Source organism: Ochotona princeps, chromosome 17 (assembly GCF_030435755.1).
Source record: "Ochotona princeps isolate mOchPri1 chromosome 17, mOchPri1.hap1, whole genome shotgun sequence".
Taxonomy (NCBI): Eukaryota; Metazoa; Chordata; class Mammalia; order Lagomorpha; family Ochotonidae; genus Ochotona; species Ochotona princeps.
Window position 1 is genome coordinate 22,919,873 of NC_080848.1, and position 288,358 is coordinate 23,208,230.

Sequence of the window (288,358 nt, forward strand, 5' to 3'; positions counted from 1 at the left end):
AGCTGTATCATGAATTTTGATGTTTTTGTTTTTGTTAGTTTCATCTCTTCAAAAGTTTCTTGTGATTATTCAGTGACTCATAGATCATACAGTAACATTTTCTTCAAGAAGGTTCTTGATTTTTTTCTTCATTTCTTCAGCGACACATGTTATTTAACTTCATGGTGTTGTTAATGTTTTTTTTCTTCCTGTTGTTGATTTTGTTTTGTGGCTTTTAATTTAAGGGGATGTATAGTAGGTGTATAATGGAGAATGTCATCTAGTACCATATTATTTAACTTCATGGCATTGTGAATTTCTATTTTTCTTCCTATTGTTGATTTTGTATTGTGACTTTTCATTTAAGGGGATCTACAAAGTTTTATTTCTAATACCTGTTTATAGCTGCTTTTCCAAGTCAGTACATGTTAAATTAAATGATCCGTTCTGGTCTTTATCTTACATATTTTTTCAAGATTTATTTTAATTTTCTTGAAACTTAGAGAAGAGTGAAAACAAGGGTGATAAGTGGAGAGATTGGTAATCTGCTACCTAGCTCTCCAAATGGGTGTAAAGGCCTGTTAACAGGGCGCTACATCAGAAAAGGAGCAGTCAGGACTTGAATCTGCATTTCTATGGGCTGTGGACACTATAAGCAGCAGCTCAGCCTACTGTGCTGCAATGCCAACTCCCGTGTTGCAAGTGTTCTTTTCTGTTTTTCTCTCTTCATATTGCTCCTACCCATGACTTCAAGTTCATCTCCCATCAATTCCTCTGGGTTAAACTCTAAGCACATATCTTCACCTTCTTACCTAGACATATAACCTGGGTAACTTATTATGTCAAAACCAAATGCTGAAAATCTTTTTCTGTTCCCAACTCATAGATTTTCCCATCTTATTTGATGTCAACTTCTAATTCTTGAGTTCAAAATTCTGTAAATTAACTATTTTGTGTGCCACATTCCATCAGTGAGAAAATTCTGTTTATTCTGTCTTCAGAATATCTTCAGAACCTAAATATTTTTACACCCTCAAGTACATCTAAGTGCGAGTTACCATCATCTGAAGCCTTAGCTTTTCTAATAACTACCTCACTGTTCTCCCTACTTTAAAGCTTACTCTACTTCAGCCCACTTTCAACTCTTCTCTTGTAACAAAGCCTTCGATATACCTCAGTTAATTTTGCATTAAAGTGAAGGTTTTTATATTTTTAGAAAAGTAATGATTTTCACACAACTGCTTTTTATGATACAAATTAGTCATTTACTTAATCGTAGAAGAAAATTAGCTTGTCAGAAATGCTCTAAATGTTTATAATAAAAATCTTGGTTAGTAAGATATATAAATGTGAGAAATATTAGACATTTTTGTTGTGGTCAATTTAATAAACATGTATTAAGAAAGTTCTGTACTTAAAGCAGCATTCTAGGAAAGATAGAATTTAAAGATGTGGGCTAGCTCCATAAGGACTCAGACAGATATTTATTCATATGGACCAGGATGCACAAATAGTTCTTACAAGCCAACCTGTGACACATCCTTTCAAAGAGGCACCAATACTGGTGCAATATCAAGTCGGGTTTAAGAATGGATTGAGATTCAGAGTGCTGATTTTGTGTGGGATTTGAACAGACTTTGGAACTGGCATGTTGACATCCAATAGGAAGCTGAAAATAGGTGGAAAAACACCGCATGGGGGAACCTTTCCAAGATGCCGGTAGCGTTGAGTAGTCAGGATGATGGAGGAAATGCTGGGCATAGGGTGGAGGACAGAGGAAGTTGTGCAGAGTACACAGAGATTGTCTTACAAGAGTTGACTTCTGTTGATACAGGAGCTTAAAGATCAAGGCCAAAAATCTGTTAGATTTTTCTGTACTCCAAGGGGAATCATTAGAAGTGTTACGGGAGTATTTTACTTGTGTCACAGCTTTAATTCAATTAACTCACTTATAATTTATTAAATAACCAATCTGTTCACATTACTGTCCTAGAGAGTTTGCTATTCTTAAAAATCACTTGGACTGCTTGAGAAAATGAAGTATTGCATGCAAGGTCTGTGTCTGAATGTGAGCTGATAGGTTCAGCATGAGTCCTGGATAACCACATCTAATACAGGTGCTTGGGAAATGCTGGGGGCAGTTCTTACTGTGACAGAGCTTGCTGAAATGCTGATGAAGAGCATAGAAAATAGCAGAAGACTTCTGAAGTTTGTGTTCTCCAATATCTTATATTTTAATTGTAACACAAAGATGAAAAGATATAACTTACATCATGTCCAAACTCTTATGATGTCCAATATATCACATTGTTTCTTTCATGTATTTACTCTTAAAAAATACTCTCTGTGCCACATATCATTGCAAAACTAAGAAATTTTTCATTAATTTCACATTAAAATTCACAAGAATTTAAGTATAATGTGTATGAGTACGGTTTAATGCTTCAATACATACAGTTGACATGTGAAAATCAAGTCATGTTAGTATTTTCTTCTGTTTCAGAAATTTTTATTAAATCTAAATCTATGTTTATAGCAGATAATATTTTAATACACATATACAGTGTGTATTGATCAAATTGTAGAAATTAATCTCCCCTGTCTTTGTCATTCTGGAGGAACCTTTGCAATCATCCATTGTGGCTTCTCACTCAAACTGGTAAGAGGTGTTTGTGAACTATCGTCTCCTTTCTGTGTTTCGGAGCTGCTGTAAATATAGGATTACAGATCCCCTTCTCATATGCAGATTTCACTCCTTTTGGGTATATTCCTAAGAGCGGGATTGCTGAGTCATATGGCAGGTTTATTTGCAATTTGCCAAGCACTCTCCATACTAATTTCCACAGTGGTTGTACTAGCCTACACTCCCACCAGCAGTGAAGGAGGGTGCCTTTCTCCCCACGCCAGCAGGTGTATTTTTTCGAGTTCTGAATGTAGGCCAGTCTCATTGGAGTTAGGTGGTACCTCAAGGTGGTTTTCATTTGTATCTCTCTGATGGCTAGAGAGCCTGAGCATCTTTTCATATGTCTGTTAGCCATTTGTATCTGTTCTTTTGAGAAATGTCTGTTCATTTCTTTTGCCCATTTTGCTACAGGGTTGGTTTTTTTACTGTCCCTGGGTTTCTGAAGCTCTTTGTAGATTCTGGATATTAATCCCCTATCACTTGTCTAGAATGCAAAAATTTTTTCCCATTCTGTTGGTTGCTTCTTCACTTTGTTAATTGTTTCTTTTGCTGTACAAAGCTTTTTAGTTTGATGTAGTCCCATTTGTTCATTTTGGATTTGATTGCCTTTGCTTTAGGCGTCTTTTCTAAGAAGTCGGAAAGCCTATTCTTTTCATATAATAGACATTTTGAAACAGGAAAAAGACTTTTTTTGATATGTTCTTTGACTGAATCAAGTATGTTCTTGTCTGGAAAACTGTTATCTTTTCTTAGGATTTTCTGTTATGACAGTTTTTTATAAGATTTGCTTTTAATCCTTTTCATTGTTTATGTATGAATTTGGTTTTCCTGAATTTTTAGGTTATGTAGTTCAGAAGAACTATTATAACATTGTGAAGATTTTCTCCTATTGTTTTTCCAGAGTACTGAAAATATGGTGGCTTGTGAGATCCTTTGGAAATTACCCTCCCAAATTTAATCCGCAATTTTTATGTTACTCTCAGTAGTATCCCTGAAGTATAGAATTTTTTACTTGGAAGGAATACCTAATGGGTGATTTTTCAAAGTTCAGAGGGGTGTAGGTTATTCTAGCTCCTCCTCCATTTCCTATAGAACATTTGAGTTGTTTCCCTACTAGATTGACTGAAACGTCCACATTTATATAAAAGATTTATTTCATTCATGTTATGGATAGAATGACAGAGAGGTGGAGAAAGAAGGTGATAGATCCTCCATTTGCTAGTTCACTGCTCAGATGGCTGTAGCCAGCAACATGTGGCCAAGTAGAAGGCAGGAACCTGAATTCCAGTCAGATCACCCATTTTGGTAGCAGGGACCCATGTATTTGGACTGCGTTCTGCTGCTATTCCAGGCACATTAGCAGGGAACTGGCTCAGAGGTAGAACTGGCATCTCGCATTAAGCTATTGCCCACCTATCCATTTTTGCTTGATGTCCTATGTTGGGTCTCTGTGCTTTCTAGTAAATACCTATTTACTTTGAAATTCATTGTCCTGTGGTCTATTTCATGTCCTGTTGCTTTTCCTGTTTTCTGGGAGCACAGAGGTGATGGTTATACAGATGAAGGGCTGTTACTGCTTGTCTTCACCACTAGCTTTTGAGTTCAAAGGATGCCAAGGCACTTAATATGTTTGGGTCAGCTATAGGTTTTTAGTTGTGCTATTTACCTGTGCTATTCGTTAATATTGAAACAAGTTCAAAGTTAAACTGGCACCATGGATCATACACAGAGTCCCTTCAAAAACTGCCATTGGCACTTTCTTATATGCTGTGAAAATTTGTATCATTTTCTAGTGGCTTATAATCCTGTACTCAAGTATCTGATTACCTGACCCATGGGATATACAGTATTCAGTGGGTAGTGAGATAAAATGTTTGTCTTTGAATTTTCAGGCTACACTAAGCAGACCCAGATAGATATGTGTGTATGTACACACACACACACACACACACACACACACACACACACACTTCTTCATATTAAAAAAAATGTAGGTGATTCTGAATGTCATTCCTTGGGATGCTAAGATCAAGACCAAGATTGTTTTTTCAAGCTACCAGACTATAATTCATTTTAAAATGTGTAGACTAAAATGTAAAGTTAAGATAATTAAAAATTGGCTTTAAAAGTATAAATATGTGTTTTGAAATACAACTCAATAACGTTCAGTGAAATGCCAGATGGCTAAATGTTAAAACCAATATACAGCTGAAGCTTGATATTTTTGTCACAAACTAAACTTTTAAGATACAAGAACATATCCTAAATATTATTACAAATGTAAGTATTTAAAAAGTTTACCTCAGTCTTTTGACCTTTTAAATCTCATTAAAATGGGTTTTGAAACCATTAGAATAAGGTTCACAATCCCAGTTTAAATAGGTGTTAGCTGTGGAAAAATGGAAAACTTCTGGAATCCCTCTTATCCTCAATTTCCTATATTAGTGCTATTGACTTGCTTATGTAATTACAAAAGTGTATTCATTTGCAAAAGATACTTTTTACAGGTCCCATTGCACGTTTTTAGCACATGAAAATCTTTAGTGTCTCAGCTAATGCTGCAGATACTCCTGCCTTCATGATAGCTGTAGCAGTATTGCTAATACTATAGCACAAGGAGTTCCTAAGATCTGTTATTTTGCTTCAATGTTTCTATTAGAATCTGATTTCATAGTTACTATTTAAATGTTTTTTCCCTGAAATTATCAGAAGAAATTGCATAATTTATATGTGTCTGCCTGTGTATATTAAATCGCTTTTCATAGTTGAGGTTTTTAATGATGCTTGTATTAATGTTCAAATGTTTACAAAAAATGTTATGTATTAAAGTTATGCAAAGACAAAAGATGACTTTATGTTTTCAGGAAGTAAATGTTTTATATTTGAAAGTGAGTCAGTGAAAACTACTTAAATCTGATATTTTTTAATTAGTTTATACAATTTAGTTGACGCAGTTGGTACAGTTTAGTTGGCACTGAGGTCTGCCTTCCCCCTGCTCAAGTTCCCTCCCCTTCCCTGATATTTCAAGTCTTACTAGCTAATCTTTCATCACTATTTGTGTATTTGTGGCCTAACAGTGAGCAAATCACTTCTTTTTGTCACATACCTAGCACATTTCTAAGTTGAAACATCTAGGGATTTTCTATTGAAATTATTTTCCACCAAAGTGTAATTTTGGGGGACTTGAATCCATAATGAAGAATTTAACTCTGAATAAATTAGGTGGCCTGTACAATGCAAAGCAGCTTCACTATTAAGAATCCTGAAGTTAGAAAAATTGAGAGTCTTCAGTGTTTCCCAAGTGCTTTTGAAATTAATAGATGGGGCTCAGCAGCGTGGCCTAGTGGCTAAGGTCCTCGCCTTGATCCCATGTGGCCGCTGGTTCTAATCCCGGCAGCTCCACTTCCTCTCTGTCTCTCCTCCTCTCAGTATGCCTGACTTTGTAATAAAAATAAAATAAATCTTAAAAAAAAAAAAAACCAAAACCATGGATCAACATACTCTGTATAAAAAAAAAATAAAAGAAAAGAAAAAGAAATTAATAGATGGTGTGTTTTGAAACACAACATGGGTGCAACTAAACAGGTGATCTACTTCAATAGACTTGAATCTATACCTAGAGAGAAATAGCGAGAATAAGCAAAAATGAATTTGACCTTTCATTGCTCCAAAAGCATCCTGATGTAGGTGAAGAAAACTGTGCGACAAAATAACAAATTGCTGTACATAGTCATGTAAGCAATATTCTCATTATATCAAAACATTTTATTAAATTTTGAAAATAATGGAATTCAATGAGCTCTGGTCGCAAAATGTAAGTACCAATTAATCAGAACACTCTACTAATTAGGAAACTGTAAAGAAACTCATTGGTGTTTTGGAAATGCTAGTAGATCAAAGGTGAAATGATGTATTACTAAGATTCAGGGATTTCCTGCTCCGGAGACTCTGTATACCCTCTACCTATTTGTTAATTCAAGCATGCATGCTTGTTAGATGGTGAAGATAAAAATGTGAATGAAAGTAGTTTGTGTTTGAAATTTTATTTTAGTTAAAGAAGTGAGGCCTGCATGGAAGATATAATTACTTTTGGCAAATGTAATGGGAAAATTATACTTGGGCTGATATGGGTTTATGGTGAAATTGTAAATTGAAAAACAGTGTAGAGTTTCTTTTAGAAATTGTATCTAACACCGCCATACATTCTGACACCCTCATTTATCCATAGCAGCCAAGATAAGGAATCAAAATCAATATGTCCATCTTCAGAAGGATGAATTAAAGTAGTGCATATACAAAATGGAATATTATTAAATCATAAGAAAGAGTGAAATCTCATCAGTTACAGCAAAATTGATGTGATTGATGAACATTATATTCAGCAAAATTAACCAGACACAGAGACAAATATATGTTCTCCTTTATATGTGGGAGCAAACAAAATAAATATGAAAACTGAACACAGAACAGTGAGTCTTGGACCCCGAAAGAGTTGAGTTGGAAGACAGGAGCAAGGACGTTCATTACCAAATCACAGTTAATTGAAGGAGTTCTTTCCTGGCCTAGCTGAATGGCTCCAGTTCATAATGACCAGTTTTATTTTTAATAAGCAAATGGGGAAAAAGAACTCTAGGACTCCAATTATATAAAATACTATCAAGGAAACTTAAGTGTTTGCTATCCTGTTTTTACCAGTATACATTGTATATACATTTTAAAATATTGTGCTATGGTTCATAAATATATGCAATTATTTTTAGTAATGTAAAAAGAATTATCTGTGAACACAAAAATGAGTAACAAAAATTCTACTCTTTTGCTGTTTTAGAACATGGTGGTAAAGAGAATTTTACTGAAAGTGTGTAAGCAGATTTTTTTTAAGGTTTTTTTTTTTTTTTGTTTGAAAACAGATTTACAGAGAAGGAAAAGGAGAGAGATCTTCCATTTGCCAGGAAGCAGGAGCTTCTTACAAATCTCCCATGTGGGTACAGGGATCTAAGGATTTCAGCCAACCTCTAGTGCTTTTTTAGGCCATGAGCAGGGAGCTATATCAAAAGTGGAGCAGCCAGGATATGATGAACTGGTGCTCATAGGGATGCTGACACTTGCAGGTGGAGGGTTAGATTGTTGAGCCATGGCACTAGCTCCTAGTTAGACTCTTAAATTGGTCAGGTTTTAGAGTTACTCCATTAACATCTATGTGTCAGTTAGTCTTTAAGGAGTACGTTAAGTCAGGGAAGTTGCAATTAAAAGCAAACAGTTTATATTCTCAGTATTTCTGGATTGAGATGGTGCAAGAAATAGGCTTTCCAGAGATAGTAAAGGAATTTAAATTAATATGACATCTAAAATAGTAATTAATGACCTATTTGGATTAAAGAATACATAATTCTTACAGATAGGCTGATGCTGACTTTCAAATATACCAAAGAATGGAGTTAAAATTTCTATCTTTTTAGTCTTGTAACCAAATATAATTTTTTAACTGCCATAATTTCATGTCATTTCTAAAATCCAGTATTCGTTTTTTAATTTGTACATACAATAGTACTCTCTATGTTGTGCTGGGTGAGTTGCAAGGTGACATCATGGAGATAAATACAATATCTTGAGTTTTTGTTTTTCATGAGTGACTGGGATAATGATATTCTGATTTTCTTCTTGGAAAGTGCTTAGAATTTGCATATATTCAGCTTCACAAATTTTGAGGTTAATATGAGCTCTATGAACCAGTCCACTCTAAACAAATGTAGATTCTATTTGGAAATTGAAATATGGCTGCATCACACCCTTAAAAGTATCCTATCTCAAAAGAACATGACAGGTGGTGTCTTGCTGAGTGTTTTTCCCTACATCCATCCTCTTTGACATTCTGAAGTTATCTCCTTCATCATTGAGATCTGTGTTAGAATCCTCTGGTTCCTTCTTAGTCCTGGAAGTAGCAAGTTTCTATGTCTTCAAAGATGGTGGTCACCTTCTGTTTTCTGTTTGTGTTTAGAGTTATAGTTCATGAAAGACAGTAGCATCCTAGTTCCTGGATAATTGGAAGAGAAAGTTGAAAAATGCTTTTGAAAAATGCATAACTTATGCTGTTTATGCAGGATACACCTACGTGGAAGAGAGGCTGATTCACTCGACTTGTGAATTGGCTTCTGCTGAGTTTGTGTCTCATTCTTATTTGCTAATCCCAGGGTCCTCAGCGAAAGGCATTTGCAACCCCTATTATTTTGACATCAAAACAAAGGAGTCTCGTGAGACTCACATGTTGTCTATTTGCTTTGGCAAAGATAACATTCCTGTTTTCCACAGCAGAAGTTGCTTAGCATGAATGTCAAGTTTGCTCATGAGCTCATCCATTGAACATTCACTCCATGAATATTTTTAAAACATCGTTATAATGGTGCTTGAATTATTTTGGTTGCTAGAAATGTCTGCCACAACTTAATGGCAAAGAATACACACTTGGAAAATTATGGTAAAGATGCACATGGAGGGATTAAAAATGGATATTTAAGATAGGTCCTGGTGTTGCCTTGCTTCTTAACCTGCGGATACACCTTTCTCCCTGTTCTAACCCTCTTTGTTCAATAACTTTTCAGGTCCAGATGAGGACATATGTTAATATAGCCTATTACAGAATTTGCTTCAAAGATGAAAGAAATTTTATAGTAAATACCTTTGGAGAGTTCTGAAGCTTAGAAGAAGGCGATTATAGCTCCGTGGGTTCTACCCCTCTTCCCAAACTTAGACAATATGCTATTATTTGACCAGAGCTTTGCAAATTTACAAGGTGCTGTTATGGGCACACTATTCTTTAATAAAAATATTAAAATTCTGCTTTTAACCTCACTTTGGCATTGAACAAACTTTGACTCAGGTTAGTTAGGAGACTTACTGGGAGTCTCACATGTTACAAGGAAAAGAGGAATTGAAAAGAAATTATCTGTCTTCCTGTGTGGGGAAAGAGAGGGTTAAAGGGAGAGAGTGAAAGAGAGAGAGACAAAGGAGAGAATGAATATGTGCTCCTGAAATTGAACACAAATGCACCATGTCAGAAATTAGATAATGTTTAATCCTCTGCAAACCATAAGTTGAAGTGAAACTTTCTGTTCACTTAATATTATGGGTTTTGTTGCATTTCCCAGGCCACTTGTAGTTATGGTGAGCTACTTTAGTGATTCTGCTTCAGGCTAGTTAATTCACTGTCAACAGAAGCTGACTGTAGTAAACCATTGTACACGAGCACACAAGCATCTGTCCCACCCTTGGACATCGGGAATTCATGAGCCCCATTCCAAAATTGCAGGATCTCTGCCTCCTGGACCCCTGAAAATAGTGTCAATCTCAGCCTCTAGCTAATTTTGTAATTGTTTGCCCTGGATGATATTCCCCTGAGATTTCAGAATTTTTATTTTAGTTAGGAGAGCTGTCAACCTGATCTGCTTTCCATTCTCTGATGAGGCAGTTGATGTCCTCTGCTAGCCTAGAACTGGTTGTTGTGTCACCTGTGTGCTATAGGCATGCTGTACAATGCACAGGCATCACTTACTGAGGAGGCCCAATCCCAATACATGCACTCCAAGCACAGACAACATCAAATCTCTTTCTTTTAAAATACTGTCACATAATAACACATGCGGTTGGCCATCACTCCAGTGCTACTAGATGATGGCAAAAACAATTTCTGAGAGGCCAGGAAGAGCTTTGTGGGTATCTTGTTCATGGATATTTGCACACAAGGCCCTGCCCCAGAAACTGGACATTTGAAATTTGATGTTCTGCAGTCCAACAAGTAATGAAACATAGGCCTGTGGTATGCATCAACTTCCATATTACCTCCAAAGCATTTGTCAGGGCCGGTTCCTAGCTGCCTCCTCCCCTGAGGCTGATGTCACACATTTGGCTTTCTTTTGTTCATCCTGGTCCCCTTACCACTGTTTACTCCAGATGGGGCCCAGGAGGCTAGGGTTAGGTATAGGTGACATGTGGGGACTCTACCTGCTCTGGAAAAAACAACTCAGTAGTAAAAAGGTGGAGTTTTTCACTGATTGTTATCCAGGTACTAACAGCATCAGATGCTCATTACAATATCCTTGATAACTGCCCATGTACAACAGCCTGAAATAGTAAATCTGTAAGCAGGGAAGATAATTATCAGGATTCCTAGATGCTGCCTTGCACAGTGTATGGTTAGTACTTCAGGCAGCTGTTAGGCAGAGCAAGTGTGCATATGACAAGCATCATTTTCAGAGCCCTGGACACTGGAGAGGGCCTGTCCCCAAGTCTAAGGGCCGTTGCCCTGCCCTGTTCCATGCCTTAAAGTATTCTGTCTTTCTCCTAATCTCATGTGTGTGCATGCTTGCTGGTAGCTCCAATAACTGGGGATAAGCCATGAAATAAGAATTGCATAATTTTAGTGTTTCATCATATAAGGTCCATGTTCTGATAATTTCATTTAAAAGAGCATTGTATAATGCACTAAATGGAAAGTAAGATCCAAATTTTCATTTTCATTTTTCTGAGAATCAAATATCAAATATAATGCACTATGACAAACACAAAGGAGAGACCATGAAAGAAAGAAAAAGGTTTCTGATTTTAATAGTTCTAATAGCATATATTTTCCTTGATTGTTGAACTGGGAAATCTGCATTTTTATTTTTCATTAAATCTTGCAAGTTGTGTAACAGGTTGTAAGGAATAACCAGCCTTGAAAAGAACTATAGAATGAGAATAAATGACCCAACATTGAGATGCTTTCCAGTGCAGAGTTCAGGTGTTAAACTCCTGGTGTCTTAAGAAGCTGTTTGGTTGTCTCCTTCTTTTTAAAAATTACAATCTGCAGCTGGACTCACCAAGCTGCATCTGAAGTATTTCTGGCCTTGACTTGGATGCAGCTACACACAAAAACCTTATATTTCTTCCTTAACTCTAATGCTAAAATAAAGCATATGAGGTAGAAGCTGAATGGATTTATCAGATTCCCACAGCAGTGGGAAGTCACAAAGAAAGACAAAACCATCTTTTGCTTCATACTTGGTTTTGAAATTCCATCCTTCAGATCCTCTGTGCTTCTTTTGCAAAGGGCAGACTTTATTCCTGCCAAAATCTTTGCAACAGAGCCAACAAAATTTATCTCAAGCTTGGCAGCCAATATACATTATCCACAGGTTTCTGGCTAAACTATTAAAATTAATCAGGTGGCAAACTTTCATTTCAGCAGCTCTAATAAACAAGAGAGCCATATTCCCAGGGGGTGGAAATGTCAGTAAATACAGCAGCTTTAAAAAGAAGAAATCCTTCAAAATGTCTGAGGATGTACTCAAGCTTTAGTCAAATGGACCTACGGTACATTTACGGTATAAGGAAAACCATTCATTTTTATTGAGGCATTTCTCAATGCAAGGGGAATGAAGTTCCTATGAAATAAGTTTTGAAGCAAACTTTCAGATGGTGTGATAGCATGTTCTGTCTGTGGAATGGTAATAGAAAAGAGTTTCTATGGATAAAGTTTCCTTTGAGAACACTAAAATAATTCTGAAACAGATTTCCATAAGAGGCCCCATTCTGCATATTTAGAAAGCATGTAGCAGGAACAAAATTGTCCATCAAGTATTTCGTATATGTCCCATGTTTCATGTATGTCCTTTATTTGTCCTATGTCTTAGGCAGTGGCTATTGTGCATTTCTAGATTGATAAAGTGACTTGCAGGCAGCGTTTGTGTCCCCTTTGTTGAGAGGAAGTGGGTTTATCTCAGTTGTAGTAGGTTTAGAGTTCTTACCAGAAGAATCAAGCAGTAGAGTAATATTCCAAAGTGTTGCTCTACTTTCCAAGTCCCTATGAAGAAAGAAGAGGACATGTGACTAACATGCCAGAGTATGTCAGAACCAAAACCTTCTAGTACTCTCTGCCAGTGTGACCAGTGGCATTTGTGGTATTGGAAACTTCCGTCTGCCTTTGTCTTTTAGGAAGAATGTGAAGTGGTATCCTACACATACCATGGGTAGAAATGTGGCCATATAACCATATTACACATGGGGAAAATATCTAAGGTTTAATTGAGTTAAATAACAGAATTTTTGGATTGCTACTGTCAAACAACCCAACTTAAACTAATATAAATGATTTACAGAATTAATTTAAAATGTGGGAATGAAACCAGTACTTCTTTATGGAAGGAGAGAAACTTTATCTTCAGCATAATTATTGTGGAAAGAATCCTTAATTGTGGGATCCAGTAGACCTGATTTAATTCTGGTACTTTACCTCATTAATGCTATGACCTTGAACTGGTTGTTTAAATACTAAATTCCTGATTTTCTCATCTATAAAGTGGGAGACAAAAGCCTTCCTGGAAGAAGGCTTCCTGGCTTTTACAATATAATGATTGTACAAACTCCAGACAACTTTCTTTCTTCCCCAGATCTACCATTCTGCTATTTAATGAAAAAATGTTTAAAAGAAGTATACAAATGTCTCAGGAAGTGAACTGCATTTTAAGGAAGAGTCAGATAAATAACAAATTCTTGAAATAACCAAAGCACAAAACTGTTGAAAATGATTCCAGATTCTGGTCAGCCTCATAGCAAATTCAAAATAAAAAAAAATTCAAAAGATGTAAACTGCAAAGAGTCAATGACCAGACAATCAAAACCCAGCCATACTTTTCTCTGTATTTATAGTCTAGATTGAGACAGGAGCTGAGTCTATTTTACCAGACTGAATTCAAGTTCAAATTTCTTTCCTGATATGAAAGTCTTTATTTTTAATCTTTGGTTTTCTATAAATAAATAGAAATAATAATAGCCTCCATATTAGATGTTTAATATTAAGATTACAAGTGTCTGCATAGCTTGCAATTCAATAGTCTTGTAGGGCTCCAAAATGTTAATTGTGAGTAATCTCTATCAATACCATCATCACTGTCGTCATCATCATTATAGTTGGATGGGGTTGATTCAAAATGAGCTTTAAAATGAGAAGGATTATAAAGATGGTACTTGTAGGCTCTTATTTTATGAACATTATAGATAATCAAAACTAGAATTTCTTAAACCCTTACTAAACAGTACATGATAAGGTATACTATCAATCTTAATTCTTGTAGGGAGAGATCATTAATAACATGACAACTGAAAGTTCAATGTTGACTTTTCTACTTTGTCAAGATTGCTTTTCATGAAGGCAGTATCATGAAACAGTTGCTAAAGTGATGAAATGACCACTGTTTGATAGTAATTAGAAGTGCATTTATCAAATAAATGTTTAAGATATCTACCCATTTTATTTTAACCTGGTGAGGAAACATTATGCTATGTGTTAGAGATATATCTGAAGAAATGACAGGACATTTGCTTTGGCATTCATGGAATGCACAGTTAGAAGCTCCTGAAAGAATCGATCATCCCTTTGTGTTGATTGCATTTGGTTTTACATACCTTATCATGTTTCTTGATTGAATGCTGTTAAAGAGAGTCTGGCTATCTTTCTGCCTAGCAGAAAGCAAATTATTTAACAATTTTGGATTTCTACAGTACATTAAATGAGGTCAGACAAACCTATACCAGACGTTTTCACACGTGTAAGTTGCAAAGAACTGGCCTTGTCCTTATACTCTCTTGAGTATGTGGAGCATTTAGTAATAGGCTGTGGTGTCCTATTGACTTCTTTTTCTAAAGATGTACTCATTAACCACTTGGCAGAACAGACCTGCAAGGCAGGAATGGAATTCAAGATCTAAGGAAGTGTGTCTGGAACACAATTGTCTATTCACGACAATTGGAAAAAGCAAGTTTGGAAACTGAAACTAAAGAAGCTAAAGAAGGTGATTCATGTTACCTTTTGATGCAAAAACTAAGTACCACTATAAAATTCATGTGCAGTGTGGATATCTGAGTTCTAATTCCTGCTTGACATTTTATACTACACATTAAATTTAATCAATGGGTAAGCCACATTGAAGGCTAATGTTTGTACCTCAGTAAATCTATTGGGGAGTAGGCTAGCTAGTATTCAGACTTCTTTTATATTTGGTACATTTACTTATCATATTCGTTTTCTAAAGCAATATTAAGTTATATTTTATACTTGTGTTTTTATGTTGTACTAAACATGCAAGATTAGCACAGATAGGTATGAGTTGCATGTGTGTGAAACATTATGCACTTTCTGGGAAATAATAGGTCTTAGAAAAAACTTCAAGGCATTTATGTAGTTAACATGTGCTCTGTTCCTTTAAAATTTGTATTGAAATTTTCTTGTCATTGTCAAATAATTCGGAAGGTAGAAGCCTGCTCCAATGCTGTTCTGCAGAGTAAGGTCTGTGGATGGTGATTTGATTTAAAGCCATTAGAGTACGCTATGTTAACCGGTAATGGGGAGGGAGTGCAGGGAAATCTTTCAAGACCATAAAAAGAGTGAGAGAGAAAAAAAGTACAATATAGCTTATCAAGGTCAAATCTGGTAATTCATAGACAACAGACTCAAAGGTGCACTAAACAACAATAAAACTACTATACCAATGCATGAGGGGGGAATCGGGTGCGATCCTGATAACCTCTTAACAGGAGGTCATGTGCGTGGAGCAGGGGGGCACTCCAGAGTGGAGCAGGTGGTAAGGAGGAAGCTTGGATCCCAACCACGAAGACTCCCAGATCTTCAACACAAACTACTAATACGAGCAACAAGGACTATACCCCAACTGCCAAGGAGGCCACAGGGAATTGGATGCCCTCGGAGGCTGAGTACTCTGAGGTCACCCACCCCCAACCGGAGCTTCCGCAGGGGATGGAAGAAGTCCAAACACCACCGCACAGAAACCAACGTCATCGGAAAGACAACCAGAAGCCCTGAGCGGTCAGCAGACACAGAAGAACAATAAACGTCCTTCGAGACCAGGGAGGAGAGCTTTCTCTGGTCCGAGCCTGGCTCCACCTCTGGACCCCCTCCCTCCCTCGCAGTGACCATCGGGATCGCTTCGAAAACCCCTCACAGCAAACAAACAATCATACAAACAACAGAAAGTAGAGCTTGAAATCTGACAGGAAAGAGCTGGCATGGATTGGCTCATGCCTTGCTGGGTGGGACACAAAGATTAGTCACTCCTCACCATGGTGTTGAGGATTTTCCTGCACACCCCCCCCCCAAAAAAAAAATGTTCCGCACATTAAATGTCGACAAATATCTTGTTAGAGTTACAAGCCAGTCTAGATTATCCCAAAATCTGCCAAGATCAACAAAATTATACTTCAACACAACAAATGGCTAAATACTAAAATGAAATAGATATGAGACAGCTGAATGGTACCCTATAGCCTTTTCAAGGTATATAGCAGCCGGTCCGGTCCTGTATATAAACTAAAATTGAGATGTCAATGAGCTAATCATAGGTTGTGGTTAGGACTTGTTTTTTGTTATTTTGTTCTTTTTGTTGTTGTTGTTGTTGTTGTTGTTGTTGTTTTAACATACTGGTTACTCAAAACTATGTCAATTCCATAATATTGCAAATTGCTGTTGATGTTATATTGGGACTCTTAATTGACTGTGATGATATTATACCAGCTCTGACTTCGGACCAGAAATGGTCTCCCCAAGAAACTGTTCAACCCATCCGGACAATAAGTAGCTGGACTCCATGCTTAATATATGTTTGCAAGGAAAGAATCTTGATTGAATTTGAACTGTAATGCTGCATCAAGGTGGAGGAATCCACCAGGGGGGAGGGGAGGGGGAGGGGGATTCCCAAAGCCTAAGAAACTGTCACATAATGCTAAATATTAATTAAAAATAAATTTAAAAAAAATAAAGCCATTAGAGGAGACACCACAATTAAATCCTGGTGGTTTTTCAAATAGGGAGTCAGAGACCAGGACACACAGACATACACGTATTCCCTGTCTCTTCCTGGCTAATGCCTTCTATTGATTGAGGATTCTATATCACCACATGAGGCATCCTGTCCCTGCAGCTTTAAAACTATGAGCCCAACAATCTTTGCTACAAAGAGATGTTTCATTAAAGTAATAAAGAGATGATTAATACAAACATGTGTATCTTTGATTCCCCAAGTCTAGTGTTTATTCTTCTGAAATCTGTGCAGTGTTGTTTAAGTTTTGTTCGTTCCATCAACAATTGCCCCTCCCCATCATTCTTCCTTCTGACCTCATAATAATCTCTTTTCACTCAACAATTACTTTATTTCACGCACAAAACATACTGTCCTTGTCCACATGAAGGCTATAAGATGGATCAAAGATGCTTTCCTGCTCAGTAACAAAGCACTGCATATAAAAGACTATTAATCTAAATTGTAAACGGGAGAAGTGTTTTGGGGAACATGGAAGGTCAGAGAACAGATTTGTTTATTTGGTGAGAGAGAGAGAACTGGTAACAAGGGTAGGAGGAGCTAACAGAACAGGCATCAGTAAAGCTCTGTCTTTCTCATTCCAGTCACTCTCCAGAAGTAAAATTATGTTTTCTTGAAGGGCAGCGAAACCTTGATAGTTTTGAGTCAAGGTTAATCCTTCAACATCTGAATTTGTCCTTGGAATGTCATTATAATATGGCCTAGGATACCTTAAGTCAGCCTCAGTAATGAACCTTTTTGGAAAGGGAGAAATGGAACTACAAAATAAGCTTATTTGGGCAAAAATGTTTTAATGAAGACGATATGATTTTTTACAAAGCATATATTTTCCATGAACACTTTGAAAACCATTTGTGTAATGTTTTCTTCTAAAAATATAATATATATATTTATAAATATCATTTATAAATTGGGCACAGTGAACAATTAGTAGCAGTAACTACTAATACCATAAAAATAAAACACGTGAAACATTGACTTATAACACACTATGTTTAAGGCTTATGAACTTTTCATAATATCTTCAAACTGTGGATAATGAAAAATTACAAGAAACAAAATCATGGCAAATAAAGCTGGATAAAGGCAAAAATTCTATCTTAAGACACTGTCATCTTTCCTGCTTCTTTTGATTATCTACCAAGTCCAAAGTACCTTTTACGCCCAGTCTAATATTCACTCTGGAACAGCAGTATTATCAATGTTAAAGAAAGTGCTTCTGAAAAAGTAACTGGCTGGTCTAAAGTCACAGAAAAATATCTTTGAGATAGGCAGTCACCTTAGCGAACGTTGGATCTTCCTGAGAAAAGATTTCAACAAAAGAAATTAGATTTATCAGAAGTCTAATATGACAGGCCTTTTTGAGAACAATGTCTTTTTCAATTTATCGGACATTGTTCATAGGTAAGAATTACCACTGTGATTTTTTAAGAGGGTTTTTTTTTTATGTATTGTTTCATTTGAAAGGCAGAGGTGGTGAAGCAGAGAGGGCACATTCCAGGAAACAGGAGAGGACAGAACAACAGCAGAGGGGCACCTGAAGACTGAAAGACATAGGAAAGCAGTGAAAACAATGTTGTGGTGCAGCAGTGACTAATACTCCAGTGGCATCATTGAACAGATCTGAACTACGCTGGCAGCTGGAAATCCAACAGCAACAAGGTGGGAAGGGATGTTTACCTGGAGCACTGGAGGTGAATCCAAAGAACTGCTCATCCTGCTCTTCCTGCTAGACTGTTTGATTTGACCAGGAGCACAGACAGAGCAGCAGGTCCCAGACAGGAAGTGCGGGAACGGGGTGGATTTCACAGTCCAATCTGCCTCCTAGAGCCGAATTAGGCAAGGGCTGTGGGGCAGGACTGTGCATGCATGGAACTGGGAGTGAACTCATTTCTGGCTCAGTGAGCTGCAACGATGTTGCATCCTGCAGGTTCCACCCAAGATGGGTCCAGGTATCCCTCAGACCTGATGGCCAGCAGATCAAGAACTTTAGTAGTGACACATCAGGCACCATTTCTTACAGTGTGACAAAGAATTTAAGACTGCAGGGGACAACAGTGAGCTGTGCATGCACTGAGCTCAGCAAGAACTCACTGTACTCAGTGCTTTGCACTGGTCCCACAAGAAAATAATACCGACTATGGCATCATTATATGGGACAAAATAGGTCCCTGTAGTCCTCGGACCTAATGGACAACAGGTTCTGGCAAGATCAGCACCACATAAGAACCCAGACCTGGAACTCGCTTGAGGGAGTGGCACAACTGGCTGCAAATAAAGAGCCATGTGCCAACTACAATAAGTAAATCCAACTGTAGACCTGTGGGTAACACAGTTTAGAAACCTGCCCAAAGGAGAAGAATCTGATAACCAGAAGTACAATGACCAAGAGCAAAAGAAGAAAAAAAGACACAATAAGTATTACTGAAAAAAACTCCCCTGCAAAGAAGCAAAACCCTTTGCCAACTTCAGAGTTAACTGAGGAAGACATTGAGAAAATGTTGTATACAAAATTCAAAACACTTATCATACAACTTATCAACAACGAGAAACACGTAAAGCAGGCATTCAAGGAATTCAAGGAATATGTTACACTGGAATTCAGTCAAGTGAAAACTGATATATCAGAAATGAAAAATATAGTGGAGCAAATAAAAAGTACAGTGGAGAGTCTCCAAAATAGAATGAAGGCTGCAGAAGAAGAATCTCAGAATTAGAAGATATTTCCTGTCATCAGGGGAAGCAAACAAAAAGCTTGAAGCAGAGCTGAATCAGGCCAAAAAAAAGTATTCAAAAATTGAAAGACATTATTAAAAGGCCAAATCTAAGAGTTATGGGAGTCCCAGAAGGTGGGATTTAAGATGTATTCAATGAAATAATAAGTGAAAATGTCCCTGTTCCAGAGAAAGATTTGGGAAACAAGATCCAGGAAGGGCACAGAACTCCCAAGAGACTTGACCAAAGGTGATTTTCACCACGACACATGATAATCAAGCTCTCTTCAGTCGAACATAAGGAAAAGATCCTTAAATGTGCACGTGAAAAAAAATCAACTAGCTAAAAAAATCAATTAAACTCACAGGAGATCTCTCACAGTAAACTCTACATGCCAAAAGAGAATGGAGCGACGTTCCAGATTCTAAAGGCAAAAAATGATCATCCCAGGATAACGTACCCAGCAAAGCTCTCCTTTGTCTTGGAAAATGAAATAAAATTCTTCCACAGTAAAGAAAAGTTAGAAGAATATGCCTTTTCCAAACCTTTATTACAAATGATATTTTAAGATGTTCTCTTGACAGAGAAGAGGAATAGCACCCACCAAAACCAAAAGCAAACGTGAAGAATATGCCAGTAAAATAAGAATGGAAGACTAAATCAATGAACAACCCCTTGCTAAAAATGGCAGGACCAAATTACCACCCATACATATTAACCCTGAATGTAAATGGCTTAAACTCATCAATCAAACCTCTGAGATTAGTTGACTGGATTAAAAAGCGAAAACCATCTAGTTGTTGTCTACAGGAGACAGTTTCACCAACAAAGATCAGTGGAAACTATCTCATGGATTTTGATTTTTTTGTTAGTTTCGACTATTCAAAACACTTTCTTCTCATTAAATTTTTCAATGACTCAGATCATACAGAAGCATCATTTTCTTCAAGAAGGTTCTTGATATTCTTTTTCTTTTCTTCAGCATCACATTAGTCATTAAATAGTATGTTATTTATCTTCATGGTGCTGTTAATTTCTTTTTTTATTCCTGTTGTTGATTTTGTTTTGTGGCTTTTTTATTTAAGGGGATATAAAGTAACTGTGTAATGGAGACTATCATATCTAGCAGCATGTAGTTTGACTCTATGGCATTGTAAATTTCTATTTTTCTTCTTGTTCTTGATTTTTGTATTGTGGCTTTTCATTGAAGGGAATGTATTTTAGCTGTGTAATGGAGACTATCCTATCCAGATGTGAGGATGCAATGCAGTATACATCTCTACTTCCAGATCAAAGATGGACTCCCAATGAAACTGTTTACTACATCTTGACAATAGGTTGTTGGAATCTGCCATTGTCCATGCCCACAATGATGGACATATGACTGTATATGAAGAACTATACTGTAGTAATGTTACAGGGGAACTCACTGAGGGTGCTTAGGGAGGGGATAAGGGAAATCCCAGGGTCTATGGAACTGTATCATAAAATGATAATAATAAAAATAACTAAAATTATTATTAGAAGAAGAAAGGCAGAGGCACCAAGAGAAGAACGAAGATCATACATCTGCTTGTTGATAGGATTGGAAATAGAGCAGCTGGAATCAGGACCCAATGCCTATATGGATGATGTTGCCACAGGCAGAGGTTTAGCGTACTCTGCCACAGTCCTGGGCCACCACCATGATTTTCTATGCCAAAATTTGAGGGTTGTGAAGATTCGATAATCTGCCAAATGAACACAATGGTAAATAATGAACTTAAATTTGTTCTCATCTAACTCAGAAGGACAAAAACTAGGTGGAGAATTGGAAGCATTTTAGGGCGCAGTAAGAGTAGAAAATAGAAAAATGATGATGAGTTTAATAGGCCACATAAGGTTCACAAAATAATTTGATATGACCTGATAAGACAACCTCAAGCAGCTCTGGATGTTAAATATATCAGTAACAGGTGTATTTTAGAGTTGATAAATTTGTATGGCTTGCAAATGGTGTTTTATAATGTTCTAAATGGCCCTTATTAGAATAAAGGTTCCCCACCCCTGCACCATTACTGTTTTGTATCCAACAGATTTTTTTTTTTAATTCGAATTGGCAGTAATAGCATGTATCCTACTTGGGAGTGGAGAGAATAACATTTTTTTCTGTCCTACTGTTAAACATTACCAAAAGATAAGAGACTGGAACAAAATAAGACATAAGAAACAATGCTTTTTCAATCTTTAAATGCATATGAATTTTATATTTACTGATAGGCATATTATTCTTTGCCTGTAACTAATCAGTCCAGCATGATAGCCACTAGCACCATATTGGTATGTTGTGTCCATAAAAACTAGAATCAGTTTAAATCAAATGAAGTTTAAACACCAGCCACATTTCGTACATTGTGTAGTGTGTACATATTAGACAGTGCAGGTACAGAACATTTCTATCATTGCAGAAGATTCTGTTGGACAGCACTGATGTATGTTCATAGTGTGGAGGGTTAGAATGTCTTCTTTGCCACAGCAATTTGGTTAGGCAAAAATTATCTTTGGGTTCTGTGCACTTATTAATCTCCTTTATTCATAAAGGCTAGTTTTTCAAACCTGACATCAAGCCTTGCTGTCAGATGAATGAATTATGAGGAGGAGCCTGAGAAAAAAAATCATGGATCAAGCTATCCCTACTCATCTATATTTCATGAAAATCACAGTGGGTGACAGCAATACATTTAATTGAGGCATCACCTGCTGCCTCCCAGGCTTTTTATTGGCAGGAAGCTGGAGACAGGAGCCAGGGACAGGAATTGAACCCTGACAGCCTGAGAAGGAATGTCTTGACTTGCTCAAAATATTGGAAGGACTTAAACATGTTCCATTACTCTTTGTTTTACAGATATTTTATTCCAATCATTAATCCACTTCTGAAATTACTATTGTGTATGATGTGATATATATATATATAGTAAGCATTTTTAAAAATTTGATTCACAACGACTTATTTGCTATTTTTAGGTGTTTAAAACTTGCTTCAATGACTTAAAACTCTCCTGTACACTAACTTCATATATATATATAATGAATTTTCCAAAACTCTTAAGTTCATGTTACATCCGACAAAGTGATTTCTTCTGTTTGAAATGATTTTAACTGCTTTAAAAATACATTTAAATGTGTTCTTAATTGTTTTCTTTCTTTATTTCCGCATTCTGGTATTTTATTTTCTACAATAATGTATTATAGGAACAGTATAACAATTATATTCTTGATAAAATTTCCATTATTATTTCTAGTTGAGCTTCAGCATGAGGACTTGTTTATTTGACAGGCACAGTAACAGAAAGAAAGAAAGAAGAGACAAAATGAGGGCATGAGTGAAAGATATTTCATCTGCTGGTCCACATACTGTGGCTAGCTGTGTCAAGCTAAAGCCAGGAACCACGGGGTTCTTCCAAATCTGCCACATAGATCGTAGGGGCCCTAATACTTGAGCCATTTTCTGCTACTTTCCCCGGGTCAGGGAGCTACGTAGAAACTGGAGAGACCAGGACAGGAATTGGCACCCATTTGGGAAGCCAATGTCCCCAGTAAGAGATCATCTCACTATGCAAAAACACTGGCTCAAAATTTTAACTGGGATTGTTTCTAAGTTATATAATGAAGAGAATTGATACATATTTTTCTCATAGGACATATACTATGGGACTATGGGAAGTAACAGGTTAAATTTCCAATAACTCTTCTGTTAAAACTTTCTATTTTGAGAGAGACTGGTTTTCCATAATTAGACTTTCTCAGGCCCTTCAGTTGGGTCTCCCGTGTGAGTGGCAAAGATCTACCCACATGAGCCATCATCTTCTCACTCCGAAGATGTGAATTAGCGCAAGTGGAACATGAAGCAGGCACTCTGGTATAGAATGTTGGCTTTTTCACCACTGAGTCAAGTATCTTCCTATTTTTCCTTTTCATTGTGTTGGGTGGGCTTTGTCGTGCAACAGGTGAAAAACCTACATGCAGTGACCACCTTCCATTTTTGAGTATAGATTACATCCTTGTACTTTCCTTTCATTTCAACCTGTTGCTAGTTAACTTGAGAGACAGCATATAGACAAATTGCCATTTGAGTGTGAAGTTTAAAGCATTGAATGACAAACAAAACGCTCATATTTGCAAGTCAGCATCAGGGTTGAGCACTTTAGGAGTTGAGCTCTCTGGAGAGAATTGGCTGATTAGATCCATTATTTCTTTTATCATTTATGAAACTTTGAAGTCATAGTTCTCTTTGAAAGCGAAAACCTATGTATTGCAATGTTTTCTTCTCACCTTGTCTTACTTAGCTCCACTTGAGTTAGAATTATTTCAGAAGATATATCTTGGTTACAAGAAGTACTTGCATGTGGATGTAAACAATGTTTCTAGCACCCCCACACCCACCACCCACACACGAAAAGTGAATTGTACAGCCTGAACATGATGTTATTTAAAATGAAGTTTCAATGTTTCTGAAGTAATCTATTGAGATTATTAATTGAAATTTCTTCACATATGTTTGTGGAATGATGGGTGGGTACAATTCTCAGGCAACTGTATTTGAGTCAAAATTTACCATTTTTAGTGTTAATTTCTCTGTGTGTTTTCCCGTATGTTTCCATTTTGCACTATGATTTTCTTCTCTCTCTCTTTTCATTAATCATCTATCCAATTCCTCACATTTTCCAGAGTTTTGGGTCCCACACTATGTCCTGTACATTAAAGAGCTATTACTTTTTTCATGCCCTTTGCTCTTTCCAGTGGCATTTTAGGAGAGCTAGGAAGAAAATGAATATGTTCAGTTTGCTGTTTTGAATTAGATGATATATATGTCTATTTTTCCTGAGTTCAACCTTGGCACCTGAATCTGTATTTTCCTCTGTGTGAATTTGGTTACTTGTGAGTAACCAATTCATTGATGATCTCAGAATCTCTGTCCTGCCACTACCTAGATATCAGGGAGAATTGCATTGAGTCCTGGCCTCTGTGATCAAAATATCTTTGATAGAATTATGAGAGAAAAGCAGAGTTAAGTATATCAATTAATAATGCGTATTGGATACTTTACTGGCATTGTTCTATTTGATCCTTATTATAAAAATGCTAAGAAGTATCAGTGGTTTTAGTTATGTGAGGGAAAATTGAGAAGCCTGCTACTTTTTGAAAATCATTCAACTAAGGTGGGGACATGAGGGCTTGTAAATGTGTATATAAAAATTTACTGCTTGATATCCTACTGTCAGGAAATGCTATCAAAGAGCTCACATTCTCCGTTCTACAGATTGATTTCCATGTTATTTCATATAGTCGCTATTTCTGCTTCTCACCCAAACTGTATTCTGCAAGGTATTGGCTTACTGATTTGGTAGTCAGGTTCTGCATTTCCATCACGTTCCCAGATGGTGCAGATACTGGTTGTCTATAGAACCCACAGCCACTCTAATGAGATTTTTAAATGATTACCAAGACGGTTTTCATCATTTCTCAGACTAGTTAGCTTCAGTCATCACCATAGGCCAGAGACCCTGATTCTCACACCTTAACCCTATGGCAATCCCAAGCTTATTCAATATTCTGGCTGCTGAAGAGCTCCCAAAATTTTGACCTACATTTGACAAGATTCCAGTGTTCTCAAAAACCTCTTGGAAGATATCCAGTTGTCTCTTGTAGCTCCCATGACTGGAAGCAACCTTTGTTTTATTCTCTACATATTTCATGGCCTGTAATTTCTCATTGCTGTTTCCTGGCTCCATAATTTTCTCCTCCATCAAAAAGTATATTTTCCTAGAAGTTCATATGACCTTAACTTAATATTGGTACCCTTGGTTTTTGCTTTGATAAGTTTTATTCACTTAAGAATTACATGATTAATCTTTGCTTTCAACCCATTAGTGACTTCAAGAGCCAAGTGGTTGATGCTTCAGCCTCTTGGGAGCTGGCATCCTTCCATATCCTGGCTTTGTGACCTTTTCTTTACACAACTTTAAGCTGACTTCTGTTGATCTGGCCATTTAGAGTAAGTGCATCTTCTCCAAAACCATGAATAGAAGCAATCTCCTGTCTAGGTAGAACCTCTGAGTATTCCAAAGAGTAATCATCCTAAATAACCCACCAGTTACATTACATTAAAGCTAATGTAGGATATGATTCTTGCTGGAATCCTGAAGCATCCAATTAGACTTGCAATTGGGGTGGGGACCAATAAAAGCTGCATGACTTATAAATATAAGCAAGTGCTTCAGAAGTAGAAATCTGTGTTTGGAAGTAGAAATCTGCAATCCAAAATCATGTAAGGAAAGAGCACTAGGTCAGGTAGGCAAACAGCAAATTGCAAAGTAATAGCGTAATCATCCAGAAGCTGCTATTTCAGCTGATTTCCATGAGTGGTCTGATTTATTTCAGGAATCATTGGCTGGACAAATACATAGTAGAGTTATTCCAAGGTCCAAAAATAAGCACGGCATGGATGCAGAAGAGCTTTCTTATACAAATATCAGTGGTAGCTACTATTCTTGATTAAAGTGACCCATTTTGATCTCACAGAAATTACTGATATTTTTGGATTTGTGCTTCCATTTTAAACCCAGGCAAATATTTATTTCTTTGCTTCTTCAGTGGGTAAGAGACTTATGCAGAAACTAGCCAAGGTTGGTTAATTATTCAAACGTGCTTATTGTAATAAGCAGCATGTTTTTCCATCCCTATTTATGCATATATATTTATTTTTTATGAACCTACTTCCAGTCAGGGAAGATAAGAGAATAGAATTAGCACATCTGTCCCATTTGTTGTGACAAAAAATGAACTTAAGTTCTGTATGCTGATTTAGGGAGGCATATTGCTGGGAACCCATGGTGAGCCCGATGGAATAAAATTTCAGTAATAAATAAAGTTGTGGGAATCTGCATTAAAAAGAAGTGTTAAACATGACATGAAGAAGTGTTATCGAAGTTATTAAAAGCAGATTTCAACAGAAATAGAGCCATCCCTAGTGAGATGGTAGGTTGGGACAAGTCATTTGCAGAAAGGGAATGTGAAGCAATAGAACAAGAATGACTTCTTACTAGTATTTTCCCAAACTTTTTGATTGCTAGCACCTTGTATGAGCCATGACGAGTGTATTGGAGGTAACATAAAAGGAAAAAATTAACCAAGATAAGCTTTGACCCATAAGTAAAGTATGTATGAATCTTGTGAATCTTTAGTGTTAGTAAGTGAAGAAGATGTGTTCAGCTGTGTTGGAGTTAATTGCATTTTTTTTTTAATTCTGTTGTTTCTACTGATGCTACCCCACCCAGAGTCAAAGTACATCTATCGGGAGATCAGTGTTGGTTTTGGAGGAGGCCAGGATGAGTTCCCTGTATTGATACTGAGAGTTCTTTGCCACAATCCAGAAACTGTATTGTCCTTGTAATCAGGAACCCTAAATTCTTCGTTTTCACTTACAGGTAGGCATGGAAGTAAAGATTATCTAATGAGATATTTTTAGCACATCTGTGCTAAGTATTTCCCAGTATAATACTCACAGGTAAAATGCAGCATACACTGAAGTAGAACAGAAATAAAAAATATTACAGTTAATAGATGCTCTTTAAGGTTGTATTTTCCTTCATTGTATGGCAACAGATAGTATTCTCTCATATTAGTACCAGTGTAAACACTATGGCTGAAATATACATATTTACATGGAAAATACATTGTTATTTTAGACAGTTATTTACATTAGAAAGTAAGCGTACTTTCACAGAAGTAACATTTCCGCAGGTAGACCTCAAGTGACTGGATTTTAGGATTCATCACATTGCTAGAGGAAATCACTGCATGATGATAAGGCAGAGAGAAGAATGGATTGCATACCACAAGTTAGGAATTCTCAGCTTTACTAAGAATTGCTTGTGTGTTTGGACAAATAATTTAATCACCTTGTTTAGCCTCAATTTTCTTTTTCATTTTTGAGCTGGATTATAACTTTGAATTACCTAATGCTGTTTTGTGAGGAGTCAGTGGTTTAATGTATGTGATATTTTTTAAGATCGGTATCCAGTACTGCAACTGGCAGGCAAGGTGGGTACATCTCTCGAGTCCTGCTCTTGAATAATCCTTCTTACCTTGATTTTCCCCAGACCTATGATTTGCTTCTAGATGATCAAAAATGAATGCATGATGAGACAGCACTCCTGCAATGAGGTGTGGTTATGCAATTTTCAGCACAGAGAGAACAGAGGATCTCCAGTTGCTAGGGAAGCAAAGTGCTGTTCTGTGAACTATTTATGAGGAGGAACCTCTGGGGCAGGAGGGATGCCTCCAGCAGATGCCAGTGAGAAGCTGGTTACCCCAGGCATATGCTCATAAGGAAATGAATTTTCCTCACAACCTGAGTGAACCTGGAAGTGAGCTTGGGTCTAAGTGGGTCCATAATATCAGAGACCAGAAAAATTTTGACAGTGGCCTTATTTGTCCCCATGCAGAGGAACTGACTAAGGTATGCTTAGATTCTTGATTCATGGAAACCAAGAAGTACAAAAGGTGTAATATGTGTATTACAGTAGATGATTGGTAGGTAAGTATAAACCACTACATTTGTGCTAATTTATAAGGCAAGAACACTGATATGATCACGAGACTGCTTTATTTTTGTGTAGGTAGAGAATATGTAGTGTATCATTGTATTTCCTAGACACACATAGTGCTATTTTTTTCCTTAGAGTAGTTCTGAGAATATCATAAAGTAATTAATATTTTGAGGAACTCTCAAAATGTCTGGCATTAGTGTACTTTGTATGGATAATCAATAATCTGTGTTTTCTCAATGTTTCAAGCACAGCACCAGGATATTTATAAATAAGTTTTTTTCTCACAGTATTCCAGAGAATGATACTACTATCTATTCTCTTCAGATGGGAAACTTCCCCAGTTTTAGAGGCATTCTACAATGTTTTAGCTTCTTCCAGGCCACTACTAAGCTATACTGGAGAAATATTACACAGTAACCATTATGTTATGAGCCCACTCCAAAATCTATGTTCCTACAGTATATATCTAGTGCAGGGTAGATTCAGTAATGTTATTTAGTTCTGATTCCAGGTCCATGGTAATTCTTACTAAATTACAAAGCAGCATGGGAAAAGGAAAAGATGAGATACTCATGTTCACTTTTACAAGGAGGCTGTTAAAGACCAGAATATTAAAAACAACTTTCAAATGATTCTCTTGTTAGTTTAGTGAGGCTATGAAGGATGAATATAACATGAAATTTTAATAGATGATTTCTTTTTCCCTGTTTTGGGCTTATTTTCCCCCTTGATGTATTCTTCTTAGTGCTATTAATCCTGAATTTCAATGAAACAATATAGACAGGAGAATGGAGTGATACATTGTACATTCCAACATGGTTGCCCATTATTTGTAGGCATAGGAAGTATACTGGTTACAAGTTTTAAATAGCTAATTTAGTAAGAAAATGATGACTTCTGGGGCCAACACGGTGACATTGCTGGCTAATCCCATGCCTGCAGTGCCTGTATCCCATGCAAACACTGGTCTGAATCCTGGGAGCTGCACCTCCAATCCAGCTCCTTGCTAAGGGCCTGGGAATGCAGTAGAGGATGGCCCAAGTGCTTTGGCCTTTGAACCCACATGGGTGATTCAGAAGAAGCTCCTGGCTCCCAGCTTCAGATCAGCCTGTTTTTTGTCATTGCAACCATTTGGGACATGAACCAGTGAGTCTTTCTGTCACCCTCTGTGTCTAACTCTTTCAAGTAAAATAGATAAATCTTTTTAAAAAGAAAACGATGACTTCTTTGGAAAGCTAATGTAGTACATTTAATACAGCTTAATGGCTTACCTTCTAAATGTCTAAGTGATTATCTTGATTAAAACAACACACTTTTTTTTACTGGTATCATTCAAAAATGGTATGGTCAGCAATTTTGTTATGAATAAATGGGCTTTTTTTTCCTTTCTAAAAATATTAAAAACAAAGCCAAGCATAGCAAAACAAAAAGCCATCACTCAGCAAAGAATATGCCTTGAAATTAGTGATGATCGGGGTAATTATTCAGTTTTGCCAAGAAACAATATCATGTAGGTTGATCTTCAGTGTGGAGCTTCATGTCTACTTCCTGTCAATTTACATTTTTAAATTAATACAAAGGTACCAGCTTTCTGGAATTTAACCTACATATCAAAATTGTGTAAGGCTCTATACCTTCTTAAATTAAGCTTTGGTTATATAAAAGACTGAGAGTAGCAATGGTGTTTTCATTGGCATTTCAGTGAGATACTGATCAGTTGCCAAGGGATGGACTCCACCTGGGAAAAACACTTCATATTTCCATCCTTAAATCAGTGGACTCCATTTCTGAGTAAACTGCATGGTGCCCTTTGTGGAGACAGGATATGTGTGCACATGTCTCTGTATACATGTATTTTCTAATGTTGATGGAAGGATTATAGAAACAAATACAAGTAATTGAGCAGTCAAATCTATTGAGAAATTGAAAGAAAATTGATGATTTAAAGAACCTTGTAATTTGCTGTCCTGAAGAGGGCATCTATCATTCTTCTTCGTCGTTGTCGTTTCTGGAAAAGCCATAGCCAATACTTCTGCAAGGTGAAATGGAAGACATTTCAACTCTTATATTTTTATTCCACAATGGTAAAAGCCAAAGTCTACCTTCATTATTATTGATTTTCTGATCTTCATCCCTTCATTCCTTCATTCATTCTCTCCTGGTTGCTTATCAAGCACAACTGTGTTTTAAGCAAAAGGCAGATCTGGAATTTGTGGCTGATTGTTTTATCAAGAACCTAATATTCCTTTTGTTATAATGCACTACACTCAGATTTACGAGGCTTGTGTTAAATATTAAACTGCATGTAAACACTCATAGGGACCATCCAAATGTATTTTCCTGAGAGGGGATGTTGATTGACTTAAGGATGATTTATATGAAGCTGTGAAATGATTGTCATATGAGTTCTTTTAAAGCATCTGCCACTGGTCCTTTTTTTTTTTTTTTAAGATTTATTCATTTTTATTGGAGAGGTAGATTTATGGAGAGAAAGAGAAATAGAGATCTTCCATCCACTCATTCATTTCCCAAATGGCCACAATGGCCAGAGCTTAGCTAATCTGAAGCCAGCAACTGGAGTTTTTCCAGATCTCCCACATCGGAGCAAGGACCATAAACCATTATCTGCTGCTTTCTTAGGCCATGCATAGGGAACTAGATTAAAAGTGAAGCAGCTAACTTGTGCCCATATGAAACACCAGCATTGTAGGCAGAGGTTTAATTTACCAAACCACTGTGTCAGCCTCTCTGACCTTGATACTTAAGGATGCTAATACTCTATTTTTAAATTCTGATCTACTTATCACAGACACACAGATATATTTAACACTCAGTTGTCATTGTCATCTCTTTCACTATTAATGCTATTAATCACTATCTATGTATTGGGTTTACTTTATTTGATACAGTCTAGGATCTGGTGCTATTATTACTATTCTCATTTTACACATGAGCAGCATGAATTAAATATCAAAACCTTAAAATCGCTTTCTAGGTCACAGCTTACTTCCATCTCATCACAATTCGAATCCCACACCATTGGAGTGGTCAAATGGAGGGTAATGAAATCATGCCTATTCACTTGTTTAAATCTGCATCCTTTTGGCACTAACACATAGTTACAGGCAAAGAAATATAATGTTGTGAAGATCCAGTGCCTCCATTCTCTCAAATATCCTGCTTCATAATAACCTGGAGAGCAACACCGACCCACCTAATTCCATTAGTTAAAAGTAAATATTATCTTTTTTGCTTCCCTTTCTATTACTGTTTTAAAGTAGAGCTAATTAATATCATATAGCATTGTAATTAGAACTCCTTTATCCTGCATATTTGCCAGACATTGCAGGCTTACCCTAGAAAATGTTCTCACTAGTAGTAGGAGAATAATAAGTCTCATTCCGTCAGCCTGAGCCACATGTGAACTGGTGACCCAGGGGTGGATGGCTCAGAGGCCCATTAACAACTGCCAAAGCCGTCTAGTGTGCCAAGAGAGATGATGGATCCAGCTTAATGCTACCAAGATATTATCTCTGAACTCTACGCAAAAGACAAATGGCAACTACAAGGCAGACATAAAAGTCTCTTGCTAAGATTTGTAGAAAATGTTGTCATTTTAATTAACATTTCCAAACAGTAATAATCATTATTTAGTGCCACAAAGCTAGCCACACACACAATGCTAAATTTCTGAGTATTTTAAAGCAGAGAAATACTCTTCTGGGACTTGGAGAGGAAATTTGGTTTGCAGCAGTTTCTAGACTGGGAAATTCAGATAAATAAAATGCTTCTTCTCTTTTTAAATAAAAACCATGTGGCCTATCTTAAAATCTTTCTTTCTTAGCTGGTTTGCCCCCCTGACACACAATGCCTTTCCAAAACCACTTAGAATGCATGGGACTTGTATTGTTAAAGAGAAGCTTGAGGTCTTGAGCTTTATGGCCTGCAAAATATAAGATAATTCAAAGTGTTTGAAACTTGGATACTGAACGAATAAAGTCAATCTGTTAAGAATTTTGTTTATGTCCCCCTTAAAAATAACATAGACAGCCATCTCTACTTTTTTTCATCAGTTAATTTTCTTGTTTCTGTCATCTTCAAATTGCTGACACCTCACAGACTGCCTGCTTATGCCCTGTTGTCCTCCCAAAGAGACAGTACTTGCACATGGAAAACCAAACACTCTGGCCATTATTTTTGCTCTACACAGCTGTTCTCTGTATGGAAAGTAGGCTCTTTCTAGGCTTTTCTTGTGTCTGTCTTGCTTGCTGTCTCCACACCCTACAGCCTCGGCTACATCCTCATTATCATCCATCTGTAGGCTCAGTTCCCTTGATTTACCAAGTTCATTCTGATGCAGTTAAATCAACTCAGATCCATCAATGGAAGGGGTTAAAATATTAATAAAAGCTAATATTGACTTACCTCTTGGCATTATTCTTTGTGATACTCTTAATAATTCACTTATTTGATCCTTTCTACAATCCTGCATACCTCATTTTATCATCATCATTTCACAGATGGAGATGGATTCATAGGAAGGTCAGGTAATTGGCACAAACAAGTAGCAATGCCACGATACACACACAGTTTGTTCATCTCTATTTTCTAGTCCCTCTCCACTTGGCCCCAGGTACGTGTATGTGAGCTTACCTGGGATGTGCTTTTGCCACTCTGACACAGTTGGTCTCAGTTTTCATTTAAAAGTCAATGGGTGGCACTGTATACTTTACAACCCATACATGCACATTATCTCATTAAAGTTTCATAACAGTTCCAGGGAAAAAGAAAGCCAATGGGTGGAGCTATCTAGCAGCGTTTCATTATTTCTCTAGCCCATCATGGTGCTAGGGATCTTGCCTTGTGCTGCTAAAAACTCAGCCGCTTTCCATCTCCTTGGACTGCACCCATTTTTCATAGATACTACCTTAGGTAAGGGACTTCCAAGTGGCTCTCAGTGACCTACCCAAATCTTGTTCTGAAAAGACTGAGCGTTTAGTTTCTTGTCTATCTGTACTTGGCACGATATTATTGCTTTAGTCCATCTTTCGTTAATCCAGTCTCTTAATTTCATTTCCACTACCTTCACATGCTGTTTTAAACCACACAATGTCATTACATTTTCAGTTTCAATGCATAACCTCTTGGCCTCTGCAATCCATTTCTCATGCTGCAACTTGAGAAAAATGTAGTGACTCTTGTCAAAGGGCAATGTATGATCTATAAAAATCTGGTCATTTTCATGACTGAAAGTTTGGTAGCATCCCATGAATTTTAGCATTGGATTCTAAATTTCTGATACAGTTGGTATCAGGCAAATTTCCCTAGTGTTGCTCATGGCTACAGCTGGCTAGCATGCTTTGTTTCCTCCATTCACAGACTCTCATGTGAATCCCCTTCTACTTTAACCTCCTTTTCCTCTCCATGTCTTATCTTTCAGAATTTTGCTTAAAATTTACTCCAAAAGAGATTTCTCCCCAATGCTTACCAATAGCCTTTCACAGAATTTCTCTTTTGATGTTTATATTGAATGCTGTCTGCATGATTGATGCTCACTGATGTCATTTCTAATCACCTTAAGAGCTGAACAACTCTTAAGACTGTATTCTTGTCTATGAGTAGGTCTCAAGGATACATACACATTGCCTTCTCAACAGCAGATCCTAAACAATGAATAAATGAATAAATTAATGAATGCTCTTCTAAAGATTCCCTAAATGGTATTTGTTGGATAATTGCTATGTACTGTACATTAACAAGGGCTTACATGCCTAAATGAATAAATTAAAATCCAGTGAGAAAGCCAAATTTGAATGTAGGTTATGTACAAATGATCAACGTATAAGAAAGTTTTTCACTTTTTCTTTCTCCCTTTCTCCCTCTAGTTTTCCCCCACGACACACAAACATATACAACTTCTCTCTGTGTGTGTATATATATATAATATATCATTTATATAATCTCTATACCTATATTTATAGAGACTACATACAAACATGTACACACACAAGAGTGAAATTAATGAGCCTATGTGTATAATCTCTTCTCAAACATACTGCATTTTCATTTACTTCTTGGTTTATGATACTCCTGACTGTGTGGCCAAGATCAGGTTTGGGGTAGAGAGGAGGATTTCAGAGGTACATTCATAGTGAGCTTCGGTCTTTATGAGAAAGTTATCACTGTTCCCTTCCAGCCTTTGGCTAACTGAGAATGTGGCAGATGACGATAGGACAGAAGGAAAAGGAAAAAGTGCACTTTTGCTTATCTCTTGAAGTCAAAATCCTAGTCATTTTAAACTTATTTTAAACAACTCTGAAAATGTATCAAGGGACTCTGCTTTGGAATAAGGAAACTTTGAGTAAATGCTCTTCGATTTGATGGACATTCTTTGTGTTTTAAACTCATTGACTGATAAAATTAGGTATGGCAGGCGGGCAGGTTGAGAGGTCAGGAATCAGGCCTGTACTTTATCAACCATCTACTGATGAATTCATGGTTTCACAGGAAAACTGAAAACATTTGATTGGTATGATTTGCAATGAAAATTAAAAACACAGCATCCCTATTATGAAAGAGAACTTTCCAAATTTATTTCATCAAATTATATCTTAAAAGTGCTTACTTGCTAGTTATTTGAATCACCAAATTACCAAAAATTACCAAATTAGGAAGCCGTGCAAATTGTCGCATTCTTTATTTGTTATTCTCTAGGTTAATTTAGTTTTAAAATCCATAATTTGGAAATTATCAAACCATAGCATGGATGCTGAAATCCTCTAACACATTTTAAAAATATTCATTTCCTATCCAAGTACTAACCAGGCCCGACCCTGCTTAGCTTCCGAGATCAGATGAGATCGGGCGCGTTCAGGGTGGTATGGCCGTAGACCATACCGCACGTAAAAGTATCCTAATATTACTTTGGCTGGTATTTTCTAATTACTGCATAATATTTTGGGAATGCAAATTTTATTTGAATGTCAACTACAGTTAGCATGTGCCGTTTGTTTTTCTTACTCAGGTTTTGTAATTTGATGGAATGTTTTATCACAATGTAATAAATGTTTGCTTTATTTAATAAAAAAATATTCATTTGTTTAAGAATGCTAAGCTCTGGCCAGACCATTATATTATGGATTCAAGCTTCTAGCTTTTTATTTATTTATTTTTAATGTAACAGTTTTATAGGTTTTTTTTTTTATTCCTCCTTGATGAGAACCATATTTTCGTTTTGTGATACCAACTGACTCAGCGGATAATGCCTGAATGATTGATCTGACAAGTCAGAATGGCAGCTAGGCTGATGTGTTGTGGTATTGATGTATATCTCACAAAGAACCACCAGGTTATGTCCAGAAGTTACTGGACAGCCATGTCTGCCTTTGATCGTTCATCTGTGTGAAGCTCAAGTGACTGCCTTGGCTTCATCAGTATGATACCACACGGCGTCTGCTATACCTGAAACCAGTGCCTTCATAGGTTATTAGAGTATGATATATTTAGAAATCAACAGAACCTCATTCATGAAAGTATTAAGGAATTTCCTTTTTTAATGAAATAAGATGCGGGTCAATGCCACATCTTTGTAAGAAACCTCAGCCCGTACTCTGTAGTTTATTTTGTTCTTTTAGGGTGACTTGAATATATAATTTTTGTGTTTCCAAAATAGGATGCTTTTACTGCAACAGCCAATTGAGAAATGTATCAAGAAGATGGGTAAAATTAGTTTATATTAATTGTAGTTCCTTGATAATAGATTTGATGACCTACAGTTAAATATTCCTTTCCAAAATCAATTCTTCCAGGATAATGAAAACAATATTTTTAAAAGCACATAGAGGAGTTCTCACAAGAAGGTAAAATAATGAATTATTAAAGTTACTGCAGCTTCTTGATAAAAATTTTATGATAACTGTATGGTGTTCATCTAACCTTGCCTTTTAGCAATATGGAAACAAGAACTCTGCTTATTTTGAGGTATAAATTGGTTTCCCTATTGTTTCATTTGAAGAGTCTTTTCCAAAATGCATTCATAGGTACAAAAAGATCAGATTTTAAACTACACTATGTTTTTTCCTTCTTTCCCCCAGAATTATTGTAATCAGGATATTAATAGCTTCCACTTTGTAGTAAAGCAGCTTGCATTTATAGAGGTTATTGTTCTGCTCCAAAACAATATGACAACAAATTGTAACTATTGCTGGAAAAAAACACGTTCTGAGCACTGAACGCAATCTTAAGTAGGAAACAACTAGTAACATTTACAATGTAGCCAGGGGAAACAAGAGAGCAAAAGGAAGTGTGTAAACATGCTGATGGATACCTGCACTTACTGTGGAACTAACAGAGGTGTCTGGAGAGCATACAGAATACTCACCTGTCAATATCTATTTTCAGTTTCAGGTAAATTTACTTACTCTCCAAAAACAGACCTCAACAAAAGGAAGAAGAAAGAGTAACACATGACCTTTGTTCTTCCTGTATGCACATGTCACAAAGCAGCAGTCTCTATTTCACTTTGGCTGCTGTAGGCTTGGAGATGATTCTTTGCCAAGCATCACTTTTATAGATCTATTTATTGTAGAATTGAAGCTAGACATCAGAGGGAAGAGAGTGCCCCCAAAATCCCTTACAGTGAAGCAGGATACTGTGTATTGTCTCTCTAGTACTCCTCACACAAGAGCAATTATCGGCGCACAGGTGTTAAAGTCAAATTTGATCAAAGGTATCTAAGAGCTCAATGATTTTGATTTATGAAAGTAAATTAGAGACTATTTCACTGGAGTGGTGAATAGACCCTGACTATTCTGTTCAGGACACCAGTGCTTCGCTCATAATCATTTTGCTGACTGTACAAGTTAAGTAAATTGTTTTGCTTATACCCCATAATTTTTCAATGTGGACAGCAATGGAGTGGTTCAATACAAAAGTAAATGTCTTATCTTCAGGCAGGTGAATATCTTAACATAATGCTTATCACATCGATGATTCTCAATAAACAATACTTTTTACTTATCTTTGAGGAGTTTTTTTCTTGCTTATGTGGGTCATTACATAATAATTTTCATTATGTGGCTATGCTAATAGGTAAAAAAAAAGCATGTAACCTCATTTTCACTGTCAGAAAATTTCACAAAAAGCATTGACTAAGATGTTCACCCAAAAAACACTTGAAATAAATCATGCAAGAACAAACTAAATGTAGCATAATATTTGTAAGAATTTACTTGAATTAGAAACCCTCAATCTTGCAATATTACTGTTAGATAAGTTCTTGGCCAAGGAATGCATAAATATATGTTCGTTTGCTTGACAATATTAAACATGGCATGTTGGGAACAAGTAAATTTTTTTTTTAATTTAATTTGTGTTTTTGATGATTTTTACTTTGCTGATCAGGGTGGGAAGGATCGCGGGTCAGGGAAAAGTGGGTGTTCTCATCATTTGCAAACTCTGTATTTCTTCTTCCTGTGTCTTGGGAGAGGGAGGAGATAAGTGGAGAAGCCATAGCCAGCCTCCAACCGCCTCAGTACCTGGGGATGGGGAACAGCCACCCAATATCAACCCAGAGTCTCAATATGGTGCACACTCCGAGGGCTCTGCACAAGTGGCTTCAATAATTCTGAAATGCTGTTGATCTCTGAGGAACCCTTCCAATGTCCATTGACTGGCACAGTTGACTTTACAGTCTTCATTCACTCCAATTTTTGCTGTCATCATTTAGTCAGGGTAGTTTTTCAATTTGCAAGATTTTCCTTCCTCTGCCATGGTGCTAGATGTTCTCTGCAGGCTCCAGTGGACTGCCACATCCTCCATGTATGTCCGGGCCTGCTGTTTACTGCTCTGTCTTTTTCAATGAGGAAGATAAGTTTTCTCAGGCGGGTCCAAGGACCCAGGTCAAGCGACCTAAACCCCCTGGATGCCCCACCCCTAGGATTCATGAACCTGGCATCCATCAAACAGGTGGGCCCAAGGACCTTTGTTAGGCAACCCAGACTCCACTGAACCCCCTTCCCCTGGGGCTTACGGACCCAGCATCTACCACATTCATACTGGCATAGCTTGCCTCACTTCAGCATCCAGCAGTGAGTGCTTCATGTGGTTCTGTCCAGCCTTCCCCAAGTCCCAGCTCCTCCGGGCAGGTGCTGTAGCCTACTTCAGTCCAGCTAGCCCCCACTCCTAATGTGGACTGGCTGGTGTTGTGGCCCAACCTGGCCTGTTGTGTACACCATCCTGGTTCACAGTTCTTTCGGTGGATGTTATGAACTGGCCTAGCCTGGCCCATTCCCTGACCTGATCCACATGTATGCCAGCAGATAATGTAACCTGGTATGGTCTGGGTTGCTCATTGCCTTGGTTCTTGTGCTCACCTGCATGGACTGCATCCTGACAAAGGAGTTGGGAACAAACAAATTATAACTTTGCGAAAATGGTTGAACCTGTAAATGTACATTAGGATCTGATAGAATTTCCTAAAGCTTTCCTATGGAAAACTGATGATAGTTGTTCTCTGATAAGACTCAAAAAAGAGGCTATTATACTTGGTCTGAGCACTGTTATCCTCAAGCAGTAATGACATCATGTTTTCTAGGAAGGAAATACCTAAACACAGTTGCTTATTCATTATATACTGGGTGATTTCTAAGTGTCTTATAGTATTTCATTTAATTCTTACACATGGACAATAGGTTTCTTTTTTTCTTTGTGTTTGTGAATAATAGTTTCTCTATATCCTTTTGTCCAAATGTCTCTCTACATGAAATAGTTATGTAAAAGAGTTTTACTCCCAGGCTTGCTTGGAATGATTCAGGGTTTATGTCTATTGCCTCAATTAATTAAAATTCTCCACTTCACTCCTTCTGAAGTCTCTTATTTAGACAATACAGTGTATAACCCTCCAGTTATCTTAATTATGCTGCAGACAGTGCTTAATGTATCTTTCTAGAGGAGCTGAGACTAGCTGTGTCATTGGCTTATTCTTTCTGCAAACCCTGGTCCTAATGCCTTGTGTGATTTGGCAAAGAACCTCAGGATTAGCCAGATATCTTTGGGAGCAGTACAAAACTATATGGTTAGCTAAAAGGTTTTTCCAAGCACTTTTCTTGTGTGAAATCATCTTATATCTTTAGAATCTGTGAAAAATGGTTTTGTAATGTTACCTATAAAATTATCCATCATTTATGTTATCACGAATATTAATAATTCCTGTATGTTCAATCACTCACACTTAGTTATGTTTTAGGAAAAGAACTAAGTAGAAATAAAGAAATTTAAATGTGTCATAAACATAAGGGTTCACATTGAGAAATTTTGCTTTAGTGGCGTGTTTGTATTTGTAATATATGTGTACATATGCACACATATAGTTAGATTATAACATAAATAATGTATGTGTGTGTATATAGAGAGAGAGTGAGGGGAGAGAGAGAGAATAAATGAGAATGGATAAACAAACAGATCCCTGGGGGCTACTTTCCTTCTGGTGATCATGGACCTGTATATGTCCCCCTGTATTAAGTCATAGCTGATTGGTATAATCAGTACAGTATTGCAAATGTGAGAGTGTTACTTGTGAATCTAAGTTATAAAGAGTTTGTATAGTCTTCTTTGGCTGTAGATAGTTTCCAGTATTTGAAACTCTCTGCCATATCATGAGGAAACTCCATCAGCTATGTGGGAAATCCATAGGAGATTGAAAGCATTGACAATTTAATATCTGTTTTCTGTTTGTCCTCTGGGTAAAGACATGTATGTACCAGTTCTGATGCTAACCAACCATCACTGGGCTGCAGTGTATCTCACTTTTTTCCTGAAATGGGAAACTGTTGCTACTGCTTTAGGTCACTGATGCTTAATGCCAGTTACATTTGAGAAATATAGAATACTGAAGGCTGGGTTCCATGCCCAGTATCTGATTTGGTTTGGTGTTATCTTTCACAAGGATATTTTTCAAAAAGTCATTTTGGTGATTTTAGTGTGTGATCAAGTTTGAGGAATGTCTGTGTAGGGTAAATTTATGTGGCAAAATTGAAAATGTAGATGGTAGTTAGAACAAAATCCTGTTGCTTACTGACTATCTGCACTGCACAACTGATCTGCTCATCAGAGGACAAAATTCAAACTTAATCTTCTCTACCCTCTCTTCCTGATGGTTTTCCCTTTTGATTTACATGTCAGTAATGATTAACTAAGGACAGATTTCTGACTGTATGTTTTTTCACTTCAAATAACCCTTATCTTTCTACTTTCTTGTTACTGTATTTATAAAGTAAAATCACCATACAGACACTCTCCCTTCAGGGAGACTTTCCAAGATGGTTTGTGTTGCATAGTCTCCTTAAGTAACTTGAAACCTCATCAGTTGAAGAGTTGTATTTTTCCCTTGATATTGTAAGTTACTTCTGCAACTGTCTTATGCTGTGAGTCATTTGAACATAGTGAGCTGAAGTCTCCCCTTAAGGTAGTGTATAGTGTGTGGGTGTGTACAGTAGGTTGCTCAGTAAATGTTAAATGAACTCTTTGTCTTTGTTTTCACTAAAAATGTTATGCAACAGATTGGTCCTTCCTGCTTCCGAAGTTCTATGCTTTTTGTGTAACACAAGTTAGAGCATTGTGAAGAATCCAGCGCCTGCATTTTGTTTTTAAACTACTGATGTTATCTCCCTTTACTTCAAAGGCAAGTGACTTCAAATACAAAATGTGTTGTGGTGGAGACAAAACAAAGACAGCCATGTTCTCTTGCTGTTAATGAGAAGAAGGCCATAACTGAAGACCGGAGGATGTGATTTCTATGTATTCAGTGCAAGGAGCTCAGGATAATTAATATAGGACACTCCCAACAGGGCTTGATAGTTATAAAGATTTCAGATTTTGCTGCCCATATCATCAAAAAAGACATTGAAATTCTAATTAAGCATTGATTCTTCTGCTGCAAAACTTCTTATTGACATGGTACCTAATTCTTCAGCTCAGATTCAGCAATGTCATGTTATTGATACTATTCTTTGTGTTTTTCTGTTTATACCATGTATTTTTTTTTCTCCCAGCACTCTCACTCCATCCCTGATTCCCTTGGCTTCTACCTCTCTCTCTTCCCTCTATGACTTTTATAATCTTTTCTTCTTTCTTCACATTTGAAAGCCTTCAGAATTTTCTTTTGCTAGTTTATTCCTCGCCTTCACTGTTTCCTATTACTGTCCCAAGCACTAGTAAGAGAAACTTCAGGGAACTAAAAGTTCTATGAGGCAAACAAAAAACAAACCTTGTGTGATGGGTGGGAAGATAGAGACATTGCAAGGCATTATGGAAACTTAGAAGGCCAACTAAAGTGACTTACAAAGTATAGCATATTCTTAGCAGGTCAAAAGACATAGAAAAAAAATCATTTTGAGTTGTTCTCATGTACCTATGTCCTACTAAGCATTGATTTCTCCACATACATTAACTCATGTAATCCTTATAATTAAATACATTAGGTAAATGTGATCATTGTCCACCTGACTTATTTTGAAAACTATAGGAAAGTTATGGGACTTTCCAAAGTCACCCATTTCAGAACAGGGGAAGAATTCTTGCACCAAGTGGTATTATTTGTATTATTTAAATTCTGCAGCTATTAGGAACTGCATGTTTTGGGGACTAGATTTAAAAGGTATAAATCACCCAAACTCATGAGGAGTTAAATCTGTGTGAAGTACTGTACCATGTCTTTTTTTATTTTAAGTCACTGATGCCCATTAAAAATAGGTGCTGTAATGATCTATTTTGAAAATAATACAACAGGTCAGGCAATGTTTAAGTTCATGTAATTATTTGGTAGTATAATTAGAAATTAAGCTCAATCACTCACAAACTAATAAGCCATGGAAACTGGACAGACACTTGTGAAAACAAGCCAGAATGAAAACTGAATTTCAAATGCTGAGTGAGTGGGGGAAACAAGAGTTGCTCCAGCAGCAAGCCTACTCCTGATAGCAAGTTCTAGTTTTCTCTCACAATTCTGAACTGAAGGTATAACAGGTGCACAGTTGGATGGAAGTCACATGGCTTCTGAAAACAGCACTGATTGTGTTGATTTTTCTTTTCTCTTGTTTGTGTGATCCTCGGAAGTTTTGAATCCTGTAGTTTCAGGTCTCTTTGATCTCTAATTGGGGAAGTTTTATCACAAAAGATTTGACCAGTTAGCTCACAAAGAAATACTGTTACAAATTCTAGGTGCCTAAAAGAGATTTAGTTCTACCAATACTTCATCATTGTCTGACATTTACTGGTGGTTTTAAATACCAAGGATCAGAACAAAGTACAACATTAAGTGCTTTAAATCTCCATGGTTGTTTGATCATTTAGTGGAACTTTTTGAATCCTTAGTTGTCCAAAAAGCATATTCCAGAGCTGTTTGTGCATAGCCTATGCTTTCACTGTGTAATGTTCCAACATGTAAACACTCACTTCCTAGAGGTTTGTACTTTCATTCATCATTTAAGTTCACATGACTAGAGGAAATAACTGTACTCAGCTGTTTCAAAGTCTCAAGCAAAGATGTTATGGTGTGGATATCAACTTGGCTTATTGGCCAATGAATTCCCGTGTTACTGACAGTAAGAATGTGGGAACAATCTGCTTATGGCGTGTAGAAAGTCCTCAGATTATTGGGAGTGTGCCTCATGACATGCTATTTTTGTAGATTTATTTATTTATTTGAGACAATTACAGAGAGAGACAAGGGGAGGGAGGGAGAGAGAGAGAGAGAGAGAGAGAGAGAGAGAGAGAGAGATTTTTCATCCCCCTGATTACTTCCAAATGGCCACAGCAGCCAGGGCTGAGTCAGGCTGGAGTAGGGAATCAGGAGCTTCTTCTGTGTCTCACATATAGAGGTCAGGGGCCAAAGCACTTGGGCCTTCTTCTGATGCTTTCTCCAGGTCATAAGTAATGAACTGGATTGAAAGCAGAACAGTGGGACACAAACCAGTGCCTATACAAGATGCTAGCATTGAAGCTGGTGGCTCTACCAATTGTGCCACATTGCTGGACCCCTCTTGAGACAAGGCTGCTTGCCAAAGCTGAGCTGAGACAGGCTTCTGTCTCTGCTTGTGGCTTGCCAAGTGATTGTGTCTCCCTGCGTGTTCCTCTAGGCTGCCCAGCAGGCACTGATGCTGTTCACTTCACCTGATCTTAGACTGTGGCCCTCTACAGCCATGAGCCAAATCAAACTGTTCTTTGTAAGTAGCTTCTCTAAGTTACATATCACAGTTAAATATGCTTATGAATATTGAAAAGAGGATTGTCAGTTTCATCCAGGAGTCTCATCTGTCTTCAATGGAAGAGAGAGAGAGAAAAAAAAAACCACCGTTGATCAAAGATTTGGGGTGATAGAGAAGTAGAGCGACTATTCTAGTAACATCGTTTCAGGAACATAAGCCCGCTGATATTTTGTCTTGTTCTGGGAGGATAAATTTTGGCGCTTGAGGCATGTACTGTGGACTCATATCTGTGTTTCATATTTCTTATTTAATGTCTATATCAACTTTTGGACCGTAGTTTGTTTCCTTTCTGTAAATGTCCTTATAGCATATCTTGAAATGCTCCAAGGTTCTCTGATAGGTGTAGCTTGTAGACCATGACTACCTTGGGAACCAGCAGGCAGAGATGCAACAGAGAGTAATGAGTTGATACATAACACTACCGTGTGTACTGTTCCCAACAGCTCTGTTCCTTACTAAGGGAGTACAGGGAATAACTACTTCCACCATATAAAGTATGAATGCTCTAATCATTCTTGGAAAAAAACAAAGTTTCAGTATGCTCATTACAGCCAAAGGAGTTCCCCATATCTAAAGGGGTTTCTGAAATGAGAACACTGAAGTTGAGCCTGGCAGCGGCAGAGAAGCCAGGGACTTCAGGAGAAAGAGTGTGAGAAAAAAAAATTCCGTCATTGGGTTCAAAACTACTTTTATCCAGGTTTATATGACTATCATGATAGATGCAGCCTGTAACCATATTGAGGTTTCTACCTGTGCCTGCAACAACATGATAAAATGTTAACAGCTTTATCTATTTTATTTTTAAAATGGTTATTGAGAAGCAGAGAAGAAAGTATGTAAGCTTGTTCCTGTCTGGGAATGTGCTCCCTAAAGGCCCACAAAGGCTGGAGCTGCGCTCAGGTGACAGCGAGGGTCTGTGAGGGAAATACAGACTCCCCATGTAGGAAGCAGCAACACAATTACTTGAATAAACACTGCTCTCTCCCAGGATCTGCTTTGCCACTAATCTAGAATCAGGAGAAGACTGTTTTTCTGTTCATGCTGATTAGTTCTTTATATTGTAATTTCACCAACAGCTTTTCATTATCTTGATTTTGAATTGCAAGTAAAGGTATTTGAAACATTTTCACATTTTTTTCTTAAGTGGTTTAACCAGGGTTATCCAATATTAAAATTAGCTTTGTGTCACATGATCTGTAAAAGAAAATTACTAGCTGAATTTACTTAAAAATGTCATCTAAAATTTCTTTTATGTCTTCCATTGATATTATTTCAACCTTAAAGCTTTTATGTTTTAATTTTTTATTTAATTTTGACATAAATTGTGCATATTTATTGGGTATTATATGATGTATCTTTGCAGGTATGTTTTGTGTAGTATCCAATCTCTATTAGTATAATTAAGCTTTCAAGCACTTAATATTTCTTTTTTAAAAAGCATTCAAAATCCTACCTTCTGGATTTTTAATAGAAAAAATATACAGTACATTTATAGTCTCTGAGTCACTCTGCTGTGTAATAAATTTCCAGCACTTCTTATTCCTGTAGAACTATAACCTAGAACTTGTTGGTTAACCTGTTCCCATCCCTGTCTCTGTTTCCCTCGCTAACTTGTGTAATAACCATTTTATTTTTAGCTTCTCTGAGGGAACCTAACTTTTAGAGTGAATTGTACTTTTTTGCTTAGCTAATTCCACCTAACTGGCCTCCAGGTTCATTCATGCTTTTTCAAGTGATTAAATTTCATCTTTTTTGGAGGGATGAATAATGCTCTGTTGTGCACATAAAACATTTTATTTCTCTTTCAGGAATACATTACTTTCAATTTGTCAACTTGCTGGCTCTCATTTGTTACTTTCTCTTGTATTACAGTTTTAGCATTTGTGAATGGCTATCTTTGATTTTTATTAGCATTCATCTGACGATGACTGACGGTGAACACTTTTCCATGTTCACTCTTCACTAGAACTTTTAATTTGGAGAGCAGTCTCTTCAGATTTCTTACTCATTTTAGAAGTGAGTTCTGTTTTTTTAATAATTGAGCTGTACAAGTTAGTTAACCACTCTATTATTTACAAATGTTTTCTTTTATTGTTTATTTTGCTATTTTGCCCTTGATAGTTTGCTAGCCAAACTATCAAACTAATGAAACCAAATTTATGCAATTATTGTTTTGTTGATGATAATGGTACAGTTAAGTAAAGATTGATCAGCAAAAGATAACAAAAACTTATTCCTATGTTTTCTTCTAAGAGTTTTGCAATTTTTGCTTTTCTTTTTTATTGAGTCTTATTTGTTGCTTTGGCGTGCCTAATACAATCAGTGAATTAGACATTTTTATTTCTGGACTTTTATTGTTCTTGATTTCTATGCTAATAGCACACTGTCTTAATTAATATAAGTTTATAGTATGTTTTGAAATCAAAACATGTGAGCCCTTCAGCTTCACTTGTTACTTTCAAGCTTCTTGGGCTTTGCTGGTTCCTGATTTTCTTCTCAGATTTTAGAATCAGATAATCAATTTCTTTTATCCTAAAAGCTGATAGAATTTTTATGATAATGTTGAATTTTTACATTAATTTTGAGAACATTGTTATTTTCTTCTTTCCCCTTAACAATATGTATGATATTCTATTTGATTTGCTCCTTCTTATATCGTAATAACATTCTTTAACTTTTCTTACAAAAAGCTCATAAACTGTAAGGGTTAAATGTATAATCATCACATTATTTCCCATAGCAATGTTGTTAAAATTTGAGTTTTCTATATTTCACTATTTTCATATAGAAATGCAGTTGATCTTTGCATATTGGATTCCCGTCTGCCACCTTGATAAGGCCGACTTTTCTCTTAGTGGAAGACTTTCCAGACTGCAGGTCAAAGAGCTTTACAGCAGCCTCTCCTAGACCTTGCTGAGCACAGCACTCTGCAAGTCCTTTGCTGACATCCTTTGAATTATTTTTTATTGCTTCTTTCCATTGTACCTAAATCCTTTCTTTTTTTTTTTCTTGCATATTTGATTCTCTGACATCAGTGACACAGTTCCAAATGTGGCAACAACATTTATCACTGTCTTATTTCTAATGTTAGTGATACAATATTTAATCCCTTCTCATTTAATACAATTGTAGCTATTAATTTTTTATAGATGTCCTTTATGAAATTCCATAGGAGGTGAACTCTAAATCTTGATTTGTTGAGTGTTTTTGTTTTGCTATTAAAATTGTGAAATTGAGGGCCCAGTGTGGTAGCCTAATGGCTAAAGTCCTCGCCTTGCATACACGAAGCCAGAATCCCATATGAGCTCATGTCCCAGAGTCCTGGCTTCCCATTGAGCTCGCTGCTTATGACCTGGGAAAGCAGTTGAGGATGACCCAAAGCCTTGAGGCCCTGCACTGTGTGGGAGACTTGGAAGAGGCTCCTGGCTTTGGATTGACTAAGCTCTGGCTATTTGAGTCACTTCTGGATTGACTCAGAAGATGGAAGATCTTACCCTCTGTCTCTCCTCCTCTCTGTATATCTGGCTTTCCAATAAATATAAACAAATCTTTTGAAAAACAGGAATTGTGAAATTGAGTCTTCTTAAATGTGATGATCAAATTAGATGATCATGTGATTTGGTTTCTTCCTTTTATGTTAGCCATTTTATACTAGTTGATTTTTGGACTTTGCATTCCTAGTGCTAAATCACATTTGCTCAAAATATGTTTTTTTAAGTTTGTAGATGTAATTTTTTATAAAGATTTATTTATTTTTATTGCAAAGTCGGATATATACAGAGAGGAGGAAACAGAGAGAATATCTTCCATCCAATGATTCACTCCCCAAGTGTCTGCAATGGCCGGTGCTGCGCCGATCTGAAGCCAGGAGCCCAGATTCTCTTCTGGATCTCCCACATGGGTGCAGGGTCCCAAGGCTTTGGGCTGTCTTTGACTGCTTTCCCAGGCCACAAGCAGGGAGCTGGATGGGAAGCAGGGCTGTCAGGATTAGAACCAGCGTCCATATGGGATCCTGGTGCGTTCAAGGCGAGGACTTTAGCCGCTAGGCCACGGCACCCAGCCCGATGTAATTCTTAAATATTTGTCACTTGCTTCAAATATTTCATAGGATTTACCAATGAAAGTTGTGGTTCTAGGTTGTTCTTGGTGAAAATATTTTGTTAACTACTTCCATCTCATTAATTGATATCTGCCTATTCAAATTTTTCTGTCTTATTTAGCCAGAAATGTTTGTGTCTTTTTAGGGATTTTACCATTTCATGTAAGTTTTCAAATTTGTTGGAATACAGCATTTCATACTGTTTCTGTATAATTAAGATTTAATTATTGCATTTCTGTAAGGTAACTGGTTGTGCAAGTCTCTTGTCCCTGAGCTTAGTAATTTTAATGCTTGCACGCTGGTCTCGTTTTCTCAGTTAATTTTAAAAGAATTCTTAAATTTGTTCATCTTCTCAGAGCCAACTTTTGATTTGTCTGATTTTTACTATTTTGGTACCAATTTCATGTATTCTTGCTATCAGTTATCACTTAATTGTTTCTATTTACTTTTGGTTTATGCATCTTTCACTAGTTATTTCACTTTGAAGGTGAGGTTATGTTATTTGAGATCTATCTTCATTTATAAAACAAGGCATTTGCCACTGTAAATTTCCCTCTAACACTACTTTAGCTCTTTCACGTATCACATCTTTTTGCTGTGTTTTATGAAAGAAGAAAAAAAACAACTCAGAAGATAAATTGCTCTTTCTCCATTTCCACTAATCAATTATTTTACCTGTTTGCTTACCCCATGACTTCTGAGACTGAGAAACTGAGCCAAGATTGCATTTACCTTAGAATTCTAAAGCCAGCAAGGAAACACACACTTTCATTTGTTTTCCCTCCCTTTATATTCGCACGTTTCTGCATGTAGGCCTTGTGTCCTGTGTTGTAAGAGACTCAGACATAGAAGTGGCTGATTTACACATATACCAAGTGTCCTTAAGTATTGTGGCTGATACTCAAATCCAGTTGGAGATGTGGAAGTGCTTGATCATCTGATTATAGCTGTTACACAGGTCTTACTCTGTCTTCCTGTAAATTGCAATTTCCTGTACATTATAACTGGATACTTGCATCAGCTCTCTAACCCATACTCCACCTCCAGTAACATCCTTCTCAAATGCGGTGATTGTTATTTTCAAAAAGAATGTTAATACACATTGTCTGAATTCCTATTTTTCAGGAGTTTCTCACCCTTTAGAATATATTTTAGACCAAAATGGAGTTGCATCATATATACTTTTAGTATATATATATACACACACACACATAATATATAACAATACACATATATAATGTATATATAATAATGCACATGTATAATGTACATGCAATGTAACAAACATGTATAATGTATATAATGCATAGTATATATACACACATATACATACACATATATATATAATGGATTCAGGTATTTGACAGATAAAAACTGAAGGTCAATTATGATGTCAGGAGAAAAGAATGGTCGATCATGATGGTAGGTCCAGTGCTGTCCTTTGTACCTGCATCATTAGTGTTTATGCTTACACCAACACATTATTTAGAAGCCGCAAATGGTTAAATGCAATGTGCTGCCATATTATGAAAAATTTTGATATTTAAAAAGAAATATTGGTTTTATGTTGTTTTCATTCTCAAGGTCTATTCATAATGTGGTACTGAGATACTGAACTCACCCAAGAAAATTTCCCCATGTTAGAAGTCACTGTGTTTGTTCTTCATCCTTTCGCTTCTTCTCTCTTGTGTGCTGTAACCTCTCTTCTTACCTCTTTGAATTCTCGAAATTTGCCTCCTGCCTGCCTTTATGTTCACAAGTTCTTGTAATGCATTGAGTGTTCTGTGTTTAAAGTATTCCCCAAGGATTTTCTTGCAACCCCTGCTCACATACTAAGGCTTATCATAAATGTCTGACTCCAAATATGGCTTTTTTTGTCACTCATTGTGAGGTTGACATTCTTTGTAGTCTCTTAATGCTGTGTGTGTGTGTGTGTGTGTGTGTGTGTTTGTGTGTGTGTGTGAGTATAATCCTCCTGTCATATGCCAGATATGGGTCTCTTTGTTTATACCGTAGGATTCTTGAAGGTAGGAACTATGTTTTGCTTTGAATTTGCCTGTACATGCCGTGAATTTCTGAAAATACTTTGCTGGAAGAATCATTCAAATGTTTATTGAATTAAATGGATCCTTAACTATAAAACACATGTTATAAAAATAGACTTGTTATTATTATAAAAATGGAAGCCTGAGACATATGAAAAGAAGTCACATTTATGGTCATTAGTTAAAGTAGCTGAATCTATAAATAGATAGTCCAAAATTACTCTCTTGTAACATTTCTCATGGCTTTAAAAGAAAAGATTGCTTAAACAGTAGAAGGCAACATAATGGAGAAATGTTCCACTGTTTGGATACCACTTGTGCTTTGGTAGTTGAAGATAAACCACTGGAAAAAATGATGGTAATGATAATAAAACCATTGAGCCTAAAATGACTTGGGTGTATGACTGAAAAAGCCATAGGGCCTTTTTTTGCAATGATATGCTGTCTGATATGCTGCATAATTTACCTTACAAATTGTTTTTTTTTATAAAAAGAGAACCTGAAGAAATGACTATGATGACTGAGAAAGGTTTTGTTTTCAAAGATGAATAAATATGAATGATAGACAGAATTTTTCCTGTATTCCCTATCCTCTAGCTCTAAACTTGTAGCACATTTTACAAATCATTATGCAGAAGTAGAGCATCGGGCAATGCTTTGTAAGTAAGCACACCTTCTTACTATTTATATTTTTTATTCCTTTAAGTGCTACTGTGGGATATAAAAATGTACTGTAGTCCCTTTATAGCTGTATAACTGTTGTGGACTAAGTTGTCCAAATGATTTCATTCTCAAGTAATTGATAGGAAATACATCCACATAAGATAGAGAACAAGATAGACATAAATATGCATAAACTGAATTTTTATTCTTACAGGCAACAGCAATTCATTTTTATAAAAATTGAAATGACTTATATTAAGAAAACTAGTTTAAAATGTCTTAATATTTTGGTTATGCCAAATGTTAATGTTAAATTACATATGTTGGAAAAAGATGCAAAGTTTATAATGAAATTAAAGAAAAAACAGCTTGTGTGAGTATTTTAAGTGAAATTTCTTTTGATTTAATTAGCTGAGGACAAGTGTGTTAGAAGATACCACCTGCATTAAAAATCACTTTTAGTTTTACTTTGTTTCTACGTATGCATGTGCATATGAGTATGTATTATGTATGATGGATTGAGCAGTCTTCAAACACATGGGATTATTAACTGCATGGATTTCAAATAACTTGATATGAAAATTATCTTTTAATGCCATTTTCCCACAAATCTTTTGAATCACCTTCATTGTGTTTTTGTTTTCAAATATACATGATAAGGTAGTTGGAGATAGAGATTTAGGGTTTCTGTCTAGTTGTTTGCTGTGCAAGACCGGTTTATGTAAAAGTGGGCTGCTGGGTCAGGGAAAGAGAAAAAAATTTGGAATAATTATTTGAGAGGCAAATTGGAGAAAACAAGAGCAAGCAATAGGATTCAGAATTTAGTTTGTTTTTAATGCTAGTTTGTTTTCATGCTCACAATGGAATTGCCACTAAACTTAGGCAGTAGATATGCCATTCGAGGGAGTAATTTTTTAACATTATTGGAAGTGCTGAGTTGTATTTCAATGTTGATATGGGTAGAAAAAAAGGAAAGACATCCAAATGAACCCTCAGAATTAACTTAATTTACTTTTATCTTTAGCCTAGCCCATGCCTGCTCAGGGCATTTGCTGTGCAACCATTCATTGATTGGCAGGGGGAGTGTGTTGATGAGCCAGTAGTCACTCTTGACTTCTAGGGCCTCCCAGCCTATAGCTTATTGTAAATATTCATTTCTGTAGAGACAAATCAGTTGCAAAGGACAATGATCAAGGCCAGCAAAGTCCAGTATCCTCGCTTTCTGGTATTCTGAATTCTTGGAAGAATTAAGATTAGTTTTATTATACAAGTTGATTTGGAAATCCTGAATCAATTACTCACATAGCATGAATGTATACCAAATTAGGGTTTACTTCAATTACATGTATTGAGCAAAAAGCATGCACATTGCTGTTAGATGGTTACTGTTCCTAGTAAGTAAAGTCAGGAAGTTACTGCACAAACTTCTTTCCTCCCTTCTCAAGAAGCTAAGATAATGTAAACTACTAAGGCTTAATAGACATTTCATGTAGCAGATATAATGTCTGGCATCATTCAGTAGGCATTTGCACATCTTCTAATGAACAATTATGCAAAGTTAATTTCAAAATAGGGTATTGAGTTTACAGTACTCTCAGATCTGAACTTGCATGAAAAATCTCACCTGAGTTTTACTGAAGGGTGGATGTTTGGAGGAGCTGGCAAGGTATCACTTGGAATGCCTATATCCCATTCCTTCCTGGTGATGTGCACCCCGGGAACCCATGGGCAATGACTCATGTGTCTGCATCACTGGCACTTATGTGAGAGACCTGGATTTAGCCAGAAACCCCTCTGGTTGTTGTAAGTATTTGCATAGAGATCCATAGGATGGACTATCTGTCTTCCATATACACTTTTTTTTTGCCTCTGTGCCTTTCAAAAAAAATAAAAGCTGAACAAAATATGAAGCTAACTTTTTCTTTTAACCAGGAGATTCTAAAAGAGTCTAAACGGGATTAGGGAATACATTTCTTTTTAAATGCATGCATGTATTTTTCATAATGCATGTTTTCAATGAACTTTTTGATCTGTATGCCCTCCTGTGGCATTCAGAAGCCTGACAGAATATAGTATTAAAACCTGTTGAGTTGGCCCATAAATTTTTAAAAATCTATGCAACATGGGTGCAGTTTCCACAGATAAAAGGTTTTGTAGTAATTATAAACAAAGACAAGGGGGCCCATATTGAGTGATACTTTTATGTATAAGTAATTATATTCTGTGATAGTTTACAACCCATTTCCACATTTTGTGTGTTAATATTTCTAAATGCTGACTTCCAGAAAGTGGGTTGTATAATATGTTGGCACTTTGCTACCTCTGCATCTGTTTTGAATTAATGTTCTTCAAAAATGCATTTGGAAGACATGACTGCATCTTCATTTCTAACATTTTAATTGGCTCTAGCACTTAAAAATAATGGTTGAATATAAAAGGATTTCATCCTTCATCTATATTGTTGTTATGGTTCTGATTAAATGTCCTACTGACATTGGGGATATTTGAAAAATTCTGTGATGATCTTTAAGCAATTCCTGGTGTTCATGACCTTCCACATACAAGAAGCAAATTTATCATAACTGCCAAACATGAAACCTTAGCACAATATATTGGTAGTTCCAAAATGTGTGTTATTTTTAAGTTGTTATTTAAGTTGTTATATTGCTTATACCAGTTTTAGGGATGCTGTGACATTTCAGGTTCCCAAATACAGTTTTCTAGTCATCAGGGATATTGAAACCCTTTCACTCTCCCCAAGCATGAGTGCCTCTAAGTCAAGAACCATGCTAATTGTTTTTACTAATTTTCCAATTACATACCTAATGAGAAACTTGCATTAAAGTTCTGGACTCAGGTACAAAACTGAGCACAAAATCTGGGGTAATGTTTTGGGATGCATTTAAAGAAGTAATTGGACAAGTGTGTAATTAACACAATGAAACAGTTACAAGTGTATGTCCCATAGTTGCTAAGTTTATGTATTTAAAATAGTGAAGAATGTTTCTGAACGCTACAAGAATGACAAAATAGATCATGTATAACTTTATGATTCAAGATGACATAATTTTTAAGATTAGTTATGTATATTAATTGAACTTGAAATTTTCTAGCATATATTTTTGTTGAAAATTAATTTAATGGGGCCAGACATTTGAACTAGTGGTTAAGACAGTGATTGAGACAGTCACATCTCACGGTCAGTGTTGTAACGTTGCAGATAAAGAGGAGACTACGATGTCAGAATTTCATATGAGAACTGGTTTGTGACCTCGTTGTTTCAGTTGCAATTTAGCTCCCTGATCATGGTCTGAGAAAAGCACCAAAGGATGTCCCAAATGTTTGGGTCCCTGCTAACCATTGGGAGTTCCAGATGAGGCACCTGGCTTCTGACTTCAGCCTTTTCTAGAACTATTTTTCCTTTCTGGAGACCAGTACAGTTGAGGGAATCTCTCTTTCCATCTCTCCCTCTGTCTCTATAACTATCAGTTTTAAGTCTATTTAACTTATCTTTAAAATGTAAGATAAATCACATCCTACCTCAGAGAACCTGTTCTAGGTAGGTTCACTCTGGCTCCTGACTCCAGCTTCCTGCTGATTCCTACATTGGGAGGCAGCAGTCATTATTGAAACGATTGGGTCCCTACTGCTCGTGTGAGAGACCTCGAATGTGGCTTTGGTTCTCAACTGTTGCCTGAGCCAGCGCCAGCTGCTGTGAACATTTAAGGAATGAACCAGTGGATGAGAACACTGTCTCTCTGCCACTTTCTCCTCTCTTCCGAATGAAATTATTTCTTAAAAATAAAGTGTTAAACAATATGAATTGAACCAATATTGTTATGTTTTATGCAAATTTATGCATCTATATGTGTAAAAATTATGCATAAGATTATAGATTATACACTGACATTATGCTAGTATTTTTAGTCAAGTTTTATGTTTACCAGTAATTTATAAAAGTATTTCTGCAGATTTATATCATTTATCAGCTATATTCACCACATGTGTAATCCTGTCTTGCCTAATATTTGAGAACTTTAAAAAGTGGTCTTATTCTCCTTTCTGAGAAACATTTTATGGATCATAAACTCAAAATATTTCCTGTGCCTCATGCTAGCTAGCTCCAGTTTTTCATTTTCTCCATTCTTAAATATTTTCTCTTATTTTGGTTTCTATATCCCTGCTTAAAAATTTTTCAGACTATTATTTTTAAAACTATTTATTTATTTTTATTAGAAAGGCCGATTTGTAGAGAGGAGGAGAGTCAGAGAAAAATATCTTCCATCCAGTGCTCCCCAAATGGCTGTAATGGCCAGAGTTCAGCTGATGCAAAGCTAGGAGGCTGGAGCCTCTTTCCAGTTTCCACATAGGTACAGGGTTCCAAGACTTTGCACCATCCTCCACTGCTCCCCCAATCCACAAACAGGGAGCTGGAGGTGAATTGGAGTATCTTATGGAGTACTTACACTGCAAGGTATGAATTAGCCAATTGAGCTATAAGCCAGCCCTGTATTCTCATAATGTTTTAACACATGCTACTTCACTACAGTTTTTTGTAAGTCAATAGTAAGTATTTATGACGAAATCCATTCAAATTTTAAAACGCTCTCCTCCTCAGTGTCCCTGCATCTAAGTAGGTATTCCTATTACATCCTGAACTATCTCATCACAGCAGACCTCAACCATGAATTGCTTGTTGACTTTTTGTGTAACGGAATGCGAAGATTCATGAAGGCAGAGCACAAGCAATTAGCTAATTAATATTCTAATGTATCACAAAACAGGTGATCAACAAGCATGTGCCAGCTAACCTACAAAAGTGTGTATTTTAAACATCTATATATTTAAAAGAATTTGATCATCTGAAGGATTTTGTCATTCATGTTTGAAGAATAGATTTTTCGGACTCATATTTGTTTGTTTGACAGTGTCAGTGAGGCAGAGGTAACGATCAATCTTCCATCTAATGGTTTATTCTTTCCAAACAACTTTAATAGCTGGGCATGGGCCAGGCTGAAACCAGGAGCCTGTGATTGCACTGTGGACCCAAATATTTGAGCCATAACCTCAGGTGCTGCTGCCTCCCTGTTTGCATTAATAAAATGCTTTTTGGGAGCAGAGGTAGAAATAAGTCTTGGGCATTCTGATATGGAATGTGAGTATTAAAAGTGGGGGCTTAGTCAATGCACCATAATATAATGTGGTATGAACTATACTACTGTAACAATATGGAGGAATTCAATATAGGGGAGGGTTTGGGGAGGGGTTGGGGGACTCTCAGAGCCTATGAAACTGTGTCATAAAATGAAATAAAAAAGAATTTTTAATGTATGAGCATAATTATAAGCAAATGTTTTAAATATATGTATCTATGATATGTTTATCTTCTGCTTTTAAATTTGATATTATAAACATTTTCATCTTATTAGCAATATTCATGGATATTCCTCATGGCTTGAATAACTTTTTATGGAGAAGTTATTTATTTTGTAACTATTTTCTTGCTCAAACTTAGGCATTATTTCTAGTCCTCTCTTACAAACAGTGTCGGTAATAGATATCTTGAAACACAAAGTGTCTTTCTAATTTAGATTTTTAAAAAATTGATAGACCTCTCAATGTGGACAGTTGGAATTTGGGGCATAAATCTGTAAAACAGTAGTGTATATTGTCAGGTTGCTTATAAGAGTGTTCTAGCAACGTGCATAGTGATAGTCTCTTTGAGTATCTTTTTACCACACCCTTACTAAACTGCTTACTTAATTTTTCTACTCTTTAAATGTTTGACCTTTTCTCCCCACAAGAACACTGATGGTGTGCCTAGTAAATGGACCTGCAATTTTAATATTTTTGTGACATACGCATCTGAAAGAATGATAATAGAAATAAGTTGATAACACAGGCTGTCCTTCTACAAACAAAAGCATATCAACTTAAAGTGGAATCTCAGAATATAAAAGACTTGAAAATAAAATTTGATATGGTTCAAGGGATAGTCTTTGAATTGTGGAATAGTGTTTTGACATGAAATTTTCTGTAACTACTCAGCAGCAAAATAAAATACTCTCAAAAAAAAGAAGCTATTTCTCAATTGTAGTTGAGAAGAAGATCATGCTTGAGCTTTTGCCTAAATAATACATAAAGTGAAGTCAAATCTTACAATAGCTTTTTAAAATACAGAGGAAGTGAGTCTCAAAATTACTGTATTAACTTATTAAATACATTGAGGGAACAAGAAAACAACCTCTTTGTCTTTCCTTCATTATCCCTATCTTCTGATCCTATCAGTCAACTATGTTACATAAGCTTAATCCATGTACTGGTAGATGTGAAAACAGGGTTGTGATTTATTGAGCATAGATCACATCAGAGATACATAGCTGCAAAGAATCTAATTAAAGTTGAATGTTTCTGTTGGCCACCTGTGCGTACTTTTTAGAATTCAGGATTGTGATTGTATTGAAACTGTCTTCCCAAACCCCTCCTACTCTCAGGACAATGACAGAAGTATACATTGCAATTGGGAGAGGAATGCACTCAGCCCTTCTTTCTGGGTTCCCTACATTTGGGTTGGAAATCCTGGCCTCTGCTGACACAGTTTATATTTGAATATAGAGTCAACTTCTACAAGGAGGTAGTTCCTCTTTCTGATTTGAAAGCTGGGTGATTATTGAAAGTGCAAGCAATGGTGATTTCCAAGGAAAGCAAGCCCTGTTCCTCATGTGATGTGTGGGCTTAGGGCGATGACCTCACTGTCTTCTTATATGAGTTTAGCAAAGAATAACTAGAGGGCCCGGTGGCGTGGCTTAGCGGCTAAAGTCCACGCCTTGAATGCCCCGGGATCCCATATGGGCGCCGGTTCTAATCCCGGCAGCTCCACTTCCCATCCAGCTCCCTGCTTGTGGCCTGGAAAAGCAGTCGAGGACAGCCCAATGCTTTGGGACCCTGCACCCGCGTGGGAGACCTGGAGGAAGTTCCTGGTTCCTGGCTTTGGATCGGTGTGCACCGACCGTTGTGGCTCACTTGGGGAGTGAATCATCGGAAGGAAGATCTTCCTCTCTGTCTCTCCTCCTCTCTGTATATCTGACTTTGTAATAAAAAATAAATAAGTCTTAAAAATTTTTTTTTAAAAAAAGAATAACTACAAAGAAGAAGAAAATTGTGTTCTTGTTCTCTTCAAAATTCTTACAGTTTGTAATATGTTAAAACATTATAAATAAAATAACTCTTAAGATGAAAGCAGGAATATAGATTGTTCAGTGACTGCGCATATGTTCATTACATAGTAAAGAAAACCTTCACATGTTAGATATGGAATTCATAAAAAATGATGCTTAACTAATCCAGTATTATTCACAAATGAAATCAGTGTAATTCATTCTGTCCTTACTGTCTGCAAGAGGAAGACATGTTGTACATCAATCTAACATACTTTGAGAGCACTGGAACTTGGCCTTGAAAATCCAGTAGTCATCTACCTTCTTTGAATCATCATAGATTTTTTTTTAATGCCATTGTGACTATTTTGAGGATAAAAAGCTCTGAGAAGCTCTGAGTCTTTACAATGTTCCTTGGAGATGGATTGATACACCCAAGAATATAACTTAGGACTGTGTATAAGGGAAATGTAACATATTATAAATGCGATGACACTGTTAAATTGGGATCTACTGTAATATTTGTATTACCTTTTATCGGTGTCTAATATGTGTGGCGTTTACACTTCTTCACCATCATTTGACTGTCAATAGGTAGAGGTAGTAAGCATGTGTGTTTGTTTGCCTTTCCTCTGTTACCACATCTACTCAGCCTAAAAAAACTTTTTTACTTTCAAGTTGTGGCACACTGCTCAGTTAAAATGCAATGCATTTGCTTTTCCGTTTACTTTTTCAGGTTAATTTTACTTATCCAGTTTTCCAGCCATATGTACTGGAATTTAGCTACTTTGGAGTAAGAAATCTCAAGTTCTTTTGTGTAGTAGGGTGACTATAGATAATGTTGATTAATATTTCTCTATTAGACAAAACCTAGAAGATAGAATTTTGGATTTTTTGATTAAAAAGAAATAGTAAATATTTGAAAAAAATGTTTATCCTGACTGGAAATTACACTATATAGATAGGTAGATAGATAGATATCTCCAGTCCCATAAAATGCAATTTTTGTCTATTAAAATGTTCACTTAGATAATAAAAAGGGGAAGAAAAAACATGAAAAAAGAAACAAATCATTCAGCGAATCAACCTGTGTTTATATTTAGTGATACTGAGACTCTGTAGAGTTTCTGTTGCCAATGCAAGATCAAGTAATACTACAAAAGAGAAACACTGAAAGTCAATCCTACTCCAGCTTGGCTCATGCCACAAATAGGAAAGATCTTTTACATAACTGATTGAAATTCAACTATATATAATCTCTCTGAGACAGTAGGTTTAATTCCTGTTTCATGAATAGTTTTTAAAAATGAAATAGAAGCATTTGAAGTTCAACAAGGGAGTAAATGATTGTTGAGAAAGCTTTTGCCTTTCCACTGCCAAGCTCCTACGGAGGAGCACATTAAATGAAAACTAACATATACAAAAGCCTACATCCCTTTAAAGTTACACATAATGTACCTTGCAAAACACCTTTGTGACACCTCTTCATAGACACAGATACATTAAATTGCCCAAGAGGACAGTTACTGAACACTATATATTGGACTTGGGGACTTAAGCAAAATACTGGAGCGAATTCACAAGAAAGTAAAAGATAATAATAGTACCTATTTTTTTAAAAATACTTCAGAGGAAGAAAAATGAAGCAGAAAAAAGTTAAGCAGAGCAAAAGGATGATAATAATAATGACCACAGAGTTCAAAGTGGGATTGGTAAGTGACTGGGATTGGAGTAAAGATAGAGCTATGGGATGTTCAGCAAACACTTGTCCCAGTTAATCCGTTGCTTGGGATACCTGCATTCCTTGCTACAATTCCTACACTCTCCATTACAGCTTGTTGGTAATGTTCACCCTGTGAGGCAGCAGGTGGTTCAAGTATTGGGGTTCCTGCCACACAAGAGGGAGGCCAGGATTGTGTTTCTTGTTCCTGACTTCAGCCTGGCCCCACACCCTGTTGTTGCACACACTTAGGGAGTGTTTCAGCAAATGGAAAATACCTCTCCTTTCCTCCATCCCTGTATCCCTTTCAAATAAATACAGCTAACTAATGAATTAAAAGTAAAGCAATCAAGAGAGTTCTAGAAGGTAGTGATAAAAGTAGAGATAGCTGAGAGTGGTAGTAGATACAGCATGGCAGGTTGTTGTGACCTAATACCAAAATCCGTGTGAGTTCCTTGGAGGCCTGAATCATGTTTCCTAAAATAAACAATGTGCACATTAAAAAAAAAATCAAGCACGTCAGGAAGTGCCATGGCTTTTGAACTACATTTTATATGAACTTTTCTATGAGACTAGGTGCTAGATGAAATTGTCAAGTTCCTATATACAGTATAATACAAGTGATGTGTACAATGTCTAGTCAAAGGTTGTTGTTTTATGGCAAAACTTGGCATTGTTCCATGTCTTAAATTGGTTTCTTTGCAGAAGTTGCTGTTTCTCAAATCACTAAGGGAAAGACATTTTTGGTGCTGCTTTGATAGTTTGTAAAATGCCCGTTTCCATCTGTCAAATGGCACATAAAAGGCAAAAAATAAACACTAGGCTACTTCTGACATGTTTCACTTAATTTTCAACTCTGAGTTCCCAAAGGAACAGTGGTTTAAATGATTACTTAGCCTTATCTTTTTTTTCTTTTACCTCTTCAGACATTTGGACCCTAATTTGTATCCATCTCATTGCTGTTTCATTTTTATGATTTATAAAGAAATTTACTAGTGTCTTACTTCTCTGACACAATTTGGATAATTTTGCATTCTTCACAAACTTCTTGGGGAAGATAGTAAAAATATTTAGCAGTCAGTACAACACCAAAGCACGAAGTGGAAGCCAGCTGTAGACAATCTCTTTTGCAGACTGAATGCCAGCAGCAAATGTATGTTCTCTTGGTGACTGCTAGCCAATGGGGAGACGTTAACACACTGAGACTTGCATTCAAGAGCATCTACACACAGTTAAGGGTTATTACCCTCTCCATCAGCTTTTTCTCTGACCTCACTCTCATCTCTCAGTGTCAATGAATCTGTACTTCTGGCCAAAATGTCAAAGAGCTTGACAAAGAATAGCAAAATGAATGTTGCTCCATAGCAATACCTTTGATGTTGGAATCAGTTTTTTCATCTAAAATCTCATTTTTTTTCTATCCTTTCTGAAATGATGTTACCATAGCGTATAGCTTTCACAGTAATTAGATGAAGGGGGTACATGCATCTGGATTAAAATGTATAAATGAGAAGGAGGGGCTTATGATTTGTGTAAAGTTGTGTGCTTGTTCACACCTTTGAGGCAACTTTTAAACACCATGTTCCCCATTTTGCTATGCCACCCAGCATTACGGGACTGATTTATTTTCTCACAGTGTTATACTGTAAACTGTTCTGTACCTTCAAATGCTTATTTATCTTTCTTCAACATTCCAAGGAGGTTTCATTTATATGTTGTTGACAATAAAATGATGTAAGGATGCTCAGTTGTGAAAGAAGGCATCAGAAAGAGACTGATTGTACCAGAAAAATACACAAGAAAAGACAGTGTAAGAGAAACCATTGCATATAATAACACAGGCAATGCTGTCCTGAAAAGAGAGTGCCAAATGGCTCTGCATGTAGTGTATTGGAAACAAACTACTGCTACTAACCTTCACACTGAGTTGCCATGCCTTGTTGATGGTACGAATTAGTTGTTACTAACGATATAAATGGAAACGATTTTGAAAGACATTGCATCAGATTCTGTAGAGTCTATGTTAGCGGTTCGCAGGCTGGCAGGATGTCAGCATCATGTAAGTAGTTTATTAAAATATTACCTTAGCAATCCCTGAAGATTCTACCTGGAGTAAAAATCAGGCACCCAGGTCTTTCACAGCTGATGTCTGTACAGTTTAGCTTGAAAAACATCCACCTTAAAATGCTTCAGGTATGTTTTCAGTAGTTTGAGTCTCTTATTTTATGGTAGTCATATTTTTACAATTTCTGCAGTTACGCAGAAGTCCATCCGGAATTACTCTTTCAATCTGTTCTTTACTTTTACTCCATGATGCGCTAACAAACCAAGTACTTACCATTACTGAAAATCAATGAAACAGGAGTCAGTTTGATGACAATATTTTAGACAACATTGTCAATGAAACTAGGGCCTCCGCAAGAGATGTCTGTGATTGAAGTGGACACATTAGGTTAACCTTGTGCCATTTCTGACAATTACTAGCCCTGTAGAATAATCGATGTAGTTTGTTGAAGTGTCTGTGGGAACATTTTCTGGGTATTGCTGACTAACATTAAAAGATTCAGGGAAGCAGTGAGCGATGTGGAAACCTGTAGATATACATTCTTGGTAGGAAGAAGTTTGCCACTTAAAGAAAAGAGAGAAAATGTTCCTGACTGTGGTGAACTTCAAGCCAAAATACACAAACTTGTGTTTCCAAAGTCTTTAGTCAGAGCCAGGAAAAATCTCTGAGACCTTGAAATCCACCTTTCCAATAAAAATAAATAAATCTTTTTTTAAAAAAAAGTAATTGGGAAAAGGCTATATTTACTTAATTTTTTAAGGTTTATTTTCTTTTTATTGCAAAATCAGATTATAGAGAGAAGGAGAGACAGAGAGGAAGATCTTCCATCTGATGATTCACTCCCCAAGTGGCTGCAACGACTGGAGCTGAGCCAATCTGAAGCCAGGAGCCCAGAGCCTGTTCCAGGTCTCCCACGAAGGTTCAGGGTCCCAAAGCTTTGGGCCGTCCTCTATTGCTTTCCCAGGCCACAATTAGGTATGCTGGATGGGAAGCAGGGCTGCTGGGACTAGAAACGACGCCCATATGGGATCCTGGTGCATTCAAGGAGAGGACGTTAGCTGCCAAGCTATTGCGCCAGGCCCCTCCCAATTACTTTGTTCAAAGATTTGTGTGAGTTCATTTGATTGTCTTACAAAAAAATCTGAAAGACTGGAGAGCTTAATTTTAGAAGAGGTTACTAGTGATACGGAAATGATTAACTGCAAATCTATATCATAAGTGTATAGTGAACTTCGATTTACACCAAAAAATTCAAACGGGTTTTTGATGTGCTCATTCATATTAATCATGACAGAAATACAAATTGTAACTTTAATACTGTCACATTACGTTGAAAGAAAAGCTTGACATTCATTTTCTAGAAAGAATAGAAATAAACAGGTGATCAAAATTTCAAGTACGATTGTAAAACGGCATAATATTCATGTAGGTAATGTTGTGATATAGTTTAAAATTAAATATTAGAGTTGTTGACTCAGCATTTAATTTCTAGGACTTTATTCTGTGTATGCACCCAAAGAATTTTTTGTCTGAATTATGCCTGTTAAACTAGGACAGTTCTCAGGAAAGAAACAGGGTGGGCAGAGATAAAGACTGAGATAGAGTTTTTTTTTTAAATATATTTATTTATTTATTTACTTATTTATTTATTTATTACTGGAAAGGCAGGCTTACAGAGTGAAGGAGAGTTAGAGAGGAAGATCTTCCTTCTGCTGGTTTACTCCCAAAGTAAGCTGAGCCAATGTGAAGCTAGGAGCCAGGAACTTCTGGGTCGCTCACACACGAGCAGGGTCTCAAAGCTTTGGGTCATCCTCAAGCCAAAAAAAGAGAGCTGGATGGGAAGTGGACCTGGATGGGAAGGACATGAACCAGTGCCTATAGGGGATCCCAGTGGGTGCAAGGCAAGGATTTAGCCACTAAGCCACAGCTCTGGGACTGAGATAAAGATTTCAACACATATCATTTTACACCATTCAAATTTTGGTTCATGTTCATAGAAAATGCATTAAAACTGATTTATATTTTAAGTTTTTACAGCTCATTTGCTTTTATTCACTTGAAAGGCAGACTGTGGGAATGGGAGTTTGAGATGAAGGGAGGAAAAAGGGAAAAACTATGAGAAAGGATATTCTGCCTACTGGTTTACTTCTCAAATGCCTGCACGTGAAGTGATTGAGCCAGGCAAGAGCCAAGAGGCAGGGACTCCAAATGAAGTGTCCCTCATAACAATCAGGGACCAAATCACTTCACATCAGCTGCCTCCCAGTGCCCACATTCGCAGGATGCTGGATCAGAAGTTGAGTCAGAGCTAGATCTCAGGTGCTGTTATATCGGGTCCTGTACCCCTAAGTGAATTTTACCTACTGTAAAATTTATTTTTAAAAAGTTAGGTGTATCTTTAAGCTTTGTTACATATTTCTAAACAATGACTTTGACTTTTAAAAATAATTCTATTTCTTCGGGTATAATGTACATAAATTCTGAAGTCTACTTTCTAAGTACACAGTTCAATGTTTTAACAAATAGAGGTATGTAACTACTATTAAAAATAGGCTATTTGTAACACCTATTTGTTTTTCTTGAGAAAAAAAAATCAAGATGTAGTCAAAATCTGATGAGAAAATGATTACTAATTGTAAGTCCTTAAGTATCATATTGTGAACACCCACATTAGTTTCTTTGTTGTAGAGACAATAGTGATTAGCATGTTTTGAACCTGTTGGGTCATTCTTAAGATTAGTTTGGTATGAAGGGAAATAAGAAATTGGGAGGGGGCTGGGAGCATTAATGCGTAGGAAGTCCCAAATGTTGTATTATAATTTACTAACGCTTCCACCAATATTAACCTCATTCCAAGAAAAGTACATTTCAGATAATGAAAGAAACCTGCTCATGGAAGGTGAGATGACTGTTAATTGCTTTTTAAATAGTTTAGTTAGATTTTCAGTAACTTTCTACATCTTTTTAAAATTTCTTCGTTTAGCCTCATTAGTTCATATATGTATATATATTTTCTGCAAAATTGTATATAAGTTGCTTCCCCCACCTTGCAGATTTTTTTCTTGTCTTCCCTCTCACTCATTCTCTTCTACCCATTCTATTTCATACTAAGGGGTATGACTTGGAATATGAGTCATTTTCTCAGCCCTCAGATACCCACCGTGGAATCTCAGGGTTCCTAACTCAGAATAATGATTGTGAATTGTTAAGGACGACGTTGGAATCCTGTGAATACTCTGCCTTCACCCTCAAGTATTCTCCCATTTCAATTGGCCTGCAAGGCTATGGAAAGATGAATTGTTTTAATTTGGTGAAATAATTAATTGTAGTATTTGACTATTTGTAATATAGTGTCATTATTCATCTTAATTTATGCTGCAGAAATACATTGAGTGAAAAAAAAAAACCATCAAGAAAGAGCCCACAAAGTGCTTTGTCTCTTAGGGAAATGTCTGCCCCTCACAGTTAATAGATTTGAATTTTATTGTTTCTAAATATATTCCGTATCCCTCCTGGCTTTCTGAGCTTCCTTTCATCTTGATCTGGCTAATCATATCTGTCTATAGAAATTCATTAAACATTGGACAGTGTAACTTGTTGCTAAGCATTCTGGGGAGATGACAAGTGTTGGTTTCTTCTTACTCAGATGCAAATGTAAATCCTTTCTCAGGTAGAACTTGATAAATTCAAGCCATTAAAGCAGTCCTTTCATTTCCTTTAGTGGAGTTATATCTGAGCACATGCTTATTCTAAACTAAATAGCCTTGTTATGATATGTTGTCATAAATCATACACAACACATATAGGCTTTGAACGCACGAGAAGGTAGGCTTTGACACGTCTTCAAATATGAAAATGATGATCAATGATGCAACAATTTCTAAAGCAGTAATAAAGGAGGCAAACAAATTTTTAATGGTTCTCACTGCATTTTAAAATGTTAGCCTTTGAAAGTATTATTTGAGATCCGTTTGCCTTATTTTCTGGCTAGAAGAGACAGTCAGAACTCAGAAAGATGAAGTTAACCATTTGGAATGTAAGCGATAATAAAAGTAAGCCGTTGTGTTCTTTCTTTTGTGACATATTCCTAAATATTACATAATTAGAATGAGCTGTTTTCAAAAGGATTGGAAAAAACGTCTTTTATCTCAAAGTCTTCTGTAAGAAGTCTCTCTAGTTCTTTTTTTGTTTGTTTGTTTTTAACCATTATTATCATTTTATGATACAGTTCCATAGGCTCCTAGGATCCTTCTCACCTCCCCCCACTGAGTTTCTCTATATTATTGCTGTAGTATAGTTCTTTATAAATAGTCATATGTCCATCATTGTGGGCATGGACAATGGCAGAGGGTCCAGCATCCTATTGTCAAGATGTAGTAAACAGTTTCATTGGGAGTCCATCTTTAATCTGGAAGTAGGGATGCATACTGCATTATATTCTCACATCTGGATATGATAGTCTCCATTACACAGTTACTACACATGCCCTTAAATGAAAAGCCGCAATAAAAAACCCACAACAGGAAAAAAGAAATTAAAAATGCCATGAAGTTAAATAACATGCTACTGAATATGATATTCTCCATTACTATACATGCACTTAAGTGAAAGGCCACAAAACAAAATCAACAACAGGAAAAAAAATTTTAAGTGCCATGCAGTTAAATAACATGCTACTGAATGACTAAAGTGACGCTGAAGAAATGAAAAATAAAATCAAGAACCTTCTTGAAAAAAGTCATGCAACTGTATGATCTATGAGTCGTTGAAGAATTAATGAGAAAGTGTTTTGAAGGGATGAAACTAAGTTAAAAAAAATCAAAATCCATGATACAGTTTCCGCTGATCTTTGTTGGTGAAACGTGTCTCCTATAGACAACAAATAGATGGGTTTTGTTTTTTTAATCCACTCTACTAATTTATGCATTTGATTGATGAGTTTAAGCCATTTACATTCAGGGTTAATATGTATGGGTGGTAATTTGGTCCTGTCATTTGGCAATGGGTTGTTCATTGATTTAGTCTTCTGTTGTTATTTTACTGGCATATTCTTCATGTTTGCCTTTGGTTTTGGTGGGTGCTATTCCTCTTCTCTGTCAAGAGAACATCTTAAAATATCATTTGTAATAGAGGTTTGGAAGAGGCAAATTCTTTTAAATTTCCTTTACTGTGGAAAAATTTTATTTCATTTTCCAAGACAAAGGAGAGCTTTGCTGGGTACGTTATCCTGGGATGATCATTTTTTGCTTTTAGAATCTGGAACGTCACTCCATTCTCTTCTGGCCGGTAGAGTTTCCTGTGAGAGATCTGTGAGTTTAATTGGCATTCCTCTATATGTCAGTTGATTTTTTTTCACGTGCACATTTAAAAATTTTTTGTTAGTGTTCAATTGACAAGAGCTTGATTATCATGTGTCATGGTGAAAATCGCTTTTGGTCAATCCTCTTGGGAGTTCTGTGTTCCTCTTGGATATTGTTTCCCAATTCTTTCTCTAGATTAGGGAAATTTTCACTTATTATTTCATTGAATACATCTTAAATCCCAGCTTCTCTTTCTGCACCTTCTGGGACTCCCATAACTCTTATATTTGGCCTTTTAATAATGTCTTTCAATTTTTAAATACTTTTTTTTAGCTTTACCCGGCTGTTTCTAGTTTTTTGTTCATTTCCCATTGTTGACAGGAAATATCTTTCAATTCTGATATTTTTTCCTTCTGTTTCATTCATTGTATTTTGGAGACGTCACTGTACTTTTTAAAAAAATATATATTTTTATTGGAAAGTCCTCCTCTTTCTATATCTGACTTTCCAATAAAATTTTTTTTTTAAAAAGTACAGTGAAGAGTCTCCAAAATTGAATGAAAGAGGAGGAGAGACAGAGAGGAAGCTCTTCCCTCCACTGATTGACTCCCAAAGTGGACACAGTGACCAGAGCTGTGCCAAACTGAAGCCAGGCACCTCTTCCTGGTCTCCTACGCAGGTACAGGGTCCAAAGGGTCGCCCTCAACTGCCTTCCCAGGCCACAAGCAGGGAGCTGCATGGAATAGGAGATCACTGGTACTGGAACCAGCAGCAATATGGGATTCTGGCATGTGTAAGGCGAGGACATGGCTGCTAGGATACTGTGCTGGGCCCCTCCACTGCACTTTTAATTTGCTCCACTGTATTCTTAATTTCTGATATATCAGATTCCATTTGATTCATTTCCTGTGTGACATATTCCTTACATTTGTTGAATTTCAGTATTATATGCTTCTCGTTGTTGATAAGAAGCTTTATAAAAATTGTTTTGAATTCTATATCCCCCATTTTCTCGATGTCTTCCTCAGTTAACTCTGAAGTTGGCAAAGGGTTTTGTTCCTAGAGGGGAGTCTTCAGTAATATCCCTAGTGTCTGTTCTGTCTCTTCTTTTGCTCTTTGTCATTGTACTTCTGCTTAGTAGATTCTTCTGCTTGGGCCAGGTTTCTAAACTGTCACCCACAAGTCTACAATTTGATTTTACTTATTGTGGCTTGCACATGGTTCTTTCTTGGCAGTCTCTTGAGCCATGCCTTCCAGCGAGGTCCAGGTCTGTGTTATTATGTTAGACCTCCACCATGCTCTCCATAGCCTCAGCTCCTGACTCACCAGTCTCCACCTCCTGTGATACCATGCTGAGATTGTACCATTGTCTGTACAAACTTTTTTCCACTTTTGGTTTGAACAGTTCCCAGGATTAGGGCGACACCAGGTGTCCTATATAGCTAGATTGCTGGTGGTGCTGATCTTGCTAGAACCTGTTGGATGTTAGGTTTGAGGGCCACACGGATCTATTTTGTCCCACACAGTGCCATAGTCAGTATTATTTCCATATGGGACTAATGCAATATACTGAGCTCAGTGAGTATTCGCTGAGCTCAGCACATGTGCATATCTCTGTTGCTGCAGTCTTAAATTCTTTGCCACACTGTAAGAAATGGTGCCTGATGTGCCACTACTAGAATTCTTGATCTGCTGTCTATCAAGTCTGAGGGCTACCCGGACCTATCTTGGGTGGAACCTGTAGGATGCAACGTTGCTGCGGTTCACTGAACCAGCAATGGGTTCATTTCTAGCTCAATGCATGCACAGTCCTGTCTCATAGCCTATGTCTCCCTACACAAAATCTTGCCTGATTCAACTCTAGAGGGTGGACTGTATTGTGAAATATACCATGTTCCCACACCGCTCGTCTGGGACCCGCTGCTCTGTCTGTGTCTCTGCTCCTGGTCAAATCAAACAGACTAGCAGGACAGGCATGTCTTTGAGTTCACTTGCTGATCTCCCGGTGAATTTCCCTTCCCACATGATTCCTGGTGGAGTTCTGGCTGCTGGTACAGTTCAGCTCGCTGAATGCTGCTGCGGTCTCGGTCACTGCAACACCACAGCATTGCGTCCTCTGCGTTTCCACATTTGTCAGTCTGCGGGTGCCCCTCTGCTGTTGTTCTGTCTTCTCCTATTTCCTGGAATGTGCCCTCTCTTCTGTTTTCTCTGCTGTGTTTCTCTGTCTGTTTAAATGTGTCCTTGCCTTATTCTGCCACTTCGATGCTTCTTCTCTAGTTCTTAATCAGAATATTGCTGAATGCTCAGAAGAGCAGCTTGAATTTTGACTTGTAACAGCAAAGCAAGCAGATGTATAACCAAGCTCACAATGTCCATGACAGAGGGATTGTTTTCTATGTGATGTAGATATGTTCTTTCATTCATATAAATCACTTGCTCATCTATAGTCCCAACCATTTCACCTCAGTAATGGAAAATAGCGTTTCCTTGTATTGGTTTTGTTTTGCAAAAAGATGTTCATGACAAATTACAAAACACATGCTACACATCAAAATAAAGAAAAAATATTTACTTCAAAGCATTGATGCTCTTAGGAAGGTCAAAGAGATTGTTGATAAAATATTAAAGGGGTATGCCTTACTTTGCATTGTTGTGCTTATTCATATACAATATTCTGGGATGGTGTAAGAGAGAATTCGGGCAGTAAACAGTAAACAAGCAATAATCATAATGTCCTGACTACTGAAATGACAATAAGATCAAATTCAGCATTACTTTAATTTTTAATGAATATCTGGCCTCTCCTTAGACAAGTGAGAAATACCATCAGTAAATGGACATAGAAAATAAGATAAGTTATTAGGACCAAAGCTTAGAAAACAGTGAAGTTGGAAATGTTATTAAAACTGTTGTTCCTGTGTTCTAAATTTTGTTTCCACAAATAAACAAAGATAAAGCTAAACAAAATAATTTATGATTTAACTTAATTATACCTCTGAATACATTCAAGGGAAAGGCTTTTCTAAAAACCCTCAAATAATTTTGTCTTTTACATTCTAAGAAGGCCACAAGGTAGTTTATGTGCCTAACGTTATTTAAACTTTATTGGAAAAAAAAACAAACAGTCTCTGAGAAGGCATTTAATTCCTCTACAGTCGCAAGAAAAAGCAACTTAATTTCAAATTTTCTTTCTGGGCCTTCATGTTTTATCAGGAGGGATAAAAACTGTTAAAGAAACTTTGGAACAGAACCTGGCCTAACCTGAGGTTGTAGAGATCCGCAGTTATCTGCTGCTTTCCTCTGTACTGATTTGAGCAGTATGCACGACAAGTAGTATATTTTCAGAGTTTTATTCATATTTTCCCAAGTTATCCCTTATTTCTGATAGTGTCATTATTTTTAATAATACTCTATTATCAACTTGTACAATCTATTACTCTTATGTTCAGCACACTTTTAATTGTGATCCTATGGTTGTTTCATTATTACTCAGTTATTAAAGTCAACTTTTCAAAATGCTCATTTGTGCTGACATTAATTTCATAGTAAATTTAATTAATCAATGAAGTGTTATTACAAATAAACTGAGCTCTGGAGTATCCAGGGCTTTTTATCAAGTTGTGAAATGCAAAGTAAATAACCATATTCTTTATTTTCCAGGAACTTCCTTTCCAATTAAAAATAACTTGCATTAAAATAAACCTTTAGAGTTAATTAAAATCTTTAAATGCAGTATTTAATGGATAATTTTCAAAGTACACTGGACCTACAAGACTATTCAAGTGTGATTGAAAAGCAAAATTTAGCTAGTTACATTCAGTTTCATATCTGAAACAGAAGCCTATTGGTGCTGTTAGGTATTACATAAAAAGTAGAAAACAAATATTTTTTTCAAAAAGTTTTCCACCATGCCCATCTCACACATGAATATATTATGCTGGGATTTCAGTCATACTGATGAAAAGATTATGAGTTCTGATATATATATATATTTTTAGTTCATAAATCTTCAATTTTCTACTCCATTTGTGACTGCTTCTCAAATATTACTCTAAACAAGGTTTCTCATGCAGGACTTGGGCAACACAATCTGGTCTTTCTAAAAATTGTAGAGAATTGATAACTCTTCTGACCCAAAGACCACATTTTACAAATGATGGTTAGAAATGGAAGCTATGGAATCATGGAGCTGTGGGTTAAGCCACAGCCTGTGACACTGTCATCCTGCATGGGTGCTGGTTGAATCCTGGCTGCACCTCTTCTGATACAGCTCCCTGCTAATGTGCTTGAGAGAAGCACTCACATGGTGGACCCAAATGAAGTTCCTGGCTCTTGGCTTTGGCTGCTCTAGCCAAATAATAAAACACTTCTGAGGAGAGTAAACCAACAGATTAAAAAAGCCTTCCCCTTTTTCTGTGTCATCTTCTTTCTTTCAAATGAATAAAACTTTTTCTAAAAAAATGAAATAAAGGCTGTTTTTAGTTCGCAGGAAGCATTCTGCATTGATTAGCATTCATGCAAAAACAATTGCTTGTCTACAGTAGGTATGGTCATGGGCTGAAGACCTCTAAGATGTCAGAGATAAGGGAGGCAAAACCCTATAGTCAAGACATTTATGACCTTGACATAGGGTCTGATGCCAATTCTGTGTCAAATACTGTGTGACACTGAAAAAGGCAGTAAAATGTCATCCGTGGAGAAAATAAGAATAAGAGCACTCATTTTAAACATACACAATTCTGGTTTCAGATTAGGTAGTACGGTAGGAGATAATAATTGTCACGTCTTCAAGCCAAACAGGTCCATAATCCTTGAACTTACAGGGGAGAAAATGGGCCATAAAGTTTTTATGAGATCACCCCAGGGAACTCACTAATAACTTTTAAGTCCTCACAAATACCAAAAATGAACCCCGTTCTGTTAAAAGCATGTGTCTTTTCGTAATACATGAGATCAACACATTCTAACTCGTATGTGACTTCACTGTAGTTGTTCATGGTTCTTAAAGAATTGGCTCTGTGTCTGCGTGGAGCCACCAGTGTCACGGCTCTGCGTCTGTTGAGGTGACCAGACTTGTTTTTCTTCATGCTGTTGATGTGATTTATGGTGTTTATTGATTTGCAAATGTTGAACTGCCCTTGTACTTCTGGTCTAAATTCCAGTTGATCATGACAGGGGATCTTTTCGATTCAGTTTTGGTTTTGATTTGCTAGTATGTTGTTGAAAATCTTTATGTCTAGGGTACAGGCTTGTGTTTTCTTCTTGTGTCCTGTCTATGCTTTGGTGTCAAAATGATGCTGGCCTTGTAAGGAGTTTCAGCGTTTCATCCTGTATATTTTGAAATAGTATGAAAGTTGTTGGAGTTTATCTTCAAATGTTTTGTTGAATTTGGTAGTAAAGAACTTCACTATTTGGACTTTTCTTTGATGGGATATTTTAATTATTTCTTCAGTATTGTTACTTGTCATGAATCAGTTAAAATTTTCTTTAACTTTGATTTAATCTTGATAGTTGATATTTTCCAGAAATGACTCTGAGATTTGCAGTTTGCTGGCATCCAGTCATTCACAGTAGTTTCTTACAATCTTTGTATTTAGTCTTATTGTTGTAATTACTCTTTTCTTAACATTATTTATTAGAGCTTTTTCTTTTTTCTTCATTAATCTAGCTAAAGGATCAAACATTTTATTATTCATCATAAAAAACAGGTTTTTGTGTTATGGTCTTTTTTGCAATTTTGTGCCTTTAAAAATCTGGCTCTGTCATCAGACCAGAGAGGGTATACCTAAGAAGCCGTTGAACTTGACGGGACAATAAGATGCTGGACTCTATGTTTGGTATACGCTTGCAATGGGGAAATCTCAACTGAACTTGAGCTGTGGTTATGCAACAAGGTGGAGGAATCCACCATGGTGGGAGGGTTTGGGGAGGGGTGGGGAGAACCCAAGTATCTATGTAACTGTGTCACATAATACAATGTAATTACTGAAGTTAAATAATAAATAATTAAAAAAAAAAATGTTTTCTGGGTCCGGCGGCGTGGCCTAGCTCCTAAAGTCCTCGCCTTGAATGCCCCGGGATCCCATATGGGCGCCGGTTCTAATCCCGGCAGCTCCACTTCCCATCCAGCTCCCTGCTTGTGGCCTGGGAAAGAAGTCGAGGACGGCCCAATGCATTGGGATCCTGCATCCATGTGGGAGACCCGGAAGAGGTTCCTGGTTCCCGGCTTTGGATCGGCGCGTACCAGCCCGTTGCGGCTCACTTGGGGAGTGAATCATCGGAAGGAAGATCTTCCTCTCTGTCTCTCCTCCTCTCTGTATATCTGGCTGTAATAAAATGAATAAATCTTTAAAAAATATTTTCTGCATATAATTCTAAGAACATAAGGATATGATTCTTACTCTCCTTTCTTTTTTTCAAGTAACATTTTGAAAAATGTGTAGTTTATTGAAAAATTGGAGTTACAGAGAAGGATGTACAAAGAGAGGGATCTTTTATTTGTTTTTCAACTCCCCAGGTGACCACAACATCCATGGCTGGACCTAATCAAATCTGGGAGCCAGTAACATCTTCCAGGTCTTCCACACAGGTGGGAGAGAACCAAGCACTTGGACCACATTGTGCTGCTTTCCCCAGGCCAATCATTTGAAAAGATGTATTTTTATTTTTATTAGAAAGTCAGATATACAGAGAGAAGCAGACAAGAGAAGAAGATCTTGATTGACTCCCCAAGTGATTACAACAGCCAGAGCTGCGCCAATCCAAAGCCAGGAGCCCAGATCCTCTTCTGGGTCTCCCACATGGGTACAGGCTCCCAAGGCTTTGGCCCATCCTTGACTGCTTTCCCAGGCCACAAGCAGGGAGCTGGTTGGGAAGTAGGGCTGCCAGGATTAGAACCGGCTCATATGGGATCCTGACTAGTGCAAGGTGAGGACTGTAGCTGCCAGACCACCAGGCCAATTTTGGGAAGCTGCATCTGAAGTGGAGCAGCTGGAACAGGAAGCAACTCCTCATAGGTGGTGGCTTTTCCCCCTAAACTGCAGCTAGTGGTTGGGTTAACATATTTTAATTTAAATTACAGTCAAGGACTTAACACTCTACTACATAAAGAGTTCAAGGAGTGAAAAGTGAGAAGATCCTTCTTCATAGGGAAAACAGGCAAAAGCTATGAAAAATAATCAAAGGATGACTATTTATTTGTGTGTGTGTGTGTTTAGTTTCAATTGTATTTGTTTATGCTTTGTTATTTATTGTTTCTCACCTCCTACTGATTTGAGGTTCGGTTTAATCTTGCTTTTCCAAAGTCTTGAGATGTACCATTAGCTCATTTAGAGATGTCTCCAAATTCTTACTGCTATAAACTTCTCAATATTGTTATGTTCTACAGGGTTTGGTATGTTCTGTTTTCATTTTCATTCATTGTAGCATCAGTTTACCCTTCCCTCAATTTAATGAATTCATTTTATTGGAGGCTAGATAAGGACATCAGAACTAGGGGAAGCAGTGTGGCCTGGGCCATGATTTTACATTACAGGAGTTTGGGTTCAATTGAATTTTCATCTCCAAAATCTTTCTTGCTTTTGCTAATGATCTTTGCCTACTTGGTGAATTTTTCATTTGTCTCGTCTATTGCTTTGCTCATTTTTAAAGCTAATTATCTGTGTTATTGAATTCTGTTTATACATAATATATCATGTATTATATACAATGTATTATATATTATATATTATATTATATTATGCATTATATATTATAATATATATTATTTACACACACATATATATGTAAATGCATGTATTGTTAAATTATAGTACCCACCCATGGTAGGGATTACTTATTTATGAAGATATTTGGCTATTGATTTAAAAATTAAAATTAGTAAATTTAGGCACAGATTATGTTGTAACTCCATTTCAATGCATTTGATACCACAGATACATTAATGAAATAAGTTAAGTATGTTCTCCCGAGAGTGATCATTTCCAAAAAACAGTAAACTTGAGCATCCTGAAATAGAAATCCTATGTTCCACATATCTTTGATATTTTTTCAAAAATAGGTTACTCAGAAAGTAGTAAGTAACATAGATAGAGAAGAAAGAAAAATGTACTGTTTTGACAGCAAGGAATACTCAGGTCTACATATGCGAAGTAAATGAAGGATTTAATCAATTGCTTCAGTGTTTTACCCCTCAAGCAATGGTATTCATGGAAACATTCAGTCTTCTGAGAACTGAGTTAGCCAATTGTGATGCTTTACCACTCTGTTAAATGATTGGGTGTATATTTCACTGTCCTTTTTGAATTTAATTCACAGTGGCAGGTAAAATTCTCCCTTGTAAAGTGACCAGCTAGGGAAATCACTTTAGAAGTAGAGAAAACTGAAACTTTCTTGGAGAAGCAAAGAAAAATGAATCTGGGGATCACACTGAAGGCTTTGAAAAATGGACAAATTTTTAGCTCAAGAACATCAAAAGTGCTACTCAAGGACTCTGAAAATAATGACATGTGGTTTTGTCCTTGGATGTAACATGGCTAAGAAAGTGTCTCCACCCACCACAAAATAGCAACCCTATCAGAGATATAAAAATTTAGATGTTCTTATTTTACCCTTTGTCCATGGGTAAATTAGCTGTTTTATACACGTACTGAAAATAAACATAGGTAGTTTTCTTTTAAAAATAAAAGTTTTTGGGGGGCCTGGTGTGGTGGTCTAGTCGCTAAAGTCCTCATGCCGGGATCCCAAATCTGTGCCAGTTCTAATCCTGGCAGCCCCAACTCCCTGCTTGTGGCCTGAGAAAACAGTGGATAACAGCCCAGAGCCTTAGGACCCTGCACCTGTGAGCGAGACCTGGAGGAGGCTCAGATTGGTTCAGCTCCAGCCATTGCGGTGGTCACTTGGGGAGTGAATCATCGGACGGAAGATCTTCCTCTCTGTCTATCTTACTGCAACAAAAATAAATAAATGTTTTAAGGTTTTGTTCTATTTGTTTCTTTCAGTGCTTAGTTTTTCAAACAAGGCTTATATGAAAAATGATTTTAAAAACTATTGTAAGGAAACTGGAAAGAATCCCATTGTGGACTAACCCCGTTATCCAGAATGTCTGGTTGTACTTTCTGTAACCATTAGATAGACTGAGAAAGTGAAATAGCAGTCTTAGCTTACAATGATCTCTGTCAAGTTTGAGATATATATGTTTCTGATATACATTCAAAGAACTATTCGAATAAACTATATTTGTCCTAAGGGTTTTTTCTTTGCAATAATAATAAAAGTCCATAGTAAATTATTGAGTTCAAATTTAAAAATTATTTAGTTAAGACCTTTAGCTATTAGATGGTTCAAAGTCTACTTGGGTTAAAAATTTACACATTTCTTATTATTTGTTGCTGAATAACTTCAGTGTGGGTTTGGGTAAGAGGCTACTCTTAAAAAGGAACAACTTTTTACACTTATTAAACAATAAGTAATTTTCTAGGTATTTTCTATAAGTTGTAACTTGATTTACATTTTAAGAATTGATACTTTTTAGGTTTTTTAGGACAGGACACTATTGAGGAAGAGGTAAAATTTAAGTAGAAAGATCAGTAATGAGTACTGTGAATATGTATGGAGGAATCTGTTAGGTAGGTAATGAGATTGTTTCTAGCACACACTGGTCTCTGCTGAGATTCACTCATCATTTGTCACTAGATAGCATCGAATGGTGGAATAAGCAATAACATCTCAAAAATAAGCTACTGCATAATGACACAGACTGTAACACTCACATAACTGGAAAAGTCAGAATCATTATTGATGGGCAGATGAGACATTGGGGTGATAGAAGACACTGGGTTATAACATTTTTCTGTCTTAATCCTGATTTCCCTTTGAAAAATGGTTGGGCAGTTCAAGATTCAAGGCCTGCAGCCATACTAACTTGAAAAAATAAGTGTTATCTCTAAAACTTATGAGTTCCATGGCCTTAAATTATGAATGGCTATAGTAGGAAACTTATCATTACATCTAATGCAGTTTAGTGATAGTGATTCAAACTACCTCCTCTAAAACAGAAGCCATCTCTTACAGTAACTGAATTCAGCTGTTTATGTAGCTTATCTCCAAAAATTCTACATAGCCTACTGGCTTATTTAGTTACATACAACAATCTTTTTTGGAGAATTTATATGCTGTTTACACTATGAAGTATTTATATTTCTTGTATATAATAATAAGATATTTATCTGATTGTGACATCTTTGTGTAGCAGTTTGGTGTGATTGCCACATAAAAATATGCTTAGTAAGACTAAAAGCAAGTAATTCTGTCTTTTATACTTTAAAAGGAAAGAATACCATTTTAGCAAATGCTGGAAATAAGGTAGACCCTAAAAATGTGACCTACCTTGTATTTGTGAACAAGACAAACAAGCTCTTTCTCTCTGTGGAACTTAGAATTTGCTGGAAAAACACACCTGCAATAAGAACTGTATGTCAATTGAATTTTGATTGTGATGTTGTCTATGAAAAGGAAGTACAGATTTCTCTGTAGAATAACTGATTTCATTTGTGAGTTAAGGAAATGTTTATTGATGAACTGGTGTTCATGCTGTGTTTAGAAGAATAGCATTGACTTAGCATGGAAAGGACTAGGTGTGGAGTGAGTCGTAGTTAATACAGAACAGAATGCATGAAGACTCTGAAGCAAAAAGAATCATGGAATATTTAACTGATTGAAATAAAACATTCCTGTAAAAAAACAAAGCAAACAACAAACACACAAAAAACACGAGGTTAGAGAGAAGAAGGAAGCAAGTGACACAGGAATGCGAATCTACACTGAGGATTGTAATGAGCAACAACTGACTACCTGAAGGTAGTAATAGGAATGGATTATGAATTGGGACAAAGGGTGAGACATGGCATTGAATTTGGAAGAATTAATTGGAAGGTTTTCTAAATAATGCATGTAATGACCTGGATTGGATGTTGGAAAAAGGACCAAAGAGAATACATTTTTGCAGGGCAGCTTAGCATAGACACAGAGTTTTATAGTACATGGGAACAAAAGGAGTCTTGAAGCACTGTTAGGTTTTTCTCCTGAAAAGGTTGGTTACACACTAATGGAATTATATTATTGTAGAAGTAGAATCTGTGCTGGAAATGGGTGTTCAGAGAACAGATCATAAACTCAGTTTCATACATGAATATGAAATCCCTGTGAAATATACAGGTGTAGTTGCTACCGATTTGGTGATGCAAGACTGAAATGAAGGGATTTACTTGAGCTATAGTAATATCTATTATTTACAGGACCCTCATGTAGTGCTGACCATTCTTCTAAATCCTACCATACAATTAATTATGTCCATGTGAGTCTACAAGAGATACTTTTATCATTACACTTGTTTTGCAGAGGAGGAAACTGAGTCATGGAAAGCTGGCATTTAGCTTCATCAACATATCATGATTAACATGATTAACTAGGTAAACGTTGGTAGCAGACCTGTAATCTGTTCTATCCATTTATTGGGGAATATTCCAGGAAAGAACAAATAGGTAAACCTAATGAAACCTTGTTTAATATGCAGATATAGACCTCCTGGCAAGCATATTGATAGTATTTGCTGACAACGGGGTCCTTATCTATGTCATCGTGTAACGAGATGCACAAATTATTTCTAGGATGATTTAAGATAAACCAAATATCAATGGATCTGAGAGCAGAGCTCCATAGGTAGGGTCACATAAGCTTTGTCATTCTACGAGAAGTTGTATTGCTCCTTTTATTCAGTAATATGCACAGACATTTGATTCTCCATGTATGGTAAATGCAAGAGCCTGCTACAGATGACATATCTTAATGTGGCCAAAAGGGCATGGGCATTGTGAGAACCATTGGATTTTCTACCTGACGCTTCTGCACCTTGCATCCTTGAGCTTGGAACCTAGAATTAGTAAAAACAGTTATCAGATAATCACAGGAAAACATCCCAAAAGCATGACATCTCAGAAACCAAAAAGTATAATAAGTGGATATCTTCACTTAATTCATGAGCCTCAGTTTTGTGCATGAGATTGAAATGCATTACGGAATCATCATGCTGAACCTGAAGTAATCCTTGAAGGACAAAATTGGACTTCAGATAGTTAGGACCAAGTAAGGGAGTTTAGGATGGGTCTCAAAGATGATTGTAGGGATCAGGTAGATTGGCTCAGAGATGGGGTGACCAAAAGACATTTATCACATCTGCTTAATTTAGAAAAGCTCATCAATCATATGATGCAAAATATTGGCTCGTTTTCTTCCATTCTCTGATATCCTGAATGATTTATCTCTCACATACACTAATTACTCTATAAACGTTATGATGGCCATACGTTCTTCCCCGTAACAACTTCAGAATACTAATGGAATTTATCTTGCTTTCCATTTAAAAACCTATGGGAAAAATTGATCTGCTTTTGGTAAGTTTCCTAATTGTAGTGATTTTATTTGACTCAACGTATGTTAGGTACTAATTTGGAAAGAGGAGGAGAATTTGTGGGTCGATGGAAAAAAATCCCTAATCCTCAGCTGTCAAAAAGCATGGTCATTCTTCAATTAAAAGCTATATTTTATTGGTTCAGTAAAGTACAAGGCCATAAATAACACTTAAAATGTTAAATTTAACACAAAGGATTGAGATTGTAAACCCAATCAAAGGTAGATAACTGGCTTGTAAAAGTGATACAATCATGGAATTACAAAACTATAAAGAAATGAGTGAAGTAAGAATTAGGAATTTTAATAAATGAAGGCTGGTAATATGCACTAAGCCACATTCCTCATAGTTTTAAAACTTATTTTTATACAATCATATCAAGATGCAATATCAAAATGCTCTATGGTTCAAAATGACTATCAGAATGACTAAATCAAAGTGGATATTATATCATAATATATGTCAAATTCATAGAAAATGCAGCAAAATTTATTTATTTGTTTATTTTTAAAGATTTATTTATTTTATTACAAAGTCAGATATACAGAGAGGAGGAGAGACAGAGAGGAAGATCTTTCCTCCAATGATTCACTCCCCAAGTGAGCCGCAACAGCTGGTGCGCACCGATCCAAAGCCGGGAACCTGGAACCTCTTCCGGGTCTCCCACACGGGTACAGGGTCCCAAAGCCTTGGGCCATCCTCGACTGCTTTTCCAGGCCACAAGCAGGGAGCTGGATGGGAAGTGGAGCTGCCGGGTTTAGAACCGGCGCCCATATGGGATCCCGGGGCATTCAAGGCGAGGACTTTAGGAGCTAGGCCACGCCGCCGGGCCCTGCAAAATTTATTAAAGGGGATTTTGTGCACACTAAAAATTGTGAAATGTTCTGAGAAAAAGATACGTTTTGTACACATTTTTGAGAAATGTTGATGCTCTCTGATAGATTCACAGTATCAAATGGTATTTCAAAGACCTGAGAAAAATACATAAGTCCTGCTGATTTTAACTTGCTATATAATTTTCACAGCTAATTTGGTCATCAGATTCTGAATATATGTGTTTACAAAATGCTTCAAATCTTTGCTAATATTTATTTAGAAATTATTTCTGGGCATTGTGATAAGTGCATTAAATGCATATGTACTTAATAAATAAATATTAATAAATCTGCTATCCCACTTTTTTTTGCTATTTCACTTTTCTCAGACATCAAGTGAGATTTGTAGCAATTAACCAGATAGTAAGGTAATCTGTTAACATAGATATCTATCCAGTATCAGATTTGTCTGAATCTTCTGCTTGATTTCTTAATCACCAATCCCTACTGGTTCCCAATAGTTTCCTGTAACTTTTCACTACTACTGATAAATCCTTTGCGTCTCCAAGGTTTACTTCTGCAAAAGGACCATGAATCTTTCCTCTATCTTTCTTTACTCAGGTCTTCTGAAATAGAGTTGCTATAGCTTTGTTTTGGTTTATTTTTCAAAGCACAAATCTGCTTGTCTTATTGGCCCTATAGTCAATGTTCTCTCTAGATCCTTGTCAGGATATAGAGTTTCAAATTTCCCACAAACCTCCCCCAAAGTTTAGCTACAAGGAGTTCAAGATAACTGCTCAAAGGATATGAAGACCTGTTTTTTCAATGTTATAAAAATGATAAATGTCATAGCAATCTATGACCATAGGTAGTGAAGTTTTCAAATGATTACTCTCAATGGTGTTTTTTTCTTTTTCTTTTTACTTTGAGAGCCGTGTAAGGAACAGGGGAATAGGGAGCGTAAGCCAGAAAATGCTCCCTTTCATCCCTTCTACTGAGAGGCTCCTCAAATATTTTTTAAATGCTGTGACAGGGCCAGGCTGAAACAGAGAGCTGGGAATCCAGTCCCCCTTCTCCACAGGAGTGGCAAGAGTCCAAACATTTAAGCCATTACTGCTCTTCCTTGTCCATTAGCAGAAAGGTGGAATCCAGAACCAGATGTCAAATCTGGACACTTGGCAATGGCATGAATTATATTTTAGAAATAGGCACATTCTTAGTTTGTATACAGGGTTTTTTTTAAGAACATCTATGCAAAATTTACTCATGCTTTTGTGGAAGTCATTTTCAATCTTCATGTCATGCAAGTTCCAGTCATTGATTTAAATAGTATCAGAGAAATCCTTTAGGGAAAATAAAAAGAAAACTTTGAAAAGCTGTGCAGTCCAGCCATAGTCAGTTGTATCTGCTGTTTTGGCTGGAGGTACAGAGAGGCAGCGCAATAGCAGGCTGAGGAGCCCAGCAAGGCCTTGGAACAGAGTAAGCGAAGGGAACAGGATTTCAGTGTTTCAAGGGCTCTGTATTACACCTTCTGACGCAGTCTGCCATGGTCCAGCTTCTTTAATAGTGAAACATTGACTGGAATCACACTGGGACAGTCGCAAGTGGTCTAGTGAATGGAGCAAATCATAGAGATCTGGCTTTACTCATGTCAGCTGGAGCAACTATTAGAATAGCTTTTAAATAAAGTGATGGAAGATTATGGGTACTTGGGGGCAGGAAGAAAAGTTTTTGAAGGGACTTAAATTCTAACATCACAAGGAGGATCCATTAACTCCATTAACACAAAATTAAATGCATTGTGTACCACAGTTGAGGACTGATGTGCTCTTCCAGTTACAGAAGAAGGAATCAGGTTGTTTGCTTCAACAAATAGTGTTATGTTAAGGCATATCAAAATATTAGGACCATCATTATGGCATAACGGGTTAAGCTGCCGCATGTAATGCTGGCATCACATATGGGCACCAGTTTGTGTCCAGGCTGGACCACTTTCAGTCGAGCTGCTTGCTAATAGCCTGGGGAAATCACTGGAGGATAACTCAAGCATTTGAGCCTGGGCTCCCCATGTGGGAGATTCAGAGGAAGCCAGTCCTGACCATTGTGGTCATCTTGGGGCATGATCCAATAGATAAGACTCAGTCTCTCTCTCTCTCTCCTTCAGATAAATAAGATAAACATTTAAAAATAATATTATTGTGAGAGTCAGAGAGCTAGTTAAAGAGAGATTTCATCTGCTGAGTCACTCCTGAAATATCTTAAGCCATGTTTCAGAGGGAATGCATTCCTGAATTTTCATCACAAGAGAAGATACACGCCAAAGATGTTCAAACATTTTTTTATGCCTTATAAAAAGGAAAATCTCAACATCATGGCCCATGATGGAGACGAAAACCAACTACAGTATCGCTTCACTTTTGTTAGATTAGTTGCTATCAAAAAGACAAAAAATAACTATGTGAGTGAACACGCACAGGAAAGGGAGCCCTTTCACACTGTGAAAATGTGAATGTGTGCCGTCATTCTGGAGAACGATACAGAGGTTCCTCCCAAACTGCAATAGAATTGCCAAATGATCCAGCAATTTTACTGAGTATGCAGCAAAGGAAATCAAATCCATCTGCCAAAAAAACATCTGTGCTGACATGTTTATTGCAGCACTATTTGCAGTAGCCAAAAGAAAAAAAAATGAAAACAATTGAAGTGTCCATTAACTGCGGACTGCATAAGCAATATGTATTACGGATATATAATGGAATACATTTTAGCTGGATGGAGGTGGAGGTCATCATTTAGCAAAATAAGCTGCAGAGAGAAATATTGCATTGTCTTACTCAATCTTAAAATGTCGATCTACATGTGAAAGCAGGGTGGAATGCTGGATATTGGAGGCTGGAGGGAGGGTGAGAAATGGAGGAGGAATGGTGTGAAAAGGTTAATTGAAAGATGCCAAGATAGAATGAGATAAAATGTTCAGGTGTTCTATTGCATAGCAGGGTGACTATTGATGATAATGTTCTGTGTATTTTTCTAAAGAACATAAAGCTAGACAGATTTTGAGCTTTTGTCACAGAAAAAACTGGTGAATGAAGACACAGACCCTTATTTTAATATTGCACAAACAATTCAGATATTAAACGACTGGTGCTGGGATTGTAGCACGGCAAGTTAACTACGAAGGATACTGGTTCAAGTCCCAGATGCTCCGCTTTCTACTCCGTTTACTGCTAAAATATCTGGGAAAGCAGAGGAAGCTGGCCTAAGTGTGTGGGTCTCTTCCACATTTGTAGGAGACCTGAATGGAGATTCATTTTCCTGTCTTTGGCCTGGCGATTCCCTAGTTATGGGGCCATTTAGGTGATAAACCAATTCATGGAAGATGTCTTAATATGCATCACTGCCTTTCAAATAACTAAAATAAATCTTTAAGAAAAAAATTTAAATATCAAATCATCACAGAATGCAACTAAATATATATGATGTATACGTGCCAGTTTCTCTGTCTACACACATATAGAACTATGAGATCATAAACTATTCTCTGTTGTTTTTTAAAATCACAACTTGGTAATGTGATGTTTTGGGTGTGTGAATTTTTCAAGTTTTTATTTCATTTAAACACGCATTTTAATCATTAGCAAGACACGGAGACAGAAAGAGAAAGAGACCATCCTTCTGCTGGTTCATTTCTTAAATGAACGCAATGGCTCAAACTGGGCCAGGCCGAATCAAGGGGGAAGGAGCTACCTCCCACTTGCGTGTGAGAGCTGGCTCAGAAGCACAGCTTTGCCACGGGATGCTGGTGGTGCACTGTGCTGTGATCCTAGACCCTTCTGTGAATTTTTCTACCACCTCAATTAAAACCTCAATTAATACCAGGCACTTGGTCTAGCACTGCTCCCATGACATTTTGGAATCTTGGTTCGATGCCGTGCTGTTTCTGATTCCAGTTTCCTGCTGACATAGACTCTAGAAGGCAGTGGTGATGGCTGAAGGAATGAAGTTTCTGTAGCTCCTACCGGCGATTTGGGATTGCCTTCCTGGCCACTGCTGCGCTGTCCTGGGGCCCTCATGGTCATTTGCAGGATGAGCCAGTAGATGGCAGCACACTCTCCTCATCTAGCATCCTCATAATAAATAAATAAATAAAACCCTTTCAATGACCAAAGGAGTTTATCACCCCAAGCACTCCTCCATGTTAACATTTCATGATGACACTCTCTTTACTCCAACAATGCATATTGATGCACCCTTGATTGCCATATTCTGTCTTCTTTAGAATGACATATAAGTGGAATTATAAAGTCTATTATTGCTTCAGACTGACTTCATCTACTTGACATCATGGCATTAAAACTATCCAAGTTGCTGCATTTTTATTGCTGAGTAGGATTCTGTTGCTTGGGATGTGCGAGTTTATACGTGAAGGATATTTCGGGAGTGTTCAGTTGTTTTACAGCTCTTAATCAAATTGCTGTAAATACTTGTATATGAATTTGTGAGTCCACCTTAGGTATTTGCTTATCTATCTATCCAAGGATAAATATGTATGCTAGATTGTAGGATAGATAAATGAAAAAACTCCGAAAACCAGTTTCTTGGACTTGAGCATTGTATCCCAAATTTTTAAGTCAATTCTTGGATGCCTGAGTGCTCGTTCAAGTCTTGGTGCCTGTATTTGCATTTCAACTTCTTCCTACTGTGCTTGGGAAAATAGTCCATGTTGTTCAGGATAGTTGGGAACCTGCTACCAACATGGGAGACGTAGATGGAGTTGATGGCTCCTGGCTTTGGCCTGGTCCAACCCTAGACTGTTACAGGTATTTGGGTAATACATGACAGTTGTCTGTCTCTTATTTTATGCTACTTTGCCTTTCAATGAAATAAGTAAACTTGTAAAAGTCTTGAATCACTTTTTAAAAATAATAGATTATTTTTATTTGAAAGAGAGAATTTAAAAAAAAGACAGATTTTCATCTTCTGGTTCACTCTTTGAATGGCCACAGAGCTTTGCTGAGTCAATTTAAAGCAAGAGTCAGGAGCTGCTTCTGAGGCTCATATATGGGTGCAGGAGCCCAAGGACTTGTACTGTCCTTCACTAATTTCCAAGCAGGGACATAGATCAGAATTGGAGCAGCCAGGACTTGAACCAGTACCTATATGGGATGTTGGTGCTGCAGGTTGGGGTTAGCCTATTACTCCAAGGTACTGGCCCTCCATATACTTTTTTTTTTTTAATTCTCACAATAAAAGTTTCCTCATAAATTATGAATCCTGCCAGCACTGGTGTTCATGGTTTTATTTGGTCTTTTTTGTTTTTTGTTTTTTGACTGCTCTTACTGGTCTACCACTGTATCTTATGGTTTTCAGTGTTTTCTTAGCAGATGATGACTTTGAATGTTTTTACTTCGGATGTTTATTTTTGCCTTTCTGTAATAATGTGTTAGTTTGAATTTCTTTTTTTTTTTGAGTGGAATCTTATTTCACCAGCAATATAACCACTAATCTTTTTTAAAAATATATTTTTATTTGAAAGGTAGAGTTATTCAGAGAAGCCAAAGAAAGAAAGAGCAAGATATTTCGTCTGCTGATTACTCCGTAGTGACTGAAATGGCCAGAACAGGGTAGATCTGAAGCCAGGAGCTTCTTCAAGGTCTCCTACATGGGTGCAGGGGCCCAAGTACTTAGGACATCCTTCGTGGCTTTCCCAGATTATTAGCAGGGAGCTGGGTGGAGAGTCGAGCAGCTAGGATGGCAACTGGTACCCATATGGCATGTTGGCAGCAGGTGCTGGGTCTAAACTTGAATCTTTTACCTACAGTAGTTTATTCTATTAGATGATTTTTGAGGTTTTTTTGGTATTCTTCATACAAGTCTTTGGTTACTATGCTGTGATATCCAGTTACATTTCTAGAGTCAAATTTATCATATTTTTATTTCATCAAATGTTTTGCTAACTCAAGGTCATAAAGTTTTTTTTCCTATAACTTTGTGCAATGCAACTCTGTGTGATGAGTTCATTTAGTTGATTTTTCTGACTGTGTATTTGATAGATTCAGCTAGATGAAAGATGACACCTTTTAATATATTTAGGTTAATATATTCTGGCTTGCTGCGATGGCTGTGAATATGTTTAAACCATTAAAGAACAGATTTTAAATTAGGCTGGTCAATTCTCTTTCATGCAGTAGATTGAAAATTAATTATCCAGCTTTGTGTGGTTATGGTTTTATGCAAATTTCAGAGTTGCATTTATGCATTTAATAAATAATTGTATGCCAGTTAAGTAACAGGTAGGTAGTATTCTTGGACCTGATGGATATCAGTCATGAAAGTTACAACAAACTCACTTTCCTCATACAGAGTGCATTTCAAATAAATACATTTTGATTCTAAAGGAGAAGAAAAACAGTTTAATTCTGTCTGTTATTCTGCTCAGTGAACCCCTGCCCTCAAGTGCTCGTGGGATGGAGACTGAGAATCAGAAAGTTCTTCTGTATGTGTCACTTTCCATGAAAACATGTTGCTGCAAGCATTTTCCCAGGTAATATGATCTCAGGCCTGAAGCCGCATTCTTTATGGAACATGCTTCTTTACAACCAACAGGGAGTTTATTTGTTAGTTAATTTAGTAGGACATTTCAGTGACATTTTTAATTATATTTGACACCAACTTAGAATTCATGCATTTTTGACTTTACATTTGGAACAAAATATTAGCGTTTTATCAGGGTGAAAGGACACATGACTAAAATGTACATTTATCAACTATTTTAATAGAAATACTACTTCATACGTATTAATGTGATCAAATCAAAAAACTTCACCTTCATTTTAGAAGCTATTTGTGTCTGGACATAAATGTTCATGATAGAAATACTGTGATTGGAAAGTGTTTAAATAACATGGAACACAGTGGTGAAATGGGAGAATAGTGAAAATTAGGGCAGCAAGGTTTAAAATATTCACAGTCATGAAGTGCTCCCAAATCTTGAACTTGCTGATCCAAATCAGACAGAAACACTATTAGTTATAAGATGCAAATCCAAGAGCTGTAAAATATTTTGGAGTGGGTTACAAATGAATCTAAGACATATTTCTTTCATATGTTTGCATTAAGGAGTACTGTCAGCATTGATAGAAACATGTGCTATAGGAAAACTCAAAATTCCAGACTACTATTATAAAAGGTTGCCTTGTGAAAAATCTTAGACTGATTAGTATTTGCAGTTTAAATAGAAAATCGCAAGTTAGCTGGGATCACCACAAGTACTTAGGTTAGTGTGCAAATTTTTAATTGATTGCAAACTGCTTTTCATTAGATGCTGTGGTGAATAATACAGTTTGCTTTCTAGCTGTTTGGGGCTGTAGATATAAACTGATCTTAGTAGGTATCGAAGTTGTTGATCACTCAATTTAATCCTGTCCATTTCCTGAGCTTTTTCTGGGTAGATCCCAGAGAGAAGTGGATTTTCATTGGACAGAAAAGTTCTGCTCATTTCCTGAGCTTTTTTTGTGTAGACATGGAGAGAAGTGTAAAAGGAAAAATATTTCTAATGAGAACTCACATTGGAGAGGACAAAATAGCTTGAGAATCTAAGATTTCAGAACAGACTTTGTATATTTTCTGCCTCTTCCATTTTGTCACTGCTCTACTGACAGGCCCATCTCAATAATATCAAGCTACTGAGTTGAGCTTTATGGATGATAAATCTGTTATCTTCCAGATGAGAATGCTGCTGATGGATTAATTCAAAACATATAATTATTATTACAAGAATTCAATCCTCATTATTCCCGGATTTTCTATTCACAAATGGCTTACTTGCTAAAATGTATTTATAACTCCAGAATCAATAGTTGGAGTGCTTTTATGGTCATTTGTGGACCTGGGCAGAGTGTCAAAAATGTGAGTGGCCTGACAGTCATATTCCCAACTGAGTTGAGCAAAAAAGTCCTCTGTCTTCTTATATTAGTTTTCATCTTATAAACAAGTAGTACTTATGCATTGAAGTTCCACAGTTAAAGAAACCTATCCCTGTATTTATAGCATACACAATGGTATTTTATTTGCTAGTTAAGTATTCACAGTGATTTGTTGGTATGCAACTATCACAAGTAACAAGAATCCAGTGTGTATAAATGAAACTGCATAAATTTCTCAGAGAAAGTGCTTTATAATTTTAGCAATCAATAGTGACTATTAATATAATTAGTTAATTCTATTATTTGATTCTAGTGCAGAACTTAACTGAAATCTTCATCCAAATGTCAAAGCAAGACTTGCAACAATGAACATGGAAATACTTAAACTTGTAAAGATAATATCATTATTATGAGGTTATAGCTAAGTGAATGCACAATTTTTGATAGAAGGACAGACAAAACTAATTGTTGCTGATATTATTTCTGATTTTAGGGAAACACAGATTTTTATTAAAAGTGTGTAAAAGGGATGATCTATCACACACATGACTATGGTTTCTATGACATGATTCTGAGTGATAGTAATGAATTAGAGATGCATTGATTTGAGAACTAGGGACACCACGGTGTGAAGCATGTCAGTACCTTTAGACTTTGGGAATAGCTTATTTTCAATTTCACATTCTAAAGTTACTCATGGTGTTAGCAAGGAGGGAGTCTGAAAAAGCTGTTTTTGAGTCAGGCATTTTTGAGAATAGAACCTGGGGAAAGTGGGCATAAGAATCAGGAACTCAAGAAAAATATGGATAAGTCTTTATCTTACAGCTGTTTTGCAGATGGGAATAATTAGTCCATTGTATGAAGGGAGTAGACAATTCAGAAAATAGCAATGTCTTGAGAGAAAGAAATTACAAATGTAACTTAGTTTAGACGGTATGACCATTGAAAAAACTTAATAATTTGCTAAACACAATGCTGCATTTTAAAAAAAGCAAATGTTAACAAGTTAAAACTAAATGCTATACAAAAAAGAAATTTCTTTGTTTAATGCATTTGTTTTTATTGCAAAGTCAGATACACAGAGAGGAGGATAGACAGAGAGGAAGAACTTCCATCCAATGATTCAATCCTCAAGTGACCGCAACAGCTGGTGCTGCACTGATCCGAAGCCAGGAACCAGGAGCCTCCTCAGGGTCTCCCGTATGGGTTCAGGAACCCAAGGCTTTGGGCCATCCTCGACTGCTTTCCCAGGAAACAAGCAGGGAGTTTGATGGAAAGCAAGGCTGCTGGGATTAGAACTGGCGCCCATATGGGATCCTGGCACGTTCAAGGCAAGGACGTTAGCTGCTAGGCCACCGTGCTGGGCCCACAAAAAGAAATTTCATGACTGGCTTCTAGTTGTAGCAAAATGTATTTAGAAAGTTATAACAGTATTAGAAACATAGTCAGTATTTCAGAATAAATAGTAGAATACAGATGACAAGAATTGGGAGAGTAAATGGAGACTCAGGGCAGTTTTGACTCCTAACAGCTTGACTTATACAAGGAGAAACAAGAAATGTGAGGTACAGCGAATGTAAACATAATGTAACAAAGAAGTATGTTTATTTTCGTAGAGCCACACCTATGAAATATATGAAATTTGCCCTCTACCTCAGGATATATTTACAAAAGCCTGAAAGTAAACACACGCACTCACAAGCACACGCACGGATGAAGGCAGGGACTGGCTGAGGTTGCCGTTCCTCCTCTTCCTCTTCTGGAATTCAGGAACACTGGGTAACTTTTCACACTCAACAAGCATTCAGAGTGAGAAAACATTGCTATTCCTCTAGTTCTAATTCTTCAGTCTTTAGAATCTTCAGGATATTTAATGGGTTATGTTATATGTTACATGCTGCGTTTTTCAACAGTACTTTGAAGGGTAAGGTTATTTTCTGAAACAAAATAAGCAGTTATTTAGTGGAGAATATTTTCATGATCAGGTGATCTTGAACAGGATCAGCAAAATCCTATAAAAATTAAAAAGAAGTACATCTACGTAGCCTAGATAAAAGGCCAGTTGCCTTTCATGGGCTAAGGATGGGTTGCCTGGGAAGGAATATTCGGGCAGGGAATTTTGACACTGCCATAGATGCAGAGAAAATATTAATCCTTAAGTTGAACCTTGTGGGTTGGGTTCCAGTATCCTTTGCATCACTCCCTTGTGAGAGGTGTTTTTTAAAAGATTTATTAATTATTATTATTATTATTATTATTTTGGAAAGCCAGATATACAAAGAGGAGAAGAGATGGAAAGGAAGATCTTCCATCCAATGATTCTGTCCTCAAGCAGCTGCAATGGCTGGAGCTGAGCCAATCCAAAGCCAGGAGCCCGGAGCCTCCTCCAGGTCTCCCACATGGGTACACGGTCCCAAGGCTTTGGGCCATCCTTGATGGCTTTTCCAGGCCACAAGCAGGGAGCTCGATGGGAAGCAGGGCCGGCGCCCATATGGGATCCTGGCACAGACAAGGCTAGTTCAAAGCTAGGCTGCTGCAGCAGGTCCAAGAGTGTGTTTAAACCGAAATATTGTCTTAAATGGATTCTATCTCCAGAAAAGGTCCTTATTATTCATCTAAGCCAGCTAGTTAAATCCTGGATGGTATCTGTTTTAGGAACCAGCTTTAAGTTCATCAGCACAAATCAAATACATCTAGTTAGAGTTTTCTGAGCAGCAACAAGTATAAAATTTAACTTGTTCAATTCAGGAGAAAAAGCATTTAATCAGATGCCTAAGGAAATCTAATCAGGCATTGATTTGTAAGCTTATTCTGGCAATGGTGTTGTGGGCATGACAGAGTGGAGGACAAAACTGTGACAATTACAGAGCCATGGAATCTTGGTCAAAGCATGCTTGAAGTGCATGATATGTTCTTACAGATCTACGAAAACAATCCTGTGTTGTTTTAAGTAGAATACATTTAGGTTTCTTCTACTGATAGATGAATATACCTCTTCCTATCGGATGAAGATAGCATTTCAGCTGTACACCGAGCTCACGGCAGGACCAGAGTGTTCTGAGGAGTCACTGCTTTCCTGTTTGGCCCATCCCTTAGACAAACAAGGATGTTAGGCAAGGGCCGAGCATGTTTTTTTTTCCGTCTTTGGTGTTTTCATGCACGATAATCAGGGTCATCAGAGTTATATTTTAAAGACCCAATCAACACCAAGGTTTACACACTAAAACATCCTGTGCCTAACCATCTTAAATTGACTGTGTTAAATCTTACCAACTGTCTGAAGATACAGAGTAAATAACTAGGAGAATGCTGCATGTAGTCTGGTTTAGTGCAATAGTTAGGAAGTGAATGTGACAGTAACCAGTTGAGTTACTTAAGGAAAATGAAGGGGGAGGACACATGTTCTGTCACCTTAATTGCAAAATTGAGGCACTTGCAGTCAGTATTAATGGGTGTTGAGCTTTTCCTCGGTTGGTTCATAACATGCATGATTATTCATTGAAATCATCTGTGATAAATGAGTCTAACATGATATAGATATCCCACAAAAAGGGTCATCTTTAATTATATTCATACAGATGCTTTGCCTGATAGGTTTCTGTCACATTAATAAATATTGCAGAGAAAACACATTTATCATACTAAAAAAGGGACAATATCATCTTAAAATTTAATCAACCAGTTTCTAGATGACAGTATGGGAGGGGTAAAGGGTACCCATCCAGGAGAGTTAAGGAAGCTAGGTTGTATCTAGAGAAATGAATAAAGAAAAAATATACATAGATATGTTAGATGAATTGTGTGCTAGGTCTGAAAGGCAAGTTATTGCGTGCTACAAGAGATCAAAGGGGAAAACCAATTCTTTGAGAGCTCTGGGGAGAGGAAGTGTTGAGACTGCTAACATTTGGGATCTGCAGGCAACAGTACAAGATATATAACCATGATGTGCTGCCAGGGAAAGCAGAAATGCTATCATAACTGATAAAGTTTGCCTCAGATACTAATGAGCTACAAGACTAAATCAGAAAGCGAATGAGAAATAGGTTAGTGCTTCTTATTGGTGAGAGGGTGGTAGATGAAACCAACTTGAATTTGGCCCTTCTTGGGCTGATTAGAGTCAAGACAGCAACTGAAGAGTTGATTGTAGAAACCGGCAACAGTGGTGCCAGGACCGTGGCATAGTAATTAAAGTTTCTACCTGTGGTGCCAGCATCCTATGTGGGTACCGATTCAAGTCTTGGAGGTTTCATCTTAATTTTTTAAAAGATTTTTAAAATTTCATCTGGTTTTATTGAAAAGTCAGATTTAGAGAGAGGATGAGACAGAGAGGAAAATCTCCCATCTGCTGATTCATTCCCCAAATGGTCACAACGACTGGAGCTGAACCCATCTGGAGCCAGGACCTTCTTCTGGGTCTTCCACATGGTTGCAGGCTCCCAGGGCTTTGCGCTGTCCTCTATTATTTTTCTAGGCCATAAGCAGGGAGCTGCAAGGGAAGTGGAATAGCCAGGATATGAACTGGCATCCATATGGAATCCTGGCGCATGCAAAGTAAGAACTTTGGACACTAGGCTATTGCACCAGACCCGGCAGCTCCACTTTTGATCTGGCTCCTTGCTAGAAAAGTAGCAAAAGATGGCCCAAGTACTAGGGCCCCTGCATCCATGTGTGGACCTGAATGGAAATTGCATGTACTGATTAACCTACCTCTAGCCCTGGCATCCATGTGAGGAGTGAACCCGTGGTGGAAGATATATCTGTCCTCTCTTTCTCCCTCTCCACTTCCCCCTCCTTCTGTCACTGTAGCTGTGCCTTTTAAATTAAAAAAAAATGACAATTAATAAACCACAAAACTGTAAACAGGTAGCACAGTGCACATCAGTGTGAAGTCCCTTTGATAGACTATGATACAAGCATCATTTTTCTGAAGCTACAGCAGATAAAGGGTTCTTCATTCCAAGAGCATTAGGATTATTTTAGGGTACAGCTTTATGCTGGTATATATCAGCTTACTTACCTAAATCTCACACTTCTAGTTAGAGATTGACTGTCCAAGAAATCCTGAGTTCTCTCACTGTGTGTGCCAGGCTTTTGCTGAATGATGTTCTGGCATTGTTTTCAGAACTCTCCAGACCAGGGACAATGTGAAGCCTAATGAACTCCAGTGGTAACTCCACTATTTGCTTCTCCATGCCCATCGTCAGTGATTTCCAGAGAGTAGCATCATTATCATTTAAGGATTCTGAAAAAGGAATTCAAATTCTTTACCCAATCCTAAACAAAAATAGAAAGAGAGTGTGGTCTAGATTTTTTGTTTCATTAAAGCTTGTGGACTCAATATATTTGGTATTTCTTATTAATTTCATCCTGAACTTTTTTTTAAATGCAATAATCACTGCAAACTTTGTTCAAAATCTTTTTAAAGAAACATTTATTTTATGTGAAATTGATAGTTACAAAGAGAGGGAGAAACAGAGACTTAGACATTCTCCGTCTACTGGTTGGTTCCTATCAAATGGCCACAACTGCTGGGAAGGAGCCAGGCCAGAGCCAGGAGCCGGGAGTTTTACTTGCATCACTCACAAGGGTGTCAGGAGACAAATAATTTGAGCCTTCTTCTGCTCTTCACCAGACAAATGATCAGGGTGCTAAATTAAAGTGAAGCAGTCAAAATGCGAATCTGTGTCCACATGGTATGCTAGCTTCATCTATACTGCAATGACTCTGGTTAAATCTTGAGCCTAGTATCCACTTCGGAGAAACCCACAGCAAAAATAAAAAGCACGAAATTAAAACAAGCTGCTTCTTGTGGGTGAATGAATAGAAATTCTCCATGCTTTGTTTCAAATAAGCACAATGCAATGAGAGGGCTTTTTCATTAAAAATTTAGGCATATACAAACTTAAATTGTTCCTTTTTAATTACTAACAATTTGATGGGCACTCTCATTTTTAAGGTTGACTTATTTATATTAATATTTATATTATTATTTCATGTGCTGAACCAGCAGATGAAAGATATCTAAGTCTCTGTTTCTCTCTTCGTAACTCTCAAGTTCACGTAAGATAAATGCTTTTTGTAAAAAGACTTTGAACAAACTTTGCAGGGATTATTGGATGAAAAAATAGATACTAAAGCAGTTCATAAGAATTACCAGTGTTTATCACTGGGCTGATCCAAAGGTGGACGCTTCATTCAGGTCCCCCACATGGGTGCTGGGGCACAAGTTATTAGGCCATCCTTTGCTGCTCTCCCGGGCATACAAGCAGGGAGTCGCATCAGAGTTACACAGAGAAGACAGACAAGGAGAGAGAGACAGAGAGAGGTGGGGGGAGACGGATCTTCCATCTGTTGATTCACTTCCCAAATGACTACAATGGCCAGAACTAGCCCATTCCAACACCAGGAGCCAGGAGCGTCACCTGGGAGTCCCCACATGCATGCAGAAACTCTGGCACATAGGCTATCTTCCACTGCTTTCCCAGGCGCAAGAGAGAGCTGAATCCGATGGGGAGCAGCTGTGAGTCAAACCATTGGCCATATGGGATTCCGGCACCATAGGCAGAGGCTTAGTCTAGAGTTTGCTAGCACTCACCCCATTATGTGTTATTTTTAATTCGCTACTTTAAGTCAACAGAATGGGTTTAAAGAAAAGTGATTTAACAAAGGACAAAATGTGAGACAGACCAAAAAAGGTAATGCTATGAATATTTTGTGTGTTTACAAAATGAAATACATCAAGACATGTCCGTCTTGCCATTCTTATTGACTGTGTGTGTGTCAGAAAGGCAATGTGGTATAGACATGTAGTTGAGTCTCTGTTTATTTGTCCCCAAAACTCGAGCGCCACCCCACACACTCTCCCAAGGTGATGATTCCTTGGGCCATACTTCAGCTGCAAAGATTCTTAGTATCCATATTGTGTGCAGCACATAAAGCCACAGATGGAGATGCCCACTTCCCACTCTGGAGTTCTGTGGGTGTAAGTCCTCTCTCTGCTTCTTTGCAGTTTATTGATAACGGGCACCCTGGGAGGCAGCTGATGTTGACTCAAGTACTTAGATCCCTCTGACCTCACTGGAGATCTGCGATGAATGCTTGGGTCCCTGGTCTTAACTGACCCTGTGTTGGCTGTAACTAGCATTTGGGGAGCAACCCAGCATAAGGAAGCTCGATGTCTCTTTGACTCTCTTTCTCATCCTCTTTCATTGTTCCTTCAAAAATATAAAGAGACAGATAATTACTTTTCAAGGCATTCCTATGATTTCTCCAGGTGTTGGACACCATTATGCTCTATAATTCATAGGGAAATTATTGAATCCTGATAAACATACAGAACCCTGAGAACTCCATTCTCCATCATCATCTGCTTATGGAGAACTGAGTCTTCAGCCTCTGTGTGCGTAATTTGTGTAGGTAGGTAGGTAGGTTAACTATGAGGTAGATACCTGTATTGTTAGACTCTGAATCTCTGTACAGTAGAGTAAGCCTTTCTGAATAAAACTCTCAATTGCACATTAACTGAGTGAAGGTAATAATTTATTTCAAGGGCTATATTGAAAGTGAAATGACTTGAGCCATAAAAACTCAGGACAGCAGCGTGAACCATGCTCCCCCAACTTGTTAGGGTTTGCTTGGAAGGTGGTAGCCAGCAGATCCGACACCTATTACCCAAGTAGATGACATGGATGGAGTTCCTGCTCTTGTCTCTGACTGGCCCAGCCACGGTTGTTGCAGGAATTTGGAAAATGAACCATCAGATGGGAGATTTGGTTCTCTCTTTATTTCTGTCTCTCTCACTTTTGAATAAATTTCAATGATTAACATATATAATCAAATATGAATATGTACAGTTGAGAAAGATTTGAGAAATATATATGCCTTATCATTTATGCAAGCCACTTTCCAGAGTGTAGTAATTATTGGTAAAAGCTGCCTGTTGTCCATGCTTGAAACAGATAACAAACAAAACTGCCTCATTTTCATATACAATAGAGTCTATAATTATTTTTTACTAATATAACCATAACAACAGCAAACACAATATTTAGATTTAATATGCTACTCTTCATTAATTCAGTCCTTGCTGAAGATTTTTTTTTAAAAAAAAACTGGTAGAATACTGTATCTAAAAATACACTTGTATATTTTCACCGCAGCATCTCCTCTGACTTGGAAGCAACCATTTCTCCATTTGATGTCTTTAAACGTGGGCTCTGATTGGAAAATTTGTTTTGTGTTCTTTTTGGCTCCAGTTTATGCTCTACCGAAATGCCCACAAAAACAAAGGCTTCAACTTTCTTTTTTTGCCTGTTTTATTATGTTCGTTTTCTTGGCATTCTCAATGACCTGTTTTGTATGTCTTGGCATGACTTTTTTCTTTTCCCTGTGGTCAATCCAGGATTCCCGTGTGTCTCATGAGGAGATGGTGCAGGCAAGGGTTGAGCGGAGAAGAGCAAAGTATCATTTGTCTCAGAAGGTTTTTTCCTCACAGGTTAGCTAACTGTTAGGTCGTGTGTGTGCGTGAAATTGGTTGGACTTGGAGAAAGGAAGAAAAAAGTGTGGCTTGTGATGTATTTCTTGTCTTCCATTTTCATAGACCGAGCAGGGCTGAGGGAAGCATTTAGCTTTGAGAAACAAGCTTTTCAAGAGCTCTTAGGAGTAGGCCCAAGGTCAGGCGAGGAGTGTCATTTTTAACTTTTCATCCTTTGTTAAACACTCAACATTTGCACTTGAACACTATTACCAGGACAGAGTGCCTACTCAGGTAATGCAGCTACCCTCAGAGGACAAAACACAAAATTGGATTGTGTGTTGCCCTCAAATAGAGGAGAAAACTTCAAATTCTCCCACCTCCAATGTGACATGCCTAATAAATTCAGTTGACTAATTGTGTATGAAGTATACTTCTTGTGCTGAGAAATAATTGCCCTTTTAAAAAGTTTTAGGATTTCAATAACATGTTGTTTTAAATTATACTACATTTCCCAGTAATTTTATTCTGTATAGGAATGATTAGGTTTGTTGATTATATATATATATATATATATATATATATATATATTTCCTTATCAATTCTGTGAGATGCTTGAGAACAGAGTTCATACTTTATTCATCTTAATATTCTAAGCATTTGGTATAGAATTCATAATAGGGCTTTGCATTATTATTTCCCTGAGTACAATTGAGTTGGAATATCAAAATTGCTTTGATTAGATTGTACCACCAAATGCATCCACATGGAAGTTAGCTTTTCTGATAATATCATTAAAAGATTATTTCCAGAGATTATCTTGGACCTTGGAGTCACTCACTTTTTGTAGTGTTTATTTCACAGATACAGAAACAACAATAAAATCACCTTCATAGGAAGAATATGGAGCGTCATTGTTGTTATTGCTATTAGGAGTAATGAGCAGTAGCATTAGCATGCGATAATATTCTTGGCAAATAAGCTAGAAGCACGCATATTCCTATTTTAATAGTTTAAGTTCTATGAGATGTTTTATGGTAGTAAAATTATGGATATCTAAACTGCATTTAAAATATCAGTAAAGATGCTTACAAGGTAATGTTAGAGTGTAAATGTGGCTTACATTGAATAATTCATTTCTGTAGTAGTCTCTGGATAATTTAACATTTGAACTGTGTGTATTGCAAGTTGACTTGAAGGATCCGTTGTTGGCTTTCATGATTGACTAGCATCCCATATTATGTTTTCAAAACCTATCGTATTCTGGAATACATGGGTAGAAAGTTTGGGTCAATTAAATTATTCATATGTTAAATAAATTCATTTTTATAGGGTGTAAATATTATAATTAGTTCAGTGAGTTTCAAGAATATCAATGACCACTTTTTACCAATTTTATTCTTGGCATTAAATGAATAGAAATGAACCACTATAAAATGATCAGAGAGACATAAGGAGAAAACAAATTTAGCAGAATTGCACAATAACTTCTCTAAAGTTCATTAAAAGAGGTCTCATGTAAAGCTTTACATATGGTTAAATGATCAGGATTTAATGAATTCTGTACCTGTAACCCCCTAAAATAGAGAAGCTAACACTACCCCTAGTTTTGCCTTTATATCTTTCTTGTTTTTTTCTGTAATTAGTTTATATATTTCCATATTTCATTTTTATCTATAAACATGGAGTTATATACTTGCACGTCACAGACTGGGGTTTAATGTTGAGATATAGATACTTCATCTGGAGAGAAAAAGTAACGGAAGAAACAAACAATTTAAAAAATACTTACTGTGAGCCACTCACAAGGTTTTGTGTTTTCGTGTGCTTCACACATTTGATTCCAACAACATTACAGTACAGTATCATCCTTATTACTTGATCAACGAGCAGACTAAATAACCACCAGAGAAGTTTGTATAGTTAGCAAGCATTGATCTGGCAATGAATTCTTAAAGTTCTTTATTGTTTTATTTCTTTTGTTCTATTTCTTGTCTACAGTCGAATAGGAGAGAGGATGTGAACACGTGACAGTGTTACCTGCTGGAAGAGAATCACTGATAAAGTATACAAGTGCTATAGTTTTGAACTTTACAACACTGTTTGGAGGACAGGAGTGTCACTAATATTTTAACATTTTGTATCACTTTAACCCATAGTAGCTCAAACCAAAGCTGAGTACATTGGAACAATGTGGTGTTTTATGCTTGAAAATGTTAGTAATCACCAGAAAATCAAGGTATAATTTGGGGAATTTCATAGCCTTCATAACCTGGGGGCATTTCTTCAACCTTTTAAAAAAATGTCATTTTTAGAATTAGCATGGCACTTTCTTCAAGTAGGTCTTCTAAAAGTCATTTTCAAGCCATTGTACCCATAAAGTATTTACAGTGGCTGACCTTCTTTCTACAGGATGTTGACAACCACAATTACAACTGCGGGTTACCACCTCTCAAATATCCTTATAGCTTTAGGGGTCATAAACCCATGATGAAGATTCACATTTCCATTTTTATGACACAAATGTATCTTTCTGCTGTGGGAATCTTCCATAAAGTTGTATGTAGTCAACCTTTATTGTGCACTATAAGTCAGTAATTTTTTTTAAAAAAAAAGCTTATTATTATTTCACAATGTGGTTCTATAGGGTCTGGGATTTCCCTTCCACCCTTCCTAATTCCCTTCCCCTCACTGAATTCCCCCATAATATTGTGACAGTATAGGTCTTCATAGTCGCATGTCCATCATTCTGCTGTGTAAGTGGAACCTTGCAGTGTAGGCATGGACAAAGTCAGCAAGTCCAGTGTCCTACTGTCAAGACATTGAACAGTTTCTTTGGGAGTTCTTCTTTGGTTTGTAATTAGAGATGTATACCACATTGCATCTTCACAACTGATTATGATGGTTTCTATTACATAGTTACTATACTTCCCCTTAAATGAAAAGCCAATAAAAATTTGAAGAGAGTAATCAGATCCACAGTAGTAATTATTATAAACATATCTTAGTTTCTGATTTTCTTTTTCCCTAAACACTTAACATCCACTCACTGTACATATATATATGTATATATGTGTATATATATGTATATGTATATATGTGTATAAATATATAAATAAAATGAATCCCATTCTAAGTCAGACTAAGGCCATATGTGGGTACTGGACACATCAGTGCCAAGGGGTTCTCCAAACTGGTTAAAAATAGTCAGTGACAAACAAATGTGTATTGCTCAAGATTAGTGAATACACTGCAGGAATTTCCAGAGATATTTAACAGAGGGATAAAATTTGGCAGAGATTTGAGTTTCTGCATAAGTAAGAAGATTATATCATCAGTGCTAATAATTTTACTCACATGCTGTTGAAGACATTTTGCCAAAGATTGATTACAACTTGTAGTTTTTATATAGTGGTCCGGTATAGATTGTATATACAATACACCTGTGTATACATATGTACACAGATATATCTATCTATCTTTGTGCATAAGTGTATAATATGCCTGTGTATTATATAGATTACAAAATTCATACATGCGAATATTTTGTTTTAAATCCTAATTTCCTCACACAGAGCAGGCAATTCTTTAAGTGTTTGATAAGATTTTTGGTTATAATGCTAATATTTGAGACATCCTCAGTAGGATTGTCCAGCATTGGTAGAACAAAAATGATAACTGTAATTTCATGGGCATAGATTGGGTGCCAGATATAGTTTTAAGTTTTTACAGTTGTCAAATGATTCAGTGCTCATAAGCAACCTGAAAAGGAAATATTTTGCATTTTGTTGCTGGAATGTTTTCGCTGGTGACCTTGGAAAAGTTGGTTGATTTTTCTGTTCTTCAGTATGATCCAGTTATAAAGAAGAGTGGGAAATAGTGCATGCTTTTCTGATTGCACCTGGGTTTTACATGCACAACATTGTGTTCTTTGCGTAAATGCCAGTGACATTGTACAGTTCTTTCCTTTTCTTATTTCTCTTATATTACCCTAACTTTAGAGTATAATAACTCCTCCCTAGAATCAAGCATCCAAGTGGTATTTGCTCAGAAATGGCCTGTTCTATCTTCACTTGCTTTTCTATGTTTTTTTGTGTGTATAAATAACAAAAGAGCTTTTCCATTTTGGATTAGAATGATTCTGTGTCACTCTTGCTGCAGATTGCTTTATGTGCAATTCCTCATTTCCCATCTTCACACAGCCCAATATGTTGGAGACATCAGAGGTCACTGGGGAGAGACATCTATCATTTTGACACCTTTTATGAGTTTACTGCTGCAGATGGTGAGTATAGGAAAGGCTGCTTAAAAGTGATAACTGTCAGAGGCTCTTGATGTTCCTAGTATTGAATGATAGAAATGTGTCCAAGTTTGGGACAAAAGAAAAAAATAATAAAGCTAGACAAATTTAAGAAGTAGCAAAATGCAAAAGCAACTCTAGGTCTTGATAGCAAAACTGAAATATTAATCTGATTACATCCTATCAAAAAGTGATTATTCCTTATTTATTTCATATTCCATATTTCATGATGCAAAGATACCCACATGGCAATATACACATATGTCCTTGCATCTGGGATCTAGCTATTTCCAAATACAGATTGTCTTCACAAATACAATCAATGTCTTTTAAGGGGTATCATTATAAATATAAACACAATATTTCTCTTAACATCAAGTGTTATTTCAGGATAGTCTTTTTAAAAAAATCTACTTATTTTAAATGGAAGGAATGCTTGAGCCACCAGCTGCTGCCTCGTTTGGTATGGACAAGTGTGCTAGACTGAAACCTAGGCATTCTAATATAGGATTTGGGCATCCAACCAATAAACCACTGTGCCATTATCTACCCCTCAGCGCTGCCTTCTTTTACTGAAAATATGTATTAGAAGTTGTCAGTTATGACCCGCCACGAGGACTAATGCTAGCTGGTCACTTTATGGTAGATCCTATAACTGTATTTTCTTACATCATCAGACTATAGTAAGCACTACAAAGGGAATTCATCAAAAAGGATCACATTTTTTTTTCTGCAAAGGATCAGAATCAAGTGAGATGTAGTATATAGGAAAAGGGCAAATATAAAAACAAAATGCCATTTAAATGCTTATTAAAGCTCATTGAACAATGCACCTAAATGTTTACAACCAAAAATGATGGTTAATCATTCATATCAATGGAAACAGCTTTCTTTGCCAGTCATTGTCTCAATTGGACAGTGTAACGACTCAGAAAAGCAAGAATGCCTCCTCCATCATGATTACAACCCAGTTGTGAAAAGCATTAGACTATATGCCTCCAAGGTAGATGGCAACTCTACAGACCAAACAAAAAAATTTTTTTGAGAAAATAAGCTGAGCCCTGAAGCTTATTAACTTTTCCACATCTCCACAAATATCTAAGGAGAAAAAGAGTAGTGAGAATGTAACAATGGACTCCTGTGGCACAATGGACAAAGCTGCCACCCGAGGTGCCAGCAATCACATATGGGCACCAGTTTGAGTCCCAGCGGCTCCACTTCCGCTCCAGCTCAGTGCTAATATTCCTGAGAATGTAAGAATGAATTTTTTTTCTACCAATGTAAATTTGAAAACTGCCTCAACAGGCACCATGTGTGTATTAGTACATAGCAACTGAATCATGAAGTTTAAGATGTTAATTTTCTTATGCTTATCAATCCATTGGGAGAAGTTTTCAACCTCTATAGCTTTGACTTGGTTTAAGATTTATTTATTTCTATTGGAAAGACGGATATACAGAGAGCAGGAGAAACAGAGAGGAAGATCTTCCGTCCGATGACTCACTCCCCAAGTGAGCCGCAATGGGCTGGTGCGCGCCGATCCGAAGCCAGGAACCTGGAACCTCCTCCAGGTCTCCCACATGGGTGCAGGGTCCTAAGGCTTTGGGCCGTCCTCAACTGCTTTCCCAGGCCACAGCAGAGATCTGGATGGGAAGCAGGGCCACCAGGATTAAATCTGGTGCCCAAATGGGATCCTGGCACATTCAAGGCAAGGACTTTAGCAGATAGGCTATTGCGCCCGGCCCCATTTCCACTTGATGTTTCTATTGTATGTTGGGCCTGGTGTGATAGCCTAGTAGTTAAAGTCCTCACCTTGTACATGCTGGATTCCCATATGGGTTCCGGTTCTGGTCCCGGCAGCTCCACTTCCCATCCAGCTCCCTGCTTGTGGCCTGGGAAAGCAGTCCAGGACGGCCCAAAGCCTTGGGACCCTGCAACCCATGTGGGAGATCCAAAAGAAGCTCCTGTCTTCAGATTGGCTCAGCGCTGGCTGTTGGGGCCACTTGGAGAGTGAACCAGCAGATGAAACATTTTTATGTCTCTCCTCTTCTCTGTGTATCTGCCTTTCCAATAAAAAATAAATAAATCTTTAAAAAGAAATGTTAAGTGGAGGTAAATATTTAAGTCCTAGTGTGATATTAAAATAGCTAATTAGAGCATACTGTTAACCAGGGTTACACAGTGTACAGGTGGGTGTGTTGGGGAAAAAGAATAAAGCTTAATTTTTCTTTTTCTCTTTTGAAGTTGTCTTCAATTTCAGAAAGCTCAGAATGTAAAAACAATATGATGAAATGGACTGTTTAAGCAAATTCCCTGAATCAGATGTTGTAGATTAAAGCACATGCTACAGAAGAGGAAAAGCAGACATCTAAGAGGGGTCAGATGCCACTAGCTATCTTTCTTTCCTGAAGAAAAGTTTCTCAAGGGCCCTTGAAGGAGAGTATAAAAACTTCATAAAGATATTTCTGCTTCAAGCAAAGTTAGGAAGAATTGATCTGAGTGAATGCTATGCAAAGACAGGGTAGTAAGGGACGTGGTTACTGAGCAGTATGTACCGAAAGCTGGGGGGAATTTCCATAGTGAAGTAATATTTGATGCTCAGTTGCAAATTGCACAGTGAGTCACTTCATCATCATTATCATTTTTAGTGTCTTTGAAATGGGGATCAGCAAAAATGTATCACCCAAGAATTCAGCTTCTATATACAAAAACTAATGAAAATATACCATAAACATATATCTATTTTGCATAAGTGCAATAAAATTCGTATTTGGAAAATGTGCTATATATGATGTACATTCAGAAAAAAAGCTTAATGGTCATAATTAACAGCACAATGGATTAACACAAAAGCCATTTGGATGTGACAAGATATTAGGAGTGGTAGTTGGAGTTGGGGTTGCTTGGTGTTTTGGTCTTTCTGAGCTAAGTTAACCTAGTCAGGCATGTTCATTTGTCTGTTCCCCACTGATGACCAAGATGGCAGGATTACAGTGGTGCTGAAAAGATCAACCAGAATGGTTTTCAGTGTCTCAATTCCTATTTGACTATGATCTAGTTTGTTTTCTGCTTGCTGAATTCTGGCATCAGTAGGAGTAGAAATAGAAAAGTTGCTCAGAACTCTTTGAATTTCAATTAATTTCAAGTAATATGAGTTGCACTTCACACATATTTGCTAGATGCACCATTAAAAATGGAAACTAGGTCACATATATTTGCCTCCTCCTCCGTATCACTATGTGACTTTATGTTGTACATTTAACATTTATGATATTTTAAAAATTGCTATTGTTTGGCAAAGACACATTCTAACAAACATGGAAACACAGCTTTTTTCTGTTTAGTGAATTGACTAAAGACTTGATCAAACATTATTGATCTCTATGATCAATATATATTTGTAAGTTAATGAGATTTAAAAGAGAATAGAACTAAAGGTACAGGAAAATATTTTCAAAGAGCTTACTGAGAATTCAAGAGGAAAATAGCAGCTATATAAAGGATGATCGTAAACTCTTTAGTTTGGGCTCATCAGATGAGAAACAAATAACTATGGGGAGGAAATGATACTTGACCTAACCATTAAATCGAGAAGTTTCCTAGGAAGTCTACGAAATGCATAAAATCTACCTTTTAATGAAAGGAAAAGCATACATAAGGTCACTCCTGAGGGACTGGCCCAGAGTTGGATGGTAAAAAGGAAGTTGATACAGCAGCATATGGTCAATGAGTTTCCCCATGGAAAACACTAGGGAATTATGACTGATGTGTGTTTAAATGTCAAGTCCCAAGACCTTACCTAGTAATTTCATAGAATATTGCATTCCATGTGTTTTGGATTTTTTTACACAAGCCTCAGCTATCATTTTATTTAATGTGTTTTTCAAGTAATCATCATTCCAGGTGGGAAGTCAGTCACTAGAAATAGCTTATCACAATTACTATTTCTGACACTTCTTATTAAGTCTTGTCATAAAAATCTTGCACCAATTCATTGTTATTACATACACCCTTGTATATAACATAAAGCATTTTGGTTTTAAAATTATCCATGGATATGCATTATGAGCCAGAAGTATTAAAGTAGCAATTACTAACTATGTGCTTATTTGACTGATTTAACATGGACTCAGAGTACGTTATACTCTCAGATTCAATCAGTTTTCATTCTAATTAGTTCCTTGATGGACTGACTTCAATCTATTTCTTTTTCTTTGATTTTTTTCCAACTTAGTGTGTAGGCACAACTGCTCTTTTCTGAAAGCAAAAGCTTTTAATGACATTATAAAATTATTTATTACCTTTCTGTTCATTTCCTTTAATAAAAATTTTAATAACCAGGAAAACTCACCAGAATGCTTCCCATGTATTTGTGAATAATTTATACAATTAAAAATGCCTTTTTTTCCTGTCTGATGTTTTTAAACATATTTATCTTAAATCTGCAAATAAGTAAAAATGTATAGATTATCTTCAACAACCGAAAAAAGTGTATTATAGCTGAACTGCATAATTGTGTTGACACATATTTCAAGTTACAGAAATAAGACATTTAAGCTATAACTATGTGCTTATTTTAAATTACTCATGAGACTCCTTTTAAGAACATATAACCTCAAAGAAAATGAAAAACAACAAGAACTGAGCTAGAAAAATCAGTTGATTTTTGGGCTCATGGCCCAAATAGTTTTACTTATGGTACACTGCATATCTACATTTTGTCTGCTGTATAAATAAACTTATAAGAAGAAATAGATAATAAAATATTTTACATATAAATATGGTGTCAAATTTCTTATGAGGAAGGCAAAGTCATAAAATATCTCCCAGTGGTAAAATAAAAGAAAAAAAATGTGGTTTTTTTTGGCAGTCTAAATTACTGGTAATGTAGACTCAATTTAATTGCTCTTGACAAAATATTTAATGTGTCTCAACTGGGATAATAAATGATGTATACATTTAAAATTATAAGCCAATATTTCTTTTTTTTTTAAAGATTTTATTATTATTGGAAAGCCAGATATACACAGAGGAGGAGAGACAGAGAGGAAGATCTTCCATCCGATGTTTCACTCCCCAAGTGAGCCACAATGGGCCGGTACGTGCCAATCCGAAGCCAGGAACCTGGAACCTCCTCCGGGTCTCCCACACGGGTGCAGTGTCCCAATGCATTGGGCCGTCCTCAACTGCTTTCCCAGGCCACAAGCAGGGAGATGGATGGGAAGTGGAGCTGCCGGGATTAGAACCGGCGCCCATATGGGATCCCGGGGCTTTCAAGGCGAGGACTTTAGCTGCTAGGCCATGCCGCCGGGCCCTAAGCCAATATTTCAAAAGAAGAAATAGCATGCTAATGCCTATAAACTGATAAGGTAGATGGCATCTAGATACAGGTGAAAATAAATAAAATCTAAAACATTTTACGATGAACTGCATGATAATTTTTCCAGTGAAAATTAGCGGTGTAAGTGGTTTATTTTTTATCCAAAATATTTTTTAAAGATTTGTTTATTTTTATTGCAAAGTCAGATATACGGAGAGGAGGAGAGACAGAGAGGAAGATCTTCCATCTGATGATTCACTCCCAAAGTAACTGCAACAGCCAGTGCTGCGCCGATCCAAAGCCAGGAGCCAGGAACTTCCTCCACGTCTCCCACGCGGGTGCAGGGTCCCAAGGCTTTGGGCTGTCCTCAACTGCTTTCCCAGGCCACAAGCAGGGAGCTGGATGGAAAGTGGAGCCTCTAGGATTAGAACCGGCACCCAAATGCGATCCTGGCGTGTGCAAGGCAAGGACTTTAGCAGCTAGGCCAGTGCGCCGTGTCCCCCAAAATATTTTTAAAAGCTGTTAGTTGGTATAAATAATCTGTTTGCTCTGCATTAAAAAATCTGGCCACTCATTAAAAAATGCATCTTTTAGTGGAAAGAGAGCTTGAGAGAATTAGAGACAGAGAGTTCAATTCACTGGTTCACTCCAGAAGTGCCTACAGCTGCCAGGTGTGGACCAGCTGAAGCCAGAGGCACAGAACAGCATCCAAGACTCGTGAGTGGGTAGGAGTTGGGTAGGAGTTGACGAGAGCCCTTGGAGCAAACTACACAATTTGAATTCTGGCTGCTCCTCTTCTGATTGAGCTCTCTGACAATGCACCTGACAAAAGAGCAGAGGACAGCCCAGCTACTTGGGCCCCTGAACCCATGTATGAGATCCAGAAGGAGTTTCTAGCTTCTGTTTCTGGTCCAGCAGTCCCTGCCATATGGCCATTTGGGGAACAAACCAAGGGATGGAAGACCCCACTTCACTTCTCTCTATCTCTCTATCCCTCTATAACTCTGCCTTTCAAAAATTTTTAAAAATAAAAAAAGAAAAGCAAATCAGAAGGATCCTAATGCAGTTGTCGTGTTGCTGAGCAGAATCATATGCTTGACAGCAAGTGCTGTGTAGGCAACAAGTTTTTGTGCAAGTCTCACAGCTCCCTGAATTAGATTCCAAAGACCGTATGTCTGAGTCACAGCTAGGGATGACTTCATCTGTCCTTAGTTCTTTCCTGCTCTGAAGTAATTGCCCAACAGCCAACAAGATCCACAAATGATAGACACAGGCCTGCACACAACTTCTCCTCCAGAGACGAATGACAACAAACAATAGAGCTAACATTCTGTAACACTGATACGATGATACTCTTTTATTGCTGAACATTATTTGTTTAATTTAAGGTGATGGGTGATTTACTTGCCTTGGTAAATTTGCACATTTCCTAGAAAAAATAGCATTTAGGTATTTTTTTTCCACCAGAAAAACCATACAAGCAGCTATATCAATCCCAGTATTACAAGGGAGGAGAAGAGGTGTATATAATGGGTGGGTCAAGAAGGACTTGGTATTTCACACTGTTGTGCTAACCAGGTTCTGTTACAATCAGATTAGATGGGCCCTTGAGGTTTGGAGCTGTAAGTAAACATTAACCATTTTGAAAACTGTGACTTAATGCATGATCCTGTTACATTACTGAGGATTTCAACCTGATCTGGTGTTTTGAATTTTGCATTACACATTAATATAAAGTGCTTCATAGAAATAATAACATATAATAAAATGTTGATACTGAGTCTGAAGCATATCCCATCAGATTGTTTCCCCTGCATATCTTCTTTATGCATATTTGATAAACCATGAAATTAATTGTTCTTACATGATCTTGTCAGTAATTCTACTGATTCTACAAATCCTATGTGTAAGGGTGGTGTTTTTCTAAAGATCAGACTTTTTAAGAAATGCTGCTATCCAAATTCATCTTTCTCTTTTGCTTACGTTTATCTTAAATAGGTGAAAATGATGGAAATTGGGCTTTTGTTTCTCTCTTGTCTGAAAGGTTCAGTAAGTTCATGTAGTTTACATGAATACGATGAACCAGAGGAGCTTATATCAGCAAGTGGTCATTCACTGTTGGAGCATGTCGAGCGAGGACAGAAGGATTTATTTCATATTCTTTTCTATTTTGCACCTTTAGTCATCCCAAGAACTATGTTAGATGAAAGTCAGAGGCAGCTAGTTGAAAAAGGGGATAGAGGGAGTTGAGAGAATCCAGTGAGTTAACATCTGTACAGATTGCTAATGTACTATTCCAATGCAACCAAACACCTGAAGCTATTTTTCTGGTCTAAAGTTCAGTCAAACTAAAGGTGATTTGTATTTATTTATAGTTTTAGTCTTCATTTTATTGGAGAGAGAGGGAGAGAGGAAAAGAAAAAGAGAGATTCCTTCCAACCATTGGCTCAATACATTGCTGTGGTTAGAGCTGTAGCAGATTAAAACCAGGTGAATTTAGTTCAGGTTTCAGATAGTGATAGCAGGGACAGATGTGCCTGGACCATGACCTGCTTCTGTGTGTGTGTTCATTAGCAGAACTGGATTGGAAGAAGAGAAACGGAGCGAAAGGCGAATACTCCACGGGTATTCCGAGTGGTGATTTAACAACTCCAGCAAATACCCACCCCAATATTTTCAAGCAATTCCTTTCCTGATTGTTAAATTATTAAAAGTCATTCCTATGCAGAGAACATGATTCACGAGGTTAGTAGATACAATTCCAAGAAAAGAATGGCACTTTCCTTATTCCTTCCTTCTTTCCCTCCCTTCCTCCTTCTTCCATTCCTTCTTTTTTTCTTTCTTCAAACTTGTACCATATTTTCATTTTAATTCGTAATAAATCCTCTAAATAAAAAGTTCAACCAGTAAAGGTAGATCACTGTGGTGCAAAGGTTGTAGACAAGAGTTTTAAGCAGCACATTGCAAGATGTCGATTTAGTTTGATGCACATTAAGAAATTTTTTTGTACCCTATATGTGCAGCAAACAATTAGAAAATATTACATTTGTCTTTTTTGGCATGGTATATTTCATTCAGCGTGATCATCTCCAGCTGCATCCATTTTGTGCAGAAGACAATATTTCATTATTTTTATGTGTGAACACTATTCATCATGTATATGTGCTACATTTTCTTTGTCCATACATCGGCTGATAGACATCCAGGTTGATTACATACCTTAGCTTGTATGAATTTAGTTGGTATAAACATGAGAACATAGATAACTTTTTCACATGCTGATTTCATTTCCTTTGGGTATATTCCCAGGAGTTGAAAGGTTGCATCCACCAGCATACTGTCCAGATTGCTTTTGACTATTGCTTGTTCAGAAAGTCATCTTTTTTTCCCCTGTTTGTAATATATCCAAGGGAAAGATGTGTGGAAAACATTTTTTTAGAAAAAGAAACTATATAGATACATCTCTTCAGTAATAGACCACCTAAACAGATGCAGAGTCTTTGAGTACAATATCATGATCTACATTGAAAGACAAATGTCCCAAATGTCAAGAATTTCAAAATTGTTTAAAAATTGTTTTTAATTTCTAAATGTTATGAGTATATGTTAGATGTTAAATATACATTTAAAAAAATAGTAGGTATTCCATTTTTTTCTTCTGGAATTGGAATCCTTCAATTAAAAAAATACAGACTTAACACAATCTTTTTTAGTATTTCACTTAAAAGAAATTCCAATGTAGCCATGGGGATAATGAGAAGACTCTTATTTAAAGCTTCACAGTATCTTGAAAATGCAGGTAATTCTGTTATTCTCCTATGTTAAAAATACCTAACTACATAAATATATTTGCTAAGCTTTATTGAAGTAATTATAACAACCAAAATATTAAAATCATTCTAATCAAACACATAGTGTCAGACATTCTTGAACTAAAATATGGTAAATAAAATTGTAGACATTTACAAAAAACACATTTATATAGCTTCTTGTTTTAATTATTTACTTATTTTATTCTAAAAAAGGCTGTATTCCTTTCTGCAAATGGTGGAACCAGATAATCATTTATGTTATTTGAATTGGTCATACATATAGAGAATTTGAGGAGGGTGTTTTTAGAAATGCATGTTTGGCTTCCATCCTTCATGGCACAATCCGATTCATTTGTTAATGTTTTAGTTTTTAATTATAATAGAAAGACACCTTGAAAATGTTCCTAACAGAGGAAATGTTTAGTAGCTTGAACATTCCATCATAAGGAATTAAGTTGTATTAAATTATTGGTATATTGTGTAGAACTAAGTAGAGCATTTCTAAATTTCAGGTCAGGCTGAGTTAAAAAAAAGTATTTATAACAATTAGAAATATTGAAGTTTCATGAATCTTTATTTACTTTAGGAACTAATAAGCACAAAGCACCAAAGCAAATTATTTGATCGGTGAAGGAAATGATAAATGAGTTAATAATTACATGAATTATTTTCAACATTACCTAATGTGATATGTTAGGTAATATGATAGAATTCTTGAAACAGGCTTTAAACCTAGCAAAGAAGTAATTATACTGAGTTTGCTCAGTATTTCTAATGTGTGGCTGAAACAAAGCAATTTTGCTTTAAGTATGCAGAACTCTTGGGATTTAAAGTTATTTTAATTAAAAATATTTGGTGTCATCATGGAGTGGAGAATACTATTACCAGCATGGCACTAAGTGGATATCAGTAAGATTATTGGCTAGGAGATTTGGGTTTAGTTTTCCTCAAAGAAAGTAAAATGAGTAATTGTTTTATATACAAAAAAACCCTTTGTGAAAATCCTGGACCCTGGAATGAGGCACCCTCTTGGACAACACAGACAGAAAAGCCATATTGCCCTACTAAGAAGTACAGTTTGACACTTTTTGTCCCTTCTCCAAGCTGACACAGTACCATCATGAGAGGATTTCTTTGAGATTCACTGGTAGCAAAACAGTCCTGGGTGGATATGCACCATCCCCTACCACCAGGATGCTTCCTAGTGGCCTATTTCTGTCTTGTTTCATGCAGGAGTGTGCTGATCTAAACTTTCTATGGTCAGCTACAAGCAAAAAAGGTGAGGGAGGGTCAAAGTAACTGATGCACAAGTCTTAGCAGTTCTCCTGGCAATTGCAAAATATCCCTGTCCGTGGTACTGTCTAGCAAGAGTCAACCAGTGGCTAGCTCAGCTGCAGACCTGAGCTGGCCAGCCCTAGAATCAAGATGAGTCAATTCTACCAGGCTGAGATCATAACTTGGCAGCTAACCTATCCTAATGTGCAAACCAAATAGCGTAGCAAGCCTGTAGCATTGTGTTTTTATGGATCTTTGATGCTGTCCCTATCTGATCCTAGAGCTCAAATAAAATGTCTTTCCAATTCAGGGCCTTACTTGAGTAGAATGTCCATTTCAGAGCAGTAAGACTGATTGGCCTGATCAGTCATGGAATGAAATTGACAACCCTGTCTGGGTAGGAAGCCTAGTCAGCGATCTTTGCCAAGTGCAGATCATTGTCCTGGCCTTACTCAATCACAGACATAGCCAGTGACCCTGCCTAACTCCAGGTCACAATTTAGGTTACTTTATAATTGCAAAGCTCATTTTGCAGCCAATGTTAAACGCAAACATGGACACAAGTACCAATTAACCATACAGTGCAGTGTGGGGCCCCACCTCATTAAAAGTGTTTTCAAAGCCTGATCTTATTCAACTGTTTCATCCAATTTGCAGCAGCATCCATTAGTGAATACAGCCTTGAGACTCACATTTATAGGAAGTGAATGAGAGGCCCAGTCATTAATCCTAGAAGACCACAAAGCCTAGCCAAACATTCCAGCTAAATGGAAAAGCCAAGCAGATAGTTCATCTTAAACATAACACAGGGTGTAGTCCAACTAACTAGCCAATCTGACAGCAAATCCTGCCTTACTGTGGGTACTCCATATTGGCCCACCTGTAATTCTAGAAAACCTAGCACAGTCTTGAACAGAAAGGGTGAATCTGGACACATACCACACTACCTCCTTTTCATACTATGTTAACCAAACAACCTGGCACTGGCACAGAAACTTACATGGATCAATGGAGCAGAATGGAACAGAACGAATATCTCCAGAGTAAATGCACATAGTCAGCTGATTATTGACAAAGATATTGAGAATATACAGTGGAAACAGGACGACACCTTCAATAATGCTAAGGAAATTGGATGTCGACACACAAAAGAATGAAATTATACTCTTTCACTATATATAAAAAAAATGACTGACTAAAACAGGGAAATACTCCAAAGCAATAATTTTCTGGATATGATCCCAAAACACAGATATTAAAAATAAATAAAGATAAGTGAGATTATGTCAAAGTAAAAAACTTCTAAACACCAAAGAAAATAACAAAATGAAGATAAGGTCTATCATATGGTAGTATATTTTTAGAAATCTTATATCTAATGAAAGATACGTAAATTTGGAAACAATGATCACATCCATTTTCCCTAACTCTTGATCCAGCCTACTCTGATCTACTGTGTTAACATCATCTAAAATTTAAAAAAATTTTTAAAAATTACTTCAAACAATATGGAGAAAATGAAACTGCTGGATGCTGTTTTCAGCACTGTAAATTAATGTAGCTTTTGTGAAAAATAGAAGATTCCCTAAAATAGAAAAAAAGGAACCATGTGACATAACAATTTCACTAGTTGATACATATAATTTGAAGTAAATAAGATAAATACAGCAAAGGGTGTATTGCTGCAGTGTTTGCTATAACATTATTCACAAAGCCAAGTTAAGAATTTATCCTGTGTTCATCAAGCAATGAATGGATAAGAAGATATACTGTATATCCAAATTGGGATACTATTCAGTCAATTAAAATGGAGAAAATATTGTACTTAATAAGCAGATGGCCCAAGAACCTGGGTTCCTCCTACCCATGTGGTAGAGCAGAGGGGAGCTTCTGGTTCCAGGCCTCCCCTGGGTGAGTCTTGGCTATTGCCGCCACATACGGATAAACCTTGCATTGAAGTGTGTCTTTTGCTTTCTCTCTGTCTCTCTGAACTGAAAAAAGAGTTCTGGTCTATAGTTACCTACACAGTGTTCAGCAACTCACCATGCATGTAAACGTGAGAATTTGTTATTTACAAGTGTCTGTTCTGTCTTATGGAATTTTGTTTTGGCTACAGGACTAGAAAAGTGGAAGGAGGATTATTCAGAAAAATGTCCCCAAAGATCTCAAGAAACAAGAAAAAGACTGAGGTGTAGGTGAAGTACCAATGAGTCTCAAACCTTGGTTTCTTCATGTCAGAAATAATTTTTTTTAGCAATTTTTAGATCAGATAATGATATAGCGACTTGTTATTTTATAAATTTTGTTTACTATAATATACACTAATCACTAAAAGCATATCAGTGTTGAAAAACAATACCATCTTGTCATTGAACAACATGGCTCATGAGACTTTTTCTATAAGAATGCCGTGGAAACTCGTTTAAAACTCGCATTGCTGGGATGTACTTCTGACTTTAGAGTATAGGAATCCTCACGTGGGCCTAGACTTTTTTAGTTTTATTTTTAGTAAAATCCTCCCATGCTATAAAGGTTTGCTGGTTTGCTTAATGATTGATTTAAAACTGTAAGGAGCTTTTGTTCTAGTTCTATGAAAGAAGCTCTTCTGTTTAGCATATAGATTTTTTTTCAGGTGACCTAAGTCAGGCTGGAGAATGAGTCAATGCATTGACCCTTGTTGTGTTCAGAGCACAAGCCTGGCTGGTTTGCCAACTTGCGCCACTATTCTCACAATAATTCTAGGAAAGGTAATAGTGTGGGTCTCATTACAAAATCAAGAAAATGAGACACAGATCACAGAAATTATGGCAACAGTGAAATAAAAGTCAATTTTGGAGCTGGCATAGAAATCTGTCTGCCAAACAGCATGTACCACAGTGTTTATATAATGACCTCTGACTCACAGCCAATGTGGATTTCTGAGGAAATCTATGAAACTAACTGGGATGAAAATGTGCAATTCTAGTCAATATGAACTGTGGATGATGATAGAGAGCCCTTGGTAGGGTGGCACTGAAAGTCAAGAATAACAATATATATGTCCGTATGGTCTTTCACAGAATTGTCACATACATGTTTTACATTTTCTATTTGAATCTATTACAGATGCAGAGAAAAAGAGAGAAAAGAGAGGAAGGGGGAGAGTGCTCCCACCTGCTGAATCGCTCCCAAATGCCTCAAACAATCTGGGGGTGACTCAGGTCAAATTTGGGAACCTGATCTCAATTCAGGTCTTCCACGCATGTGGTAGCAACCCAGTTTCTTGAAGCAACATCACTGCCACCCAGGGTCTGCGTTAGCAGGAAGCTACAATTAGATGTGGAGCCAGGATTTGAACTCAATTGCTTCCATATGGGACATGGGGGTCTTAACCAGCATTTTAACAAAGAAAACAAATGCCAGCCCCCAAATGACTTGACGTATTCTTTCAATAAATTTTTTATGGTAGGTGGGACAAAAATTACTGGCCACATCTGCAGATGAAGACAAATTGGTTCATAAAAAACATATTTTCATGATTGCATTGACAGTGAAAATTACCGAATTTCCTACCTTCTGTTTTCCAGTGTCCTCTGTCATTGCCTTAGGTTTTCTGAGAATTCTATGCATTTCTTCAAGTTAAACTCTAACCCCAATCAAGTAGAAGTCTCATTTCCCAAAGCAACACTTACAGTAGGAAAGAATCAAAAGAGCAGCAACAGATGACGTGGATTGGGATTTCAGATTGAGGTTTGAACTACAGGCTTTCCAATTATTGACTACATGAAAATGCAAGTTAAGCTCTATGCTCAACTTTACTCCTAATTAAATTGGATACAAAAGTAATGTTTCATCTATTAGAGGATGATTGGAGCTGTATACACCACCTGCCCTGCTCTATTACCCTAAAATTACACATTGTAGACACTGGCTATAGCATAACTGTCACTATCATGACAATGTAAACACCTGTGTGTATGTGGAATAGCATAGAGACTGGAGGGCAATACCCAAGGAAAGCAGGAATTGTCATGAAACAGAACCTTTGACAGAGAGAGAGAGAGAGAGAGAGAGAGAAAACGAGAGAGAGAAAGAGAGAGAAAACGAGAGAGAGAGAGAGAGAGACATTTCCCTTTCTTTGAGAACAGAAAGGTGATCTCCACTTTAGGAACAGAATCAGGATATTTTGTGGGTGGCACTGAGTGTTTTTTAAAAAGCTTGAGGTGTTGTTCTTTGTTGGTCTTGAACTAGGGAGACATGAGTAACAACTTTCTGGTGCTGACAATGCTGGCTCTGGTCTGAGCTCCACGGAGCCATAGAGGCCAAGGGAAAGCTAGCATGGCATGGCTCCTTAGGTCCGGTCCCAGCTTCCTGACTTAAAAGGAAATTGATAAATGACAACTTTACCTTTCCTTCAATGTACCATCTCTTTTCCAGGCAAGACTTCAGAGCAATGGCTCTGAGCAAGAAACAAATTTGGAGTTTGCCTCAAATAACTTGTTTTTCTTAGGGCTTTGCCCAGGGAACAAAGAGCTGAGAGGTGGGTGTCAGTTGAGAGGGAGGGAAGTAGGAGTCAGATGAAACTAAGGGCACAGCACCCATCATTGGTCTAGTGCTCATTATGGGTTGATGATGTGCTTTTGAGACTTTATTTTTGAACAACCACCTAAGTTTTTAACAGAATGATTGACCTTGTTTCAAATCACAGTAAATAGACTCAAATAATTTAGGTAAAATTCTCAAAAGTTTTCAACTACAATTATGAAGCTGGTATAAAAATCTGTATCTGGCTTCTAAAGAAATATTTTTGCTGTGCCTAATATTTGCATGCTGTGTAACTATTGTTTAACACTTGCATTTAATTAAAATTAAAAGGATACACAGTTTGAATTTAAGTAGAGTGTCTTGTTCCGAAATAAACGGTTGGTTGTCTTACTTTTCAAAGCTTATTTTATTCCTTCTTGTTCTGAACTATAAAAATGATGGTCTCCCTCTTTGGTTACCCTCTGAGTACCTGCACATAGGCTATGAGTGGGTCTTATTTTTTTCTAACTCCTCTTTTTCTCTAGGGATTCCAAAGTAATACAACAAAGTCAACATAGAGACCAATGGGACAAACAGAGCTGCTGTCCTGGTTGATCTGTCTCTTCTCTTCTCTTCTGCCAAACTTTCCTCATACGATACTTTACAATGTGCCACATCTGTATTCCTTGCCAAATAAAAATTAGTAATAGCATTGTGAATTTTAGCCACAAAATCATCTAACCCTCCTGGATTCCAAAGCATCATAGTGGCAACAGAAGAATTTATAACAGGAAAAATTAACATAGTACATTATTAGTTATCAGTAGCACCGGTCAATTCCCAGACATAGATGGGAATGCCATATTTCAAATTTTAAATTGCTTGCAGATCTCTACGTTATTTTTCAAAGTAATGAGACCTCAAGATTTAGATTTAGTGTAATTTTAACAAATCAGATTTGTGGAAGGATATTGGCAATTTGTATGGGGGCAGAATCAACAATTTCTCCATTTACGAGTTTACTCACTTTTTAATTATGGTTTAGTTTTCCTTCATGCAAAGTAATAGTCTATATTACCTTTGGTTAGTATTTTATTTTCCATCATTCCATTCTATGTATGTTTGATACCAAAAGGAAGGGGAAAACAACTGGGTTTATTTAAAATTGGCTTTAGTGCTTGCATGCCTTGTATTTAAGACATTAAAATCAGGAAATTGGATAGATGCCTGCCAGCAGAGGCAATTACTTCCTCCCATTACACTTCAGGATCAAATTATTTTACTTCTTGAAACAATTTCTCTTAATTGTTTCATGCTTTGCACCGACATTAAACCCGAATAGTCACTTCTTCAGTTTTATTGACAATGTATGGTTTGAATTATGGGTTGTTGATAGTCTTTTTGGCATATATATGCTTCACAACTTTTTTTTCTGCTTTCATTTGTAATTTCATGGTGTCAGGATCTTGCATAAATTAAAATTTGTTCATACTGTTACTTAAGTCGTTTTATTTTTTGTTTACAAACCACATCTAATGGAACTAATAATGAGAATTTCTTGCTTTTAATCTTCTCCTCAGTAGCACTGTCCAATTCTGATAACTACTACCACATAATTTGCATTTCTGTTTTCTGTGCCTCATGCCCAAACTTTAATTGGTCCCCTGAAGACTACCACCTTAGTTTTAAGAATAGGGAAAGTAAGTCTTTGTGGATGACATGCCAGCATTATTGGTATGCTTCCTGAGTGTGACATAAACATTGTAAGTGAGTCACTTGCTACTCAAACACTTACCCATTCCTTCCAAAAGTGAATGTGCTTTCAATTATGCTTGAATGTTCTCTGTGTCACTTTTATCCTTATCTGTCTACCCTGCTTTTCTTACCATTTCTTTTCTCCAAGTAAATAATAATCAATGACTTTAAATTATTTTTTATAAGAAACGTAGTTTTAAACTTTAGCATTTACTGTTAAAAATAATTAACATTTGAATACTTGCAGGGACATAGCTACAGAGTGCCATTTGAGAAATTTTATGAGCTCTAAGATAAACATACTACCTCACTAATTATTTCAAGTTCAGTAAGTTGCATCCTGGTAGGAAATGCTCATCTACTGGAGTCTGGCTGTCCAGTGTCTGTAAGCATGGGCAGCTCACATAACAAAATAGAATAATCTTGAACTGGTTTACATAAATGCAAAACCAAGAAGAGCATGGATTACTCAAGTAGTTGACTCTGCACTGCTTCAAACGTTAAAGAAGCCATCAAATGTCTCCAACTTAAACCCGAATTAGAATAATGTAGAAGCAACTCAGTCACCAGAATTAGCAGTATATGAAAGAAGTAGAAAAACTCTACGTGAAAAATTGTGTAACATCCAGAAAGCAAAGACTCTCCTGGGCCTTATGACAAAATGTACAGAACAAGCAGAGAATACAAGTTCATCCTGACAGCTTCTGGAGGGGCCAGGAAGAATGTGAGATGTCAACTTGTAACCACCCTTTGGCAAAGGTGTGAAACAAGGGGGAGTTATTGTGAAAAGCTTGTCAAAGTAGGAAGGGTTAGAGACTGGAGTATTTGTCATTCAGCCTGGCTACTAGAACTAAGTGACAGGTAGGGAAAAGAGTGGCAGGTCGGCCTGAATGGAACCAGGGCAAGTGTGTGAAGATGCTGAACAAGCACAGTTTTCATTGATGGGAGTAAATAGGGTGAGGCCAGGATGGAAAGCTTATACCAGCTGCCTCTTAGGTGTACGTGAATAATGAAGAGGTGGGTTAACCTGAAAGAGGTATGATATCACATTCCATGTAACGGTTGTGATTAAAACAATGAGAAAGAGAAACAGCAAAATACAAGGCAAAACAAAAAAATTACAGCAAAAATCTCTTTACGTTTCTCTCATAGAAAAAGCATGAAGTCAGCCTCACAGACATCCTGTGATTCTTCAGACAATCCAGTGCCCCCGGAAAAGCGTCTGAGAGCCCTTCTCCTGAGTTTTAACAAAAATGCCAACTCCACCTTTTTTCTGAAGAAGCATTGCAGAAATTCAGTTCACATTTTGCTGGATTTCTTTCTGGTCATTTTCTTTTTCTGAAACTCCAGCTCAAAAGTTAACAAAATACAGTGTGCCTAAAATGTATTAACTAAAATTTATCAATTAAGCCAAACGCGGGTGAGAATGGGTCTTAGCAAGTAACAGATTAGTGGCTGAGTATTCTAGGAATCCACACTACTTCCACAAATTCACCCTGAGAACATTCAAAGGTGAAGGGCACCAGCTTCTCTATTTCTCTTTCAGCCTAATGTGGGCCCCAGGCAGCTCACAGTCCATAGCCTACATGTTCAGGAGTCTGTGTCCCAGGAACCTTCTTCCTGGCTTGCTTCCCCTACCCTCCTTCTTACATGACGCCTCTGGAAACTGTCATTAGCATATGCATACCTTTCATTGAGCACCTCTGTTTCTTGAGGTGATCTTTGTAATACTATCCAAACCAACTCAGAATGCCAGTATGAGAAGTAGTATAACAAGCAAGCCTGCTCAGTGTCTTTGTGTCAGTGGAACAGACAAGATTCTAGACTTTTTGTGTCGGGTCTTTGATGAGGCATTAGTTCCTCCTAGGTCATTCATTTCTACGTTATATTTGACCCAAAGTACTTTATTGCTACTTTTGGTAATGGTCTCTTCTACCACATCAACTGCTGTTTTACAGATACTGCCCGACTTTTTGTCTTCTTTCCACTATAAATCTGTTATAGCGCCATGTATACCCCAGTGGGAAGCATCTCTGTGTCTAATAAAGCTCTTTCTTTATCTTGAGGCTCACATCCTTTTAGTTCACCAATCAAAAAGAAAAGTTTTTCATCTAGCTTCATTTAAGCCAAATTTTTTATTTGTTTGTCCAAATATACAATCAGACAAACAAAACAAAAAATACATGCTAAGTTAAGGACTGTCGTAGAGATGGGATTATGAAGGTATCACAAATCTTCAATCATATTCATGACAATGACTGCTCACAAGACTCAGAAGATTCTCTGGTTATACTGGGTCTTTCTTCTAGTGAGTTCATTTTTTCATTGTTTCGCTATTCTACTTAGTGAATAGATGCTTTCAGAAAATGTTAGTTCTCACATTTTTTTTTCCTTTGCAATCAAGATTCAAGAGATAATACAACCACAGAGCTACTGCAGCTGTTCTCTTTCACTGCAACACAACTACACAAGCATACAAAAGTAGAAAGCTATACCCTAGCCACACGGGACTTGGGCAGCTTGCTATGCCAACTGTGCTATATTTTCTTTGCACCTGTCACCACTACCTGGACATGTCCTGTACTTACGTTTCCATCTGGGGACACCCCTATTGTGCTGGGGTCTGTGAGGTGGCCTTTTTCACTGCTGGTGGGAGTACAGACTAGTACAACCACTATGGAAATCAGTATGGAGAGTGCTTATAGAACTGCAAATAAACCTACCATATGACCCAGCTATCCCACTCCTAGAAATACACACAAAGGAAGTGAAAACTGCATATGAGAGGGGATTTATAATCCTATATTTACAGCAGCACAATCTACGATAGCAAAGACATGGAAACCATCCGATGCTCATCCAAAGAAGAGTGGTTGAAGAAACTCCATGGAATATTACTCAGCCATTGAAAAGAATGAAATTATACCATTTGCAACTAGATGGTCCCAACTAGAGATCATTATGCTCAGTGAAATAAGTCAATCCCCAAAAGACAAATACCATATGTTCTAATATAAGGAAGCCATCATACACATTGGAATGTGTAGTGATGGCGTGATGGAGACTACCATATGCAGATGTGAACACACAATGCAACATGCATCCGTACTTCCAAATAAAAGATGAATTTCCAGTGTAAGTGTTGATAGACTCTTTCACATTGGGATGATAGACTCTCTCACATTGTCTGTATTAGCAATGTCAGGGCACACTTAAATAGCTGACTAAAGGATTTGTAACTCCTTATGAGGGAATGTATTGTTGTGACAATATGGTGGAAATCAGTCAGGCAGTGGAAATTGGGGAGAGGAGAATCCCAGACTCTAGAGAATTGTACCATAAAATTCAAAATTTAAAATTAAAAACAAAACAATTCAAAAAACAAACAAAATTAGCAAGCAAACATCATAAAGGACAGTTTCAAGATGGCTCTCACAGCCTTTTTATTTTTATATTTTTATAAAATTGCCAACTTTGTGCTCAAGTTATTTGGAAATTTTTGGTTTGGTCTTGCCTGCAGAAGATGATAGTGACCAAAGCAATGTGATTGAAATAGAACTGAGATTTGAGTCTTAGTTTTTTTTTATTTGTATTTGTTTTGGTTTTGTAATTTTCTGAACATTATTTCTTTGTTGACTTTGAGACATTTCCCTTTTGCTCACATAGACATTTTTGTACATTTGAAGGTTTTGCCTTGACTAATAAGGGTGATACGCAGGGATGAAAATCTGGTATGACTAGCATGGCATTTCAAATTATACAACATGATTGCTTATAGGAAATGCATTGCTTTTTAAAGAGTGATGATGCCTGCTGTGTCATGCAATTAAAAAATCCCAGAAAAGCATTCTCAGCATGTCCAGTTCCTGAGGCTGATCTATAGGATTACAGCTCTCCTCCTTTGTGATTCAATTAAAGCATTTTATATTGTGCTATTATGGGATTTAAACTCTGATCATGGTTTGGAGGCTGAATGATTAGATTAACATGCAATCTAATTATAAATCTTATTATAAATAAACTGAATTTCTTATTTGCAAGGAATAATAATTAAAGCTACAATCATAAGAAGCAATTATCTAAAGACCTAACTGATGTACCTAGAAGATAAAAGTGCATAATACAAATATTCAGCTGATTGTGGGATCCATATAGCATAGCATATTTTAATCCAGAACTTGAATTCTGCATCAGGTCAATGATGTGAAGAGGAAAAAAAAAAGCATCCTCATAAGTACCTGGAGATAAGCCAACCAAATCTTTGCTTTCACGTTATCTGAAATTTGAGCTAACTCTGGTATTATCAGGAGGGATTTATCCATTGTGCTCCATTCTACAAGCCCCTGCTAGAATAACTAATGCTGCTTCCGCAACCAGCAGAAAGTAACTTAGACATTTCAAAACAGAAAATGAAAGACAATCACTGTGTTAGCATCTGCGTTTCATTGGTGGTTATTTTGATGGAAGTGTTTTTTTTCTTTATTTCCCTTTATTTTTGATATCTGACAATGAGGAAAGTTGTAAAATTGAAAGATGTCAACTGAGCTTTAAAAATAGCACCTACTCTTCGTGAAAGAATGAGGGTCGAGGCAATCAAGCAAGAAGGCCAAATAAATCTTAAATGATGCACTAAGAGAGCGATAACAGAGATAATGTGTTTGCTGTGGCCCATAGAGATGTCAAATTTCCACCTGTGGAGATGGATTAGAGTTACTTTAATAGAGAAATATAATTTTGGAAGAATAGTGGCCCAAACGTCCTACACAAGCAACAAATGAGTGATCTACTGATAACGTAGATTTGACACTCTTCATTCTTGAAGGGAGCTATTAGACTAAATGTGTTTCCTGTAGGAGAGAATACTGCCTCTTTGCATGGCCCTCATTTTCCATTCTTGGGTTATTGTAATAGCCTCCTAACTTGTATTCTAACTTCTGGTCTAACTCTCTCCTCCAATCTATTCATTCTGTCACCAGCATCATCTTCTTGAGACTCTAATGTTAAGCTGTTTCAGTGCTTGAAAACATTTCAAAAGCTCAGCTGCATTTACAGGATAAAATATAGATGGATTATCATGGTAGAAAATGCACTCAGTTGCCTGGCCCTCTATTAATCATTCCAACCTCCTCACTCAGCACTCTATGCCTTAGCGACTATGCTCCAACCAACCTGAATTATTGAAGATTTTCATTTGAGGACGTGCTGCCTTTCATTGACGTTTTCTTTATATAAACCTGGTTGTGTCTAGAAAGCATGCACACTTGTGTTTGTGTGTGTATGATGTGTACATCTTAAAAACTTCTCTGATTAACAGTCTTCTATTTATATTTTTAAAAAAAGTTTATGTATTTATCTGGAAGAGTTACAGAGAGAGGGGAGAAACAGAAAGATCTCCCACCTGCTGGTACACTCTCAAAGGCATTGCAGTGGTCAGGGCTACTCCAACGCTAAGTCCAGAGCCAAGAGCTTCATCTGGGACTGCTGTTTGGGTGAAGGGATCTTAGCATTTTGGTTGTCTTCTGTTGGTTTTTCAGGGAATTATCAGTGAGCTGATGTGGAACAGAGCATTCAGGCTTGAACCAGTTCCCATATGGGATGCTGGGGCTGCACACAAGACTTCACCCACCATATCACAAGACTGGCCACTGATTCACAATCTTCTTAATTATACACATTTTTTCCCGAATATATTCCCCCAAATCTTTAAACCTATGATATTTATCCTGTGTGTTTATTTATTTCTCTGTGCTGCACTAGGAATTCTATGGAGGTGACATCATATTTCTAATGTTTCTAATTTACCGAAATTATTTTGTTTCATTCTTTTTAAAGTGTTCTAAATCATAACAACTGTTGGATACATTCATGAACAAACTTAGTTAATTTCGCTACAAGTGGGAAGTTCTTTTGTACAAGCTTGGCTGTGAATATTTTTCTCTTCAGTTAAACCTAACCTAGTATATCTAATATTCAAATCTTTCAGAAAAGTAAAAAAAAAAAAATAAGTGAAATGATGAAAAGTCCAGGGACTTACAGAGTGAATATGTTTTTTATACTAGAAGAATGTTTTTCCCATCAGAGTAGGAAAGATCAAACTGGTTGAGTCAAGGATGAGAAGGTGACCTGTGCTGTGGCGTTGCAGGATAAGTTGTCATCTGTCATGTTGGCATCCACATGTTGGTCTGGTTCCCGGCTTCTCCACTTCTGATTCAGGTCCCTGCTAGTGTGATTGAAAAAAGCAGCAGAGCATGGCTTGAGGGCCTGGGTTGCTGTACTCACGTGAGAGAATGGGAAAATTTCTTGGCTCTAGATTTTTGGAGGAATTTCCTTGTTCAGCCCCAGATGATGTGGTTGAGGCCATCTGGATATTAACCAGCTGATAAAACTTTCTTTTCTTTGTATTTCTCTGACCCTGCCTTTCAAATAAATAAGATAAATATTTTTTTTAAAATGAGAGTGAAACACAAAACAGCCATCAAAATTAGTAAGTCTCTCAACATGAATATTGATAGAGCTAAAGAATTAATATATGATGTACATATTTAAGGCATGAATATAGGTTTGTATTTATTCATACAACTATATACACATGGACATATTCATCTAAATATTTGTGTAAATGCACTTGTATATAGGGACAGAGATCATCTTCATTAGATGTTGTATTCACTAATTTGTGTATAACTTATTTACAGCTCATATATACATACTCATTACTATTTCCAGACAGATTCAGAAGAACATTTAAGGTCCTGTGCTACATATTTTCAGTGGAGTTAAGAAAGCAATATTGCTTAATTTTTTTAGTTATCAGATTGCAAGCACATATCCTTTTTTTTTGCAGATTTATTTATTTTATTACAAAGTCAGATATACACAGAGGAGGAGAGACAGAGAGGAAGATCTTCCATCCGATGATTCACTCCCCAAGTAAGCCGCAACGGGCCGATGCGCGCCGATCCGAAGCCAGGAACCTGGAACCTCCTCTGGGTCTCCGACATGGTGCAGTGTCCCAATGCATTGGGCCGTCCTCGACTGCTTTCCCAGGCCACAAGCAGGGAGCTGGATGGGAAGTGGAGCTGCCGGGATTAGAACCGGTGCCCATATGGTATCCCGGGGCGTTCAAGGCGAGGACTTTAGCCGCTAGGCCACGCCGCCAGGCCCCAAGCACATATCCTTTTAAAGTTATATTCACTTATTCAGTGACACTTTTTCTTGGGTAAGGGGCTGGTTTTTGCTAGATTTTGGCAGTTTAAAATTGTCCCATATAACACTAGTGTGCTATCTTATGTTCCCAGGCACAGCTGGGTTCTGATGTGACCTGTTCAGAGAATATGTATTCTGTTCAGGCTTGGGGTTCTGCTGGGCATGAATTCAGCATAAATGAATGAACCATATATATCTTCCAACAGAAACACAGACACAAAAGAAACAAGAATATATGTTAGTAAGATAACAGGATCACAGGAATCTAACTACAACTGAGACCAAGCGATGGTAGTGTAATTCAGAAGTTTATTGAAAATGAAATTTAAAAATAAGTTTATTTTGAAATGACACTTTCCTCAATCTTTCTGAGAATTATGGTTTTTTTTTTTAAAGCTTCTTTAGGTGAAGAAGTGAGAGATAAAATCCAAGTAACCTTAGTGATTTTTGATAAACCATTCTTCACATTTCTCCCCCTAAAATTTAGAAAATAGGCTATTTTTAAATGAATTTTTAAAGTAATAATCTGTAAGCAGTAGAATTTTAATTCTTTTGTTAACAAACTTGAAACAGGACATAATTCAGTTTCCTGCTGATCGATAATTAAGAATATTTTTTGATAATAACGCTAAGTGAACTTTTTATTTTAGGGGAGGTTAGTATTTCATAGTCTTTAAAGATTTAATTGGCCCGCAGTAAGAATAATCCTTATATTTTTGTCCATATGAATAGTGTCTCTCCATACAAATAACCTTAGAATACACTCATAAAAAGCATAAAGTTGGGCCTGGCGGCGTGGCCTAGCGGCTAAAGTCCTCGCCTTGAAAGCCCCGGGATACCATATGGGCGCCGGTTCTAATCCCGGCAGCTCCACTTCCCATCCAGCTCCCTGCTTGTGGCCTGGGAAAGCAGTCGAGGACGGCCCAATGCATTGGGACACTGCACCATGTCGGAGACCCGGAGGAGGTTCCAGGTTCCTGGCTTTGGATCGGCGTGCACCAGCCCATTGCGGCTCACTTGGGGAGTGAATCATCGGACGGAAGATCTTCCTCTCTGTCTCTCCTCCTCTGTGTATATCTGGCTGTAATAAAATGAATAAATCTTTAAAAAAAAAAAGCATAAAGTTTATATTGAGCCCTGCTTCATTTTTAGAATCAGTGCTATTCTTTCCCAGGAACCTCAACTCATTCTAATGCAAACAGCCCATTTCATTAAGAGATGGAGTACAAACAGAGAATTTTTTTTTTAGCATCCATGGCCTTAAAATCTCAAAAATGTAAAAAAAGTATTTACAAATTTCTGCCAGAAGTATAACTGTGATCAATGAGCTAAATCAAATACAAATTCAAAAAGGACTAAAAGGTGACATGAAACTTACAATTTAATAAAGAGACTTTATCAGACATATCCTGATGTATTTAGGAACACTAGATTTTCAGGAAATTCATTAAAATGCTTTTTTTAGTCTATGTGTTCTAATCATGCCTTACTAAGCTCTACAGGGTGTTTGCCATCTAGTGCTGTCTCCGTCTGTATTTACTCTATTAGATTGTTGGTCTATGGCATACTCACTTAATTGGAAGGCAACATCCAAGCTTCCCATAAATGGCATTTTGTTTTCAATTGCTCCCTCTGTCTCATTTGTATCTTCTAAGATATCTTTGCAGCTTCTTTAAGGATGAAGTATTTCTTTTGATTCGGTGCTTTAGTAGGGAGAATGAATTCAGTGACTTCAACTTGACATTATAATGTATGCAGCCTTATGTGAAGTTCAAGGAGTGAAGTTTCTTCCTGTTGCTGAAGCACTTCACTGTGAGGGTTTACACAGAAAATGCAAACATGGTCCGTCTATGCCTACCAAGGGGTAAAAGCAAGTGAGACTGTCATTTGTCACTGTATCTATCAAAGTTCTCATTCTGGCTGATACATTTCCATCTTTAGGATTCAAATTTTATAAATGTTTGGGAACACTGCCTTTTCAAATAGTTCTTCAGGTAAATGGCCTTTGGGAAATCTGAAAGACTTTGAGATAGATAGTAAGTCTGATATTTAGAAGTGTCTTATTTGCCTCCTGGTGGCCTCAGCACGTCATTAGTTTGCTATCCTCTGTCGGCATTGGGACCATTCTTTCTGAAATAAGCCTGATTCATCTTTTTTCTCTGCTTCATAATCTCCCTTTATTAACCTCATTATTTTTCTAACTTCTACAAATCCCTTTATAAGCTATGTTTCAGTAAGATGAAGTGTTTTCTTTACCCTAAGTATGTTAATATCTTAACATTTTCTCTCACACTTTGAGGCTGTGATAAATATCAGATAGCCTTTGTCGGAGCTCTCCATATACTCACACTACATTTATTCTGGACATGGACTTCTGTGGCCAAGTAATTATAAGCAATGATGATCTACTGATTAGATTGTTGGTGTTGATAATAATCGTCTTATTACCATAATTATATCTTTTTATATACACTTTAACAGATCATTTATTTAGGTGAAAGGTGCGTGGGATGAATATTTGTATTTTTAACATGAAAATAAGAGATCAACTCATCACAAGAGCATATGTGTGGGTTGTGATCTAATTTATAGCCACTAGGCAAATTCAAAATATTTTGTTCTATATTAATAATATGCTAATAACTAAATTATACATTTGTTCTCCTTCTCTAATATTATTTCTTTGGCATTGGTAGAAAAAAAAGGAATAAAACCATATCTGGGCTGAAAAGTCAGTATGAGTTCCAGCGACAAAAGAAAAATGTAGGAAATGTTTGAAGGGCCTATGAATGTGAGCTCAAATACTTTGACTGAAATTATTAATCCTCTACTCAAAATAAAGATAATTTGAAAGAAATGGCTTTTGTTGTAGAACTTGTAATTGCAACAAAGAAGCATTCCGTGATTTAGCAGATTAGTTATACTGTGAAGTAAGGATGTAAGTCCTCTGTTCCCAAATAAACCCTGCATTCTCCATAGCTTTCTCCTGGGATAAATCATCAGTGAAACCAACTGAAAAATGACTGACATGGTAGCTGAAGATGCCCATGTATGTCAGAAACAAAGCAGGTCCTGCCCAGAGAAGACAATGTACCCACAGCTGGATAAATCCAGCTGCCTGCAAATTGATTTCACCTTGTGGTTTAATAGTCAGTGCTTTCAGGGATGCTGTGAGCAATCCTTTTCCTTGTCCTTATGCTTCAGAGTTGTTTTTTGTTTCTGAAATTTCTGAGAACATATGCTCAGGGATATGTAGGTATGTGGGATTGGTTTTTGGGTTGACAAGAGGCAGAATTCGTGAGACAAATTCTCCTGCCACCCTAGATTCCCATAAGGGAAACTTGCAGCAGTGGAAGAGTAAAATAGGAAATCAGGAAAACTGATCATACAATAAACTGGATCTGCTGATGAAGCGTGGAAATATACAGAAATGTGAGATACTGAACTTTGATTTTATTTTGCCTCACAGACCTGATATTGTACCTATTAACTTGTTTAAGGTATATATTAGAAAAGAATAAGACACAAATTATGGAAGGAGGCTATCAGAACAGATCAATAGGAGTTAGGAAGCTAGTGAATTGGAATGCCCCAGTTCTGCGGGGAGGAGAACTACCCGCATCTACTGTTTTTCACAGTCTGTCAGCAGACAGAATCAGGACATAATGTGCGCTTATGGTAGATTGAAGACATGACACCAAATGAAGCTGCAGTTCACATAAATTAAAGAAACCTATCCATGTCTTCTATCAGTGATTTGAATTTAATAGTAGACGTGGATTTTCTGAGTAAAAATCAAACAAGAGGAAAATGAAAGTGATTTCAGTTGGGCTAAAGTGATTTAAGTGCACTCACCAAGGTCCTCTTTCCATAACCTGATAGGTTACATATCAACGATTATGAATTTGTTAACATTATCATAAGCAGTGATGCTTGCTAGAGGATACCAAGTTTCCATAAAGCCTTTGGGTGACAAAGGGTAAGAGATTCAGTAACTGTGGGTAATAAAAATGCTGTGCTTTGATGTCAGAATATTGAACTTCTCAGCAGGATTTGTGAGCAGAACCACGTGTGCCCTTCTGCCTGAGCAAGTGAAAAAACTGAATACCTCAATATTTTTAGCACTCCAAAATTGTTCATGAGAGGTTTGTGATTTCTGATCCCAGCATGATGGAGTAAGTCTGGGGTTTTGTTTTAAAATGAAAGCAAGTACATGTATGTCTTAGACCATTTCCAATGCTATAACAGAATAACACAGGGCAGATAATTTATAAAGAAGAGAAATACATTTCACAACATTCTGCATCTTGGAAAGTGAAACATCCCAGGCACACATCTTGTGAGGGCGTTCATGCAATGTGATTCCACAGCTGAGAACAGAAAGACAGAAACACAAGAACAGCACACAAGCACAGGTGGCTGAACTTGCCCCTGTTGATAAACCTGCCCTTGTGAATAGGAAACCATGCCTTGGATCACAAAGCAATGCATGCGTGAGGGCAGAGTCTTTAGGACCTAAGCACCTCCTGAAGGTCCTTCCATTCCAAACCTGTGTGGCAGAGTGCTAATTTCACACAGGAACTCTGGGGGTGGGGGCATTTTCAAATTCTAGCAGAAGGATCGATAATGTCTGCACATTCATAGTAAAGGTGGCGTCATGGGAATGAGTCAGTTCAGGATACGAGATCCAAAGCTCTCACTTACTAACCAATCAGGTATTCCAAAGGACAAAATCAACAGTTCCCATGACAGTGCCTCTCTAACTGACCATGCTAAGCATGTTACTGATAATATGAGTGTAAATAGAAATTTCAAATACATAAAACTTATGCTTTAGGGCTCTAAAATATGGCAATTTGAGAATGGTCTAAAATGAAATAGAATTTATTTAGAATTTGTTTACATTAAAATTGTTTAAAATAACTGAACCCTGAGGAATTACAAAACCAAATTAACAGACTTTTCACACATTTGCTTTTTTTAAGTTTTATTTATTTTTATTAGAAAGCAATACTTACAGAGAGAAAGATAGTCTGTTTGCTGATTCACTCTATAAGTGGCTGCAATGGCCAGAGCTGAGCCCATCCAAAACCAGGAGCCAGGAGCTTCTTCTGGGCTTCCCAGGTGGGTGCAGGGTCCCAAGCTTTGCACCGTCTCTCCTGCTTTCCCAGGCCATAGCAAGCAGCTGGAAGGGAAGTGGAGTAGCCAGAACACAAACCTGCACCCATAAGGGATCCTGGCACTTGCAAGGCAAGGATTTAGCCACTAAGCTATCATGCCAGGCCCCTTTTCACACATTTGCTCTCCCTTGGTTTAAAGCCTTGTGCTACTTTTAAATATGCAGGCAGCATAGTGCATATATGTTAAACATAGAGTGTGAGGATAAATAGCTTGCTTAAAAGTCTTGTTTTCAATTGGGAGTAAGAATTAGAATAATTCCTACAGGGGCAGTGAACAATTTTAACACTTCTTAATTTAGAAATATTTTTAGTTTTCATGTTAAAGAGGAAAAATTAGCTAAAAACTAAGACTTCTGTTTTTTCCATGATGATCAGGACTGGGCAAATGTTAGAAAGAAGGAGAAGATATGTGGATAATAAACTCTAGTACGGGAAATATTAATTAGTAGCAACTGGAGTAGTTTCATAAAAACAGGTCTGACTGACTTCAGATCCTTTTTGAAAGTTCTTTACATTTGTGTGGGTAACAGTGCACGATCAGAGATATGATGCAGAAATATTAGCACACCAAACTTACTAAACTCCAACTGTGTGTGTAGTGTGTGCTGGGTACTTGCGTTTCTCTGAGAGATGTGTTTTGTTTTGTCAAGGACTTTGGATTAAATTCCTTCTAAATTTCCTTCACATTGAAGATTTGACGATTTTCTTGTTACAATGTAAGCTGGGACTATTTTCACAAGAAGGTATTATAAAACTGTCCTGGAATAAAATTAACCACAGCCATTAACTAATTCATCATCATTGTCAGAATACTGATTCACTCAAGAATATTGTGCTGCCTATGCATTTATGTGGAATATACATTTCTTTTTAATAAAGGGATCTGTAGGCAGTAGTTCAAGGCTTCAAATTAAAGGAAAAGATGCGCTGGAGAAACATCTGTTAGTTCGGATGTTTAATTCCTCACCTTTCCCTCAGGATTTTGTTTTACTTTAAACAAAGCTCAAGTTGCCTTATTTCAAGGCTCAAAAGCATAATTTTTAATAAATTTTAAATTTCTATTAACAGTGCTAGTTATAAAGCTGCTTGCCTATCAGTAATACCGTCACAATGACAGGGCAAGGAGGGGTGTTGAGGGCAGCAGACACAGAGGACGTGAGGAGCAAGACGGAAAGCGTCTAATAGCTGTGCTAATGTGTGAGTGTAGATGAGCATGGCCCATGAGCATGCGTGAGGAACATAGGTGAGGAGCTTAGCAGGGGATGTTAAGAGAGCAGAGGTCAGAATGTCGGCTTTCTTTGCTCTGAGATTCATACAAGGAAAGGGCAAACTGCAGGTAGGTGGATTTCAAACCTCTCAAGCAGTGAGGTGTTTGTGTCAGTGAATTAACACTTTCTCAAGACGTGTAGCTAATGCAGCTGCTGTGTGTGTGCTGGATAGTCTAAAGTAGCAGGTGGTCTGGGTAATAATCATTGTTTGATAATAGATGCGGAGTTTTTAGAAGGTGTCATGGAAGTGTGTACCTGCTATAATTTACAATTTTTTTTAAGTTGACTGCGATGGATAAACAAAGACGGTTATTATTTAGGAACAAAATGAGTCAGGACAAAACTGACAAGAGAAAAATATGTAACAAAATTGTAAAAATAGAATATAAATGAGTTCTGTTCATTCCAGGAGTGAAATAGCTAGCCATAACATTTTCTGTTCATCCCATCATAAGTCACTTGGTCTTTTCCTGAAGAGATCTGTTTGAAATGTAGACTTGACAGAGAGGATGAGACAGAGAGATCTTCCCTGTATTGGTTCATTCTGCAAATCCCCACAACAAACGTGGCCAGATCATGTCTCAACCAGGAGTCTGGAATTCCATTTGAGCCTCCCAACATGGGCAGCAGCCACTCAAGCACTTGAACTGGCATTTACTGCAGTACCATGTGCGTTGGCATGAAGTTAGGTTGAAAGTATGGTAGATAGAGCTTAACCTGGCACTCTTCATGGAATGAGGTGCTCTATTCTGCAGCCTAGTCCTCTGTGCCACAAAGGTGACCCAAATGTGTTATTGAATCATTGTTTTCCATGATTCCAGCTATTCCTTTCATAGTTTTGGACCAAACTGTAAATCTTTGAGAACGGCCTTCTTTCCTTATTTCATAATTCCCAAGTCTTGCTTTCTTTTTCTCACCCGAATGTTGCTGTTGTTTCCCAAATATTTTCATTGTATGCTCAATGTTTTCACAATTGAGGTTCTTGTGACTGGGAATGTTAGTGTATTTACACTGTAGTTTTTTTCTGAATATACATTGTGTATTCATCTTTTTGGGGGGGGCAGAAGGTTACTATTAAGGATCTAGGTGTTTTATTACTTTGGATAAATGTGGAGTGAAGGAAAATGTAGCTGGAAAGATATAAGGAAGCTGTATACAGGTACTGGATTTCTGTCACCTGCACCTGGAGAGATCATGACTTCTATGAACTAAATATTTCAGTCTTCAATAAAAGGGGAGAGGATGGGAGGGTTGATAAGCAAATCTGTAGATGATCAATACTGGAAAACATTAAGCAGAGTTTAGCTTGATGAACCTCAAGAGCAAGGGTATTAGTTCTTAACCTTCTCGAAGCAGCAGTAGGGAATGTGGTAGATCCTAGCTTCTCTTCTGCGTCCTCAGATACATAGAGTGTGTACACATACACACACACTTACTTCATGGAAAGGAAACACTGTATCCCAGATACTTTAGACTAAGACATTGAAAGTATATGCAGGGAATTTTCAAAGGGGAGAATGAGGATACAACAAAGCTAATGATTATTCTGTGAGATTTTCAACGATTCTAGGGTAAGAGATAGGGAGTGGGTAGGAGATAAAATTAAAAGATATAACATAGATTAGGGATAAGAATATGGGATAACTTAGACTATATTAGCTGTAGAGACTTCAACTTTTTATAGTAATTCTGGTTGACAGGTACGTAAAACTTGGTGGATGGTGCATTGGTGTTTGCTTGCATGGGAATAGAGGTCAGTCTAAGATTTCTCTGCTCTGTTGTATTTAGGACTGAGTGACCAACCATGGCTTCTGTGTTTTGTTTAATACAGGGCACTGAGATTGAATGCAGGATGCTACAGATTCCTTATAGTTTTTGTTTCAACCACAAGAAATTCTCCATTACTTCTTAACCTGAATTCCTCAGAAATGCAGTTTGAATGTTTTGTAACAAGGACAGTCACATGGATTCCAAATTATCTAAAACTTCCTCCAGCTGATCTCCTAAGCTCTTCTTTTAGTGAGGAAGTTGAAATGGCATATCCGTTCAAAGTATATTCCTTCAAAGATACAAGTTGAGTGATCTTTTCCAAGTTAAGAACGTTCCAAAGTTAGCAATCAATCTGAGATATTAGGCAGACTCCAAAGCTATCACTTCGATGGGTATATATGTTTACACACTCATTAAAATCTTACACTAAGATTAAAATATTAAAAGCTCCATCGACTCTACAGAAACTATATACACTTGAAATCTATATATAATTTAATATGTTTATGTGAGAATTGAAGAAATTGAGGATTCTGGCTGCAGAGTACTCTCTGTGCAGAATCACATTGTAGGAGAGTGAATTTCAAGTACATGGACTTAGGTTTGGTTGCTCCTGCTGTCTTTGCCCAATTGTATAATGTCAGCAAATTTCTTCACCTCTCAGAAAATCTAACATTGAGCTTCCTTAATTTTAAATGAAGTGTTGAGGTATATGGCAAAGCATAATTGGAAGGATTCAAATGGGATATTGTATATAAAGCATCGTTCACTGTGTCAGAAATTGCTCAAAGAGAACCTATTACTAACCACCTATACTATCTTATTTGTAGAAGCATCTCTTAAATATGTCAGCAAGCATCACATTGTCCAGATATGTGCCATACCAAGTACAAGCAGGGCACTTGTATGAAGAGAGAATTCCATGCAAATGTACATTCATCTTCAATTTTACTGAGAAAATATCCAAGTTTGCCAAGCTCCCAGAAAGGATAAATCTTGCTATAAAGCCAGATTGTAAAATTGTTTGCCCACAAAATCCATTCAATCAAAAAGAACTATTCACTGGAAAATAGGGTGAAAAAGAACATAATGGATAAACAACGCTTTCTAAAACATAGCCAAGATAAATATTTGTAATACTTGCAAAAACAATTGTGTGAATATTATGGTGTTTCTTTGGAACCAAAGCAGTTTTGATGATATGGAAAACTGGTGGAGGGGACAAACTATGATGGAGAGCTGTGTTTGAAGGCTGATGAATGGGTAGATGATTGAATGAAAAACTAATACAGGAAGCAAATTATTATTAAGTGTCTAAAAGGCACTTACTATACAATTCTATTTACATAGAAAAATGTGACCAGTCAAGAGAAAAATATTGTACCTTGAAATTTTCAGACTGAGGCATGCTATGATATGGCAGTCTATGTAAATTGGTTAATATAATTTAATCAGTGCTTGCACAGTTTCTTGGATTAAGTTATATATTGTTAAAAAGAACATGTTTTGTTGAACCAGCATTTAAAATCTTTATTGTAGTGATTGATTCCTGCCTGAGAACGTTTTAGAGAGTTCAAAAATGTATTCACAGAAAACTGCTAATGCCAGATCCCCTCTTGTGAGGGTTTAAAGAATTAACACCAAAGCCACAGTTGTTCCTTTGCAACAATTCACAGGTTTAGAAATCATAATTGATAATTTACTGGCTTATATGAGAGAGTCTTTGAAAAGTTTATCAAATATGTGTCAGGTAAAAAATGCATGGATCTGACATGTTTTTGTCACTAAATAAAATTACCTTTCAAAAGCATTTTTTTTTCTATTTTAGAGTGAGAGTGAGAGAGAAACTCCCAGTAACTGATTCACTCCCTCAAAATACCCACAATATCCAGGCATGATCCAGACTCAAGTCGCGAGGTGGGAACTCAGTCCTGGTCACCCATATAGGTGAAGAGGCACCCAAGTACTTCAGTTATCAAAATTCTGCCCTCCAGATGTGAACTAGCAGGAAACTGAGATCAGCAGTGCAGCGTGGTCTTGTGCTCAGGCACACGGGTGTGTTACATGGACACATCATCTAGTAGATTAAGTGCTAAGCCAGTTGTCTGACCTACAGTTCTGTGCAAAATTTATCTTTCAACAAACATTTTGAAGTCTACTTGTAGATCCACTATGCCTGACCACAATAGCTATGTTTAACTGTATTTAACTATGAGGTACTCAAATATGTTTGATTATAGGCTCTGTCACTCTTTTCCTGATTTAGTTATGATAATAATGATACAACCTATAATGATACAACACTACAAAAAACACTCTAAAATAATATGCAAAATGCTAGGTAATAAAAAAAATCATAAGGTATTTTTTCTGATACATGCTTAATTACTGTTAATTAAAGAACACATGGTACTTACAGACATTTTAGAAGATACAATATCATTTAGATAAGCAACTGGAAAAAGACAGGTTTGAAAGTGAAATTTGTACATTTAAGTGCAATTCAAGAGCCTTGATGTGATAGTCACCATCAATGCAAGGCCTAGCTATTCCCATAAGGGCAAAAAATAGTTGGCAATGGTGCCTAAATTACCCTGGAGAGAAAGAAAGAATATTGCCTGTGTAAGTGCAGTTATGTTATCATAATGTGTGTTCCATTCCCCATATGAATCAAACACTCGCGTGCTCACCTGTTTGGCAAGCATTCATCAAGTCTCTCCTGTTTGGAAAGCATTTTGTTAACCCCTGGAGATACTAGTCCGAAGATGCTGATTCCTCACTTTAGCCAAACCCACTGTGTAGTGGAGGACACAGCTGCCAAGCTTTCCATGTAAAGTGACAAATAGTTTGTGGGAAGTACCTTCATGCCCTAAAGGCTTACTGGTAAATGGCACCTACTTCATTTTGTTTAAGTCAAGAAAATTTTTCCAGTGGTGCTTAGTGAGTGGCAAATGACAAGATGTGTTTACCCAATAGGTAAGGAAAAACAGAGAAAGGGAGTTAAGCTTAGCCCAGAGATGCGAAAAAGACATAGAACATTTAGAGCAAAGCTTGATAGGACCAGGATGCACGGGGAACGTTGGTGTGCATGAGGTGGTGGGTGAAACTGAACGAGGGGGCTACAGAGTTGAACAGAGTTAGGGTTACACAAGGTCTTCTGAGATGGGTAAGGGGCCTGGAACAAGTTATCAAAGGCGTCAGGGAAGCACAAACAAGATTTAAGGAGCGGGTATTACAAAGCAGAAATAAATGCAGAGATCAGCATAAAGAAAGCCTGACAGCACAGAAGCCTGAAAAGCACTGAGGAAGAGTTGAAAAGAAGGCACTCAAGGTGAAAAGACCTAATATTTCATCATCTTCGAACAGGCCATTCACCAAGAAAGCCTCATTTATTCTGCCACGCAGCCTGCGTTTTCCTGAAGGATTTTAGAATTCCTCAGTGAATGAAAGAAAGCAATGGTGGAAATTTTAAACTTAAAAGTAGCCATAGTAATATCTTTACATACAACATACAGTTTCCTTATTGTTTTGTTAAGATTTATTTATTTTTTATTGGAAAGTTTGGTATACAGAGAGGAGGAGAGACAGAGAAGATCTTCTATATTCTGATTCATTCCCCAAGTGGCCGCAACAGACAGAGCTGTGCCTATCTGAAGCCAGGACACTGGAGCTTCTTTCAGGTCTCCAACGTGGGTGCAGGGTCCCAAGGTTTGGGCAGTCCTTGACTGTTTTCCCAGGTCTCAAGCAAGGAATTGGTTGTGAAGTGGGGCTGGGGGAACCTGAATCGGTGCCCAGATGGGATCCTGGCGCATTTAAGGCGAGGAGTTTAGCTACTAGGCTACCACCCAGTGCCCAATTTTAATTTCTTAATCATGACTCACAGACAACTACTTATGTAGCTTTTCAGAAAGATTTGTTTACTTTGTTTATTTGAAAAGCAGAGAGAGAACAATGGAAAAAGGAAATTTTTTTCCATTCTCTAGCTTGATCCTACAATTGGCTGCCATAGCTGGGGCATGGAGGGCCATATTCAGGAGCTGAGAACTCCACATGAGTCTCCCATAAGTGTGGCAGAAATTGAAGTAACTGAACCATCGTACACCATTTTTTCCAGTAGCATTAGCAGGGAATAGGATTAGAAATGGAGTAGCCAAATGGGCACTTCAGTGTGAGATGTAGACATCCTGGGCAACATCTTAAATCCCTGTATCACAATGCCAGCTCTTTTCCTCCCTTTTAAGTAACTGGTGCAAATGATATCTGTGTGTGTATGTGTGTGTGTGTGTGTGTGTGAGAGAGAGAGAGAGAGACAGAGAGAGACAGAGAGATGGCAGATAATCTATTTGAAATTGGGAGGAATTACTTCACATGCATACATTAATATATATGTGTGTGTGTGTTCTTATCTATCTTTATTTTGTTGTAAAACTTCTGTGACTTTTCTTGCAAGCTCCAATTTTTGGTAACTGTGACAATCATGCTAATTATTTGGCTCCTCAATGTGCCAGGCACTGTTGTAAATCATGTTTACACATTTTGGCAATTACTGCGAGGCATTCAGCAATGACTTTGCTGAGATGGTGAATAATCTGCTCCTTATAGTAGAAACATTCATATCAGGGGTCCAAAGCCAAAAAAAGTAATCATTTTGTCACCTTACATTTTTTATATACTAATAGGATATGGACAGGGCCTGTGCAGGTTTAACCTAATTTGATTTTGTCTTGGAATATTTTTATATTTGGTGAAGTAGCATCTATTCCTTCTTCTCTTCCTATTTGATATCTATGATTAATGTGTTTTTAGGATGAATCTCATCTATTAATAATGCTGACTGTTAGTGAATGCCCCAAGAAGACCTAAGTAAAATCGTTTTTGGAAAGAGTAGTACCCAAATCCCTCGTGGGATTTTCAGTAAGCTAATGGAATGATGCTGTACACCACAGGGGCTAGAACTCTTAGGGGATAAAGGCCAGAGGAGATGTCCTAGAAGGAATGTCTTCAAGTTGTGAGGACAGGCTTTGTGTAGAGTTTCATTTCTTGTTTCAAGTACCGTGTCACATCTCCCTCTAGGCTTTAATTCTTATGGTGGTAGAACATTGGTGATTGAATACATTGGAATAAATGGAGAAATCATTACTTTATACCTTTGCTTCAATTTTTAAATGGGTGAGGGAATGGTTGATTGCTCTTATTTGAAAAAAAAAAAACCTTCTGCTTATAATTTGTGCCAAAATCAAGAACAAGTGGGTCTCCAAAATGATATCTTGAGACTGGAACTGTCTTTGTCCTAGATATACATATAACTACATATAAATGTGCTAGAGGTGAACATTTGAAGGGGAAATTTGGGGTAACATTGTGTGGGGTAGAGTTGTTAAGAAGAGCTTACTTATCACCACTAACATATAACAAGGATTCAGGACATTACATCATACTAACATGGTCTTTTCAGATGAAGCGAAGCACTGCCTTTGCTCTATAGGGGCTTATAATTTATTATTTAGGAATGTTTCTGATTGTGTGACTAGAAAGCCGAGGGAAGAGGGAAATATAATGAAAACCCACACCATCACAGAGTATTGTTATTCTTTTCTCTAAGCACATTTGTTTGATGTTTTCCCACAGATCATGCTGAGCATTGAGCAAGTCAAGTCTTGACATCAACGTGGTTGAGCACAGGTATATAATTTTACAAAAAATTATAATGCTGAATTCATATACAAGTGGCAATTCAATACTTTAAGCAATTTATCTTACTTGCATGTCTTGGTCTACAAATGACTTTTAGGTTTAGGGTGGAATTCTGTTTTCAGACAGCTTCCTAGAGGAATTTTGCTTCAGTGATGTGAGTTTGCAGGGATCAACTGGAGAGTTTGATATAATACATTTTTCCGAGAGTATACAGAGAGTCGAATTAACCATATCTGGGCTGAACTTTAGAAAGTACATGTGTTGTTTTTGGCAGATTCATCGCATAATCCTAACACAGATGTTCCTCAAAGTATAATCTAATGAGAGTAGTTATGTACTGTTTATGAGCCCTCCTTCAGAATCAGTTTATGCTGACAAATATTAGATTCTTGAATCCTGGCAGCCACATGAAATTTAGAACAAAGCTTGTTTATTTGGAGGTTTCTCTGTCACACCAAACCGACAAGGGACAGAATGAAGTATAGGAGATACCAATAGTGTATCATGAATACAACGGAAGTCTATGTCTTATGAGATTGCATGGCCTGAGATCGTCAAGCAGCTGATTCTGAGAAATTTGCAAAAATAAACTACCAATATTAGATGCATAGAAAATGTATGTTTTATGCAATTAAAGCGGGAAACATTTGTTACATACCTTCTAAAGGAAGAAGAACTTTCATAAGGGAAAAGTTCAATGTGACTTAATTATTGTGTGTCAGTGACACTGGCCCCACGGGCTTTCCCATGATTAAGGTGTGTCACAGAACACTTTTGCTGTAGATCACTAGGTAATTCACACAGAAAAAAAAACGATGAAGACAAGTTATCACATATTGAATTACTAGATACTTAGATGTTCATTATATTTTAAATAGGTTGATATTTAAAATGACATTAGATATTTTCAAGCCGGAGGGAATAATAAGGTTCTAAGAATAAGTGACAGCATGGTGTCTTCCATCTGTAGTTATCACTGAACAGTTTTAATAGGAATTTGATAAAAGTGAGTATATAGTGAGTATATTTATATCTCATTTGGCCTGAGCTGAAATCTTAAAAATATACCTGAAACTATTTTGTAGCTTTCATCAATTTGCTCTCCTGAATTTGATAAGCAGCTATGAGTTATATTAGAAAATGCATCTTTCCAGACATTTTTATTTATGGAACATATTATAATGTGCATGAATGGAGCGATTATCTTTGAAGAGTCAAGAATTTCCTTTAAATGTACAATGCTTTGTGTTGCTTCTCTAGCTCTCCCTACTATTTGTAGAAAGTATGTACAGATTTCTGTTTTATTTACCTAAATGTATTTATAATGTGCTCAATGTACCTGACATTTCCCTAAGGACTTTACAAATGCCAACACATTTATTTCTGACAAACACTCTGTGAGGTAGGCACTTTTACTCTCCGTTGTTTCAGAGATGAAGAGATGGGTGGTGAGGTTCTCTAATTTGACCAACAGGCTTAGCTCTGAAGTTCTAGAGCTTTGGTTCCAGAACCGGTGTTGTCAGCTCTGATTCTGGGTCAATCCTCTTGATCCCAATGATGTTCTTAGAGACAGCAAGTATCCCTGTAAGAGTGGAAGGTGAAGAGATGTGTCTATGAAAGACGTGACATTTCAAAAATATGGCTTTGATTCTCCTTGGCAGACAACTCTCACGATGTGGGAAGTAGGCATGGCCACGGGAATCGTTCTGATGAATGCAATGTGAACAGAAGAATAGGCCCTTCTGAGCAGGCTTACACTATCTCTTTATTTTCTGTAGTACACAGAGTACCACACCATGATAGTTTCCTGGAAAGTTGCCGGTACAATGTGAGTGGGACATGAATGTTGGTGCTGAGATTATGCAATGATTTTTTTCTTGTAGCATATTACAGCCTAGTAGTCCTCCAACAGAGAAAACATTGCCACTCGAGAGTGCCTGCTAATGTCTAGAGGCGATTTTGATTATGACTAGTGGGTACGGGTTTTCTCCTGGCACGTGTGGCTGAACATCAGCGATGTTAACAAGTGCCTTGTAATATAGTACAAATGCCACACCCCCACAAAACATCAAAATTTCTGTTTCGTAATGTTAAAAATGCTGAGATGGAGAAATCCTGACCAAGTCTGTTCATATGTCCTCATTGCTTCAGAGTAAGTGTGGTAATGCCTGAAGTATCAACACCTGTGCTAATCTGGTCATTTTTGTTTAGTTTAAATTTATTTTCCTGTTATTTGAGTGATAGATCTTCTAACCACTGATTCAGTCCCCAGATGCTCACAATATCTGGGTCTGGCCATGAGGGGTGGTGTCCCAGGTACTTAAGCCATCATTGTGGACTCCTAGAACATGTCTTAGCAGAAAACCACAATTGAAAGCAGGGTCAGGACTAGAACCCAGGCATCCTAATGTGTAATGCAAATCTACCAAGCATTGCCTTAACCATGGTATCAAATACCTGCCCCTTAGCAGGTCTTCTAAACTATGTGTTGCACATTGGCTGTAGAAGTAGCAACTGAATGTATCTTACATAATTTCCACAAAGCATTATCTCATAAACAAGACATTAGGAACTCAGAAAAATCCCTGCCTCTGTGTTTTTCATTCCCAGTCCTCTGAGTGTGCTTTTATAAATAGTCTAGCTCCTGTGGAATGCTGAAGACCTTGCACAGCCATTAGCAGAAACACACAAGGTTAAGGAAAGTAGGTGGCTGTGGAGAGTATATTTTTCTCCTGTGACTGACTCTTGTCAGTTATAACTAGATATGTAAATTCACTGTGCCAGGGAAAGAAGGAAACATATCCAATGCTGTCTGGCATCTGGGATTTGTTGTTATATCCACTGTTTTCATGTGGAGAGTCTGCCTAATGCCCAAGTTACAGAAGTCGGTTTATTTGAAAAGGGAAAGTAAATGTTTCAAACTGAGTTTTATAAATTATCTTCAGTAAACTGCTATGAAATTATTTGTCTTAGAAAAGATAAGGTCTAAGACCAGCATGGTGGCCTAGTGGTTAAAGTCCTTTCCTTACACATACCAGGATCCCATATGGGCATCAGTTTTAATCCCAGCAGCCCCACTTCACATCCGGCTCCCTGATGGCCTGAGAAAGCAGTCTAGGACTGCTCAAAGTCTTGGGACCCTGCACCAGCGTGGGACACCAGGAAGAAGCTCCTGGCCCCTGGCTTCAGATTCGCTCTGCTCCAGCCATTGTGGTCACTTAGGGAGTGACACATTGGACGGAAGATTTTCTTCTCTGTCTCTCCTCTTCTCTATCTGACTTTGCAATAAAAATAAATAAATCTTAAAAAAGAAAAGATCCAAGATTTTAGTAGTTCCTCAAGTGTTTGGCAATATTTTGAGGGGGTATAAAACTGAATAAGTTATTGCAAGAGCTAAAAACTTGTTCAAGATCACCTAATTAACAAATGTTTGAGACAGAACTTGAATTCATCTTTCTAATTTTAGCATGTACATTTTTTTTTGTTTTTAAAAAAATTCATGAGACAGTTCCTTAGGTTCAGGGATTACCCCCTTCAAACTCTATTCCATCACCCCCTGCCCCCCGTCTAGTATGTACACTTTACTTATTAAGCTACATAATCTTCCTGACCAAATTGTATAAAATTAATTAGTAAGTTAGCCTGATAGTTTGTGCATAATTTGCCTATGCATTTACTTAATATATACTAATGAGTATATATAGCTGTATGTATGACAAATCCTGTTCCCATGGGAAAAATGCCTTGGACCTTTCAGGAATGATTATTTATATATTGACAAAGTCTTTTCCACTAGCAGGAAATGTAGATAAGACAGGAAAGAAATGAGCTTATACAATTAAAACCCCATTTATCTCACAAGTATTTGTTTCCAGCTCTAAACTGATAAGCATGAAACATCTAGACCCTAACCACAAAATGCAGTCCTACCTTGTTAGGGGCTTTCCCAACTTCCATACATACCCAAATAGTCCAATACCACTGATGCATGACCATCCTTGGGTGACAACAATGAATAGCACCACCAATTTGAGTGTATCATGGCAAAATATCCCAAAAGCATGTGTGCAGAACACCAATCTTAGTGCAAAATGAGCTATCACGTGCCTAGGAGGTTGAGCTAACACTCTGGATCTGGTGCAGATTGAAATGCTCTGTGCCAAGGGGAAATTCCAGCCACCCCAGCTCATCAAGGCACCTGCTCAGTTTCTGCCAGGGAGGCAGTTGGCAGAACCTCTTCCCACCATGTTGTCAGCGTTGTGTGAGCTTGAGCTTGCAGAAAACCTTCTCTGGGTTGCACTGTTGGCTCTTTGCAATTTCAAGAGTCAAAAAAGTCCTGCAGTCCATAACAGAGACCAAAGTTTAGGTCCAATAGACTCACATTCAAATCCTAATTGCATGGCAGTGACCAATTTATTTAATCCCTGTGAGTCTGAGCTATCACACATCTTTGCTACAAAGATCAAACTAGGTAACATCGGTTAGCCATCACCTACTGAATGTCTCCTGGAATGAATTTGCTCTCATGGATGAAAACATTTGAAAGAATCAAGAGCAAGAGAGTGGTTTCTCCGCTTTATTTTAAAAAGTAACTGTCTGTTCCTTTCTTCCCTACCATTCTGTCCACTGCAAATTACCAGATAAAGAATTTATCAAGCCATGGTGGGGAACGTCTGGCTCACAGATTGTATGAGGTGTATAAAATCATTCAGCTAGTCCTGCCAAGGCAACCACATGGTGGGACTCAAAATTTAATATGCTTGTAGCAGAATACTTTTTAAGTTGATTATTTTTTATGGCATGCAGATGATGTTGCAAATGACCAAATGGTCTTTGGCGGAAAAAAAAAAATGTTTCCCAACCATGAATTAGTTGGTCATGCATCTTGGGTCACTTTGGTGTCACCAGCTCTATTGCAACAAGACTTGGAACATTGAGACATGCTACAGAGTGTCACAGATGTGGGATAAAATACAAGATCCAGGGAACAACCTCATAAAATCAGCATTGGCAAGAGGAGAAGGCAACCGATTTCCAAATACCCTATACAGGGATACAGATCATGTTCAAGTAAATTGTCCTAGGGAGGGTAGAACTCTGTTTATGTCTTGTCCTCTCTTTCTTTGGGACAAAGATGAAAGCAGACGTGTTTGCTGCGTGGGAATCAACAGTTTTTATTAAGTTGTCATTTAAAGCTAACCTTTAGTCATGCAGAACATTAAAGGTAGTAATAGCTCCTTCTTAGAGAAAGCACTGACCTTTGAAGCTGGTTCAGCCATGTCTCAAAATTTATGCACGACAACTTTTAGGTCCCTGATACCTTATTTACCCAAGAATTGCTTCGGAGTTATAACAGACACTTATGAGTTATCACAGACAATTTTAATTCTGTGTGTTGCATCACAGACTTAAAATTTCAGTCTTTAACCATGTAATTTCTGAGCTAACACTGTTGAGTACATAACCTCCAGTATTTGTGACAATAGCAAATAGATGAGTGTTTTTTCAGTGCCATAAGTAATACTTCATTATCCCCATAAATAATATTTGTAGTCTGCACAAGAGCTACTTAAAATCTACTTAGGTGCTGCCATACAGTTTCTTAGCAAATTTTAGTGAATTAGTGTGTATTCACTTTTTTGTTTTACCTGTACACCAAATATGTTCTCAAATATTTGCCACTTCAGCCATGGGGGTATGCATTGGGGTGCAGAAGAGGATGAAAATGACATTCCTTATTTTAAGAATTAAGCAGTTGATTTGATAAAATAGATATACATAACTCATTCACTTCAAGGAACAAAACTAAGGATGCATGAAAGTATTGGTTAAAACTCAATAGATCCTATATCCCACAAGTAATGAATAAACCTCCTGGCTTCAACAAGGCCACTGTAGCCATCTGGTGAATGAACCAGCAAACAGATCTCTGATATTTTGTCTCTCTAGCTTTGCCGTTCAAATAAACAAACCTTTAAGAACAGAAAAGGAGAAAAAAAAACATAAATACGTATTTGATTTTTATCATGTCTTTCTCATGTGTCCTTAGAAGCATGCAGAACACAACGTACTTTCCATTCGTTTTCATTTAGCCTTCTAAGGCTACATGATGCATACATCACAGTCTTATTAGATTAACCGTAAATAACCTGGCCACTGGCATATTCTCAGAATTTTTTTTAGTTGGTTGACCATTTTGGAGCAACAGAGATTCTACGAAGTCATAGAGTTTCTGCAGAAATAAACCTGCTACTTTTTAGCTGTCAGCAGTTAATTTACTTTTCCAGGAAATGAAACAATTGTAAGTTATCCCTATTCTTTACAGAGGGTTTTTTCTTCCCACTTCTCCTGTGAAATTTCCATTCATAGTGGCAGGTTATATGAGTGAAGTCATTTGTTGGTTATGGAACATCTGGGGAATAATAAGCATGCCGTTCTATTGAAACCGTGACCCATTTAGTTGAGGCTGAAAGCATTGCAAAAGCCAAAGAAAATCAGTACATCATGAAAACATACATTTGAAAAAAAAGTAAAAAGGAACAAAACCCTTAGTGCTTTAGAAGTCCCAGGGAAGTAAACGCCGCAGCACTTAATGGAAAAGGTTAGGGTTAGGTTCTACAGCAAACATGCGTTTTAATATAATGAAATCTACCTATCTGAATGAGGATTTTGGAATAGCTCTAGGTAAGCATTTGATGACATAAAAGCTAAAAGTCTGGCTGAAGCACCAGCAACCATAAGTAACTATCTTTGCCAGTCAGTTTTTACTTAAGGCAGTGCAGATGAAAAGACTCTTGTCCTGCCTCTTGATCTAGTTTGCTTCATTCCACCTAAGCTGTGAAGAACTCATTCGAGCAGATGGGTAGGTTGAGTAACATCAGCACAGAGAAGTGTGTTGCAAGGCTCTGAACCTTGCTATCCGGTGAATTGTCAGCCAGGGGACCCAGTGCCTTTGTGTTTTGCTCAGTGATGAATAGGCTAAAGGGCTTCGGATGCTGTGGCTCCTGAACCGAATACGTGAGTTGTGAGCTTTCAAATGAATTGAAGAACTTCAACGACAGCACTCACAGAGCAGCCAATAAGGTATAATTGGGCAAAGGGCACGCATTTAGCCAAGGACTTAAAACGCAGTTAAAATACCTGGTGTCTGTATGGAAATGTCTGTATGATGCTTATCTTGAACATCTCCTGACTTCAGCTTCTTGCTAATGAGCATCCTTGAAAGCAGATTTGCTGTCTAGAGTAATTGGGTTCTTTTCTTCTTCTTTTTTTTCTTTTCTTTTTTTATTATATATTTTTTATTGCATTTCGTTTATAACAACGTTTCATAGGCCCTGATGTTCCCCCATCTCCTCTCCGTGCCCTCCCCCCATGGTGGATTGCTCCACCTTATTGTAGTATTACAGTTCAAATCCAGTCTTGTTTCTTTCATTGCAAACATGTGCCATGCATAGAATCCAGTATCTCATTCCCCCCTGAATTCAACAGTTTCTTGGGGAGACCAACTCTGGTCTGAAGACATAGCGGGCAGAGTATCATTCTGACCAATTAAAAGCCATAACATAACTTCAACAACAGTTTCCATCATTATGGAGTTAATTAACATTGTATTGAGTGACTGGTATGTTAGACAATGTGAGTTCTTAACCACATCCTGTGACTACTTCATTAACATTTCAGTTATAGATTGTATACAACCGGCCTCTATCTTCCTTAAATTGGTTACAGGACGCTATTCAGCTGTCTCATGTCTATTTCCATTCCAGTACTTAGCAGTTTATTGTGTTGAAGCATAATTTTTACTGAACTTGGCAGATCTTAGGATAGTCTAAACTAGCTTATCCCTTTAGCAAGGTATCACATGCCTTGCTTTTCTTTTTAAAAAGATTTATTTATTTATCAGAGTTGGCATAGTAGTGCTGCAGGTTAATCCTTTGGCCTGAAAATCCCATATGGGCACCAATGTGTGTCTCAGCTGCTCCACTTCCAATCGAGCTAAAGCCCTGGAAATTGAAAGCTGGCTCAAGGCCTCGGGTCTTTGTACCTGAGCAGGGGGACCCTTAAGAAGCTCTTAGTTCAGCATCAGCACAGCTCTGGTCCTTGCAGCCATCTGGGAAGCAAACCAGAGAATGAAAGATCTCTCTTTGTCTTTCCTTCTCTCTGAAAATCTGCCTTTCAAATGAAAAATATTTTTATTAATTTTTTAGAAAGGCAAAATTGCAAAGAGAGACAAAAGACACAGAAAGACATCTTTCACCCACTGATGTCGCTTCCACAAGGACTAAAGCTGAGCTATACAGGAGCCAGGAGCTGCTCTCAGGTATCCCATGTGGATATTAGAGATGGAAGAACACAACACATCCTCCAGTGCAGGGATTAGATAAAAAATGGAGGAGCTGGGCCCGGCGGCGTGGCCTAGCGGCTAAAGTCCTCGCCTTGAAAGCACCGGGATCCCATATGGGCGCCGGTTCTAATCCCAGCTCCACTTCCCATCCAGCTCCCTGCTTGTGGCCTGGGAAAGCAGTTGAGGATGGCCCAAAGCTTTGGGACCCTGCACCCACGTGGGAGACGTGGAGGAAGAAGCTCCTGGTCCCGGCTTTGGATCGGCGAGTACCGGCCCGTTGCAGCTCACTTGGGGAGTGAAACATCGGATGGAAGATCTTCCTCTCTGTCTTTCCTCCTCTCTGTATATCCGGCTTTCCAATAACAATAAAATCTTTAAAAAAAAAAATGTAGGAGCTAAGACTTGAACCACTGCCCGAATGGGCCATTGGCACTGGAAATGGCAGTTTAACACGCTGTACTATAGCACTGGCCAGAGTCATTGAGTTCTTGTCATCCAAATGGGAATTCTGCTTTCAACGCTTGTTTCCTGGTTTTGGTTCCAGCCAAGTCCCAACTATTTCAGGTGTTTGGAAAGTAAATCAGTATGTGGGAACTCATTTTCTCACTCACTCCTCTCTTACTTTGCCTTTCTGTTCAGTAAATAAATAAAAATTCGTAAACATTAAATACATAACTGAGAAATATTTGTTATTTAGCTATATGTTCTTCTTTGAAACACTAAGGCACAACTCTCATATGCATAGGTACACAGCTATCTCACACACACACACACACACACACACAGTAGAAGAGGTGATAATATTTTGTGAAGAAAGGGCCGGGGGCCCCTCACAGTGGACTTTAGGGTTCTGTCAAGAGTAAAGAAAAGAGAGCAGAAGAGAGGCGCATGGAAAGAGAGGGGTTTTGAATACAGATAGTTGGGATAGGCATGACCGCGTAAGTGAAGGTAGTAGATAAAGATAATAACTCAAGTGTTGCTGTCTGGATTGAGAAAGAGAACACACTGGCTGATGCTTTGCAGTAAGTGAGACAGAGCAAAAGCTGGGTAATCTGTGAGTGAATCTGTGAATGAATCTTCTTCTTCCGCTCATCTTTTGGCTGCAAGTTCTCAACATTAAATGAAGGCGTGAGTGGAGCGACCTGCAATTCTGGCAAAACCGTAGCAGGGATGTCAAATCACAAAGACTTTAAATATTGAGTTTGAAGTGTGTAATTGGAGTATCATATGACAATTTGTTAGAAATAAGAGTACTGAAATAATGGGAGCTTCAGCAAAAAGGAATTCAATCACATAAGCAAGAATTAAAATTGAAATAAGAAAAATATAGGAAGAAAACTTACACTTCATGCATGTGCATTGGTCCTGAAGAAACGCAGTTTTTTTTTTTCAAATAAGACATTTATATCCAATGTCTCTAGAATAAAAGTGTGTCTTACTCATTAGTTCTCAGCCCATGAACAGTAAAGAATAAAATCGGTTAATCCTTGGAGTCAGGGCATTCCTGTCTTAATATATTATTTATTAAAGAATAATCCTGCATGATGTTTATTGAAATAATTATTCATGGACAAGTGATATGATAGTTATGGATTACAAGGAAGAGATTATATTATTATGATTTACTTTGTTTTGCAGATTTTGACTAGCAGCCCCAAATCGAGGCAGTAGTAGACATCACCTCATTTCAGTCAGGTTACATTATTCCACTCAGTGTCCTTGGGAAATAAAGTGCCTTTTTTATGTAGATTTAAATGTGCATTCAGCATAGAAAATTGCACATGTATTCTGTGGAAACAAACAACATCCTGCAGTTACATACATTGCTTTGTTACTATGCTCCACACATAAGTACAAGCATTCATTTTGTTGTAAAAATGTCCCTTCCATAAATGGCTTTTTTTTCTTCTTCACCTTTATTGTACACACAGGCAAGAACCAGAATAGAAAGGTTTCTCTACAAAATGTACTTTAGTTGAAAGCAGTAAGGTATAGGTGTAGTTATTTTTCCAAACTGTTTTACAAGACTTGTGTTTCTATTGCAGTTCCACAAACCTCATGGAAATATTTCGCTCTGTGCAGAGAAAATTCTGATTTCATGCTTGGAAGAATTTTATCAAATATTTATAAACACAAAATAAGAACTCCTGCTATACATGCATATATCATGAATACTCATACAGACACACTCTTCACATAGCCTAAGCTAGATAAACAGCTGAAAGCTATTTCACTTGAATTATCACACATGAAATTTTTGATGCAATAAATGCAGCCTTTGTGTATGTTTCAAATCAGAGAAGAACAGTTAGTTTTTAGCTGTATACAATCTACTGGAAGAAAAAGAAAAAACATTATTTCAGTTACATATTTTATAATTAAACCCTTGGATTTAACTCCTAGTTAATAACTAGCTAATGGCAAGGTAAGATTTTCTAGGTTCATTTCTGGCTAAAGCAAATGTTCACTTGTTGATAAAACTCATTGTTGAATGCATGAGAAAAACTACATTTCTACTTAAGAATAAGGATTTCAACAATAGTTGAATATATCAAGCCTCTTCACAAAGTTCATGGAAGATGTTACTGATGAAAATAACTATGAATCAAAATAGTTTGAAAATTTTAGTTATTTATGTGAAAGACAGAGTTGCAGAGAGAACCAGCAGAATCTTCTATTTGCTGCAGCACCCAGGGCTGGGCCAGGCTGAAGCCAGGATCCTGGAGGTAAATCCAAGTCTTCCATGTAGGTGTAGGGCCTGCTGTCCCAGGTATTTGAACAATGAGCTGGTTTGGAAGTGAAGCAAGTGGGATTCCACCTGACACCCATGAGGGATGCTGGCATCGATGGCCATAGAATTATCCATTGTACCACAATACCAGCTCTCACAAAATCATCTTTATGTTCCATTTTTAGTGAATTTTTGAAAGTACTCTAATGTGTGTATATTTGTTTAACATCACTAGCCCATTGTTTCTCAAAATGTATCTGGACTAGAAGCAGCAGCCTTAGGTAGGAATTTATAAAAAATACACATCCCATCATCTTATTGAACCAGAAGCTCTGAGTTTGAGTCCAGCTACTTTGTGGTAACAAATACTTCAGGAATGTCTAATGTATGCTGAAGTTCAAGAACTTCTGCATTATTGCTACCCTGAAGGCTACTGAAAATAGTTCCTAAGCCAGTCATTCTTCCATGGGGACTTCTTGTAGTTAATCCTTAGGCCAGATCCTTCTCCATATATGCTGCAGGGTCTCTCATTAGGACAGGCGTTATATTATGTCACTCTAACATAGTGCCAGACACCCATGTGCAGACTTGTTGCCTTAAATTCAAGTATATCTTTATATGCTTATTTTCTTTATTTGAATGTGAGTCCTCAGGGGTGAAAGAGTATTAGGAATAATTTATCTCCAAAATTTAAATCCGTGTTGCTTATCTTTAGAGCATCTGGGTGTCTGGCACATAAGCTTGTTCGGTATAATGATATCTTTTGATGAGACCCAGGTATAGGCAGATTGCTTGATGTTATTATTTTTTTTAATTTATTTATTAATTACAGTGTATTATGTGACACAGTTTTATAGGTACTGGGATTCCTCCCATCCCTCCCCAAACCCTCCCCCATGGTGGATTCCTCCACTTTGTTGCAATACCACAGTTCAAATTCAGTTGAGATTTTTTTCATTGCAAGCATATACTAAGCATAGAGTCCAGCATCTTATTGTCCAGTCAAGTTCAACGGCTTCTTGGGGAGACCCTCTCTGGTCTGAAGGTAGAGCCAGCAGAGTATCATCCCAATCAATTAAAAGCTCCAACATACCATCAGCAACAATTTATAATGTTATGGAATTAGTGGACATAGTATTAAGTAACCAATATGTTAAAAATAAATGCGAGTTCTTAACCACATCCTGTGCTACTTCATTGACATTTCAATTTTAGTTTATATACAACAGGTTCTATACATCTTAAAATAGCTATAGATTATTGTTCAGCTGTCTTGTGTCTATTTTCATTATAATATTTAGTCTTTTATAGCATTGAAGCATAATTCTGCTGAACATGGCTTTTTTTTTTCAGGTAGTCTAGACTGGCTTATAACTCCAACAAGACATATGTCAACAGTTTAAGTGCAGAATAGTTTTAGGAGGGATGTGCAGAGAAATCCTCAATACCCTAGTGAGGAGTAACTAATATTTCATGTCTTCCTCACACCTTCTAGGGTGATGGAAGATTTCTCCGCTCTTATTTTTAGTGTATCAGTGGCAGTGATTATAGCTAATTAGTGCATATAGTTGCTAGTAAACAGTGGAACTCTTCATTCAGGTTAGCCTGAGCTTAAGGAATATGGGTAATCGTAGTACCATTCAAGACTAAAGCTACCTATTCATATTAATTTTATGCAGACTATCTGAACAATGATTAATTCACTTTAAATTCCAGCAGTGTTGTAAGTAAACTATTTCCGAAAATTGATAATCAACTATCTGTGTAGTGGTATGCTTGTCTTTGAGTTCACAGTGTATGTTGCTGTTTTTGATAGAGAATGCTCTTTTGTATTCATATTAGAACTTCTGCAAATGTGTTTGAAGTACTTATAAAGTTATTTTTCACATGGAAACTGAGATTTCAAGGTTAGAATCATTTATCCCTATGGAAAGAGGAAATAAATGAAAATATTAGTGAACTCCCAATGTGAATGAAGGTCATGACAACACTGCTGCATCAAATCAACGGAAAAAGAGCTTGAGATTATTTTTCTAAATGGGAACGTCTCCATTATGAGAACTTATTTATTTCTGCACTATGTCTCTCTGCCACAAATCCCCATTTGCTATGTACTGTTTTTTTTTTTGTAGCAGTTTAAATGAGTATAGTAATTTATAGCTTCTGCTCAGAATTTTTCCCTGAAAGAGAGATGTCTTAAGAAAAAGCAATAGTATCCATATTTCTTCTTTTTCATTAATTCTCCTTTGGTTATTGCAAACATTAAAAGGAATATATGAACAGTGTAATTATCATACTTGGAACTTTCCAGAAATACTGTATATTGAATTTGAAATAGGCTGGGGAACTTTTTATGCCACTGCTAACACTGGCAGAGCTCAACCAAATCAACTTCTTACAAAGTTTATTAAGTAAATTGAAGCCAAATTTTACAAAGATAACATCCTAGGCTTTGGTCTAGAACTCTCTGTCACGGTTCTTTAATGCCTCTCTTTACCCCATGGTTCTGCTTTCTTCCATTTCTTCTTATATTGCTTGTACTCGTGTTAGAATACCCATGGTATTGAGCGTGGCTGTGACTATCCTGCTGGTTACTCCACCTGCAAAGGTTTTTTTTAATCTCATCCTAGATCTGGAAATTCAAAATGTATGTAACATCTTGAAATAGCTTTACTCCTCTCCCTCACTTAAAGTTTCTTTTTTAAGATTTATTTTATTTTTATTAGAAAGTCGAATATACAGAGAGGAGGAGAGACGGAGAGACGGAGAGGAAGATCTTCCTCCAATGATTCACTCCTCAAACGGCCCCAATGGCCAGAACTGAGCTGATCCAAAGCCAGGAGTCTCTTCCGGGTCTCCCATGCAGGTACAGGCTCCCAAGGCTTTGGGCCATCCTCAACTGCTTTCCCAGGCCACAAGCAGGGAGCTGGATGGGAAGTTGGGCCACCGAGGTTAAAACTGGCACCCACATGGGATCCTGGCACATGCAAGACTACTGCACCAGGCCCATAGTTTTTTTTTTAACTCTTAAAATAAACTTTAAGTTCACAACCCTCTTTTTTCCTTATTGGTAATTCATTGAACCAATAATCTATTATTCACCCTTTATTTCTTAATATTTTTAACCTTATGTTAATCCATTTATATTCTATTTACAACATTTCAGCCTTAATCCATAAATTTAACTAAACAGGGCCTGGCACGGCGGCCTAGCAGCTAAAGCCCTCGGTGCATTCTCCTGTGGGGGCTGGTTCTAATCCCGGTGGCCCCACTTCCCATCCAGCCCCCTGTTTGAGGCCTGGGAAAGCAGCTGAGAATGGCCCAAAGCCTTGGAACCCTGCACCCATGTTGGAGACCAGAAGAGTCTCCTGGCTCCTGGCTTTGAATAGGTGCAGCTCCCGCCATTAAGGCCAGTTGGGGAGTGAATCATCCAGTGGAAGATCTACCTCTCTGTATATCTGATTTCCAAGAAAAAAAAAAGGATAAATAAGCTTTTTTAAAAAAATTAACTGAATGAAAAGTTTTCGTAAGTATGATATTGATAAAATGAACCACAGAGAATCTTATATTAGTTTTTCATAATAAAGCATTTGGCTCAAAAGTAATTTTTACCAAAAAGATACAAACTCAGTAGCAATGTTCTAATTTGCTGATCCAATTTTCATTGATGTAGTCATCCACTTGGATGATTATACAGTTCAAATCTAGATTTTAAGTTTTAAGATCATATATGCTTTTGGAATTGTTTTTCCTTCTCAACCTAGGACTATTGAGAAAAATACCAAAGGATTTTAGATAAATAAAATACAATGTTCCCTTCTGTCTAAAAGAAATTATGTGGGAAAATCACTTTTTTTTTTCGGTGGAGCTACTGCAAATTAAAAGCAAGGCACACAGTGTGAACTTAGTTGCAGCAAATGGAAAACTCCTTCAGGTAGCCCAGCTGCGCTGAGAAACAAATAAGAAAATGAACTGTGTGGCGAAAGTACAAAGCACTTTAGGATTATGAGGCCAAGAGACTCGACCGGGGAATTACAGGAAAGTAGCAAACACGTTTCAGTGATACTGGGTCGTGAGCCTAATGACTTGTCAGACAATGGACACTGTTTTTCAGTTCATCCACTTTCTGATAAGTTAATGAACTTTCTGGTTAGTCACAGTCAAGGCCAGATGAACTGACTTGCAGACAGGTATGGCAAGTGTGCAGTGGAGGGGAGATGAAAATCAGTGTACAGGTATCTCTAGTCATGGCAGAGGAAAATGGAGATGATACATCTGAGAGAGTTCTCAACTCTAATATGATGTTTTAAAATAATGATATAATACTGTGCTGTTTTGCTCATCTTTTCTTTTTATCAGCGGTGAGTGCCTTACACAAGTTTGTCAAATTTCCTTTTGGATACAGACATTGATAGAGTGTGAAGAAGAGTTCTTTTAAGCTGCCAGCTAAAGACAATTTTTCTTGGTGAAGGTGCTGAGGATCTAGAAAAATGCGAAGGACAAACCACAACCAAACAAAGCGAAAGCCTAATCCAGGCTTTATCTGAAAGATCTTTTATCTGGAAGTTCTACTCAGTGCATTAGAAAATGAACAGATATTAGTAACTGAGTTTGTTCGGCTATCTTCTGTTCTCTAATTTGATCTCGAGACAACTTTAAGTCATAACAGGTACATCATGAAATATTGGGTGTCTCATTTAAGTCACAAAAGAAATTCAAATAATTTAGGCCTAAAAGGCCACTCAGATTATCTGAATGACACTTGCTTAATCAAGATGATTTATTTTTTAATTATCCTTTATTGAAATTTTGTTTATTGGCGCACCACAATGGCTCAGTGGCTAAATCCTTACCTTGCACACACCAGGATCCCATGTGGGCACTGGTTTGTGTCCCAGTTGCTCCATCCAGCTCCTTACGTATGGCCTGGGAAAGCAATAGAGGATGGCCCAGGGCCTTGGGACCCTGCACCCACATGGGAGACCAGGATGAAGCCCGTTTCAGATGGCTCAGCTCTGACCATTGGGGCCAATTGGGTGGGGGGTGAACCAGCTGATGGGAATCTTTCTGTGTCTCCTCTCTGTAAATCTGTCTTTCCAATACAAAAAAATTTTTTTAGAAAAAAGGAAATTTTGGTTATGTAAACAGCACAGGCAAAGTAATAAAGAATCTGAAAGGACTACAAGTACCTGCAAGGATTCATGTTACATAAAATTTGAACAAACTTTACAAAGCTTTAGAAGTACTCTGATTTATGAGTATTCCACTTTTATTCCCGTTTGTGAATGGGTCTAACGTTTGCAAAAATTTTTGACTGCCAAGTTGCATTGTTAAGGGAATGCTTAATTTGTTTCTCTTGTTTATTAGTGAAAGACTTATAACACCAATATCTGAATAGCCAGTTTCCCCAGAGTAAACAGGTCCATTTCTCCCTCAAAGCGAAGAAACCTCATGTTTTAATTAGTTTGTACAATGTGACCTGCAATAAAGAACAATTTTCTTTAGCATCTTGGACATTTTCAAAATAACAGTTACAACCTTTTAGTTAGTTATCACTCTCTAGTAAATTTAGGATCACACATGCCTCAGGCAGTCAAGAGATTTCTGGACCCCGGAGAATATTTAATAAGTAACAATATTTCCAACAACAGGGAGGCCCAGCCAAAATCAACCATAATTACTTTTTTATTGAACTCCAGAATATAATTTATTTTTCCAATAAGCAGTGTATATTTTAATCTGTTTGACATTTTACTGTTCTAGCTACCTTTCATTTGTGCAGTTTTCTCTGCCCAAGCTTCAGTACTTTTAATCTGCAGAACAGTTACTTTCCTACCCAGGGCACACCTCAGAACCAGTCACTGCTTTAACTAGCTAGGATTTATCAGTCTTTGCCTCTTCAGCTTAACTTTGCAGTGGAGAGTGCCTTCCCAGCCATTTGGCAGCATCATCCAAACATCACAATGTGTTTCTTTTGATTCTTCAGATTTGCTTTTCAAGATAACACTCTACTTGTCAAACAGTCCCAAACCTTTGATTCCTGAAAAATCTGAGTGTGATGAATGGATACTCTGGTGTCAAATGAGAAAAAGAGAGGCGGAGAGAGGAGAGAGACAGTCAGAGCTGTGATCTCATTATAGCTATTGGATACTTGATTCCTGCTTTCAATGCGCCATTCATTCGTTGAATGCATTATTCATTAGTAACCCTTCCCGTAGACTCTTTTGGAGACTGGTTACATTCTTGCCTAGATTTATATAGCTTTGTCCTGTGTCAATTCATTTGTATTCTGAATGTCTTTCCTAAAGCTTTACCCACTTATGATCAGCAGTGCCTTGTGATTGTTAGGAACAAATTCCTACCTAAGAGTTGAATGAGTTGATTCAAAGTGCTTGATAGAGAAGTAATGATTCTATCATTAATGGCTACATTATGTTGTTTGTCTAGGTGCATTGACTCCATGATTAAAAGATAAAAACTGGTTATAGATGAGCAGTTCCTTGAATTTTATTACTTCTGAAATTGATGTACAATGAACCAAAGTGTCAATAAAAATCCCAATATCTATAGTGGAAAGAGTGTCAAAGTTTCCAAAAATTTACATATACTTGATTGGAGTAGTTGAATATTTACAAACAAGGAATCATTGTCTTTTTTGTGCATGATTTGCATGAGGTTCTATGGAAAGGTTCTAGGGAAACCACTAGGAGATACATCATAGTATCAATAGATTGTTTTCATTTGCTTAGCTGATAAGAATGCACCCCATAGATAGCTTATGAATAATAAAGTGCTAAAGATATGTGTCAGTTGTACCAATAAAGGATTGTGACCATCAAGGAAGCAAAAAACAGAATGGTTAACTGTATTTTTTTGATAGTCCTGTATCTTATTACTGAGGTAAACATGATAAATTGGAAATGAACTCATTTCGGTCCATCTGATGAACACAGAAACATAGTCTTCTAAGTTTCTTTCAAATATTGATAGCAGTGGAACATAGAGAACTAAGAAGTTGAAAACCTAACCATCTAATCCATTTTGGATAAGATCTTAAAAAATGCATCCATAAAAATTCCTAGGACAAGAGCTACAAAGGTTAACAGAGGTATTACAGTGACTTGATTTTCCCAGCCCCCATGAAATCACCAGGATGTAAAAGAAGCTAACCAACAGATTTACCATCTAACATTGTCAAACTAATTATTTTCTAAACGATATCTTCAAACTGATTTCTTTTGTTTCGTTTAAGTGACTCTGGAATGTGTGTGTGTGTGTGTATATAATCAAAAGTTAATGATAAAATTATGCATGTAATTCAAATTTTTATAGAAAAAAATGAACTCACTTAAAAAAAATTCTCTGAAGACTTTGTTGAAACACTCTCATATGTATTTATATGTATGCATGTACTTAAGCCAGTGCGAAACATTGAGCAGTGTAATATATGGGCCAGTGTTGTGGTAGCAGGTAAAACTATGACTGTGATGTTGGCATCCCAGGTGGACACTGCTTTGTTTCCTAGCTGCTGCTCTTCTGATCTAGGTCCCTGCTAATGTGCTTGGAAAAGCAGTGGAAGATAGGCCAAGGATTGGACCCCTGCCACTCATGTAGCTTTCGGGACTAACTGAGGAATGAACCAGTGGGTGGAAGATCTCTGTTTCTCTTTCTCTGTAACTTTAAATTTCAAATAAGTAAATAAATCTTTTGAAAATCTTTTAAAAGCATAATGTGGAAACAGCTTGTTTTAAATTTTGATACTGCCATATGCTTGCTTTATGATTTCTTAGTTTCCTTGAGGCAAAATTTCACAGTCTTTAAATGGATTCCACATGGCAATTATTTAATTCACAAAACTGTTGTGAGCATTGAGTTAATACAGTTAAAGTGCTCAGCGCAATGTTGGGTATATGTTTAACATGCAATGAGTGTTAAACAGAATTATTGCCAAAAGCACAGCATTGGCAAAACCCAAAATACTCAGTGATAAAAATAAGAGATACTCAGAGATCATTGGATTTGTCAAAACTCTTTTGAAAGAGCCAGGAGAGCATTTCAAAACGTGGAGGGAGACAGGACAGTCTTACAGGGTGAAGCTAGAGACTGTGGAGGTTTGTTCTTCAATTCATTCGGAACTTAAATTTCTTTTAAAGTATTTAAAACACCATTGTAAATTCCAACATAAAAATCAATACAATATAAGTGAATATAAACACTGATACATTATTATATCATTAATATGAATCTCAGAAAATAACATCATGTGACTAACATGATGAAGGCTTGCTATATATTATGAAAAGACTATGCAAATGGAACTATAAATTTTTTAAAGTATTTATTTTATTTTTATTGGAAAGTTAGATACAGAGAGAGGAGGAGAGACAGAGAAGAAGATCTTCCTTCAGATGGTTCACTCCCCAAGTGGCTACAACGGCCGGAGCTGAGCCAGTCAGGAGCCAGGAGCATGGAAGCTCTTCCGGGTCTCCCACATGGGTGCAGGGTCACAAGACTTTGGGGCGTCCAGACTGCTTTCCCATTCCATAAGCAGGAAGCTGGATGGGAAACAGGGCTGCTGGGATTAGAAGCAGTGCCCAGATGGGATCCCGGTTCATTCGAGGCGAAGACTTTAGCTGATAGGCTACCGTGACAGGCTGGAACTATAAACTTTTCATAAGGATGTTTAAATGTAGACCCCACATTATCTTCCTGATTTTTCAGAAAACATTTCTCAAATTCAAGAACACAACAAAAATATTACTAGGAATATGAACTGTTGTGAAAATTCAAAATAACAAAAGTCATTTCATTAAAATCATCCAGGAAATGGATGATTTTTTTAAATTAAAAGGTTAATTAAAATGTTGCTACTATGAAATGACAAAATTTTAAAGAGATAATGTTGTCACTGAGAAAACCCAAGGACATGAATTTTCTCATTCTGTAATGCATACATGTTTCAAAACAACATATGGAACCCCTTAAATACATATGGATTTTAGTTTGGGTTAAAAATAGAGAAGGAATCACTAAGGCAATGAAAACATAATGTGAATTAAAAAAATTGGTTGCAAAGGCATTAAACCAAAATATTATTTGTGCACGTGAGGTGCTTCACGGATGTCCTGGTTCAAAGCTAAACACAATGCAAATATTTCTGAGCATGGATGTTGGGAGGTGGTAACCCAGTTCATTTGTGTGTTTTTATTTTGCTTACCTTTATATTCCCATGATTCATACCATAGCAGTTTAACAGCAATTGCTGTCTATACCATGAGCCTATCATCTCAGAGCCCCACAGCAGGAGAGTTGGCTCAAGTGCTAATATTCACATTTTACAAATTCTGAGAGGTTCAGTAATTGTTTTCAGTCCACAGCTGTGAAGTCAAAACACCAGAATAAGGCGAATGCAACTTCCCTGCTTTCTCCCAGCCGTGTCATCAAAAGTGTTGTTTCCAGGTTACTGAGAAGGTTTCTCCCTTCTTTTCACAAGCAGGTGTGTGTGTGTGTGTGTGTGTGTGTGTGTGTGTGTGTGTGTGTGCGCGTGCTTGCTCCTGAGCTCCCACATGGTTTGCAGGAATCCTTTGACAAACAGAACAGACACTGATCAACAGACAGATAGGATCAATAACTGAGGTTGGATAATCTGACAGCCAACAAATCTCACTCACCACATCTCACACTTACATCCCTGCCATTTCAACTGGTGCCTTTTTAAGCTGTTTTCAACATTCTGTTTCTTCCTTATGTCATTTTGCTCTGAAATGTAGGGAAGCCTCTGTGTTACAAGTTCAATGGCTGATATTTTCTTCCTTTGACAAGTCACGATTTGTTTTCCAACACTGTCACACATGTTCTCCTGGACTCGTTCTGTCCTTTTTCTCACTTTAAAATGAGGTGCAGTCTGTGTTCCACCAGAGTATTGATTTTGCTTTTAAAAAGGACTCTCTCTTCTGCGATCTCTCCTGATCAATCTGGACCATTTTGCGTGACATTTTGGTTCTTTCTTACCACACAAGATGGGTATGCTTTTAGTTCACTTTTCTATATTTGTCATTTGCAAAGCGTTTAATTATATCCCAAGTTTGTTTTGAAAACTGGTAGTTAGCTTTTAAAAAGTCAAAATACTTGTTAAATTTGATTTCTTTTTTTGTGATGTGTGTTTGCTCATTTGTTGAACACATAAATCTGTGAAAAGCATTGAAGACATTCTGAAGGTTAAAATAGTTATCATATTCACTGCTTAAAATTTGGCCATGTTCTGCTGCTCTCCCGAGAATATTAGCAGCAAGCTGGATCAGATGTGGAGCAGCCAGGATGTTAACCAGAGACCACATGGGGCACTATAATGCCAGCCCCTATGCTTTAGAAAATTTTAAGTATATGTAAAAAAATGTTTTGGAATTTGACAGAAAACACTCACAAAATAGAATCTCTGTTCTTGGAGAGTAATATGCTGTTTTCAATAATTCAAATAAAATCAAAGTCATTATTCTAAGTTATAAACTATAGTTCATCATATCACTGCTTAAATGTAAAACATCGTCTCTGGAGTATATACCAAGTTGAATGCAAACCTGATTTTCATTTTCATTTTTCTTCTTGCTATGATTGTGGACCAAATGTTTCCATCCCCATGTAGTGAATATTTATTTACTTATTTATTTATTTATAAATCAGACTTATGGAGTGTTTTAACACACAAATGTATTTCTCAAGTAGCTGCACCTGGCTGTTTGTAGATCAAGCCAGGAGCCAGGAACTCTCTCTTATCTCCCACATGGAGGCGGTCAAGTGCTTGGTCTGTCAACTATGCTTTCTTAGGCTTATAGACAGCTAGCTGGATCAGAAGCTGCGAAACGGGAACTTGAGCAGCATTCCAGTGTGTGATACCGGTGTCATAAAGGTAATTTTAACATTCTGGACCCTAATGCCAACTCCTATAGTAAGTTCTTGCAATTTTATGTTACCCTGGCAACTTAACAATGAGAGAAGATAGATTTTTTTCATACCATAATCTGGGCTCAATCATTTTTGATGTTTTCTACCTCTGTAGCTCCTCTTTAAGGTGGTTGATTCATGTCTGCCTTAAGTAGCTTCCTTTTGATGACCATTCTCCCTGAGGGACAGTTAGATGAAGTCCTTTGTTTCGCATCACTGGCCCTCAAACTCCGCCTGCACAGTGTACAATGACCACATCTTGAGCCACTGTGACTTCCTGTAACTTGTATCTGCTTGCCTATACTTAGCATTTACAATTGGCTCCAAAATACATTTGGATAATGCCTTGGACCCTGTAAAGTAGTTCATTGTTTATTTTCTTACTCCCTGCGTTAGCTGAAGTGTGTGCTTCATTGTTTGCATAAGTTCCAAGTATGTTATGTAACCCAAGGGCCTGTAAGTAATAAAATCTTTATTTGCAGGTTGCATATCTCCCAATTATTGAATGAGTACTATCCATCTTAAAGATCTTAAATTAAAACGCATCCCTTAACCATCAATGTGATATAGTCTATAGATAAAGTCTATTGGAAGTAATTATGTTTGGATGAGTTCATGAGAGGGGCCTTCATAATCAAATAAGTACCCTTACAAATGGGAGGCAATACTGCATTCTGGGAGGCATCAACAGAAGGCCAAGGGCAAGAAAAAAGTTTGTTCAGGATGCTTTCTTCCATTTCTGTTACCTTGTAGGCATATGGTGTCAGCAGTGACTATACTCTTGTACTGTAGGCAAGAACTTTTGTTACAAAGATCCCTTCCCTGGTTACTGTTCTGGTAACACCATCTACCCCCTTGATATTTAGTGTATCCTTGCAGTGATCAAAATGCTGGTAGATTTGCATGTTGGCCTAGGATTAGATTTATATTTTTGTTATTTTATGTTTCTTAAATTCGGAGGTTGATTGGATTTTTGTGGGATCTTGCTATCATTGTGGTAGTAGATGTGAAGGATTAGAGCCTCTCATAAGCACCAAGCAGAATCAAGTAATGTCTTGAAATGTCTAATGACATTTGCAGAGGTAGAAGTTCTCAAAATCCAGCTGTTTAAATGTGCACATCTCTAATTTCCTATAGTGCATGCATATATTTTATCACAGTAATATCAGGATCTGATTTGGCTGAGGCTCAGTTATCAGTCATTTAATGTGATACTTGAATCACTCATTGTTTCAACTGTTGCCCCTCTCCTGATATTGTCTCTCATGGAAGTTAGTCCTTGGAATATCACTTTCAGTTAAAAAAAATGACAAGGAAGGCACAATGACTTCTTATGAAACATTTTAGATACTATCAATTATTTTACTTTCTTCCTGATTTCTTCTTTTTCTTCCTCCTCCCTCCTTAAATGAATTGCTTACTAGTGAAAAATAATAAAAGTCCATATTACCAACTATTAAAATGTCATTCCAACTTTTGTTGGTGGTTATATTAGCCTTCTCAGGGTGCTATAACAAAATACACTATTCTAAATAGTGTAAAAAAGGTACATTTTTAAAAGATCATGTTTCTGGAGTCCAGAAGTCTAAGATCAAGCTGGCGAGCCCACAACCATTCTGAAGGCAGTAGGAAAAGACTTGGTCCTGGAGGAACCAGCAGTTTTATAACTTCTGGTATTGCCTTGCTTGTGACAGGACAACTCTCTGCTTTACAAGATGTTCTTCATTTGTGTACACTACTTACATTTTCCCTTTAAAACAATGACACCAGTCATATTGAATCAGGAGTCCTATAGGGAAAAGAAACTTTTTCTCTATATTCTTCACTAAAAAAGGAACACTTCCATAATCAAATGTATGGCACTTTCTTCACATCAAACAGATTTCCAAATCTCTGTGGCCAGCAACTGGGTGTCCTATAATCTAACTCAATTCTGAGACTATTGACTGAGAGCCAGTATTGTGTCTCATACATTAAGCTCAGTCCCAAAAGAAACCTTTGCTCTTTAGACATCAATCAAGTAGTAGATCCCTAGGTAATTTTAAGTGCTGTCTGATTCAGCTACAGATGGGAGGTTATCATGTTTCTCTTCTTACACTTAATAGTTTACTAGAGTAGCTCAAAAATGCAGTAAAACTTTTTTGACTGGTTGATATATTACAAAGGATATATTAAAGGAAACAAATGAGGAGCCAGTTGAAGAGATACATAGGATAAGGTCAAAAGGGTCTTGACCATTGGAGATTCTGTTTCCCTGGGGATTTGGGACACCTCACCCTTCCAACAGGTGAGTGATTTTTTTGTTCACTACTAAGACTTTCTCCAACCACCGCACTGTTAGGTCTCTATAGCCAGTAGACTATTTGCCCTCCATATCTTTAGTCGCTATTGGCCCTCACTATTCTGGACATTTGGGGAGAAAACCAGTAGGTTAGTGTGCTCTCATCTTCTCTCCTTCTCTTTTGTATCTTTTCCTCTCTCTCTTTTTCTCCCTCTTCCTTACTCCTTCTCTCCTTCCCTCATGCTCTTTACCTCCCCCTCTCTTTCCCTCTTAGATAAATACACTGATAAGTAGATTTCAAGGAATAATTATTTCAAAATAAGTGACTAAAATGTGTAAGAGAAACCACTTGCAATTGTTTAAGGTGTAACCTTTAAAATGCAATTAGAGAAGTATCAATTTTTAATCAAATTTGGCAGCATTAGAGATAAGGAATTCCCTTCATTTTGCCTCAATTAGCTATATAAAGTACATTTTTATATGTGGTAAGAGATTTTCCTGTTATCTTAATTTCTATTGAAAAGAAAGTGGGATTAAAAGGAAGAGTGTGTTATTTCTTTAATCCTATCTCTTCTTGAGTGACTCGAGAAAAATTATACACCCACTTGGGGAAATTTCAGGAAGCACAGAATAGAGGAAAAGAGACCATAAAAAAAAAGAAAGGAATAGAGAGGAAGAGTGAGGAAGGAAAATGCAAGGAGAGGACAGGAAGATAGTATGAAGAAAACATTGTACTTACCTACCAATTGAATATCATCATCATTAAAAATATGAAATCCAAGGTCAATATGAAGTTCTAGATTAGTGCTGTGAATATTGCTTGCCATCATGACTAGCTAGTGAGTTGCCATTGTCCCTCAGGCATGCATTTGCCTTCACTGCTTATAGCAACTACATGACATTTGTGGATATGCAAAATACTTAATTCATTTTGTTACATCATTATCATTGTTCGCTGTCTGGTAGCACTGGACTTGGTGCATGGAGCCAATAATCAAACACGTGCGCTACTGACTGATGGTCAATAGCTGAGGTTTATTAGTGTTATCAGGCTTTTATAGACTGAGGGTCACATAGTGATTTGGGTAATTCAAGTTACCCAATGAATGAGCTGCTACCCCACTGAATCAGATATATGTAAATGTACAGTAACATCTCAACTTGAATGCTGAGGTCAGGAATCAACAAATGTACATAGTACGGACACCCTTATTGATCTACCTAGAATATACTTGAGGAGAATTTTTTTCTCCCTGTTGAAAGAAATGTGAGTGAATTTAAAACCCTCAACTTGAAACAGAGAACCTCTGCTAGACAGTGTAATTGTGATAAATTAGAAGTGAATCATGGGCCTGGCTGCGTGGCCTAGCAGCTAAAGTCCTCGCCTTGAAAGCCCCGGGATCCCATATGGGCGCCAGTTCTAATCCCGGCAGCTCCACTTCCCATCCAGCTCCCTGCTTGTGGCCTGGGAAAGCAGTTGAGGACGGCCCAATGCATTGGGACACTGCACCCACGTGGGAGACCTGGAAGAGGTTCCAGGTTCCCTGCTTCGGATCGGCGCGCACCGGCCCGTCGCGGCTCACTTGGGGAGTGAATCATCGGACAGAAGATCTTCCTCTCTGTCTCTCCTCCTCTGTGTATATCTGGCTGTAATAAAAATGAATAAATCTTTAAAAAAAAAGAAGTGAATCATTCCTGGAGCATTCTGAATCTTCCATTAACAAGGCTGTAGGATTGATTTCTGTATGTGAAAACATTTGAAATACTACTATACAATGAGAAGAAAGCATGTATTTGGAGCCCTAGGGAAACACTGGATTATCCTTTGGTGTTGGGGTAGTAGAAAATTACAATAATTTGGATATATTGAACAAAATATCTAAACTCTTGAAAGCTTGTGGTGCCAGTAGATAAGGAAACCATCCATGTCAGAAAACACGGAAGAAGTGGTGGTAGAACAAATCTTGAATCCTGAAAAAAAAGCAGAAACTGTCATGGTTATGTTTAAATTTAATATTTTGTTTTCTTTTACCATTAAGTTCTTTAAAAGGTAACCATGATGAACAGAAACTTCTAAGCTTGGAAATACAGGGGAATTAGCAAAATTGTGAATATGATTCAGAAACTAGTAAGATTGCATATCCTCAGCTTGTCTAGAGATGTGAGTGGGTATTGGGAACAAAGAATAGACTGTTGCATAGGCTTTATGATTACACTGCTACACCTTGTGGTGGTCCTAGAAAGCTCATTTGAATGGTAGCATTAATGATTCTTGCCTCACTATTTCTGTTAAATGCGGCCAATGAAAGGTTAAGAGTGGGATGTGAAGAGAAGCAAAACAATAAAATTAGGACTTACACTCGTCTGTTTTCTCCTTGCTACACAGGAGGAGGTCCCCATTGGTCTAGGTTGAAAGCCACAATTTCTTTCAGATGGTCATCTCCTGCAGTAATTTCTCCCTTCTCTTGCACATTCAAGTCTAGGATTGAAATAGCCTCCGTTCTCCAGCCATAGCCCCAAATCTTTTTAATCTTTCTTTACCTAGGTCTTTGCATAAAATCTCATTTTTAAGCCTTTTCAATTAGCTTTGTTCTGTTGTCCTTTTGCTTCTTGCCAGGATAACCCACAACCAGAAAGTTCTTGAAAGCTCCTCCTTTGTTTAATTTGCATTTAGTTGATACACTAATATGCTTGGGAAGAATAATCTGTGTGTGACCTTGTTAATGCTGGACAGGATACTTATCAAGGTTCTTGCTATGTTCACAATTCTGTATTTACACATTAGAAATACGGAGGTGGTTTTCAGAAATAATGCCATTGCAAAATACATAAAAAGTAATGAACAAGCAGAATGTGCAGAGCCAGAATACTGTTTAATATGTCGAAATAATAAAGATCGTCATCAGAGCCCCTAAATTTAAATCATAACCCTGTCTCCATTTAGCAAAGGAAACTAGAGTTTACCTTGGGTCAATAGTATTAGAAATAATGTTCTCACATTGCTACAGGAAGGAAATCAATGTCCAGTGCACATTTTGTTCAGAGTTCAACCAGATATTTTTCTTACAGCTGCTAAGTGCTTTTTAAATACAACAGTCCCTCTGCCTTTCCTTGCACTAAGTCAACCTGTGGATCCATTGGTATTTAAATGATCTCTGTGTGTCCGATTCAAAGTCAATGCTGTGTGAATTATAGCTTGGCCTATTTTGGTTTTTTAGATGAATGACCACAACAGATAAGCTTATATTTGTAGTGTACAGGGAAATAGGGAATTCCTAATATTCCTGATTATATATGAAGATGTTTCAGAAAGTTCATGGAACATGTATGCTACAAAACAATGTATTGTGTCAAAACTTTTTCTGCTGAATAGACATTTTAATTCTATTTTCATGAAATTTTTCTAAGATTTATTTATTTTATTGAAAAGCCAAATATACAGAGAAGAAGAGATACAAAGAGGAAGATCTTGTATCCGTTGATTCACTCCCCAAGCGGCCGAAATGGTCTGAACTGCGCCAAGCCAAAGCCAGGAGCCAGGAGCTTCTTCTGGGTCTCCCAGGAGGGTGCAGGGTCCCAAGGCTTTGGGCCATCCTCAACTGCTTTCTTGGGCTACAAGCAGGGAGTAGGATGGGAAGTGGGGCCACCGGGATTAGAACCAGCACCCATATGGCACCCCAGTGCATGCAAGGCGAGGACTTTACTCACTAAGCTACCTGTCATGAATATTTTAGAGACATTTCTTTACATGAAAGGGAAAATGATGGAGCAGGGGAGACAGGGAAACAAAATAACAGCAAGATAGCAAGAAAAAGTGAGAACAGAGAACCAGAGTGTTCTTCATCTGTTGGTTTATTCCCTACATCCCAAAACATATGTGTTTGGGCTGGTTGATTCCAGACACTTTCATATTCCCCACCTGGATGGTGAAGATCCTAGTACCTGAGCCAGCAACTGCTGCCTTCCCAGGGACATTGACAGGAAGCCAGATGAGAAGCAGAGTACCTAACACTCAAACCAAGCACTCCAAGATGGGATCCAGGTACCTCAAATGGCATTTTAGCCATCTGCACCAAAACACCCACACTGGATGAAATTTCTCAAGAACCGCCACTAAAGGATATTTTTTCTCACTGCAATTATGATTAACTTTAATTACTTAAAATGAACCATCAGTTGCAAAATATCTTCACAGTCAATGTCAGGTACAATGTCCGGCAAGAATTGGAACTTTGCAAGTATTAAACTGGTCTTTTATTATTGTTCATTTATTAGTATTATTTGATGGGCAATTTATACAGTGTGTTCTCACATGTTGTTAATTTATGTTTCTTTATTAGAAAATGAGTGTAAATTTTTCCCTAAAATAAATTTAGAAGTAAACCCTCAAGGCTTCACAGACTGCTGGGAACCAAAGTTGGACCTCACTACACTCGTTTCAAAATAAAATGAGAATGTCAGGGATGTCTTTATAAAAGTGTAGATTTTAACCTGCAGAAGAGCTGTATTCAGACCTGCTCTCCATTGGTGTATGTCCATGAGATCCGTCCTTGCAGGCAGACAGCTGATATTCTGATTGCTTTCCAAATTGAAAGCCTCACCTGCTGTTTGCAAACGTGTTCTCTTCTCTTTTGCCCTGTTATTGAACAAACAGGCATTGATTCTGTCTCTCTTTTTCTTTAAAGGCAACAACATGGCAGAGATATTAAAGGCAGCTCTGCCCTGCTTAGTGAAGGATTCAACTGAATCATATAAAAAAAATTCAAGATTGATTCTTGCAGGGTGATTTCATGTATGAAAACAATGAATCTGATGTGACAGATGGAACCAGGAATAACTCACTAATTATTAATATAGAGCTTCCGAGGGAGAAAGGGGAATTGGAAGATATTCATGACAGTATTACAGCTGAAAGCAATTGCCCAAGCAGACACATCGAAGGGGGGTGATGATATCTGTGCTTACAAAGCAGAACTGTACTCTTCTGGATAAGGATCAGCACCTCTGTAAGAATGAGTTAAAGGAAGGGGAAAAAACTTTATATCATTGTGAAAACCACAGAGTAAATCTTGCTTAAGGTGGTAGCCGCTGAGCCGAATACTTAATCTTGTAATACTAATACATATTTAAAGTATTTTTCACTGGGATTTTTTGTTTTGCCGGATTACTGTATATCTTTATAGTTTTTACTCAAAATACTTTTCCATATTGTTAGATTCACTGACCACCAGGGAAGGAACACATCAGCCACGTATAGAAAAGAATTCAGATGGCCTTTATTCCAGGGAACTGCGGGTCACGGGCTTCCCTTCCCCGTGTAGCAGAAAGACGGAAGTGAAGCAGGGAGCTACAGAGGAGAAAGAGCCAGGAAGAGACATGCAGGGCAGTTTTAAACCCCTCCTGTTGCAGAGGCTGAAGCGGGGAGAGCTTTGACTGCTATCCGGTGGGGAATATTGGCTGTGTCCATCAAGGTGCAGCCATGACTTCACTGCCTCAAAGGCCCGCCAGAATTCAGGCGTTGCTTCTGGTTTGCAGCCTGAGACCGGACCAAGTAAGCTCTGCCCTCCTCCAGCAACCGTGACAACCATCACATATGACGTTGGAACGTGGTGAGGAATGTGATTGATCCATTGAAAATGAGGAAAACTCATACTATTTCCCATTCTCTGGATTTATTTAATGTCCTTGACTTTTTATTTTTCTCAAAGATCTACTCTTTCATCAGTCCACTGATACATCAAATCAATGATTTCCTTATTTATTTATAACTTCTACTCTTTCTTCCATATTATGCTTTATAGTCTTTGTCCCAGGAACTCTGATACGTTTAGAGGTAATTGAATATGAGTAAGTCATTATTGAAATATATTCATTCATGACTAATGTCAATTTACATAAGCTATAAATTTATATATATTTAGTACATGCATGAAGGTGCTTCAAAAAGTTTGCAGAAAAAATTATAGATTTATTTTTCAACAAGTATTTTTGAAATCCATGCCCAGTTTTTATATGATTCATGTTTCCTGTGACCTTTCTGTAGACACACTAAATGGAACTAACAAAAAAAATCATAGTCGAATGAGACAGAAGTTGAAGTTATTTTGATACTGTTGTGGGAAATTCGACATGAAAAGACACCTGGTTCTGAATCAAAGAACCTGAGAAGGATGGGACAGGTTCACTTCCTCCTCCCATTCTAACGATAAACCTATCACTCAGGCATCATCTCTCTGACAGTGCCCCAGAGATGAGATTAGTGTGGGTCACTTATCCTTGCTTTTGTTATGACAACAATTCTGAGACCTGAATGTATATGTTGATTCTGCTCCTTTGTCCTCCCTCAAGGGAAGACCATGCTCTTGAAAATAAATGCAGAGAAATATGATTTATATTTTTCAGAAGTAACTTCTATCTGACTTTGCAACAAAAATAAATAAATCCTAAAAAAAGTTACTTCGCTAGGAACCAGTAACCCTAGCTGCCTACTACCCCATATAACTGCTCACACAATACTTCTGGCAAAAATCATGCAGTGCTTAGAAAGTATAAATGAGCACTTTCTATTTGTCTTAAAAATAAATGTGTTAATTTTAAAAGATTCATGTATTTGTTTGAAAAGGCATTGTAGGAAAAAGAGAGAAAACAAACTTCCATCAGCTGGTTCTCTCCTCCAATGGCTGTGACACCTTGAGTCAAGAACTTCATCCAAGTCCCATGTGGGTAACAGGGATTCAAATACACAAGTCATTTCCTGCTGACTCACAGATACACTAGTGTTGTGGGGAATTCGACATGAAAGATGACAGGAACCTTATCTGTTGTCTTACATGAAAGAAGAATTGTCATGCAGACAATTTCAGGGAGCAAAGAAAGATTCATTTAACAGAAAATGAAAGTGTTACAGGGTGTGAGCAAGATCACACCAGACATATCTAAGATTTATTAAGGAGTTTTTATCAACCAAGCTTGGAAATAGCAATCACAAGTCCATATGGTAATCCAACCAATCATAACCCCAAGAGGAACAAATGGTCATTATCCTGAGGTCCATCTATTAAGCTGAAGACCTATGTCCCAGCTTCCCCAACAATGTAAGTTATCCTAAGAGACATGTAACAAATAACCTGGACACACTTACAAAGCTGAGGATATTCAACTTTCCCTGGCTTCTCTGCTCACATTCCACTCTTGCTAGGCCTCACCTCTACTGGAACTCCCAGTAGTGCACAAATTAGAAATACAGAGCATCTTAGCATTGGTATCTTCATTGTTCTACCCAAGCATTAAACAGAAGATGAGCAATACAGACATACAGGGGCCTTACTCAGGGGATGCATGTCCCCAGTCTGTCTTTGGGAAACCATAGAGCAAGCAGGTATAGGGAAGGCCAAGAGTCAAGAGTGTCAGAGCATTTAGGCACATGACAAAGAGAGTGAACCCCTCTCTATCATGGGCCTTTGTAGGCGCTAGTGAGGGGAGTGGTTATACAACAATACAATACCGCCCCCTCTGAGGTTCCATGTGATATATTTTTTTAATTTATTTATTATTTTTAATTCATTAATTACATTGTATTATGTAGCACAGTTTCATAGGTATTGGATTCTCCCGGTTCCATGTGATATTAAGTGAGTACCACAGGTGGGCAGGAGGGAGCACCTAAGTGGTTGTGGAGGAGTGGCGTCCAGGCTCCTGACCCTAAACTAGCTGCCTGCTTTAACACAGTAGCCCAGGACTCCAACCAACACTTCCTTTGGAATAAGGGTATGCTAGGAGCAGTTTAATATGAAGTATCACAACACCTGTCCCAAAAATAACTGTTTTAAAAAATGTCTTTATCAGAGATTCTGATGGAGGAACTTGGGGAATTCCTCTGTTGGGACACAGTCCCTGCAGGTGAGCTTAAGAATCACAATGCGGAGCAGCCCAGACCAGGCCAGGTAATGGTACCCACAAGCATACATTTGGTTCACGTCAGGGGCGAACTGTGTTGGGCCAGTTCATATCATCTGCTGGTGAATCCAAGCACCAGAATTGAGTGTGGGTCAGGCCAAGTCTGGCTAGTTCACATGAGTGTGGGACTGTTCATGGGACGGGGGGCCAGCTGGGCTGGGCTAGGCTGTAGTCCCCATCAGTGTGAGCTGGAATTGAGGGTGGGCCAGGCCCAGCCAAGGTACGGCACCTACTGGCAAATGTCAAGGTGTGGCGGTCCATGCCAGACTGGGCCACAGTGCCCAACCAGCACAAGTGAGACCCAAGGGGGAGAGTCAAACCTGGTAGGGGGTCTGTGTGGGGTTCCAGTGCTGGATCACCATTCCTACTGTTGAGCCTGAGAGCTTAGATGGGGTCAGACCAAGCTGGGCAGGGCTACAACACCTGTTGGCCTCATGTGAGCTGGATCAGGGGAAAGCCAGGCTGGGTTGACTGTTCCTATTGGTACATGTATAAGCCAGAATGGGTGTGGGTGGGTTGGGCTTTGCTGCAGCATCAGCTAGCAGATACTGGTAAGGGGGCCAAATTCTGTCAAGTTAAACTGCAGAACCACCTGGAGAATGCAAGATCTGGGAGTGGGAGTGGGCCCAGTAGGCAAACAGTGGGCACCTCCCTCTGGGTTGCCACTCTGCCTGGTGAGCATGAGAACCAGGACTGGAACAGGCATGGCTAGACTTAGAGTGGTACCCGCTGGCATGTGTATGGGCTGGATAGTGGGGCTGGTTGGGTTGAACCAGGTTTCAAGGCCCATTGACATTGACATGTATGAAAGCTGAATGGAATGTGGGACAGACTGGACCAGTATACTGTACATACTGGGAAGCACAGGAATCAGGGCAAAGGGTGGGCCTGCTGGGGGCTTGAGTGGGTCGTTCCTCTAATCCTCTAATCATTTGAACCTTCAGTGGTCCCAGATGCTTCTATTCAATCTGAAATTCAGCTCCCTGAAGGGTCAGTTTGGTTTTACCTCTCATAAACCCAGCTTTCGATTTCTTCACACAATGACGCACATGGCCAGAACACCTTCTTCTTATTTTTCTTTCCAAAACTGTTCAGTTTCCAGCCTGTTTAGTTTCCTGACCAGAATAAACAGGCACCCAGGGGAAAAGGAGTCTCACATGTTGGGCTTCTTTGTCTATATCATCTTCAACCATCCTTTCTCAGTGTCTTATCAGAGCAATCTAATGCTTAGGAGTAGATATTTTAAGGTAAAATTTTCTAATTCCTTTCTGTTGGTCCATAGTCCCAAAGTATTCATTCTTTGTTGGCAAAAATCTCTCTCAGATCATACACCAACCTCACAATGCTATTGAACAGAATAGGAGGTTTTGAGTATTTATATGGAAATGGGCTTAGAAAGGTTGAAATTTTTCTTGATATTGTATACTTTGTAAATACTAGTCCTTTCAAGTTGTTCTGTTCATGTGACTTCAGTTTTACTCTGCAGTGCATATTTAAGAGTTTGAAAATGCACTGGTTCTCTTTTCATAAAGCAGTTCACATCTTAGCATAGTCCTTTAGCCCTTTTGCATAAAATCCCCTGGAATATGACTTGGAAATAACGAGTCATTGCTAATTTTTGTCACTGTAATAACGATTTCATTTCAGGAGGGCCTTTTAATTACAAATAATTTCCACGCATCCTTGAATTGTATTGGAGATACAATACAATTGTATTACATCTAATAGAACATTGCTTTTTTGAGGGTTTTTTTTCACTCAAAGGATAAAATATATTGAAGTTAATAAATTGTATAAGGCTGTGAGTTTTTCAGCTAGATTATCTGCTATCTTTCCTGATTGCCATTTACTGGGATAATTTTTTTAAAAAATTAACATCACTTTCCTAAAGTACAGTTTCCTAACTGAAGGAGGAAAGTTAAGGATACTCTCTTAATCTCATCCAAGGAGAATACTAACCAAATTCAGGCACAGAGAATATTAGCCTTGTATTTGGCACATATGTAGTACTATATGCATTTATTACAGTTTAGTTTTTCACTATATTAAAGTCAGTGCATCTAAATGTTGCAATCTTCTCTGTTGGTCCATCAGGATTTGGCCAGACCAGAGCATTCTGAACACTGAGATTGTCCTAAAAATTTTATTTACAACATAAAAACATGTAGCATCAGAACAACCTTCCACTTCTTCCCCCCAATGATTTGGTTATTTGGTCTCTCTCGAGCAAAGAGAGAGCTTCCTCATGGCACAAGGTGAAGGTTTCATGCATCAGCCCTTTCATGACAATCATCAACTATAAGTGAAAATGCTCAACTAGGAGGAGTGAATTATTTTTTGTGAAATTTAATTGTAAGTTTGTGTTCTGGTATATCTGGTCTTAGAATAACCTGGTTGGATCATGATGAAATCTTTCAAAAGTTAACATAATCAAAATTATATACATTTCTCACATGAGATCAACCAATTTTCTTTTTAAAAATCCTGATATCATTTTTCTTTATTCTCCAAATGGATTCTTCTAAGGATTTGAGCAAAAACTGTAGATCATAACATGACATTCTTGCATATCAAGCCCTAAAGAGACAAGCCATCTCCTTCATTTTAGCAACTATCATCACTCTGTCTTCTGTGAGGAAATTACCTGTGATTTTTGTATTTTGTCTGATCTTACTGTAAAGGATGAGGAGGGCATAATGCATTCTAAGAATATTAGAAAATTTAGTAACAACTATCTGAAATTATCAGTAAGCATGTTCATATCAGCCTCAGTGCCACTGGCACCTGCCAGTTTACTGTCTTTAGAGTGTTCACAGTCTTTGGTATGTGCAAATGCTCTGCTGCCCAGATCATTTAAGCGAAGCACTAAAAGACTGGTTTGATTCCTTTAACTTACAGCGTCCATCTCCCTAACACAAGGGATGCTACAGAGAACAAGCTCTGCTTATTTCTAGTTAACATACAGAACAAGACTTAACATGGAATGGACAAGGTCCACTACATAGAGAATTAAGTACCTTTGACGAGAGCTGTAGTAGAACTCACTGAATGGTTCATATTCAATCCACCCTTTAAACCCTCCAATGTCACATATTGAAAAAGGAGCCCAGTGATCCGGGACATTAGATTAATTTTCCTTTCTTTTTCAAGACTAAAATGTTGCACTCTTAGACTCTTACCTACATAATACCACTGTTTTCTTTCTAATCTCCCTATAGTAATTCTATTCTTAAAAACAGACTGTATGAACTTTATCTTAAAGTACAGGTAAATTAGTATCAATAGCATAGGCTACTCAATGACTGTGAAAAATACAGAGTGGAATTTGGTAAAGATACCTTGCTTTATTCTTTATTGGCTTAGTGACCTTGGTGATAATTTCCTTCTCTGTGTCTCAAATTTATCATCTGGAGAATAATAGATAGAATTTGTGACTGCAACATAGGGTTTATATAAAAATTAAATGACAGAATGCGTATAAAGCTCCTCCAGAATAGTCTCAACAAATGGTAATTATCATAATTAGAAAATACAGTCTTGTATATCCAAAGATAAACTCTTCTAGATTTTAGTTGTGGTTACATTACTCAATTTTTCACATCTTTGATAAAGCCAATATTTTCGCTATATTACATGAATTGCTTATCCTGACCCTCAAAGTTTCCAAAGCCCATGTTGTTAGGCAGAAAAAAAAAACATTTAGCCATAATTTAAAATATTTTTCTTTGGAAAGGCATTTAATAGCTTATCATTCTGTTTCAGATTCATTATTGTTCCAAGGGTACAATTCATTTTACTTATGGTAACCCTACTAGGCAAGTACTCATGGTAAAGTTTTGTATTTTATAGCTAAATATGTGAATTGTGCTTCTCTGGCTTGCAAGAGAGCTGTAAGTTAATTTTTAGGACCCAGTCAGAGGAATTTAACAGAGGCTTCCGCTGGGAGAGAGGCAACTGATGAAATTTCTCTGTGTTCTTCTTAACTGAGCTAGCTGTTTAATTGATTCAAAAATCAATTTTCAATTAGTGGTGGCTTAGCATTTTATCTTAGCTGGTTAAAATTGTGAGAACAGTGAATAGAAAAGCATATGACATAGTAGTTGCTTTTGCCGATATCAAAAACATAGTAATAGCTTCGAGGTGCAGGTTCCTTCAAAGAGTATAATGCTTTGAAGAGCCACAAGAGACTAGGACCCAGTCACAAACGGGTGCCATGCAAGTCAATCTGACAACCTGCAAGTCTTGCCTTCTTACCTTATTTATCTTCCTTTCCTCAGTATCTTAATTTATGACATACATAGTCTCTTTTTACACTAAAATGTCTTCAGTAAAGGAGGAAGAGAAATGAAAATTAAGAGGAATGGAAAAGCTCTTTTCTGGAATTGCAAAATAAAACAGTGGGCTCATATTTCAAAATCTCCTCTTAGATTTTGTATCACCAAATACATCTCCTAACTTCCAAGCATTATTGTAGTTTGGGTACTGGATGTGAATCAGACAATTGCCCTTCAGACTGGACAAGCACAGGGACGTGACGGGCTTCCTGAGAAAGGGTAACCACAGCCCCTTTCAGGAAAGCTGTTTTCTAAGGTACCTTGGTTCCTAAGTGCAGAGGCTTAGTCCTCACCAACCACAAAAGGGCATATATCTTAAATAGATTTTATGTATAAATCATGGAAAATTGTTTCTTGTGATCCTTCTACCTATTTTTTCTTGCCTTTCTTTTCTATTCAGCCAAGCAGGTAAAATTGTAAGAGGGTTATGCAAAAGTGCAATTCATAGGTATTGAAGTTAGTAGGCAGAAGCTTTAGTAAACAAAGTCACAGTTTTGTTTTAGAAAGAAAAAAAAAACTAATTTCTTGTGTTAGCAGGAAAGCACTGTACAGTTCCGGGCACTTAATAAATGTGAGCAGAGTGTCCCTAAGCAGGCTGCAAATCATTTAAGAAAAATGCCTTCTGAGATCTGTGTGAGTAGTGTTTGGAGAAAGCTGTGAATTTTATCCAACAGATCAATATCCTTTGGATAAGGTACACATAAGATCCATTGCTTCTTGGCCATCTTGCAATCTTGTGTAAGTCTCTTGTTGCTATGCCATAGTTGTTGCTATACGATCTATACTTTTCTGGTCTGTCCTCAGAAACACATTTCTTATTGTTAGTCAGTAGCTTTATCAGCATGCTCTGTCTACAAAGAATATTTGCAACCCAATTATGTTCTACAAATAACAATGTCTGGCCTGGGAGAAGTTTGCTTTCATTTAAACTCGTATGTTCAGGCCTCATTTGTGTAGGTTCGCTATGTCATGGTAAATGAATTCATTGCCAAGGAATCCATAAATTGTGATTAGAACTTGACCACTGTGGAACGCTCATCAAGACTCATTAGAAAATGTTTTGAGTGGGGCTGGCATTGTAGCATGTTCACCATTTGCCTGAGATTCCTGCATCCTCTGTGGGTGCCAGTTTGAATCCCGGATGCTCCATTTCCAGCTCCCTACCAGGGCACCTGGGAAAGCAGCACAAGGTACTTGAAGTGTGCCTGGGTACCTGCTCTTCTGGATCACTGCTGCAGCCGTTTGGTGACTGAACCAGTAGATAAAGATTCTGTCTCTCTTCCTGTCTCTGTAACTTCACCTTTAAAATAAATAGAAAGTAAATCTTGAAAAAAACAAAAATGTTTAACTCATGTCTCCTGGACCCAGGTCAATCATATTCTGGCACAAGGGGAAATAAAACAATTTATATTCATCTTTTTCAGAGAAACTACTTATTTCCAGTGACACAGGTGCCCATCACTGTTAATGCGTGCATAAATGGATGAATGGGGTCAAGTGTTCTCTACAGGATGACTGGATTCATTGTCTGTTCTTGCTCTATACCCATAGGCAAATGAACACACGTTCTCATTTCCTAGGGTAAGCACTGATGTGGCGTTTCCCATCGAGTCTGTGGACTAGTTAGTGAACTGTCATTTGATGTACACCCTATTGTCAAGCAGAGCAATATGCGTGCTTCAGTGACACCATGTCAAATGCAATCACAGTCACGCACACCAGGAAGAGATTGGTGTTTATGACTTTTGGGCTGCCAGGAGTGTGACCTTTAACAGGGTATGATAACTGTGTGGTCCAGACTGGACAGTAGACTAAATGTGTAGAGAATTATCTACAACTTGCTGAAATTTTATGCTGATACATTGCCGTGCTAGTACACACATACATGCGTTCAACAAAATGTACATCAGTTTTTCTAAACTTTGTTTACTGTCCATGTAAATCAGTATGAATATATTTAGACTCTATATTCATGTATTCTCAAAGGGTCTATATTTCCTGTCTATCTGTTCATCTATATCTGTCTCATGGTTCATTTTCTGCATTACATGCTTGTTCCATGTTTTTAGAGTTGTATTTCACATCACAGAAACCAACACCATGCAACAAAAAGTCATTGAGTTAATGAAAGTATTACAATGGAAATATCACTCAAAGCTTTTGCTATGAGCAATGCCATTTTATGATGTCCTCAAAATTGCTTAGCAAGTATACTTAGGGATGTCTCAGTTACTGATGATGAGTAATTGAGAAGAGTCTTAGCAGCTATATTAAATTGTAAAATGCAGAGACTTGTTTTAAATGCCGTCTGCAAATGGGTTTAGTGCTGTGAGACTTTATTCATATCATGCATGATGTACATAGTCTCATGAAGTTACGTACAGATGTTTAATACATGGCTGGACCAAAACAGCATGCTGTGCCCTTACTAAAAGCCACACATAATATTATGTGACTTTATGCTTGCTGAAACATGTTGTGTTAATAAATCTATAATCATAATGTAATCATGAAACACAACGAAGCCTGGTGCTTTTACCGTTCTAAATTGAACATTCATAAAATTAAGAAAATTAGGAATGGATTGCTCCAATATTGTCAGGTGGAAACAGAGGCTGAGAAAGGCCTCTAGGCCCTCGCACTGCAACTTGGTTGCTTGTCAGCATCGCCAGCAGCCGATCAGTCAAGCACAGGAATCACAGATTCTTCTGCTTTTTGCTTTTATGCCGCATCCACATGAACCCTGACTATGGGCAGAGGTTAAGCTGGTCCCTTTGGGAAAACAGAATGACATTTCATGCAGTTTGGATTCCAGTTGTGCAAATGTTGCACCACATTCTTGAATGGGAACCTGGACCATCACAGCAGAATTCTCCACATGGGCCTTCCTGCCCAGGGGCGGCTTTTGTGAAGTTTTCATTCTGTTTATTCAGAAAACACATTTCTCAGGGTATCTGCTGACTGTTGTTTCTGAAGACACTTAACAAAAAAACAATGGCCCCCTGGGCAAAAATCATACAGTGAAATACCCCAGGGAGTGTGCATTTTATTAAATTAAAAACACACCATCTACTGCAATCTACCCAGTGAACAAGACAGAAGCAAGCAAAATGAGGGCTAAGCAAACATTTTTATTAAGAAAATAGCTTTTATAGGTCCTATAATGTTCACAAAATTAATAAACTTTTATTGTATAAATTTGCATAATAAAGGGAAAAGGCAATATTACATAAAGCTCATGAAAAACACTGGTGAAAAAATTCATTATTTTAAGTAAGGTATTCTCAAAAATCTGAGACTATACTCTTTGTAACATTTGGTAGTGTACCTTTTTAATTAATAATATACATTGAAAAATGTCCCTTTCATTACACATTCTTCCAAGAGAATTTATGACATTAGTATTTTAATATACTTATCTTTGCATGTGCTTTAAACAATTCTTATTATTTGAAAATGTTTTAGTTAGCAATATTTAAAAAAAATTAGTAGTGATGAGTAACTTCCCTCTTTTTTTGACATTCATTTATTTTCTTTGAATGTTACACAGACAGAAACAGAGAAACAAAGAACAAGAGATCTTTATTCCACTGGTTCACTTCACAAATGGCCACAGCCTTGGAACCCTGCACCCGCTTGGGAGACGTGGAAGAAGCTCCTGGCTCCTGGCTCCTGGCTTTGGATTAGCTTAGCTCTGGCCACTGCAGTCACTTGGGGACTAAACCAGAGGATGGAAGTTCTTTCTCTGTCCCTCCTCTTCATAAATCTGATCTACCTTTCCAATATTATTTTTATTTCATTTTCTTGAAAGGCAGAAATACATAGACAGAGGGAACAACAGAGGTATGTCATCTGCTGGTTCCTACCCTAAATGGTTGCAGTGTCCAGGGATAAGCCAGCCCAGATGAGGAGTTTGGATGTTCTTCCACATTTTGGGGTTGCCCACGTAAGTGCTGGGCAGTGGTGGTGGGGGGTGTTGATAAAGTCTTAGGCCATCTTTTTCTGCTTTCCCAGGTGCATTACAGGAAGCTAGATCATAATGTGGAAAAGTGGTTGCTCCCCCCAACTCTGTGATTTCTCTATAGTTATATCAAGGACTCAATAATTTGCTATCAATCATTCATCAAAATGATTTTTTAAAAAATAAGTCTTTTTTAAACAGACTTGTCATTTTAGTTGCAATTCAATTAAATGACAGTGTGGATTTACTTGAAAAGATTTATTATCTTTTTATTATCTCCAATACCATAGAAGATTTATTTATTTATGAAAATGTTATTTATGCCTCTTGATAAAAGTTTAGAGTTTTTTTAGGAAATTATATATATATATATGATATATATAAATACATAGTACAATGTATAATATTATATATAAATATATATAAAATTATATACATTGTAGTTTTCAATAGGTATGTAGCAATTTTGTGGTTAGCACTTGCTGCAAGAAAAATAAATATTGTTACTATAACAAAAATTGGCCTGGGGGAAACTAAGACTGAACCGAAAGCTGAGGTTGTTTCCCAATATCTTTAGAAGTCATGAGGTTATTTTCAATTTTTATCCTAAAATCAGAGGTAATTGGTGATTTTTGCAAGATAGTTTTTAACATAAAAAGATATGTTCAATTGTAAACAGATATATCAAGTAAAAATAGAAACTCCCTACGATCATACAAGTTCTCAGTGAGGATATACATTTTCATGATTGTATACATTTCTAGAACTTTCCTTTATCTTTGAACATGAATATTTCATTGTTTTGCTAGATTCTGGAGTTCAGGCAGACAGGAGTGATGTTCTTCTGTTTTCCTCGAACAGGTAGCTCAATGTCTGTTCTGTATTAAGAATGTATAATATTGAAACATGTATTGTGTGATAAAAAGAAACATCCTTCCTAACTTGGTTATTCTTGACATTGACATAAAAAAAAGGTTATAAACAAATGACTTTGAAAGCTGTACGTTTTAGGAACAAATATCACCTGCTGTTTTTATGTGGAAAATGTCGAAGAAATGAAACTGTGATAATAAATAGAAATTGAAAATACCTTCTAAGGACATAAAATCTAAACACTTTGGACTGTGGTTTTAAATATGGCTGTTTTGTAGGCAACCATTCCTTCCTAACAGCAGCGTTCGCTTTTTCTTTCAAACGAAGATGCTGATGTTGGCAGGTGCAGAAGACCACATGATACTGCCTCTAATATTCACTCAGATAGTTCAACCCCCATCTGTTTATTAAAATCTGCCTTGATTACTGTCAGTTTCCAAAGCTTTGTTGGTATAGGCCATGGCATGTTAGTTTGTTTTATATATACCAGATCTTCACCATCTCCTCATGTAGTTTTTTCAATAAAAAGTGTGTACAAATATCCCCCAAACACCAAGTGTAGTGAGGGATTAAGTTAATACTGCAGTTTACATGTAGTAGCTATCAAAATGCAGCCTAGTTTGAACAACATTGTTGAGATACAATTGGCAAGGAATAAACTATACAGAAATAAAATACATAACTGGAGAAGTTATATTTTTGGTGGTAATCATTTAAATCAAGGAAATGGCTACATACATCATTCCAAAAAGTTTCCTTCTGTCCAATTGTAATATTTTTTCTTCCCCTTCCCAAAACAACCAATGTTATTGCATTCTATCACTGCACATTAGTTTGACATAAAAGGGAGAATAATTTTAAAATATCATGGAAACATTGGATGGAAAATGCATTTATTTTGATTCAGAAAATTTTGTAGACTCTGTACATGTAACGGATCTGCAAAAACTTCATAGAAATACATATTATGGAAGCACAATGCATAAATTTCAAAATTTTCATACTAGAAAAATTTTCATTTGATATTTGCATGCACTTTTAAAAAACAGGTTTGTTTATTTGAAGGGCAGGCAGATGGGCAGACAGAGAGGCAGAGAGGGAATATCTACTGTATGCTGATTCACTGCCCACATGGACTCAAAAGCAAAGGCTTTGTGTCAGGATAAAGCCAAGAATCACCAACTCTCTCTTGTCTTTTCACATGGTGGCAGGTACTAAAATGCAGGTGTTTGGGCCATCTTCTACTGCCTTGCAGGGACGGTAGTATAAGAAACTGGATCAGACAGGCATGGACACAGGATGTGAGCATCCCAAGTGGCAGCCTCACATACTGCAACCATTCCCACCCCTCAACGTACTTTTTTAAAGTAACCTCTTTTTAACAAGAGGCATCTACTTAATGGATAGGCAAACTGACCAGAAGGAAAGAAGGAAGGCAAGAAATGTGGAAGGTAGAGAAAGAGGGAGAGAGGGGGATATTCCATCCCCTGGTTCAATCATCAAACAGCTGAAGTAGCCAGGGTGGCACTAGGCTAAAGTTAGTAGTCAGAACCTGCATCTGGATCTCCTACACGACTGGCCAGGGCCCAAGTACATGCATCATCTTCTGATTGTTTATTTCCTAGGCACATCTGCAGGAAGCTGAATCAGCAGTTGAACCTGGGCTCTGATTTGGGATGCCTGTGCCTCACGCAGTGACCTAACCTGTTGCTGCCCCACAAAACCAGTCCCAACTGCTTTTACATGTACTGTGACATCACGTGTTATCTAAAATATTTGCTCAGAATAATCTTCTGAATCTAACCTTTGCACTAATATGTATCAAACTTGTTCATGTTAATTGACTGAGCAGATTCAAATGTACAAACACTTCATGCCATGTTTGTATATTGGCTGGTTCACTTGGAGTTGTGTTCGTTAAACAATTTTTTTGAAGTTTTCATTTATTTCTTATTGTAAAGACAGGCTTACAGAGAGTGAAGGAAAGGCAGTTCTTCCATTCACTGATTCACTCCCCAAATGGCTGCAACAGCTGGATCTGGACTGTTCCAAAACTTGGCCAAATCTCCCACATGGCTGTGGGGCTCAGTGACCTGGGACAGCCAATGCTGCCAGCCACGGCTGCCTACGCAGGCCATAAGCGGGGATCTAGACCAGAAGAGGAGCAGCCAACACTTTACCCAGCACCCATACGAGATGCCGACACTGAGGCAAAAGGTTAGCGTGCTATGCCACAAGACCAGCCCTGATTTTTGTTCTTCTTGGAAAGATTGGTAGAATCCATTGAAGCCTTCTGATCCTGGGTGTTTCTTTGATGGGGGAGTGGGGAGTGTCTTTTTATTACTAATTCATTATAACCTAACTTAGGTAAAATTTATGTGTCCAGATAGGTATGCACTTCTGGATTTTCCAATTTGTTTACATATAGCTTCACGTTTTGTTTTCAATTATACTTAACTATCCAATTTTAAGTATTTCTTTCTACTAATTTGGGGTTTGGTTTATTATTTTTCTAAGACCTTGAAATGCACTGTAGACCATTTGATGCTGATCTCATTTCTTGAAAGAGGCGCCAATAGCTGTGAACGACCATTTTGACACTGCTGTTGATGTATCCTGTGTGCGGTATCATACGCTGCCTCCACTCTTTGTTTCCAGGTTCTTTTTTAAAAATTTAACATCTTACGTTCATTTTCATTCTGGCAATATTGAGTGATTCTTTTCTTTAGTAATTCTTTGTTGTTTCAATAATATGGAAGATATTATGAATCTCTCCTAAATGGCTGTTTATTTTTGCATTTCTAAAAATGTTATCGAAAGTAGTTTCGTTCATTGAATTCTTGCTATAGCTTTATAACTTGAAAGAATTACAGAGAGAGAGAGAGAGAGAGAGAGAAAGAGAGAGAGAGAGAGAGAGAAATCTTCCATCTGGTAGTTCACTCCCGAGATGGCTCAATGGCCAGAGTTGGGCTGGTTCAAAGTTGGGAGCAGGGAGCTTTTTCCAAGTCTCCCACATGGGTACAGAGGTGCAAGGACTTCACGCATGCTCTGCTGCTTTCCAGGCATGAGGAATCTGGATCAGAAGTGGAGCAGCCAGCAAATCAGGTGAAGGATTAGCATGAAATGTCACAATGAAAGCCCCAGGTGTATTTTTTTTCACAAACATTTTTTTTGGTTTTTTTCTTTCATTTTGCCATCTCTCTTCTTTTTCTGTTTGACTTACAGCAAGCCTTGGTTTGAACGATAAGGTTTTTTTTTTAAAGATTTATTTTATCTTAATTGAAAAGTCAGATATACAGAGAGGAGGATAGAGAGGAATATCTTCCATCCACTGATTCACTCCTTACATGGCCACAAGTAGCTTTGGATTGGAGCTGAGCTGATCCAAAGCTAGGACCCAGGAGCTTCTGGGTCTCCCATGTGGGTGCAGGGTCCCAAGGCTTTGGGACCTTATAGACTGCTTTCCCAGGCCACAAGCAGGGAGCTGGATGGGAAACGGGACTTCCGGGATTAGGACCTTTGCCCATATGAGATCCTGGCGTATGCAAGGTGAAGACTTTAGCCACTAGGCTACCATGCAGGACCCTGAATTATAACTTCTGAAAACACCTCTCTTATGTACACTATTATACCTGGTAGTGTTTATATTGTAAAATTATTTTTTGTAATCTTAAAATCGTTAGTATAATCAGTAAAATTTTCTAATTGTGCTGAGTATTCTTCATAGAAACTTCGAGTACTTATATAGCTAGGTCTGTTAACTAAAGTACTTTTATCATATTCACCCTTGAGCCACTGGAAAGCATGATGCTATAAAAGTTGTGTTCTGCAGCATAGTCTTCATTTTAGTTATTTTAGTAAGAAAATGTAGTATTGTAAATACCAATGATCAGATTATGAATGCAAAAGACAATCATTACTAAATTCCTATGAAGATGTAGTTTATCTTGATTTCTTGTGAAATACTCACCAAAGATTTTAAGCTACCCAAAAATCTCATTTCATTCTATTCTTGAATAATGACAGTCAGTGTCAAAGGTCCAAAAATTCCTATAAGCTGTTTTCAGCATATACAACTTTTTCTTAAAAGTAACATTGCAAGCACTTGGTTTGTTGGGTGTGGGAGGTCTTCGTTTTATTGACCTTTCCAGTATAGCTCTCCATTGTTTCTTATAGAAAAAATGTATGAAAAATTCTTATAAAATTAATGGAAAATGTGTATTATGAAAACCACCTCAATTTCAAAATATTTTAACACTTAAACGAGCATATTTCAAGTCCCTTTCCATGAACTTTGACATAATATTCTTAAAGAAACTGAACTGCTTCAAACACAGTTTGTGAAACAATCACTCTATAAAATTACTGGTATTTATTCTTAAGAAACAATCAGTAGGGATAAGATTGTTAACGAATAGAGTAAATAGTTTTTCTGTTTTATTTGTTTAAAAGCAACTCTGTACTAAGGGAAAGCATAAAGGAAGAATTCAGAAATAAGAATATTTTTAGAAGTTTAGATAGAGTTATACAAGCTGCGTAGCTAATTTTCAGTGTAGCACTGTGGCTCAGTCAAGTGCACTAAGCTAAAAGACATTCACAAAACATAGATTTCTAGTCTTTAAAAAAACACTAAATATTACCATCAGTAACTATCTGAAGATATTCCATGAAGGAATGTAGGTTATTTTTCTTGAAGTAATAAGAATAACAAAAAAATGAAAACAAATTTTACAGGTGTGAATTGGGACAACCCTTAAAAATAAATATTTTGACAATGTGTAATTCAAATAAGTATTAACACTTTGATATGGCAATTCTCAGCTTGGAAATCATTCCTGAAGAAATAAACAGAAGGGAAATATTTATGCCAGAACTAATTTTATAAACATTTGTGTTAATTGTAAAGATTAAGAGAACCTTTGCCCCAAAATATGGCAGTAGTTGAATTTTCTAATAAGTTATTGAATTGTTTGGAAAGACTAATAATTTCTAGAATGCTTATTATATAATGTTATGTTACAAATATTACATAGCCAAATACAGTTCTTTTTAAAAATCGGTTCATTTTTTTAAAAGAAAAATTGATAGAGAAAGAGAAGCAAATTTTCCATCTGCTAGCTTGTTCCTCCAATCGCCACAACAGTCAGGGTTGGGTCAGGACAAAACCATGAGACTGGAACTAAATCAAGTTGTCCCATAAGAGTGTCAGGAACCCGACTAAATGAGCTTCCAGTGTGCTTACTGGTAAGAAACTGGATCAGAAATGTAGCAGGGAGTGGAAAGAAACCACTTCCACATGGGATGTGATACTCAAATTATGTCTTAACCATTGCACCAAATGCCTCCCTAGCTGTAATTCGTAATAAGCAAATACAGAGTGTTCAATGTAACTAGGAAAAGAAAGCCTTGGAGTCCCCTTCTCTTCCACCAGCAACACCCAAAGGATCTATTCTAGGTGGTGCATGCTTGAGGAAGAGAACGTGAGCACAGCAGCCTCCCTGGAGGAACACATGAGGGCACTGGTGGATGGCACAGCCATGTAGAGAGAGGAAAGAAACAACCTACCAGGAATTAACCTACCAAGCATTATCTCATAATACTTAGCACAGCTCTTCTCCAAAAAATCAAACACAGTGCAATTGCTAGCAAGGGCATTAAGAAATGGATACCGTTATTCATGTGGCTGTAAACACAAATTAGGATGGTTATTATGTAAAACAGTATACAGAGTCCTCAAAAACTAAAAATGTATCTATCATATAAATTACCTCTCCCACTTCTTGGAATATACCTAAAGGAAGTTAAGTCAGCCTATGAAAAAGATACCAGCACACCTGTGTTTATCACTGTTCAATCCATATTGACAAAGATGTGTAAGCAATATAGGTGTCCATGGTTCAATGGCTGGATAGAAACATGCAGTGGAATGTTTTTCAGCTACGAAAAGGAATGAAATCCTGACAGTTGTAGCAAAAGAGATGGAACTGGAGATGATTATGTCACGTTAAATAAGCCAGACACATAAAAAATCACATATGTTTTAAAACATATATACAGTATAACTTACATATACTGTATGTACACAATATTTTATATTTATATATGCTGAATTTACACACATATTTATATACTGCACTATATATACTGTAATTTATATTTTATTTATTCTGTATATTATATATACTGTATTATTTATACATACTGCATAATATATTTATACACACTGTATAAGTACATCATAGATACATATTTTATATGTGTGCATATATTTAAAATATTTCATATAATAAATGAATACTGTATGAATAATATATTCATACATATTTATATATACTATGTCTAAATATATTTTACTCTATGAACATACATGCTATATGTGTGTAAAACACTGTTAGATGCCATGTTATTTTGTTTATAGTTATACATTTTGACTCACAGAATACTGGTGTATGGAAAACAGTAAGTCTTTTCCCCATACTAGGATCATTGTTGTGATTCTTCTTTTGTGACAGTAATGTCACTACATTAAAAAAAGAATGTGTATATGCATGTAGTGTCTACCCATGACGTGAACATGACCCAATATTAATAAATGTGAAATCTTTTTTTTAAAGATTTATTCATTTTATTACAGCCAGATATACACAGAGGAGGAGAGACAGAGAGAAAGATCTTCCGTCCGATGATTCACTCCCCAAGTGAGCCGCAACGGGCCAATGCGCGCCGATCCGAAGCCGGGAACCAGGAACCTCTTCCAGGTCTCCCACCCGGGCGCAGTGTCCCAATGCATTGGGCCGTCCTCAACTGCTTTCCCAGGCCACAAGCAGGGAGCTGGATGGGAAGTGGAGCTGCCAGGATTAGAACCGGCGCCCATATGGCGAGGACTTTAGCTGCTAGGCCACGTCGCCGGGCCCAATAAATGTGAAATCTTAAAAACAATACACGTAAGGTTGACTCAGCAAGTGAACCCATTAATGGAATCCGTATTTGGAAGAAGGAATAATAGACAGCAAGACAATGGGAAATAGGAGTAGAATCTAATTCAACGTCTATTAGTCTTGAGTCGTAATGAATGTAGTTCACTTCATTATGAATCTTTGCCTCAGCTTCAAGTTTGTAGTTTGGGGATAATACTAATATAAGAATATTGCTTTAATAATTGAGTGATAAAATATGATACAATGAGAACCTTGTCAAACTAAATGTACTCTAGGCACTAGAAATCTGATGACATAGTGTCTGTTTCTTTGAAACATGTTCCATGCTTTAACAAGTGAAACATTGTTAATATAGTCATTGAAAGTAAATAACCAGCACAGATTCTGTTGCCAAACTGTCTTGCATCCTATTTTTCTGTAACTTCTCAATGTGTAGAGAGACTTTTTGAAGGATTTTTTTCCATTGCAAATGTAGAGCTAACATTTCAAATGCATTTAAACACAACAAGGAATATATCGGGTGTTAACATGGCAGTACAACTTTGCTTCTGGACACAGCAAAATCCAGTGACTTACTATTTCATTTGTTGCCAAGAAATTTTCTTTTACTGCTCTCCACTTTGATTCTTCATGTTTGCTACATCCATAGGCATGCTGCTTCCACATGAGCATAACGTCACTTTCAGCATTCCATATCTCTATATTAGTTTATGAATATGCATTTAAGAGATAGAGGTAAGGCTAGAGACAGAGACCGAGATGGAGGAGAGAAGAAAAGAAAGGAGACAAAGCAGGGAATGGCGGGTGGTGGTGGGAGACAGGAAAAAGAAAAGAAAAGGAGTGATTGGGTTAAAGTCAGGATCCACAAATACAACCAAAATCGTAAATGTGGTTGACGGGTACCTGACTGTTTGAACCTCACACTAAGAAACTAGAATTAAGAGTCAGACCTGGGACTTAAAACTAGGTAAATCAGCGTAGCAAAGGGTGTCTGGATTAGCATATTAAGGGCTAAACAAAATGCTCACAACAGAATCTCCATGTTAACATTCATTTTGCTTCCTTTCCACAAAAGCTTAAAGTTCCAAAATCTTAGCTCAAATCACATTTTCAGAAAATGTGTTTAGTGGACAAATCAGGACAACATTTAAACTTAGCTTTGGAAGCTGTCTTACACAGACTATGTGGCTACAAAATAGATAAGGATTGTTTTCTTAAGAAAGTGGGATGCTGTTACAAGGAAGCAATAACAGATGAAATGGCATATGAAAATGTTAAACATGCAGCTGACGTAGTGAAATTATGTATCAGTGCACGTTGTGTCGGTGGTTGTCATTAACATCTAGACCAATAGGTAGATAAACATGTAGATTGCATAGATTTATGTTTAGGATCACATCTACAATAATTATGCAAAAGGTGTCCTACTGAAATGCAGATACATTTTTCTTACCTAGTCTTCAATCACGAACTGTTGAAATTTTTTTAATGTATCTCAACGTTTTGAGGTGATCCATCTCTAGTTTGAAATATAAAATCGTCTTACTTAGAGGATTTAAAATTCAACCTAAAGTACTTCAGCTATCATTTCTCTTTTCAAACTTAATATGATCTCTGAAGCTCTTCACTTTAAGCATGAGTGTTTGCTTGGTTATCTGCATGGACAAAGCAAAGATTTCTTTTTTTTTTTAAGATTTATTTATTTTATTACAAAGCCAGATATACAGAGAGGAGGAGACAGAGAGGAAGATCTTCCATCCGATGTTTCACTCCCCAAGTGAGCCGCAACGGGCTGGTACGCGCCGATCCAAAGCCGGGAACCTGGAACCTCCTCCAGGTCTCCCACGCAGGTGCAGGGTCCCAATGCATTGGGCCGTCCTCAACTGCTTTCCCAGGCCACAAGCAGGGAGCTGGATGGGAAGTGGAGCTGCCAGGATTAGAACCGGCGCCCATATGGGATCCCGGGGCTTTCAAGGCGAGGACTTTAGCTGCTAGGCCACGCCGCCGGGCCCCAGCAAAGATTTCTTTTTCACTGTTTCTATGCTTCTTCTCACCTCTTGCTTTGTTTCCAACTGGAGTTACAGATGCAAAGTGAGACAACTGAAGAAAGATCAAAACTAAGATTTTTGAGTGACTGAATATTCCCTGCCTTATGCTGGTATCTTTTTACACTTTACAGATGTATTTGGAGAATTCTTTGTCTCAAGTTGTAAACTTCATTGCCTTAGCATCACAGAGCTCCCCTGGGATCCAGGTTCAGGTTCATCAATGACCTCCATTGCCTGAAAACATTCCTACATTATTGTGAATATTTCTTTGGCAACCCCCTCATTTGCCTGACAGGAGAGGCGGAAGACACCGCTTTTCCTTTGGAAAGGATAAGCGGACCATAGACCTACCTTTTAAAAATTCTTCTGTTTGAAAGAAATTTTCCTCTAATGTAACACTTGTAAAATCCTTTCATATTTTGAGTAAATGAGATGATGAATAGTTGTAGGGATGCTTTAATTTTCTTCTGGAGAATCTCACCTAAAGGTATCCAACACATTTGTTGATAAATCGGGAAGGAAATTCACCCTTATTTTTAGCTTTGGGGCTTTACATCAAATTTTCTGAAATTACTGGAAAAGTAGTTGTAGCATGTTACTTATATGATAACTTTCACATTCATGAATATGAGAAACATGCAAATCATTTCCTTATGTGGACTTAAAATATTTGAGACAAGAACAGTTAACTTTTTCTTTAGAAAATCACTCACAGAGAGTATAACTGAGTTTAAATTTTCTCTGGGACCAGGGAATTTCTAACCTGTTTCATACATTACTAAAATATTTTAAAAATATTTTTGTGTAAATTTGTTGATAAAATAGTGTCTGTTTCTAATAACTCATCCTTTAAAATATTTGCTGTCTATCCTCTCTGTGTGTGTTTATACAACGTATTCACTCTGCGTTTGATTCTGCTGCTTACAAAACTGACTCCCAGAAAAGCTTATGTAGCAGGAATCATAGTGGAACAACTCACTTATTGCCTAATTTAAAATGTTGGTGTTGTTTGTGCATTTGATCACAGTTGCTTCATTAATAATGCTGTCAAATGAAGAGCCTTGTGACAAAAGAGATGAGGTTTGATCAGGATTATTTAGTGCAAGGTGAAAATTCTCCTTTGTGGCATTAAGAGGACGATCAGCTTGGAGCTACTCTGCCCTACATGATATAATATGGAACTTGTATTAAGCCTTCTCCCACCCCACAACACTCAGAAATCTGTGCTCAGTGCCACTAAATCATGAGGGTATGTTCTTTGCTTGGAAGGATATTGGTAACGTTGATGTCAGAACAATGATCTGTCAATCATAGGTGGTGGTACAAAGTGCAAATTGCATTTCCGTATACTTGAGTTTCAGGTATTACTGTATATCCACACTACCTAGTTATGCCTTCCCTATACCTGTTAACGGAGAATTTTTTCTGCAGAAATAAGGGATTATAATCTCCCTACCCCATTTATCTTCTCTGAAATTGAATCTCACAAGCTGAGAAATCCATTACTGCCTGCTGTTACCTTTGGTCTATGTGTGTGGGCCTGCACTGTCTGGATTTCCATGACTCGCTTTGTTTTCAGCGTCTTTAGAATGACTCAATAGCTAGTTTGATGTCTTCTCAGCGAGGCAGAAACATGACTGTACGGGAATCCATTACACATTCACCATGGTCTCTGGGATACAGACACATGCCAACAATGTTCATGTGACTATAATTAGAGCATGCGTTCAGTATGAGGAAGAAAAGCAGGGGAGTGATTGTGTGTGTGGCTCAGCTGGGAACAAAGAAAGGTCTATAACAGTGTTTCTAAGTCAGTGGAGGAGAAAAAGCTGAGCTGAGCAGTGTGGGACAAAGTAAGAGAGACGCTGGAACTGCTGATGGATTAAACCAAAGTGCCCTGCCAGAACCTGATGAGTCATGTGAAGTCACTCGTCCAGTATGACAGAGTGCCTGAGATAAGAATTTCAGAAGTAGGATTAGAGTGCCCAAATAAATTCATCCTGTACTCCATGCTATTAAGCCAATAAAAGTTATGGAAAAACATGTGAAATTCCAAGATGTGCGATGTTTTCGTTTTTGTGGTGACAGTGTGGTTAGAATATCCATGACAAAGATCTCAAAGTCTTTTGAATGCATACTAATCTTTTAACCTAGTTTATAAGCATATATATACTTGTATTAATATAATTATAATGGTGATTTCATTTATGATAGCTTCAATGTTAATAGCACGTCACTCTATTTATAATAATTATTCACTATAGAACTGCACTAGCAACAGGTCCAGCTGACTTCACTTGTTTGTCCTCTGGTTATCCACACTTTATAACGTGGTTGAAAGCTTTTCGGCCCTGTGATAATGAGTAGGCAAATTTGTATACTGCTTACTTTCCCTTTCATGCAAAAAAAAAAAAAGAATACTCACAAAGTGAGGTTGCCTAGAATCTCCATTTCGTGTATTAGCATTATCTCATTTCTTGGTTGCTGGGCATATGTCCTGGCTATGTGCAGTTTTATCTATAGTACATATTTAAAAGGTTTTACGTATTTTTATTGAAAAGTCAGATATACAGAGAGGAGGAGCGACAGAGAAAAAGATCTTCCATCTGTTGATTCTCTCCCCAAGTGGCTGCAATGGCCGGAGCTGAGGCAATCCAAAACCAGGAGCCAGGAGCTTCTTCTGTGTCTCCAACATGGGTGCAGGGTTCCAAGACTTTGGGCCGTCCTTGACTGCTTTCCCAGACCACAAGCAGGGAGCTGCTAGGCAAGGACATTAGCCACTAAGCTACTGCGCTGGGCCCATGTCTATAGAATTTTTTTTAAGATTTGCCATTTATTTTTATTGGAAAGGCATATTTACAGAAAGAAGAGACAGATCACCTGTGCACTGGTTCACTCCACGAGAGGCCAAAATGGTTGGAGCTGAGCCAATCTGAAGCCAAGAGCCTCTTTTAAGTCTCCCATGTGAGTGCAGGATTCCTAGGCATTGGGCCATTCTTCACTGTTTTCACAGGCCACATGCAGGGAGCTGGATGGGAAGCAGGGAAGTAGAACAGCTGGAACACTAACAGGTGCCCATTTGGATTCCAATGGTTGCCTGGTGAGGATCTAGCCACTGAGATATCATACTGGGCCACGTCTATAGTGTTTTAGAGGGATTTTCACATTTTACCCAAAATGATTGTCGTCTTATCACTGCATACTAAAGCTGGCCTATTTGTTTTTCTCAAAGCTGTTTTTCAAAACACTTTCCTTTTTCTGAAACTAGATTTCAGCATGAATATTAAGTGTCTTTTTTTGGTTCTTGTTATGTTACTGTCATATATTGGAATGCTTTAAAACATTTACTGGATAAGAAATTGCATCTTTAGTTTTATTATTTTAAGATTTTTCAGTTGCATCTTCACAAAGCTTGTTACTCCTCTGACTGACTTGATCTTTAAAAATATTGCCACCATTTACTTTTTGCATGCGTGAAACCATAACTTGTGACTCTGTGTTGTCTCAGCCTTTACAATAGCTCTGTAGGATTTGTATAATAATCTACTTTTTGAAACTGTAGTCATTGAGGCAGAAATAATGACTTCACATGCCTAATATCACTATTAAGTTGGTGGGAGAAGTCACAGGATTGTGATTCAAACCCAGAAGAGATTGACTTAGTAGCCGATCATTTTAAGCCTTTGCCATACTGACTTTATGCAATATGTTTTATTTTGAACACTAGTCTGTTACTCTTTCTATTACTGGGCATGGTTCAAGTATAACTGCATTCAAATAATCCAAGAACTATTGAATCGATCAATATATCTTAGATTTTAAGATTATTGTATTTGAATATCAGTTTCTTCTTGGATCATGGTGTTGCTCCAGGAATAAGTCACAGAGAAATGCCACACACGGATCATTTGTAAAGAGTCCTTTATTGTTTGCAGCAGACAGAGGGCTCAGACCTCCAAAGTTCTCTGTACCCTGGACAGAGGCCAGCGGAGGGGTTTTAAAGCTGGGATTTGTAATCGTACATGGAAGGGACAAAGCCAGGGAAACAAGGATCACAGAGTTCCATCACAAAGCCAGGGAAGTAACTTCTGGCTGTTAGCGTTTTCACAAGCTGATTTAGAGTTGCTGGTGGTGCTCAGTGCTGGCACCGTTATCTTCTTTACAGGCTGATCTATGGGTGCTGACTCTGCCTGGTACTATCAAGCTGGAGGTGGTAAATCAACATCTCAGAAACAAGGCTCTTGTTAAGGAAGATCCCCCAGATCACTCTCACAATGGGTGGGATGCTTACAGTGAACAACAAATAGCATCTGCAGGCATGAGGGAGTTACTTAAAGCAACCATCACTCCATTGGTCCCCATATCCTATGTACCTCATTTATTAAGCTTGCTAAATACACACATGCACACACACACATGCACACACACACAAACGCAAACGCACATATAAACACAAACTCATACACAGATATACAAATGCATTTTAGTAAATTGATGGATTCAAAAGCGAAGTAATTATGTTCACTGGCCACAGAAAGCTTACTAAATAATAGAGAAAACACCATTTAAAAGTCATCAGGGAATAGTGATAGATTAGCTAATATATTGCTTTACATTTGTCAGAGGGAATAAAAAAGGAATTGATTAAATGACTGGCAATGCAAAGGTCCCTGGGACTGAGGACAGTACTTTTACTCAAGGATACTTCGGGATTTTCAGTTTTACTTCCTTGATTTGTCATCAATGGGATACTTATCTCACTTAAAATGTTTTTTCTAGCTTAGCATGTGGGTGCATCTTCAACACCTCAGCCTACCAATAGTAGATGATTTTCTTCATTGTCATTTTACCTATGTCTTATTACCCAACTAAGATCCTCATTTGCCTGCAAGTGAAAATAGTGTTTCAATGCTTTGCGTTCTTCACTGAAGTTATCACAGAGCTTTGCATGAAGCAGGCTCCTATCAAATATGCACCGGCTTGTTGTTGAAGTGAATAGTGCATAAGTAAATGACAATAAAGAGTAGTTATCCTCTAGTGTCTGGATTATTTCACTTAATGCCTTTCTGTGCACATTCGTATTTTAGCAAAAAACAAAAAAGAAAGACTACATCAATACATACGACAAAACTAATTGCAGGCCTTTGGAGCCATGAGTAAGGAGGGAATTAGTTCAAAATTTGTTTAAGTGGCCACAAGAAAATAAAAATCGAGCTAATCAGAAGATAGCAAAAATGAGTCAGGTGACTAGTCTGCTTAATATCGTATAGCCAAAAGGTAACTTTTAGTAACCAGCCTTTGTGGAAAATAGTCCTCAATGACATTTCCAGAAGACCATAATTCATAAAAGAAGAGTCCCCCAACACTGATTGTGCAGAAGTGATGTATACTTCTTGTAAAATGTTCTAGTGCATTAACTTTATTCTTTACTATCACTCTAAAGATGCTGGGCTCCTGAATGTTGGTGCTGTAAATCTTCCAGAGCAAGGAGGAAATCAGTCAATAAATACTTAACAACAACATAAATTATGTATGATGGAATGAGAGAGAAAAGGGGAAGTGCATAGACTAATGGGCTTGCTTACAGAATGCTATGAGGACTAAACAAGTAAAGCTACATTACATGGGAAACCTAATCCTTACAAAGTTATCATCGTATAATTTAGGAATGACTCTTGAAAATATAATGGATGAAATCTGGAGATATCACTTGGTTATTATTGTAATCAAAACGTCCTTAAAATTATAATCCATAATATACCCCTAACCAGAATTTGGTGTGTCAAGTATATAGCCATTGGGTAATTGTTAAATTCTTAATGAGAATATGTATCTTATTAACTATTTGAAATACCTTTACTGACTTCTATTACTGAGATTGTGCTGTATTTTATTTATTTGTTTTTAATTATTAGGCCCAGTTAACCAAATGATATGTAGTAGCTGTTTCCTAAAACAATTGTTTTCAATGCTATTTGAATATCTGGAGAAACACATGGATGATATTATAGTTAAATGATGAATTATTTCCAAAGAAGTATGACAATGGTTTATTATCTAATTTGGCCTGTTCTGTATGTACTTATATGTTCTCTACATTGACTTTTATGGACTGAAAATGATACACTCTAAACAGAAATGTTAGGTTCTTTGCTCAGCTTCCTATGTGGAAAATTACCATGGAATACCAAAATCCCTCAATCATAACAGTTGCTTAGAAAATCTGTATTGTGAAAGCTTGAACATAATAAGCATGAAAAAGACAAGAAGAAAACAGCCCAAATGATACATTGTCATGAAATGGCAACTGTAAACCGTTCTATGTGCAGCTACAAATAAATGATCATAGTATAACTCCTTTTTGAGGAAAATCAGAAAGGCTGATGCAATGTAATCACACAGATCGCATTGATTTTAATGTTTAAAAGTGGTCATTGCCTGTAACCGAATCAGCAATGCTAAATACAGACCATGTTGACATTCATGCTATTTCTTTCCTATTTACTGATGGAATCTCTGGTAGGTCCAAAGAGCTCATAAAAAAATCCTATAAAACAGGTTGTCTCGAGGTCATGGTTTATAAACAGTGTTGCTGTGAATACCGAAATGCATATCTTCAGGAACACACACACAGATAGTTCTTTAGCTATGTACTTCGAAGTGCAATTGCTAAATTACATGACATAAATATTTGCAGATTTACAAAATAACTCCAGACTGACTGTTTAAAGTTTCATCAACTTTCTGTTCCTCAGGAGCTGTTTAAGGGTTCTGTTGTACTGTTGGCTCCGTACGTAACAGCACCTGATACTGTCAGAATGCTTAATCTTCATCTATGAATGACATTTTTTCTGTCTTAAATGCTGGTATTTTTATTTTATGAAAGTATCTTCATATCTTACATTTCCATTGTATATTGACATTTTAAGTTTATAGCCTTTAAATACATGCTGTCAGCCCAGACTTGTCCAAGTTTTGCATTCATTGTGAGTTGTTTTCTTAGCACCTTCAGTTATATCTCTCACAATGAATGGAATGCCATTGTGTCCAAAAGTGAAATCATCTCTCTCCTCAGAATGAGTTTTTCTTGTAAGCTGTAACTTAATAGATTACAGTACCATACATCATCCAAATCAAGGATTTCAAACAAAACTTGGCTCCTATCTTCTCTCTTCAACCAATAACATCCATTCATTGACCAAGTCCTATTTATTGCTATTTATATATTTTTTGGCTCATTTATTTCTATTAAGTTACTACTGGAAGTTCACTGCAACTCACATTCCAAAACCTACAAAATTATAGCACAGGGGGACAATCCCTGCCCACTTTCTTTCTTTTTCTTCTTTAGGTTTATTTTATTTTTATTAGAAAAGCAGACTAACATGGAGGAGAGACAGAGACCCATGTGGAAACATGGAAGAAGCCCCTGGCTCCTGGCTTCGGATCAGATCAACTCTGGGTGTTGTGGCCACTTATGGAGTGATTCAGCGAGCATAGGAACTTTTCCTCTACTTCTCCTCTCTGTATATCTGACTTTCCAATCAAAAAAATGAGAGAATTATTTTAAAAATCACAATGTACTTACATCTTGGTGTAACACACATATTGATGATGCTTTAAGCATAGTATATCTGTCCGAGTAGCCATTTACCCTCCTTCTCTCATTGCCTTTTTTTTTTAAACTTGTGGATGCTTATGTGGTTTGGAAGTTTTACTTTACGTGGTGTGGTACTTTGGCTGCTTTAATTGCTTTGTCTTGCAAAACATGATTGTGTTTTATTTCAATACAAAAATTTCCTTAAATACTTCTAATCTTTCTGGGAAGCTCTCAGTAATTACTTCTTTATAAGCTTTATTTTTAAGTTTTTTTTTTTAATTGGAAAGGCAGATTTACAGAGATGAAGAGAGACAGAGAAAAAGATCCTATGTTGTCTCACTTAGTCCCCAGGTGATCACAATGGCCTCAGCTGAGCTGATCTGAAGCCAGGAGCCAGGAGCCTCCCCCAGGTCCCCAACACAGGTGCAGGGTCCCAAGGTCTTGGGCCATTCTCTACCACCTTCCAGACCACAAGCAGGACAGATAAGAAGGGACATGCTGGCAACCAGGATATGAACTAGCACCCACATGGGATCCAGGCGCTTGCAAGGTGAGGTTTTAGCCACTTAGCCTACACCCCAGGCCCTATAACAGCTTTAAACCACTATTGTCTATCTTCCTGCTCCCTTTCTTCAATTCACTTATTCTCATTTTTATTCTGTGTTCTCTAAAATGATTAAATACAATTTGTCTGTTCATATAGGTCCATTTTCCCAGACAAATTGCCTAAGAATATTTTTGTCCACATATAAATGAATAATTTAAAATCAATTGTTAGAATAAATTATTAATTGATATCCAACAAGGCATTAATCTTGTTGAGCTTCATATGTGTTTACATACACTGTGTACATTTGAATATGTGTGTATACATATGAATAAAAGTAGTATAATAGCATTTAATCATAGTTAATCTTTCTACCCAGTTTCTTTCCTTCCTTGTCGTCCTACTGATTTGTACCTGTGAATGCTTACATGGCTTGCTAATTAAACTTTGTTTTATATTATTCCTATGTGTGTATTATATGTGAATGTATGTGCACATACAAATATATTTATCCTGGCCCGGCGGCGTGGCCTAGCAGCTAAAGTCCTCGCTTTGAATGCCCCGGGATCCCATATGGGCGCCGGTTCTGGTCCCGGCAGCTCCACTTCCCATCCAGCTCCCTGCTTGTAGCCTGGGAGAGCAGTTGAGGATGGCCCAAAGCCTTGGGACCCTGCACCCGCGTGGGAGACCCGGAGGAGGCTCCAGGCTCCTGGCTTTGGATCGGCGCGCACCAGCCCGTTGCGGCTCACTTGGGGAGTGAATCATCGGATGGAAGATCTTCGTCTCTGTCTCTCCTCTCTGTATATCCGCCTTTCCAATAATAATAAAATTTAAAAAAAAAAGCCAAAAAAAAAGTGCCATGTTTTCCTTAGTCACTGATGATCAAAACATAATGCTGGTTCTCAATAAATTGTACTTATTTGTTTAAAAACAAAAAAACAAAAAAACAAATATATTTATCCACACACTTTATGTGCGTATACAGATATGTAAGGCCTATAACACTAGTTGCAATAGTAGTAAACAATACCTTAAACACAACTGAATTTTGTTTCTTGGTTTTATAAATGCTACAAGACTGCAGAACAGGTGACACAGACTCCATCTTTGAAGTGGTTCTGTTATTGAGGGCTGTAATAATTCCCTTATACCATTAGAGTCTGGCAGAGAAAGCATGTAAAAGCATTAAGGATTGTGCAGAAAGTTGTTTGTTAATGGACCAAGAGTGCAAATTGTGGAAACCAACAGTGTCTATGTTAAATTAGCCAATATTGCATAAGAGATTGACAAGTGAAACCCCGTTTTCATGAAGTAGGACGGAGTTCTAGAGCAGAGGTCTAGATCAAGTATATATGCCTTACACTGTTTATACAACAGTTTCTAGTTCAGTTTTACACTGTGTTTATAGTACCTTATATCCAGGTACTTTTATGAACACAGTGATGTTTTATTAAAGAAGATGCTCTTGTGGAAAATTTCTCAGTGAATTTACTTTTTTATTTTTAAGTTCATTTTAATTGATAAAATTATATCAGAGTAGTCACCTTATGGTTGCTTTCCTGAGTTCAAGACTAACTTGTGAAATGTTTTTTTTTCTGTGAGTTATTCATTCAGAAAATATTTTATATGTAGACATTTGTATCCATATGGTGATGTCTAGCTAGGAAATCAAGGAATGGTTAATAATTCTAGCCTGCAGAAAAAGACTAGGAAAACACTACAGTGGGGAACTGAATTATTCAGTTTGGTTTGCAATGATCTGACCCTCATCAGTTTGGCTCATCAAATATTTGCTTGTGTATAGAAAAAGACTTAGCAGGCTATTAGGATTTAGTTATTGAAATAATTTGGATTGGATATTATCTGCTCAATAAACTTGTTCTGAGAGTAACATACATTTTCAATAAATCATGAAACAAACCCCATTGCATTATAAACAAATGCGTGTTTTTAAAAAATGTTTCATGAAGGACTTTTTCTTTCTCAAAATGATTTTCTTAAGAAAATAGGTGTTCCAATGAACCTTCCATCGTGCTAGCAGACACACATAATTATAATTTGATCATGTAACTTCTCTGCACAGATTCTCTAACAAGCTCCCCAAGATGAAAGCAGCCTGTATCCTGGCAGCTCATGCCTTGAATGCCATATTCTAACAGCACTGAATTACTTAGATTCAGAATAGAACACTATGTTGACTCTCTGTGCAATTTTTTATGCTCTTCCTTGTACGATCCTGTTCCCCTTGACACACTTTTTATCTCTACCTGATCTTCTGCAACCTACATACTGTCTTCCTAAGAAGGCTTTCTCATCACCTTCTTCATATGGCCTGAATAATGCTTTAGATTATTTATAGTTTCTGTGCACTATGCCATTTTGCTTTGAAATTATTTTCTAATGTGTCTCACCATTCTAGGTAATGAATTCTTGAAGGGCAAAAGAGGATCCTCACTGTATTGTATTTAATCCTCACTGACATTACCTGTACATATCAAGTGTTCAATTAATGTTTATTGAATTGAACTGACCTGTACGCACTTTGTAATAGCACAAGAAAATGCTGTTAAAGGTTACAATGATTACCCAAGGCATTTGATTAAAGTAAGTAATAGTAACTTTGAGATATTAGTAAAATGAAGGCCCATGCGTGTATTGCTTAATAGACATAAAGCATTCATTAGTTGGATTCCCATTTCCAGAAGCAATAGCAAATCTTTGACAAAACAGTTATTGAACTAGTTTCCTCTGGAGCAACTTTATTGGGACAAAGAACCATAGTTGAAGTTCTTTATCTAAGTTACAAATATACAATGTATTGACCTAGTTTTATTTAAGAGTCTCAGAAAAGAAAATAAGACATAGTTACCTGTTATAGTCAAAAGTTATTGCATAAGACAGGTACTTTGAAATCCCTTTATTTGTTATTTAAAATGTGTTGTCATTCATCTATTACCACCGATTTAGTCATGATAATATAGATTGTCTTACAGAACAAAATTACCTCCAAGCAATAGTGAATTTATATTTAATGTGTACTGGTCATTCATGGCCCATGCCCACTGCCCTATCCATAGTGCTTGTTACTCATAGTCTCTGTGACCTAAGCTTATGGCCATTTTACCAAAACAAATGGTGCCTACCATGGAAGGAGAGGAAGAAATTATACATGGAGTTCTTATGTATTTTTTTGATACAAGAGTCACACTTGGTTTCATGTGCTGACGTTGTAGTGCCAGAGCGAATGAGGAGTGCTTGACAACATCAGAGAATTTATGAAACAAGTTGCAGTCATTATTATAGCTATCTCAGCTACAAAATCAGATTTTTCAGGCAACAATCTGTGCTTTAGTTGGTCGTTGATTTTGCTAGTAAACTTATAACCACATAGAAACCTGATCCAAGAAAGAAAATACTACGATTAGCGTCAGACACCATTGTAATCAAAATTTGATTTATTAACTTGGTGGAAAACGTTTAGTAAGTACCTCACAAATATTTTGCATTTATAAAAATTGAATCTTTAAACCATACAAGAAATTATTAGAATTTTGAGTATCACAAAATATCAAAGGAGAAATAATTCCTAAAGACCTGGATTTAAACAGCATATTTATGTAGCTTGGCAGAAACTGCTTGATTCCTCTTGTTGTCAGCCTCCTATCAGTGAAGCCAGAGTTTGTTTTTTGTTTTTTGGTTTTTTTTTTTTTTTGACATTTTCACAGTTAAAGGAGTGGGCATAAAGTGCCTGGTAAAACATTGTAGAGGTACAATGAAAATAAGTTATATTGACTGTTTCCATATATGTCTATACATTGTGTTCTTTTCCAGTCAGCCATATTTCACCAACCAAATATGATGGTATTTTGCAGTCAAGGTATGGATTAGGGATGAAGACAGGCAATACATACCGCCCAACTGACTACATGACTGGTGCCCCAAGAGGCTATGCACATACTACTTTTAGAACTGAGAAGCAGAAATATCATAATTAGGGAATAAGAAGTTTGGTGTGTGAATGGAAGGCCATGGACAGTGCAATGGAAAATGCAGTAGAAGAAAGGGAGGGAGGGGATACATGGTCATTTATGACACATTACTTGCATTGTAAAGGCAATAATGTATTTATAGTACCTAGAAGAGTGTTTGGACCAGGGAAACAGTTCAATATATGATACTTATCAATCATTCAGTAAAATAAAGGTATTTTGAAATTGTCTTGTCATCTCATGACCCAGATACCACAGCAGCAGCACATAACTTTTCTCTATGATTTTTAGAAAGTTGTTTTCCCAGTTTTGCAGAATATAATGAAAGGGACATATGCATTACAATGCCAGACCATTTTAACATGTAAAAGGCTCTTTCTAGAAATTGTAGGGAAAAATTTATGATAAAGCTTAATAGCTGAATGATACATGCCTGCTATATATTTGTTACAGTAGATAATAGAGTAATTGGGAATTAGGACAACTTTTCATCAAGTTAGCACCAATTGGTAAAAGGGATGGCCTGACTTAACAACTATATTTGTAACTCAGAAAATATGCTTGACTTTCTTCTCTGTCTGAATTCTGTAAAGCAAAAATTAAGTTGCTGAGTGGTTAGAGGCCATTGCAATGTGCACATGGGCATTTAACCCATCATGATATTCAGAAATTTATTATTTTCTGTCTTAGCCTCTTGCCAGCTATGAGTACTTTACAAATCTGTGAAGATGAAACACACACACACACTCGCAGATTTCTGTAGCTTGTAGCTGTTTCCATTACTATTCGTAACATAATTTATTCTTAGTGATCCATTGTAAGTCTGCAAAGAGTGATTGTCAGTTGAAGAGAAATATTCACACAGAGAAACAGCACTAAATTTTGGTGAAGAATTATTTTTTTCTAATTTCCTAAGTCCTTCTTCCAGGAATATACAGAGAAACTCATTATAAAAGCCTGAGAACTAATTCAGTGAAGTGAGTGTAGGGACCAGACTTTGCATGACATCTCCGTGATTTGTTGAATTGAGGTAACATCATGTGTGATAGGTAGGGCTTCCACACTTTCCGAATCATTCTGTCAGAGATTCTAATTTATTACTTTTCTGGGTATAGACTTTTAACAAGCAAGAATCATCCAGAGAACTTAATTTAATTCTGTTAAAAATTAAAAACAGACTTTTTAATTTCAATGATTGTGATGATGTATATTTGATTCCATTTTATCATTTTCTTTTTTAATATGTTCTTAATATATCTTTATTTTCTTTGTTTCTAATCAGTGTTTCTTTGATTAGTAACTCATGCAATTACTGTAAAATGTTTCTGTGTCTGGGTTTATTAATATTTTTGTTAGTTAATAACTAGTTCTTTCTTCCTTTTTGAAAGATCACGTCTTTGTTCATGTAATAAAAATTGCAACAATTTATCTTCAGATAATTCTTCCTGTCAAAGATATTTCTGTCATTTCTCTATTATTGAGCTCAACTCAAATTATATTGAATCATCTAACACTTTCTAGTTTCCTAATATTAACTCATACTTTTCTATCTTTTACTCTGTGGTATACTCCCTCAATTTTCTCATGTTAATAGTCTAGTTCACTGATCATATCTTTAGTTCCATTTAATCTGCCTATGAATTCTTTTTCGTCTATGATTATGTTGTTATATCTAAAAATTTGGTGTGTTATTTAAAATCTGCCTATACTTATTTGACAGTATTCTGTACTTTCTTCAATAGCTTTATTATGGTACAATTAATAAGTAAAGCAATGTATTTGCAGGGAATTATATGGTATGTTTAGGACATATACTTTGAAATAATTAGGTCGAGCTAACTAGCATGTCCATCAGCCGACTTGTGTATGTAATTTTTTTTCCTGTGCTCAGACCTGTGGGATCTATATTCAGTGGTTTTACACCTGTATGAATCATTACTGCTAACTAGCAACGCCATATTGCAATATTAATAGTATTTTAAAATGATGTGTCTCTATTTATCTTTCTGAAACTCCTTCCCTCACAAACAACGTTCTACTCTCTGATTCTGCGAAGTCAAACTGTGTGTTTCACATGTAAGATCTTGTAGCATGTGTATCTTTCCATGTCTGGTTTATTTCACTTAACATGATGCCCTTTAGTTATACACACCATGTTCCAAATATAATTTCCTTTTTTAATAAAAAGGTTAGATAGCATCCCATTATAGCCCAAATATCATATTTTCTTCATTCATTCATTCACCTGTCAGTTTATTTTATCATGTATCTTGAAGTGCTACAATAAATACAAGTAGCATGGATTCAACCATGTCCTTTGGTTTGGTTTTTAGCCATTCAAAATCTCCCTGTCAACCTTTCAAGGATGTTTGTGTTATAGTCACTTCCAGATTATTTGGATACACCGAATTCTTGTGATTTTTTTTTTGTAATGTTTCTCATATTGTTTTTTAACATCTGCTGTTGTTGTGTGCATTTTTTTTCAACCTGAGCTTTTTTAAGTTCTGTCTTACGCTGAATTAGCGAAGCATTAACATAGCGCCTCTGTTTGGTTTTTTCAACCTGAGCTTTTTTAAGTTCTGTCTTACGCTGAATTAGCTGAATTAGCGAAGCATTAACATAGCGCCTCTGTTTGGCTGCTGGCAGTGATCTCAGAGCTTTCAATGACACGAATAGCTTCTCTGTATACTTACTAAGTTTAGGTTTTTGCAGTAAATAGATAGTAAAACTCAGGACTCCACAGCTGCATGGTTTAAATACCTTTTATTTTATATTGTCCTGCTCCTTCCTGTCTTATTTTTCTCTTAATTTGTAAAATGCTGTGCTTTCAGTTTATAATCACAAGTTTAACATAAGACATTCAACAAATAATAAGTAGAAAAATCACTGTTCCTTAAGAGTGTAGACAAGGGCAAAAACAATAAATAAAGCCAGTTGCTGAAAGAGAAATACATTTTCCTCTGATTTGTGTTTACTACTATACAGAATAAAAATAAAGTAATATTGACTATTATTTTCTTTGCTGAAATATTGATCATTTCCAAGTTCATAATGATAGGCTTTTTTTTTGCTATCCTGTATCTAACAGGCAGAAGTGCTAATTTCCTGTCTAACATTCATTCATAGTTATGTCCTTCCAGTGTCTTCATGGTCTAAATACCTCATGGATTCCTACTTTTTCAGTCAAATTGACCAATCTGACTTCTTCATTTGAAACAATGGAGGGATTTGTCTTCCTTTCGCTTGGCTGGAAAAGGCACTTCACATATGAGATCAAACATATATTTTGTGAATTTATCCATATGAATATGTCCTGGTATGTCAGCTGAGCCTAAATCTGTTTTACGCTATGAAGGATGTGACACATGTAATAATTGCTATTATTACGTGTCACTGACAGGAACTATGCCTGTCTCAGTATGAGTATTGTGGTATGGCAGGTTAGGTCATTATTAGGGCACTGCTCCAAGTCCTAGGAACTCCACTTGTCTTTTTTTTTAGATTTATTTATTTTTATTGCAAAATCAGATGTATGGAGAGGAGGAGAGACACAGAAGAATATCTTCTGTCCACTTATTCACTCCCCAAATGACCACAGCAGTCAGAACTGAACCTATCTGAAGCCAGGATCCAGGAACTTCCTCCAGGTCTCCTATATGGGTGCAGGATCCCAAGGCTTTGGGTCGTCCTGGACTTCTTTCCCAGACTACACGCAGGGAACTGTATGGGAAGCGGGGTGCCAGGATTAGAACCTACGCCCAAGTGAGATCCTGGTGTGTTCTAGGCGAGGACTAGCCACTAGGCCACCATGCCTGGCCTGAAATTCCGCTTTTGATTCGGCTCTCTGCTATGTACTTTCTCAGGAGTGGATACTGACTTAGGTGTGCTTAGGCCCCTGTCACTGTGTGAGAGAACTGTTGACCTTCCCGGCCCCTGGGCGTGGCCTGGTCCAGCCCTGAGTGGTGTGGATATTTCCAGAATAAAACTGTGGATAGAAATTCTCTCTCTCCTTTGCTGTACCTCTCTCTCTTTCCATCTCTTCCACTCTGCCTTTCAAGTTGATAACAAAAACATTAAAAAAACATATCTCTCCATTTTTATATAAACAAAAACAAACTGTATAGCTTGTTTTAGGAGATGGAATGTTTATTCTGATATATCACACAATTTGAATGCATTCTCCATTCTGCCTGGTTTGGGTGCCTGGAGACAACAGTCTAATATTGTGTATGAACTTTCAAAACTGCTGGAAAAGGGTATCTCGTAGTAATATTATGAAATTTGGAGAACATCTGGACTTACTAAATGTAAGATAATATCCATCCCAATGTGTCTCTAGTTGAATTATCTTCCATGCTGATTTTACTGGACTGTCAGAGATGCTATTCCAAAATAATTTTTGAATTTTTGAATTCCCCATGCAGGAAAAAAATGCTCTGCAAGAACAAACGCTTATATTTTCTTGAACCTATGAATAGCTGTCTAGTTTGCTGTCCACTGTTACTTTTTTTTAAATTATTTATTATTTAACTTCATTAATTACATTGTATTATGTGACACAGTTACATAGATACTTGGGCTCTCCCCACCCCTCCCCAAACATGTGGTATTTAACCTTTTGGGATTGGCTCATTTCCCTTAGCATTATGGTTTCTAGTTTGGCCCATTTGGCCACAAAGAACTGCGTTTTGTTTTTTTTAATAGCTGAGTAGTATTCCATGGAGTAGATGAACCATAGCTTTCTTATCCAATCCTCTGTTGATGGGCATTTTGGTTGCTTCCATGTTTTTGCAATTACTGATTGTGCTGCTATGAGCATAGGAGTGCATGTTGGTTTCTCATAAAACAATTGTTCTGGATATATTCCTAGGAGTGCTATTGCTGGATCATACGGTATGTTGAATTTGAGTTGTTTGAATATTCTCCATACTGATTTCCATAGAGGCTGTACCAGCCTGCAGCCCCACCAGCAGTGGAGTAGGGATCCCTTTTCCCCGCAACCTTGCCAACAAGTGTTGTTGGTGCTTTTATTCATGTGGGCCAGTCTTACTGGCGTTAGGTGGTACCTCATTGATGTTTTAATTTGGATTTCCCTTATTGCCAGGGAACTTGAGCATTTTTTCATATGTTTATTTGCCATTTGGGTTTGTTCCTTTGTGAAGTGTTTGCCCATTTCCCGTGCCCATTTCTTGAGTGGCTTGTTTGTTTTGACATTTTGGTTGTTTTGTAGCTCTTTGTATATTCTGGAGATCAGCCCTCTATCACCTAAGTCGTGTGCGAAGATCTTCTCCCATTCTGTGGGTTGCCTTTTTACTTTGTTGATTGTTTCTCTAGCTGTACAGAAGCTTCTTAGTTTGATGAGGTCCCAATTGTTTATTTTGGTCTCGATTTCTACTGCATTTGGAGTCTTTTTTAGGAAGTGAGGGCCTACCCCTAAGTGTTCCAGTGTGTTTCCAACATTTTCTTCCAAAAGTTTGAAGGTTTCTGGATGTAGGTTTAGATCTGTTATCCATTTAGATCTGATCTTAGTGTATGGTGAGAGATGTGGATCTATTTTTTTGTTTCTGCAGGCTATCAACCAGTTGTCCCAACAGCATTTATTGAACAGACCTTTCCATTTGCCTGGATTGTCGTTTGTCTTTTTGTCAAAGATTATTTGGCTGTATCTGTGTGGGTTTCCTTCTGGTGTTTCTATTCTGCTCCATTGATCTTCCTCTCTATCTTTGTGCCAGTACCAGGCTGTTTTGATAACCACTGCCCTATAGTATGTCCAGAGGTCCGGAACTGTGATTCCCCCTGCTAACTTCCTGTTCTTCAGGATGGTTCTAGCTATCCGTGGTTTTTTGTGCTTCCAGATGAACCTTTGGATCATTGTTTCCAGTTCCATGAAGAATGTTTTGGGCAATTTGATTGGGATTGCATTGAATGTATATATTGCTTTTGGCAGTATAGACATTTTAATGATATTGATTTTACCTATCCAGGAGCATGGGATGTTACTCCATCTTTTGAGGTCTTGTTCAATTTCTTTTTTAAGTAGTTTGTAGTTTTCTTCAAATAAGTCTCCTACATTTTTGGTTAGATTTATTCCCAGATATTTCATACTTTTCTCTGTTATTTTGAATGGTATCTTGCTGGTTAAGTCTTTTTCCATCTTGGGGCTGTTTGCATACACTATGGCTGTTGATTTTTGTTCATTAATTTTGTACCCTGCCACTCTACCAAACTCTCGTACAAGTTCTAGCAGTCTCTGTATTGAGTCTCTTGGCTCTTCTACATAAAGAATCATATCATCTGCATATAGTGAGAGTTTGACTTCTTCGTTTCCCATTTGGATTCCTCTGATTTCTTTTTCTTGTCTTATGGCCTCAGCGAGTACCTCTAGGACTATGTTGAATAGTAGTGGAGAAAGTGGACATCCCTGTCTTGTTCCAGATCTCAGTGGGAAGGGTTCCAGCTTTTCTCCATTCAGTATGATGCTGGCGTTGGGTTTTTCATATATGGCTTTAATTATGTTGTGGATTTTTCCATCTATGCCTACCTTGGTTAGGGTTTTTAGTAGGAAGTGGTGTTGGATTTTGTCGAAAGCTTTTTCTGCATCTATTGATACTATCATGTGATTCTTGTTTTTCAGTTTTTGGATGTGGTGTATCACATTTATGGATTTCCAAATATTGAACCATCCCTGCATTCCAGGGATGAATCCTACTTGATCTGGATGAACGATCTGTCTGATGTGTTTTTGTATTCTGTTGGCTAGGATTTTGTTGAGAATCTTAGCATCAATGTTCATCAAAGAGATAGGTCTGTAGTTTTCCTTCTCTGTTAGTTCTCTGTCTGGTTTTGGGATTAAGGTAATGTTGGCTTCATAGAATGAGTTTGGAAGGGTTGCCTCTTTTTCTATTGTTTTGAAGAGTTTGTAGAGGATTGGGGTCAGTTCTGTTCGGAATGTTTTGTAGAATTCTGTAGTGAAGCCGTCTGGGCCTGGGCTTTTCTTTGTTGGGAGGTGTGTCCACTGTTACTTAAAGAAATTATATGAGATGACAAAGTCATGAGGTTGATTTCTGTCAAGTTTATAGCATGACACAGATCACAAATTTAAACTCAGTGGATAATGGAGTGTTTAGTGGCTCTTGCCCCTGTTGTTAACACAGTTCCAAATATTGCCTTGCACAGCTTTCTGACAAGCTCTCCTTGACCTCTTGTATTTTTGGAAGCATGCAGATTTTAAGCCATTACCCTTACGTGCCTGCAAGTTCTAACCCTTTCAAATTATTTACTTTCTCTCTGTCTTTCTTTGCCCTTCTCCTAATTTATTTCTTTCCTGTATCCTGCCCTCTCTTCTCATCAAGATCCCAGTCTAGTGGACTTCCGTCTTGCCAGTGTGCGCTCCTGCTCTTGGCATTGGCCGCAGAGTATGGTTTGTTCTCAAGTTCTTGTTACCTGTGCTGATGTCTTACTGTATTTGGTTTTTCGACAGATTTGTTGTGATGGAGAGAAAATGCTTTTCCTTTCCCTTAATTTTCTTTTGGTGTTATATTTTAAAAAGGTATCATGTCAAAGCAGGGTTTCTTGTTTGCCCATGTCTTAGGGAAGGTCTAAGAAATCACTATTAGATGTTGTCTGTGGTTTCCCCTGCCCCTGGTTGATTCAGACAATTGTGATGAGGAAACAGGCTAAATCTATCTCACAGCTTTGGTATTCAAAGACAGGGACCACACATATACTTGGTTATCCTTAACGATCACCACGTGTAAAACTGTATGTACTGTTGCAAAAAATATTTGTTAAGATCTGTGGGTCTTCATGTACCATTCATAACAAAAGAAGAAAATTAATAACATTACAGAAGAAAAATAAAACAAGAAGTTGGAAACACCTTGACCTGATATTTAAGATTAGAAGTAATAAATCCTGTGATTCTAGATTCCGCAATGGAATTAACTGAAAGGATGTTTCTCATCGATGGCATTCTTCACCCAAATAATAAACGCAGTACAGAAGTGAGAAAGCATTAGGCAGATTCTCATTGAGGCACACTTGACAAACTGACTAACCAATATTCCGGCAATAATTAAGATACTGAAAACCATAGTTGAGAACAGAAAGAAACTCTAGAAGACTGAAGGGACTTGATCACTAAGTACAATGTGATTCCCTGGTTTGGATCCTGGAACAGAGAAGGGGAATTGGTAGGGGGGCAGGGAAACAACAACTTACAAAGCCTGTATAAAATATTCAGTATATCTATTAATGTAGTGCCTGCATTAATTCTTAGTTTCTAAAAAAGGTGTCACAGTTTTGGATTAGGCAAATATTAGATATGGGATGAATGCACTATCTTTTCAGCTTTCCCCTGAACCAAAAGTTATTTCAGATAAGTTTTCTCAAATCAATAGACTGATCTTCTCTGTTTTAGTAATTTTAGGTGAGTGCATTTCAGTATGCTGTACTGGACCTGTTTTCAAATATTAGCAGATGCTAAGAGAGTGATGCATTCTGAAACAAGGAACATCACTTGTTCTCTGTAAGTTTGCTCCTGAAAAGATGAGTTGTTGTTAAGCCAACTGCCACGAGTCAGGTGCTTGGGAGAACTTCATAAATACCTTGTAATTCAATCAGAAGTTGAATGTGAGCAACTGCTGACTTATTTGACTGGGGAAAATAAACTGAAATTAAATCTCACCAAAATCTGAGACAGGAGGAAAAAGGGTCTCTCAAAGGGTAGAAAGCATTGATAAACCTTTGAAAGGTGACTATCATCCATTTCAATAAAAAATGGGGCAGACTATTACGCTTCCTAAAGTGTAATCCCATTGTTCAATGCCAAGGAAACTAATTTTAACCTTTTCTGCTCAACTGATTGAAGTGGAAGATTTATTATGACGTGATGTCTGTCTTCTGGTCCTTGTAAAGAGGTGGGACATGTTCAAAGGAACGTGTATGTGTGTATGTTCTGGTGTTTCTGTGTGCTTCCTTGGAATAAAATGATCACTGCTTTTCTGCACTGAAGTTCTATTTACTGGGAGAATAAGTACTGTGTCCCTTTATCTTCCTTTAGAAATCAATCATTTTTTTTTTGTTTGGACTCGTCCCAAAATTGAAGAAAGAAGTAGATTAATGCTGCAATTATCTGTATTAGTAATTGAATGACTCTGATGGCAAAGCTCTGGACATCGATTCACTACCTTTATAAATAGATATTCCTTTCACACAGCTCAAATAGGCAGCCACTTCTGTCCTAGGTACTTTTACTAGCAAAATAGCCTCTTACCCAAGAACGGAAGAAAGCCACGTGGGCTTTCAGTCATTCCAAAAATTACCTGTTAAAACCTTTCTAGCCTTTGTTACTCCTGTTGCCCTCCAATTTTCCTCCAAATTACATGAAACTCACACTTTATACTCTGCTTTATTAGAATCATGTGGATATATTTGTCTGCCGACTTCCACATGTCCATTCAAAACTCTGTGCTCAGACAAGAGACAGAAATAATTCTTTCACACAAAGTTAAAACTATACAAAATGAATAGCTGACCAAATAATGTATCATCTAAGTGAATAATCTTTTGAAATTTAAATAGGATACGTGGTGAAAAACTCAATGTCTGTGAGAATGGAATCTATGGTCACAGTAGCGAGCAAGGATGATGCGTGTAACTTTCCTCTACGGAAAGATGGAGTGTATTAGCGTGAGGATTTAGCTGATGATTAATACTTTCTAACTGTGAAATTTAAAACAGCAAGCAGATTTGAAACAGGTTAGCTTTGTTTAAGAATAGTTAGGTGGAGGAATCCACCATGGTGGGAGGGTTTGGGGAGGGGTGGGGAGAACCCAAGTATCTATGTAATTGTGTCACATAATACAATGTAATTACTGAAGTTAAATAATAAATATAAAAAAAAATAAAAAAAAAACCAAAGGATAAACTTTGAAAAAAAAAAAAAAAAAAAAAGAATAGTTAGGGCCTGGTGCGATAGCCTAGTGGCTGAATCTTTTCCTTGCATGCACCGGGATCCCCTCTGAGCACTGGTTCATGTCTTGGCTGCTCCACTTCCCAAGCAGCTCCCTACTTGTGACCTAGGGGGGGCAGTAGGGAGTGGCTCAAAGCCTTGGGACCCTGCACCTGCATGAGACCTGGAAGCAGCTCCTAACTCCTAGCGTCCTATCAGTTCAGCTCCAGCCAGTGCAGTCACTTGGGGAGTGAACCAGAGGATGGAAGACCTTTTCTCTCTGTATCTTCTCTCTGTAAATCTACCTTTCTAATAAAAATAAAAATAAATAAATCCTTTTTTTAAAAAAAAATTATAAATCCTGTAAAGCAATGAACCATTGAAAAATATACAGAAAAATGTTGTCTGTCAAAATTAAAATGAGATTCATAGGCCAGCTTACTGACATCACTGGGAGCATTTTAGAAACACAGAATATTAATTTAAAAGGATACCCAGACGATTTTAAAAGTGCTGTTGTGATAGCATAATTTATTCAATATACCTTCAGACCATCTTTCTAGATTTGTGAGTTTTCTGAATACCATGGCATTGGATCCATTACAGTGCACCTAGTACAGTTGTTTTAATGGAAAATTGTTTGAATTTGCAGACAATATATCTGAAAATGAATGGGTACTTGCCAAATAGGTGTGACTTCCACTCTGTTAATATGGATTGTAGATTCGCTTTCCAATGGTCAGTTGATTGGTTGAATTACTGCTATAGGCTCCAGTTGTTTTTCTCATGTTCTTGTGAACTCACCAAGTACAAGGTATTAACTAAGCCCTGCATTTGCAGGGTCATATGCTAATTTTTTAAAGATTGATTTATTCCAACCTATACAAAATTGTACCACATTGCTCAAAATTCAAAATAAAAATATATTTTAAAAATCTTTATTTTTATTGCAAAGTCAGACATGTACATAGAGGAGGAGAAACAGAGAGGAAGACCTTCCGTCTGATGATTCACTCCCCAAGTGACCGCTACAGCCGGTGCTGCGCCAATCTGAAGCCAGTAGCGAGGACCTCTTCCAGGTCTCCCACATGGGTGCAGGGTCCCAAGGCTTTGGGCCATCCTCAACTGCTTTCTAGGCCACAAGCAGGGAGCTGGATGGAAAGTGGAGCTGCTGGAATTAGAACCGATGCCCATATGGGATCCTGGTGCGTTCAAGGCGAGGACTTTGTATGCTAGGCCGTGGTGCCGGGCCCCATTTGCTAAAAATTTTAATAAATGTGATAGTGGCACAGGGTACTAGTCTGTTATTTGCATGAAAAGGACACATTTTGGGCAATTTGAAAGGTGCTAGTAAATAAGAAGATTGCTCAAGAGAAATAGTTTGAGGTCAGTATCTTATTAAGAATGTGAAATTTGTAATTTTTCCAAGGCAGCATAGTGCAAAGGGCAAATTTAAGAAGTTAGATGGTCTGATATTACCCTTAGGAGTTAGGTAATGTCAGCAAGGGAATTAACATCTCCATGTTTCCAAGTGCTCATTTGCAATGATGCTATAATTATACTTATCTTGAAGACACATAAGAATATGATGTATATAAAATATGCAGTGAAATGCCTTGCCCCTGCACAGCCATTTATAAATGTTAGAACCTTCCATTTATTGTTATTATATTTTGCAAAACTGATAAAAGCATGAGCAAAAGCTATTTGAGCTGTTTATTTTCTTATTATGCTATCTAGGAAAGAACAAATATCCAAGAAAAAGAGATTGCCTACATAGAATGAATATTACATTTTAAATATGGCGATATCATATATTCAACTAATAATGCTAGAATCTCAATAAGCTCAGAGTCCATTATAGTGCTATCTTTAAGTTGTGTACAATGAAAATACCTAATACAGCCAGCTTATGAGTTCTCAATACAATGCAGACACATTTGCAAAGTACAACATTCATTACCAATTCACCATTACTCTGTGAGTCACTCAGACAGCGGCCCTCAGTCGAACAGCACTCCCGCTTCCCACCCACCGAGCGTAAGCACAGGCTTGCGCTTTCTCAGTTTCTTTTCCTGTATCACCATTGCTTATGCTGCTTACCTCTTATGTGGTGTTGCTTTGAATTGTAAGGATGATAAATAATATGGAAACAGAATTCCTATTTATAACAATAAGACATTTTATCGAAAATTTGTGGGGCCCCAAGTGAATGCCTTGGTGTTGTTCTTTTCAGATGTACTGACAAGGGGGTGAGGGAGTAGGCCTTGATAGAAGAGGCCAAAAGAGAAATTTCTAAGTCCCCTTGATCACACTGCTTGTACAAATTGTAACTATGTGACAAAATAGTTGGTAATTCAATACCCCCCCAAAAAGTTTATTTCTACATCATCTATTTTTAAATCAAATTTTTTCACAGAAATCATAAAAAAGTATCACTATTAATTTTTTATTAAAAATTTTTAAGGGTATTTCAAAATTTTATGAAAAGTGAAATTAAAATATAAGTTTATTTAGTGCAAAGAGCTATTATCCACTCATAGTTTTGTCCAACCCACACACTTGCCAGTGGTTGCGGCTACCCCAGCCTGCCCAAAACCTAGGCCTGAATCACATGCTCACCAGAAGGAGCTGTGGTCCACCAGGAGAGTTTCCCAAGTTCCTCCATTAGACAGATTACCAAACCCAGATCTCATGCATGCCAATAGATGCTGGTCTTTTATGCAGCATAATCTGCCCTTCCATCCTGGCCACTGCATGGGCTGGGGATGTTGCAACCAGGCCCATCCCACACCCTGTTTGAGGGTGCCTATGCTGATGCTGCAACCTTGACCTGCCCAGCCTGTTCCCATTTCGTGATTTTTGGTGGGTTCCATGGTTGTACCTAGCTCAGTCAATTACCACCCCAATTCTCACGCTAACTAACAGGACTTATAATTCCACAGGGTTAGGCCCACATATCCCCCACAGAATTTACTCCACGACCTGGTCCTCTTGCATGCTGGTTAATGTCATGACCCAACCTACTGTGTCCTGTCCCCTCTTTTGACCCTACTGTCAGGTGGTGGGATCTGGCCTTGCCAGATAGCCCCACCCCCCCAGCCCTAGCTTTCATGTGAATCAGCATGTGGTAGTCAGCAATTGTCCATGCTAACAAGCCCAACTCAGGTCTCCTATGTGGGCCAGTGCATCCGTCTGACAAATAAATGTCTTCCAGTCTCTCCCCTGCAAAACACCAGGTCTCAGTCACCTCACTTACCTGCAAGTACAGTGGCGTTATTGTTGGGAGTTCCTCAGGAGTCCTTCCTCACCTGCAAGATACTCCCATGGTGGTCCTCCCTGCCCCATTTCCCTTGTTTGTCTACCTAATCAGTCCACAATCCTTGTGCCCAGGAGTGCATGGGTTCCCCAGCCCAGCCTTCAGAAGCCCAGCAGGTGGTGTGCTGATCCAAAGCTCTCTCCACCCAGCAGAGTCCAAAGCTCCTGGAACATGTGCTGGCCTGGGGCCTTACCCTTCCACCCACTTAAGATTCAGGCCCATTGAGGTTCTCCAGGGCTGATCCACCAGCACACCAGGGCAGCATGCTGACCTGGAGCTCTCCCCGCTACCCTCTCCCTGCTCAGGACCAAGCATATGGGGAAATCCTCAGATTCTCTCCACCTGCCTGGAGACAAGCTCCCAGGTCCCCACATGCTCGTTGGTGGTATTCCCCCAGTGCTCTGTCCCCACCCTCTGCCAAACTCACATCCACAGGCTACCTGCCACAGAAGCAGGAGTGGCATCAGGCCTCCACCTCAGTTTTTTTCTTTCTCATTTTGCCATTTAAATAAACATTCTTTAAAGAATGTTTCATTCAAGGAAAGGCTTATTTACAAAGATCAAATATATGTGATGTCATGGCTATGAAACCACTTTTGAGGAAATCTGGAATTTGCTGTATATAGAATGTCATTACATTCTAATTATTGGCCATTTTTTTCACTTTGAAAGGAAAGAGAGAAAGAGAGATTGTCTGTCTTCTAGTTTACTCCCCAAATTGCTACAGTGGACGAGGATAGGCCAGGCCAAAGGCAAAGGGCCAGGAGTTTCTCCAGGTCTCTGGCATGGGTGCAAGTGCCCAAGCACTTGGCTGCTTTTTCAGGTGCATTAGCATAAAGCTATATCAGAAGTCATGCAACTCTGAAACTGTATTAAACTAGAGTTGATCTATCAGTAAATATGTATCCAATGATAGTATTCCAGGCAAGTTCATGGTAGAGAATTATTGGCAAGCATTCTTTTCTCATTTTCTCCTTTGTTTCACATCAAGCCCACACTCCAATCATAGCTTGGGTTAGGGTCCCTTGAAAATAGCAGGAGTTAACACACTGCAAAAGCTCTCAGCACTCGATGTTTAGAAGACTCACAAATCTGAAACAATGAGCTAGAGGTCATTGTGCAAATTGTTTCAGTTGCAGTTCTCCCACTCACTATACAAATAAGTGCCCCTTGACTAGCTTCTAGAATTTAATATGAATAAGAAGCAGCACATTTTTGACAGTGAAGCTTGTTCATCAAAGACTGTGAATTCTATCACTGAAAAGCTAGTGCAGAAAAAAGAAACATGGGCAGGTGGTGGTAAAAGTTACAAGGAAGAACTGGAGAGGTTCACTACAGAATGCTTATTTCAACATGAACATGTAGATACAATCAAGAATAACGAAATATTGTTGCGTTTAGTTTGATTTGATTTCCTGGGAGAGTGGCATATGTTCCTTGGCTTATTTAATCAGTGAGCTGAAAGAAAAAATAGGCGATTGGATTTTAAAAACACAGGGTCAAATTTTGACTTTATGCTGCATAGGTTATATGCAAATGGCTATAAATCCATTACTTTTTGAGTTTGATTTCCCTTTATATAAATTATATAGTATGAAAATAGTTTCCCCCAATGTTGCTACCTATAATTTGAATTAGTAAATATAAATTTCTGGTTAACAGAAATAGTTATTTAATGCTGAAAGCAATAATAGCAGTAGTACCAGTGCTAATATGGGCACCTAACCATTATTAAGAACTTAAAATATTCCAGGCTTTGGTTGAGTTAAGCACTTCACACACAAGAATTTCAGCTAATGTAAACACTCTACCAGACTGCCCTTTTAACACGCCCTCTTAACAAGGATAATGTATTCACAAGCTTAATGTATTTGTTCATAATGAAGCAGAATAACAAAAATGGTCACTATAGATTGAGTACTTCTTAAATGGTTTGTATTTTGAAAACAATCATATGAAATAATTTATTCCACATTGAGAAGTAAGGTCTTTTATTTTTCCCATTTTATGTTTTATCAGATAAAATGTGTCCACCAAAATTCATGGTTTGAAACTAACGCCTTGTGCCTGAGAATGTGACTGTCTTTGGAGATAAGACCTCCACATTGCTGGAGCAGTTAAATAACGACTTTAGGGCAGGCTGCCTTAATCCAGTTAAGCATGTAAGAAAGGAAATGTGGACATAGGAGATTCTTCAGGTACAGTTTCGCGACCAGTTGTGTTTCATTTGGTTTCAACTTCCTCATAAATGAGAGTTGAGAAGATGCCCGGTTAGACACACACATGAAGATTACTCAGCTCATTTTCATGAATGAATGATGGCTAAATTTTGGAAAAGAGCTCTGCAGTCGCTTAAGGAATCAGTCATGTTACACATCAACCCCTATACTTTACATATCATCATCATTTATAGTGTCAATATAAGCTCAAGTTTTATTGGTCATTGTGGTGCTGGAAGCTTTGCAGTGCTTTCAATAGCACTGCATTATGCCCTGTACTGTGAAAGTGTTCTAAGGAGTCTTACTGTTGACACATTCCTGTGACCAAAGAACTGGAAACATCACTCTGGATTATTAGTTATTCCATAAAAGCTAAGCAATCCAATACCAATAATATTAATAACTAATAAATAATATATAACAACTTAATACTAATACTACATAATACTACTAATACTACGTATGAATATTAATACTACATAATAATACAATAACCAAATTACACAATAACTAAAGATCTCCCTCTTCCCTGGAACAAAATGCTCCTGCAAATCTCAAACTATTTCCTGGGGCACACGTGAGAAGTGGGTCCCATCTTCTAAGGCATAGGAAACATACAGACCTTGGAGATGTCAAATATAACTCGACATTCAATGTTTTCCTCATTAGGTTGTATGAAGTCTTTGTGCAGTTAAATGCATTCCCTTTATGCATTAGGTAGACTTGCATATTATTAAATCAGCAATAACACTCTTCTATGAGAGATTATAATAATGGTATTATAAATATCACCAAAGTTAAACATTTGACAAAGAGCTATATTATAGAACTTTAATAGGTTGCTGTGTACCTCATCGAGCATTGGGACATTTTAACTTACACAGAGGCAGCTTTCAAATGAAAATTCTCAAAGCTGTTAAAAATGTGCAAATGAACAAAAATAAGCTTGCTTATTCATTTGCATCATGTCTTAAGTACTCTTTAAGAATCCTTGTTTAATTAGTGTGTTGTTATTAGTATTTAAAATATATTGTTATGTACTAGTTGTGTGCCAGATATAGGTATTCTAAATGCTAAGTATTCTACATATAGATATATAATTAGAGATGTGAATATAAATATACAAATTCTGTGAGTTAAAAGAATATTATTATCCTAGGTTTGATAATTAATAGTCACTGTAATCACAGAGTTTAGAGAGTCACAGATTATATCAAGGCCTAACTTCATGGGCCAGATGCCTATCTTGAAAATTTCAGATGGACATTGTATCTGTCCACTAATTTATCTTTGTGTTCACTTATGAGTTCCACAATCATTTATGGAGTGCAAAGTTTATGTTAAGCACCACATTTAAAAGTGATTGAAAGGGTAAAAATCACCCCGGTTTTTGCGTCAAAGAGCATTGGGCATACAAGGTACAAATGAGATGTTTATGGTAGTACAGTTGACATGATGTCGTTATACTTGTATGATAGCAACAGTCATTTCAAAGGTACTACAGAATGTTCATTGCACGATATTCTCCACAAATGTATGCAATTGCTTTCTGAATATCCTTTTGGGAGACTCATACTTCACATTGGCCTATTGTAAGATTTCATGATCAATAAGCCTATTTAGGTATTTTCCTAATTATTTGAACTGAGTGCCTTTGTGTTTTCTGCAAATTTCATAAAGAATTCTAGAGAATTGATTGCTACTGGAACAATGCTAAAATGCAGCTGGCATTAACTGTTATTATTATATAACCATTTATACCACTTTTGTTGTCAAGGTATTGCTTAAAACTAAATTCTTGTATCATTCGCCTGAACAGCACTGCATACTTTCTCAATTTTTAACTTGTATTTTTGCAAAATACAGGCACAGATCATTGTTTTAGTTAAAATGGTGTTACTGTGACCTGTGGCTAGCCTGTACCACCCACTCCATCTCCTTTCCCATCTTACTGTTGGGAGGTAGGGGAAACCAAAGAGTAAAATCACAGGCAAGCTGGGTTTTTAAAAAGCTGGACCTGAGTTTGGGTAAAATTCTAAAGGAGACATTGAGAAATTATTACAAACTTTCTGTTTCATAGAGAAATCATAATTAATAATAATAATAATAATAATAAGCATACAGATCAATGCAGAAGTGAGAGTAGGCTCAGTGGGATTTGGTTCAGGAAGGTGATGCTCAAGTAGGAAACTTTTCAGAAGGGGCAAGAACGGTGCCGAAAGTCAGTCTGAGCAGTGAGAAGGCTGTGCTTGCCGGAATAAAGGTTCATGGTCTGCAACAGATTTTCCAAACTGTCTTGTCCATAATAGGCTAGAGAATACAGTGAGTATGCATAATCCCTTGAATTTTTTTTATCCCTCGGATTTTTAAATGTACTTGGAGTTTCTTTAACATACATTAATTTATTTGCCATAATATTAATTTTATTGAAATTTATTTTTTAAAAAGATTGCATTCATGACTTCTGTGGCATCGACTCTATGTTTAATATATACCTTCGCACACTGCCTCGTGCCAAAACCATCTTATTCCTATTCACATCTAGGCACATAAGGATGGAAGAAACCTCCAAACTGTTTAGTATTTGGTCTGTATCTATACCTCTAATATTACTCAGAGCCACTGCCTAGATGCAAGTCATTTTTTCTGAGGTGGGAATTTACTGTTCTAAACATGCAGAATAGAAATCAGAATCATACGCTTTGTTTTTAATCAACCTTGGAATGGCCATGTCAATATGTACTTTGCTTTGTGAGCTTAAATTCTAAGAAACTTCTAGCAATTTCCCACAAAACTAATTATTAGTGAACGATTTAATCTCCTTTTAGACCAAACATCACATTCACCAATTAAAGGGTTGTTTGTTTAATTACCCATTTGTTTCCAGAAGTAGTTTCTAATGGCATGTCCAATGATATAATGCCATGATACTAGAAGATGTTCAGAATATTATCACATTTTTTTTTTTCAGCAGAGCGAAGCATCTGTACTGTGGGAGCATTGTCTCTACCATGAGTTTGCTTTGTAGATAATCCATTGATTTCTTTTCTTCCCTCTAGTCAACTAGAATACTTACAACTCTCTATTGGCAAGCTCTTGTTCAATCATTATTTTTTTAGGTAAAGATTCTAGTGAACTCTTGCTACCAAGAGATCTTTTCCTCCTTTCCTTTTACTTATAAAAGTTGGTGTTGTAAGAATCAAGTATGTAGAATTCATTTAATACTAGAGGCAAACCTGTCAAAATGAAGTGTGAATTATATCTGCTGGATGTCTTTTTTGGCTGAAAATAAAGGAATAGGTTCCTACCTATATGTTATTGCAGTAATAAATGCTTTGTAAAACCCATTTTGTTCTGTTGAAAGATACATCCTTCCTCTATAACTTTAATTCAGAGCTTCCTGTTTTTCTATGAAAATTTCTTTATAAATCACTTTCTTGTTTTAATATTTATTTATTTTTATTGTAAAGTCACACATATAGAGAGAGGAGGAGAGACAGAGAGGAAGATCCTCCATCCAATGATTCACTCCCCAAGTGACCGCAATGGGCGGAGCTGTGCCGATATGAAGTCAGGAGCCAGGAGCTCTTCTGGGTCTCCCATGCGGGTGCAGGGTCCCAAGGCTTTGGGCCATTCTTTTTATTTATTTATTTATTTATTTATTTATTTATTTATTTATTTATTTATTTATTTTATTTATTTATTTCCGTATTGTTTCCTTCATTTATCTAATGTAAAAGGGAGTTTTAAGGGAGAAGCCCCACCCAGTCTCCTACCCACCCTAGGTCCCGGATGTAGGGCATGCTACAAGGATCTTTCTCAAGTGGTTTTGATAGTTCAACAGTTATGAATTGCTGCCAATCTCGCCACTCCAAGCACGATGAAGTCATTGAAGAATCCACTGATTGACATAGTCCATCTTGCAGTTTCCATTTGCCCAGTTTTTTGCTGCCAACATATAACTGAGGTGGTTCACTTGTTCTGTCCTCTGTCTTTTCATGGCCAGGGTTCTGAGTCCAGCAGTTCGATTAGAGGGATCCCCAAAGAAACTTTGTCTGAAGTATTCCCAGACCAGATTCCTGTATGCACCAGCAAGTACAGGGCCAGACACAGTCCATTGCCGCGATCAGCTGGTGGTTGCAGCTGCTGGGCTGGCTTCGCTTTCAGCCCCGTCTTCCACTGGGACCAGTGGGTGCTGCAGTCCAGCCTGGTTCCGCCCAGCACACACTTGGCCCTCACGCAGACCAGTGTGGGCTGAAGACTAGTCAGAGCGACCCACAATAACCCCCACCAGGCCCGACCCCTGCCCTGGTTTGCCTGTTTGTGCAGCAGATCAGTCCAGTCTGTCCCACATCCCATTTGGCAGTTGTACATGTTAATGGGTTTTTTTTTTTATTACATTGCATTATGTGACACAGTTTCATAGGCTCTGAGATTCCCCCCACCCCTTGCCAAACCCTCCCCACATGGTGGATTCCTCCACCTTGCTGCATTGCCACAGTTCAAGTTCAGTTGAGATTCTTTCATTGCAAGCATATACCAAGTATAGAGTCCAGCATCTTATTGTCCAGACAAGTTCAACGGCTTGTTGGAGAGACCATCTCTGGCCTAAAGGCAGAGCCAGCCGAGTTTCATCCCGATCAATCAAAAGCCCCCACATACCATCAGCAACAATTTATAACGTTATGGAATTAGTACTGAGTAATTAATATGTTAAAAATGCAAGTTCTTAACCACATCCTGTGACTTCTTCACTGACATTTCAATTTTAGTTTATATACAACCGGGTCCTGCAATATCTATGTGAGATTGAGATTTCCATGCTAGTCTTGGAAGGAGTGAAGTGAAAAAGGCCTGGAGAGGGCTCTGGCCTCGCAGGTGTATGTGACTGTCTGTGTATACTGGAAGAACCCTGTACCTGTACCTTTAAGGGACCCTGTACCTGTAAGGAAGACCAAGATTAGACCCCTGGCTCCTGGCTTCCGATTTACTCAGCTTCAGCCATTGCAGCCATTTGGGGAGTAAACCAGTGGGTAGGGGATTCATTCTCTCTGTGTCTATCCTTCTCTGTGGATTAGCCTTTTCAACAGAAACAAATATTAAAGGAAAACAAACAAACAAACAAATAAATAAGGGAAACATGTTCAAAGGCTTTCCTTGTGAAAGTTCCAGCGAGGTCGATATTTATTTGAGTAGTTTATTGGTAGTAAAAATGGAGGAAGTATTTGCTTTCAGAATATGCTGAATAAGTACAGTTGACATAAGTTGCTGGTGCCTTGATTAAAAAGGAGGGAAAGTCAGAAATCAGTGAAAACTATTACAGTTTCTGCTTGCAAATACATAGACAATTATATTATTCAGAAGTGAAGTTAACGTTGAATTTACCTGGGCAGTAAGGTGCTGGACTCTATGCTTGGTATATGCTTGCAATGAAAGAATCTTGACTGAATTTGAAATGTAATACAGCAACAAGGTGGAGGAATCTACCATGGGGGGAGGGTATGGGGAGGAGTTGGGGGAATCCCAGAGCCTATGAAACTGTCACATAATGCAATGTAATTAATAAAAAAATGTATATATTAAAAAAAGAAGTGAGGTTAAATCAGTTCTGTCCTCATTTTTACTTCTAAACATGAGTGAGGAAGCTTTTAAAAAAAATTGCGAAGTCAGATATACAGAGAGATCTTTTGTCTGATGATTCACTCCCCAAGTGAGTGCAACAGCCAGAGCTGAGCTGATTAGAAGCCAAGATCCAGAAGCCCCCTCCAGGTCTTTCACATGGGTGCAGGGTCCCAAGGCTTTGAACCCTCCTCAGCTACTTTCCCAGGCCACAAGCAGGGAGCTGGATGGGAAGTGGGGCCTCTAGGATTAGAACCGGCGTCCATACGGGATCCCGGCACGTTCAAGGCAGGGACTTTTAGCTGCTAGGTCACCGCGTGGGGACCAGGAACTTTTCTTTTAAAGAACACATCAGAAATGCTAAAGACGTAATCAGAAAATGGTCCACATTTTTATCTATTATTAAATAACGCAACAGTTTATAAATACTATGTAATATATCAGACTCATTGCAAACTCCAAGGTTCATGTGCCCATAAAAAGTGAGAATTTACATGATGAAAAGAGAACCATGTAAAGACAGAAGTGATAGGAAAGCCGTATAGTAATGTCATTTGGCCACCAAAGGTTGAACCTGGGTATTCATTTTGCACCGTTAGATCCATGGAATTAAGGAAGAAGAAAAAAGTGTTGATCTACAAAAACAATCTGCCAAATAGGGGATTTTATTGCTTATGTGTTGTGGGAAAAGTTGGCTCTCCCTTCATTTTATCAAATGTGATTGATGATACAGAAAACTTCTCCCCCAATCTGAAAAGTGATCTCTCACAAGGGAATACTGTGATACATCCAGGAAATTAGAATTGAGCAGTTTTGCAGCATCTCAGATGAGGATTCAGAGTTTGTTCCCCAAAGTATGTTAAAACTTTGAGAGTTGTGTTTGAAAACGCTGCCTTTTCCCTCATGGGCACTGCTGTTTGAAATGGGAAATATTCTTGAAGATTTGTAGGAATCTGTGAATCTGATCAGGGTCTACACAAAGACTGCTAACGGGGGCGGCTGTGGTGATTTATGTGGTCTCAGATCACACTTGCAGAAAGAGAGCAGCTGACAGAGAAATTCATTCAAACACCCTGTCCAGTAAAACCATCCTAATGTGTAGCAAAACCCTGGCAGTTAGGCATCCTTTCAATTATCAGGAGCTCATCTGGCTAGAGGACATTTCGTTTACAAAGAGTTGTTTAAAAACGATCAACTCAGCCCAGTAATGAGAAGATGATTGTGGGCTAAAACATCAGTAATCAGTAGTCGGATGAGAGATACAGCAGTGCGCTGTGGAGTAATCACAGGGACAGCGGTTCAACTGTGGCTGCTCTTTCTACAGAGCAGTTCAAGAACTACAGCTTGAAATTAATGACTTCTTATTTTTTGGCTGAGTACAAAATATTACTAGACTGGTAATTCACACATACCCCTTTCTTTGATGGAGATACCAAGACATACTTGCTGAACAATAATCTCTAGACAAAGGCAACTCGTTCTGGCAGCTGTCTTCTCTGTAGCTCTAGCATCTCATGGCTTTTACTATCTTGTTTGTGTGTGTTTTCCCTTGCTAAACATATTTTCATTTGAGTCACTAAAGAAATGGTGTTTTACCATGAAATGCAGGAATGATTCCCTTAAAGTTTCTGCCATCTTTGAGAAGTGTGTTTTATTAAACAAGTTGTGCAGTTGTTCTCATGAACTGATTCTTTGTATCCAACTGCAGTTTTGTGCTTTATTGCCTTTTAAAGCAGCGTTCTTCACTGAACTTTCAACTCTTTCTTCGCTACTGCATAAGCAGTCCTCAAAGGACAGTGAATTAATCAGTGAGTCAATGAAATTATATTCAAGTTCACCATCTTCTTCGATGCCATGACAATCATTTTAAGTTTAATGTTTAAAGAGAAAAAAGACTATGTTTGTTATGAGCGTTAGTGTGCATACTGGGTTTTCAGTTGTAAAGCTAAGGACGAAACAGGGGTGTTTGATTCCATCTCGTCCACATGCCCATTTTACTCTTCAGGTTTCTGGGAGGACAGTTGACTGCTTCCTCAGTAAAGAGCTGGGAAAGTATATCTATCAGGTTATCACCTGATTATTTTATCTGGCCCTGAAAAAACCACCCTTTCTATAGAATGTGTTCTGCTTCTTCATGGCACTAAGTCTTAAATCCTTTCAATTTTCCGGATTGTCCAGGGAGTTTGTGAAAGTTCCTTTAGAAAATAGCAGCAATCACAAATCCTACTCTCACCATCTTGAATTTAGCATTATTTTAAAATATGTTCATTAACATGCAACACTTGTACATTTTATGGACAACTTAAAATATTTCAATAAATATGTATAGCATAAAGCCAGTCAACTAACCTTTATGTTTTCTTTTCTTTGTATTTCGAACTACCAGCTTTCTTTTTGCAGTTCTTTATGTTATGTTGTATAATATTGGGAACAGTAGTCACCCTACTATGGTGTGCAACACTGGATGGAACACATTAGTTTTTGTAACCATTACCAGTCTCTATCTTTTGTCACTCCCCTTCCCGGTATCTAGTAATCCAGTTTCAAAATTCGTATTGGAAAAACACATCTAGATATGATATAAGCAATGAGTTTCTTAATGAGACCCTCAAGACAAGGCAACCAAAGCACAAATGAAATTCTAGCAACTTAAGAAGCTTCAGCATAGCAAAATATCAACAACAGAGTGAAGAATTGACACTCAAAATTGGAGAAAATGTTTTCAAAGTATTCATCTGACAAAGACTTAGTATCCAAAGTACACCATGAGCTTATAATCCTCAACAAACAAAAAGCTAACAACAGAGTTAAGAAATGAACAAAGGATCTCAAGACACTTCCAATAGAAGCAAAAGAAAAAGAAAACTGCTTCATATTCACAAGATGAGGAATACGCCAGCAAAACCACAGTGAATTATCCTCTTCTTTAGCTAAAAACAGCTATTATCAAAATAACAAAAGCCCAAATGTTGGCGAAGATGTGGTGAAAAGGGAATCCTTATATGCTTACTGTTTGTGGGAATGCAAATTAGTGAAGCCATTTTGGGAAATAGTATAGAGGGGTTTTTTTTGTTGTTTTTTTTGTATGGAGGTTTCTTAAAACAATTAAATGTAACATACGACTCAGGCTGTCCTACTACTTGCTATATAACTGAAGAATTTGAATGAGCTTACCAGAGCAATCCATGCAGATTCGTATTTAGTGAAGCAGTATTTGCGATACCCGAGACATGGAATAAATGTAGTTTTCTATCAATATATGTATTTTTAAATGTGCTACACACAAAGGAATGTCATTCAGCCATGAAAAGGAAAGAAAATCTGACGTTTACAGCAAAATGAGTAGACCCTGGACATCACGGTATTATGGGAAATAAGGAAGACACAAAGCGACCAAATATTCTCTCCCAATTTTATCACTTTAGATCATCTAAAAGAAAAAAATGAAAATGGAGAGCAGCTAATATGATCCAGATTTTTTATTGTATTTACATAGTATTGATGGAAAATTGATTAAACATCATTACAAGAAATACACACTCACAAGTAGAATTTCACTCACAATTCAATCATCTTTTAAAACACTTGCAACATATAGAGAAAAAGCCCTGCTCCCAGTTAGATGTAAAGTCTTTCAGAATATTTCTGATATCTTTCAGACGGACTACACCACTATTAACTCATCCTCTATTTTCTTTCATTTTCCCTTAAAAATAAAATGACAGAGGGCCTGGCGAAGTAGCCTAGCGGCTAAAGTTCCTGCTTTGAACGTGCTGGGATCCCATATGAGCGCCGGTTCCAATCCCAGCAGACCTGCTTCTCATCCAGCTCCCTACTTGTGGCCTGGAAAAGCTGGGTCCTTTGGGACCCTGCACCTGTGTGGGAGACCTGGAAGAAGTTCCTGGCTCCTGGCTTCTGATTGGTTCAGCTCCAGCCATTGTGGTCACTTGGGGAGTGAATCAACGCATGGAAGATCTTCTCTGTCTCTCCTCCTCTCTGTATATCTGACGTTTCCAATAAAAATAAATAAATCTAATAAAGGTTAAAAAATAAAATTAGAAAGTGTTTTATACATCCTTTGAAAACTTGATTTTTTTCCTTCTACTAAATAATATAGCATACATATCCGTACATAAACTTAAGGTTTAACACAATCCTGAAGCGGACGTTTCATTGTTCTTATTAATCCATATGCAGACACTGAAGATCACATCTATCAAAATTATCATATAAAGCCAAAGAGCAATGGCAGTGGCACGGTATGGACCCAATTCTCCCATAATCCATGACCGGTGCTCTTTCCCCTGAAACACCAGCTATTCAAGAGGAGAGGACAGACTTGCGCACCATGCTCATGACTTTTATGTAGAGTCTGCTGACTAACAGTGTTTAAATCTTATCCAATGAACTTAGGGGTCTCTCTGAATTCCACCTGCTACCAACTCTTTCCAAAAGCAAAAGCTGGGAACAGTTAAAGCTCGGCCAGCAAAGACAGCAGCTGCAGAAGTAGCTGGGACTGGCATAGTCTGCAAGGCTGACAGCAACTGCATTGATGGTGGGTGAAACAAGCAGCTCTTGCGCCAGTCTCTTTGTGCCCTGTTACTGGCATCGGGTTGGTTCCACACCTGGCCATGTGAATTCAAGTCTTGTTCACTTACTGCAGGGTTAACAGAGTGGCATTAACATCTGAACCATACCATATGTGTTATTTTTATATAGACTCTCATGCAACAGGATCGGACTTATTAAATTTATTTTACTTGTCATTATTTTAAAAGCAATCAGATGCACTCTTGTCTTAGGTCTACCTCCTTTTAGCTTGTAAGTCTAATTTGTAGCAACTAACAGTTGGCTTGCCACACAGAGGTTTCTTAGTCGATTCTGACTGATAGACTGAGTGAATAAATGAGTGGATAGTGCTGCCAGATCCTAGGAGAGCTCGGCTTTTGATGCTCACAAAGCACTATTAAGGGCACTTTAAGATATTTCAGTCAAAGCAATTTCATTGAGACTTTAGCAGCATAAAGCACAGAGCATTCCGTCTGGCATAAGAAAACTGAAGTTCTCATCCAGATCTCTTTATAGCTATGAGGATGTGATGGCTAGAGATGCATTATTTAATCTGTCTATGTCTGGGAACAGGGAGTAGGTTCATATACTAGTTTTTATTTCAAAGTCTTGTATGTCAGAAATAAGAGTAAGCATCAAGATTTTTTTAAAATATCATACAATTTTTAAAAAATGGAATGTTGAGTGTGTATATAATTTTTGGCTTAACATTTCATGACTGGGGGGGAGGGTTTGGGGAGGAGCGGGGGGAATTCCAGTGCATAAAAAAAATGTGTCACATAAAGAAATGAAATTAATAAATAAATAAATTAAAAAAAAAAACATTTCATGACTACCCTGATAACCAGGCAGGGTCTTTGCTGTCAGGATACTTGAAATGCATATGACAACAAAGGAAGAATAAAGTTCCTGGAAAAATAGAATTTCACTAATTACAAGAGGCCTAGTCATCTTGATGGAACCCTGGCACTTAAACTGACTTTATGTGGGAAGCTTGCTAAAGCAGATGGAGTTGAAGAACATAGTGTTGTTCTGACAGCCAACTCGGAAAGTTTTTCCAAATTCATGTGAAAGCTGACATTAATTTCCCTTAGGAATCATGCTATGTGGACTGTGCAAACCTTGTAGTCTGTCTGCTGGCTCTATCCTTAACACAAAATCAGTAAACATAATCCAGCTGCCTGAGCATTGCAAGAAAGATGGACAAGTGAGAGTCCATCAGTGGCTCTCTCTTCTCCCTTACTTTGTTTCCACTTCCCGCTCTGAGCACGTTGAGTTTTCGGCATCTGTTTCTCCCTTCTGTTTTATTTTAGAACTTCTCTGCTTAAGTGACCTTCCCAACCTTTCCTAACCTAGCTTCCTGTAGGCTTAGGCTCAGCTACTCTGCAAGTCCAGTTAAGACGCAACTTGCTGTAGTCTTGACCTTGCAGCAGACACCGTAGGATAACTAAACTCACCAACCACCTCTTTCACTGACCCTAGGTCGCGCCATTAGAAGAGGAACAGAGGTAGTTTTTAGCTTTCTTGTGAGAATCCAGACTGGGAGGCATGAAAGTCCAATAGCTGTTTTCTTACTTGGCATTTCCCCCAATTTTTCACTTTTCTATCTCTATTTTTCTTTTAATTCACTTCTAGATGACCAGGAGAATAATTAATACTGTACTTATATTGGGCGATCTAGAGGATCTTATAGCACAATGTAGAAAGATTTAAAAAGTTTTGAACAGTGAATAAAAGACAAAAATCCAAGTAACCAAAATAACTAAAATAAATGAAGGGAAGAGAAAGCAATATTTTTAAAAATTGAGCCTGTAAAGACTTGAGAAAGTTAATTCTCTTATTTGTGTCTTGACTTTCTAAGTTTAAAAGGCAAACAACTTGATAGGTCATGAAATTCTCATTCTTCATTGGAAAAAAAAAACAGACAAGTTTATATATGAGTTTGGGCTCTGGAGAAAATTTGTATTTTAGCCTTGTTTTTAAGGATTAATGTTACAAATGCTTAACAAAAATAAAACACAATATTTTCAGAATGTTACTTTTCCTCTTAAAATGTTCCTTTGTGCATATGACTATTGCTTATGTTCAAAATGTATAAAGCACGGAGAGATTTTTTTCTTATTTTTCTATGAATGTGACTGTCCACATGTACAGTGAGGCAATTTACTATGAAGAAAATATTATCTAGACTTTGAATCTTTTACAGACGTGGATCCCTGACATGACCTTGAACCAAATTTGCAATTGGAATTTTTTATGTAAAAATAAGTATTATTTTTCACCTTGTTGAAAGGTAGAGGAAGAGAGGCAAAGACAGTCTCTTCCATCACTGGGTAATTCCCAAAAAATCTACAACAGCTAGCACTAGACAAGGCAGCAAAAGCCTGAAAAAATATCCTGTTTCTTTGTATCTGCTACAATGTCTACTAGAATATGCCTTCTTGGGTGGAAAGAACCAGGCTGTTGAAGATGGAGCTCACATGAATGTTTAATTTTGTTAACATGTTTTGGTTACTCTAGAATCATTGGAGAGCTGTGCTTACTGGTTCTAGATCCATTAACTTAAAAATGCACACCATAACATCACCACCATTGGTAACTTCTGTACCCACAAAATAAGAGAAACATAGGCCAACCTTGACGTTATCCTCCTGCTCATTAACATTAGTGAAATCAACTGTTTTAGTACTGTAGCTCCTCAAGTAACAGGGAGGTTGCCACATGTCATGGTGTTACATTTAGTACAATAGACTTGAATCTAAAAATGTTCTTTAGTCTCATATGTGTTTATATTCACTCCAGTAATCTTGTTCCCCAGGGCATGTGGATGGTTGCAGCCACAGAGGGGTCAGCTAGCACACCTCCTCAGTGTCACGTTCTTAAATCTGTTGCTTTCAGAGGACAGGAGGAGGCTTGTATCCCAACCCTGGAGACTCCTGGATCCTCACCAAAGACTATCAGTATGGGCACCAAGGACTATATCCCAACTGCCAAGCAGACCACGGGAAATTGGAATGCCCTCGTAGTCCAAGAACTCCGAAGTCATTCATTCCCTATCGGATCTCCCACCTGGGATGGAAGAAGCCCAGATCCTTCCTTACAGGAACTAATGTCATCAGAACAATAGCCAGGAGCCCTGAGCGGTCCTCAGAAACAGAACAGCAAGCTTCCTTCGGGACTTGGGAGAGGAGTTTTTTCTGGTCCTTACTTAGTTCCAGCTTTGGATCCCAACCCTCTCTTGCAGTGACCATCAGGGTTGCTCCAGGCCCGCCCCCCCACTACCACCAAATTAGAACAGATAGACAGAGACCAATAAGGAAAGCGTAGAACAGACAGGAAACAGTCAGCTTGGACTCACATATACCTTACTAGGGAGGATACAAAGATTAGTTACTCCTCACTAAGGTATTGAAGATTTCTCTGCACACCCCACCTACAACTGTTCTGCGCGTCAAGTGTTAATACATGCCTTTTTAGAGTTATAAGCCTGTTTGGACTATCCAAAAATTCACCAAGTTCAGTAAAAATCATGCTTAAATACTATAAGCTGCTAAATATAAAAATGAAAATAGACACAAAACATTGGAATAGTACCCTATAGCTATTTTAAGGTGTATATCAGCTGGTTATGTATACAATAAAATTGAAATGTCAATGAAGTAGTCACAGGATGTGGTTAAGAACTTGCATTTTCTAACATATTGGTTACTCAATACCATGTCAATCAACTCTATGATGCTATAAATTGTTAGTGATGTTGTGCTGTGGAGGGGATGATATTCTGCCAGCTATGCTTTCAGACCGGGGAAGGCCTCCCAGTGAAACTGTTGAATTTATCTCAACAGTAGGATGCCGGACTCTATGCATGGTAGATACCCACAATGAAGAAACTATGACTAGATATGAACTGTTCCAATGCAACAATGTGGAGGAATCCAACATGGGGGGAGAGTTTGGGGAGGGGTTGGGGAATTCCAGAGCCTATGAAACTGTTAATGTTTACGCTGCCTTGCCTATAAATCTTGGTTAGATAAACTTGAGTCAATTCAAGAGACTTGCTGATAGCATGGACAGGAGTTTTGATCCTTCTCCCTTGATGTCTCATGAAATTTACTCTCCTCCCTTTTGGCAACTTTGTGGTTTTGCACAATAATCATTTGTCTTTCTGAAAAAGTATGCAATCTCACACACAGCACAGAGACTCACATAAGCATTAGCTTGTGTCTATGAAAGACAGGCACATAAACCTCAAGAGGATTGCTATCTCATGGGACAGCAAAATACAGATACTTATTAAACATGACACAGTATAATTTTGGGTCATAAAATTATGCTTTTAAGACTTAGAGAAAAGCAATACATAAAAGAAAACAAACATGATTTAACTGATTATCGGTATTTGACCAATGCAAATAGATTATCTAGGAAAAAGTGGAGTGTGGAGTCAGAAAGTGCTTAGTTTCCAAAACAGATCCGGATGTAATTTGCCACCCCCACATTCATATTTGCAGATACGTTCAAAATGGAATTCTTTTACCTCTGCAAAAAATGAAAGAAAGCCATCACAGGTCTTCCTGTCTCAGCATTTTTTTTTTCTGGGAAGTTGTCCAGACTTAAGCAATATTAGGTACTGTATGTTCCCTTATTAGGAAAAAATAAAGAAGCAGACAATGTGGCTCCATACAGATCTCTGAATAGTAGAAACATTGCATCTCAGTGACACTCAGTTATTGTGCTCATGCTGTCTTCTGAGTTGATCCGAACCTGTGAGTTCCTCATCTCTCTGACATCCACAGATGGTTCCCCTGCTTTAACAGTCCATAATGTTACCTCATACCCTAGCCCCAAAGAAATAACTTGGTGTTAACTCAACTTCTGTCCTCTGAATGTCAGAAAGAAGAGAGAGACTTAGAGATGTCTGAAGGTTTAAACTCTTAAGCCTTTATTCACTTTTCAAAAGTTAGCTTTCAAATTTGCCAATACCTTTTATATAAAGAGGGTATTTTTACTATAACTACTATAAGCAGGTTATTCTAAATACAATAAGTAAATCAAATTAACATAGAAACTTAAATAATGTGAGGGATAAAGAGAAAAAGGAAGGTCCTCAATTATTCTTATAATGCACCAAAATACGTGATTTTCTCATAGCATCAAGCAGCAACCAGCATCATGTCCATTTAAGCCAAATAGTTTTTTGTTTCCACAATGTGCTATTTTCGTATATTTTTTTAAGCACTAGAGCAACAGTATGATCCACAATCCCACTGTAGGGTATAAACCCCAAATAAATAAGAATGTTTTAACAGTTATCTACCCTATCATGGTTTTGTAGCAATATTCATAAATGCTGAGATATGGATTCAACCAATGTGTCCACTGTTTGGTGCATGTATAAAGAATATATAGTGTATGTGCATAATGGAATATTACTCAGTTATAAAACTGAAATTCTGTCATTCACACAAAAAGATGGAATGAAGAATGAGAAAACTGTTAATGGAAGTAAGCCAACAGAAGGACAACTTATTCCTGTACTCTTTTATCTGTGAAAGATGAGGAAAATGTCTATTTGAACATAATAAATATTAATTATTAGAGCCTGCAAAGGATGACCAGGATATCAGATATTAAATCACAGATGAGAAGAATTTCTTGTTAGTAATCCTTTGTTGGGTGGATTGACTATAGTTCACAGTTAATGAAGAAAGTTTCAAAGTTTCAAAGCTCCAATTATGAAATAATTCCAAGAGAGATGTTAGCTGTACTGATTAGATCAGCACATATCATGCACGTTTATTAAGAAATGTCACAAATTTTCACTATGTATCACATTTGCTAATAAAAAATTCTAAAATGTTTCAAGATATAGGAAGGCTAACTAACCTGACTTGATCCACACATACTGAAACTGTGTGTTAACTTATCACACTATTATCTAAACTATTTATAATGAAAGTAACAGTTCTTAAAATCATCATTCAGCAATTTCTAAATTCAGAAACTTTTCTGGAAACTTTACAAGCATTGTCTTAATTCTTGGCACAATTTCATGAGTTAGTTGGTTAGTTAGACTCCTGGCTTCAGATTGGCTCATCTCAGGCCATTGCAGCCTCTTGGGGAGTGAATCAGTGCGCAGAAGATCTTCCTCCTCTCTGTATATCTGGTTGTCCAGTAAAGATAAATACATTTTTAAAAATTCTTGTCATAATAGGATGAATAGCTCAGGAGAGGATTTAGCTTCATAATTTGGTAGTGATAAAGGTTGCTTATACTCTGTTTTATAGCATTATGTTTCACAGTTTGTATAGTGTCAACAGTCAATTCTGGAGTGCTTATTAAGAAGGTCTATGAATGTTAAACATAGCAATTAAAAAATATCTGACGTTAAACGTGTTGATTATAATTTGTATATGCCAGGCAGTTGTTAAGCAACTAACAAACATTATCCAGTTAAATATGTGTACCATCTCCACTAAATAGCTTTTTATCCAGTTTTTTTCCATAAAAGAAATTTAGACATGTATGCTAATACACTTCTTGCCAACAAATACTAGTTTTCTTGGGTCTCCTACAGTGTCCCTAACTACTATATTGCATTTTAGTTTCTTCCACAACAGCATCAGTTCTGTAATCAATGTGTTACTAATCAAGTCAGCAATTGCGAATATAGTATTACATATTAAAGTTCATAAATCTATTGTATTTAGTAATCAGGGTTTTTGTTTTGTTTTAGTTCTTGCAGCTACAGGATGGTGGTGTCTCAACTGCAATGTTTCATGTTATCTGAAATTGTTAGCAAGTCAAGGATAAATTCAGGTAAGCTTTACCTGTCTCTCTTTCTTCTGGATCTATGAGTTACTCAGGGCACGATCTTTTTATGTTCAAAGCAGAAATTAAATGGTGGGCAGGATGAGAAGAGAATAAATCTACAACAAATTGTAAGTCTTGGAGTAAGCTACCCCACTATCATTTCTACTTGAAATTGGTAAACGGAGAAGTATTCTCTAAATGTAGATGGAAGAACTACAAAGTTGCACCCAAAACAGCAAAATCATAGGCTTGATAATGAATCAGGATCAATGTTAGGTGATGTCTGGCAGTTGGTAAGTGACACAACTGATTTTTGAGACTGAACTTTCTCTGCAAAATTGAGTTTGCTTTGACAAATTTTTTGGTTGAAAACTAGGCCTGATAATTTTGAGAAGCTGAGGGAAATGACACGATGACTTTTTCCTGTCTTAATCATCTAAATTTAGAAATAATAATTCAATAACATTTAACTTATTTGTAGAATTTCCAAAATTTTTCCACTTACCCTTAATTGCTGCACTTATTTTCAGCATACTATAATTGACATGTATGTAAATATGATTTAAGGGTTTTTTTAACCTCTCAGTGTTTTAAGCTTTTTGTCATTCTAAAATCCAATTTCCTCACTTCAAGGCATAGCTAGAGATATTTCTTTCTGTTTCTTATGCTTCTTGTATTTTCCAATTTTCCATAGGCTCTAATAGCTTGTTGGTATGATGGAAGCTACTTTTTATTTGAGAGACTCCCATTCTGGTTTCTTTTCAAAATGCCTGCATTGGCCAAAGCTAGCCTGGAGCAAGAGCCAGGAACTAGAAAATCGATGCAACTTTTGCATGTAGGTGGCAGGAACCAGACTGAGTCATCATTACTGCCTTTAGGGTGTATGTTTTCATGAATCTGAAGTTAGGAACTAGATCCAGAAATCACATAAAAGCCATCAAATCAGTGCCAACTGCCAATGTGATGGTCAGTTGTGGAACATCAAGTGTGACAAATCTAAAGCAAATTATGACAAATGATGTCATTCTTTAGCCTTCTTTGAGTAACAATAAATTTGGAAAAATCATGAAAGAAATATGCTTTAAAGTATGAACTTATTTTTCTAATTAACCAAGTGATATATTTTTGTTTGCTAAATATTACTCCTAGTTTACACATATGTCACTCTCAAAGTTAGCAGGCTTTTGGATTGCCCCAAATCTCCAAGTTTTGAAGGATGAGTAACTATCAAAAATCTTAATTTCTCAGAAAATCCCAACATGTGAGCTGGCACTGCAGCATATAGGCTAATTCTCTGCCTTGACACCAGCAGTCCTAGCTACTTGAGTTCTGATCCAGCTTGCTGCTTATTTTCCTAGGAAAGCAGCAGGCAATGTCTCCAGTGACTAGTCCCTTGTCACCATGTGGGAGACCCAGATGACAATGTCAGGGTCCTGGCTTTGGCTAAGATCAACCATTTTGAGAAGTGAACAAGCTGTTGGATTTTCTCTCTCTCTCCATCTCTCCTTTTCTCTAGGCAACTCTGTCTTTCAAATAAACAAGAAAATGAAGTTTAAAAAAAAACTCAGGATCAATAAAAATGACCAAATAGTATCTTTCAGTCTGTCCAAACCAGAATACACAAAAAATATATATTGGAGTAACAAAAGGCTACTCCATACTATGAAATTCATTTTTGAAGAGATGAACAACAGAGAGGGGGAGAGAGAAATCTTCCATTCTCTGCTTAAGTCCCAAACCAGCCACGGCGGCTAAGGCTAGCCCATGCCAAAGTCAGGGGCCCAGAACTCCGTCTACATCTCCCACGTGGATGACATGGACTCAAGGGTTTGTGCCATTATCTCTTGCCTTCCTAGGAGCATTAGCAGGGAGCTGAATCAGAAGCAGAGCAACCAGGGACTTAAACTGATATGGGATGCCAGTGTCTCAAGTGGCAGCTTACATACCAAACCACAATATCAGCATTGGTTCTCACTTCAAATGTAGTTTTCAGTGTTACAATGTTGGATTAAAAACCAAATGCATCTGAAGCTGTACCAGGACTGGAGAATGTACTGCCCATGGGCTGTAGAAGGTGTGCAAAATCATTCAGTCTGACCATTCCAAGGAAGTCACAGGCAAGATTTAAATTTTAATAAATCTAGAGCAGGATAATATTTAAGTTGACGACTTTGGATTGCCTGTAATTGGCAATATACATATTCAAATAGCCATAGTAGAAAAAAGATCCCCACTAATGCTAGTTTTTCAAATAGGAATCAAGAAGAGTAATGATATTTTCAGTGCCGTAAAAGAATTCATCATTTTAGTAAAAATGCTGAAATCATTAGTCTTTAATTCCTATAAGAAAGACACATTTGAAACTTGAGTTTGCCAAATAGTCTGGTAGAGTGTTTTCTTTTTGTGTGAGTAACTTATATAGTCCTTGCTAAACCCTCTAAGCTTTATTCAAAAAGATGTACCACAATGAAGATACTTATCAGAAAAAAAAACGTGTTTGGCACATGAGTAACTGGAACAAATTTTCATATTGGAATGTCTTTTTCAATAATTGAAAAATTCTTACTTCATTCTAATTCCAAATCATTGCCACTCCAAGTCTGCTTGATCCTCATTTCAGATTATTTTGTGAATGTCTACATCAGAATGTGTCTTACAGTCCCGCGATTAGAGAGTTGGGCAGACACTGCCCAAAATTAAATTGACGGATACTTGATACAGCTCTCATTTCAGTTCTGTAAATGCTTTTGTGCAAATGAAAAGTGACTTGGAAGCCATACATTATCACTTTGCAAGACATTTTTAGAGAGCAGTATTTGACTTTGCACTCTGAGAGTCACTTCTTTAACTACCAGTGCTGTGAAGGAGTTACTGAATAACCGTGGGCATGCTTAGAATGAAATGGTATATAATCTTAAACTTTTTATTGTGGAAAATCTTAAATATTTATGAAAGTGCAGACGCAAGTACAAGTACACTGAACCCCTATGTCCCGAATGTTCATCTTTAATTCATAGTCTATCGTGTTGCATATTTACTCCCATTTGCTTCCCGCTCTGGATATTTTAAGCAAATCTTTGATGTTGCATCATTTCATCTGTAAATATATCTCGCAGGTATTCCTCAAAGGCAAGAACTCTGGTTAACATAGATACAATAGTTATTATAGGTAAAATAACCAGAACACTGACTGTGATTAACATAATCACAGTGTCTTACTGTCATTATTTATCCAGTCATCATCCAAATTTTCCAACTTCTCTCTTCTCTCTCATTTTTGCTCACATAAACACAAGACCCTTGTTTAAAACACAATTAAGAAAGATCCAATTATTTTTATTGGCATGTATTGAGGATTTTTTAAAAGTTCATCTTATTTTTCTTTACAATCAATTCATTATTAAAATTGTCCTTTAATTTCTCATAATCTGGATTGTGTCAACTAATGCTTTTGTTTCTATTCCCCGTGATTTTTATAAAATATTGTTTATATATTGAGGATTGATCCGACCAGATTTTATTTTCCTTTTCATTTCCCTCCAAAAATATATACATCAGCTAGATCATAGTGGCTGGATATTTTTTGTGTGACGTAAGTAGCCATCAACAATCAGTTGCCTTCTTGACTTTTTCGTTAGGGACTTAATCATGATGCTTCTCCAATAAAATCACACCTTCATTATTTCTTCCCTAAATTGTCCTCATTTTGTAAAAAAGGAAAGCATTCACTTTTAGAGAGGTAAATAGAGAAAGACACAGAGAATTTCCCTGTACTGGTTCATTCCCTAAATGCCCACAATAGCCAGGTTTGTGTTGGGAACATAGAACTGAAACTCAACCAGGTTCTCTCATGTGGGTGGCAGGAACCTAGTGTTTTGAGTTATCAGCTACTCTGCTAGAGTCTGTATTAGCAGGAAGCAGAAGCTGAAAGCTGGACCTGGGTCTCAATAGGCACTCCAATGTGGAATATGATTATCCCAACTACTAGGCAAATAAGTGGTACCCTAAAGCAATTCTCTAAAACAAAACCAAACAAAATGAAAGAGAAAAAAGAAAAAAACACTCCTCAAAAGTGAGAGCGCCGGAATTAAGATTTTAATAGAAAATTAAGATAAATCACTTTTCATCGTTTATTTGCCACCTTTGAAGATGTATTTTTCTACTGTTCTTCACAGATAAATCTTATTTTTTTAAAATTTTATTTATATTGTTTGAACACAGCTTATATGATTCCTGTCCACTATGTTTCATCAATGTCAGCAATTAAAATGTCCTACCCTTTCCTAGGGAGAGCTTCTTATTAATACCTTTTAATCCTTTGGAACTGCTTTCAATGCTGAAAAAATGACATTTCAGTGATCTCTTTCTGTATATAAAAAGATGTCCTGTATTCATCCTACACATTTCATGCTGTAGATCAGAATATGCATTTGCATTGTGCTATAGTTCCTTTTATTGCTGAACAAGTACACAAAGTAGTTGGAGGCATTGTTGCAGAATTGCCAGACTTGGTCTGCTGGCTTGATGTACAGAAAAGCAACTACTAACATTAGGGTGATGCAAGAAAGATGTCATTAATCACACAGTGTGACGTAAGGACCTGCTCAGCTATTGCTTAATTCCCAGGCTTTCTGAGAAATCTGGAGTACAGGTCCTTGCAGGCTGAAATCGGGACTGAGGAATGTGTGATCTGCTTGTGTCCAAGTTCCTGGTTGGTCATTGGAGTGCATGACCTTCCTTCTCTGGGCAATAATACCGTGCTTACTAGGAACTTTATGATGGCCAGGTGGGCTCTTGTTGGCCTGGGTGTTATGTGAATGTGGTAGTTACCTTCTTCACAGACCGGAATTTCTATAACTAAATCACTAGTCAGTGATGTTCTTATCTATTGGAGAAGCAAATGACTCCTTGAGCTTGGGGATTAGAAGTTTGTAAGGTCCTTTAAGTCAGTGAATTCCTGTTAAGGGCAAGCAAGGACAGCTTGTGCTAAGGGCGACTGAGACTGAATCCTGCCTTTTCATTATGGGGGTTCAGTTTCATTTCTAGTAGCAATTGAGAGCTGGAGACATTAAAAAAAAACTGGATACTGTGGTTACTTATTCCAGCAGGTAAGTCATTGTTTATGTAAGTTTTCTGCAGCTATAACTAAGATAGATGAGTTTTTATTTTCAGCAAATACCTCATGAATTCATATTAGCACTTCAAATACTTGGGGGTTGTTATTTAATCTCTTCCATATTCTGCCTGCCTATTTTTCCTTCCATGCCAAAAATCAGTTATCAAAATCTCCAAAATGATCAACTATCTCTTTTATCTCCTAAAGACATAAACTGTCATTTCAAAAATGAAGATGGAGGGGCTGGTGTTGTGTGTAGTGAGTATAGCCACCACACACAATGTCAGCATCCCATATGGGTACTGATTTGGCTCATAGCTACTCTATTTCTCATCCAGCTCCCTGAAAATGACCTAGAAAAACAGTATAAGGTAGGCCATGTGCTTGGGTTCCTGCACCCATATAAGAAACCTTGAAAAAGCTACTGACTCTTGACTTTGGTCTGGGCAATCCTGGCCATTGTGATATTTAAGAAGTGAATCAGCTGAAGAAAGACTGCCCTGCAGCCCTTCTCACTCTGTAGCTCTTCCTTTTAAATAAAATAAGTCTGTTTTTGTTTTTTTAAATTTTTTTGGTTTTTGTTTTGAATTTTGAATTTTATGTTACAGTTCTGTAGAATCTGGATTCTCCCCCCTCCAGATTCCCACTCCCTGATTGAATTTCCCCATATTGTTACAATAGTATAGTCCTTCATATGGAATTATAATTCCATCAGTCTGTTATTTAAGTGTGCCCCAACATTGCTGGCACAGACAATGTCAGTCTGTCATACCATTGTCTAGATATGTCCAAAAATTTCATTGAGACTCCATATTTGATTTGGAAGTAGGAATGCATGTTGCATTGTGTCCTCACATCTGGACATGATAGTCTCTATTACTCCATCACTATACATTCCAATTTGCATGATGGTTTCCTTATATTAGAGGGAACATATGGTATTTGTCTTTTTTGGATTGATTTATTTCGTTGAGCATAATGGTCTGTAGTTGGGACCATCTAGTTGCAAATGATATAATTTCACTCTTTTAATGGCTAAGTAATATTTCATGGAGTAGATGTACCACAGTTTCTCTAACCACTCCTTGTTAAATGGGCATCTAGATTATTTCCATGTCTTTGTTATTATAGATTGTGCTGCTGTAAACATAGGATTGCAGTTTTCATTTGCCTTGGGTATATTCCTAGGAACGGGATGGCTAGGTCATGTGACAGGTTTATTTGCAATTCTTTTAGTACTCTTCATACTGATTTCCAAGGTGGTTATAAATATATCTTTAAAAAATTGCCACCACTGACAAGAATATAACTCAAACTTTTGATTTTTTTTTGTTGTTCTCCACTCATATACATATAATACGTCTGGTCTACTTCATTAGAAATATCATAGAAAGTAACACAGTGTATGCTTGAGCGACTGGAATTGATCTCTGTTATGATTATAGGATTAATTTGATTCAGAATTGGCTCATTTGTTTCATTTTATTTCTGTTTATTTATGACTTTTTAAGATGTGTTTTTTAAGTTGGAAAGTTAGATTTATAGAGAGAAGGAGAGACAGAGAAAATCTTCCATCCGCTGGTTCACTCCCCAAACAGCCCCAGTGGCCAGAGCTGGGCCAATTCAAAGCCAAAAGCCAGGAGCTTTTTCCAGGTCTCCCATGTGGGCGCATGATCCAAAGGCTTAGGGACATCCTCTACTGCTCTCCTGGGCCACAAGCAAGGAACTGGGTGGAAATTAGAGCAGCCAGGACAAGAACCACAGCCTATATGGGATTCTGCAGCATGCAAGGTGAGGATTTACCCATAAGGCTATTGCACCAGACCCCTGTTCATGGAATTTTTAAAAAATTACTTCACTTTTTGTATTATACAAAATGTAACTGTCTTTAAAGAACCATATATGACCATACATAGTGAGAAAATTTTAAGTTCTATAATGTTTCGGTTTCACCTAACACCACCTTTTCCGAATTGTGAAGAAGTTTATTTTAATGTTACATGTATTGTTCTATTTTAGATAATTTTATTTAAAAAAATTCTACCTGTCAGCTGTTTGCACACATAGGACACAGCACGTGCATGTTAACTGGAGTGCAGGTGACAAAACCTTGCATATAATTGTCATGTTTTTCTTTTCCCTATATTGTCAAATGCTAAAGAACATTCAGTTTTAGTATACAGAAACATCCCATTTCTGTTTTACCTGCTACATTTCTCTCACAGAGCCATTGTGTATTAGTCATTTTTGGCACTTTGCTGAATTTTCTGACAGGACTACCTTGGGAAAGAAGAAGGTTTCCTTTTTTCAGGTTAGAGTTTTGGAGTCACAGTTCAAATCAGGTAAACCCATGGCCTCATGCCAAACCATGCCAAAATGCAGAATCATATCATGAACAGGGAAACAGAGTAGGTCACCTCACTTGCTCCCTCTGTAGTTCTATAATGCCATTGCAGTTCAACCATGTCGAATACCATGAGGGATCTAGGCTCTACCCTGCTTTGTTACTATTAGTCCAGTAGTCATTAACATAAATTTTTGGGGTAAAACATCTGCATATGCTTCAAGAGCCAAATCTTGTTCAAGCCATAACACATTGCAAGTGTACTGCACATGTTTTGTTATAACTCTGAAGTTGGCAAAAGGTTTTGCTCCTTTGCAAGAGAGTCTTCAGTAATATTGATTGTGCCTTTGTCTCCTCTTTTGATTTTTGTCTTTGTACTTCTGGTTAGCAGATTCTTCTCCTTGTGGTAGGTTTTTAAGCTGTGTCACCCACAGGTCTACAATTCGATTTTACTTGCTGTGGTTGGTACACGGCTCTTTGTTTGCAGTCACTTGTGCCACTCCTTCCAGTGAGTTCCAGGTCTAGGTTCTTATGTTAGCCTTCCACCATAGTCTTTGTAGCCCCAGCTCCTGGCTCACCAGTCTCGACCTCCTGTGATACCATGCTGAGGCTGCACCATTGTCTGTATAACCTTTCTCCCACTTCCTGTTTGCGCAGTTCCCAGGATTAGGGAGACACCAGGTATCCTACATAACTAGATTGTTGGAGGTGCTGATCTTGCCAAAACCTGTTGTTTGTTAGGTCTGAGGGCCACATGGACCTATTTTGAACTGTGAGATGCCAAAGTCAGTATTATCTTCCCTGTGGGACCAGTGCAATGCACTGAGCTCAGTGAATTTGCTCCCAGCTCAGTGCATGCGCAGCTCACTGTTGTCCCTGCAGTCTTAAAGCTTTTGCCCACTGTACAAAATAGCACCAGATGTGCCAATACTAGAACTCTTGATCTTCTGGCCAGCAGGTCTGAGAGCTACTCAGACTTATCTTAGATAGAACCTGTAGAATGCCACATTGTTGCAGTTCAGTGAGCCAGAAATGAGTTCACTCCAATGCATGCACAGTACTGTCCCATAGCCTTTGCCTCTCCACTTCCCATCTTTTTCACTCTGTAACTCTTTCAAGTGAAAACTAAATAACTCTTTTTTATAAAAAAGATTTACTGCTGGGCTATATTGAGTGTTATTATTTGCTCCTTTTCCAAAGTCACTTTACTCTCCATGTACTATGATACTGCCTATTTCTCCAGTTATCAAAAATAGAGGACAACTGCTCCACAAAAATTTTCAGTTTTTGTCAGTGGAACTCTAAGTCTCTGATTCTAAATAATGCATGAATTCCATTTTGGGAACTGTTTATATTAATTATTTATGGAAGATGTAGACATATAATCATTTGATTTTTAGTAATGGCTCTCGGTATTACAGCTATTATATCAAAATTTGCTGGGTTAAAAATCCTGAAACACAAGATATGGTGATGCTATTAATACTGGTTTAAGTCTGAGTAATTAATAAAATACCATTTGATGACATTTATATAGTTGGCTTCCTTAACTTTAAAATTAAATAAGCATTAAATAAGTCAGAACTCATGAACAAAGTTGTATTTGTGTGTGTGTGTGTGTGTGTGCGTGTGCGTGTGTGTGTCTGTGCATTTGAGCATGAGTGAGTCATTTGTGAGTTTATAACAGTGATGCTAAATATAGGGAAAGGCCATTCTGTTTTACCTAAATATCAGCATTTTATCTACACTGAGTAGAACAATATTTTTTATATATGCAAGTCTCCTTCAATATTATTATCAAATCACTGATGATAATATTAATCATCAATACTATCACTTTTAATCTAGATGTTACCAATTGGTCAACAATAACAAAAACTGCCTTGCTGGTGAATCCTGGATGGTGAAATGTTTCCTAATCTGTATCATTAATATTATGCATATAAAAGTCATACAAGGATATGTACTACAAAATACAAAAAGTAAAAAAAAACATTGCAAGAGGGGTGGATGGATGCTGTAGCATAGCAGATACAGCAATTGTTAAATCTGTTGCTGCAAGTTTTCTTTATCTATTTTAGGATTTCCCATCAATGCTGATCCAGAATCCTGTAAGTCATTTGCCAACACTTGTATTTTCGAACTTTCAACATGTTATCCCCTTTGTCTTTTGAGACGGTTCTCAGTCATAAAAAGGCATCCATGTCTGGGAAAGTGGTAAAACAGGCTCCAGATGGACACTGTTCCCCTGTTTTGCATCACACGAGACAGTCAATGTTGTAAGTATGGTGAGGTAGTGTGAGCATGGGAGCTATTCTGAGCAATGGAAATAATGAACTTAGGTCTAGTCAAATCTTTTGATTTAGCTTCTAGCATTCAGGAGACACATGGGCAAGCGCAGTAAGGTGAGAACCACAAAGAAAGCAATTGCTGAGCCGATTGTAGGGTGCGGGATTTTCTGACTCTTTTTCAGTGAGACAGAGTCATAACAAACTGCAGAAGATGGCAGTAAAATGTGGAAAAGGGAAAGGAGGTGGGCTGTTCTAGATGTACTTGGATCATCATTATTAAATAACAAGGTAGTTGGATTGCTAATTATTAAAGCAATACTTTAGGCAATCAGGGAGGCTTAAATACAGACTAGTATTTGATGACATTAAAAAACTACTAGCAGTTGTGTTATTTATATATGATAGCATGGCTGTGGTTCCATCAGGAAATTTTACGTTGGCTTTAAATGTATAATGAAGTGTCTAAGAAATATGTGATAGAAGACCAAGAAATACCTTGAAAATACTTAAGCAAAGAGGCAGAATTATGGAAGCGATTATAATGGAACCTTATTATTATAAGGTGAAGTGCTTGTAACTGAGAAATAATAACATCTTCATCACTTGGACTGCTGACAAAGTGTCTTAAGCTGGGTAGTTAGAGCAAAGGAAATAGTCCTAGGAAGCTCGAGATAAGGTTTAGGCAAATTAATGTTGATGTGGGTGTCAGGAACCAATGCCTCCCTGGCCACATTAGGAGCAAGTTTGTTCAGAAATGAGGACTGACATCGAATACAGGATGTGATGCCACAAATGGTGACTCCATCAGCTGTGCCACAGTGCTCATCTCCAAGACCATTTACTCATGATGATATTTCAGAAAGTCCTAGAAAACTGGGTTAAAACATATACTTTTTTATTTTGTGAAAAATTATGAAAGTCATGAATAAAGAGGGTGTTCAAAATGTTCATTGAAATGTATGTTATGAAAAAAAATCAACACATTTCAAAATTTTGCAGAAAAGTGAACTTACAATTCCATTTTCCTTGAATTTCTGGAAGTACCCCTGTTTGGAACAGTGGTTATTTGAAGGGTGTTCTAGACACATCCTCTTTGGTGATTGGAACAATTTCTTGGTACTGTTACTGTTGTGTCCCCATGTGAGAGCAGAGCAAAGTGTATGTTTCATGAGGTTTTCTAGTTTGTTCACAGTATACCTTGGGCAAGATTTGGAGGAGCTGGAAATCTAAACTTACGCTTGATTAATTCCCAGAGAAATTCCAACATGATACAATGGAAAGTAATCATTTTATTCACATGAGGACAGAGAGGGAAAACCCGAGGTGAAGTTGATTAATTCTAGATAGTGAATAAGTGATAGAAAATATTTTTCTTCTATATATCTGTTTGAAATTCTCTGCTTTACATTATGTTTGTTTACCTAAAGGCCCTCTTCAGTGCATGTGTGTGTGTGGAGGAGTCTCAGTCGCTCTGGAATTTCTTAAGACGTAGTTAAATTTAGAATGGTAAATAGATGGCCCACTCTAAAGCCTATTACTGTATATCTAAGGTCATCACTATATTAATGGCTTCCTAGAAAGGAACCGGTGTAAGACTGCAAGTGAGTGCCAGGTTTCATGAATTTTTTATGTCAGTCACTTAAAATTTATAATGTATGTTGCTAAAACGTTTATTCCATATTGATAGCTTATTTTATGCCAATTCTGGTTGGGTTACAAATTTCTGGATTACAAATATAGTAAATGGCTCAAATGCATATGCTATTTCTGTGAACATTCACTTCATGCTTTCAGAAACACTTGTGGAATAATAGTAACCAACTATCATTTATAATTCCCCCTAGAGTTAATTGCAGATTCATCAAATATGTTAGTTTACCAATATTGCTGTATGATGTATACCAGGGAAGAAAAAGAAAATGTGATTGCTTCACAAATTATGATAGCAACTTTTATATTAAGCATGAATTTTACTTGATTACCTACTTAGTGAGCATTTTGTTTTACATGTGTTACCTGAATATTTGGGACTATTTCCTGTTTATTATTTTGGTGTCCACCTCAATGTCACAAACACAGAAAGAAGAATAAAGACCAAGAAAGATACATCTTTTCCATTTGCTGATTCATCCCCAACTCGGTTGCCTACAATTGTTAAAGCTAGGAGTTCAGAACTTATTTGAATCTCTCATGTGAGTAGCAGAAATCTAAGCTCTTGAATCATCAGGATGCATTACCAGGAAATTGAATTGGAAGCAGAATAAACAGGCCTCCAGTCAGCACACTAATACGGAATGCAGTTATTATTATTATTTTCTGTTGGAAAGGCAGATATACAGAGAGAAGGAAATATAGGGAGAAAGATTTTCCATCCACTGCTTCACTCCCCAAGTGGCTGTTGGAGCTGAGTCAATCTGAAGTCAGGAGCCAGGAGTTTCTTCTGGGTTTCCATGAAGGTGTAGGGTCCTAAAGCTTTGGACCATCCTCTACTGCTTTCTCAGGCTACAAGCAGGGAGCTGAATGGGAAGTGGAACAGCCCAGATACCAAATGGAGCCCATATGGGATCCAGGCACATTCAAAGTGAGTATTTAGTGATGAGCAGCCATTAGGCTGTTGTGCCAAGCCCTCATCCAAGCATTTAATTATTTTGGTGAGAGGGTATAATTCTTTCTTGTAACATATAAGGCTAATGTGTTTAAGAGTTTTGTGTTTGTATTTATGACAACTGACACTATGGAGAAAACATGTTGAATAAAGACAAATGCAATGATAGATTTTATATTAGATGTATTCTAGAGATGTGTATGAAATAGACACATAAATTATGATCCAAGTTTTAGATTCTTCTGTAAAGAATCATGAAACCACTCCGTTAGCCATACAATTAAAAAATTATGTATGTGCCAAATTTCTCTCATAAACTTATTATTATTATTATTATTATTATTATTATTATTATTATTATGGTGGGACTGAGAACCCTATTTCAAACAATCTTGTGATTGAATGCCATTGTGATCAAAAAAGAGGGTGATGGGAAACTTTGGCCTGGCAGAAAAAGAGAGCTACCATTATTAGGTTCAACACTGTTGCCATTTTTTGCATGGATAGTGCTTTGCTATGAGTAGTACCCTTCGTATGCCAGGAAATTTAGCAGATTTCCTTGCTTCTAATCTGTAGATTCCACTAGTGGTCTTCTGAAATTGTGACATCCAAAAAGTGTTTCCGCATATTGCCACAGCTTGCCCGCAGTATAAGGTCATATTAATTCACCCTTTCAGTTGGGAACAGCACTGATGAAATAACCTACCAACAATAGTTAAATTTCGAAAATAAGTAGATGCAAACTACGTTATTGGACAACCAGAATAGTATTGTGAATTATATGAAAACATACTTTATTTAATGCCTGTCAATAAGTTAATAAGTAATCCTTATTTGAATCCACTCATCTGAAACAGCATAATTATTTTGATTTTGCTAGATAACCAAGCACATTGTTTTATCTACATTTTTCTAATCAATCACATCCTATATTTTTATGTTTAAGTAGATTTTTACAAATCCTAAACCCCTAGTAATGTGCAGCTTCTATCGCATTCATCTAACTCTCCCACCTCCATACAGTCAGCTAACACATTTTTTGTTAGACAAGAGGTAAATGCAATCTGAGAACTTGTGTGTGTGTGTGTATATATATATATACACACACATTCTCTGTGTGTGTATGTATGTATGTATATATATATATATGGATATATATATATATATACACACATATATATGTATATAGTCTCCAGGAAATTTCACAGTCATTGTTATTAATTTTTTTAAAAAAATGATAAAACCTGGATTTCCTTCTTCAAAGTGGGAAAGTGTAAATGAAGTCTTAAGGAGTAATCCATAGTAACTTACAGAGTAATGGTGGAATGAAGAGGATCGTGATTCGATGAATTTAAAACAGACATCCTATGTATTTGGTCTACTCCATTCCTATCAAAGATAAAGAAAGAAAACCCCTTTAGGTAGGGACAAAACCATGAGTAACATGCTTCAGGATAAACAGTAGAGTATTCAGATTACAAATTTCTTGATTTCTGACTGAACTGTCAGCTATTTCACTCACATTTTGTAGAAAGCAACATCTTGGGAAGGGAATGCTAGCACTTGCTTTAAGATTTTGTTTCAAGTTGAGGTGATAACAATGAGATAAAGTAATAACTGATGAGCCAGCCATCATCCGTGTCTTCTATATGCAACATTTTCTAGAAGTTTGATATACAAGGGAACCATAAAAAGTTCATACAAAATTGAAATCCAATAACATGTTTTTCATAATACATGTTCATGACCTTTTTGAAGAACTGTTGTCTACAAAGATTTTCAAAAATTGTAGACTCAACTAAATCTTTTGTATTTTGTCCATGAATTTCTGAAGTATCTTTGTATATTCTCAATTACTGTTGACAATCTAATGAGGCAACTATTAATATTTGTCTAATAAGAAGACAAAAAGAGGCAACACGAGGCTATCCATCATGAAGAGAATCTAATTTAGTCATCTGATTCTTGTGAAGTGATTCTTAAGCAATGTAATATGCTTTCCCAAAGAATGCAAAAATGGCCTCATATAATTGGTTAGCAATATGAAATAGTTTTCTGCCTTTAATTTAATGCATGAAGAAAGCGAAATGATAATCAACTTAAATACATGAAGCAGCTCACGGAGATGAGAGCCTGCTAATAAACCCATAAACCAAATTTTCCATCGTTCTCTTCTTCGTTTTGCTATCTAATATCTATGCGATTCTCTTTTTGACTCATTTCCTTTGGGCTCTGCCTAGTTTATGTCTTCATGTGTTTTTGCCTAACTCTGATTAAAACTGAAGATTGCTCCTGCAGATTCCTACTGTGGAAATCTGATCACGTCTATGCCTTGCTGAAGTATCTTGCAGGAATTCTTTTTGGGTACTGAATCTAAAAGCCTGCTTCCATTTAGCCAGATCTAGTACATTTGAAGATTTACTTACATCAGTGATTTCACAGTCATTTCTTATTCCTAGATTGTCTTTGGTTTATGTATTAAAGGAGATATTTACAAAATGTTCAGTACGGTATTGTTTGTAGTACTGAAAAATATTTTTTAAAAGATTAATGCCATTTTTCAGGATAATAAATTAAAAAAAAGATATATTCGAGTAAGCTAGTACTGTGCATGTTTTTAATTTTGGACAAGAAAAATTGTATATATGTGGTGCACAGTGTGTTTTGAGGCACAAGCATTGCAGAATGACTTTGTGAAGCTAATTAGCCTAGGTAGTATCTGGCATCCTTACCATTTAGACTGTCAGAAATATTTACATATATCACACAGTGTTTCTATCTGTAGTCACACATGGCAAAACAGATCTCTTAAAAAGATTTATTCATTTTTATAAGAAAGGCAAATTTACAAAGAGAATGAAAGCTACAGAGAAAGATCTCCCGTCTGTTAGTTCACTCCCCAAATGGCCCCATGGCTAGAGCCGAGCCAAACCAAAGCCAGGAGCCACTTCCAGGTCTCCCACGTGAATGCAGGGTCCCAGGTCTCTGGGCTGTCCTTGACTGCTTTCCCAGGACACAAACAGGCAGCTGGATGGGAAGTGCAGCAGCTAGGACATGAACCGATGCCCTTACAGAATCCCGGCGTTTACAAGATGAGATAATTGCCTATTCCATATTGTGGTTGCTTCCTTTCTTTAAGATGGTTTGCTTATTTACTATCAAAACATTGTTAATAGGGCCTGGCGCTGTGGCCTAGTGACTAAAGTCCTTGCCTTGAAGGCCCTGGGATCCCATATGGGCACCCATTCTAATCCCGGCAGCTCCACTTCCCATCCAGCTCCCTGCTTGTGGCCTGGGAATGCAGTCAAGGACGGCCCAAAGCCTTGGGACCCTGCACCCGTGTTGGAGACCCGGAAGAGTCTCCAGGCTCCTGGCTTTGGATCAGCGCAGCACCGGCCGTTGCGCTCACTTGGGGAGGGAATCACCAGACGGAAGATCTTGCTCTGTGTCTCTCCTCCTCTCTGTATATCTGACATTGTAATGAAAAATAAAATAAATCTTTAAAAAAAGCCGTTGTTAATAAACATACAATTATTCATATTTTAAGATATCCTTCTCTTTATATATTTCTTTTTATATAAAAATTTTATAAATTTTTTATTTTTAAAAATATAATTTTTTATGAAATTTTTCTTTTTATATAAAGTCCTTTTAATAAAGGACATTTTGATGTGTTGAATTATTTGAGAGAATGTGTCATGTATTTCCTTTTCTCTTTTTACCCTTGAACTACTATATGTATCTCTGTGTGTGTATTTATGCAGTTTACAGAGTTTAGCATCCTGGGGAATTTCTGAATCTTGGACTCACCAGTGTTATTATGGATAATTGATCTACTATGCAGCATATCAAATGTAAATAATTAGCAATGATGTGTGTCTTCACATCAATATTTAAATGTACTCACCCACATTTAGAAAAGCAAAACAAAGTGCTACTCTCAACCCTCAGTGTTCACAAGCATTTTACCAACAACAAATCCTGCTATCTGTACAATAGAGTCAAAACTGATTCCTGCATGTTGTTTTTGGCGCCCCCTCTTGTGGTAGAGGCCACCAACTATTTCCCTTCTGTTTTCCCATGGTTGACTGCTAAAGGATCCTTTCAGAATGTGGCTCGGCAAAGTCAGTTATCTCAGACTTACACATGCCTCATCTCAGACCGCCCTTTCCATTCGGAAAGTAGACTCCCTCAACCTCAAGGACTTTCTCCATCACTGTTAATGCCATGCTAGCACTCATGCCATTGCCTCAGGGGCTGTGCCCATTGCTTGGACACCGGGCATTTAATTCTGTACCAGTGATCCTTGTCAAGGATCCCTCCCAAGCTCAGAAGGGTAACTTGTTTTCTGGATTCTTCTTTTTTTCTTCCTCTTTCCTACTCCTTTCTCTCTTTATTTCTATTCATTCTCTGCAGATATTAAGACTTCTACAAACTTTGGGTCTACAATACCTAAATTCAGCTTCTTAGAAGAGTTTGCATTCAGTATGCAGCTGTGCAAGTTTTTACTGTAATCCAGACATAAGAGAATTTCCAAAAGTACATGGAACTTCTTATTACAAAAAAATACTATGCCTGGGTTTTAAAACATGTTTGCATCAAAATAAATACATATTTATTTAAATTCCATTTCCCATGAATGTTGTGAAGTACACTGTTATTTCAGCATTGTGAGTGTGTTTGTATTTCACGTATGTCCTCAACACTTGTGCCACTGGAAGGAGGATAATGGACCAAGCTTTGGCCTTGTTGAAAACTTCTGTCAAGCAAAGCAGGGTGAATCACCAGCTATCAAACACGTGGTACGGGAGGATCCTCACAGACACCAGCCTGAGCTCAGAACGCTAGTGTAGATAGGACATACTTTCTCCATAGTCTCTTTCAACCTGAGATAGCAAACAGCAGTTTAGTGAGATGGAATGCCAGCATTTTGAAGAGAACTTCGGGATTTTGAGTTGTGGGGCATTTCATATGCTTGATTAGGAAAACACAGCTAATTGTCCATTCGACCTATTCAGACCTTGCTCTAGCAAGTATGAAGTGACAGAAATGCAGCGTTCCATTTCATTGAAGCATCAGTCTTGTATATCGCAGCTTCCATCCTTGCTCTATTGTCTAGGAGCTCCCCAGAACTAACTGCTGTAAGTTCTTAGCTGCATCTGGTTTCCATGGGGCAAGGTCTTATTTCTAAAACTGTTCATTTCTGCAGGAAGCCTACTTGCTCCCCTGGAGCCCAAGTTGCGAGAATCAGTCTTGGACTATTTAATTCTTCTATCACACTTTGTTTAGTCACATCTATTTTCTTCTTTTTTTATTAATCATTAATGTAGTTAGCTGGCTATAATTTGGAGGTTTATCTCGCCATTAATATGGAAAGCCATTACTCTGTGGTAGCAGAGTCTTCAAACACAAAATTTCAAAATCAAGTAGCATAATAGATGGGAAATTTATCGATGTGATCATATATAATGTGTTTTCTTACTTCAAGACTTCTGTGGCAAGTCTTGAGTATTTCATGTCCAATACTGTGTTTTAATCCTGTTTTGAATTGTATAGTCTTAGGATCTTTATGTTTCAACACATGGAAAGATCAAGCTGACCATGTGTAACTTCTGTAGATGCTTCATAATTCTTGACTCATTCGTCTCTACTAACCCTTGGGATAAGTTCATTATGTTCATTTTACAAATGAGGAGACAGGGACACAGAACTGAAGCAACTTCTCCATAGCCCCACGGCTAGTGAGTTTGCAAAAATGAATAAATCAGTCTAACCTTTCTCTCGTCACTGTTTTTTTTTTCAATTCAGTCATTTTCTCTCCAGGCATTTTATGTATGTGTGTGTGTTATACCTAAATGCACATACACATTTTATTGTATCTTTTTCCTATTTTCAAGAAAGGTTGTGTCCATCATAATCCACCACAATGATGATTCCTGTCTTAAACTCTCCATCTGTACTCAATTAGCCATCTTGAGCATATAGTTCCAGTTTTAGAAATGAAACTCCCATATTATAACAAAAGTACCACTCTAGTCTAACAAATGTATTTTCTAGAGTATGACATCTTCTGACAATGTTTGCCAACACGTGATTAAAAATATACGGTGAAAGGGTGAGCATTTGGCCTGTGGGGTGAGGTGCCCGCATTTCTCATTGCATGCAATACCCGAGGTCAAGTCCAGCTCTGCATTTGTTTGCGTGCTCCTGCTAAAGGGTGCCCTGGAGACATCAGAGGATGGATCAAATAGTTGATCACTGTTATCCACATTACGGAAGCAGATGCAGCTTCCAGACTTGGGTGTCAGCCTGGCCAAATCCTGTCTGCTGCAGGTGTTTGAAAGAGTGGAGCAGTGCGACTGTATTCTCTTTGTGTTATTCAAATGATCAAAAAATTAAATACACATACATCTGATAGCAATATTGACTGTTAAGTAGTATTTTCAAATGTTAAATCTGTTTAGCATTTCCTAAAAGGCAGAATCGCATATATTAACCTTTAATTCATTTCTAACTAATTTTTCCCCAGCACTGAATAAGCACAGATGTATTTAAACTGTTAGATTACTGAAAGCATTGTTTTCAAATACACTAATTCAATCATCGAGTATCATACTTTAACAGTTTTTAAATGAAACTGTTAAATGTTAAAGATCTTTCTGTGATTAGCATTTATCAAGTCTTTCTTTCATAGTCAGATTTATAGCTCATACAGAGTAACTTAAAAGGCACACATTGAAATATATCTGAATTTAAATGACAGTTATAATGTATTTGACTTCAGAAAATGAGGCTAAAAGAAATTGGCTTAAAATGTAAGTATTTCAGACTAACTGGTATATTGCACTGATTTTCAAGGTGATTGTGCCTGTGTCATAGCAAAAAATTTCATTTGATTTAATATTTTGAATCCAGAGTAAGCTATATTTGTCTTTAAAAAGACAGTAAAGGAACAAGAAAAGGTACTGGGAAAAACTACCCCTACACTTTTGGTTTTATTCAAACACTGAGGACTTAAATGACATCTCTGTTCATTGTCCAAACATCACCTTTTTTTTTTTTTTTTGGTTAGCAAATAACATTGGACATTTGCATAACTGTGATCTTTGCCTCGAGTCTGCCATGACAGAGGACTACACGTTATATTTGTAAAAAGATCTCCAAGTCAAAATCATTTAAAATGATTCAATGAGATACTTTTTTTAAAACTTCAAAACCAAGTTAGATATTAGGTGGAAAATTTATGAATGTGGCCGTATAGAAAGAGCTTTTTTATTTGAAGGCTTCTGTGGTAGGTGTTGACTCTGCTATTTCCCATACTGTGAGATTAACCCCTTGGTTTCATCTCTCAGCAGTTAAGGTCTCACCCTCCTACCAGTCAAGAATGCTCAGTGTGCTTTCTGCTGTTCTAGATTTTCAACAAAATCCCTAAGCATCTTGTGATTTCAATGGTTGTTATAACCTCTCCATCATCTTTAGTTTTTTTATTATATTTAAAAGCTATTTTTAGATATTTATTTGAGAGGTGGAGCAGCATCCAGAGAAAGAGACAGAGAAAATCTTAGATTCACTGATTCACTTTTGAAATGATTGCAATAGCCAGGTCTGGGCCATGTTGAGTGCAGGACCCGGGGGCTTCATGTTAGTTCCCCCACCTGAGTGGCAGACGCTCAAGTGCTTAAAACCAATTGGTTAAATGAGTAAACATTTTTCTTAAGATTTTCAGGTGCCACCAGGTGAATGGAATAGTGCTCAGTATCACTCGCCATCAAAGACATGTGAATCAAAAGCAAAGTGCGATATCACATTCCAGGCATATTATCAGTGAGCTAGAATGGAAGCACAGCTGGGACTTGAACCCATGCTCAAGTGCCTCTGTCATTGCAGGTTACAGCTTAACCCAATGTGCCATAATGAGAGCTCTGGACTCCCAAGTTCATTGTAGTAATATTTACAGTCATCAGGATAGGGAATCAGCCAAAGTGTCTATTTTCATATAATAAGTGCATAAACAGAAGTGCTACGTGTATACAGTGAGATATTATTCACCCATTTATAAAAAATGAAATCATGTCATTTGCAACAGAACCAGAGGACAGTATATTAAGTGAGACAGATACATTCTGCCTCACAGAAAAGTGATGTCTAGAGGCTAGCAGGCATAATGGGAGAATAGAAGGAGTTTGGATAACCAGTGTCAGATGAGAGTTACATGAAAAGAATTTTTTCTAATGACATCCATCATAGTGGCGTGACTAAAATTTATAGTACCCTAGTGTAAATTTTATGAGCAAATAGAAGAAAGACTCCCCATGCCTACAATCATTAAACAATAACAACAAAAAGAAATGTTAATTACCCTGGTTTAGTCACTACTCACTATATATACAGATTGCTGCCACTTTGTAGCCCACAAATATGCAGTTATTATTAATGATATTTTCAAACATAAGTTACTGCATTTTTAAATTACACAAAGCAATGTATCATTGAAATTTTTCATCAGCATGCAATCTTTTTTAACATGCAATTTTATACATGTTTGTGGGGTACAGAAATTTAAGATATATCTGTGTGTGTATATATATATGTATATTGAACATATATTTAACATATATTTAACACAAAGCTGCCTCCCACGCCAATAATAATGTTTTCCCCTAAATTCTCTAATAGTAAAGAAAAGTCACCTATCCAATTTTTATAGGAGATTTTTTAAAATCCTAACATGCATGGGGCATGTTTAGATGTTGTTTCTTTTGAGTAAAGCCTGTCTGCGAAACAAACAACAGACCAACATAAAAGACGATTGAATGTAAGATTCTGGAAATCAAGGGTCGTAACTAACACTGCTTATATATGTCTGCCTTTTTCTATGTCCTCTTCAACAAAGCATGACTGGGAGCAGGTGCTCCGAGTAATTACTGATTGAAGATGAGCCACCATAGACTGTTATGATTGTACTACCTTATACTGTTCTTCACTTTAAATAGCTGTTTGTTTGTGTTAAAGTTAATACCCCAGGGACAGTTGCAATATCTTATTCACAGCAGTAAACCCACCAGCACTCTGATAAATAATACATGCTGAATTTCTGTCACCAAAAGTAAGCCATATGTTAAAATATAAATGACCATATGAAGGAAGGAATGAAAGATACAGAAGCAAACCTGAATTCATACCGTTTTTTTCTCAGTGTGTAGAATCTTTAGTAGTAAGTAGCAGGCATTGACTATGTTAGTTCTGGGGCTAGACACTAACGTGTATTATGTCTCATCTACTAATGAAAATAGCATATGTGATAGATAGTACAATATTTATTTTAACATTTTGGAGAATCTTTGCTTATTGACCCAAATGGGGGTAAAGCTGAATTCTGTATCCTGGTCTTTCGAGCCCAATTCTCATTCTCTTTGCAGTTTCTTCAGTTGTATAAGAACATTAAATAAAAGCACCTTTTCCCCTAAAATCTTGGATAGTCTCTTTACGTTCTTCATTTATTATTGGGCAAGAGGAGAGCAGAAGGGGACGCTATTATGTATTCAGCTGCAGCAGGCCCAGCTGAATGAACTGTAGCTGCACACCTGAGACAACAGTGCCCTAGATTCAATGATTTAGCACAAAACAGAAAAACTAGTCAGGAAAAATGATGTTGTGAGCAGGTGTGATGAGACAGGGGTAAGAGGGATTTGGGATGTCACAACCCTATTACCATCTGAAAGCTGTGATTACTTGCCCAATTGTTATGCCAGTAATCTGTAAATACTGAGGCAAACAATAAAGCTTAAGCCCTTCTAATGTTACATTCTTGAGTATTTACAATTGTACAGTGATCTTAACACTTTGAATGCTCCAATCTCATATTCAGGTTTTGTAAAAGACTGTGCCCAAACATGAAGAACCTTTGTATTCATCCTGTTTGGGTGTTCTGAAAACAGCAGGTGTACAGTATCATTTTTTAAATGTTTCTTTTTTTATGTTACTATTGAACAGAAATGTTAAGCCTCTTAGGCAAAGGCAAGACAGGTATTTCCACTGGCAAGTTAAACTCAGTGTATTGAGATTCTCAACTGTGCCTGGGTCCAATTAGATCTCTCTATTTCATTTTCTCATTCTTTCCTAATGAATACCTTAATTTTTTAACAAGAATGGCCTAATAAGCTTGGGAATTGAATGGATTCCAGCAAATATAATTTATTTCTATTTCTGAAAATTGGGAACACAGATATCTCTCATTTAATGAATGAAAAGCCAACTTTTGGTTCATATACAAATATTATTTAGCAATAAAAATAATTTCTAACAATATTGCTGGTAAGTCTCAATTGTATTGGGCCAACTAGAAGAAGTGAAGCTCAAAAGGCAATAGAATGTACTCTCCTACTTATGTGATGTCCTGAAAATGGCAACAATATACATAGAGAAAAGACCTCTCTTGTTATCATTCTTTAGAATTAGAGCCAAGGGACCTGGTGTGGTGGCCTAGTGGCTAAAAGTCCTCGCCTTGAAAGTGCCAGGATCCCATATGGGTGCAGGTTCTAATCCTGGCAGCCCTGCTTCCCATCTAGCTCCCTGCTTGTGGCCTGGCAAAGCAGTCAAGGACAGCCCAAAGCCTTGGGACCCTGCACCCGCGTGGGAGACCTGGAAGAAGTTCCTGGCTCCTGGCTTCGGATTGGTGCAGCACCAGCCACTTGCTTACTTGGGGAGTGAATCATCGGATGGAAGTTCCTCTCTGTCTCTCCTTCTCTCTTCATATATGACTTTGTGATACAAATAAGTAACTCTGAAAAAAAGGATTAGAGCCAAGGATCTGATCACGAGTGAGCTCAAGAGAGGCAGAGCTGTTGAAGATTTTCTTTGAGGTTTGGGTTACAGGATTGTCCATGTTCATCAAGCACAGAGAACCAATTATTAAAAGGATACATTTCAGCATCCTTAAATATTATTTTCAAAAATCCTATGAGATGGTTTCACAGCTGTAAACATAGCTAAAATGAAAATGTCCATCAATACCAAATTTTGCTTAAGGTATAGAACAAGTAGAACTCTCAGGTAAATATTGGTAATGGAAAATTATGTATCAGAAAATGTGTAGTACTTTCTCATGAAATTGACTGTATTTGTCAGGCAGGTCAGAATTTTAAACTCTGGCTATTTACCCAAAGGAAAAGAAAATATTTCTGAATACAAGAACTTGCACAACAATCTTAGAAGTTTTATTCCTTAGAGTCCCAAGCTGGAAACAATGATAATATCTGTCAGTAAGCAGACGCATAACTAAATTACAATATGCTTTGTGAGGTTATATTCAGAGATAGATAAGCGATCAGCTGATACAGCAACACAGTTGAATCTTAGAATGTCTTAAACCAAAGAAGTCAGCCATGAGGGTCACGTTCCATTTGTTTAGAACTCTATAAAGACAAATATGAATTATAATTACTCAAAACAACTGGAATTTCTTGGCTTTGGATGATTTGGAGAATGGGAAACAACAGACAATGAGGAGTGCTTCTGGGTAGCAGATGTTGTCTGTGTTGATGTTGGTGTTGGTTACCTGGTGGTGAACATGTTTCATTTAACCATATTCTTGTAATAAATTTGCTATAATCTGGCTATTCTTTAATAATGTTGAATTACCAAATATAGTACCTACAAGTTTAACTATTCCTAAAGTAAGTATTATAAATATTGTTTTGGGTTGGTGTTACAGCTGTGGGCTTGTCAGGAACAAATAAACATTAGTTCCGGAGAATCGCTTCCACAACAGTGGCTTTTAGGAATGTTACAGTGAGGAAAAGGACAATTCTGATGATATATATCCAACAATGGCACACCTCAGTGCACTACAGAGGTGTGCCAAAGGTAGACTTTTCTCTCCAGGTTTTCAGGTAATAAATACTAATTTTAAAAAAAGATTTATTTATTTTAATTGGAAAGGTGGATATACAGAGAGGAGGATAGACGGAGAGGAAGATCTGCCATCTGATGATTCACTCCCCAATTGGCCACAATGACTGGAGCTGAGCCAATCCAAAGCAAGGAACACGGAGCCTCTTCCAGGGTCCCAAAGCTTTGGGCCGTCCTCCACTGCTTTCTTAGGCCACAAGCAGGGAGCTGGATGGGAAGCAGGGCCACCAGGATTAGAACCGGTGCCTGATGCGTTCAAGGCGAGGACTTTTTTTTACTGCTACGCTATCACGCTGGGCCCATAAATACTAAATTTAAGGGGATGTATAGTAACTGTGTAATAGAGACTATCATATCCAAATGTGAGGGTACAATGTAGTATGCCTCCCTACTTCCAGATCAAGGATGGACTCCCAATGAAACTGTTAACTATATCTTGACAATAGGATGTTGGACTCTTGGCCATTGTCCATGCCCATCACAATTGACGTATAACTGTGTATGAAGAACTTTACTATAGCAATAATATAGGAGAACTCAGTGGTGAGGTAGGAGACTTATGGAGAGGGTAAGGGAAATCCCAGGGCCTATGGAACTGTATCACAAAATAGCAATAATAATAAAAAAAAGATGTAAAAATAAATATATAAATAAAACAAAGACAAGAAAAAAATAAACAGTGAAGAAAATGAGCAGCTGATAAAAATTAATTATGAAACTCCAACTGCCAAAATTTAGGACTAGGAACAGGCTTATTTAGAATACAGGGCATAGTCATTGTGATTCCGAGGGTTTGGGAGCAGCTTGGACCTCTGCATTCCTCCTCTGGTTGCCTGGGTTGAATCTCCATTGCATTTCCTTTCCCCACCTTTCCTTCCCTTCCCTTGTCTTTTTTCATTTTTAAGATGTATTTATTTTAATTGGGAAGACATATTTACAGAGAGGAGAAACAAAGATCCTCCATCTACTGGTTCACTACCTAAATGGCCACAACAGCTGAAATGGAGTTGATCTGAAGCCAGGAGCCAGGAGCCAGGTGTGTTCTTGGATTCTCCATGAAGGTGCAGGATCCCAAGCATTTGAGCCATCCTTTACTGCTTTCTCGGCCCCAAGCAAAGTCACAAATTCAGCAATGCTGAAACAGTGTACCTTTTTCAGAACCATTTTTCCCTTAATTCCTGAAAGAATCAGTCCTCAGTCTTTGTGGTCCTCAACATTTAAAACATTTTGACCTGCAGGAGTCATAACTTGCTCTTCCTGGGCAGATTAGACCTTTTCATAATATATGAGGTTTTTCATAGCTTTCATAGAAACAGTTTTAATTAACCTGTTTAGCTGGTTTGCCTTTACAAAATAAGCACCAAAAAAAAAAAAAAAAAAAAAAAAAAAAAAACCACCTTAGCTAACTCTCTTCATGATTTATTTTCTGGATTGTTTTCCCTCATTCAGAGGAAATTTAATTTCATGAATCTTCACAAAGGTGCCTGTATCTTTCAGGACTCTAACCTATCCTTTTCGAAAAGATTTATTTAGGATTTTGTTTGTTTGTTTGAAAGGCAGGCGAATAAGGAGAGGGAGAGGGAAAGGAGGATGGAGAGGGATATAGACTGATCTTCCCTGCACTGTTTCAGGGCCCGATGGCTGCAGAGCGAGGGCTGAACCAGGCCAAAGCAGGAGCCCAAAACACGGTCCAGCTCTCTCACGTGAGTGGCAAGGACACTAGTACTTGGGCCATATTTCATCATATTGCCTTCCAGGCTTATATGCAGGAAGCCTGATCAGAAACCGAGCAGCCAGGTTTTATCTTTTGGTTAAATATACTGTTTGATTCTTCAGAGTAACTGACTTTATTGCTTTAAATTTTGAGTATTCACAGACTTTGTTAAACTTAGATTAAATACAATATTTTGTTTTCAGCTTATTTCTGGAGATTTCTATGTATAACATCATGTATGCTAAGAAATTACATTCCCAAAAGCATACTTTCATACTTTCTAACCATCAGTTGCTCTATTATAAAAAAAAGGTTCTAATTTGACTTTTTTCTGCTCAAATAAGAAGATCAAATGGGACAATGAACTGGTGACTTCCAGTAGTAAGACGCCATGTTCTTACTACTACACACTTGAATTACATGAAGATTTTCTTTTAAGATGTATTACTTGTTTGAAAGGAGGAGTTACAGTAAGAGAGTTATATAAACATTTTCAGCACCTACCATTTGATAGGTACAATTAATAAAGCAGACTTGTATGAAGATTTTTTTAAATGCATCTGAGAAGTGAAGCAGCAGAGAGAGAGAGATACCAATCTTCCATTCACTGACTTACTCCACAAAGGGCTGTAGCAGCCCGGTCTTGCGTAGGTAGATACCAGGAGCCTGAAACTTCATCTGGGTCTCCCCCATGGGCAGCAGGGTCTCAAGGACTAGAGCCAGCTTCTCTGTCTTCCCAGGGTGCATTAGCATGGTGCTGGATCAGAAGTGGAGCAAAACTTTCACAGGGAATGTGAGTTCTGCACGTGGTGGTTGCATGTGCTACATTGCAGCACTGGCCAAACAATGCAGATTTCAAAGGAGAAGTTAATTCTATGTTTTCTGTAAGGTAGGATTACAGAATTTAATTGCTAGTGTCTGTCTTAAATGAGTATCTGTTGAATATCTGATTACAAGCTCTTTTAAATTTATTTATTTGGAAAGTAGATTGACTGCGACAGATATCTTCTATTCGTAACTTCACTCTCCAAAGTTCTCTAGTAGCCTGGGCTGGTCCAGGCTGAAGCCAGGAGCCAGGAACTTCATCTGGGTCTCTTAGGTGAATGCTGGGAACTCAGCTAGTTGAGCTGAGCTCCCAGGTGCATTAGCTGTAAGCTGGAATTAGAAGCAAAGGAACAGGGATTTGAACCAAACACTTGAACACAGGATGTGAGCATCCTACATGGCAGCGGAACTCAGTGTGCTACAGCACCCATACTTACTACAGAGTTTTAAATCTGTTTCTTTTGAGAAGCATTTGCTTTGGTATGTGCTTTCTATGAAGCAAATGTCATGAAAACAAAATTGTGTAAAAGCAAAATTTTAGAATAACAGTTAAAGGTATTTGAGGCGCTTGGGCTGGGAGCAGTTAGCATAAATTACACATAATTCTCAGCTAAATATCTGCAAATTGTTCCTTCCTGTTAATGAGCAAATAATACATATCTTCAGATGTGTGGTCCATACAGTCTCCGGTACAACTCCCCACCTCTGTGGTGGCCTGGAAGGATGCCACAGACAATAACTGATTGGATGGGTATGGCTATGTGCCAATAGCATTCTATCTACAGACTCTGAAATTTGAACATTACAAAATGTTAATAAGCAATGAGATACTATTCTGATTTTCTGTCACTGGAGAGGCACTATGTTTTCACACTTTGTGCAATCAGGCAGTCGTTAGATTCTGGCCAGTGAAGCCTGGGTGTTCCTAGGGTTCCTAGGTGAAATGAGGTGTGGCTCTGGGGCTAAGCTTTTTTTCCTATGATAATTTGGCAGCATTTGGGTTAAGATTGATCTTAGAGTTATTTCATATAAAGTTTTTTAGATTCCTACAAATAGATTTTTAATATTTGACAGGAGATGGAAAAATGATAAAAATGTTAAAAATTCTAGAGAAAACAAAACATCATGCATAATTTCAGGAACACTCAAAGCCTTGTCTTGGTTGAACTCACAATCATGCATTTTGTTACTCACTAGGTTGCTTTTTGTCTTTATGCTTAGCCGTTCCTTCCACTGACATGAAAAGAGAGAGATCCTAACAAATTCCAATGAAATTATCTTTTGTGATTAAGTTTGAAAAGCGCTTGTGTGTTGCTGGCCTCCCACCCCAATCGCATTTATTGGATTCATACATAATACTAGCCCTGAGCCAGGCATGTTGAATCTCAGGACACAGAATCAGCCTTTCCATCAATTTTGTCCTGTCTCTACTAGTGCTAAAAACTAAGTTCTTGGTTAACTATTTTCTGCTTCTTGAGTCCATTGAACCGGTTGAATTCTGTATCTGAAAGTTCAGTAGAATCATCCTGATCTTGATATCCTGTTCAAAAATGTCCTCTTTTTTGTAATTATAACCAAAAAAAGAAATCAGTTTGCTGCCCAGGTTTTAAAATCTGATAGGATTACGAGAAGTTGGTCCACATGTTGTTTATGCCCTGAATCTGGCTTTTCTCTGTCGACCAATATGAAAGCAGCTACAGACGAAGTAACAAGCAAGCATGTCTGCATTATAATACATTTACAAAACTGAGCCACAGATGGCATTTGTTCTGCTAGAACAAAATCTGTCAACTTCTGAACCAAAGTAGATGTTATACTAGTTGTATCAAATTCAATACAGTAGCATTTTAAAATTAAGGTTGATGTTGTAAGAGTGACAGTGGAGAGGCAGAGAAAGTGATCTTGCAACTGCTGGTTCATTCCGCAAGCGACCCTAACACTCACAGATGGGCCCAGCTACAACCAATGGCCTGAATTCCACTCTGGCCTCCCATCTGCATAGCAGAGACCTAAGCACCTGGACAAGCTTCAGCTGCTTTCCAAGGCGATAAAGCAAGTTGCTGGTTTGGAAGTGAAGCAGCCAGGGCTGGGGTCCTTGCTTCCATTCAGGACAGCATTTTAGGCAGCAACTTCACTTGCTGTGCCACAATGCTAGTCCCTGATAGTATTTCATTTTAAGTTTAAAATATAGTGTTCTTTGTTCTAAAACAAAAACGCAATGCAATTCAGGTTATAATTATAGATTGTTGTAATGTGGCAGAAGGTTTTCAATATAATATATTTAAATATATATTTATTATTTATTAAATGTATATTATTATATCTAATCAGTTATATGTATTATGCTTAAATATAATATATATTAATATATATCATTTATATATCTATGTATACTAAATGAAAAAAATGTCCATTTTAGCATCTGATCTCATACTTGCTTGGCAGAATCGGAGCACTGGAAGTGCACTGTGCTTTGAAACAATGCGAATAGACCACAGGGCAGATCACAGCATAATATGAAAGCCATTTCATTTGTCATAGTCACAGATGTGTTGGCTTTCTCTGGCTGGTGACACAGCCTTTATCCCTTATCATTTACTAGTTGAACCAGACTATTTTCCCTGTTTCCACAGTGTGGTTTTGAGTTTGATAAAGTCCATGGATTAGTGGCAGATTTACACATGCTGTTTGTTTACCTGGTGCTTATTCAAAACAACTGCTTCTCTCAAGGTGGACACTTGATAGTGAATATGTTTGTTCATTTTCTTTCAGACAGATCCCTTGATGCTATCTTTCTAATGTCTGTAAATAATTCTTTGGTTTTTCATGCAACCATAACCTGCTTTGCAACCCAAGAATAGTTCTGCATGTCGGTTAACTACAGATGCTGTGGAAGTATCTTGCCTACAAAAAGGTGCAGATATTTTCTAGTGCCTCTTCTACTCAAATTCCCATATTGAGATTTTCAAATATTTTGTATTGTGTAACCATCATACACGATAAGACATGTAATGGCAACTGAAAGTGAGAATACAGCTATAGATGGAATGCTGAAGTTGCCGTGTTTCGTGTGTAGCGAATGCGCAACAGCAGAGCACGGTGTCCCTGCTTTCAATTTCTACACTGGAGTAAGAGACACTCTAATTTTACTTTATTTAGTTTAGTTTATTGATTTATGACTGAGAGAGGAAGAGAGTGAGGAAGGAAGAAGGAGAGAAGGAAGGAAGGAAGGAAGGAAGGAAGGAAGGAAGGAAGGAAGGAAGGAAGGAACCACTTCCCAGATGGTTGTGTTGCCCTGGGCTGGGCCAAGCTGAAGTGGAACTTCTTGCATTTCTCCCCTGTGGGAGGCAGGGCCCAAGTACCCCCACCATCTTTTGCAGGAGTGGTTGCATGTTACTTCCTCTTTTGATCTTGAGTAGTTGCTTTTCCTTTGACGTCTGTTTCCTTATATGAAAAGTGTCTGGATACCGATGTTTAAATCTGATAGTAAGCTATATCCCATGCAAAATGTACATTTCCTTTCATCCTTGTTAGTGTACTGACTTGTACTACAGCAATCTAACATGCAAATCCTGTTCTTCATGTGCTCCCAGCACTAATGTTTCAACACGCCACGATCAGTACTTAAAAAAAGTACTTAAATTTCCATCTGTATTCATAAAATCTACAAGTTATAATTGAAAGGAAAGAAGAGGTTGACTAGTGCATGCCCATCTTAACGTGCCAGGAGGGCAAAGCATAAAACACAGTGTGAGCGGAGAAGTAGATTCTTTGCATATATTTTGTGACCAATGGTACAATATTCAAAATGAATTATGTGTAGTTTTTGTACAATACATATTTCCATGAACTTTTGGAAGATATCACATGTAAAACACCTATCTATGTCTAGGTACATAAGCATGCATGCATGGAGAGAATAAAAAAAATAAAAATAATTATTAAATCCAGGTACAAGTCTTCTTTGATAATTCTTTGAACTTTCTATCTAAACATTTAGAAACTAGGAGTATGTAACTCATTTTCATTAAGAAAATAAGATTTTTTGGAAATTTAGAAACTAAGAGGGAGTAAATCATTTTCATGAAGAAATAAGTGGTTAACACTTTTGACATTTACCCAGTAATTTACGTATTTGTAATATTGATCTGTTGGCATCAAAATGCTTCAAAGGGAACAGGCATATAGCCCAGTGTTTAATGGGGTGGTTAGGATGCCAGTGTCCCCCATCGGAGTGGCTCAGCCTCCGGATATGGATCCAGCCTCCCGTGAATGTGAATCCTGGGGGACAGTGGTGATGGCTGTGATGTCTGAATTACACCCGTCCACACAGCATACCTGCCTCAATGTCTCTCCTCCCAGCTAACCCCCACCCCAGCTGTTACTGTAGACTTTTGTGAAGTCAACTCTAGGTGGGAGGTTGATGTCTCTCAGATGATGGAATGAAAAAAAAATAATGTCTGAAAGTTTTCAAGTGCAACATGTCATTTATTTAGGAAGTTTAAAAGTAGTGTATCCCACATTACAATTGTAAAATGAAGATCAAAGTTAAGACGAACTGCCTATGACTCTCACTGCCATAGTAATTCCATTTTAATCCCTTTCTTTAAACTTGATAGATATACTTGAATCATTAGAAGTTCTATTCAGACTAAAGGGAATAAGATTTGATCAACTTTATGGAAACTATTTTCATCTGAGTTATCACAGTACATAAAGGAAAAATGTCACCACCAAGGGCAGTTATTTACAAGAAGCCAAAATAGATTTTCTATCTCCAAATTTATACACGCTGTATACTCTGAAATAATTCAACTCAATGAACTTGGAAACCGTGGTAGACAGATATTAAATAACTAAACAATAAAATGAAAATGCACCTTACCTATCTGTGTTTTTATGGGCATCTTTCAAGAATAGAAACAATGTCATATATACCTCCAGGTTCTAATTCTCAGGCACACAGGAATAATTGAATATTTCTAGCTTTGTATGAAGGTATCTAGATATTGATTACAAGCTTTGCTCATTGCAGAAAAAAAATGATTCTTTATTATAGTGGCCTAACACAATAAAAGAGCAGTTAATGTACAGTCATGCATTTCGTTAAAAAGTTATAATTGGAAAAGTTATAAAAATATATGCTGTGCAAAAGTATATGCTGTGTTTTTCATCAGTCAGTTATTTTAGCCAGAAAACTACTGGTACTGAAGTGCATTCTCATTACTGAGATTTAGGTATATCTAGTAATCTTGCTCTTAAATGCAAATGAACACATTTTAACTACATATTTAATACTAGTAAGTACTCCAAGTATAGGATCCTACAAATTCTTTTATCTAACTTATGAAAGATCAAAGACAAAGTCACAAGTTCCTAGTTCACTAACCATGTTTACAATATGAGCCTTTGCGTAATGTATGTGGAGGTTTAGAGAGACCATTTCCAAATTTTATTACTCTGATGATAATGCTGTAGGAACAAGTCAATATATTTTTGATTAATATATCATACTAATACTTGTACATTCTGAAGACTTTTTAAAATCATAAATTGCAAAATCTGAGTATCTAATTATGTATTTATCTATTGAATTTCTCTAAATCTCTCATGGGTCTTTGGAATTGAATTTTTTTTGCTTCTTTTTTTAAAATATTGATTTAATTTTAATTGGAAAGGCAGATCAGATTTACAGAGAAAAGGAGAGAGAGAAAGACCTTTCATCTGTTGGTTCACTCACAAAGCAGCTATAATGGCTGGAGCTGAGTCAATTTTATGTATTTATTTATTTATTTATTTGATATTTATTTTTTTATTATCTGAGCAGGATGCCCCATCCTGGAGCCCACCAGCAGTCTCCCGGCTGCTGGAAGTTTAAATCCCCAGGCCCAAGGTCGTGCCCCTCCCCAATCCCATTCACCGCCCAATGAGGGCGGTGGGTGGGCCCCAGACCTACCCAGTCATGGAGACTTCCCCCCTCGGTGTACTCACCCCGAAAGGAAGGGAGGTGAGTCAATTCTAAGCCAGGAGCCAGGAGCCTCCTTTAGGTCTGCACATGGGTGCAGGCTCTCAAGGTTTTGGGCCATCCTTTACTAATTTTCCAGGCCATAAGCAGGGAGCTAGAAGGGAAGTGGAGGAGCTAACAGGAATTGTGCCCATATAGGATCCTGGCACTTGCAAGGTGAAGATTTAGCCACTGAGCCATCATACCAAATCTTTTTCTTTTTTTCTGTGAACACTCGCCTTCATGAACAAATTTTATTTTGTTTATCTCAGTTATTGTTATGCATTGTGGGGATGTCATTCAGTTATGAATTTAAGATTTAAATATTAAATACATTTATTTATCAAGTTAAGTTTCAGTTTGTATCAAGTAATGTTTATTTGCATCAATATCAGTTTCATGCTTTAGGCAGTAATTGTGAATAAAAGTATCAACTAATACTTACATGACAAATTCCTACATGATATCATCTAAGCTCATCCTCTTTAAAGATTTAAAAGATATGCATTTTTATGTTTTAAAAAACATATTTTGGAGTTAAAGCAGATTCTCTAAAGTAGACAGTATGATTTAACTGTAACATCAAGCTCACTGACTTATAATTGCCTCTACTTTCTAATATTCGGTGCTTGGAAAAAATAATAGAAAACAATACCAGAAGATACTGGTGCAAATTTTTTGAAACTAACACATATATATCTCTCTGTATAAATATATATAGATATAAATAGATACATATTTATATTTATACATATTTATTTATATATTTTTATTACATTCTGTATTTATTTAGATATAAATATGTATTTATGTTTATATATTTATATATTAAAATTTCTATGTTACATAACATTTTATATATACATATAATTTTACTTTTGCCTGTGTTTATATAGTTAATCAGGAGTCAAGAATTAGGGGAAAGTTGGGGAGAACATTGTTTCCAAATTTTCCTTTTTCTTCTCCCTGTAATTGGGAGAAGCGGGGAGATAAGGGGAGAAGTCACACCCAGCCTCCCAACCACCTCAGTACCCTGGGGATGATGAATGGCCACCTGATGTCATCCCAGGGTTCCTGATATAGAGCATGCACCGAGTGTTCTGTTCAAATGGTTTCAGCAGTTCTGAAATGCTGTCAGTCTTGCCAATCCAAGGATGAGGAAACCCTTCCAATGGTCATTGGCGGACATAGTCCACCTTAGAGTCTCCATTCGCCCAGTTATTTGCTAACAACGCTTGGCTGGGGTAGTTGACCAATTTGTTCTTCCCTCCTTCCTCTGCTATGGTACCAGGAGTCCCCTGCAAGCGCCAATGAATTGCCATATCCTCCATGTGCATCTGGGCATGCCATCTACTGCTCATTCTAAGCCACTGAGGAGGCCCAGTTCTGACACAAGCATTCCATGTTCAGACCACAGAATCTGCGATTCTCCTCATGGTTTGAGTTCTGAGTCCAGTGATTCATTTGAGGGGGATCCCCAAATAAACCTTAACATCAGACCTGATGTTTGTGTGTGCTGGTCAGTATGGGGTTCGCCTCAGTCCTTCATCCGCATCATCCTATCCACACACTGGTAGTTGCAATTGTGGGGGCAGTTCTGTCTCCAGCCCCCTCTCTTGCATAAACCAATGGATACTGTGACCCAGCCCAACCCAGCCCACCACACTTGACCCTTATGCACAATAGTAGGAACTCCAATCCTGATGACTCCCACTAGCTCAGCTCCAGCCCTGGTTCCTGTGCTTGCCAGTTTGTGCAGCAGACTGGTCCAAGCTCTTGTATACATCAGTGGGTGTTGAAGCCAAGCTCAGCCCCACAGATCCCACTTTCTAGCTCACACTCATGCCGGCAGATGCCACCACCTGTCTAGACAGGCCTGCCTCCAGCCCTGGTTTTCATGCTCACCAGTGGAATTGCAGGGTGTTGGAGAAGTGCCCACAGTTTCCTTACTGGGCCCATTGCAAATACCGGATCTTCCACTCTCCATGTTACTCTGCAGTCTTCATAGGATTTGTCCCCAGTCCCCGCTCTTTTCAGCTGATGCTGCAACAAAGACCAACCACCTTGCACTTACTCTGGCTTATGCCTGCACCAGTGGATATAGTCAGCTACCCCAGCCTGGCTCTCTCCTTAACCCAGTTCATGTGCAGGCCAACAGGTGTTGTAGCACTGCCCGTTCTAGTCTGCTCCTGGTCTCCGTTCTCATGTTCAGCAGTGCGAGCAGTGGCCTAGGAGGGGAGTACCCTATAGCCCCCCTACCAGGCTTGCCACGCTGTCTGTGGGGCTCATGCATACTGGTGGGTGCTATGGCTCAGTCTGGTGTGATCTGCCTCACCTCAGCATTTACTGGTGGGCGCTGTAGCCTGGCCCAGCCTGGTCTGCTCCCACTTCCAGCTTATGGTGGTGGGTGCTGCATCCCAACCAACCCCCAGTACTGGCCCTAATGTGAATTGGCTGGTGTTTCCTGACCCGGTCTGTCCTGTATAACTGGCCTGGTTCTCAGACCTGTGCATGTATTTCATATAAATTATATGTCCATAAACTTTTTAACACCCCCTTGTATGCATGAATTCCAAAATATTTATGTCAAAATTAATCTATCTCTTAATTTCATCTCAAGTAAATTCGTAAGAACAACTGCTCCTTGTAAAGTGAAACATCACAAAACTAGTTTTCATGAACTTTGATCTCCTTTCTCAAAATAGAATAGAGAGGCAAAGGGAAACAGATGGATAGCTTTTATCATCCTTAAGGTTTAAGTTATAATCTGCCAGTCTCCTATGCCCTTACAGGAGCTGTTGATGGAGGCACTGAGAATCTTTGTTTAGAGAATTCTAGGGAGGGAGATGTTTAAGTTTAAATCAGGTGTTCTTTACCAGGCTACTTGTCTGAATATACGGAGATAAAGAAAAGTACTGGCCTCTGGTGATTTTAAAAACTCAAAATATGAGAAAACAGATAACAGTCAAGGCAGTTATGTTAGTCGATGAGACCTTTAAAACTGTGGGAAACCCAGAAAAAACTTCTCAAAAAGAAAGAAAGGAAAAAAAAAAGACGAAGTGTTCAGTGCTAGAAATCATTTTGCTACAGGACTCTGACAATTTGAATTCACATATTAAATAGACAAAATGGGTGTTATGAAACCAGGAAAGCAGTGACTATGTTTTCATCACCTTGGTCTGCTTTCAAAAACCCAATCAGGGTCAAAAAGATCAAATGGTTAAGGCCCATGATGAAAAGATAACCTGAAGAGTCATAACTGTACCACCAATCCAACAATCAGCATCAATTTTAAGCCATAAAATAGACATGAATGCATCATGTCTGATCATGAAGTTTACCCCACTTTCTCATAGCCATAGGCAAACTTTCTGGTAACTGTGGGCTATGAATCCTAGTTAGCACTTAGGGTCTTAGCCTACACTTTCCTCCTATTGCCCACTTGAACCTATTGATTTCATTTTATTTCAATTTTTAAAAATTTAATTGTGTTAAACATAATTATCTTTAAAGTCAGAGTTACACAGAGAAATATGCAGATAGAGAGGTATTCTACCCACTAGTTAACGCCCCAGATGGTTGAGGGGGCAACTTGCCCCACTATGTCATAATTCTAACCCCTACATTGTGATTTTGTGAAAGGCACTGGCATCCAATATGGGTTTCAACTTCAGTCCCAGCTACTCTACTTCAGATTCAACTCCTTGCTAATGCGCCTGGGAGAGCAACAGAGAACCCTGCACCCATGTGGAAAACTGGGATGAAGCTCCCAGCTCTGGCTTCCTCCTGGTCCAGTCCTGAGTGTTGTGACCGTGTGCATAGTGGAACCACAGATGGAAGATTTCTCTCTGCCTTTTTATTTCCTCTCTGTAACTCTGTCAAACAATTAAATTACTTTTAGAAATCTAGCTCTCATAAGTCAATGATACTGTACAAATAAATCAAGCAAAAGGATCATATGCCTAAATGTCACAGCAGTGTCATATTGACCAGATTGCTATGTGCTCATTTAATTTCAGTTCTTATTCTAATAAGTGACACTTCTCAAAGCTGTGAAACTCTGAGACTGTTTCTTGAGGAGTATTGGGTGAATCCATGCCTTGCTTCAAGGAACTGCTTCTGCCATGTGAGGACAGAATTTTAAGTTAGAATTTGAGCTTGATTTTGCTGTTATTGCTGTTATTGTTTTGCCATGGTTTCAGCTCAGTTTTTAAAATAATTTACAAAATAATATTCAAGTGATCTGTAGTGCCATGAAATTTAGTTGGGTTATTCTTAATTGAAAGATACAGGAAACATTGGCAGTTGGTCCTGAATTTTACTATTTCACAACACTCCCAGGCTCAAAAGTCATCCTCTGGAGGATAAAGCATTGTTCTTCAGTGTTGACAGTTCTCTCAGAAAAACATATTGCAAAATGATTTTTCCTGAATAAAGACCAAGACTTCTGCACTAGAGGGTACAGACTGAAAACTCTCTTTAAGAAAGACACAGCAAATTACAAAATGCTTTGGAGTTCTTGCTTCTATTGAATGGCTGTTTATTCCCTAGCTTGAAGAAATATTTAGAAATGTATAAACCATCTTATATTCCAGGATTTCTAGTAGATTCTTTACTTGTGCTATATGTTACTGTGAGTAGACACAGAATCTTCCTTGACCACATCCTCCTTTCTAAACAGTCCTAATCACAGCCGATTTCATAAACTTATTTTTAAACATTTATTTTATTTATTGAAAATGCAGATATACGGAGATAAGAAGATATAGACAGAAAGATTTTCTGTTCACTGATTCACTCCCCATGTGGCTGCAAGAGCCAAAGCTGAGCTGGTCCAACGCCAGGAGCTAGAAGCCTATTCGGGGTCTCCCATATAGGTGCAGGGTGCCAAGGCTTTGGGTCATCCTCGACTGCTTTTACCAGTCACAGGGAGCAGGGTGGAAAGTGGAGCAGCTGGGACAAGATCTGGCACCCATATAGAATCCAAGTGCATGAAAGACATGCAGTTAACCACAAGACTATTGCGCTAGCCTGAGATTTCATAAACTTCCAATGAAGAATTAAAGCCTAATTTAAATTTTAAAAGGACATGTAAGCCTAAAATAATACTGATCTTTTGAATGTATCCTACTTATCACTTAAAATTATTGAATGTTTTGCATTTATTAATACATTTAGCCCAACAGTAATCCCAAGGAAAAATGTAGTGTTATTATTACCATTTTCCATTGTGCTATTAGGTCTCCATTTACTCTTTTGTTAGGATGAGCCAGAGTTTTCTCTGAGGATGGGACAGAGTGGCCTTCTACATGTCCCATTTCTCTTGGCAAAGCATTGCAAATAGAATCAACCAAAGACAGTGAAGAATCTCCAGGCTCCAGAGGATCAGACCAATGATGTGTATTGTCACATCTGTAAAGTCACATGGGCATCATGCCAGATCACTAGGCAAAGTTTCAGAGGCAGCAAGCTAACTTAGTTCTCTTCCAATTAACCTTACTCAAAAGCAGTATCTCCTTGATATTAAAACAATTTTCTGTGGTTTCTGGATATTTGCAGATTCTCTCATCTTTGAGACACTTAAAAAAATATCCTTGTGTTTGTCACCTTACACTTCATATCAAGTTCTACTCATCTGAAAACTCTTGATTTTCCCAATAATTTCTGATAACTGCAGTTCTCACCTCTCCCTTACAAGCCGTGGTCTGTATTACTAACTCACTATTGTGTAAGTGGCTTGCATGGCGTTGGAGTGAAGAGAGTGGTATACGAAAGAAGGATGCACTAATGACACATGATAGAAGTTAACATTTTCCCTGAAACGGTTCCTCAAAGTCCTTTTTATTCTGCTGCCATTGGTCATCACTATTAACAAGTCACTGCCTGAAATGTTGACATGATTAGGAATGAAAGCTAAAAATGTGCACTTTGATTCCACTTCAGTAGTATTTTTATTTTATTGCGAGGCTAATGCAGTAATTTTCATTTATTTATTTATTTATTTTTTTTTTGGAAACTGGCCATAGTCTAATACCCAGTTCAAATCAGAAGGTTCTCTATAATACCTAAGCCTGTAGTGCCTTCCTTGGTGTCAAACATTGACAGATTGAGAGTAAATAGAAGGCGATGGAATGATTTATCTACCCAGCCACTTTCTGTCTCTCTGTCCACATATCTATTATTAAAAACACATGATGCACTTCTTAAATAAATAGCTCTGTTCCTGGCTAGAAAAAGAGAAATGGTAGAAGTGTCTGAATGGAAAAGAAAGAAAAGTACTCAGTAGGACATGCATGTCAGAAATATTCAAGTATTTTACATTGCAGCTCTTTTTTTTAAAGCTAGGTAACTTGGAAACCTCACATTACTCAGTGCAGACACGTTACTGTTTCATGACTCCTGCAAAAATCATATCATTTCCTCCACATGTGCTGGAATCTGTTTGCTGTGTTATGCTTGGACCTTACTTTGCCTAAGTTCTTCACATGTGAGGGGTCTAACAAATGAATAATATAAATTACAATTTAAATGTTTGTTTTTATAGATCAAACAAGCAGAAAAGTCCAAAGATAGCATGCATGTTTAGGCAATTGTACCGTAATTTTGGATTGTGATAGTTAGCATTTATGTAGACTTAGGTATGCCTCACCATTTTTATCCACAAGATGGGAATAATAGTGATTTATATCTTCTTATGCAGCCATGAATATTTGCTAAATTGGAAGATCTAAAACCACCAGACAGTTCTGATATATGGCATTTGATACAAAAGTAATAGTTATTGATTATTACCCTTGAGGAAGTATTTATTTTATGCTATGCTAAAGTAGATTAGTTGCCTACATGGAAAAAATAGACATTTGAAGATGAACAAATACCAAAATAGTTTACTTCACTCTAGTAAAAGTGGTAATGAGATATGGAATTTATTCATTTATTTTATTAATTTCTTTTCTATTTTAGCAATTGGAAACATCAAAGTTAGCTAAGAGATAGTATGAATGTTATATTTTAGTGATATGAAGCTCAGAGAAAGCAAATTAACAAATTTTGTTGTGATAAGTATATGAAATGCAAGGTTTATATGACAAAGACTAATTGAAGTTGAAGGGGAGACCTATGGGAAACTATATGTGAGCTGAAATATAAACGCAAATGAGTGGGCTGTGCTAAAAGCTGGAGAAACTGAAGATTCTCACCTTTTATAAGCACTGGAAGTGCTATTTGTCTGAAGCATGGTAATTCAGGAGAATGGTGGAAATGGGACTGGAGACAGGGGCAGACACCAAATCAAGTGAAGACATTGAGTACCAGAATAAGATCTTAGGATTCTTTCTGGGCTTATCAAGAATAAATTAGAAAAATTCAAGAATACATTATAACTGAATTTACATATATTAACATCACTATTTTTTTATGAAGCCAGTGGATTAGAGTGAGTGAGATACTTGCCAAAAATGAAAGAAGATACAATGGTTAGGAAATGATGTAGAAGTCAAGGACAGTGTGTCCTGGTGTGGAGGGAATGTAGCTAGAATAAATCATCAGCTTTCAGTAATATTTCAGGAGTAAAACTGATTGTCAACAGGGAAACCTTGATCTGGTAATTACAAGGGTGGCTAAGTGGATCTTATTCCCTGTGATCTAATTCCCTGTGATCTATATGGGGAAGTAGCTGACTCCTGTTTGGCTTCTTGTTCATTTCTCTGCCCTATGTGTGGATGATTTAACCCCCTCTTGCTTTTGCCTTCAGTTCATGCATTTTCTGGTTCCCCCATTCATATTCTAGTTGGCAGGACCAGATTTAACCTTGAAAAGATTCTTATCCATTAGTTCTTAAATAAATTTGGACTTCTACCATCTCTAAAAATTAGTTTCCCTTATCTTTTTTTTTTAAAAAAATATTTATTTGTTTTTACTTGTTCACTCGCCAAATGGCTGTAAGGGCTGGAATTGAACTGAGCTAATCTGAAGCCAGAAGCCAGGAGGTTCTTTTGGGTGTCCCATATGGCTGCAGAATCCCAAGGATATGGGCCATCCTCCAGTGTTATCCCAGCTAATAGGCAAGAATGCTGAATGTAAAGTGGAGCAGCTGGGACATGAACCAGCACCCATATGGGTTAGTGGCACTTGCAAAGTGAGCATTTAGCCACTGAGCAATCATGCTGGGCCATCCCTTGATCTATCACAAATTTTTTAGCACATTTTTAGTCATAGTATAGGTCAAATTCCTTCCCTGTTATCTTCATGCATAGTCAGTTCAATTATAAATCTTCAAATCACGTAGTCTGTTTGAATCAATATATCACACATTTTAATGCTGTATCTTGAGCTATTTTGGCTACCCCTACATTTGCTTTCCTTACTTACTCATCACTCATGTCATCTGACTTGTCATTTCATTATGAATATATATATTGTGCTATGATAACGCCCCTTTCATATCTGCCCTACCTTTCCTTATCAATGTTGGTTCAAGTATATCCCATGCCTTACATTTCTAAAAACGGATTTACTTAAATATTTCATCCAATCCCAAGACAAACATTTCTGCAAATGAACAGGAGGTCTTTTATATTCCCATTTTTTAGATATCCAGGTAAAATGTAGAAATGAGAATACCTGGCTTGACTCTTAATGTACTTAAAGAAAGCCTTGGAAATTAAACTGGCTCTTGCTCATACCTTGTCCCCTGGAACTCGATGCCATTTCCTCAACAACTCATTTGCTAGACTGCAAACTGAGTGGATAGTAGCAGTTAGCTGTGCCACGATATTGCCATTGTTGTTTTTAAGTTATATTTATTTTGGAGGCAGAGTTATGAAGAGATTGTCCATCTGCTGGTTCACTTCCTAAATGGCTGGGATTGGACTGTGCTAAAAAGCTAGAGCCGGGAACTTCGTCCATGCCTCTCATATGGGTGCAGGGACTCAGGCATTGGGGCCATCCCTTGCTGCATTCCCAGGCTCACTAGCAGGAAACTAGACAGAAAGTGGAGCAGCTGAGACTTGAACTGGTTCTTCTATGGGATGCTTATGCTGCAGCCACTGTATGACAACACTGGTCCTTATTGTTGTTATTTCAAATGCTATCTTTTTGGAATCTGTTAGTTATCTACAACATTAAATAGAAAGAGTAGTTTTGCATAAAGCTTATATTTGCCCTCTGGCCATTTTAATATGTGTTATTGGATTGGTTTTTTAAAAGATTCATAAAATACTTTGTTAGCAAACAAAGTTGCACAGCATCAAATCTTCCAAAACAGAAACAAGTGTTATGTAAGAGATACAATTTAGTGGGGAAAAAAATAGCCTTGCGAAGCCTGCATCCTTGCCTTGTTTCTTCAAGATACCAATGTGTCAAACATTTTCCAAATTGCAATACTGGGTTCTTTCTGTTTTATTAAGTTGGGACTATAAAGAGTAGAATAAGAGGGGAAATGAGTGTCATAAGCTATCACGACTGAATGTAGCACATGGAGAATAACACTGCATGAAATATAGAAATCTTGGCAATATTCAAAACCCAAGTTGATATTGCTTTGGTTTATAACTTGAGGTACTGATTAAGGTCCTTTTTAGATTATGTCTTTACTCAATGGTTAGTTTAAAACAATGGATCTGTTAATGGGCTTTGCCTTTGTAATATCCACAAGAAAGATGATATAACATATGAAGGTTGAACCTAGAAACAATACAAATTCTTCCTTGGGAAAGTCTATTGAATTGGGAAGGATGTACTTCCCAGAAGTGGCCAAGGATACTGTAAATTTTCTAAAGATCAGCAAGATCCCCAAGTGACTCACTTTGTTTGATGCTGAGGTAAGCTGTGCAGGGTACTGTGGTCAAGCATGTGTTTTATACCATTATTCTGGGACCAATTCCTGATCAGATATTCCCTGCATCACAATCATTGCAAATGACACCAACAGAAAAAAGAAAAAAAACTAAATGTATCTATTAATGTATCTGTTACACTTCTCTGAAGATCATTGTCCAGCTCACTTATTCTCAAGTTGTTGAACAAATTATAGGGCTGATTTCTATCTGTTGCATTGCCAATATACTACGTTCATAGCTAATTTAATCATCACACCATGTTGAAATGTTGTGTGACTAGATTTTAACACTGATAAGCTCATTAACTATTCATTCTTCTTGTGCTAATTTAGAGTTGTAGTGCACTGAAAAAATTTTTTGGATGGACCAATCTGTACACTTTAAGGATAGCTGATTGAAAGGAGCTTTTTAGACAATGTGATGAAGCTAGCCTGAGGTGGAAGCAATTATGGTCTAACCTAAGTTAAAGTCTGGTAACTGACCAACTGAGCTTCTGTTAGTTCCAGCAGTGGACACCTAAGCCCATTCCAGGGTGACAGTTACCCAATTACACCCTACTAAGGTAATTGTCAAAATGTTCAAATCAGATCAGTTATTCTCTTTGACATTCCCTGTCTTTCTGGTTGTAAATCTATGCCATATTGTAGGGCCAGGGAGAATTTGGGATCATTTGGTATGGAAGGCGGTCCAGCTCTAGAAACTTTCACTCCAGTCAACATTGTGAAATGAATTTGCCTCAGTTTTTCTTTCAACATTTAGGGAGCAAGTGATATTGAGCAATTGGTTAGTACAGCGTTTTTTCTCTTCTTCAGCATCTGATTGTTGAGCAACATCACCGCTAAATTGCTTGAGTACTTTGAACCCTGCATAAAAGCAATCGAATTCAGTATACGAAAAAGTTTATCTTCTTTTAAAACTAGCTTACTAATGCATTTTGCACATCACAGAAATGCTCTATCTTCTTCTGTACATGTGACTTTCTATAGTCTGTAAATCCTATGGTCCATAACCCCTCTCTTTTTCTTTAATATTTATTTTGTTTTTATTGGAAAGTCAGATATACAGAGAGGAGGAGAGACAGAAAGGAAAATCTTTTGTCCAATGATCCACTCCCCAGGCAGCCACAATGGCTGGAACTGTACCCATCCAAAGGCAGGAACCCAGAGCATCTTCCAGGTCTCCCAGGCAGGTGCAGAGTTCCAAGGCTATCCTGGACTGGTTTCTGGATTTGGGCCATCCTCAACTGCTTTCCCAGGCCACAAGCAGGGAGCTGGATTAGAAACTGGGTCACTGGGATATGAACCAGCGCCCACATGGGTTCTCGGTGCATGCAAGGCAAGGACTTCAGCTGCTAGGCTACCACTCTGGGCCCAACCCCTCTCTATCTTAATGACCTAAAAAGAAGGGATCTGGGTAAGTGTCTTTCTGAAGTCCTATCCAGCCTTGTGTCCTCCTAACCCAAGTATGACTGGTGAGCATTTTCTTCAACAAATTACACAAAGCAGTGAAGATATCAGATTATCTAGATGATAATGCGCTAACAAAGATTTTTTTCTTTGTTTTACAATATGCTTCCCTTTATGTTGCTCAAATGTTCTTGTGGAGTAGAAAAGAGATGAAAATAGAAATCATTTCCCAAACTCTAACACATTAATCTGTAATGAAAGTCTGTATTTGGCCTTTGATCCTAGATGATGAATGTTGTAAGCAAAAGTGTGACAGGTGCCTTGATTGGGAAGGAGTAACAGAGCAGTCAACAGGAGATAGTGGAGATGAGCTTAGTTACAGAGAAAGTAGAAGGCTCATTTATTTTATACACACACACACACACACAATTTGTATACGTACAACATAGAAGATTCTTGTTCCTGCATTCAATGTTTATTTTCACGAACGAGGTATTTATAATAGCAGCCTCACAAAGTCTTAATTCATGATGGAAGACATTGACATGACAGGTTCTGATTAATGAGTTCTATTCAATATATTTTTGCAGCAGCGACAGAATAGATCACAGCTTTAGAATGACCAACAGAGAAGCACAATATAATCTTTTTCCTCTTAAATAAGCCCATTTAAGAACAGAGGCAAAAATAATTCATGTTATTAAGGCTACGTAAAATGAGAACTGTAAGACATTTGCAATTGGAGTCTTGAACTTACTGTAAAAATTTTAAATTGGTTGCAGATTAAATAAATTATGTTAAATTTTGTTCCATTCTCCATTGGAATTCATGTTAACTATAAATGTCCAAGGGAGGGCCCGGCGGCGTGGCCTAGCGCCTAAAGTCCTCACCTTGAACGGCCTGGGATCCCATATAGACACCGGTTCTAATCCCGGCAGCTCCACTTCCCATCCAGCTCCCTGCTTGTGGCCTGGGAAAGCAGTCGAGGATGGCCCAGTGCATTGGGACCCTGCACCCATGTTGGAGACCCGGAAGAGGTTCCTGGTTCCTGGCTTCGGATCGGCGCGTACCGGCCCGTTGTGGCTCACTTGGGGAGTGAAACATCGGATGGAAGATCTTCCTCTCTGTCTCGCCTCCTTTCTGTATATCCGGCTTTCCAATAATAATAAAATCTTAAAAAAAAAAAGTCCAAGGGAAAATATGCTTTATAATCATTATTTTCCACCACAAATCCCACACACACATATTGGATGTATCGCAACTACATTTGACTGTATCTATATATTACATTAGTTTCACTGACTCTATGGTATATAAATTATTTATATATGCAAACTATAAATGCAAATATCTGAATATAAGAATGCTAGGCTACGGTTAAGATTGTAAAAGTACTAGTTAAAATACCTGCACAGACAATAAATAATATATAAAAATAATGTATAAACAATAATGTATAAATAAATAATATATAAATAATGCACAGACAACAAAAATGTGTTAATTTTACTCTATGATATACTTCTAAAACCAAAATCTTTTGCTCCTGAGAGAAATCTTACCTTGAATAGCACTCTTAAAGTTTATTAATAAATAAAACTCTGCTTAGATTTCCCGTTTTTTTTTTTTTACTTTTTATTATAAAGCTGCATAAGCTCACTCCACTTACATTTCTATACGTTCAAATTTTATTGAAGATATACCTGTTTGGCTGAATCAGGAACTTACTTACTGTAACAAATTAATACAGTAGATACGAAATAGAGTACATCAGGAATAGAAAACTATTCTTTGTTTTACTGACATTAAGATTCATATGCAGGTGTATACTGCAGAAGTGCTTCCATTCAGAAAGGAAGTGTTGTGCAGTGGTTTTTCATTGGAGGGGATGATATTCTGCCAGCTCTACTTTCAAATCAAGGATGGTCTCCCAAATGAAACTGGTGAATTTATCTGTATAATAAGATGCAGACTCCCTTCATGGTCCATGCCTGCAATGATGGACTTATGACTGGTTTTGAGCTGTACTACTAAAACAATATGGAGGAATTCAATATGGGGGGATGGGTTTGGGGGAATCCCAGAGCCAATGGAACTGTGCCATAAAATGAAATAAATAAATAAACCAAGACAGCTGTAAGAATCTAGTAGCAGGAGTTCTTAGATTTATTTATTCTTCTGTTCTACTATTAAAATGCCTCAATGATTTCCCTTTGTCGACTGTTATCTGTTGAAGTCAACTTAGAGGTTAACTTTTGTGCTGCTTTTTCAGACTCTTCATTGGTTCAGTTAAATTTAGAAAATTTTTGCTCCACAAGAAGATGTAGGTAGATTTCCTATCCTAATCAATTGCTCCCTAATGGGATTAAACACACACACACACACACACACACACACCATGGATGCCAAGCACAGTTTCCTAATGAAGGACTGTGAGTGTGATTTTTTTACTTAGAAATGGCTGTGGCCTTGGCAGGTGTTGAAATTAACATGTTCAGTACATTAATGGATTTTTAAATTACATTTTTTCTTTAATAAAACACAGATTAAGCTGAAGATTTGGCTAACAGCCTTGTCATTTTTGCAAAGTTATCAGTTTTTTTTTTATTCCTTTTAGTGTTTTTCCACAATTTGCATACTCTTTCCATTGATATCAGCTATGAAAGTTTGACTAACAAAATTCTTCAGATGCTTGTAAAATGAGACAGTATTTAGTTCCTGGATAAGATGATAAAACTCTCAACCTAAGAGACTATTGTATTACAAAGATACATAATCTAACTCAGATGCTGATATGACCTATTAATGTATAAATTAAAATTTAATTCAACTTTATTAAAGAAGCACTAAACATATAATTTCAAAAAATCAGAAGTAACTATTACTTAGGCTTTTTGAATGAGAACAAACTTTCAGTTCTCTTTAATTTGTTTTAGCAAGAAGGCTTATTTTTTTCTTTATCAGCCTGTATATCAATGGATGTAAAAATTGAAATCATATAATCACGAAGGGCCATTTTGTCTGTAAGGCAAGAAAAATAAAATTAGAATATATTTTTTCAGCTGTTCAGGAAACATGATTTAAATTTATGCTTTGCATAGAGGCTGTGCTTGGCAGGCACAGTCTCTGCCTTCCCATGGGATATGTCTAGTGGGAGTGACTGATCAGTAAGTCGCTATACAAATTGGAATTCGATATGCTGGAGGAGTGCACGGGGTGGAACAATCAATTCTGACTTAGTGGATAAACGGAGACTTTTGATTTCAGTCTTAAAACATGAGTGGGATTATAAATGGGGGAGAAAGAAATAGCATATCAGAAAAGGGTGGTAAAACTAAAATACAAGAAATAATAAAGCATTTTTTTAAGGAAAGGAAGTTAATTCAGTGTGCCTCACATGAAATATGTACAGGCAAGGAAGAAATGAGTATCTACAGGGAATTTAAGCCTTACTTGGAGAGGTATTCAGGCTCCCTACTATTAGTCATCATCCATGTATACTCATCTGTTTGGTATTTCCCTTCTCCATGGTGTTCTTTCTCACTGAGGAAACTCTCAGGATCTATTTGTAACACCTCATCATCACTGCTCAGCTCAAAACCTTGCTCCTATGTGTAAGTGCACATTGAAGATGTAGTGTTCATACTAACTGAATGAATGCAAGTTTTATTAGTTGTTTAGATGATTTGTTTATTTCAAAGAGCTACAGAGCAAAAAGGAGAGGCAGACACACACAGATCTAGAGATATGTTTTGTGTGCTGGTTGACATCCCAAGTGGCCACAGTGGCCAAGGCTGGGCCAGGAGTGAGCCAGGATGCGCTAGGAGCGTCATTGCAGTCCTCTGTGTTGGTGGCAGGTGCCCACACATCTGGCCCATCCTCTGCTGCTTTTCATTGACCATTAGGGAGAAGTTGGATCAGAAGTGGAGCAGCTGGGACACAAAGTGTCAGGTTCACAGATGATGGCTGTACCAGGTAACCACAACACCAAAACCATTAGGTTTTTTTTTTTTTTTTTTTTTTTTTTTTAAATTTTATTTTAAATTCATTAATTACATTGTATTATGTGACACAGTTTCATAGGTACTGGGATTCTCCCCACCCCTCCCCAAACCCTCCCACCATGGTGGATTCCTCCACCTTGTTGCATAACCACAGTTCAAGTTCACTTGAGATTCCCCCATTGCAAGCATATACCAAACATAGAGTCCAGCATCTTATTGTCCAGATAAGTTCAACGGCTTCTTAGGTATACACTCTCTGGTCTGAAGACAGAGCCAGCAGACTATCATCCCGATCAATTAAAAGCTCCAACATACCATCAGCAAAAATTTACATCACCATGGAATTAATTGACATAGTAACAAGTAACCAATATGGTAAAAGTAAATGCGATTTCTTATCCACCTTCTGTGACCACCTCATTGACATTTCAATTTAGGTTTATACACAACATATAACATTCATAACATAACTTGTTATACATAACATCGTGTCATCTTAAATTAAGGCAAACATGTGGTATTTAACCTTTTGGGATTGGCTCATTTCCCTTAGCATTATGGTTTCCAGTTTGGCCCATTTGGCCACAAAGAACTGCATTTTGTTTTGTTTAATAGCTGAGTAGTATTCCATGGAGTAGATGAACCATAGCTTTCTTATCCAATCCTCTGTTGATGGGCATTTTGGTTGCTTCCATGTCTTTGCAATTACTGATTGTGCTGCTATGAGCATAGGAGTGCATGTTGGTTTCTCATAAAACAAGTGTTCTGGATATATTCCTAGGAGTGCTATTGCCGGGTCATACGGTATGTTGTATTTGAGTTGTTTGAATGTTCTCCATACTGATTTCCATAGAGGCTGTACCAGCCTGCAGCCCCACCAGCAGTGGAGTAGGGTTCCCTTTTCCCCGCAACCTCGCCAACAAGTGTTGTTGGTGCTTTTATTCATGTGGGCCAGTCTTACTGGCGTTAGGTGGTACCTCATTGATGTTTTAATTTGGATTTCCCTTATTGCCAGGGAACTTGAGCATTTTTTCATATGTTTATTTGCCATTTGGGTTTGTTCCTTTGTGAAGTGTTTGCCCATTTCCCGTGCCCATTTCTTGAGTGGCTTGTTTGTTTTGACATTTTGGTTGTTTTGTAGCTCTTTGTATATTCTGGAGATCAGCCCTCTATCACCTAAGTCGTGTGCAAAGATCTTCTCCCATTCTGTGGGTTGCCTTTTTACTTTGTTGATTGTTTCTCTAGCTGTACAGAAGCTTCTTAGTTTGATGAGGTCCCAATTGTTTATTTTGGTCTTGATTTCTACTGCATTTGGAGTCTTTTTTAGGAAGTGAGGGCCTACCCCTAAGTGTTCCAGTGTGTTTCCAACATTTTCTTCCAAAAGTTTGAAGGTTTCTGGATGTAGGTTTAAATCTTTTATCCATTTGGATTTGATCTTAGTATATGGTGAGAGATGTGGGTCTATCTTTTTGTTTCTGCAGGCTATCAACCAGTTGTCCCAACAGCATTTATTGAACAGACCTTCCCATTTGCCTGGGTTGTCGTTTGTCTTTTTGTCAAAGATTATTTGGCTGTATTTCTGTGGGTTCCCATCTGGTGTTTCTATTCTGCTCCATTGATCTTCTTCTCTATTTTTGTGCCAGTACCACGCTGTTTTGATAACCACTGCCCTATAGTATGTCCAGAGGTCCGGAACTGTGATTCCCCCTGCTAACTTCCTGTTCTTGAGAATGGTTCTAGCTATTCGTGGTTTTTTGTGTTTCCAGATGAACCTTTGAATCATTGTTTCCAGTTCTGTGAAGAATGTTTTGGGCAATTTGATTGGGATTGCGTTGAATGTATATATTGCTTTTGGCAGTATAGACATTTTAATGATATTGATTTTACCTATCCAGGAGCATGGGATGTTACTCCATCTTTCTAGATCTTGTTCAATTTCTTTTTTAAGTAGTTTGTAGTTTTCCTCGAATAGGTCTCCTACATTTTTGGTTAGGTTAATTCCCAGATACTTCATGCTTTCCTTTGTTACTTTGAATGGTATCTTGCTGGTTAGATCTTTTTCCAACTTGGGGCTGTTAGCATACACTATGGCTGTTGATTTTTGTTCATTAATTTTGTACCCTGCCACTCTACCGAACTCTCGTATAAGTTCTAGTAGTCTCTGTGTTGAGCCTTTTGGCTCTTCCATATAAAGAATCATGTCATCTGCATATAGTGAAAGCTTGACTTCTTCATTTCCCATTTGGATTCCTTTGATTTCTTTTTCTTGTCTTATGGCCTCAGCGAGTACCTCTAGAACTATGTTGAATAGCAGCGGAGAAAGCGGACATCCCTGTCTTGTTCCAGATCTCAGTGGGAAGGGTTCCAGTTTTTCTCCATTCAGTATGATGCTGGCATTGGGTTTTTCATATATTGCTTTGATTATGTTGTGGATTTTTCCATCTATGCCTACCTTGGTTAGGGTCTTTAGCAGGAAGTTGTGCTGAATTTTGTCGAAAGCTTTGATTATGTTGTGGATTTTTCCATCTATGCCTACCTTGGTTAGGGTCTTTAGCAGGAAGTTGTGCTGAATTTTGTCGAAAGCTTTTTCTGCATCTATTGATACTATCATGTGATTCTTGTTTTTCAGTTTTTGGATGTGGTGTATCACATTTATGGATTTGCGAATGTTGAACCATCCCTGCATTCCAGGGATGAATCCTACTTGATCTGGATGAATGATCTGTCTGATGTGTTTTTGAATTCTGTTGGCTAGGATTTTGTTGAGAATCTTAGCATCAATGTTCATCAAAGAGATAGGTCTGTAGTTTTCTTTCTCTGTAGGATCTCTGCCCGGTTTTGGGATTAAGACCCCAAACCAGAGCCGGCTCAGCTGAATCACCGCTAAAATATCAAAACAACAAGAAGCAAAAACACAATGAGGAGAAGTATCAGAAAAAGCAATGACCCAGAGGAAAGATCAAGCACTCCCTCCCAATACAACCAAAAACTAATCTCAATATCTGAGATGCAAGATGAAAACATAGAGGAACTATCAGATAAGGACTTTAAGAAGCTAATGATGAAATTCGTCAGAGAGAGTGAAAAGCGCTGGGAAGAGTCTAAGGCATTCGAAAACCATATCACTGCAGAAATAAATCAAATCAAAAAGGGAATCCTCGATATAGAGCACAAAATTGAAAGCCTAACCAACAGAATGAACACAGCAGAGGACAGAATATCAGAATTGGAAGACAATCAGAATGAAAGGCAGCAGCTCATCAAACAGTTGGAGACAAATCTAGAGAAAGCCAATAGGTCCATACAGGAAATGAAAGACAACCTCAAAAAATCAAATATTAGAATAATAGGCCTTCCCGAAGGAGTGGAAAAGGAGACAGGCTTGCAACGGGTGCTCAATGAGATAATACAGGAGAACTTCCAGAATATTGGAAATATAAATCCAGCACAAATCCAGGAAGGGCAAAGAACCCCCAGGAGATACGACCCAAACAAATCGTCTCCCAGACATGTGGTCTTCAAGCTACCTTCAAGTGAATACAAGGAAACCATTCTAAGACAAGTAAGAAAAAAGGATAAGATTACTTTCAGGGGAAGGGAAATCAGGATCACAGCCGACCTATCAGAAGAAACGCTCCAAGCAAGGAGAGAATGGGGTAAAACCTATCAAATCCTGAAACAAAACAACTGCCAACCAAGAATAATGTACCCAGCAAAGCTCTCATTTATATTTGAGAATGAAATCAAATACTTCAACAGTAAAGAGAAACTCGAAGAATACATCAACACGAAACCAGCTCTGGAAAATCTCCTCAGGAAGGTGCTAAACCCAGAAAGAAAAAATACAAACCAAAATCAAAGATGGCAAATGGGAAGACCTCCCCACTAAAATCCATACAAGAAAAGTCAACCAGTCAAGAACTCTAATAGTCGCAAATACACACTTGCATACTTACACTCATGGCAGCCCAAAACCAATTCCTTTCAATATTATCTCTAAACACAAATGGCTTAAACTCACCAATCAAAAGGCATAGATTAACGGAATGGATCATCAAACAGCACCCAACTATATGTTGTCTACAAGAGACACATCTAACCAGAAAATCCTGTAAGAAATTTAAAGTGAAAGGATGGAAAAAGACATTTCATGCCAATGGACGAGAAAAAAAGGCTGGCGTAGCTGTTCTAATCTCAGATGACCTAGACTTCAAGCTGACAGACATCAAAAAGGACAGAGAAGGACATTATATATTGGTGAAGGGACTGATCCATCAAGAAGTAATTACAATCGTGAACATATATGCACCTAATTCCAATGCGCCTAGCTTCGTGAAGCAACTACTTACAGACTTAAGGGGAGACATAGATACACACACAATAATAGTGGGTGATCTTAACACCCCACTAACAACAATAGACAGATCAACAAAACAAAAACTCAACAAAGAAACAACAGAGCTCGTACAAACATTAGAACAACTAGACTTGGTAGACATTTATAGAATTTTTTATCCTAAGACCACAGATTATACATTTTTTTCAGCAGTGCATGGCACCTTCTCCAGGATCGACCACATGATAGGACACAAAGCAAATCTAAATAACTTCAAAAAGATAGGAATCATACCATGTACCCTCTCAGACCACCACGGAATGAAACTGGAAATCAGCAATTCAAAATGTCCCAGGAAATATAGAAACTCTTGGAGGCTGAACAATATGCTATTAAACGAACAATGGGTCAGGGAAGAAATTAAAGATGAGATCAAAAAATTTATGGAAACCAATGAAAACTCTGACACAACATTCCAAAACTTGTGGGACACTGCCAAAGCAGTGCTACGGGGTAAACTCATCGCAATTGGAGCTCATGTCAAGGCCCAAGAGAGTCGCCAAATACAGGAACTAACCACACACCTCCAGGAATTGGAAAAGCAGCAGCAGATGAGCCCCACACACAACAGGAAACAAGAAATCATCAAAACAAGGGAGGAAATCAACCAGATAGAAATAAAAAAAACCATACACAAAATCAACGAATCAAAAAGCTGGTTTTTTGAAAAGATAAACAAAATAGACACCCCGCTGGCCCGTCTGACAAAGAAAAAACAAGAGAAAGCAAGAATTAACAGCATCAAAGATGAAAAAGGCAACATAACAACAGACATTACAACCATTAAGAACATAATCAGAAATTACTACAAAGCACTGTACTCCAACAAATCAGAAGACCACCAAGAAATGGAAAAGTTCTTAGACTCACACAACCTGCCAAAACTTAGCCCAGAGGCAACAATCAACCTGAACAAACCCATAACTGAAGCAGAGATTGAATCAGTGATTAAAGACCTCCCAACAAAGAAAAGCCCAGGCCCAGATGGCTTCACTACAGAATTCTACAAAACATTCCGAACAGAACTAACCCCAATCCTCTACAAACTCTTCAAAACAATAGAAAAGGAAGCAACCCTTCCAAACTCATTCTATGAAGCCAACATTACCTTAAACCATTAGGTTTTTAAATTACCGAACGCTGCATTTATAACACCCAATTATGCACAAAGAGACACTTTCAAAGAAGTGAAATGATGGATACAACATTTTAAGATATAACACAAGGCTGATAAAATATATTTGGTAAGAATCAGGAGAAACCATGAGATTGCAACGTGCAGATAGAAGTACTGAGGAGTACACATAAAAATTGGCAAGACCACCTGAATTTCAAAGCCCTAATAGAAACTAGAGGATTGGGAATATAAATTGATCTGACAGGCGGAGTATTAATCTTGAATGATGACAGTGAAAGTAACTTTAAAATGTTCTGACTACCATGCAATAAAGACATCAGATTTTTTGTTTTCTTTTTCTTAATTTTAGATAATGTTTACATGGTTGATCAGAGTGGGAAGGATTTAGGCTTAGTGAAAAGTGTGTATGATTTGCTTCCAAACTTTCTATTTTTTCTTCCCATTTATATGGGGAAGGAGGAGATACGCGGAGAAGCCATACCCAGTCTCCCAACAACCCTAGTACCCAGGGATAGGGTATTAACCCAGGGTTCTACCCAAGTGATTTCAACAGTTCTTCAATGTTCTCAGTCTCACAAATCTATGAGGAGACCCCTTCCAATGTCCATTGGCTGACATAATCAATCTTAGAGTCTCCATTTGCCCAGATATTTGCTGTCATTGTTTGGCTGGGGTGTTGTCCATATGTTCTACTCTCCATTCTCAGCTATGGTACCAGATGGAGCACATAAAATTCGTAAATATCCATGTGTTTAACCATCAGGGAAATTGTTTAAAATTTGTAAGAGTCGTCAACAAATTCAGCAACTGTGTTATGCTAAAGTAAAATATTACAATCAACGAGAAAATTTTGATAATCTCAGGGTTTTTCTGTGTAATTATTTTAACTACTTCTAACTTACATTTCTTAATTTTGAAAAAGATGTATGGGTTCAGAGGTTCATATATATATATATGAGTATATATAAATACATATAATTTATTTTAATCCTGTTTTCAGGAAGAGCTTGTTCTTTGTGATACATGAAAGAGGGCAAGTGAATACCTTGTCATGATCAGTTCCTGCGATGCCCAGATATGCATGAACATGTGCGCGCACACACACACACACACACACACACACACGGTGCAGTTACTTTCAGTACATTGTTAGGTAAAATAAATAAACGAACCAACCAGAAAGGAATTCTGCCGTTTTCAACGTAACTTTTAAATACTGCCTCCTGGGTCTTCTCAAATTGCCCCTGTATTAAACATGAGCAAAATTCTGGTTTCTAAATGTAATGCAGCTCCAAAGAACAGAAAAGCTGTGATATTAGAATAGTCATTGATTCAATACATTGGTTTTTTATTGAGAAACAGCTGTTGGAAGTGTGTATGTATTTGTGATGACCCCATATTGTGTAGAGTTCCAAAGAAGCAGTGCTGTTACCTGTTTTGCTAGGCTTCATGAACCAAAGCATCATAGATAACTCCACTCAGAGGGACACAGTTAGCTGTCCCTGGGCTATCCTCTGAAAAGTAATGTGTCTTCTACTGTGTTGTTTCACCAGAGTCTACCGTAGCTCAGAAATACTCAAATTCTGAAATTAAAAGGACTATGATGTTAAAACAAAATTATCACACTGATTTATCAGACAAAAATCCAGACGAAATGGAATAGAAAGCCCAAACACATGTCATGGTGACAGGGAGAGCAAGAGTAAATCAAGAGCCTTGGTAGAAGCAGCAGAGTGAATAAGTAAACCACTGATATTGAAATTAATAACCAACAGCCATGATGTGTCAGCATGCAATGTGTTGTCCACTAGGGTTGCAGTTTTGA